This window comes from Neodiprion virginianus, chromosome 6 (genome assembly GCF_021901495.1).
Source record: "Neodiprion virginianus isolate iyNeoVirg1 chromosome 6, iyNeoVirg1.1, whole genome shotgun sequence".
Taxonomy (NCBI): Eukaryota; Metazoa; Arthropoda; class Insecta; order Hymenoptera; family Diprionidae; genus Neodiprion; species Neodiprion virginianus.
The window spans coordinates 10220088-10439880 of record NC_060882.1 but is presented as its reverse complement, the minus strand read 5'-3'; the positions used below and the strand labels follow the sequence as shown (position 1 = coordinate 10439880).

The 219793-nt window shown below is 42.5% G+C and overlaps 3 protein-coding genes and 3 long non-coding RNA genes across 8 annotated transcripts; 3 read left to right on the top strand and 3 right to left on the bottom strand.

Moving 5' to 3' along the window:
- Positions 1–9398: 9398 nt before the first annotated feature.
- Positions 9399–10752, bottom strand: LOC124307671 (uncharacterized). Its single transcript, XR_006908851.1, has 2 exons — positions 10712–10752; positions 9399–9836 (listed from the first exon to the last, which is right to left on the bottom strand). It is a non-coding gene; the product is annotated as an uncharacterized LOC124307671 (long non-coding RNA).
- Positions 10753–25102: 14350 nt separating this feature from the next.
- Positions 25103–29439, top strand: LOC124307669 (uncharacterized). Its single transcript, XR_006908849.1, has 3 exons — positions 25103–25141; positions 27360–27563; positions 29320–29439. It is a non-coding gene; the product is annotated as an uncharacterized LOC124307669 (long non-coding RNA).
- Positions 29440–85245: 55806 nt separating this feature from the next.
- LOC124307672 (uncharacterized) lies at positions 85246–153044 on the bottom strand. The gene is made up of 4 exons (XR_006908852.1): positions 152892–153044; positions 127292–127404; positions 126107–126175; positions 85246–85320 (listed from the first exon to the last, which is right to left on the bottom strand). It is a non-coding gene; the product is annotated as an uncharacterized LOC124307672 (long non-coding RNA).
- LOC124307663 (alkaline phosphatase-like) lies at positions 150369–156561 on the top strand. Of its 2 annotated transcripts, none has more exons than XM_046769597.1 (8): positions 150369–150533; positions 150947–151149; positions 153027–153219; positions 153455–153618; positions 154378–154725; positions 154865–155063; positions 155497–155718; positions 156097–156561. In XM_046769597.1, exons 1-8 carry the CDS (start codon positions 150437–150439, stop codon positions 156270–156272), a joined length of 1602 nt encoding a protein of 533 aa, XP_046625553.1. In that variant the 5' UTR covers positions 150369–150436; the 3' UTR covers positions 156273–156561. The 2 variants fall into 2 exon arrangements, with proteins under 2 accessions (XP_046625553.1, XP_046625554.1); XM_046769598.1 differs by lacking the exon at positions 150369–150533 and adding an exon at positions 150677–150729.
- LOC124307665 (mitotic spindle assembly checkpoint protein MAD2B) lies at positions 156413–159057 on the bottom strand. The gene is made up of 3 exons (XM_046769600.1): positions 158495–159057; positions 158017–158314; positions 156413–157939 (listed from the first exon to the last, which is right to left on the bottom strand). The coding sequence occupies exons 1-3, from the start codon at positions 158514–158516 to the stop codon at positions 157627–157629; spliced, it is 633 nt and encodes a 210-aa protein (XP_046625556.1). The 5' UTR covers positions 158517–159057; the 3' UTR covers positions 156413–157626.
- Positions 159058–159120: 63 nt separating this feature from the next.
- Positions 159121–218868, top strand: LOC124307660 (ubiquitin carboxyl-terminal hydrolase 48-like). Of its 2 annotated transcripts, none has more exons than XM_046769589.1 (18): positions 159121–159421; positions 159590–159731; positions 159877–160080; positions 160314–160640; positions 160740–160976; positions 161071–161321; positions 161449–161981; positions 162098–162199; positions 162363–162769; positions 162872–163199; positions 163385–163569; positions 182774–182881; positions 185226–185335; positions 194413–194543; positions 196053–196172; positions 197669–197794; positions 210116–210200; positions 217446–218868. In XM_046769589.1, exons 2-18 carry the CDS (start codon positions 159598–159600, stop codon positions 217466–217468), a joined length of 3411 nt encoding a protein of 1136 aa, XP_046625545.1. In that variant the 5' UTR covers positions 159121–159421; positions 159590–159597; the 3' UTR covers positions 217469–218868. The 2 variants fall into 2 exon arrangements, with proteins under 2 accessions (XP_046625545.1, XP_046625544.1); XM_046769588.1 differs by lacking the exon at positions 217446–218868 and adding an exon at positions 215617–215912.
- The last annotated feature ends 925 nt before the right edge of the window (positions 218869–219793 follow it).

Genomic DNA, 219793 nt, shown 5'->3' with positions numbered 1-219793 from the left:
ATGTCCAAATTATAAGATTGGAAAAATTCATGCCATTTCTTGAGGCGTAAAAAAATTCTTGGCAATTGATCTTCCTTCATATTTTGAAATTTTTAGTACAAGCTTCACTCCCGTGCGAATAAAGTTAAACGATACATTAAAGTTGCATAATATACGTCTGAAGCACTTTTTGATTCGAACAAAAACACGAACTTCACTGATCGTCAATTATTTATGCGGAGAATATTTTCCGTGGCAAGAAAACAACGAAACGAACAAACTGATATATATATATATATATATATATATATAAGATTTGACGAAGTAATTCTGTAGCTGAAAAACTTTCACTTATTTTTTTTTTTTTTCATCAGTGTAGAACAGTGAGATTTATACCATTAGTATTTAAAACGTTTATTATAAATGCGTCGAGGAAAAATATTGGTTAAACTTATGTTACTGAAATTCTTGAATCGAAGTAATCCATTCGAATTTTCACCTACGAAATTGTAAAAAACTGAAGAGAGAACAGAAACCACTAAGCTGGAGGGCGATCGAGCAACTGTCGGAATTGTCAAGAATTCGAATCAACGACGAAAAGTTAGAGTAAACGAAACGAAATGTTGATATCGAGACGATCCTTCGCCGTCGCGACGCTTGGCGCCGTCCGCGTTGGGCCGCAAAGTCAACGAATTAAGTATACATAAATGAAAAACTGAAGAGAATAAATAAATATAATCTTAAAAACTAGGAAAGGAATGAATTCATGAAAACACAAAATAGAAACAACAACAACAAAAAATACACTCACATGCTTTTAACGAATAGTTTATTTGTCGAAAATCATAAATCGGGTTGACAGGTGTGGGAAAACACGTACAAAAACATAAATTATATACAAGACACATTCTCGCGACGGCAAAATTTATCATAACAGTAATTTTTAAGTTTCAATTCGATTTTAATTCTGCTTAACGAAAAAAACAAATGATTAAAAATTCTTTTCACGAATGTTCATAGTCCTTGATAGAAATTTCGAATTATATTCCGTGATATGTATACATATATATATATAAATACTTATGTATCGCATATATCAAAAACACTATTACATTTATTAATTGACTTTTACACAAACGTTTTCTCTGTCTCACAATGCGTTATATTCACGGCGCACAGTTTATTTTTACACTCAATAAAAAGTGTTGTTCCGTTTTAATGTCTGTTAAAAAATTATGGTTGGTGAAAATATATCGGTGTTAGCGTGATAGTAATTGAATGAGTAGGATCTTCGAATCGATTTGAAAATAATATTTTGACATTTGTTTTACTGGATATCGTCACTTGCAGCGTTAATTTACTTGACAGCGTCAATGTTCGGCATATTCGTTGTAAAACATTGCAAACTATCTGAAATGGGAGTGGAAGAGTTCAAATTTCAATTGCTGTTGACACTGACAAAGCACTTCCGAATTGTGTTGTAAAGTAGTTTTGGCATATTTCTCAAACTGAAACGCTTCCTAAGAATTTTACTATTTCGATCTAAAACATCAATATCAAACTGAGTAAATAAAGGTGTAAGCCTTATACTTTCAATTGTATTATACGTAACGAAAAATCACACTCGTTTTTTGTTTGTTTTTTTTTTTTTGCACAAAGTTTTATCCGTATATCAATACTTTGATAGACATGGTATTTCCGCGGAGAAAAAATTTTAGTCAAGCACTAACAGCAATTTATTTGTATTATATGTATTGTCTTGGTTATTATTCTATTTGTAATTTTTTTTCTTTATTTTTCATTTTGTTTATTTTTAATTCACACAACATCACCAAGGCACTTTATTACGTTACTGCCCGTTGTTGTTGTCTTATCGAGGTTTTAGTGAACAATCGTCAACCGATAACGTAACAACAAAATTCTCTACACGTAACATGTATACAATTATTAAATGCGAAAATCATATTTTAAACAACACTGAACTGAGGATGACGACGAAGAAAATAAAGGTCCAGGCTTCGACGTGGGAGATGAGGAGGAAGTGAATGCAAAGAAAAAAAAAAAGAAATGAAAAAAAAAGAGGGTAAATCGAGTTTCTCTCAACGGGACAACGTGAACGTGACACGTCGACGCCGGGGGTCAGCGTAGAGTCCGGTTGCTTACTGTGGACTGAATCCAGGGAACGTGTTCAGATTTAGGGGTTGGCTCTATCAGACACGGTGGAGACCGTTATGCAACTGGGTAGGTTTCAGGGTAGGACGAGCTAAGATGCTTTCCGAAAAAGAGTCCTTCCGTGTTCAAGTCCTTGACGCGGAGGAACCGAACTGACTCAGGTCTGTGGCTCGCGACAAATGCTAAGTCGTTCTCCGTTGCCGGTGGTAGATCGCGTCTCAGACCGCGTGCGTCTGACTAAAGCCACCCCCCGAGCCTTAAAGAACCCGGCGAGTAGGGGCGTTGTCTTAGGTGGCGGGCGCCGGACGAACTTCTGCTACCTTTCCGAGCGTCCCTCGCGATTTACGGGCGATAAAAAATCCCGACTTAAATTCCGAGCACCTGGGTCGCTCGGTAATTCAACCCCGTTCATTTTCATCCCCGTATATCCTCCCTCGCTCAAAAAATACACCGTACAGATATCAAAAACTGAGCCGGTTTTGGACAGGAGTTTCTAGTCCACCCCTCTTTTCCTTTTCTCCCACCACGTCTCGGCGCGCGCCCCTCAAGGTGGGGGCGCTCGAGGGAACAGGGATGGCTTGAGCCTCGGTGGTAGGGGAACGTCTAAGGGGTGTCGTAGACGCGGCAAAGAGTGGGGTGAGCCGAGCGAAGGAGGGTTGTAAGAATCGACGCTGCTTTTATCCCTCCGTTCTGCGTGTTGCTATACTTACTACTTTCCTTCCACTTTGTCCATTCTTTATTTCACCCCGTAGAACCTAATCTCGTTTATCTCTTTGTGCTCGCTTCTTTGCCATATTTCTTTTTTTCTTCAATTTTTAATCCAGCACTGTTCACCAAATGTCTTTTCTTTTCAGTCAACCTGACGCGCTCGGTACCCAATTTTGTTTCGTACTGAAAAATTGTCCGACCTACGCACGAACTCCTTTCAAAGCTGTCGATTTCTCGTCTCTTTAGCTTCATCCGTTCCACTGGAATTCTTTCGCAAAAAAATTATTCGAAAAACTACGAGTAAATACAAAAATCGCGTAAGCTGTGAAGAAATGACATATGCATCATTTTCATCACCACCCCGTTTTGCAAAGTAACCGCGTGTCGTTGTTTTGGTTTCTTGAGAATCACCCGCGTACCTACTTGACAGAATTAGTTACACATCGCGCGCACCGAGCGAACGCCTTATTCATTAAGGTGAGCCACGTGTGTTCTCGCGACGAACTTAAAAAGTCGACTGAGAGAAAAATCGTAGAGGGGGCTAAGCGTGGGTACGCTCGTACAGAGCGAGTATAAGGGGGCGTTATAGTCGTGGGGTACAGAAAGTGAATTAAAAACAGGGAGAGCTGGACATAAAAATGGCCTCCGTCTATAACGCGCGTTACGTGCGGTGTATATATCGTACATGCAGCAGCGTCATGGTGGGCAACATATGCGTGACTGACACGAGGGGGGCTGATGACCCACCGCATGACCGTTGTCCTACCAAAAAGTTTGGGCCATCGTTACGCTGCCTCCCGATTACGCGTCGATGAACGAGTCGAGGCTGATCGATCGATCCTGCGAGGAGTGCGTGTACGCACTGATCCAAGGTGTACGAGGCACGGGGTTGACCCATCACCGGAGCCGATGGTCATCTTGGACGAGAAAACTAAATCCTCCCGAGACGAGGAAACGAACCCCCTACTATTCGTTTCCACATCTCCGACACCCCCTCCTCGTCCACCCCCACCTCGGCCGCACACCGGCAGCAAACCGTTTCCAACCCCTGCGAGAAATTCACCCCTCTGTTCCTTTTTCTAACGTGGCAACATCTCCCCTCCCCTCCCGCGCGGGAAGCAGAGCGAATATCCCCACCACGATAGCGTCTCTCCCCACCAGTAACCCGTTTCCCTCCCTGATACGGCAACCCCTGCACGCAAGGCTAGTTTGTTTTTTCGCTCTTCTTCTTTTTTTCCACGTGTCTGCCACGTGTGTAGAGACGAGCCTGCACGGCGACGTCGGCGAGGGAGAAGTGCGCGATGTTCTCGCACCTTTCGGCCACCGCGATCCGGGGAAAGTCGGTGGGTTTCGTTACTTTTGCCATTGGATAGACCGCGAAGGTCGAGATAGCATCAGGGACAGATCCGGCTGATTCTTTTCTCCTCCTTTCACCCGACGTGGGAGTAGCCCCGTTCGGGGAAGAAAAAAATTGGCCAATGAACGGACGGAAAAATGCGGCCAGGGGCTGGATTCTTTTTCTCCGGACAACGACTCAGGGGTGGGCGCCGCAAGGTGGGACCAATCGCTGCAGGGGGTAGAGCCCGCCTGACAAGAATCAACAGCTCCGTCAGTTCGAGGCTTTCGCCGTTTCTCTGACGTCGAGATTTCTCGTTTCTTTCATATTCGACGGTCAAAGTCATCCCTGCATTAGTAAAAATTGGCAAGAACCACGGGTGGGTGCAGAGTTCTGCTGTACCGACAAAATTTTCATCACGGGATGAAAGTGATGACTAAAAAAAGAGAAGAAAAAAAACTTGACCAACCCACAGATTTTTGGGATCACCTTTTTGAACAGGTGGGACAATCGTGAGAAAGCGTCGATCCGAATCGTTCGGTGTTAACGGATATAACGGAGAGAGGTAAAACTGCGGGGATGAGTACACTTTAAGGAACCGGGTCGTGTACCCACGTACTGCATATATCTGTGAATCGAAACCACTTTAAATAACAAATGAACGTGGGTAAGTGAAACAGGTGAGGATCGAGCCAGCCGAGCAATGTACGCCGGGAAGAACTTGTATTGTGGGTGGTTGGGTTCCGATCACGATCACGATCGGCAGCTGGACTTAACGGACGAAGTAAAAGACGGTGGAGGAGGCGGCGTTGCACGAGTCGTTTCACGACGTACCTTGTTATACGCGTCTGTACGCGCTCGGGGTTCAACACACCCACGCGATTCGAACGAAACCGTGGCACAAAGCGATATAGGTGCAGCGGTATACTCGTAAAAAGAAAGATCTCTTGTCGAGATTAACAGGCATAGGAAGACATTTGTCTTGGCGGTGGTGCGGCCGGCATGGGAGATATTGTCATTTTTATGGCGCCCTAATAGAGGGTGGTCGCAACCTTGATACTTAAACTGAAATAAAACAAGATACTCCCTGTTTTTACTCCGATCTCCTTCGATTCTCTTACGCGCCGAGAACCCTCGAATCACCGTCAACGACCATCGAGCTCCTAAAAATTATTCGATTCATCATTCGAACGAGAGGACTCTGTGGCGCTGACGGAACATCGCGTGGGCGCTTCGAACGATCGTTAACACCTGCACCAATGCAGCTGACAATGAGAGCGGGAATGCAAATATTGTATATTCAAATCTGGACAAGAGATTTCGCGGTAAAGTACAGATTTTTCAATCAAACATTTGCGACTGGAAAAATCGAAGTCAGTGGGAAACGCCGATCGGAGTAAATCGATTTGCTTTCGACGATGCTGTCTATTTGTGAAGTCAACGTAGAAAAAATTTCTGGCATATTTGAACATTTTTTTAATTGCGATAATTTTTTTTACCGTGAAAAAAGTAAATCCAATCCAGCTGTAACACCCGATTTGAAAATTTGATATCACACACCTCGCCGTCTGTAGATTCGCTTTCCGTGTGGTTGTCAAATTGGATGATAAAACCCTGCGAGATGTTTCGCCCCGGTTAATTGAACGGGGCTGATTCGAGGACGTCGACAACCCTGCCCTGTTCTAAGGTGACGTCTGGTGGCAAGACTGGGAACCGAGTAAGGGGTTGAAGCATCGCGGGTTCTTGTCCGGGCTAAATCTACCGAGTTATTCGAGAGTGAGAGAGAGGGTCGAGGGATAAATAGCGGGAAATATTCGAGGAGAATAAAACTAAACTGCACGGCGCGTTGGGATCGGTATATCGTCGAGCGTTGTTTAAACTGCGCTAGAAATTGTATGAATTAAGAATTATACAGCTGTGGTCTGTAGGATGAAATGAGTGCTGCGTCCGGCGGGCATTACGCAATGAAAGAAACAAATGAACCTTAATAGAAAAACCGCTCGCGCTAGAAAAACCGCCTTCGTACAGCTGCTTTAAAAAGTCAACTCATCGCGCGAGGGAAATAATAATCATCGGTGCAACGTGCTGCACAGTCGATTGCCCTGCAGAAGGTCGTTGATGAGTTTATACGAACCTCTGTCGCTGCGTTCTTCCTGCTCAGCGCAATAGGATCAGGGATTAGGTGCCATGAATGAGGAGCGTTTCAACGTCGGAGACAACCGAGGGAAAAGATTTACCGGAATGACTCGAAGCATCCGCGACTCCCAACGTTCCAGTATCGGACAGTTTCGGTAGGAGAATCGGCATCCGGGAGCAGTGGAGGATTACGAAGATGAGCCACGTGACGCGTGTCGCGAAAAATACTTTGATACCGTCATTTTTCCGGACTGTACGAACCGTATTATATCCGCGCCGCAGCAGCTCGGCTCGCGTGCTTGTGTCAATAGAAGCCAATCTAAGTACATATGCACACATGCTGCACTATTGCGCGTATGATGCAACCCGGCGAGTACAACCGTCCAGTACGTAAGTGTTACCATGCACGGTTGCATCATATACGCGTGCAATAATCCATATCTTGTCGCGTAGCGCAAACCGCAAGCTAGCCGCTTCAAAGCATTGATTCAGAGGATCGTTTTTTCAACCAGACACAAGTAAATTTTTACCCATATTTATCGTTTGATCGAAATATCGTGAGGACGTTTTTCACGGTTACAAACTTCCTCGGCTGGAGATAAGATAAGAGTCGACCGTCGGCGAGTTCAGGATCAAGGTACCATTTTCGATCGGACGGCTCTTCTCCGATTATAATCCCGATATAATCTCCGATTTTGAGAAAAAAATTGATTCTAGGCGACATTTTACAACGGGTCTATTTTCCATAAGCTGTCTGTAACGCCAGGAGGGCGAAGGTCACTGACCCTCTGCACATGCGGAGGAATTTCGCTCAATTCTACGGGGGGTTCGAAATCTGGGCGGTACCTACAGCAAATCACGTTATACTGTCAACTAAGCCAAGTTTCGTCCACTTCGGTGTTGAATGTTTCACCACCAAATCCGTAGCAGTTATTTGGTAGAGTTGTGATTGTCAGGTGTATCGTGGTCGATTTTCAATTCTCACGCCGAAAGGTTTACGGTAACTTTTGAAAAGTGCGTAGAGAAAAGATGGTAGACGAGCCAAATTGCAAACCAAAGTGAAAACAAAGCTGACGTACGTCGCGGAGAAGGACAATTTTGAAGAATAAAGAAAGATGTTCAAATTCAGAATCCTTCCCGTTTAAAAGTTGCAGTTCGTTATATCTGTATTACCGAGGTCCTGCAGGGATAAAACCTATTCGCTCGTTCTGTCGCATCCCTCCGTTCGCACGGCTCTAGAATATTTTCCAACCAATAAGCGAGGGATTTTGAAACGATAAAACTTTCATTGGACACCGTTTCGCGATGCGTGAAAGTTGATGAAATAATAGCAGCAGTTTCAGCGCGGACCTTTCGGAGTGAGCGGATATTGTTATGCGGAAATGTTAAATTAATTATCGAAGCATCCGGCGTTTCGGCGCAGGCGATGCTGCCGGACGGAGCGAGCGGGGGTCCGGCGAAACGGACATTTTTGTCCCCGTGAAATTTTACAAAATCATCGAACGGTCATCGGAGAGTCGAAAATGTCCGGGCCAGGGTGAGGCGGTAATCGGGGTGGCTGCAGCGGCGCTGGTCTCCCATTGGCCGGTCCAGGGGTTGCCTGCTGCAGTCATCGATTCACGCAGTCATTGGCTGACTCTGGCCAGCGGCCATTTTGAATGACTCCGGGATCAATACGCGCTGTGCCGAAAAAATCCACTGGCGCAAGGCTGACGGGGAAACGGGGGTTCGGATCGGCCGAGAGTCGTGGGGGGCGGAGAGACAGTCATCGAAAGGAAAAAAATACCCTTCGTGCGTTATTGGCTGCGCCAGGGCGACACACACGAAAACGCGCACACAAACCCGCGGGGCGTGGATGCGAGACACCCGCATGAAACCCTGCGTGTATGCCTTGCATAAATATATTTCACCGCTGCGGATTCCGCGCGTACGTGTGGCCAGCCAGACGCCGATACACCGACCGAAATTGGAAATGGCCTCCGGTTTCGTCATTTTCGGAAAGGGTTCAAATTTTATTCCCTCCTCCGGATGAAAATTGAAAATTGTATACATGATGCCGCTGAGTATAGAGTTTCATTTCAAATGACTCCGTGCTTACGATACGTAAAAAACCGTGAATGTATTAGGTACATGAATTCAGATCCCTGCAGTACAGATATTTCATACATCGTGTGATGTATATGTATACAACGTATGAGATGTATCCAATTTGCGAAAAATAACCGTTTCCGGTTCTTTCGAACAATTGTAACCGAAGCTTAAAAACTTTAACGCGAGGCGCCGAAATTTCGAATTATATACTTTGCGGAAAGTCTGGTGTGAAGATATCTGCAAAATGCAGCGGCTTGGAATTATATTCGATTACATTCGGTGACAGGTACTAAGTGAAATATGTCGAGTGATTGATTCGATTTCCGTGTCACGCAGCTCTCACTGCGCAAAGTGTAGTTCTGGGGAATTGTTCATGCACGTACTTCGATTTCGTCGATTGAAATTTCCCAGTGATTTATCTTTAATCTCGGAATTTTCAAGCGCGTTGCAAACATCGGATTTCAGTTTCGAAATCTGCGAAGGCGTATCCCCTCTAACTCGAGGACGAGAAGTATTCTATAACTAAAAGGCGCGTCTGTTTGTTGATTTGTTAGAAATTTATCGCTTATACAACGATGACAATGACTGTTATCGAGTGAAATTTTGCAGTGAATCAAATTGATTCGTACATGCTCGACGCAGATAGCTTACATACTTATAGTACATATACCTTAAACTACGAAAACTAGCATCAGTGAAGATGATTTGGTTTGATGGATTGTTGGTTTACTTACATTTTGAACAAAATTAACCGGAGCAAGGACATAAGGCTCTCTCGATAGCAACGACTTTTATCAGATCACATTTTTTTGGTTATTTTAAATTTTGTCTCTAGACATTTAGATTCTTCTTCTTATTCCGTTTCTTCTTGTTCTTCTTTTACTTTTTATAAATTTAGTTATTTATTTCTTTGTGTGTGTGCAATTTATTTATATAATCTAAAGTTTGTCAAAACTTGTTAAAAATATACTTTAGCCATATCTTTACAATTAATTTTTTAACACCTAAATTTTTCTCTTTGTGAACATCTATGTTTTTTTTGTAATTTTCTCTTTGCTTCAAATTTTGTTCTTGTAGTGTAGGTATAATGTTGTAAGGCAATGCTTGAATTTTGTTCCTTTTTTTTTTTAAAGATTTTTCTATTTTTTTTGTTTTGCTTTTTTCTTCTTCTTTTTTTAAGATAATTTTGAAATCAGAGCAACGAAATAAAACGAAATAAACACTTTTCAAACTAGATGAAAGAGTCTTCGATATTCGAAACGTAAATTGGAGTTGTTCAGACTTGTTTTTTTTTTTGTTTTTTTTTTGGTTTTTTTTATGTTCCTTTAAAGACGAAAAAATGGATTTTTCAACGATGAAATTAATTTTTCAATGAAATAACTATTACAACACATAACAACACAGTACGACGCGTCTGAAACAGTACAAAAATATTCTACGTTAGTATTAGAAGATTCAAACGAGTGCAAATCAGAGTGATCGAACTTGATTTAATCGCGGTAGCACTGTTACGATTCTTGCATTTCATTCAACATTACACGTCAGTCTTGGAATTACCCGCGGGCAAAGTTGTTCGAAAATATCAATGAAGCAAGTCATCGGCGTGAATTGGAAAATGGTGAAGAGTAATTCTGAAGTCAAGACGTTCGGGAGGAATTAACGATCGATCTTGAAATTGATAGAAGAAAAAAAAATCGAAAAAAAATTCCACACGAAAGACGAAGCGGATTCATTCGAAAATCGGGATTCCGGGTTGCGAGTATTCAAACGACGCGGTTGAAAAAAAGGGAGTAAGAGGCCAGGATCACGTGAATGCACGAACGAATGAGCGTCTTTCTATCCGCCCCACTCCTTCCCCCACCACGGCGCGAAGTTCCTTGCGTCGTAAGACGCGCCGCGGGGCGAGAACAGCAACGGCGCTGCTTTCGTACTTTTCTCCCCACGTGCCGTTGCTCCAGCTCGGCACTTCCGTTTCAGAATTCGCGGGAATCGTTTCACCCTCCCGAATTCCGCACAATCGTCTACCGGTTCCCGCTGTCCCCGAATCTCTTGCCGGGACGCGGCTTCTCTTCCGTGAAAAATACCGAAAGCGTCGACCGTTCGCCTCGTCGCGAACTCCAGACGACGGTCGGAGAAGGGGGGCGGAGGTAAGGAAGGCGCGCGGCGTCGCGACGCCCGAGTAGTTTAACGCGGTGGTAAAATAACGCTGCACTTTGCCCGCGGGTACGAGACCGGACGGAGGATGAAAAACGGCGATTAAAATTTTTATGATTTTCGTGAGTTTCGAACCTTTGATAGAGGCATTGCGAGCATCCCCGTGTCTGACTAGCAACTGCGCGTCGGCCCCGTGTCAGGCACCCCCACTACGGGCAAACCTACCCTCGCGTCGCGCCCGCTTCGGGACGGGATCGCCGCACGATTTCGCGGAGTATAGTTGATCCCCGCGCTATGCCGCACGGGACTCTATCGCACGTTTCGAATCTGCACGGCTGGCACGGGCTCGACCTTACTGACCAGAGACCACAGCCCGGCCAAGGTTCGCGCGAACGACGTCCACGTTGCCGCGGTCTCTTCGCCGGAGGCTTGCCCGGCTCCTACCTACGCTCGGAGAGCACCACTCGACGGACTCCTGCCGTCCGGTTCTATGCAAGTATGCACCCCGCGGCTCGACCTACCACTGTTACGACATCCTCTGCTGGAAAGCGTCCGGGGTGCGAGCGCGTCTTCCACCCTCCGGGCATTATTGCTTGCTGTTCAACTGACCGGAGTAAAGAGAATCCAATTTTATACGATGCGATTTTAGATCTTCACTTTCGCGATTGGAAAACACACCGATAGAAGTTTCTAGATTTCTGTTATCATTGCTGCGGAAACAACTCAACTATTCTCATGTATTGCTGAAACCGAAAAAGATTTTCTGGGTATGGAATGAAAATTAATCTTGTAGCTGTAAACGGAAATAATCTGTTACGTGTTATTATTTCTTTTTTTTCATCACGGTCACGCGTGTACCGGGTTCATTTTATATTGCAACTATCGCGATGATTTGATAATTGTGTTGCAATGAATTAGTTTTGAGGACTTATTTCACTAAAAAAAAATATCAGTATAATGACGACGGACTGTTGCTGTAACCTACTATTTCTACCTGTTTCAAATATTTTTCACAACGATTCATGTATTTCAATCGAACCCTTTTATTGATAGTTCGTCTGTTCGATAAAATGGAGCTCCTGGAAATATAAATCAGAGCAAGGGATCAACTATTACAGAATTTCGTGAAATCCGCATTATTTTGTTGAAAAATCGTTAATTGCTTGCCTGTATCCCAAAACTGTAATTAAATACTACTGACATAAAGACATGAATGATTGTCAAAAAGATGTTTCCAGATTTATATAATTAGTTACTCTACAACATTGAGTTGGAATAGAAGAATAAAATAACAATGTGATTGTATAAAACTTGTTCTTTTATCTACTTCTTAACTATGTATTACTGATTTTATCTGTTCGATTTGAGTTTCTCAGCGAATTAACAGATCGTGAGAAGTAAGGTAAGTCCGGTTTAAAAATCTTCCGCCTTGTAGATCGGTTATTAATTTTTATTCCAGTTTCTAATTTAAAATCTCGCATTGTTGTCTTCCTATACCCCAATGACAACAGCTTAAACGAACGTAAAATACCGTTGTACAAAATGGTTCGTTCAACAGATGCCTCGTAGTTGAGTAATTTTTTGTCCCGGGTAATACTTCAGGTCTGTTTAATTGTCGATTGTCCAGACTAAGATCCAAATACACATCGCTTTTTGTACTCACAGAGTCAAATAAAGCAATGTGCTTGCGACATGGATTACACGAATGGACCTGAGGTTAGCCCGTGTCAAATGGAATGCGCTCCAAAGTAGAGACGTTGCAGAAGCGTCTGCATGCCTGGGTAAACGTCAGGGATACGGTTACCTACTCGGTGTGTATAAAATCCACGCAAGGGAAGGTTAGTAGAATCCTCGAGAAGCCAGATTCGATCATGAAAATCATTGATATCAAGTATTTTTCAATTGACTTAACTAAACGGGTGAGTTCATTCGAGAAAGCGGATCATTTTTTGTTTTTTTATCCTATATTTATATATATATTTATATATATATATATATATACATCCATATTTTGTGAAAACCAGAAATAAAAATAAGCTCTTCGGTCAAGTAACTGAGATAAATATCAGTTGCCTACGAAACTGACGAGAACAGAGGATGAGAGCTAAAGGTATGAATTTTGTCGTAAAATTTGACAAGCGACAACTTCACACCAGACTTAATATCGCACGTATTTTGTTGACGAGACCATCGAATGACTCCATCGATACCTCCGTAGTTACACATTGCGAGAAACAATCAGACTTGCGTGGCACTGGGAACGAAATTTCGATGACGTGTATCGACGCGCTGATGCGCATCAGCGAAAATACCCTCCTAACACTTCTTCGATTAGGTAGCTGCAAAACCCTTCGCAGGATGCCAATCACTCTTCAGATTTTTAACCTAACAATTATTGGTAAATTTTGATGAAAAAAATTCTATTTAAATCTATTTTACCCAAACTTTATTTTAAAACGTGATGTTTCATTATGATCAATGATTTTATGGGGGAAAAATTTGTTTTAAGTCTTACAGAGGATAAATTTGGGCCAGCTTCTTAACTTAAAGGATCAGTCTTCAATTTTGTGTTTTTTAAATACATTGCTTGTAATAACTTAAATCGTCTCGAATACTGAACTGCATCCATGATATTTCATGGCCTCGTGACGCCAAGAAACCGTACAAAGTTCCAGGAAAATTTACTAAAAATTCTTACAATTGGTTAAAAAAATAACTTTCTCCCGACTTCCCCAAACTGAGATTGTACAGAAAAATGCACGTACAGCATACTTTGACGAGTGTATACCAAGTTTCTCCAAATTGTTGGGACATACGTATTGATCCTGACCCCGAATCGGTTGATACAGAGTAATGCGAATTACAGCTGCATGCGCGAACGACACAAAGTGCGGAGTACCAAGCCGAAGTGCTATAACAATCAGTCACTGTAAGCCTTGATAACGATACCGGATTCGTGTATGTATTACAGGGATAGAATTTTGTGCGAGAAATTCTGAGAATGCCAAAAAAAAAACACAAATATAAAATAGAAAAATATTTCACGAACTCGACACGTGAAAGCTCCACAGGTGCTCGTGTAACTAAATCCTTCTTTCCAATTTTAATTACGTACGCGACGAATAGCGCGAGGATGCGAGACGCGGGATGAACGAGTGTCTCCGTTTGCCCTGCGCGGTTGAATTGCCCCTTTGCTAACCGGCCTGAAGGTTCAACGACTCAATTAAATATGTACCTACGAACCGAACCGTGCCTATACCTATCACACATACGTGCGTGTGCGTACACCTCCGTTTACCATCTTCCCCGAGGTAGGTAGATAGATACCTGTAGTTGTACCTATACTTATACCCTCCGTTTTAATTTCGTTTCATTTTTATCTATTTTTTTTTTTTTTGATTGCGTTTTTAATCTTATTCACGCTAGAAGAATCAGAAGACAGTCTGAGTCTCCTCCCTTCGCAACTATAGATGTGCGCCTACTGGGTGTACAAATGCAACGTTTCACAAAATTTTTTTGTCGTGCAACCCTTCCTCTTCTCCTCCTCAGTCCTTCAATTGGTACCTGCAGACACTGCGTCTCGAAAGGGGATTATTCAAGGGCCGAGAAAGAGGCAGAAGCAAGCAAGCAAGAAAAAAAAATATGTATATATATATCTATATATATATATCAAACGAAATAAAATAACCCGGCGAAAGGTGTCTTAGCTTTTTACGAATCGTGTCTTAATTGTTCCGATTGTTTTACGACCTACTCGGGTGCGACTGTTGAATAGTGTTCCAAACCGTTGCGGAGCTCAACCCAAAGCTTTTCCCCGTTTCCGTTCCAGGGGTCACCCCTTTGTTATTTCAAATTGAAAAAGAAAAATTTTTAACTGGATAAAAATTTGACCCGAAGGTTGTTGTCTTTTTCCCCCTTTCTTCCCCCCAACCCTCTCTCTTTCTCTCATTCTCTTCGCGTCTTTTTGTTTTGTACATCGGGTTTGTCTGCGGAGACAATGCGGGGTAAAAAGGTTCCACGTATGGTCTCTTAATTTACATATACGGCCGGCCCGCCCGGGAGCGCTGGACCATTTCTGCCCGCTGACGAGACCCTGATTTCATTTTATTTCATCCATGCACTCTCGCTGGTTTCACGACATTCACGGCCTTCCACCTCTTATTTATATTTTTAACAACGAAGGACGAACCGAGGCGGATCTTCCGTATGATATTCAATTTTTTACTTTGTTTTATCTCGAACGTAACGCCAAATTCGTGGGTAAGTAGTTTCTCGCTAGTCGTTACCGCTGTTACGCTCGAAGGTGCAAAAGGGTCATTAACACACGACAGCGCGTATTTTTGCAGGCATGGCATTGACCAATCTGGCCGTAAGTTCGAAAACAATTGACGGGGATTTTTTGCCCCGGCAGCTGCAGACCGCGGTGATTATTCGAATCCCAAACAGCGGAGCGGTTGACGGACACTGGACCCTTTTCGAATTGACAATAACGATGGTAACCCATCGCTTCGTCCCGGGCCCACCCAAATTTACCCACCACCTATAACAGCGCCTGCTCTAACGCCGGATAGTAGATAAATTTTTATCTCGAGTCGGATCCAACGTCCGGTAAATAACTCACTTGCAGGTGGAAGGTGATTTTTTTTGTTCTCGGTATCGAACCGGCACCTTCGCGCACTTTCGGGCAATTCTTATCGCCGATTCGAGGTGAAAATCGCGGCGAAAGCTTCTCAAGCCTCAGCCAACCTAATGGAGCCTAACCAAAATTAACCTAATCTAGTTTAACACCGTGCCGCGAATGAGGGGGACGCGTGTTTGGTTGGAGCAGATGATATTTCGTGTCAAGCTAGAATCGAGTCGACGACTATCGCTTTAAGCGGGCACGGAAATTGACGCGTGGATCGAAATTGGTTTGCCGATTGTAAATAATGATAATTCGAATTATTCGGAGAAAAGATAAAACGCGCCGGATGCTGCACGGAACGTCCCTGTAAGTGCCATGCGGATGGTTCGAGGTTCTGGGGTAAAATTCTTAAAACACATTCTTGGCTGGTGGCCTAATGATCGGGGCTTGGGGGTAATTAGTAAAAACAAAAGACTGCGGTGATGTAAAGGAATCACAAAATGGCCGGGTGTATAGACGGTGTGGGAGAGAGGCGGGCGATAAAATCTAAATGAGAAAGTAATCCCCTATTCTTAACCGAAGACCTCCAGTTTGAGGTCAAACTGAAAATAGCAGCCGCGAATGGTTAAAATAATTAAGCCGCTCGGCGGGTAATTAATAACTTCAAATAAAAAATTAAAATTATTATAAACGAGAAATACGGCGAAATGAGCAAAGGAAAAAGACATATCTATAGTTACGTAGAAATTTATTTTCCATCAAACAAATTTCATTCCCGATAAAATTATATCATAATATTCTCTGCGAGGGAGAAAAAGTTTCAAGGAAAAAATAACAGTGGCAAACCTCTGCTTATTATAGAGGTATGAAGCCTTCTATTTCTCTCTCTCTCTCTCTCTCTTTCTTTTACTCAAGTTATTCCGAAAGTTTCTTCGATAATTTAATGAAAACAAAAATTTCTCCGAAGAGAGTTTTCAAACTTATTTTTCATCGCAATTTGCTGCCAATTCATCCGTGAATTGGCCGCGTTTCTTCATTCTCTCAGCATGTCTCATCATCATACCGACTCACGATATCGGAGTGAAAACTTTTTTAACGTGCTCTCGTAGATTCAATGTTCGCTCTCCGACTGCGTAAAAAGAAAAAAAAAAAAAAAATACATTTCAAAAAAGCTAAATTCTGAAACCAGTATTACATGTACGAGACTTGTTGTATAGCATAAAAAGATCGTTAAATAAAAAAAAAATCAAAAGTAATCGTCCGTCTGGTGATTCGCGGGAAAGTTGGAGAAAAAAATCATCGCTTCGTTCGATTTTCCCATGATCGATTCTCGAACGAGGCTCGTTACAAAATTTGACGAGCTCCGCACGACAGGATCAACGTAATCATCGTTTGTCCGAATGCGTAAGATTATCGTGTACTGTCCGATACACGTTATACTTAAGGAGTAAGTTTTACCGAGAGGTGTCATTACGTCCCGCCAGATGCCCATGCATGAATGCATCTCACGGAAATCTCTCTCTGGCCGACATATGCCATGCGCGTGCGTGCTGATCGCCGGATTTCTTACGTGCGGACGTATTATGGGAGGAGGTTTAAATGCATGTTGTTAGCTGCGCTCTCCTTTCTTCTCCTTTTTCTCCACCCTGTAACATCTCAGATTTTCACAAGTAATTCAATTTCCTCCGTTCTTTATCGTCGATTTGCCTTCTCCTACGATCTCGTTGAAACTAATCGGTGTTGCGGAATCGCTCACGGAACGGAAGAGGAATGGAACGTTGTACCGCGCGTAAGAAAGTATGACGTGTATTTTGGTGTTTGTCTGGCCGAGGTGACGAGCGTACAGCAAAATTACTTGACCCTGGTGAGACGCGAGAGTAAATATTTATCTGCAGGTAGAGGCATAAGACGGTGAAAAACAGTTTACACAAAAGTGACGTAATATTTCATTTCGGTCCTCGCGTGTATAACGCGAAGCGCGTTAGGTATATAAGTTCGCGCTTATCTTTCGGCGGGCGTTATATAATTATAATGAAATTTTGCTGCGGGATAGAAAGTTTTTAAAGTATTATATATAAAAGTGTGAAGGAAAGAAAGGGAAGATTTAAGAGAGTAATAAATCAAGCTCCTCCTCGCAAAGCGGCGCAAGGCTCTCGACGTGGACGCGGATGAGAAGTGGCAAAGAAGCACCGGGGAAGTGCCAAGGTCCCGGGTACCCCGAAGAAAAGAAAGTAATCTCATTCGAGCGAGATTTTATCAAACCCTTCCTGGACGAGTGCGCGCGAAAAGCTGAGGGTGAACGCGAGTTATGCTAAACAACGAGTCCAAGTCCTGTTACAGGAACGACGGAGATAAAGGGAGAAAAAAAGGAGGGCACAAAAAAGAAAAGAAAAGAAAATTACTAGTTTAAAAATTCCTCGAAAACTCGAGGTTTATTATATACAGCTGTTGAGCACGAACGTCGTGAAATTGCGCATTGCGTTAAGCTTCTTAGACGGTGAGTAAAATCGTCGATCGTTGTACGAAATAAAAGGGCGCCGGGCCATTTGATCGGGGTGAAAGTCCAACTCCTTTGTTAAAGGACGCTCTTGAAGTATCTGTAGAGTGCAGAGAAGAACGGGGCTTGGAGGCAGGGCAACGGTCGGCCATTTTTAATTGAAAGTAAAGTCTGTATTTTTAATTAAGGAAATATAAGATCCCCGTCCATCCATCCGTCTATCGAGAACTGCGGGTGTCTACCGCCTCCAAGGCTCCTCAAACAGTTTTATAATTGATTTCATTTTCATTTATTTTAGCTCGCCTCTTCGGCGCGAAAGACATGGAACCCGTCCTTACCCTTTTCACCGGTAATCAATTTAATATTTTAATTAAGAGCGTATCCGCGGTAAAAATATTATTTTAATCGGATTCCGCAGACATTTAAATCGGCGAGCCTCCCGCCTTTCTGCGGTATCGTTAAATCGAGACGATCAGCGCCGCGTCGTTGATTCCAGTTAAAGTGCAGTTTTCTTACAAGTTTTTGCGATTCGACCAGTAGAGTAACGTCGCGGTTCATGCCGAAAGCCGAATCGACTTGCAATAAATTTGAAGCGATTAATTTATTGCCAGTAAACATCGGCCATTTTAAAACTATTTTCAAGTCTTGTGCAACCTGCGGGTTGCATTTAGCTTCCAAAGTATACCGACTCTGGTGCCGGACCGGCGGATCGCCGATGCAGGCGTGCAAAAATGTTTGTTTTCACCTCGTTTTGCACCGCTTCTCGACGCGCGAGGCAAAAAGCCTTGAAATATTCCGAATGTGAAAATTTGCGAAATTAGCACTCACGTACTTCGGATCGAGGATCGAGGGCACCTCCGCTAATTTGATTGAATCAACAATCCGATTCTACATAAAATGCGCTGGAATTCGTGCCGCAATGAAACACAACAAATGCTGATACAGGTATCGTGAATAAATTTATAATATCAATAAGTCGTTGAGACATTTTATTGTTAATCATCTCTTCGGATAAGCCAGCAAAATCGATTCAACCCAGAGCAAAATTGCCGATGAATATTACTCACAGAAAATGATTGAGATTTAAAATTTGTGGGCTAATTTTCTTGCTCGTTGGAATAAATGTTTGTACGAAAAAAACTATGCCGTATGATTGCTATTTTTAAAAAAGTACCGCAAGTAGGAAAACAGATTTAAATCTTACTCGAACCAATTAACAACGCAATCGATCGATCAAGTTCTTTTGCTTTGAAGGGATACGGATAACTTTTCACAGCTTATATCTTACTATTGACGAATCAAAATAATTTCTATTCGAGGATGTTCGACTTTTATTAATTAGAATCTTCTCGTCGCAACGTCAAAGTGCCAACTGATGTTTAGAGGAGAAGGATGCCGAAGGGTGGAATCTGCAGAGGCAAAATACATGTGTGAAGGTGTCACGGCAGTCGGATCGTTGAATAATCCGTGCATTTTATTCTTCGAGCTCTAACGAGACACAGGATCCTTAATGGACGTCTTAAAAAGTTCGGTAGCCCTCGGGGGCGTATAAAATATCAAAATCTCACAAGCTCCGCCAAAAATGGTTCGGGTTTCGAGGCGCCCTCCTCCCCGAGGACAGGCGTCGAGTCCTGCCTCTCCGGTTTTTCGCCCCCAACTTTTTCACCCTCCATTTTTGCGCCATCTTTTTCCCCCAACCCCCGCCCGCCAACCACCCTGCACTTCGATTGTTTTGATCAATAACGGCGATTGCACGGAGACACGGACCTATCTTCAAATTAAATTTTACCTTCTGTAAATTTACATTTTCTTTTCATCCAATTTTCGATCGTTGTATTTTTTTTTTTTTTTTTTTTTTTTTTATTCCCCCTTCCGCATACCCCTCCGTCGTCAATGCTGCGACGAATAGTATTCCTCAAAATTGCCAATGATTGACGATAAATTTGAGTAATTTGGTAAACAAACGAAAATTCAATTACATCACGTTGCCGAGCCTGCAGCAGGCGATACGAGCCGATAATAGATCGCAACGAGGATCCTTACAGCTGAATTAGCGCGCGCGGATTGCAAATCGTTTGCGTATATTTTGTTATGATAATAAAGCGGCGCGTGTGCCTACACGTAGGTTTACACGACTTTGATTAAAAGTTTCGCCTTCAAGGATCCAGATTTATTGGATTTATCTGACTGCGCGACTGTAGATGTATCCACGTATATTACGCACACACGCGCATTAGCGGTACGCGTCAGACAAACGAATATATCGCGAGTCGAGTTCTGCACTGCAGCGAGACCGGGCAATCAGCCAATTACACGCGAACCAAAGAATCTTACCGATACTTGCTCCTCCTCCCTCATTTCCATTCCCCCCGAATCCGGTTATTCGTCAAAATTGAATTTTATCCGTATCCGCAACGAATTCGTAAACACACGTATGGGCGTGGGAAATATTATCACCGACATAAAATGACGAAGCCTCGTGGCTGCTTCACCAATTCGCCAGCGGTGGAAAATTTTTAACCTTTTTATTACGACGCTGGGACGGCAGAGCCAATTTCCGGTTGTCGGTATCCGGCATGACGATCGAATCTGGGCGAATTGAACGCGACGAAGGGGGGGGAAGGACTCGATATACTATAAAGGGTATAAGATCAGTATATATTTGTCGAGAAATGCGAATTCAATCCCCCGATCCTCTCCTCGCGACGTATATTATAGTGAGAAGAAAGAACCAGTACGTAGCTGATACGCTTATGATAGAATCTGATCCCTTGTTACCGGAAGTCGCGAAACCAGCTGATTTGTGTTCTTGACGCTCCAACGGTTTCACATTAATTTTAAATTGATAGATCGATAAAATTGTTACATGAAAGGAACTTGAAGAAATTTTCTTCTCTTATTTTTGAATCAACTCATTTTTAACAGATACAAACGTTTGAGAAAAAAATTTGACGCCAAGTTTTGTCCGTAGGTGGGAAGAGAGCTTCTTTTCTGTGAAGACAGACACGCCCCAAAAGTTGAAACGAACCAAGAAAATCGACTTGGCACCTCGAGACGACGAGTCACGTTGACTGAAAAATGGTTGCCTCTTAACGTGCACAAATGCGATAACTATAGTTGCGGTGAATCGAACGAATGGCCAAAAACCCGGAGTCTAAATTACCGTCTGTGATTGATTGTACTTTTATTGGCACGTAATAATAAAAAATCTGGACATCCTCGTAAAAATAATTGTAACACGAGTGAATCTTTATTTTTCTCATTAGTAAAATATCGCGAGTATTCACCACCTTCGAACCAAGAGTTGGTATAATTTTCCAAGCATAACAATGTAACCCAAGGGTAATTTTTTCCCCTTTTCAACCTTTTTACCTCCATCTTTCGCCCTTCCTTGATTCTTTTTCGCTCTGAAATCAACCCCTCAGTTTTTCTCGCTCGTTGCGGTCGGAGAAGTAATTATTTTTCCGGCCCCTTGACTGGCCCCTACAGCAAGCTCTTCGGCTCCTCAACTCCTCCACCCTGCACCCTCTTCTTTTCTCCGAGGGCGCGAGATTTTTAACGTTTGCTCGTTGTTCGGGTCGCGCGATCGAGAGGGAGAAAGAGAGAGAAAGAGAGAGAGAAAAAGAGTGAGACGAGCTCTTTTTTCTCGCGTAAAAGACGAGGGGCTCTTTGCCGGATGAATCCTGGGCGTTATACACAAGAGAGAGGGTAGTCGAGAAGATGGAAAATGCTCCTCTGTAATATGAGAGGGGTTCAAAAAAATCTTCCTCGCACCCTTCCCGCCACTTTCTTCCCATGCCAAAATCTCGGAGGACAGTCGATGTAGAGTACTTTTATATATATGTATATATAATATAATCAGGTAAAGATCCGCATGCGAAATACGTTTCGGTAATTCGTGGAGCAAAAGTCGAAAAAAAATCGAAGGAAGATAAGAAACCGAACGATCCCAGCGAATATTGCGCGCATACGACGCGCGTTGCAAAATAGCGAATAGAAAAAACCACGAAATCGACCATATTTAAAAATCGAATCAGTCCAATTCACTCTTTAACTAAACCATTCAAATTCCCCGAGATCAATTCGAGTTCCGCCTCAGTTCCTGACGGAACTCAATCCTAGTCCCCGCAGGATAGTTATCGCACGATTCACAGACATCCAGGCTGACCGACGTTCCGGAGGCGCGGGGGGAGGGTGGGGGTGAAGAAGGAAGGAAGTTGGGGGGGGGGGAGGATAACCGGGAGGGGATACCGCGGCCAATGGGAATGAAACAGAGCGACGCCGGTTGCGGAGCCACCGCGCGGTTAATATCGCGCTAGGTTAATATCGGTAGGGGAAAATTTTTGGATTTTGGAAAATTTCAAGAATTATCGTTGAAGTGTGTAAAATAAAAAAAAAAAAAAAAATGAAAGATGCAAAAAAGAATGTCTACGCACAGAAAAATATTTGGGATTTGTATAAGTAGGACAGATTTATATTCATACCGTTTCTCAGTTGCAGATCCATTTTTCGTCGACATTATATACATTGTATGCATACACGTACGTATACGCGGGTGCGTGCTTTCTCTGTTACGAGGATTGTGTTAATTTTTCACCGTAATATCATCGGTGCGATGACTCTCACCGCGGTTATCGTAGGTACAAAAAAACTTTGAGAATATGTTTGAACTTGCTCATGATGGTCAATTTTTATCATCTATGTTGTTATTCGAATTCTCGTAACTTTGAATCGTCACTCGCGGCACTTTGTTACACATCTCGAACGATGCACGGTTATATGAAAGACGCGATGTGGATTGGGATTGGTGCGGTTTCAAGGTATCCGAAACTTTGTCGTAAGGGAGCATCGATCGATCGTTATTCGCGTAATTTTGTTTGAAATAAGTTGACAAAAAATAAATAAATACATATGTAAGTTAATTGACGTAATAATAATGATAATGCAACGACATCGCGGGTAATTTTGCGCGCCACATCTTAATTCGTTGCAGGCCCGTCGAAAACTGACCCGCAGCTGCCCGGGTCAAAAAACCGGGTGTCGAATAGGGAGAAAGGACCAGCGTCCAAATTTTTTTTTCAGGACAGGGCCCAATGGATCGAAAATTCAGGTATGTAACCACCGTCGACTACCCATCGCACCGTACATTGCACGTGATATACCTGTACACCGTGTGTCCGTGTTCGTCTAACGTGTGTGCGTTTCGTGCAGTGTACATATTATACCAGTTACTGCGGTACGTGTCGACGGGGAGGGGGAGAATCATCTTATGCAAATTAGTATATAGGCCGTACTTATAGCTCGACGGACGCGCGTTAGTGTTGGTATGACCTTTTTATTTAATCGATATAACAACGTACAAACAGCTTTTATGCACATGTATACAGACGTGTGTGCGTGTGTATGCGTACAGTGGATAGCTACCGCGGTTCGTCGCCGGCAAAAGTACCGTACAAAGTAAGATGAAGGTAGAAAAAGGGGAGAAGAGAGCGAGAAAAAGTAAAAACGTATAATTGATAGCAGAATAAAATGACTATCATACTTTATGTACGTATGTATCGTAGTATCTTCCGTATGTTATTATATATTTCGCCCGGTTATTTATCAATTAACATAACTGCGATCGAACGTAGGCGAGAAAGTAAAATGCAATTCAATCTCTGAAAATTGAAAATATCAAATTCGTTTATTGATATCGAGAAAAGTAAATCAAATTAACAAAATGGGCAAGCACACTACAGCCGTAATTTTTTGATAAAACAAAACAAAACATAAAAACAAAAGCAAAAAAAAAAAAAAAACCTAATTTTGTCGTTACAATATTATATAGCGAGAGTTAAGAGCGGTGACCACAGCGTCCACAAGCGTTCCGTTTTAGCAGCAAAGCGATGCAGTCTGTAAAGCAAGGTTATGACTTTCATGTATTAATAATGTTAACAGCGTCAACCTATTTTTCAAACTTCAATAATTAATCATTGTTCCCGGTTTTTTCTTCATTTTGAATATTATTATTTTAGTTAAGAAGTGGTAACCGATAGAGAATAAAGGAGAAACATACTTCACCTTAAAACATTTTTGCTGATCCCGTCTTTGACTTCTAGTGTTTTTCCGCTGCAATTCCTTTTCCTCTCTTTCGTAGTGATTTTTTATTTATTTTTTGTACCTTCCTCAACGTTTCAAATATTATCAGCACCAATGACGCGTTTTCTTTTACCGTCCCAAAGTAGCGATCATTTTCTGTCCATCCGATACGTCTGTAGTTTATCTCCTCTTGTTGGTCGCTATTTTTACCACGTCTCGCCGGTAAATTGGCAAAATCATTGAGCCGTAATGGTAGGTATGTAGAAAACACTATCAGGTATTTAATTGTCTCGTCGATTTTGATAATGGTACGTTGTAGAAAAAGAATTGCAGTATAACAACGAGTAAAATCACTTTGATATGTAATTATTGTACATCTGTCTCTGCGACGAACGACGCGCGGCGATATATAAATCCCGGTTTTGTACAAGCCGGATATTATACAGAGTCGGTTAGATCAGCGAATAAATCGGCACGCGATCCAGCGAACTACCCGAAGACGGAGTAAAAATAATTTCAATTCTTCTCAGGCTGCAGTTCTTCGCCAGAAATCGAAAATAGTAAAAAACTTGTTTTGGCCGTCCGACGATGGTGGGGGTGGCAAGCGCCAGCGCGACGCGCTAATGCCGCCGTACTTCGACTTCATCGAAGTTCCTTGTATCGATGGAAGTGTAAGGGATAACCAAGATTTATCGACGAAAACAACAAATAATCGAGCGATTACGTACGGAATAAAACTAAAGACAAATACGAAACGTATATTCGTTTCGGTATATCACACGAGGCGTTGCTGGGTCAACAAACGATCGACGAGTTTCACATTGGTCGATGATAGGCGTACAGGAGCGATGCGAAAGAGGAGAGTAAAAACGAAAAAAAAAAACGGGTGAAAATGAAACGTGAGCGAGAAAAAAAACTAAAAAAAAAAAAAAAGAAACCAACGATTCCCGACGAAAACCGACGCTCGCGAAACACGAAAATCAGTATATAATATTTATGCGATTTATTACGAGCCGACTTAGAAATGCATCTAATGCGGTGCACGCAGCATAGAGTGCACCTTGGCGACGGGAGGGGAACAGAGCGAATCGCGAGTTTCGCGCATGCGCCTCACCGACGTCTAATGTTTGAACCAGTGACGTAGGTCATTGGCGTCGAGATCCTAGACAATTGGCGATACGGGGGTTACACGGTTCCGACGAGAAATCGCGGGAAACTCGGTCGATCTTGGTTGACGCTCCTCGCTCCCTACGCCTTTGGTCTAATTTTTTAACGAACGATGAAAGTTCGTTGTAAGATATTCTATTTTAAACTTTCGGCCGCAGTTGTAGGTGCCGCGTGGTTGCCGACTGCAACGCCTGCGGTAAGAAATGAACTTCCTATTTTATTTTTCCCTCCCCTCAAGCCGCCCCGCTATTCCCTTCTATTTTTCCTACATACGTACTTTTATTTTACGAGACCGTACAGCCAGCGCGCAACTCGCCGACTCTCTCACCAGCGTTCGCACTTAACGCAACGACATCTGCTCGGACGTTATACTTTGGGTATAATCGGTTGACTTTGATAAACCAAAAAAGCGAGATCCGAATCGGTTGACGTTCAAAGTTTCGGCTCGTTCGCCGGCAACGATCGATGACAGTGGGTATATATTTGTCGACGTGAAAAGAAGCGTTTCCATTTATCGGCAAAACGAATCTGTATACAACTCGATATTCATTTTTAGAGCCTTCAAGTTTCTGGAGGGAGGATCGAAATATCGATTTCATCACTTTTCACAAAACTTCGTCTAAAAACCTGCATTTTTTTCTTGCATTGTACCTGGACCGCTGAAATATGTTCGTACAAATGTCTTGCCATCGTACGACGGAGGCTCTTCTCACTCAAAACTAATACAGTCTTTAACTCCGTGATGTTGAGCCTGAACTAACAAAAAAATTTAAAACCTTACGCCAACGAAGTAATTTTTGCAACAAAGAAAGTCCCGTCTTGTCAATTCCCAGAAAGTTAGAGTCTAAAAAATGATGGTTGGAAAACTTGAACCTTCGTTTGCGCTTATTACCGATACCTTTTGTCGATCCAAATAAATAGGCTTTCATCCGGGAAGTATAACCGTTGCGCCAAGGCAACGTTATATGCAAAGACGGAGGTACAACAGCTGGGTAATGTATCCCGGGTGCAGGTGATTCGCGAACTGAATATTTTCTCGGTGAAAAATCAGCACGCGGAATTATCTGCACTCTTGACAAAGGATATGAAAGAAGAAAAAATCCCGTAATTCCTGCATTTCCTTGCGGCACGTTAGATTATTCAGCATTTTTCCCTGCCCGTACAATAATATTATATTTCTTTACCCCTCTTCCTTAAAGAATATTATGCACGGCTCCGGCATAATTATTTTATCATAATCGGCGTGGTTTGAAGCGTGCAACTTCCGTCAAAAGGCGTACGCTGTCGATTAATCACTCGCATACGTCCGTACGTTTCTCGGGCATGTGCACGTGGACTTCCGCTCTGTTTGTACATGTGAAACGCATTCTTTTATAGTTAGTAAACGCGATGTATAAACCGCTATGTACTTAACCATTTACTGCATGACCTCACTGTGTCAATTATATATAGATACACAGCGAGGAAAACCGTATCATAGCTTTACAAGAATGATAGATCATTTCAATTTATTTGATTTAATCAAACTTTCAACCGAGCCTATTTGACCTTAAGGAGTCTTTTTTTCTAACTATACTGAATAACGAATTACTTGGTCGAATTGCTAGCGAAAAAGTGTTTTGCTGAAAAAGAAAAAAAAAAAAATCGATTTAGCGGAACGAAAAGAAATTTTGTTTCACGGAAGGAGATATTTGCCAAGCAGTCAAAATATATTGGAGCAAAGTGTATATTGCAAGAACGTAAAATTGATTGAATATTTTATTGACAGCTCGTAATGAATTCGTTTGATTTAAATGCCCTGTATTTTTCTCATACCAACAAGATAACTGGTTATCTCGTAAATTGTGAGTAAACGCATCCTTCCTTGCAACAAAATGGAATCGAAACATATGTAATTTCAATAAATCAGACAACTGTAAGTCGACTAACGTTTGTTTTTGCAATACTTCACACGCGTGATAAAATTTTCAATCCGCAATGTTGAAACATTCATTTGAAAAACTAGCACAGCTCGTAACTCGTTAGTTCCGGTGATTGATTAAACCGAATTAGTTACCCCGAAACGCGGGTTCCAGTTAAATCGATTATTCCGTCACTCAGGCTAACTAAATATCAGTTGACACAATCGATCGGCATATCTCAGGCGTGAACGAATAGCCGATACGATTTATCGGCGCTCGGTCTAACAATTGTTAATAATTATAAAATATCCTCCGACAGACGGTTGATTCTGCGGTGATTTTTCCTGATGGATTTATACAAACGCGTGTAGGTGCGGAGCAGCTGCAGGCTGTAGAGAGGCGGATATACCGGGAAGGGGATGAAAGGTCCCGTGGTGTTTTTTTACTTGTTCATTTTACTCTTTAGCCGGCAGAGCTGGTGTTTTATTTTCCTCTATTTTCCGGTTTTTCCAGTACGCACGCACCGCGAAGGCTCTCGACACCGTCGGCGCAACAAGTAGCAGATTATAAAAATCACCCCGAGGGCTGCTGCTGTTGCTGCCGCCGGCGGTGGCACGAGAGAGGGAAAAAAATCCACGGGTGGAATGAGGGGGATGCTGCTGCGCGGGTGGAAACGAGACGAAGGGATCGCCGAGAGGAGGGTGGAAGAGGAACGGAGTTAGTCTCTTTTTCTATCCGAAACGCCCGCTGCAACGTCCAGAGGGAAACATTTTTTACAATTTATCCACATCCACCGGATCGTTTCGCATACATCAAAGAATGCTCGGTTTTTTTTTCCAATTTTTTTCCATTTTTTATTTTTTTTTTTTCATCGCCAGAAATGCAAACATAACAGGCAGGATTTAGAGCCAGAGTTATAGCTTCTATTTATTTTTAACAGTCGTACAATGTGAAAAAGATATCGTTTCGAAATTTTGTAGACTATATTTGATGTCGATTCAGTGTCGATGTATATATCGGCTAATTTTGGTCAATTTAAACACAATCGTTTTTTACTGTCATCAAATTACCGAATCAAATTTACCATATTTGTTGTCGTATTTTAATAACTTTTCAAAACTTATGACGTCCCTTAAATGAGCATTCTGAAAACAATTCTACTAGTTATTGTAGACAAGCTCCTTGTTTAGGTATTCATTTTTTCTGAACTTTTGTTTGAATTATCCGAAGATGTATTCAATAAAGAAATTGCTTTCTATGTACCGCGCAATGTTGGACGTATTCAGATAAGAAATCATATCAAAATAATCGTGTATTATTCTCATTTCATACATCAATTATGTAAAAGTTTGAGAGCTCGATGAAATCCTTTGTTACCCCAGTTCGACAGAGTGAATAAAAAACCGTCTACCGAGCGTCAATCAGCGATGTATAAAATATTGAAACGAGTTTCATATAATTAGTGAGCTTTGATTCTCATCAGCTGCTCTCTTTTCCGCAGGTATTAATCATCGATCGGTCACCGCTGATGTGATTATTGGTAAAAATAAATTGACCATTCGCGATTGGATATAGCGTGAACTTTGTACTCGTGGTTTGTGAATAATGTCAGCTGCATTGAAATTTGAACACGTAGACGAGTTTTCAACGTTGAAAAAAGAAAAATTAGAGAGGGATAGCAATTCTTTTCCCGCTCATTTGCCTCTCGCTGAACCGTGCACGATATCCACCCCCGCTATCGCACGGGGTGTGATTGAACGCGCTTGCGTTTGGTTATGCGAAGCGTTGATGTGTACGCTTTAATTATGGCGTGGATTTAGTAATGATCGACAAACTAACCACTGATACACGCAAGATTGCAACTCGGAGCAGGGATTTTTCGCGCGATGAAATTGTCCAGAATCATTAACGGCGAAAGTAATGAGAACGAAACCATTTCGAGAGCAAGTAAAGGAAATTTTTTTTCGATTATATCGCCTAAGCAACAAACGGAACGTTAGGAAAGGGCGAAGACTTTCAAGTGAACGTTTTAAATCCGCTCATCACGGCACAGCTTCGAGTGGTGAATCGCACACGGTTCGTTCCCTCGACTATCTTAACAGCAAGTTTACCAGCCACTCGTAACTCTCGTTCTTGTGAGTGGGAGTCGCGAATCAACTGCTAAGTAGGTATCTAGAGCTTTTGTTGCCCTAGGCTACAGGATCTCGCTGCAAGGTTCAGGTCAAGCGGAAAGATATCAGATGTGTTCTTTACTTCTCGCTCGTGCACTTTTAAATTCCACTTTATTTTACGTCATTTAGATTTCCGAGGTGCGCACATGTTTATATTATACCCGATCACGTAGGACATCCGAATTTTTGCCTGAAGTTTTTATCAATTGAGGAAATTGATGGAATAACGGAATGAAGCGAAAAAAAGTCTCGCAAAATATATCAACAGTATAATAAGAACTGTCGAATTTCTATAATTTCAGATTACTGATGTTGTCCCTTTCTTTCGCCATATTAGGAATCGCATGTGGAACAAATCAACTTCCGGTTGGTGGCCGTAAATTGAATCGATAATCATGGTAATGATTCGGATATTGCACAGTGTAGAGTTGAAATAAAAAATTAAAAGTCATTTAAAAAAAAAAACCCACACATTCCACTCCTTATGTGACATTAAGTTTTTGGACGTTTTTCAAAACACTATTTTTATCCAGACACAAAAGTAGTCGGTGCAATGTTTTCGGTACAGTTATATAAGTTTTCGTTTAACGAGATCTTAAATTTGGCTAGGTTCCTTTTTTCACTTGTTTCCTCCATACTCCGTTCTAAATCCTTTTCGTCACATTCCCGATAATATTTATGCAACACCTAAAAGCTCACGTGGGAGAAGAATTGACAACCAAACTTCAAAGTAATCGGTATCACGCGTGAATGATATAAATTCTCGTTAAAGAAATTTGTGTGACGAGATGACGCGTTCCTCAATTTGTAAAATCACAGCTTGCGGCATGTGATCGTACTTGGAGACGAAACTCGATTGCGGCAAACCGAATACAGCCGTGATTGAGTTCTCAATTTTTTCCGTGCGGCCTTAATTCGACAAAAGTGCATGGCGCGAAATCCTGGAGAACGTGCCAAGTGCATATAAACGTCTTGAACAGCGATGCCGGAAAAATAGAGGAACGATGCGGGTTAGCAGTCGTTTTCTAGAACATCTAAAAATAAAATATACGTACCTAGAGTGAAATAAAATGGCAAGGCTTAAAAAATCTAAAATTGGCAAGACCTAGGCTTTGGCAAAATACCACGGATTTATGCAATCGTCGAAGCGGATCGACCATCGACTAGTTTTTTTTTTCTTTCTTTTTTTTTTAAACTCATTTTTATCTTCCACTTCCGTTTTCTAAGGGATATTCGAATCCAGTCAGACCAATTCATCCTCACCTGCACCTCTTCGTCGACTTTGTCTCTCGCGTGACCCGATCGACGATATTTTTCAAGGCATTTCGTCGCATGCCCCGAGATAAAAAATACGTATCGTACGGAGGCTTTCAGCGAAGCATGGGACCTTGTGCAGCAAAAGATTGCCGTCACCCTGCAGCATCAGGGGGGCGAGGAACGAGCGAACTACGGTCAAGGGGGTAGAGAGTAAGCGGGGACACAGCCGGCCTTGATGAGAATAGCCGCACACAACGACGATGCCGGTTGTATACCAGTTCGGATGTTAAAGAACCGAGAGAGACAGAGGGAGAGAGAACCGCAGACAAAGAATTCCTTGATAGAATTTAGGCCTCCCCTGGCACATGCCGTTTTGAAACCGAATCGCGTCGGAGATCGCGGCCGTACCGCAAAGGGTGAAAATCGCGATCAGCCACCCCTTCGATTTATCCTCTCGACAAGTTTCCGTAACCCTGTTACCCTGTAAGAAAGAGTTTGTCTGAAAAAAAAAAAAAATATCCTAGCCGGCCGGTCCGCGAGATCGATTTTTGCATCATGCCACTCTGCATGTAACAGAGTGCAAATCTCCGATGATGGGGTGAGGAGGAGGGAGGCAAAACACTAACACTTGCAAAATTGATCAATGGTGCGCCGGTGTACCGGCAGATGGCATCAGCGATTGAAAGTAAAAAAGCAACTCCGTCCCGAGACGATAAATACTGAAGAAAATCGTCGTATCTTAGGATCGAGATGCAATTTTTTTTCACAATGACAAATCTGCAGCCGTATACGTGTTTCTAAATCGAGTCAGCGTACCGGTAGCTGAAGAGAAGTTACATATCATTGATGGGGAAGAAAAATTGAGAGCTGACGTTAGGTAGCGCAAACGCGGAAGAAATCGTACGAGATACGGCAAGGCATTAGCTTGAACGGATTGATTTATGGACGAAAAAACGGTAATTGGTGTATTGGAAAGCGATCGTGAGGAAATCAAGCCAACTTGTGTGCATGCACGGTTTGAATACGCGGCGAGAAGGACGCGCGAAAGTGCGGAGGCTTCGACCAGGCTCGGTCGGCCAGTAAGATACCGACGAATGTAGGGCGCCTGCAGATGCCAGCATCGAACTGCCGGCTCCAGGGTAAGTCGGGAACGGGGTTCGGTTCCGTGCTACGCGGGGAGGAAACGCGGCCAAAATATATCCGTTCAAAAATACCTGCGGTGTGTCGATGCGTTGTCATTTGAATTACTATTTTTTATCGAGACAATAATTCCTCGCCGATGGTGTTGAAATTATTTTGCATGATGTTGCAGAGATTATTACGGTGCATAAGTCAGCATCCGTGCAACGCTGCGAATACACTTGTCGGATAGTAAAAAAAGATGGGCTGGAGGTGGGGAAAAAGAAACTACGTAATTACGAGGTAGAAAAAATGGGGAAAGAAAGTGGATTAGAAAAAATGAAGGAGTAAAAAAACATCGATGAGGAAGGGGCGAATGAGGGTAGGGACTTGGATATCGGATAAAAAGAGGCGAGGTGTCAAAACAAGGGGTACGTGTCAGTCTGTGACCGCACGGTATGCAGCGGCACTTTGCGCCCCGAGGTGAGGTTTTTTTGGCCGACTTTTTTGCTCATAACTAGACGTGTATGTACGACGAAGAAAAAAGGTGACTGTTGGGGGAGAAAAAAATGACGGGTGTGGGGAAAATGCGAGGCCTTAAATTCTTTTTTTCCCCAGACGGCGAAGGGTGGCTGCCACCGATCGGACGCCCCTCGTGCCGCAGCCCCAACCCCGAAACTCGACCCGAGACTTTCGCGTCTAAGTGTCACCCCACCAAGCGGCCTATTTTACCCCACTTTTAGCCGAGCCACTCCGCCTCGCCCCTCTTTCGCTTAAAGCTGGCCACCCCCCGCCAACCCGGGGCTAGCCCCTTCTAACCCGTTCTGTTCTTACCCCTGGGCAAACGTACCGCGACCTTTTACCCCTCAAAAATAAGGGAGAATCTGGACCTTACCGAGAGCCGAGCGACGAGGGTGAGATCGTCGTTGGACGCTTCTCAATTTTTATTTATACAAATATATTGCACGAGCATCTTTGCACAAGCGAGCAGCCAGTAATTTCTCTATTCATTACCTGGCGATATACTTGACGGAATTGAAATGAAAATGAGAAACGAATTTAAGGAGGATTGAAATTGATGTCCGTGGATAGAAAGAATAACAAATTGAAACCGGTTTTTCCTGATCTATTTTACATATCTGCGAATAGCCATTATTACAAATATACAGCTCCGCTGATATTCAAACTGGGAGGGAAAAATCATTGAATCAACTAAATGCGTGATCACGGGTGGTGAAGTAAATATTAATTTGGTTTAACTCAAGTTTTGTTGTTCCAACAAAATGTTTAGTTGATTTCAACTAAACTTTTTCAGATCAACAGATCTTTAATTGAACCAAATAAATATTCACCTCGCCAACCGTAACCATACATTTAATTGAGTCAATGACTTTTTTCCCTCGGTGCAGACTCGAAAGGAAACAAATTTTTCTCTATATTGCATACTTGTCGACTCATTATATTTTCCATTTTACGTACTGGACGTTCTGCAAACTGAGGTGCAAAGGAGAACGTGGGCGTAGGGACGAAGATTCGATGGGTTACTCAACTGTAGGTACCAAGGGACAGAACAGACGACCTGCGGCAGGGCCGTCTTGATTGGAATTTCCAAAATCACGTATAAAATGCAAATTTTCTTCTCCCTCGGTCGAGCTCTCCAGCGAGACTCGAGAGGGCTCTTTAAATCTCTTACACGTTTACTGCTCGCCCAGTTGTTTATTTTTTAATTAAAGTCTTCCACCCGGATTAAAAAAGGTCCCGCAGAGTTATTAAGCTAATAATGTGCCCGCCGTCCCGTGCTTTGTACAAAAAGAGAGGACAGAAAAAAAAAGAGTCAAAAGAAAAGGGATGAAAAAAAAGTCGGGACTTTGGAAAAGATTCAAAAAAAAAAAAAGGAACAGAAATGTCGACGTGTAAATAAAATACACTGCACCGAAGGTACGCGACGCGATGAGGACAAAAAATAAGGGTCGGAGAGCTGTCTTCTTATTGTGCCTCGTGTAGGGAAAAGTTCACCCTTGCCGACGAACCCTGCTATATTTAACCTGACATTTTTATCTTCTAGTCTGTAATTTTTTCAGTGAGAGACAAGGTGAAGAACCGCATGTGACACGTGTCAGGATTAACAGAATGTCGGGGAATATTTGACCGATGGTGAAAAAAGTTGGCAGTATAATTTCAATTGAAACTATTTCAAGTATTGCAGATTAGTGTGATCGGTATGAAAAGAGAAAGAGACGGGGACTTTGGAATTGAATTACTTGGTAAAACTTTTTTTTCGTCATGAGCGTCAGATCTGCAACTTGTCAATAGAAGAAAAAGAAAGAAATAAAGAAGGAAAAAAAAACCCGGAGAAAAAAAAACAATATTTTTTTTCCTAAAAAAATTAAGAACAAGGGGGGAAATATCGGGGTGGGATGAAAAAAAAAAGCGGAGGAAAAGCCGAGCAGTTGCCGAGAAAAGGAAGGTCGGACCAGCGGCGAGCCCACCCCCTCCCGTCATCTCCGGGGCGATTTTCCACGGCACCTAAGAGAAGGGGCCAATGAGACGCTGGGCGTCGGTATTGATCCGAGGCGTCGTCCAGGAGACGCCCGCTCCAAGACGCCCAGCATGCCCGCCGCGCGTGGGGCACTACCGACGCAAAACGACAAAGCTCCTCTCTCTGTCGGAGGGAGGACGCCGTGAGCAAGGCCCTCCGCAGGGAACTAGAGCCCTAGGAATTCTCGCGGGGTTCCGAGACGCGGTCAGCTGGCTCTTCTTCGTTCTACGACTACGACGGTCGACGCTTTAAATATCCTATTCCGCTGCGACTTGACCTCATATATCAATTTTCAGTGAGAGGGATCGGCTGGGGGAAAATATCGTGCAAGCTTCGATGACCGCGAACGGCTCGAAAACTCATGAATCACGTTTACGTTGGTTCCTTTTTCATTCGTTCGTTTCAACGTTCCGCAAGATTTGGTCTTTACTTTACTTAACTTTGTAAAGTAACGTTGTCGCTATTTTTCTTGCAGCAATAAGAAAGCAAGGAATGTTCTAAATTTTCGAGGCAAAGTGGATTTTTCAAAAACCCCCTTGCGTCACAATTTCTTTTCAAATAATAAGACTCGTATATATTTCACTGCAGTGTAACCGCAGCTGCAACTGCCACGTCAAAAAATGTTCTACAAGTTGTTATATGATTGGCTCCATTCTCGAAACATCTTTATGCCTTGTTATGATATTGGAATCAATTTTAATCAATGTATTGAAAAAGTCCAAGTTATGCACGAAAATTACCAAAAGTATGTCGAGTCGTCTCAAAGTCGTCTTTCGTCCCCGAGAGTCCGCCTTCAACTGAAGACGACCCTCGCATTTGTTCAGTGCGCCTTCTGTCGTTGCCAGAGCTTCTCACCTTCTCGCCACACGAGTGACTACATACTTCAAACGTTCCCGTGTATGAACGGAGTTCTCCACAAGCCACCTTGTCTGCGGTCCGATAGCTTAAGCAGTTTTTCTTTCAATCCGCTTATGGTTTTTCAATCACTGTACCAAGCTTGAAACTGTCCATAACTGATCGTACCAAACTTACATGCAGTTGACTATTTTGAAGGGGCGTGTTTTTTTTTTTTTTCATCTAATAATTTCGTGTGATCAGAGACCACAATTTGTGCTACAAGTTTGATCTTTGTGTTACCATGACTCCGAAACTTAAACGAGTTTGTTCGAAAAATATTGTGACGCAAGGTTCTCTTTATGAAGTCTCTATATATTCAATTTTATTCAGACTAATGCGTGCGAGGAATGTATTATATAAAATCAATATAAACAGGATCGGAATCGTTTTGGTCACGATTATTAATAATGATGTACATTTCGTATTTTCAGAGACGGTATCATTCGATTATTGATCAATGAGATGTATCGCAGAACATCGACTCATGTGAATAGTGGATATTTTTTTTCTTCAATCATTTAGAGAATATCTTTCCGGACGGTTTAAAATTTCGACACTGTATCATCATATCGATTCGCAGAAAACACTTGGAAAATTACGTTTAAAATATTCGGGGTAATTTGTCGTAAAGTATGTCAAATAAACGTATATAATTACGATGTCGATTGCTACTTAATGAAAGTATATAATAATTCTTAGCCACAGAAAAATTCAATATGTACAAAAATTATTTTCAACCACACCTCCGGTTGAGTCGAGAAAATTACGGGCACGAAGAAAAATGCAAAGATACGCATTTGCTTCACAAAGAGAAAAAGAAAAAGGTCTTATTTTTCTGTAAAAGTCGCTGCATGTTTGTTTACGATCCTCGTTCTATGATTTCATGAAATCAGTAAATAATATCATTCGACGCCTCGTTTTTATACTCAATTCCTTATTCGTTCTCAAAAGTTTGTACGGCTACTGATAAAATATTAACTGATACAATTAGACTAGACGTTACAATTGTTACGTTGTAATTATCATCCGAGCTCGTCATGATATTGGTTATAATAAGTTCAAAGTGAAAATTTTTAGATACTGCGTTCACTCATTGTTTATAATCAAATACAATCCCACCCTAAAGTGTCTCAAGTCTCACATCGCACCAAATATTTGGTTATTTTCAATTTCTTAATGATTTCTTTAATCTTATATTTCATCTATAGAAAAAAAAGTTTCATCAATTAGACGATAATTAGACGAGAAAACTTCTCAAAATCCTACGGATTCTGCATTCAAACATTTTCAATCGAAAAATACATTCTTCTAGTTAAATAATTATTACTTGAACCGATTCTGAGAACCATGGAATAACTTGATAGAGCGAAGCGGAAGGTATGGCTACATCCGATAAGAAAAGGAAAGTTTCTTAGATCCTCAAGCTAGTTAAATTCATAAACGAAATCAATTAGCGAAAATTATCGATTGACTCCGCCAGGTTTTGTCCATCGATCAAATAATTGGCTGTCAAGCTTGCATTTGTCCGTATTCGTGCTAAAGTTACTCAACCATGACGAAGCCTTCGGCGATTATTTAACTGTATCATGATTGTAATTTATCATAAGTGGCAACAACACGCGGAAAAAATTACACATTAACGTTAGAATAACTCGTGTAATACCACTCGGGAACTCTGACATAACGGACGTAGACACGAACGTCGATCATGTCGCGAGTCCAATATTGTTAGAATTTTCACTGTCGATGTGACACATTTTGTTGAAGCAGCAGAGTAACAATCAGTGAAAGAAACATTCCTTAATCTTCGAAAGCTCTTCGATTTAATCATCTACACTAATTACGTAAGAAACTATCAATCCAAATACCTTTATCAGTAGCTCCGTTTATTCCTTCTTCGTTTCCGATGACATTCTCGTCCACACGACGTTGCCGATCCCTGAACACGCTCCATATTGACCTAAAACAATGGAAAAGATAAAAAAAAGACAATATTGGAAAAGAAAAAAAAATTGTCACCAGAGTTTACACGTTTTGTTTCGAGTTGATTGAGCAGACTGAGTATAATATACCTACGCATAGTATAACAACATACGAACGCTCGTTCCGAAGTCAGAGCAGTTGAACAAGGTACAATAAAATATATATGTATACACGTTCATTTCTGCTAGGTATTTATTTAAAGAAATTCATCTCAGGCTTTCCTTAGCGCGCGCAGGGTTGGTCGTTAAAACGTAACTCATTACGTTTCCACGTTTAAAATTAATTATATACCGTGTTATCAATCACATCCGGTTTCCATAGGAACCGAGCCACCTCTCTCTTCTCCCGTCTTGGTCTCTGTCTCCTGAACGCCACCATCTCCCTCCTCCTCCCCCCCTGCTTCCTCTTCACAGCCGCCGACAGCATCGCTCCGCCAAACAGATGAGTATTCGGTGAACAAATACTGTTGAAATTTACAACGCACACTTCTGGTAAGAAAACAGCTCCGCTTCACCTAAATTGAACGAAAACACTTCGGATTGCTGCCTTTTGGAATCGCATCGGACTGACGGATATTTTCAGCTGTGATATACTGGCGCCATTTTCGACGTGCACTATCCAACTCTCGAGTATTGTTTATCTCGACACAAGGAATGCAGTTTTATGTCCGATTGGCCTGTTTCATCATTCACAAAACGAATAAGAGAGACTGAAAGTTGGTATGTAATGTCACGTGTACTGCAATAGTGAAAAGGTGACAGGAATGCGATGTGACACGATTCGTGCAAGGTGAAATGTTAGGAAAAATGTTAATATCGCGTTGTACAATTATGTCGCCGAGCACCCTGTCAAAGGTGGAATTTTACGAAGGAATTTCCAGGCGGAGAGTATCCTTTTATTTTCCTTCAATTTCCTTCCTTTCAGCTTTCCCATCAGCCTTTCCATTAATATTAAAACAGGAGCGTATAGCCTCACGTTGGGGGTTGGTTGGACGGGTGGAAGAAGGTGGAAGGTGGAAGGTGGAAGGTGAGTCGGGGAGAAAGGGGTGAGAGGAGGGTTTGCCGAGGAGGAGGGTAGAGGGGAGTCAGGCGTTTGGGTCGTTTTTCATCTTAATCTTCTAGAGTTACCAATTTGAACGCAGTCTTCTCACGGGCGCCAAGCTGGATGTATTTTGGGATAAATGAAAATGGCGGTGAGATTAAATCTTTGTAGAAAGTAAGCCGGAGATATAGGTAAGGTATACGTTGTAACAATATCAGTCTGCTAAGAAAGTCACCCAACGTACGGCAACGTCGTGTTGGCATTTGATCTGAGAAACCACCTTGCCGTCAAAGAAAAATTGTCATTGATAAAACGGGCGTCGTTCAAACTCGACCTTCACCTACTGCTCCTCACTTATCTGCCAGACACGATGCGTACCCTCTTTCGAACCGGTGACAACAGGTCTTCCAGGACTTCGTTCTTCGCTCGGTAAGGTGCAGAATTGTGAAACACCGGGTAACGTGGAAGAATTAGGGTCGAGAGGGAGGAGAAGGTCATTGGGGTTAGTGTGCTGACTTCGTTCCTTTCTCAGAGCGGTTCGTCAAATTTATGATCAATATCCGCACGAGCCATAAACAATATTTCCATCGAGATATAATTAATGACTGACTAACGATGTCTATTAGTTCCGTTTCGACAAATCAAAGTATTGCGGGTGTTACCTGATTTATTATAAAAAATGCCATCAGAAGAGAGGTCATCGAAGGTCCGAAAGGCTGGTCATTCGTGAACGTTTATGCCGCGGCTTGTGGGTCGTCACGCACTTAACCGAAAACACCTCACTGACGATGATAAGACTGTAGAGAACAGTTCGAACACGTCAACACTATTGTGTACACCGAAGCGAGAACCTCGCTGTGCCGTGTCCGAAGCCTGACTGATTGCGAACGTGAGCAACAGAGCTCGAAAGTATAGATTGAAAAATGAAAATATACTAATCGCGGTCACACGCATCCGCGTAAGAACGACAACACAAGCCGGGTAAAGGACACTTCTTGCTGTGCGCGATTTGTTATGTTAGTATGTTGGACTCAAGCTTCGAACTACCGGTAAGATTCTCACAGGATCTTCTGCCATGTGGTATAAGACTTATAGGCTGTAGTGTAAGGTAAGTGTATCAGTTATCGACCCGGACTCAATGATTGACCTTTTTTGGTTGTATCTGTCTCATTGTTAGTTTTGAAATTACCAAAACATAAATTTGTAGTGCCTAACCCTTCAGCACATGGTTTAGTCATCGAGAAACTCATAATTTGTGCCGTCGTTTTATAATTTTTGAAAATAAAAGGGTCAATAATTGGGTCTAAGCGTGTGAATAACTGGTACACTTACCTTACGTGGCTGACGCGTAATAACCACCATTTCTTCATTATATCATGTACTGAAAATACAAATCACTACGCATTATTTTGACGGCGTCTGGTAATTTTCCGATTCCTCCTCATACTCAAGTAGTACGCAAATCGCGAGATAAGCTGTTTGTTTATATCCAGGTGAAAGCTAAGGCAATAATTTACAAGTGTTATGTGTTATACGTATTCACTGTAAAAAATCTACAGGTATAATTCCCGCAAAAATTTGCTCGAACGTTATCTTTTTTTAATAATTGATATCGTTGCAGGTTTTGCACTTAGATAGTACGTGGTAAATGTTCCCACGGTATCGAAATTATATCCTCTTCGTTTTATAAATTTATACGAAAAAAAAAAAAAACCCCGATGATTATACCTACGAAGCCGTTGGCATCTGCATACGTAGAGTAATCGTTCCCGGCGCTAGTGTATTGTTTCTGATCCAGCTTTTCTCGCACCTATTTTTAGATCCCTCGATATGCTTCCGGAAAAATAGCACGGTTGGTGATCGACCAGCAGCGGCGAGTTCGTGTTATTCCTATCGATAACGCATCCATCGTTAACTACAGTTGAAGTTTCCGACGCCTCGGTGGATTACGCGCGACGCTTGTTCGGCGTGTAAGTTCTCACCCCCCTCCCCCCGATAACTCGGGAAAGATGCTCATCGTCGGTGGCCGTGAGTGAAATGACCGGTGCGAGCGGTGAGAATTTACCGACGTCCCCGACTTCCCCGACTTCCCCGACCTGACCCTTTCTTACCCTCGCGTAGCCCTCCTTTGGGCAACCCTCAGGGTCAGCAAACGGTCAGTAAACCCTTTCCGTGACAAAACCGGTTTTTGGCGTACCGCTATACGGGATTTTTGGTTGGAATTTTTATTCGCCGACTAGTTTGACCGGTCATCACGTACGTGTCCAGGTGGTCACTTTGTGCTTACCAGGCAGGCGGCATTTCGGCACGTCTGCGCTACGCACGCACACCAACGAAAGCACAAACGGTGGCCGTGCGAGGGTCAGTTGTCAGAAGGGATGCGTTACCCCGATTTTTATTTTCGTTCTTCAAAACAGGCTCGTGGTCGTCTACACCTCGACAATTTCGATACGAGAGTCCCACACTCGTGCAGCAAAATTCGTTCGTCCGACCGACGTACGCGAGTCTTGGTACATGTTGCGCAGACGGCATTACGTCTCTTTCCCGACATGCGAGTAATCGGCGTATCTCGACCTCCTCGCCCTCGCCGGTTTCCTTGTTTAACATTTGTTCGAGATTTTCTGACGTCTGGGTCTCGAAAGAGAGAGAGAGAGAGAGAGAGAGATAGATAGAAGGAGACCATTCGTCTTAGTATCTGCCTCGGAGGGCGGTGAAATATAAGCCAGATCTACGGGAAAGATAAATGAATCCACCCCCTTGCGAAGACCTCCCCGCCTCCCGATGCCAACGAGACAACTACAATCGCAAGACTGTTTCTGCAGCAGTGTAAAACGGATGGGTAAAAAAAGAAGGAAACCTCTCGCTGACAAGACCGAAAAACAAACCGTATGCGGGAGAGCGTTGCCCACGCACACACTCAGCCCGATTGTGAGCCCGTCTTACACCGCGGCACGGCGAGAGTCTGTCTTATCTGAGATTTCAGATACCCTTCAGGTATTCCCCAAGGCGGGCATCGCGTATATCTCGTCATCTGTTGTTTTCTCGCAGAGGCAACGGCACGCGTATACCGATGAGGTGTACGAGGTGTATGTGTTACAAATCGCACCGACCGATACGTACTCCGAAGCATCGATCGCCCTTTCGGAGGGATGGCAAAAAAAATTATAGGGCATTCGATTATCGGGCGAGATGAAGGGTGGGCGGATTGTGTTTGCCTAGTTATGCCCCGCACACGTGTGTACGTGTATTACATGTATATGTACGACGCGCGTATACAGGACGAAAACGCGATACCTTTCTGCGAGGATAAGTGCTGCTTTGCATACGGGCGCCATTTTGAAGGCCATAATTTAAATTTCGTTCCATTGTTTTGCCGCTTTTCTTACCCCTTTCGCCCGACTCCGCAGGGGGAGTGCCCCACCACCCAGCCTTGGCCGCCCCCACCAAGCGGCCATTTGCATGAAATTAGAATCAGAATTTTCTTGCTGGAAAATTGGCCCGGGTTTCCATGCCGCTATGCCGAGGCGCCCTAGACTTTCCCACCACCGTCGATCCGAGCCGTAGTGCAATTACGAAATTTTAATTAGTTTGTTAATTAAAGCGAGATGAAATAGAACGTAAAGAGGGAAGAAAAAACACACGAATTGTACAGATCTCGTTCCGCGGCGGAGATTCGGCGACTCGAGGCGAGTGGACTCGGAGGTAATTATTGAAAATCGATCGTCACCTTATACCGGTTCTACGGACGATCGGTCGTCTTTGGGTATTGGAAAATTTTCGAAAGAATCGTCACGCTTCCGTATCATACGATGACCGTGTTTCGTAAAACCATATCGCGTTCTGCACTTACAAATTTTCGTTTCAATTTTCCGCCACTTTTCGGAATGCAGTATTCTCGGTGAGATAATGCCGGCGAGGAGGATTCCCAACGGGCTTTGAAACAATGGACGGAAATAAATAGCCCGTCTTTTGTCTTTTGTTTCTTGGCTCCATTGTTGGGCGGAGATAAGAAAACAAGAGACTGCCGCTGTTTACGAGCTACGCTCCGCTACAACGCTGTACCGGGGACAACTGAGATGCTTTTTGCATCATCAAACACACTCCCGCCTCTGTTTAACACGACACATTTCCATTTTTTTTTCTCCTGCCATTCCGTTTTTGTTCGTTTAATATTTGTTCGTCTGCCATAACCGCGTTGAACGGTCAAATAAAGGCCGAAGCTTTCGCCTCGTTTCAACCGCAAAAAGCGATCGAGACCCTGTTGAAAGTGACGGATTCTTCGAGACGACGCGTGTTTCGAAACCCCGTTCCCGCCAGGCTTCTCAAATTCAAATCCACGCGGATACCAACGGCCGAATTAATTCCAGACGTACATGATCGTTATGCATAAGTGTAGCTGAGCTCCGCTGCGTACCGCGCAATGGACTTCTATACAATTCAATTTCAAGTTAAGCCCTTTGACTGGACATCGGGCAGGCGGCTCGAGGGGGACCCTAATATCGAAAACGGCAAACTGGTTTGTCCAGTTCTTGGCTCCTTCCGGGCAGTGGTCATTTTTCGGGGCCCGATCGAGCCAGTCCCCGTTGGGCCCGGACAACGACCAGTTGAATTTTTCGCTCGCGGTAATTCGGTTCGCTCGCACGCTCTTGGTTCGGGAGGATAAAGAAATCCGGTGAAGGAGGTATCTGGAATTACGAGAGTAAGAACAGAGTGACGACGAATGAAAATCCCGTGGTGGTTATCTGACGTGTTCCAAGGAAGAAGAAGAAGAAAACGAAAACGAGGAGAGATTAGGAAGAATTTAACGGTGTAATTTTGCATCTACGGTTATGGAGGGGTAAAATTCGCGAAACGTTTTGTCTTTTGACTGGCTCTGAGTATAATTTAAATTTGGTTAATTTCGGTGATTTTTCAAAGTTTCATTAGACTTCGGGGAGAGAGCCGGAGTGAGGAATGGTCCCATACTTTACTCTGCGGTCTGAAGGCTCCTCACTGCTGTCTTAGGCAACGCCAATGCCAACGCGGAGCGGGTGTCGGATGGGTATATAGAGGCGGGGGTGTAGAACTCTAGGGGAAGCCCCGGTGCCACGGTCGGATCTTAAATTGAAGCTACCTCGATTTAGATTAGATAAATTTATATTCCCCGGGGGAAAACAGTACGGCGGTTAGATTAGGAAAGTCAGAGATGGAGAATGAAGAAAAAATAAAAAATATAAATTCTTCTCCTTCGAACGAAATAAGAATGCGTCACGATAATATTACGAGAATGATAACGGCGAGACTGAAGTCACCCGACGTAATGAAAATTTCACAGTCAAGAAAAATTTCCAATAACACCGAAAGAGTTGGAGTTTGAAAAATACGAGTATATATTAATGCTAACGAGTTCTCTGAAAGAAAAATTCATCGTTACAAGAACGTTACAAATTTTACCCAAGCGAATAGGCGTGAATCTTGGACGCTAGTAACAGCAGATCGGACTTTGTTGTCGACTCGGTTTAGTGATTTCCTTGTGAAGTTTCTGTGACTGTTAAGTTTCTACGTCTGTAATTACCGAGGAAAACGGAAACTACAAACGATGACAGAACTCGTTTTTCCTCCTTTTTTTTTTTGATCTAGTAGTCATCATATTACAGAAAAGATACGCGAGAGCTTTCACATGTTACCAAGTGAATAAGTTTGCCGCGTCAGTTCGTATTATCGTAAAAGCAGTCTCGTTTCAGACTCTAAACCATAAACGCGCATTGCTTATTCAAGCATTTCTCCTCGCCTTTTAATTTTGCTGTCCGTTTATTCGCTTATAGTTACAACACACATCTATTCTGTATCGGCAAAGTCTTTCGTAGGAGGCGTACAAACGGGGCTTGCCACGGCATCTGCGAAGCTTAAATCGCACAGCCATAGACTCTCATTTGAAAATAATGGGTTTCACTTTTTTGTTTGAATATCTGGCGAGGCCAGGCTCGAACGCTGACCCAAGCGTGCATGCATGGGCGTCTCTATACGCAACAAAGTTTGTCCACATGTCGCGTCATCTGGTGGCTCGAGATTTTTTCACTTTCCCGATTTTTCTCGGACTCTTCCGGCCGCCACCGGTCCCCGACGCTTATCGCCCCCCCCCCCCCCACCCCCACCCCCTCCACCATTAGCCCCTTTCGACGCATCCCACACACGTGGTGCTTCTCTCACGTTAAATAACTTATGAGAAAATAGTAGGGAAGGCTGTAGTTTTCTACCGTAGACTTACTTATTTACGCTACGTTTACACGCGTACCCAGGCATTCAGCTATTCTACTCTGTTCTCTGTTTCACTCCTTTCATGTGTTTCCGATAAATTTATTATCTCCGATTACCCCTCCCCCTCCCCCCCCCCCCCTTCTCTCTCTCTTTCTTTGTATGAAAATCATCTAGATTTACCTATCTGTCTGTAAATTTCCTTCCCCCCCAGTGGTCGGTAGGGTGCTTTGAGCTCGACTGGTTATTCTCGGAATCAACGATTATTTTATGCGGTTGTAATTACTCGGTCGACGGTATATAACATATTTTGTGTACCGCAAACGAAGATAGAATTTAATAACGATGCGATGGAAAATTAGGGTGGGTTTTCATCGAAGTTTGTTACGACTTGTCGCTGATTTGCTTCGATGCAATTATTGTCAAAGAATTTTGCAACAACCGTATCTATATCAAATTTTGGTTTCTGACATCTCGGAAACGTATTCATATTACTAGTTGATTTGAGAGTGCGTTCATTGTATATTCTGGGTTACGAAATCGTCGTCTTACCATCACGGGCGTCATGTACACTTTTTCCTTACCGAGGCATCCACGAAATAAAAATAGTCGAACGGGAAACTGTCGAGTGGAAATTTTGCCGCCTCGATACCTCGTTTCGATATGTACTTCTTAAAAAAAAAAAAAAAACAAAAACAAAAGTGCGCCAAGTTTGAGTACCCGAAAGGTTGTTTCTACCCGGGAACAATTCTCGTCGACCGCGACGTAACGGTGAAAGGTTCAACGGTGAGTGAGCAACATGAACTGGTTGCGCACTAATTTACGTTGCCGATAAATATCTTACCTCTCGGATTTCCGGGGGAAAATCGGTGAACAAACAATTCGGCAAAGTGCAAGCAAATAAGACAGAAAGTGGAATTTCGAAACGTTGAGTCGATCATGGCCTTCGGAAAATAACGTCTTCAAGATATCAGCACCGAGGTTCTCCTCGCTCTCGATCGATCGTCGAAACCTAATCCAATAGCGAATGAAACGACTCGCCTGCATCGGTATCGGTTCACAGTTGAATCAGACGCGAAGACGGGGGGCGGGGGCGAGGCGGGACGGCTCACCCTTTTGCCCTTTTCCCGCGATATTTGGTCGCCCCCGTCTGAGATCCTGAGAGTTTCGGTGTTCGGCTGGTTTTAATGATTTTTGGGGCTCCATGGACGAGCGAGCACCGACGTAACCGACCCTTTCTCGTCTCCCGGAGCAGCGAGGGGTTGGTACTGGATTTTTAAGCCCTTACTTTCGCAACCCTTACCGTTCTCTCCTTCGCCCTCGCTTTTAACTATCGAGGAAGAGGGGACCCGAAGCGCGGGGGTGGCACCCTGGAAAGATGGCTGAGCAAAATGGAGGGATCTTTTCAATTGTCTTTACCTTATTCTTTGCGCGATATTTCATTAAATGCAACACCAACGGGCTTGAATCACAACTGCGATACAATTCGTCGAACAGCGTCGCAAGTATACGAAAATCCGATAAATAATCCCCCGCCGATGAATTTCAAATTTACAGATATTTGTTCGAGTACTTTTATTTCTTCTTCGTAATCTGATGTACACACATAAAAGGGAAAGATCGAAGCGGTCCAGCAGGCTTAATGTTCGAGGGTCTCGTTCGTTAGGGAAGTTTACGGGAAAGAATAAAAATAGAATTAAAAATAAAAACGAAAAAAAAAAAAGGAACCAACCACGATGCGAAAGGTTTGAACGGTTATACGGGAAGGAAAAACAAACGCCAGGGCAACTCAATTTCAACTTTTAAAATATAATTAATTTTTCGAGGAGAGATTTTCACCCTCCCACTGGACCAACTCTCCAGCCTCTCCGCTCTCTTCCCCTTTCCATCTCGGCAGGTTCGCGATCTAGTTTGCTTAATTTGTTCCCTAACGAGGCCTCGGTCTCCCATCGTCGTTTTTAAAAATTTCGTTTCATTTCGCCCCAGGTTTCGCCTCGTTTTTACCTTTTTTCCGCTCCGTTCAAGTTCTTACGATGTCAGCACGAGGCTTCTTGCTACGTGCCACAACCTTTTCGCTAGTCTACGTAGTAAATTCCTGTCTCTGGCTCGCGTGAAATAAATAGTAACAGAATCCTAGCTCAATGTATCTCAACGCTCCTGAGATCCATAAACAAGAAATAACAAGACAGGCTCTAAGCGGGTTGTGACCCTGCTACAGCTATACCATGGAGCGCATATCTTAGCGGCATATTTCCACGTCAGAGGTTCTCCTAGCGGAGCGGTTGGAAAGTCGGAATATCGCCGCATTGAAAAAGCAGGGAACGAGGAATGAAGAGACCAAAGAAGGATGAATGAAAGAGGAAAAAGCCCTGGATAATGCGATTGAATCGTAATTTTGGAGGTGAAAAAGGAAGAATTATTTAATACCTCTCTGACCGGGCGAGAAGCCGACCGCTTTTTATGTACAGGGTTTTTCACCGAGCGTACGAGACTTTTGATTTGGACCGAGGACATCGGGGGCGTATAATATTTCTTTGCGAGATATTTAACCCCCGGGATTTCATTTCGGTTGAAGTTGGTAAATGTTTGATTTAACCGGGGTAAAAATTTTGTTTGTACTTTGCAAAAATTCGAGCGGTATGCGTTAGCGAATGAAAATAACGAATCGGATTCGGTTCACTTACAGAGAATTTTACGTCAAGCTGTAGGCTAACCTAAACTTGCACGATTTCATCGCTGAATTAAAAGATTAGCAATGTTTTGCACCAATTGTCACGCATTTTCACTCCAAGTCAGTGCAGAAAATGCAGAATACACGTGTATACGAGCTTTAGAGAAAACGGCTGGGACGTATAACTATCCAAATGAGTAGAAAATGCACCTTGCATGGATTTTGCGTTTTCTGCATCGAGTTGACGAACAATCTTTAATTCCAAAGATAACGGAATTCCGAAATTTCTTATTCAGCGAAAATGACATGCCAAATTGGGATGGCTGGTTCGATGTGAAACTTCCCTAACACGATGCGAGTATTATGCTTACCGAAACAAAAATTGAAACCCCAAATGCAACCTATGATCGAAAAATATAGTAATTTTCACGCGTATCTCACGACAATTGTTATCTGTTTTCTGAACTCGAAACACCGTTTCTTACCTCTGCCCGCATTCGCAATTTCTGGAACGTTAAGCGGTGATCAAATATTAGCCGACACGGTAGAATTGCGATAGCCACCCGCTGTATTCTTGCAGCTGAAATGAAATCGAATCACTGGAAATTCTGACGATTACTACGCTAACGTAATATTTCTACAAGATTACAACAGGATGTGCAAATCTTCGTCGATATTCCGTGCTCCGGCAATCATCGAAAAGAGCTCGTTAAATATTTGTCCGAAATGAAATTAATACCAAATCTCAAGATTAATATAAACCGCCGGCGCGCAGAGAAATGGAGAAGCTGTCGGCGAGTCCTTCGGTGCTTGGTCAATTTGTTTCAACAATTATTCGACCGATTTCATTCCACTTATTTAACGCGATACAGACTGGAAAATAATCTTCGTTACGATTCTTGAGAACTTTTGCACGACTCTATTAACGTATCTCGTCTCCGCCTGGGGATCACGTACGAGTTTGAATATTTCACTACGTACAGAATTTATATGCTCTCTCTGAATCTGATTCAATTACGCGGCGGTATAAGGAGTCAGCTATTTTATTCAACAAATGCAGAACGAATTTCGAGCTTAAAATTTTTGGAAATAATAAATTTATTCTCAACTTTTTCTTAAGGCTTCTTAAAATTTTCCATCATGCGACAATCTTTTCGATATTTCCTGCACCTGACGCACGATTGTAAAAAGTAATCGTATCACCAATTCGATGAAAATTCTACCTACTTGTCAACAGACTGAGAAATTGCGATCGATGGATGTGGACGTACTTTGACACTCGTGTCACGGGTAGAAGTGTGAGCTATTATTCTGTTATTTGTTATAACGCGACGGTATAATATGCCCGAATTATCGCGCCGGTTACTATACATGAGTGTGTACGTGTAGGAATAATTTTGTAGAACTAAATTTTCAGGGTATTAAAACGAGAAGCGCGCGGGCAAAATCGCTGGGCTCGTGGAAAGTTTTAAATGATTTTGAGGAAAGTTTACTCTTCACGAGTTGGTTTATGAGGAAAAGTCAATTTACTCAGGCTGCAGAGCTGCGACCGGCTGCGACTCTCGGCAGCTCTAAGAAAATTCTAGCTCTTAAACAAAATGACGGCACTGAAAACCCGGGAAATTTTCAGGTCGTACGGTCTGCCGGGTGCAGCGGCTTCGCCGCGATTCTGTAACAATTATTCCCGAAAGCTCGCGGCACGAAATCTACCGTAACAAGAAAAAAAGAGGGAAACGAAACCAGGCACAAGTGTTAAAAAGGTAATTTCAACATCATAAAACTCTCGACGAGCATTTCTTTTCTTTTTCACTAAGCTGCGAAGCGGTGGAAAAACTCGCGGCGGTTCTGTGGGCTGTTTGAACACGGGTCCAGATTTAGAGGGGTTTAATCTCGAAAAAGAAAACAAAACAGCTGGCTCAATGACTGTGGAGTAAGAAAATAATACCTTTTTTTTCAAAGAACCACTTGCAGATATGAGAGAAAGGAAATTGTCATCGTTAGACGCGGGTTCGGACGATCCACCGTTAGAATATCACGCAAAGCGATTGATCTAGAAATTTTAAGAAGTCGAATGACTGTCGACACGCGTCGGAGTTGATGGTGAGTCGAATAGTGAAAAATGACAAGTACAGATCACTGACTAACCCAAGGAAGCAAATTTCTCCCAAATATTGCGGTGGTGTAACAAATTGGCGTGACAAGATTCTCCCGTAACGATTGGGAGTGATTAAAGGTGTCAGAGGTGAGCATCAGCTGCGGTATGAAATTATTGACACCTTGTGACATGGAAGCGTTGAAAGCGAAAGTTGAAGGCATCGTAAATTTTCGCACGCAACTGCACGTACCTGTAATTGCAGCCGATTCAGGATACGCGTCGCAGTTGTTTACCGGTTTCGGTAACGGAAGCGGAAGATGAAGGGGCGGAGAGAGAGAGAGAGAGAGAGAGAGAGAGAGAGAGAGAGAGAGAGAGAGAGAGAGAGAGAGAGAGAGAGAGAGAGAGAGAGAGAGAGAGAGAGAGAGAGAGAGAGAGAGAGAGAGAGAGAGAGAAAAGGCGAGTGGTACGAAAGGCTAGAAGACGGAGGGTAAAAAATGGTGAATAATGTATATTCTTTCGCGCGCAAGGTCCATAAGCGAGAGTCCAGGATGGCTTCTCGCGGAGAGGGTAGCTCCTCTGAATCAATAAGAACTCTTCCCCCGCGCCCCCCTTCCCGCCCCCTGCAACCCCCGGTCCGCCTCCGCCCACCCCGCGCCGGTACCTTCGAGTCGCTTCTCAGTTTTCTCCCCTTTTTCCTTTTATTACCCCTGGGCCACCCCCGGGAGGCGGTAGCGGCCATCTTTATTTCACTCCGCGCGGCCCTCCATCCGTCTTGCCTCACCGCCCGGCAACTGCACGCCGTTGAGTTCGACTTTTAGAAATCCCGTCTTTTTGTCTGTCTTCGCGCACAAAGCCTTCGCGAAATTTCGCATGCCGCAGCGTTTTTCTCTTGAAGAAGAAAAAATCATGGCCCACCCGTTTCGTACTGGAACAATATTCGCTTTTACAAATTTCATAACAATCAGAATTTTCATTACAGCGAGATATTTCGCCGAATTCGTTTCACATTACGTGCATCCTTCTCCGATATCTCGAGATCCTCACTTTTCTCTTCCGAGATTCCGAATTTCTTGACAGGGATTAACCACCCGCATATATATACATACATATATATATATATATATGTACATACATATATATATACGTGTAAAGCTTGTGGATCTAGTTGACTGAATAAGCTGTTCACAGATCCGACGTACTTTCGCAGCACACCCGGATCCTACTCGGATTTTGGCAGGGTTCCAAGTACACCAACTTTCGACGGTTCTTTTTTATTTTGTTAGTTTTTCCCCCCCCCTTCTCATTTTTACACATCGAGAGATTATTATCGCGTCGATTTGCGGCAGTAACAATGGGGGAACGGAAAAAGAGGAGAATTTGTCGTGGTAAGAAAAAGCTCGAGAAAGAGAGAGAAAGAGAGAGAGGGAGAGTGACAGCAAAGCGTGGCGGGGAGCCCGAGTCCGGCGACTGTTGCGAATAGTTTCCTCGCGGTGTTGGCGGATCAATTTCGGTGGACCGCAGACACAACCGTTTCTCAGTGGACTCAATCGAGCGGTTCCACCGCGGTTTCTCTCTCGTATCAATTTTCTGTCCTCCTTCCTCCCCCCTCCCGTTCCTCCTCCTCCTCCTCCTCCTCTTCTTCCTCCGCCTGTACCTTCTTCTCCCTCTTGGCCACAATCTCTCGCTCCTGCAGAGTCCGTGTGTATACCCTATCCAACACAATCATAACTCTAATTTCAACTCGACTTAAATTTCGCATTAAAATTACCGTCGAGTTAGAACTGGAGGAGGCCAGGCTCCTCGAGGAGAAAGGATTCGCGATGAGGCGAGGGTGAAAGCAAAGCGGAGGTGGAACTCCTTCTCCGCAGGACAAACTCGGTGCCTATATTTATAATTTTATACCCACACGTTTGGACTAGCAGAATTCACATTAGCCAAAATGAAGCCTAAATCGAGCCCGAGGACAAACCAGTGAAAAATCTTGAAAGGGTTTAGAAAAATATTTGCGATCGCATCGAGAAAAATTCCTTTACTCGCGAAATTGAGTAGGTACGTAATACGTAACGTACACGTTGGGAGGAATTATACAAGAACGCGCAAGGACAGCTAATTTGAGCCGCTTACAGCACGGTCTACCTCTTGATTTTGGATACTGATTCAACGGACATATACATATACATATGTATACAGGACTATACACGATGCTTTGAAGCGAGAATCTAGGGTATGTTTCGCAGATGCGAAGGGTGAGATGCCGTCTTTAATTAGCCATTTTCCACTCTCTAATTTTACGTTGATTTTTCAGTAGCAAGATCTAGAAACGCCTGTACACACCATCGCATACAATGCTCCCTGACTTCAAATGCCACTTTGCGAGAATAAGGTACATAATTGCCTATGACGCTATTGATTTTATAATTAAGAATAAAATAGCGGTTCATATTAATTCCTTCTAACCCAGAGTTCCAGCCTCTCCCCTTGCCGGCTACTCAAAACCACTGCTGGGTACAAAGGTTCTCCTTTACAATATCCGCAGAAATAGCAATGGTCAAAATGTAACCTATACGTTATGTGTATCATATATCTGGATACGATCGAGTCAGTACAATCATTTTTTTTTTCATCGAGGACTGAAAAACTGACACTAAAAATTTCCGAGACTTATCATCGATTAGAAAATGTTTGAGTATTTATATTATAAAAGCATATTTATTTGTTAGAAAAATTCTCTTTAACTGTTACGGGATAAAAGTCCTGTATCGACGAACCGTTATCGAATTAATTCGGATACTTTTCGTTTCGATTTCGTCGCTACTCTGAACGCAGTGAATGGAGAAAGGAGAAATGATACGAGCAAGATTTATATTGAATGTACATATGATTTATTGGAACAATAAAAAGTTTCAAGCTATTTAGTTGAACGAAGTGGATTTTGGAATATGATTATAGGTGGAATTGGTATTTGGAACGAGGAATTGGTCTCGTTCAGTTGTGAAGTAGAAGTTAACTAGTAGAATATCGATATAGAAGTTGACTGGTTGAAATATGAAACGAGGTGTTGACTCGTTGGAAGATGGATGAAAAGTATGTTTGATAAAAATCGACACACAAGTGAGCTAGAGACAAGTAGTATGGATGCAAGAAAGGTGCACGGATCAAGAATATTGGGTGATAAAAGTAGCCGAATGAGACTGATAGCTAGTGGCGTGACAGAAAAGAGATTACAAGGTTACTATGAAAAGTGTGGGAGAGTTACTGACAATGAGTATAAGTAATAGGTAAGGAGTTACGTAAGATAAAACCATAAGGCAAAAATTTTCCAACAATTTCAGGTTTTCTTTTCGATACGTAGGTATATAATAAATTTATATGACAATCTAGACGTATGCGCAACTTCTCGGGTGATTCGGGACGAAATTGCGACACTCTGTTTTCCGCATTTTTCGAAATTGCATAAACTACGTTGGCAAGAGTCCGTTGACGAAGCAAGGAATCCATTGGTTTACAGAAGAAGCTGCAGGTTGTAGATGAACGCGTATATATATATGTATACGCGTGCGTGTGCGTTTGTAGGTAGATACTTATAGGTCTCCGTATATAAATGTATACGTATACTCGTATCCGTATACCAAGGCTCTGAATTTCAATTAAAATTTTCTTCTCTAAAAACAGGTGGCGGCGTCGGGAGGAGTTGGGGAGGCGGGAGAGGCGGAGGACGACCGAGCGAAACGAAGAGGCTGAAGAGAGCGGGGACGCGAGGCTCTGGAGGGAGGGAGCTGAACGTAATTAAAGAAGGGGGTTGGAACACAGCCCTGCACACTTATTCCAGATACGGAAAATATAGGAAGGAGAGTAACGAGAGAGAAAGATAGGGAGAGAGAGGAGGAGAGTGAGAGGGCGCCGCCGGTGGTCCGGGCTATGCCCCAGGTCTGAGAACCCTCCCCGAGCCGAGAGCGAACGGCAATGAGAAGGCGGAGGGGTGGAGGCGGGGGCGAAAAAGGGGTAAGACTTTGTTGTTTCCCAGGGACTTTCCTCCGCCTGTCTTCTGTCGCGCCCGCTGCGCCTTCAAAGAACGCGCAGATATTCAAATTCTGTCGAATTGTGGAATAGGGTGTACGTGTATACGTGCACTCACACACGCGCGAGCAGACGCATGCATGTGTATATATTTATATTATACGTACATCCATCCGCGGATAGGTACGTACAGCTTTTTCTTCCTTCGAATACGCGCGGGGTGTGATTCTCTTCGAAGTAGTCCAGCTGAATCCTCCAAGCCCCCCAGACCTCTCTTATTCGTACGTGGACCCAACGATCAACAATAACATGCACTTCGTTTAACACGCGTGCAAAACTCGATGTGCGCCACGAGTTCCAAACGACGACGTCTCGTGCATACGTAGCGTGAGTTTCCAGGCAATCGTCAAATTCTCCCGTAGAACAGTCGGAATTTGTTCGATTTTTGTTTTTTTTCAAGACATACGATGCTTCAGCGAGGTATTTATTTTTTTTTTCTCCCACTTAATTCTTCATCCGTCGGGTCTGGGAAAATGTCTAAGACGCCTTTTCTCGTGCCGGGATCAATATATAAGCGAGATAGGTGGGTGGAGGATGGCGAGCTCGGGGCTCGGAGCTCGCCGCCCCACGGGGGTTGATATTTAAATCTCCCCTTTTCTAATTTCTCTCCCTACCAGGACCCCCGTTCCCCTTTCCTTCTCCTGGTCCCTGCACCCCTGGCAGAGTCCTCCCCGCCGCCTCCCCGTCCACCCTCCGCCGGCTCCGCCAACGCGCCGGCCGCCATCATGAAAATATTAAGAACTCGGGAAAATGGCCGCCCCACCCGCGAACTAAGGAAAAGCTTTCCGTCTCTCTCGCCACCCTCTGCCAACCGCCCTGCGCCCCACCCGGCGCTCCGCGCTCCCAGCTAGGGGCAGAAACTCGTTTTCTCGTGACTTTAACTTTGTTCTATACCTCCGCTTGTACACCCGGCTCTTTGCCCCGCGTTTTCTTCCACGCTCCGTTGAAACGGAACACCTCAACGCGTCCGATGTCTCTTGCCTGACGAGTTTTTGCGACACGAGATTAGACACGGAACGGAAAATATGTTGGATGAATAAACAAATATGACGGAAGATATTTCTGTGCATGGACTTTCCTTCGCGTTACCTAAAAAACCGGTTACCGCGCTTGAATGCGGTGACCCTTCTTTCCTTCGTCCGTTTGAGTCTGCTTCGTCGTATCTGCGGTACGATAATGCAAGGCGTGGGTAAACTGCTGCACCGCGGTGAAAGTGTTCTATATTCGTCTAGGTACCTATCTCAAGTCTCAACTACCCTCCCTTCCACACACGAGGAGATCGTGAACGTACGAAGGAACGCACGTACGCAACCACTCGCGGCCTCACCCCTTCACCCCCACGTGTATACTTACCCAACGGAGGATTATGCGGTGTGCACTTCTCCGAGTCTCTCTTCCGTTGATTCGAACATACGTGTACGTGCTCGCGTATGTGTGGAGCTGGGGTGGAACAGCCAAGGTGAAGTTAAACGTTTTGTTACCCACCTCCAGCGGGAATCGAAGGCTCTGTGGTTTGTTGAGTTAGGTCAGCCGAATTGCAGGAGAGAATATTGGCCTGCGAAATTTCTTAAAAATGGCCTCATGTGCTTACGTGCGCTTCTTTTAGTTTTAATTTTCTTCAATCTGTGACGAGTGAATGCAAAGAACCCCTCTCAAAATTTCACAGAATAAAGAAAAAGATGAAAAACAAAAAATTTTCCACGCTGTGAGGTGTAATTTTGATGCAAATCATATGTTACATGATCGATGAAATAAAAAACCCAACACTGACAACCTCGACATTTACAAGTCCGAATATCACGGTGTGATTTTTTTTCATCCCTCTCTCTGAATCCTCAAGTATCCAATCTCTTAGAAACCAGTTAGGTACGTTCACCATCTCCATCGACTCACCGTTGGGGTAATATGTCTTCGTCAGCGGACGCCATCTTGGTTTGAGGGGGCGGCCAGGGGTAGAGCGATTAAGAAAATGAAGATAGATACTACAGGATAAAGGAGGTGAAGGCGGAAAGGGGGTGAGAGTCGGTAGAGACGGTGCGAAGGATGGTGATCAGCAAGAAATAGCTTCGAAGAACGGTAGATCGTGCGGAAGATTTCAGACGCCTTGGGTTAATCATTCGGAATCGTTCGGGGGGCTATCCTAATCAATATCCAGGATCCACTCTCAAGGAATTCGCTCGATCAACGGACTCTGCTCGAAAATCTCCCGCGCGTTATCCGATACCGTGAAATTTTTCAAACTGCGGGAAGAATTCGATAACTCGAAGCCCTTTCTCCTCCTTCGGGATCGCCCGTCCAGCCCTCTTGCGGGCGGCGAGGAGGGGCGGTTGCGAAGGAGGAAAACCGCAATACTCGGCCTCGAATAAGGATGCGAGAAAGAGGAGAAAGAGGAGCAGGTATCCTCGGCTCGCGGTTCTTGAGGTAAAACGAGCGAGTCGTTCGCGAGCGGTGGAGTGCACGGAAATATGGTGGTGCTATTCATCTTTTTATGGGCACTTAAGAGGCGTAGCCATGGCAACGCCCGGGGTATCAGAGGCAATCGTAAAATTAAGTAATGAGAAGATAAGAAAATATCATCTTGCTACCGCCCCTCGACTACCGCCCCAGTCTTGCCTCGGGGCTTTGCCCCCGCCTCCGCCCCCATGGCCTCCGCTCGAGAGGGGTTCGGGGGCAAAAATGGGCAAACTTTGGACCCCAGCCAGAGGCGCGAATTTTCAGATAAACTGATCCGCAGCGGTGGCATTCTGCTCCGAGTTATTCACCGCCATGACGACGTCTTTCCCACCAACTTTAACTCCGCGTGCTTGATACCAAAGAGGAGCGAACCGCCAGCTTTTGGCGGACGATAACCGGGCCTAATGTACGAACAGGCAGACATCCTCGATTTTCCGGAAACCCTGGGAATCGAAGCGTCAAATTTTCGCCGAGGGAAGACACACGCGATACGATTTTACTTGCGTGGCGATCGTGCCTCTTTACTGCGCAAAGCTGCCTGCAGACGGTACAATAACCTTCGACATTTATGTTTTTGTCGGTGGTTTGCGGCTGGGGTAGTAAACAAGTGATATACCTGCGCTGCACCCGGTCGTTTTCCCTCCTCTCCGCCACCGGCGGGTAAATTCGCGAACAGTAGCGGATGCAGTTCTCCAGGAAAACCGCCAACAGTCAACCGCCCTCGACGCGTAAGATCTCGGCAAGCCCATGACCGTGCACTCCGAGCCCTAGGATTATGACGCGGCGATACTGCATGATTTCCCCGTTTCCCCCAGCTCGACGTCGAAGCGTAAAATTTCGCCTTTGCTCGCTCGTCGCAACCGAGGACGGATAAATTTCGCGGGAAAGATTCGTTGAGCGTGCCGCGATGTGAATATATATTTTGTGCAAAAAGTTTTATAGTTAAATTTTCCAAAGTTCACACGAGGGGTAGTTTTGCAGAGTTTAAGGGTAGTTCGAAGTGGCCGTAAATTTTCCCGCTCTGAGTGAGAGAGAAGAGAGAGAGAGAGAGAGAGAGAAGGTAGCTGTGGGTGAAGCCGCGGGCGGGCAACGCTTTACCCGCCACATAGGTATCTTTCTGCAATCTTCTATCAATAATTCGTGCATGCTCGAGTTTCCTGAAGTTTAGTTCTTACGCGAAGAATAATGGCCCCGTATCTGGGATGAAAATCAGTGTAATATCTGCTCCCGCTTCGTAATTTTGACCTGCTTGAAAAAAAGTGTCAAGAAATTATATCGCATATCCACATTTTTGCCCATGGGGAGATATATTCGCAAACTTTTGTCAAGTTTGAGCAAAATTCCAACACGAGTGTTAACGAGCGACTCGTCTCAAAATATTAACGCCGCGAAGCGTTACTTTGCTCAGATATACGTATAAGGCCGCTTGAAAGCGGACGTAGTATGCAGATTCACTAAATAAATGCCCGAAAGTTTCACCATAACTCTGAGGACAAAATCTCTGGCTTGCCCTACCGCCGAAAGTCAGGCTTTATTTACTGTTTCCGTGTTGGTCGTACAGGGTGTACTGGAAAATGGAGCGGCGAATGGGATAAAATCCCGCCAATATACGCGTCCTTATTCTCATGGACGTGAAATAGCGGGTTCCAGACGAGCGATTGAAATATGCATCCACCTAGGACCGATCCATAAGAATAACGAAACCCGAAACGGCGTTAACGAGTAGATCACGTGCAGGTGGGCCTGCGTACAGACCAGGAATCAGTCGGTACTCGGTTACTCTATCGACGGTGACAAAGTGGCACCAGCTATATTGATTTTGTTCGTCAATTGATGAGTTTGCTTACCCCAGGCCGGACGCCGCAGCTCAAATCGCGTCCACACATCGGTCTGCGCGAATTGACCGCCTGACACTCGACGATTAACTTCACCTAAATAAATACGCATACATAGTCAACGGTCAGTCGCGTTCGCGAACGCGACCATTGCATGTACTATGGCAATGATGAATCGGTGGGTTTCAAGACGTGCGGATCATGAACTCGCAACTGTCTGCCGGTCAAATTGCTAATTAAGAAGAAGAAGCAGACCGTTTAAGGATAAATTCTTGAATGGCTGGGCACGTTTAAACGATTCCATAAGCGTTTGTCTGCGTGGAATGCAGGACACTTTTACAGCGGTCAGTATTGCAATCCGATCCAAATTTACACCGTTCCCACAAATTTCCACTATCTGCACAATTGTCGAATTGAAACTAAACAGCAATTGAACGAACGCACTCTCAGCTGGTGAACCGCATTCGTTACAGTTGAATTTGAACTACGATCAGTCAATGTAACGTTGTGAATCGAATTGCCTGTTACATTGTCCGCGGCTGTGGGTTTACATTTCGGCCGGAAATGAGCTGCCGCATTAACGTTTGTTTAGCACGGTAAAATAGTGATTCGTGAGTCCGTAACGACGGTAAAAAATTGCAACTCGAGAAACGAGTCTAGGGAGACATCGGAACGGGGTGAAAAAACGGACCGAAATTGAGCACGACGAAAGGAAAAGTCCAACGATCGCGATTTGTCCGAATGATCGACGACGTGTAATCAAGGTTTCAGCTGTACCTCAATCAGCGGGTCTATTGCGTAGGTATCGCGACGCCAGCCTCAAGACTCTAATTCCCATGCATGGCGGAGTAATGGGATGGAAAATGAAAAGCATGGAAAATACTAGGGTCCTTGCCAAATGAACGAAACGCTCCGTGTATTATTTACTCGGCTTGCATGCGTGCCTGAGTGTGCGTGGGTGTGACGAGGGCGCGTGTCCCTCACGGTGATTTCATAACACGACGCCTCCCTCCCTCTCTCTCTCTCTCTCTCTCTCTCTCTCTCTCTCTCTCTCTCTCTACACCTTTCTTCCCTTCCGCCGTCTCTCGCCCCACAATAACCGTGTGGGCACAGGACGACGATCTTGCAGCGTGTATAAGTATGCCCGACACGTGCTGGATTGCGGTAAGGAGGTAGCGAGCCGCAAGATGCGAATTTACCCTCGACTTTTGTGACGTCCTTGGGTAACAGATATCTTCGCGAAGCGGAAATCTGTCTACACCCGAGTACCTTGATTAGTAAACCGTGAAAATGTAGCCTCGATTTAATGAGGGATCAGGGCGCCAGCCCTGCAGCAGATACCGCTCGATGCTTCTGCCATGTATCGTCATATGATGTTTCGCAACCTTTTTTGCACTCCGCATATCTATGCGCGATTTGATATTTCGCATCTTCTATTTAGTACCACACGTGACATGAGGGGAAAAAAGATTCAACGGAAACGAGAGGAAAATAAAAACTGATCGAAATAAATTAAATGAAAGTAAGGAAATTGAAATAAGAAGAAGAAATAATCAAAAATCCTTGAAACCAGAGTAAATAAATCAGTCGTGGGAAATCTCTGCTGAAATTGAAATTGGCCCACTTTACCATACGAAGAGGGAGAGCGTGGTGTGGAACTCGCGTTTTACGCTGAACACACGTCCTCCAATTCCCCTTCCTTCACCTCGTCGCCCGTTCATCCCCTAGTCGTACCTCCGGCGTGCGCCGAGCTTTTTCCACCTTCCTTCTTCCGCATTCGTTGTCTTTTATTTTCCTACCGATAAACGCGGCCAATAAAAATAACGAGTGGTTCTCGCAGACTCGTTGGTCCGCTGGACGGCGCCACGGCGTTCGACCGTGCGGGGGATGCGGGGTGGTGAGGGGTCGGGGGTTGAGGGGGCTGGCCGCAAACCACCAACAAGTGTACAGGGGTGCAAGCCACCGCTGCCACCACCGTCTCCTATATCTGCGAAATTAATTCTCTTTTCCTCCTTTTGAAACAGCTGTCTAGGTTTATCAGCGAATCGTTGAACAATGCTTCCGGTTTAATGGTTCACAATTCGTTGTCCTATAGACGTTGCATCACGTCGATGGGGGGGGGGGGGGGGGGGGGGGCAAGTTACGTCGATAGGTAATTGGTAGTCTAATGTGTTTGTTATTGTTACGTATGGTTCTGTTACGTGTATCGGCGTTCGTTAACTTCCATAACAAAATCGTTTTCGAGAGATAGCCGCATAACCGTTTAATTTATCGCTTCTGTCCCTCAGTAAAATAGATAAAACTTGAGAGGTGGTATGAAGAGAGTGTCTCTGATGAAATCAAGGTTTACTTATGTGGAGGATTGGGTGGTCGAGTACACATATATGAACACACACTCGTACCCACATCTAAGTATGTTCACGTATATAGGTGCACCGTTGCTGAGAAGAGGGTTCCGCTAATCCAGAAGGATTAAGCTAACCCCTAAAAATGTTCAGCTAAGTCGCCAACTTCCCTTGCAAGACGTGCTTAAAACGCGGAGAGATCCTTAATTCTGGGGGAAAGTGGTAAACAGGCATTCTCTGCAGCAGAAGCAGCTCTGCCGTATATCCGCTGAGTATATTTCATTTAATTTAAAATTTTCCGAGTAGCGATTTTATTGCTTTCAACAGCTTCGAAAGAGGCCAGTCACTCATTCAGAGTCAATTCACGCATCCAATTTATTGCATAAAGAACGAACTGTCCGAGCCGAAATGTAACGAATGAATTATACCGGTGTATCGTGCTCTCATCCCTTTTCTTCGACATCCTCAGAATCGTAACGGTTCTTTGAAGGAAACTCAGGTAAAGGTCAATTGTTTATCTAAACAATGTTTATTGATAAGAATCGAAAGAGGATTCACGCACGGTGGTAATTACGACGGTGATTCGATTGCCCAGGCTCTCCGGACATAAACGTTTTTCTTCAACGAACCACGTGTCTGTGTATCGGGCACACGTGATACATTGAAAGGATATATCTCTCTCTCTCACTCTCGGCATGTCTTTAGAGAGATGGCAAAAAGATATGGATCATTGACGTAGGATCCGCGAACTAGCGATTGAGGACGAGTTCAAATGAAACGAAATGATGTTGAGATGGAGAGGGATAATGATTAACAATAACCGAGGTTTTTATTGATCTTGATGCGGTGATACAGACCGTATCGCAAGAGAACGTTACACAGACCGATGGTTTACAGAGCGAGAGAACACACAGATTACACGCATACATGATTTTGAGACAGTAGACGATACACGAGATGCAGCTGATAGGTTTTGAGTCGCGACACGGGCAAACGGCGAGATTTGACGCAGAGACGGCAAGCAAACATTGCACGCGAGTGTGCGTCCATGCGTGAGGACGATTTTGAGTGTCGCGAGACACACATTTAACTAATTCGATATTTTAACGAAACAGCATGTGATAGAATCCGAGATCCGAGATAGCCGAGGGTGAAACTTAAAATACGAACCCTTCGGACACTCATCCCTTTTCTTCGACATCCTCAGAATCGTAACGGTTCATTGAAGGAAACTCTGGTAAAGGTCAATTGTTTATCCAAACAATGTTTATTGATAAGAATCGAAAGAGGATTCATGCACGGTGGTAATTACGACGCTGAATCGATTGCCCAAGCTCTCCGGACATAAACGTTTTTCTTCAACAATCCACGTGTCTGTGCATCGGGCACACGTGATACACTGAAAGGATGTCTCTCTCTGTCTGTTATTTTATTTTATTTTATTTTACTTTTTATTTCATTCTATTTTATTTTTATTTTTTCTTCCACCGAGAGCTGTACATTGTCAGCGCATTTGTGTTGTCCTTAGGGGGCACATTGCTCCAGGACATTTTTTAATAAACGCTTGTCTCTCACTCTCGGCATGTGATAGAAAGTATCCATATTTTAAGAAAAAAATAGAACTACAAATAGACAGAATTCAGTGTACTGATATATAGCAATCAGGAAAGATGAACACAGACAGAATCAGAGCAATCTGTTTAAATCCACAGCGATTTTTGATACATAAAAACGAAATGGAAAATGTTTTGATAAAGAAATACAAACCGAGTATAATAGGATTTACAGAAACTCATATAACGCAACGTATGGAGGATCACAAATTATACATCAGCGGGTAGATGGTGTAAGTACATGGCAAAAAGAAAATTTCTACATCAACAGATGTAGAACAGAAAATATTATCGTACGAAGAACTGAAAATGTACAATGTGATACCCAACGGAATAAAAAGAGATGACAGGTTGACAAATTTTAGAAGAATTTTAGTGAAACATATTAAGATAAGAGCGAGGGGAGCAAATATATACCAAATATATAATATATAACAGAGTCGTTTTCAGCAAGCTACTTTCAGAATTATTAATGTCAGATATGTATTGTTATAATCTATATATAAGCAAACTTACGTAGCTATTCAAGCTAACAAACGACTATTATCATAATCTATCTGTTGTTTACGATCAAGTCTTGGCAAGATCCTTTCATTCGCGGCAATTTATCAGAATAATAGGCGTTTATTCAGTCAAGACTATTTCTTTCACGAAAATTCTGATTTCTTGAAAACGAAAATTAGTCGATAGAGACAATTAGCTGTATCTCATATCGTTAACGTGCTTACGTATGTGAAAGCCGCTTTTTCAGGACTTCCTTTTATTCTTTGAAAACTTAATATCGAATAGGCAATGATGAAAAATTTTTACACTTGATTGATTAAAGTGTCTCATTTCGATTGGATGGTAGACGGAAATTTCGTTCCCACCAGGCGTACCAGAACAAAATAACTTCTTGTGTTAACCTCAAGCAGCCAAATTATGTTCGTGCACCATTGAAGGAAAAAAAAATGTATCTTAATACTTTGAAAGAAAATGTCTTACACCCGCTATTCGAACATTCAAGGGTTCGTGCCAGAAATCGATTCGGTTAGAGCGAAATTATGGAGCACTGTCATATGCAGATGAAAGGTATAAAACGCCCAACTCGATAACTGCTCTTAGAAGGGTTAGCGGATGAAACGTATCTAGGTTCTAGTTAATCCATATACTCCTGGGTATGTCAACGTATAAACGATCTTGTACAAAAATCAAACTGTAGTAACTTGAATGAGTGGAAATTCGTGATCAATGAATGATTTTTCTTATCGCGCGTTGCGATATCGCTGTAGCAAAACCAAGTTAGCGTTGGTTTTCATTGTTCGATTTTTGAAAATCACTCACCAGTTGAGTAGATTTCGGTGTGAAAGTGAATACGGCGGGTGTAGATGTTTCCGCGTTACAATGCGTGAACGACAAAACACACGAGGGAGACAAGATTGCTTAGCGGAGCGTTGCTGAATTAGCGTGAGCATACAAATGAATATAACATCAGTAAAATCCATATATTTTGTCGGCCATGTTTGCCGAGGCTTTCTTAGTGAAATATGAGCAGTATTCAGACGTTTCTATTATACCGTAATGGAAGGATACCAAATGAATGGTACAAAATTGATTATTATACTTAGCGAATCCCCTCCAACTTTATCCCACACCAAAACCCGCTCGCAGGCCCGTCAAAACTTTCGATTGAAATACTGCTCGTGCGTAGAAAGGTTTTGCCTGTTTTCGATATTCATAACGTGAATCTAATTATATAACATATTGGTATTTCATGATATTCGAAAAAGAGAAAAGATGGGAAAAGGAGAGAGTAGGATAAATCCCTTTAGACCAAAATCATATCGTCATAAAATCAGTGTGTGTGTGTGTTTGTGTGCGAGAGAGAGAGAGAAGGGAACGGAACGAAGGAAGTCGTCTTCTTACTCTCTCGAAAAAAATCGGCAGGTCGAAAAACGTAAATTTTTTAATGAAAACTCAAGTGAAGGAGGAAAGCGTCATACTGATAAGCAGAAATGATGGCCCGAGGAACGATGCTCATTAATTGTCAAGCCGTTCGTGACGAGGCAGTTTGTTGATAATTTTGTCAACAATAAATCCATTATTACCGGCTACACACTGATTGAGAAACTGATGCGATCGTGCGGTTCGTATGAACATTCATTTTCAATTTGAAGAACAAAACGCGTTAATCGAGGGGTGGACTTACACACTGATGTATTACGAGACGAATAGCGAAAAAAGCAACGAATTCTCGAGGTTGTCAGCTCGCCAATTGTCAGAGAATTTAGAGAAATCGGCTTGGTAACAACTCACCTCTGTCACAACTCTCCTCGGTCTCCCTCAGAAGTTGCCGGAATTGCAACATTCGAGGGGTAATAAACGGTTCGAATCTTCTTTGAGCTTTCAAGCCTCCGCGCTGACGTCAATTTTCGAACAATGACCATCGACCACCGCTGCAAGTAGAACGTTCGAAACGAACATGGTAATCGCAATAACAATCACCCAGGGTCAAGCTTTCGGAAGCTTTTTGCTTCGTTTGTTTCTTTATTCTAAATAAGAAAATAAGTGATGAAATCACGGTTTGTAATTTGTCGAGCTTTGGGTTGAATCTCGAGCGGAAACCCTTAAATGTGGATAGCGGGAGGCTGGGGAGAACGATTTTTCAAAGGGTGTCCCTTGGCAGGCGGACATATGTTGAGGTAGGGTAAAAAATTGTCCTGAAAAAACCACCCCCGGACGTGTAATAAAGTAATTTTATGAAGTGGTCGCCAGTGTCCGTTGTCCAGTGGGGTTCCGTGAAAAATTACAGGCTGGACCCCGAGCCGTCGACTACCGGTTAAGTGAAAACATACTGTCCGTTGTTCTCCCGTCCTTTCTCTCTTTTTAACCGCACCGCTCCTCCTCACTTTTCACGGGTAATAGCCACTGTATACGTCTAAATACCTCACTCATCTTCCAGCCCGCGTGCTGCAATTACGAAACGCTATTCTTTCCATGATTGAGAAGAAGCTCTGCTTAATTAATTACAGCGAGGGGCGTGTTTTTCACTAACCGCACTAATTAACCAAACAGCCACGTTTTATACTCCGGTTTTTTCGACGATCCTCTCGACGATTTCTTTTCTTTTCTTCTTACTCTCTCTCTCTCTTTCTCTCTCTCTCTGCCTTTGCGTGCAAGTTTCCGCAGGAGTCGCGGAGATGTATAATTTAGCTCTAGAAGCAACGGACTTTATCGAAACATAAGTGCTAGACCGCGGTCTGCGGGACAGGAAAAGTTTTACTTGCGAGTGGGTCGCGTGGGTGCGAAGGCCGCTTCGTCGTTGCGTAGAGGGTATAAATATAATCAGAAAACGGCATACCCTTATAAATAATGAAAATAACTTTGTTGGGTGGTAACCGTATGTGGGCGGAAAGAGGGAAGCCGAGCCTTGAAGCCCCCGAAGCAGGCGGTAAAATAATAAATTTCAAAAAGCCAACATCCGTAACTTTCCCAGCTCCTCTATTAGATTACGCCGAGCATCTGCAGAATCTCGGGTGGGCTCGTTAATTTTCGTTAAAAACCAAATGTTCCACGGATGCGGGGAGGTGAAGACGGGGTGGCGTTGGGCCAGCCACCCGCGATAGTGGGGATGCTGTTTTAGTTTCGCGCGGTGGAAAGCACGGGATAAGTAAGTACGGTTTCACATGGTTACCCGAACATTAACGCGGTCTTCCAGACTCCTATTAAGATTTAACGCCCAGCATTCGTTTTCCTTAAGTCTCAGCTGCGAATTGCGACCACAATAACTCAAAACTCCGATGTAAAATGTAATAACTCCCCTATTCGCAAATTACAAAGTTAAGAAAGTTCCCACCGGCGAATTTTCAAAAAATTACAAGCAACGAAACTTCGCGTTCGTTACTTTTGTCACATAAGTTTTCCGACACAAAATTTCTCTAATTTTTTTCTTTTCTTTTTTTTTTTTGCAACTATTCAAAAAACGTTTCAAAGACGTAACAACAATCCGACAATATATTTCATTGATTAGGAAAACAATGTAGATGCCTTTTCGTCGTATTCTTTGATAACGACCGCACAGCTCGCATAGGTTATACGTATACTTCAAATTGCTGTAAGGTGAACCTGAAATAAAACCGGCTCTTATAGCCGCAGAGCTAACGCGATAACGGCAGATCCTATTTCTACTTGGTTCGCGGGTCGTTTTATAGGTAGCGCCACCGTCCGCGAGACGAAAGGGTTGCGGTTCGAATCCGTGCTAACGAAAGGCGGGTATAACTTTCATCTCGCGCTCCTGTCAACGCCCGCGGTTTCGAACGCCCAAAGCTTTGAACAAGAGAAAATACGCCTGATATTGTATTTATTTCGAGAAAATAACGAAACAAGTCAAGTAGATTTTTGAAAACGGTTATGTAATTTTTTTTTCCACAATTCAGACGACTTGTGGACGAAATTTACGCTTGTCTGCGGCATCGAAAGTTTCGCAAAAGAGTTTCAAATTTATCGTTCAATCCTCCCGCGATTCACGTCCGTCATGTATCACACCAAAACCGCCCGTGTATTAATTCGACGTTTTGGTGGAAGCGTAGCTGAAAGTTAATCAGCGTTGCTGGATTTTATGGTTTCCTCGAACAGGTCAGATACGATTCTCCTTTAAAAAGAGATAGGAAAGCGTCCAGTTATTAGGCTCAATCTTTATCGGAATTAGCAACTGGCTTGGTAAATGTATTGTGTTAATTTACGAATATTCGATTTCAATTAATTAAAATACCTGGGGGTGAAAAGTCTGGAGGAAGTGAATCGCTGCAGCAAATCGAGGAAGCAATAAATGAGCAACACTGATTATCCCAAAGCCCCAGAATCCACTCAACGTGTCAGGTGATGAAAACAAACCGCGGGGGTAACCGTAAACATTTTTTTCCCTTGTCGACCCCTACCCTCAGGGGTTCCCCGTAATGCACCGGGGGAGGCCGGGACCTGAAAAGCCGCTTTGAAAAAAAACGTGTCCCACTTTGCCCACAAGCCCCTCAACACTTGTCGGTAAACAGCCACCCCTGGCACGCGGTAGGGGTGCCAATGTTTTGCGCACGCTTGTTTTTTCTCCGCGTCACCCTTTTTTCACTTGGTAGGTGCAGCCAGGCAGCGTTCTTTTTACACCCTGGCTGCGAGTTCCCGAGTGAGACGCGCAAAAAATGAAAGATAAAAAGCCAAGTGGGACGAACTTGGAAAAAAACTTGGGGAAAAGTCAGCACATCAAAGCGAGAAATGATTGCGATAATTCCGAGACCGTCGCCTGGGTTAAATACAAATAATTCAAAGACCCATCTTGAAAATTAACGACTCAAGAGCGCGTACAATGATTGAACAAATTTCGGTAAAACAAAAAAAAATTGACGAGCGAGTGACCACAAGGATGCAATTCAAGTGGCCGGTTGTTCGTGCGTTCACCCTGAAAGCAGGACGAAGATGAGACGAAAGGAATGGAATTGCGGTTGACGACGGTGGAGAAAAAAAGTGAGATATTTTGTTTACCCTCGATATCTACACACCATAGTCGAGATAATCGTGAATACTTGGCGAAGTCAATGTTGCCCGCATTGCGCGTCGCTGGGAGGGGAGTTGGGTACTTGGTACGAGGGCTTTTAGGCGATTTCAAGAGCAGTCGCCTCTTTCTTTTCGTTTATATGTATACTTTCTTGAGAGCGCGTGATGCCGGGAGGGGATCCGGGCAACGTGGAGGGGATGGAGGGGAGTTCGGCGGTGGTGGGGGCAGCGAGGAGCCCCTGGAGGGGTAAGACTGGCGCCCCCTTAAAATCCCCTCCAGGAGCAAATCAATAAAAATACGAAAGAGTTGTTCCGCAGGGGCTAAACGTAAGAACGCTCCGTATTTCGGCCCGAAGCCGAAGCCCTCGCGTTTTACGTATTCTCGTCAGTTTCACCTTCGGAAACTCGTCCCGACCGCGGATTTCGATAACAGCACGGCCTCTGCACGATAAAAAAAATTTTCTGAAAGCTTAATCGAGAGCGGTGTATCACGATAAAACAAAAAAAATATTTTCGAGCTCGTTGTGCAAAGGACACGCGATGCTCGTTCGATGTCATTTCCTCGGTAGCTGGTATCGATTTCAAGCACGGCTATGACAATTGGTAATAAACAGTATCGCTCGGCCGTACGTATTCACTGGAGAAAAATTAAATCAGGCAGATTTAGAACGTAAACGGCTCCCGTTCGTTGGCTGCACAAGTACGAATCTATCATTGATCAAACTTTTGAGTATTCCGTAGCTTTGCAATTTTATCGAAACTCGAGACCAATGGGCTGTTTCTACGGTTGGTTAACGCGTACGGATACAACGTATAATTGGACCGGTCGTTTGAAACTGGAAGAGGAACGAAACGATGCGGAGAGAGAGAGAGAGAGAGAGAGAGAGAGAGAGAGGGAAAGAAAGGAGGAGTCCACCTATCGTATCGAGTGAATTTTTGTCCCGTAATTATTCTCTGACTTAGAAAGCGGTTCGGAAAAAGCGATACATGGAGGGTCTGATTTACTCGGATCAGTCGTTGTTGCGATCGTAACGGAGTGCCGCTGCCGGGGAATGCGGGGAAAATCCACGCGCGTTTACAGAACGGGCGAAATAATATTTGAATATTTTAATTGAAGACGCGAGTGGATTGCTATGTGCGTCAAATCTAAAACTGTTGGGGTTGCAGTATGAGGGCTGCGAGGAGAGCGGGCAGTAGGAGCCTGATTATGTAAAAATCCGCCCCTTTCGGAAGGCTGGGCTGGATCCGAGATAGCCGAGGGTGAATCTTAAAATATGTCCCCTTCGAAGACTCATCCCTTTTCTTCGACATCCTCAGAATCGTAACGGTTCATTGAAGGAAACTCTGGTAAAGGTCAATTGCTTATCCAAACAATGTTTATTGATAAGAATCGAAAGAGGATTCATGCACGGTGGTAATTACGACGGTGATTCGATTGCCCAGGCTCTTCGGACATAAACGTTTTTCTTCAACAAACCACGTGTCTGCGTATTGGGCACACGTGATACACTGAAAGGATATCTCTCTCTCTCTTTCTCTCTCTCTCTCGCTCTCGGCATGTGATAGAAAGTATCCATATTTTAAGAAAAAAATAGAACTACAAATAAACAGAATTCAGTGTACTGATACATAGCAATGAAGAAAGTTGAACATAGACAAAATCAGAGCAATCTGTTTAAATCCGCAGCGATTTTTGATACATAAAAACGAAATGGAAAATGTTTTGATAAAGAAATACAAACCGAGTATAATAGAATTTACAGAAACTCATATCACGGCCTCTGCACGATGAAAATTTTTTTCTGAAAGATTAAACGAGAGCGGTGTATCACGATAAAAAAAAAATATATATATTATCGAGCTCGTTGTGCGAAGGACACGCGATGCTCGTTCGATGTCATTTCCGCGGTAGCTGGTATCGATTTCAAGCACGGCTATGACAATTGGTAATAAACAATATCGCTCGGCCGTACGTATTCAATGGAGAAAAATTAAATCAGGCAGATTTAGAACGTAAACGGCTCCCGTTCGTTGGCTGCACAAGTACGAATCTATCATTGATCAAACTTTTGAGTATTCCGTAGCGTTGCAATTTTATCGAAATTCGAGACTGATGGACTGTTTCTACGGTTGGTTAACGCCTACGGATACAACGTATAATTGGACCGGTCGTTTGAAACTGGAAGAGGAACGAAACGATGCGGAGAGAGAGAGAGAGGGATAGAAAGGAGGAGTCCACCTATCGTATCGAGTGAATTTTTGTCCCGTAATAATTCTCTGACGTAGAAAGCGGTTCGGAAAAAGCGATACATGGAGGGTTTGATTTACTCGGATCAGTCGTTGTTGCGATCGTAACGGAGTGCCGCTGCCGGGGAATGCGGGGAAAATCCACGCGCGTTTACAGAACGGGCGAAATAATATTTGAATATTTTAATTGAAGACGCGAGTGGATTGCTATGTGCGTCAAATCTAAAACTGTTGTGGTTGCAGTATGAGGGCTGCGAGGAGAGCGGGCAGTAGGAGCCTGATTATGTAAAAATCCGCCCCTTTCGGAAGGCTGGGCTGGATCCGAGATAGCCGAGGGTGAATCTTAAAATACGACCCCTTCGGAGACTCCCACCCTCGGCATCGCCCTCGCCTTCGCCCTCGGCCACCCGCCCCGAGATTCCCCCTTATAGGAGGAGGCCGCTTTCACACTGCAGGAGAGATCCGGCAAATCATCCCAGAATTTTTCTTTTGTTTAACGCTACCAGGAACAATGCCCAATGGTTTCGCTGGCGTGCAATTAAAAAGGACTTAGTTGGGAGCGTTTTGGGAATCGTCGTTCCTGCCTGGCGCCCCTTTTGTTAACGTTTCAACGAGCAAGATCCAGAAACTCACGCCACCGGGTTCTTCTTGTACCTGCAATTCTTGTTCATACTCTTTTTTTTTTTATCTCCGTCCTTAATTCCTTTCCCTTTTTCCCTCGGGGAAAAGTCACTTCGTTGCGTCCAACATCTGCGGATGAGAGAGAGAGAGAGAGAGAGAGAGAGAGTCGCGCGATTGTCGGGCAAAAAAACGACAGATCACGCGGAAAGGGTGGAACAGAAAATTGGTATCTGGTACCTGGACATCGCGTAAAAAGTGGATACAAACGAGGTACCGAAAGGATGAAGGTAGGAGTGACCGAAGATCGTATTTAAGCGAGTGCAGCTCGAGTACAGGCCGGAACACATGTTGCTAGAGCCTTAACCGTGACGGGATGAGAGAGAGAGAGAGAGAGAGCGAGAGAAAGAGGAGGAGGGGTGGGAGAGAAGGAGGGAGCAAGTAAAAAAATCCCAACCATATTGCGATGCTTACTGGAACTCGACGGCACATGCCTAACTATAGGTATACATAGAGGTTTAAGAGATTTTTGACCGGAAGTCGATGGGTTTTTTGACCGGATGCAATTGATAAACCATATGGTTGCATGCGGGCGAAGAGCAAGCCTCACAGATAAATCTGTTCGGTTCATTGGACATGCAACTTTTTACACTGTTTCTTCAGCCTAATGATCTAGACTTTTTACATGTTTTTTTATTCGCTATTATAACGCATCATTATTCAGCTTTTTATTCTTTGACTTGTTATAAGACACACGTTCTCGTAGACGATTGTGGCGGACAGACGAGGCACATGCCGTGTAGTTCTTTGAAAAGGAGATCGAAGGGAGGGAAAATAATAATTCTAACTAATTTTGATCAAGCATACTAGGGATAGAATAATTATAGGTCCGAGAATATCAAATTTCAAAATATCCCTTGCCTAGGAATAAGTGGGTATAGAATTATCCACTCGAAACTTTTCCATACCTGATTTGGATGGATTTAAAGAGGATTGGAATTTTGTAAAGTTGCGCAGTGTTAAATGATAATATTGAAACGATCGAATGATAGAAGCAAAATTGGAAGGCTTCGGCTGATTATCCGAGTAAACCGACAACCACGGATAAATAAACGAATCGCGAATAAATTTCCGTCCCGATTTTTACGAAAATTTTGGACAGGCGTATTCGATACGCCATCCCCCGCAAAGTGTTTCACGACGACGTGAGCGAGCAGAATTTCTGATTTCGTTCAGCGAGACAAGCTTTCATCAGAAGAGGAAACAAAAGAGAATCGGGTGGTCGGAGGGGAAATGGGTGGGTGTAAAAATCGCCCCTTTGTCTGTGGCGCCATTTTATCATTCCTCGCTTGCAGCCCCTTGGCATATTTCAAATGACAAAAACCACCTCGCCAACCACCCCACCCCCCACCCATCAGTTCATCCCTCCGATGGGGGCGGGGGTGGCAAGGAGGTGGAGGAAACGGGGTGAGCGCCGGAGAGAAGAAAGGAGGGTGGCCGTCTTAAACTTTAATTGCCTTTATTTTCTACGGAGAAAAAGTCTTGACTGGAAATTTATGACCGTTCGGAATAAGAATAAGCTGATGTCGCCATTAGCCATTACGGAATAAAATTGGACAACGGTTGTCGCTGATAATATAGTACTTATTTTTTTTAATATCAACGGTAATGACGATAGCAATCGCAACAACGGGGAAGTAAGTAACTCATTTTGAAAAGTTTTAGATGAGTTTTAGACGAAACAGACTCAGGCGCGTGGAAAACAATTTCCTGACGTTATCAAATTTCTTTTCTCCTTTTTACTATTTTTCAATCGGAACCTCATCAGATATTATTATTTCAATACCTACACATTCTAATGAATTTCATTTCCTCCTTATATTCAACTAATTTCATCGATCGTGACACCATACCGTGTCATTTGTATCTTCGCATGTTCAACAATTTCGCAGTTCGGACGTTTTTTTTTTAATGTAGAGATGCAAAATCAAATTTACGCGTGAAATATATGTTTAACGTTCCGAAAAACACATGCCTAAAATAAAAATGAATAACTAGTAATAATTTGGATATACGACCGTTATGATTATTTTTAAAATTAATTAATATCGCGAATAGTTGGCAATAATGAGAAAAAAATTAATACAAAATCTATAACCGCACAAATTCTCTCACGGTGTGAGATTTGAAATAACGTTAATCCCGTTATTGAAGAAGGCGGTTTGTATTTTTCTCTACTTTCATTAGCCAAGCACGGAGTGAACGAAGCCAAATTGCGAAAACGTGTAGAAAAACAATTCTTACGTAAGGAGGGAGCGAAATCATTTATACAATTCAATTCTCGCTCTGGTGCGAGGCGGCCCAATTTCTGGCGTGTATATTTTAGGCATTAGGCGAGCCATCGGCCATTTTATTCGTCTTTCAACCCCTGAACTGGCGGGGAGCGGGGGTGGGTAACGTCAGAAAAGGCCACCCCTACCACCGCCGAGCACTCAGTCGGCTGAGGGGTGACTGGGAAAAGAATCTTCACGCAAAATGGTCGTTATAGAAGATTCTTCCCCTAAGCCTCGCATCGGCTTTTTTCGGCTACAGCTCGATACTCGGATCTCTAGTATGTTAACAATTGACCAGTTAGTCGTTGGCAAGAATTAATTTCTTGCAATATGTATACGAAGGGAGAGAGAGAAAAAGAAAAGGTTCACCTGAAGACATTTTGCGTCCGAGGCTTTCGCAAACAGCATAAATTCTCTAACAGGAATAACAATCCAATATTTATGTGAAAATCATACGCCTAATTGTGATGTAGAATGGAATGAATTTATTCAACAATAAATCTGCTAGAAATTGATTATTCTGATTATTTGAAAAAGAGAGAGCGAAAAAGAAATTGTATTTATTGTATTAATTGTATGCCGATTGTATGAAACAGGTGGTTCGTAGAGAAAAATGCAGTTTAAGAATTTTCCGGGTATTTGAACAGTTATCTAATCAACCGATTATCGCTGAAAGTTTGAAAACGTGGTTAAAACGTGAACGAATTATCGCCAGCGACTGATTGTGAGATTTACGAGTACAGGAAGGGAGAAATACGTTGAAATTCACTCGTTGGCCAATAAAAATTTGTAACGAAACGTTTCCGCGATAAATTATGTGTTAAGGAGTTGTACCTACGTGTGAAAAATGGTTATCCATATTAATTCGTACGAGGAGTTATTGCTCGAGATTACATCGAAGACCACTCTATGCACCATTCAATTCCGAACCGTTCTAAGCAAAGTTAAAGTGGCGCTGTTGCGCCTCTGTCTTACGTATAGACGAAAGTTTAAAGTCGAGAGCTCTGTCGTAAGTTTCGGCAAAGATACACGCGCGCGTCGAACTGACTCCGAGAACTGAATCCTTGTACCGGCCAGTTTTCTCTGCTTCCAAAATTTGTCGGTACAACCAGACTAAAGAACAGCACGCATTTGGCCCGTGGAACCCGTCCATCATCCCTGAAACTCTGTTGAAAAAAAGAAGTTGCTAATAAAATGAGAACATAGACAGGCAAAACAACTCGACCCTGCAAGGCACGTCTAACCCACAGCACACGCGGCAGAATTCGCATTTTTATCGGAATGAAATCGCGGTCTAAGGTTTTTTTCCCTCGTTCAGGCTGGAAGAATTTTGAACGTCAATGTACGAGCCTGCGTTTAAGTTGACCAGCGTTAAAATAACCGAACAGTCTGTGCGAAAATGCGTTTTATTCGTACCCGTTAGCTACAGTGTTTGAACGCAAGATCGTCAAACGCAAGTTTTTTCTGATCCATCGGATTTGCGTCGATTCGTCGATCATTGGCTTTTCCCATTTTCAGGAATAAACAAAAAAATATTATTCCGACGTGCAAGGATAAAGGCTCGGCAAGAAGTTGTTCGAAGTTTGTCGACGGACTGTACGACTTAAAGCTAAACGCATAATTTAGGTCTGGAGAGTGTGTGAAAAATGAAGAAAAAGAAGAGCGGACCGCAGCTCTCGGGAGATGGTAGGTTCGATTGTCGAGAATTGGAATATATTGTATCAGCCAGGTCGTAACTCTTTGGAAAAAAAGCGAGCGTATAGAGATGGCTACGTACGCCACAGCTGGTCAGGGGCTGCCGGGTTATGATCGGGATATCATGCTCGGAGTAATATTACATACACGAAATGTGAAGGAAATTATACTTTATACCACCGAGGTAGCTGATAATTTCCCTTATAAATTTCTGCCTATCGATCTGTTTATCCCCCAAGAAATTACGGTCCGACTGTTACAGGAATAATTACGGAGCGAAACAACAGCCCGTCGTATCTCACAAAATCGGAAAGCAAGAGGCAGAAGTAGTTCCTAGACTCGGATCTTCGATACTTCGCTTTCTGATATATTAGCGGAATTACCGGCCCTAAAAACGCTCCACCTCCGAAGTCTGATCCAACCGTTTGACAGTGGGTACGAATTTTCGTCCCGGTAAGAGGTACCAGTCACTTTTCAGACAGGGAGCATTGCCTGCTAAGGAAGCACAACGAATCCAGGCTTTCTATTATTAACAACCGTCACGTTGACCTCGGGCCCGACAAGCACGCAATAACTGGGCACCGAAAACTTGAGGAGCTTTTACTCCCTGAGCACCGCGTTCGAATCCGCGAAGTGGGCACACCCGGTAGTTGATGGAAAAATCCCCACAAGCGATAATCGGAGCATCGGGGGATAATCCGTTCGATGTTCGAGGCTTGCGATTAGCACGACGCGAGGAAGACGACGGCGAAGTTGCTTTACGACACATCTCAGCCGCGTCACGACGTCGTGTAACGACATTTCGGTACAACGGATATAAGAAAGCAATCTCGGTGCGCTTGGCAAGACTCGGCGAGAAGTTCTGCAGGAGATTATCGGCTTGCGCGGGATGCGGTGACCACTAACTTAACCGACCAGACGCGTGCCCGACGCGGCTCTGACCGATCGTTTCGTCACCCCACCTAAACCCTTGCGGAAATAAAAATTGAAAACCCGTTTCTCAAAAGTGACCCTCCCAGCGTACGAGGGGTTTTGTTATAGGCGACTAGGCGAGGACCGCTGGGGCTACTAAGGGCAGCCTAGGGCGACGCGCCTCTCTCTCTCTCTCTCTCTCTTACTTTCTCTCCCTCTTCCCCACTAGACCCGATTACCATATCCTTTCTAGAATCCGACGCGGGGACTCCGGTGCAGGAGAACTGGTCAGGTAGGTTTTTTCGCATTTTTTAATTCCCGATGACCAGATGCCCGGATGGGGTCCCGGAGATTCCGACCTGCCCTGACCTCCCCTTTGCGATGACCCCATAAAAATCCTAGGAACCGGTTTGACCCTTTGCGCTTTCGGACGTTACGGTAGAGAGAGAGAGAGAGAGAGAGAGCCGGCCCTTCGGATCGTTCGTTCATCCGCTCGTCCGTTTACCTTCGTACAGGCAGCGACGACGCCGCGACGCACGTAGACGTTACGCTTCATGGTACTATGTATACATGCGTGCCATGCCTATGATACACAAATGCATCCACGAGCGGCACCCGGTTGCCCATTGTTGGGCACGCATAATGACCGTTATGTAATCCTAGCTTGCTTTGTAACGCGCCGTACGAGCGTGCGCGTCTCTTCCTTGACGGCGTAAGAGCCGATGATTTGTCAACCAGCGAGGTAAGGAAATGGAAAAAAATTTACCCTTCCGTCTTGCGAAGCGATCTGTGCTTCTTTCTCTTCGATCGTGCGCGTCGCGATATTCGCAAATTTACCAACTTCGATGGTCAGTATTGTAATTTCAAATCCGCGAACACATCCAGACGAGGAACGTACGTGTCTCCGATATTCCAAACTGTAAAACCGACGTTTCAACCCCCGTCCCTTCGGCAAAATGAATCAGTTTATAAAGTGGAGATCAAAAATTTTGTGCTCTTATAACCGGTGTCAGTGGAGTAAAACAGTACGTTTCGTTCGGGATAACCCGACGGAAGGTTTCGGAAGAATTCGGGATTCGAGTTTCGGAGGTGGAAAATGACTGTACGAACTCGATTTCAAGTCTTGAGAAACAAATGCGCCAGTTAAGGGTATAGCTTCGTGAAGGAAATCAGTGTTATTGTAATGTAAAGCAAAATCGATTGGCCAGAGACTCGCAGGCGCTTGGCAATTTAGCTAATGACTACAGCAGATATTCTACAACGACCGAGTCAGTTCTTACTTAGCCTGCAACTTCCTCGCGATAATTTTAAGCCCGAAACGGAATAAAGAGTATTCCGTCTGAAATCGGCCTCGCAGATTTTCATTGAAAATCAATATTCGGCACGGCAATTTTCGCTGTCCAATATCACGTTCCGATATACTTCACTCGTTCGAGTTGAAAATTTGCCAGCCGTGTGATACGGCAGCCTCGTTTCAATTCCTCCACACGGAGAATCCGCGAGGAGAGAAGTATCTCAAACTCAAAGCTGCCCGGTCTAATAAAGTTAGGAAACCCCATCTTGCCTCTTTGATGGTTGTATTTGCAAATTTGCATCGATTTGGCACAAGTGCTGTTCAGCTCGATGCACGGAGAGAGTTGCAGAAAGTACCGGAATATTTGCATTCAATCCGATCGTTCGATTGCGCCTAGACTTCTGTATCATCTACGGTTTTCCGTAAAGCTCGGATACAATCTGGGGTCGTTAACGGCGTTGTAGAAATTTAAAAATAACTCGACAAAGGTGGATCGTTCTCTTCGGAGTGATCGGAACGCCGTTACAAGTTCGGTTAAGAATAGGAAAAAATTGCCAGCGGGAAGAAGCAGCAAAGGTGGATCGAAACGGGATAAAATGCTCGCATCAAGGTCGGACTCGTTTCTCCGAGCTTACTTTCTCGATCCTGCGTATAAGTATTACGTACATTCACAGTTTGACTTCCATTCGGCGAGAATCAAGACAAGGGGAGCGACGGGCGTTCGGGTAAAAGTAAAACGTAAAAGTAGAAATAATGAGTTTCCCCAGCGAGTTCCCGGTGCTGCTTCGGAAAAAAGTTAAGTCGAGGGTCTTTCCCACCCCTCAGCCATTCCCTCCTCCGGGCGCCCCTCCACCACGTGGATGAGAGCGGGAGAGGCGGAGGCGTAGAGGGTGGACGGGGGTGGCATTAATTACGGTCCTTTATTATAAAAACTGAACGCCCTCCGGCCAGGAGGAAAGAGGCGGTGGAAAAGAGACGGAGAAAGAGCCGCGGAGGAGTGGGAAGGGGGGGGGGGAAAAGCGAGAGAAATAAGGAGGGAAAAACCCTCGGCTGTCTCCCTCTGTTCAATTTAAAATACTTAATCTGTCTTAGTCTCTGGCACGCGGGTTGTCAAATGCAACTGTCGCCCTGTAGCTCGAGATTGTACATTATAACTGCGGCCCTTATACCGCGTGAAGCAGCAGCGGGATTCGCTAAATTTCAAAGAGCGGCTCATCACTTACGATAAACTGATCAAAACATATTAATTAAGATCGATAAACGACGCGGCGAGAAATATATTCTTCTTCGATTTTCAGGAAAACGTGCAGCGTTCGTATTCTCCGCCAATCTTCGTCAATGTCACTCGGGATACTGCGTGACTGGGTAAACGGAAATTGTATATTTTCCACGCTCTCTTTCGCCTCATAAATTTCACGGACTTGGACGATTTTTATCCATCTCGACTTCGACTGTTACGAAGCCCTGTCCGCGGTTCTGCAACCGAATTGTTGCATTATAGAAATATTTCAACACAGCGGCTAAACTTGGAATCAGTTTGTCTGCATTCGAGTTTCTGGTCAATATCAAGACCGGGATATGGCTGAAGTACGAACGGCAGACGGTTGAGAACCTCTGAGAAAAATAAGAAACAGGAAAATGGCGGGGATTTTAATTTGCATCCCCGCCTCTGTCTATTCCAGAATCCGGTCCAAGACTTTTCCTTCCCGTTAAAAGGGAGATGCCGGAGTGAAGCTGCTATACAGGTTCTCGATGATGCCTCGACTCTCGGCTATTTTCCATGTACTTTTCTCTTTTCTCTTTTCATCTTTTCTTCACCTTCAAACTACCGCCAGCGTCTTGCCTCGATATTGGATATCCCAATTACGATAATGCTTTTTCTGTTCCAAGACGTTACTGATCGGGTTCAATCGATCTTGTAAACGAAAGTAATAACCGCTACTTATAACTACTCGATAACAACTGCCAGTGTCGGGAAAACCATCGATGGTTCAAGCAAGGAAACTATCCGCAGTTATAAATAAGTGGCAAGTAACTACGGGTTGACGCAACTTCGTGTCAACGGCTTTTCTCTGACGTATCAACTGCACTTCCGACATGTTTATGCAGTACAACAAAGTACAAGAGAAAGTTTCACGATCCGTGAATAACGAGAAAGCGTTTTGCCGAAGGGAGCATGTGGATTGCAGGATCGGTTGCTCGTCGTTACACTGCACTTGCAAAACAGTGCGACGCGAATGTTCATCAGCGAATTTTCACCGACTTAAAAATATGAGTAATCCAATAGTCATTAAGACACTTCACGAATCTTTCGTACCAATGTCCTAATTTCGATTCCGTACGGTTTTTCAATTTTGAAACTGTTACTGATATAGTGGATTGCTCACTGTTATTGCCTGAAATTCACTCGTGAATTTAAATTTGATCTAAAAAATTACGCTTACCATTTTCACGAGACCGTAAAGCTCTATCAAATACCGCAGTATTGATATCACGCGGCAAAGAAACTTCAGAGGGAACCGGCGTCAAAGGAATAAAACGTTTTTCCGGATTTCTCAATGAAACTCTTTCATCCTTTACTTCTTTATCTATTAGAAGAACAAAGATTTATTCCTATTGATAGAATGGTTGATTAGTCTTGATTTTCATCTGATTGAAGATGCATTTTAAATACGATATCAGTCGCAAAAATTGACGTACGTCGAATTAGAATATTATCGGCGATCGCAATCTAGTTGATAAAACTAAGAGTTTTAACTCAAAACTTATCATCAGAACTGGATCTTAACTATGGATTTTTAATAAAAATAAATTCCGAGTCCGCTTATTGATCTAAAACTATCAGAACTGCTACGTGATAAATGTTCCTGTAAGTTCCGTAAACATAACCGGTAACTTGGTGTGCTTTATGAAAAGAAAAGATGAACAAGTTCAATGTGTCCAATTGGCCTTTTTAGCAAAAAAAAAAAAAAAAATGGAAACAAGTGAAGCCTACTTGATAAAATAACAGGATGAGCGCAGAGAAGACGAGCACTTTTTCGGCAAAGCCATCACTGTTTTCACCCATAATGCACAAAATTTATAAACTAGCGAATGCGAAGACGGTAAAAAAAGAAAACGTGGGCAACTCGAGAGAAGAAAATCCTCTTCGCATCATCTCGAGGCGTATCTTTTTCCCAGTGACTGTACCACACGTAACGCTTCGAACCGGCGAATCGGGGGTCAGCGCTTGGGTCAACTAGCCCGCGTAAGTAAGCCGCCCCTTTGCCGCGATCCTCATACCGGTGCCCACTGCCATTCAACATATGGCTGAAAGCCCGAGCACATGGTCATACACGTACGTGTACAGCGTGGGTATAGGTATACCTACGCGTTATTCGTGAAGCGTGCGTGGGCAACGCCATGTAGGTCATTCACACGAGGCTGCACGGTGAAACGTGGTCGGCCGTTCGGTTTCTTGGGGTGTTTAAGGAGGCTTGCACATCCCCGCAATACCATTCCCAAAAATCGATCCTTCCTTTTATTCGAGGAATAAAGGATCACCGGTAATACTTTCAGTAGTATGTAAACTTCTCGATGCCTTGTGCCAATTTCTTTAACATTTTTTAGAACGTTGGTCGAAACATTTTACGATTTCTTGTTTTCTTCTTTTGCTTTATTCAGTGGATAATCGCGGTAGCAAAATTCTTCGACGAAACGGAAACAACTGCGTAAGTTATGAAAGAAAGACGACGGTAATCTGGATACTTTTTCGTCGTTCTGTACAGGAGAACGTCCAGGGATGCGTACATATCCGTCTCTCTGATACTTTGCAATTTTCTTTTTGCGAACGAGCGGCGCATACGATGAACGTCGGAGCGAAGGGCGCGGAGGGCGCGGCGAGAAAAACTCCCTACTTCGAGTTGGCCGGGGGTGGCGAGGGTTTTCGAAGGGGTGGGTCGGCGGTAGACACCCTTTAGATTGGGTACCGAGATGAAAGAAGCCAATCTTACGGCGGCTTCGAGTTTTTGCTCCGGAACGATTTTTGGTAATTAGAAATACACCGCGGGGCCTTCAGCTATACTCTCGACCCACCCTCGGAGGCGATATCTCTTTCAGAACTGGCGAGATAAGGCGCCCGGTCCGAGTTTAAAAGAACATCGGAGATGAATGATTCCCGCTCGCTATATACGCGCAGAGACGGTTCTTCGCTACACTTTCCTTTCAGCGAGGCAAACACGGGGGTTAACGATGGACGGATCTGCGGCGATCCCGCGAAATTCCATTCGCTCGATTCTAATTGCCGAAAAATTCCCCAAAATCTCGTGAAAATTACGCTTGTTTTTTAGTGAATCTTTGTAAACCGTACACCTGTATCTTTCTCTTAATAATTTTGACTTCTTTGTGTTTTTCTTTTCACTTTTTCTTCTCCGTTGGAGGATGAAAAATCATTAAGATAGCCTTGGTTTTTCTTTATTTTTTTTTTTTTTATTTCAAGCGACGAAGAGAGTACGAATCTTCGCCTTCGAGCGCAGGGTTTCATAATATTCCAGTTCATTAATTTCTCGCAAAGACAGTGTCGGGGCCGCGGGACCCGCCATTCGTATTTAAATTCAAAAACAACCGACTGTCGCTTGCCCCCCCCCCCCCCCTCACTCACCCCCCGACCCTTGCCGTCCACCCCGCTCTTCCTTATTCTCTTTCCGTCTCCCTTCCTCCTTATTCTTCACCCCCGCCCCCATCTTTCTCAGTCTGGCTCTCGTCCGCGCACCAATTTATAACCTTTTCCATCCTCGTTCGCTGCGAGGGCTCAGTCAATAAAGTATTCTAAAAAGCCCACGCGAATAAGAGCCGTCTTACACCCCCACCCTCACCCAGCACCCAGCCGCCCTCGGCTCGGCCCTCGGGGGTGAGCGGAAAAATAGGGGCGGCAAAAAACGTCAATAATATCGGCAAGATGGAGCCTGCGAGTGTTTCGAGGTGCCTAACATTCGTTGGGAACTTTCAGATATAATGTACGGACTATGATTTTGAACCGTACTCATGCGAGTTCAGCCGTGCGGGGATTTCGAAATTTCGATCTGAATTAACGGGATGACACTCAATTCCTTAGTACAGGACCCTTATTCGGCAACCTATCGCGAAACATTACCACCGGTATTCAGTCGGATGATGAAACAACCAAAGGTTAGTAGGACTTTTGAGTTTTCCCCAACATTTGATAAGAACAAAATTTTTTCCTAGCGCACTCTCGAGATGAGAAAATGAATTTTAAATTTTTGTTATTATTGTAATCAACGCCGTGACTCTTACTAGTCTTACCAGTCCTTTTCAACATTTATTTTTCTTGCTGTGGTAATAGAATGTCACAGGTTTTCAAATAAGAAAGTGAAAGGGGAAAATTGCGCCACCCCGGTGATCCGAATTGACAACCTACTTGCCCTTCGATTCGTCCGTTTCCCCGGACTTTTTTTACAGCTCGTCTTTGCGAGCTAAGCGCCGTGCTTTCGCGTTATTCTTTTCGTTGTCCTATTAATTATTATATACGCCAAACTTACAAGCGCGGTGCAGACAGGATATACCCGGGTACACGTCCATCGGAAACACCGGCGTTAAGGAAATGGCTCGTATTTCCACCCGCCCTCAACCCATTGTGCGGCTCTTCATACGTATGGAGGAGAAAACAAAAAATAACGAGCGTTAACTTCCGCGAGCGTTATAAACGGCGACGTTGAAAATTTCACGGCGCAATATTCCAGCGGGAATATCCTGCAGTTTTCCGTTTATGATTCTGCGATAAATTTCAGATACATATACATACATGTATACCTGCAGCTACTTTCAAGTTTCGTACATTGATGGTTTCATGAAAATGTTTTTTTTTTTTTTTTATTTACCGAAGGATCTTTATTCTAAGATATCGCTTGTATCGAACTATCAATTTGATTTTTATACCCAAGTATAAATTACGTAATACGTTATAATTGATATGTATTAATCAGCTGCAGTTTTTTGTATACATACAATTTACCATTCATAAGAAATTTTCATGGTCAGTAACTTTGACGGAAGTCTCTGGAGAATGCAAAGCTATATTAAAATCACGTGATTTGAGTCTTAGCGTAACGATGATGTCTGTAATTCATAGATCAATCTTGAATCTTCTTACTGTTATTACTATTATTACTTTGTATACCAATGTTTATACCATGTCCGTAATATTTCTAATAAATCGGAGCCAAATACTCGCAACGAAAAGTATCAATGTGATGAAAATTCGAGAAATACTTTGTTTACGTCAGACGTAATATTCTATTTGGATGTCAATACAAATATTCAAGGAAACTTAGATGATCAAATTTAGTCTATCGCTCCAGCGTAACAATAATGCGACGAAAATTTCACCACCGGTTTCTTGGAAGGGTTCCGGCGTATCGCCAGAGCTTTCCCGACATAATTCTTCCTCTCACATTATTATCTTATCTATCTCTCCCAACCGAGCTACCTGAAATTTCTTATGAAAAAAAAAGTAAAAATAAAAAAAAAAGAACAAGAAAATAGAATTATAGGGAGATAGATATTGTACTTGAATTAATTTCCTGTTATACAGCGTTAAGAGAATATTGCATTCCTGCAGATATTCGGATTGGTATATACGGTCACTGGTTAGGACAAGTGAGGCTTTAATTGTTTTATGCACTACTACGTCAATACGACTATCATCGATTCCTGACGTTGAATGAAATCCAATAATTTCGGAGACGGCTGATTTCCTAATGCTCACATCCCAGTTTTGTTTTTTTTACAGTTTAAAGAATGAGTTTTTTCATGAAAGAACGTTTTTTTTTCATAATTTGTTCCGTGGTTAGTTGACTCGAAACTTGACCGCTTAAAGATGTACTTCACATACGGTCAGGCCAAAATAGTGCCAAAATCAAAATATTCTAATAAAACGCTTCGAGGAATGTGACTGAAGCTGAAATTTGTTACAATGGTTTCTTACTTGATACAGGAGAAATGGTCTAGAAAATCATAAATTCCGACTAGTATAGCGTCTAGCTATCTAAACAATTTTAGGTCTGACTTGAAGGTCGAGGGTCGAACTCCGATGATAATTGTCAATCAAAAAGCACAATATACAACATTATGGAAAATTATAAGCTACAACCACAACTCTTAGTTCTTTTGAAAATCATACTTAAAAGTCCATTTTAAAAGATTTTCCAAGAACTTATTTACGAGAAAAATGTATCTTCATGCAGATAATACGAATTAGAAAAAATCTCCCTAGCCGTAGACGTAAATTGACCGGGTCTTGTTGGTAGAAACTTTGGATTTAAAAATTTTTTTTTACAGTGTCCCAAATTCACTTCGATCGACTTCATTCGTACCTCCCCGTCCGTTTTTCCACCTCTCCATCTCTTCCCCTCGCAACAATGCATCCTTAACAAGAACGCGGTCGTTGCAAAGCAAAACTAACACCACGTTCCCCAGGTATACGTCACAGATATTAAACCTGCCTACCATACATGCATAGATGCAGTGGCACCGTCTTACCGCATACGATGCACCGGGCCGTCGCGTCGCCGATGTCCCAAGCAGGTATAAGACTAGGTCGGGGTCGGTAGGTTGGTGAACGGGGTTTGTTGGGTGGTTGTGGCCTCTTGGCTTGTGCCTCGCGTAAAGGGTACGCCGCTCGGTGGAGGCGCCGAGGGGGTTACGGGGTTAGGAGGGGTCGTGGGGGGTCGTGGGGGGTCGTGGGGGGTCGGGGGGGGGGGGGGTCTACGCAAACGTATAGACATGCCTCCGTATATATAACGCAACGTAACCGAGTTCCGTCGATAATGGCACTTAACGGAAAACATGGTTGGGGTAATTATATTCCCACGCGTAGGGTATGTGTACTTACCCTGTACGCTCCGCTCATTTTCTCTGCTTCTCGGCTGCCGAGAGCTACGTATTCGCATCTCGCCTATTCCTTCGCCTAGACCAGCTAGATAGCTAGCCTGGGTACGTATACACACAACTGGCTCCGTGCCTCCCTCCATTCCCTGCAGCGCATCCTCGACTTATACCTGCCGATGCGGCGACGTGCTCCGGACAGGGTGAATCGCCGATGAACTTCACCGAACCTTTCTCGACCATCGCTTAGGTCACTTATGGTCCTGAGATTCTCTCGGTTACAACTGGCGACGGAGCCGCATCGACGAAATTACCGCGTCGATGTTTCTTTTTTGAAATATCTTTTCACCGGGATATAGGGGGGAGGGTTATTTTTTAATCGACGAACGAGCACGTGATTTTCTTGTTTTTGTTCTACTCTGCACTTTGGGTAAAAGTGTCAAAAAATTACTCGGAAGCGTTGAAATTGAATGAGGGTTTTTTTTTTTTAGAGGCGAGAGGTATGTAACTTCAGAAGAAATACTCACCTAGGCTTATCGCATATGGTTGTATTTGTCAAAAATTATTTCCTCTCAACCCGTGCTACGAAAGTTAGATTTTCCAAGACTGCGGAACGTGCGTCGAGTACCCCATTTTTTAACAGTGCGGTAAAACAACTCAGGCAGTTGCGTTCAACTGCAATTCTTAATTTTACACACTAGGGCTTGCGCACTTTCCTAAAACTTAATTACGCCGCTAACTTTGTACTTTTATTCGTGTGACCGCAGCACTCGCCTTTGCGGCTGCATGGCGCTGCAAACTTCACGCTTGTCGGAAATCGCCCATCTTCCTCGCTCGTAACGCAACGTACTATTTCTGATTCTAATTGGATTCAACTATAAATTCATCAATGTATGACTTGCAATTCTTGTTAAAAAAAAAAAAAAAAAACAAATGGTAGTTATAATTTGCCGCCGTTATCTTTAATTTCTTCAAAATCAAGGTCTTACCAGACTGACATACAAGCTAATTCAGTATTGATTTATACATTTTTATAATTCTTAGAGGAAACAGTAACTGCAAAAATAAAAAAGAATAAAAAAACAAGACGTCATCCTTTCGCCAATAAAATCGCACATAAATTATTTTTTGCCGATTCCACGATAAATAATTTATATATACATCGTAGAGCTCGAAACGTTGTTTTTAGTTTTATCGCGGATATAATATAACTTAAGGACTGAGTTTTGCCGGTGAATTCATCTCGGGCGATCCGGCGTCTTTTTCTCCGTTCCCTTGGCCTGCAAGAAGGGAGGAAGAAACACCATCGTCGTGAAATAATTCCATTTTCTTCCGCGAGTACAATTTTGCTTTCAATTTATTTTACCTCTTTCGTCCCCTTTTTCCTTCTTTGCCCCGTTACAGTGCGATCTTCAGTCCCTCCTCCTCCTCCTCCTCCTCCTCCTCCTCCTCCACCTCCACCTCTCCCCTCCTCACCCTCCTTCTCCCTCCAGCCTCCCCGCCTCATCGCGGCTGCTGCCGCCTTCCTTACTCGCTCCATAGGCCCCATGCCCCACCCTTTACCATCCCAGCACCGTTGCTTCGACCGTTGTAATTATTAAACATTGCGAGAGCCAGCGGCAGTAAGAAGCGTTTTATAACTGCATAAAACGTGAATGTAATTTGTAATATAGAAAATTTTTCCACCCAAAGTTTAGAATGAATATTCACAATTTGTATCGCGGCTTTGTACGTATGAAATATTCTTGTTTATTCCGTGATCGCTTTAATATTTGCTCAATTTCTCAACTCTCGACGAGATCAGGAACAGGTTTTATTACAACGCGCTGATTAATGGCTCGTACCGAAGGAATGGGGGGGGGGGATAAAAACCAAAAATAAACAACAGCGGGCACGCCTACAAGGAGGTAGAACGGAACGGGATTGAAACGAATTGTTCTCCCCTGGGTTTCCGTTTAATTTTTCGTAGCGGGCAACTTCTTTCGCGGATCGGCGACGCCGAGAACCCCTTCCGAATCCCGTTGACGTCAATTAATGACAAAGTTGGCCCGGTAAGGGCGCAAGTGCTGCATCGCGGGGCTAAAACTGCGTGATCTTCATTTGTTTCGTGCCCCGGAGCAAGAATTTCAGGATCATCTCAATCTGGATTTTAATAATTCTGGAAGCGACGCGCGGATGGAAGAATTCACCTAGGGGTTGGGGTGGATGAGAGGGTCCTAAATTATTTCGGGGTGAAAATTTTCAGCCCGCGGGCCTCCTCCGGAATTAAGGAATGCCCGTGTATACCTATACATCCTCGATCAAGTCCAAAACAGATAGAAAAAGTTTTCCAACTCCTCGCGCAAGGTCGAGATCGACTCCTTGATTCAACAATAAAGTGCGTGCGAAAAAATTATCCCTTCTTAACCAAGACCATAGTTTGATTTACAAATTCCGCCGTTACACCTGAGCCGCGCAATCAAGACAAAGATGAACCGAAGCACAAGGATCGAGTGCAGGACTCCGGGCGCTTTCCCGGTGTGACTAATCGAGCGAGGGTAGAAAAAAAGAAACGAGGGGATAGGGGTGCATAAAAAGAGAGCCACTGTTACCCGCTTCTTTTTTTTTTTTTTTTATCCGCGTCCAGCGCCGGCGCCGCCTGGCGAGAAAAGGGCGAGACTTTTGAACCCCGCGAGGGCAGCTGGAATTCTCATCGAGCGCCATCTGCGAGAGGGTGAATAAAGCCCGTAGTCGGGTAGAAAATCGATGCCGCGTTGCGCCTAACAAGGCCGACCCTGCAGCATCTGCAGTGAATTGTTACCGTCGAAAAGAAATCCGTCCGGCAAATTCGTATCAGCAATTCCTTAGACGCGATCAGAGGCACGGCGAATGATGTGCGTGATCGAATGACGCCGATCATACGTATAATACCGTAACGTCGTTACGCGGCTTATACATAATGCACGAAGCACGTCGATCACACCGTCAATTGCATACAATTATCGCGAAATATGCATTGTGTGAACGCGAAGAGGAAAGGGCGGGTCGAAATACCGGATTTGCAGGATAGCATTCCGGAGGAAAGAGAGGAATCGAGTCGGTGCCCGAGTCAATTCGGAACAAAAACACTCCGACACATTCTCATTTGAGACAGAAATAAAGAAAAGGTACGGGCTCTGCGAAATAAATTCGTCGATGTCTTGCCATTTTTTTTTACTTCTTCGTCGAATGAAAATCTATCGGAGTGTTTTTGTCCAGGATCGCGTATAGAACGTGGCCGTTAAGCCCCTTTTCGCGTTTGAGATACGCGGACTTTGATGTCGGAGTTGTATTCGTCAACATCGAAATCGACGAGGACGCCCCCTTAATATATCTCTCGGTAGCGTAAAATAGGCGGTCGAATGGCCAAAGACAAAGTCCCAAAGTCGAACGTGCGTATAAAAAACTCATTTTGCCCCCGAGCTGTAAATCACCATGACAAACATCGCGAGGCTTGCGGTCCGGGGACAATGAGCCTTCTCCTGCTCAATGAAACAATGTTCTCATTTTTTCAATGCGGTCGATATGCAGCGTGCTACTGTAATAAGTCAATCACTAATTGGACACCCGGCGTGACGCTGAAGGCATATTACGACCGCGTGATTGTGCTGCGGCGAACGGCACGTAGTGTTCGATTACAGAACACATTCGATTGAGATTCGTTGATCGGGGGGAGACGATGATACTGGAAAAACGAAACGAAACCACGGGTGCAGCTGCCGGAGTTGCAGGGAAGTGGAACGTTAACATACGATCAGCCACTGTGTTTGGTGTGCCCGTCAAAAGCTCGTTGGCGGAACGGAAAACGGGGAGAAAATAGGGAAAATAAAGAGAAGCTCGTTAAGGTGAAAAATAAAGATAACAGTTATCGCGAGTGCAGAAGAGGCAGCATGAGGGAAATGCAAATTACAGGATTAAGCTCGCGTCACACGTCGACGGCATTCCGTTTATCTTCGGCGATCTAAAAGACTGACTCTTGCTCGTTCTCTTTCCACTTAGGTCGCCGTTAAACTTTTCGCTTCTGCTTTACGAGCGGTTTGCCCGATAATTATTTTTATCTCGTAATACGCGTCCGACTTTAACGAGCACTAAAAACGAAATTCTTACATTGTATTTCGCGATGCCGAAGACCATAAAATACGGGAAACGGGTGGCATCTGATATTCACTTTACTAGCATACTTTGTATAGGCAAAGAAAATCGGAATTCTAACGCCGCGGGGATCGAAGTATAACACGGTAAAATACGTTGGTTTAACGAATATTGAATTGCCCGACAATATCTAGCAATAAAATGTGAAAATATGAGAACATTTCAGAGCTGATGAGATCAAAATTAACTTCTGTACTTTGTGTTTACCTGTCAAGTTGTCTCGGATGACAAAACAATTACAGCACAGGGTGGTTAGAAATAACACTTTTTTTTGTCGCAAATGTTGGTGTTTTAATGAAAAAACATCCTCTCGGAACAGATAGCTTTTTTATTGTTATTTTCGATTTGTTCAAACATTTGGAAAATTTCACTTTTTCGTTTAAAGTCAAAATAGTTGGCATCATTAGAACACACCGATTTTACCGCAAAAGAAGAAATCGGTCAATTTCAAATGACTGTAACGTGCGTTCTAATAATGATAACAATGCTTAACTATAGAGGTTTGAAAATCTTGAAGAATAAGCTTGAAGTATGTAATATGCATGATCTTAAGAAATATTGAATATTTTACGAGTCTTTTGACTTGTAACAAATAGAATAAATTCTCCATGTCACATAAATGAGAAATAAAAATGAAACGAGTGATCTATTAGATTTGAGCCAGAAGAGCTCATCGTTCGGGAGGATCTTTCTTCCGTCAAATAATCACATTTCAGGAGGTAAGAAAGAAAAAAAACTTTTTAACCACCCTGATGTACGGATGTATATAGGTATATATATGGGACATTCCACGTCAAATTTGTAATCCATGTACCTCACCCCCATTGATTATGATAATTTTTAGTATGATGTTACAACCAACCCGAGAGCTCTCGGAATTTTTTTCCAGAGTGAAATCTTTCAGATTTAAAAAAATAACGTTTGCGGAATTGGTTATACATTTTCTTTAAATTTCACTGGTAGCTAAAAAAATCTAAAAAAAAATTCCGAGACCCTTTTGGGTCGGTTGTGACAGCATAATAAAAAATTAGCAAAATCGATGGGGATGAGGTACATGGGTTGCAAATTTGACATCGAATGTCCCATATACGTACCCGTTTACTGGTTCGGGAGAATATAATTTTAAGCTAGAGTGATTGTATTAAGTACGAAATTGAAAATCGATACATTATTCAACATTCGAAACTACCTTGAATTTCAAAGCATCATTATGACTTATTTGCCATTATACATATCCCGCTACGCATTAAATTAATTACAATGGACGGGTATATACGTATATAAATATATGCATATAATGTCCAAGATGAATGTAATTATAGTATCGGTGTACAATAACACAAGTAAACAATGGACAAAGGAACGGTTAATTGTTTCAGAATAAATCCTCCGTAAATAGGTAAGCTCGGGAATCCTGAAACCTCGATTCAAATTAACCGTCAATCCTGTCAGCGATGGCGAGCGAGGAGCGCTGCTATCCGCGTGTATAAAACAATTAACTGCAGACGGCAATCGTAGCTTGGTTCTTTGAAGGAAAAACTGGCCGCGCTTCGTATATCTACAGATTAAATTACACAACTATCGCGTAACTCGCGGTTATAATTCCCATTCCAAAATTACATAATACGAGTGATGCGAATAGTCGATCACTTATTATCGCTAATTCGAGGATTAGAGAAAGGATGTAAATTTCTTCCACACCTCCTTCCCGGCCCCCGTTATCTCGATCATAATTAAGCTTATGGCTTCCTGACGCATTCACCGCGGGTAATTTTCCTTCGGTAATATTACAATTACTGCTTCCGGAAGCGGTAATGTTTCGGTTCCCCGTCTGTTCAACCTGGCCGCCCTCCAGCTTCGGAAGGATCCGCCTCGCCCCTCGTAGTTCGGCGGGCCCTTCCGACTGGGCTGGGCCCAGATTAATTAAGGGTTGGGCCTAGTTGCCGAGGGCCCATTTGAGGCGGCGCCTTCTTCAGATAATTTCGTGCAGATAAAACCTAAAGCCGGTATTACACTTCGGGGTTAAATACTTGGTGCAGTTTCACCTGAAATATTTACCTGCCGAAAAAGAGCTCAGCTGCTAATGAAAAACGATGGCGTGTGTATTAGTGTAATTATAAAACGCAGCGAAAAGTAGACTGTAAGAGAATTATTGAAAATTCCCTCGCGAGGTGATCCAGAAATTTATAGAAGTCACGAGTAGACACGTTTTTGCGTCTTATTTATTTATGTATGGATGATTTACTAACTTCTGTGAGATCTTATAACGGTGTTGACGGTTGAAAGTGCGAACAAACTTGGTTGAACTTTTGGAATGCTACCTTCAGGAAATCAATCTTCCCGCGTGACTGAAGAAAATCATTTTTGATGAAAATGTTAAATGACTTTTTTTTATTCTGGTGAAAAAGTTTACCGCGAAAGGTAGATAGAGCAAGGAGAGAAATTTACTAAAAGAAAAATTTAATCACGGTTATAAACTGTAAACAGTGTTCTACAGTCAAATGAAACTCTATTCGATTATCCACCTCAAGAAATAAACTATCTATTTGCGGAATAGAATAGACCTTGAGGAAAAGTTTTCATTTGTGATAAACGTAAGAAAGAAAACTACGTCAGCACGAAAAGTCAAACACCTTCAGCTTTGTGTAATCATACCTAATAATTAGCTTCTAAAAAATGACAGATCGTTTGGATTATTCTACGATAAAAGTTTGCTTCCACGGGACAATCATTTCCCTGGTGTTTGAAATCACGAATTTTGCAAAACTAGGATTAAGGAATTCGTTTCCGTTCAAATTCCTCTCGGTAGTTTACAAACCGTGAATCGACTTCTCCTCGGCTTTGACACGTAAAGACAACGGTTTATGTACGATAAGGTGGGAAACAAGTGTCCGTACAAGAATTGCGAGAGCGAGGCTTCGCGTACCTAGATTGCACCTGCCCGTTCTATTACGCTACAAGTTCGTCTGGTACGGGTAACCCGACCTCAATCCTTCTCGCGATGGAAGCGTCCCTATTATAAGTTGCGAACAAACTTTACTTATACACCGAGAGGCATCCGCATGCGCCGTCAGTGTGGGTGCTAGTTCGTCTCCTTCCACGCCCTATCGGCATTCCCCCCCTAAACCCCCCTTTTTCCATCCCCTCTCAACACCCTCAACCACCACAATCTCCGTCTGCACCTACGCCACCACATATACTCCTCATACAAGTCTATGCAGGATGCAGCCACTAAGTAACTCCGAAACGTGTTACAAGTTTAAATTGGAAATTCATACGAGATGCGGAAACTTTGGCAAAAGAATGGAGGGAAAATTTGTTTTTCACTTTTTCTTTTTCTTTCTTTTTTTCGAAAAAAAAAAAAAAACAAAAAACAAAACAAAAACTAAACCGGGCACCGCGTGTACGCACTTCTGTTCCACGAAGTTCACCGCACGTAGATTTTCGTAGAAGGAAAAATAAACCCAACCGTTAGATATAATGCTCGATTGTTCGAATGAAAAAACTGGATATTCGTTGGTTTTTTTTTTTTTTTCTCGCATTTTATTCGAGACCGATCCATCCGGCTTGACCAGTGTCCAGTCTCGGGGGAACAGGACTGGGGTTGAAGAGAATCAAGGGCAGCCGAGGGAGAACTTCACTTATACAGGGTGGTCCAAAGTGATTTATCAAAACAGCTCCTCGCGTCCGACCAAAAACGTGAAGAAAGAAGGTATGTTTTTTATTATTTTCAAATGACCGAGGAGCGTCTTCAAGTTTACGAAAATATTATTCCGCCGTTACACTTGGGAAATTGAAATTAAACACGTTTTGCGTGATCGGACAAAGAGGTGCAGAATTCTTTCCTTATCCTGTTGTCTGGACTGGGAATCATGCACGTTATAATTCGTCCCTTCGGCGAGTGAGTGACCAGTGGTCATTCAGAGTTCCAAGAGTGGACAGAGGGGTGCCGGCAACGCCTTGGGGCTCGAATACCTCGCACAATGCCGGGAACTCTTTTATTTTCATTGTGCGATGAAATCTTATACACGTCGCCTAATGAAACGTTAAGTAATTGCTTATTAAAGGCCAACTGACCACATCGAACATTGTGACTGCAGGCTGCAGGCGCGGACGCGTTTTGGGGCTTTCGGAGTTTCTGAGCTTTTTATTTCTCGTCCTCCCGGTTCCGAGAGCGAATGCATATGTAGGCAGTGAAAAATAAAGAAATTCAAAACATTCGGAAAAGACGAGCAAAAGTCGAGGCTACACGGGTATGCGGGTTATACGAATGGTCGCGGGGTATAATAAATTCTTTATGCGAGGGACGTTTGAATCAAAAAGTAAATTTCACCTTTTGAACGAACGAATTTGTATGGAGACAGTCGGTCCCCGCATCTGCTGCCGCAAAGAGAACCAGCAACATTGTCCTGTCCGAAATATTTGAAAACTGGTCTAACTGGACGCCGCGGTACAATGCACGTTCTGCGGCAAGCGTTCGCAGGATCGCCGAACCTATCGTTACAAAATTTGAATTCGCTCGCAGGCTTAAGTTCAGATGAATAAAACGGCGATTCTCAAAGAACGTCGAAATTGCGGTACAACTGCCTCGGCCATAATATACAATATGATTTTTGATCTATTTGTTAGATTTGCTTACACATTACGATTGTATTTTTTATAACATCGGTACAAAAAAAATTTTTGATCTGGGATTCCAGATGTCAAATTTTCATTTCTTCCACATAACTGATAAAAAAAAAAATAATTTTAATAGCTAAAGTTTGCTGTTGTAGAAATCAGAACGATATTTTGGATTTTAAGAAAAATGACCTATTTTTTCAAACATTTATTGTAGATAACAATCGTACAAACTTTAGTTCCGCATTTAAATCACTTTCATTCTAAAAATAATAATTAATCACAGCTAAACAGAAATAAATTCTATGTTTTTTTTTCGGGTGTATGTTTGAATAAATAAATTTTGTTTCTGTACATCGAATGATAACCAAAATCTTCATATATTACTTATAAAGTTCGCTTTTGTATTTTTTACGCTGATAAATAAGTCTCGAAGTTTTTCGTCATCGCCACCAACCAAGAACTTCTCGTCTTATCTATCAACGTAAGAAAGACGAAAGCAAACTTTATAATTAAAAAATGAATGATTTGGTTATTATTCGATGCATAGAATCAAAATTTATTTATTTAAATATAAGCTCAACGGGAAATTATTTTTTTTTGTCAAACCGTGTAATCGGGCAATGACAATGCGTAAGGTTTCAGCGTCTTAGCTCCTACAGAAATATTTCCCACAGTGATCGTCAGCGCGTCGAAGAAAAAGGGTCAGCGCGTCGTCGACTGACCTAGAACAGGTTTGATTTCAAATTCAGGAGTCGAAGTGACCCTTCGGTGCGATTGTCCATCTTTCCTCAGGACTCTGTCTTGTCCATAAACTGGTTTTCTTTCCCACATCGGAGTTCCGGTCATTCTTGTTACTCGCAGGGGTTGATTTGCCGTGGGGGGATACGAGGGGTGGGATGGACACCCAGCTACGGACTTTGGACTCGAAGTGGTCAGTCGGAGAATTTAGTTTGCGCTTGTTGGGTCAATCTAGTCTGTTTCCAATCACATGTAAGTGTCACTGCAGTGGAATCTTACAAACTGCGTCAAGCAGGTAAGAATGCGATAACGATTGAATAATGATAATTCGTCGATTCATAAGATAAGTTTTTTCTCAAATTCGCATGTCTGATAAATATTCGCGTCCTTTTATAAATATTTGTGTGACCGAACTAAACGATCGCAATAAGTTTAATTAAAAAAGATAAGAATAATTTCGTTTCTAGCAGTACAAATAAAATGTGTTAAAAAAAAAGTTATAGAAACTTTATACTGTGAACAATTTTTGTGTACATCATTATCGAGCGTAGAGGTGAGGATGGAAGTGGCGACAAGTTCTTAAAAAATGAAAAATACTTGCGAATTGCGATGCGAAAGTCTGGTGAGTAACGATTGATTCGCGAGGTGAAACGCGGATGCACCCACGCCCGTGTAGTCAAGTATAGTTTGTTAGGTTTTATAGAATTTCTCTCCCCTGTGAAGAGCTACTTGAGGGCGGAGTCCCGGCAACGCGGCCATGTTGCCACCCCCGTCTTACCGCCCCCACCACGATCTCCCCCCGAGCCTTAGTAAAATAAGGGATGTAAAACGCGCAGGGAGAAATGGTGTTTGAAACTTCAATGGTGCGTCGCAAAGTCGGATGATGCGAAATGCAGGGCCATTCTTACCCGAAACGCGTTCGAACGACGTAGACACACACAAACACGCACACGCATGTACGTGACACGCGCATGCAATGTGTATTGCACATGTATCGGGCATGTAACGTTTTGAATATTAAGATGCGCGCGGTTGTTGGGATTAACAAATTACGATTGAACGTATAAGGTGTATTATATGCACACAGGTACACACGCTTTACGACAACTGCAAGCCTCCGCCAAGGGATGAATTCTGATTAGTATCGCGAAAAGGATATCCCCATAAAAAAACTCCGTAAATGTTCTATACGCGCACTTCGTGGCCGGGGTATCGGTTGGGTTCGAAAGCTCGTAAAAATATCCAAGATAAAGAGAGACAGAGCGGTGAAAAAAATTATTAAAATTTATCCAATTCCTCTTCGCTCTTCAGATTTTCCCCTATTTTTACTAGTATGGAATTTCCGAACGTGCAATATATCGCGAATTTGCGGTGTGCGCTCTCAGTGACAACGAGTTACGAGATCATTGTTGCAGACGAGCTTCGGTCCGCCTAATTCTCACAATACACACAGAGACAGGATATACACGCGACGTATGTATATACACATATATACACACACACCCATGACACATAGGTACGCTCATTGACACGACGAAATAATTCCAAAGTTCCAGCAAGGTTCCACGAATCGTCTTTCGACGTGCGAAACGCGCCTACCTTGGTACATCATGCCGAGCTAGGTGATAATATTTCTCTCTCTCCTCTCCCCTTCCTCTCTCTTCTCTTCTTCTTCTTCATACTCGGCAGGAGTTGCTCGTGGCGTTCGCAAGTCTGCAGGAGTGAATGCGCCTTAATTTCCTTTGAGCCGTTTGCTTCGGAGCAGCCTCCCCCCCCCCCACCCACCCACCCACTACCCCAGCTTCTTCCTCGCGCAAAACCCCCGCGACCCCCTCATTTTCCTAACCCACCCCCCCCCCCCCCCCACTCTTCCTCCCTCCCTCCCTCCTCACCCACCGCCGGCCCTGCTTCGTCCTCTGAGCTCGCTCTCTCAACCTTATTCTGTAATTTCGTTTACAAATGAAAGGTCCTGGAGCGTCGACTTTGTGCTCATCGCGTCTGCTCAGGCTGTACGTACGTAGGCACGTGTGTGTGTCTGACTGTGTAGACACGAAGCCGTATCTGTATGCGCAGGGTATGAGTTGTACGTACGTCTTACCTTCGAATTGATTTCACGATAGGACTTCTTACCACGCCTCTGATGTCTGTTCCATAGTCTGTATGCTGAGGGTCGTACGTAGTCCGGTACCTAATTGTTCATTCGTATTATAAGGAATTACTCCGTACAGGATACTTTATGATCGAATTGATCGAAGCTCGCATTATTTTTTTAACGTTGAATCGATAGAGTGTTTATTTTTTCGCAAAAGACCATTCTTCGGCAAAGTTATACGTAAATTGATACAACAAGGGTTGACGACTTCTCGGTTTCACATTTACCACGCTTAACGTGTTGGCAGCGGATCAAAACGTCACACGTGACATAATTTTATCGCGCTGTTGAAAAGCAGAACGTTACGAGGAAAGAAAAAATCGCAGAAATTGTTTCGTCTTCGGGAGTTGCGTATAAGCATATGAAAAATTATTTCTGCATGGCAGCAATATTCGTCAGGGGTTTAATACAAAGTTTATTTTGGGTGGATTTTACCTCCCGACAGTGGACACGGAGAGGTTTGTCAAACATAACAGAACGTCGACGTTGACTGTACCGATCCCTTGAGACGTTGCGATGGGGTTGTTACAGCTTATATTTGCATCGCCTTGCGCTACCAATAATAATCCGCAATAATTTTGGCGCTAAAATCTTTCGACAAAATTTCAGACAGCTATGCATTCGTCACGATATTCATCGGGCGATTAATCATCGAGATGATCGCGCGTTCACGCGCGGTGTTACGTCGTGGAAATCCGGCAACAGGCCTCTAACTTACTATCCTCTGAACCTTATACAGCCGCCCGTTTCGGGCGGTATTTTAATTTGCACGGAATTTTGGCCGCCGTCCAAACGGCCACCGAGATTTCTTAATACGCCAGCCACGAATACTTAGCGTCACATTCATCCCTGCAGTGTGCACGGGTTATAAACATGTGTGTACGAGTAAATGTGTATACATAACGGATTCTGCGGCTCAGACTGAGCAAACAAACGAGAAGAACCGAACAGCTTGGCTCATCTCGCCGTTCAATAACTGCGTAGCTTTCAACATTTTTCAACTTTAAACTATCGTATTACGCAACGATCGCGATCGAATGATTTCAACGAATTGTGCGAATGAGATTGGAGAAAAAATTACGAGTTCCGATCAAATCCGGGAGAACTTCTCCCCGTAAATGTTAGGGAAAATTGCCGGGCGATTGAAAGTTCGGTGCATGGTAAAAGTTTGACGGAAGCTCGACGCGTCGAGAGCGATGATCGTGCAAAGTTGAATTTCAGTTTTGGCCAATCGTCGTCGCCGTGGAAATAAATCGAGCCATCAAGCAGTCACGTCCCAAAGTTGGGGCCCCGAACCCCCGCACATCGCAGCCGCGATCCTTTGTCTTCAACTTTAGGCTGGTGTTTCGCGATTATAATTTAACGACGACGCCGGTAACGAAGCGAAGTTGGCCCCAGAAATCAATGCAGAGACAAAAGCTAGCGACTCCGGTTGAGAGTCGGGTGTTCGGCGGGCGACAGGATGGGGCGGAAAACTGAGGCCGCCGGGAGGGGGGAGGAAAAGGATGCGGGGGAGGGAAAGTCGGAGGAGAGTGTTTTGAGCGGTGGGAATATAAGAGAGGGTATCTAGCGGGGCTCTCGGTGTGAGAGAAAATACGAGGGCGTAAGAGGATGTCGTAAGTATTTTGAGTGCGCGCGCGGGGTGAAACTGTACACCTACCCTAGGCCTACGGCCTATGTATTACACGATATTGTTTCACCGTGTGACGGGGCGTCGTTCGAAGAAAGGTATCTGCGGAAAATCACCTTCGTGGAATTTACAACGTGTCATTCGAATTCCGTCGCTTTAATTAAAATGAAAGTTGTTACAGCCGACGAAGATAGAAACGGAAGAGAAAAAACACGGGCAAGAAATACAAGTAAACACCGATATTTGCCAGCGTCAAATGATCTTGAAATAATTCCAACTTTTTTACACCGCAGCGGAAAATAATTGATTTAGTTTTGTTTTGTTCGTTTAGTACGAAGACACGTGCCTTTTCGGCAAAGCAATGCGCAAACTCTTTGCTTTTCCGGCAAGGAAACGAGGAGCATATTTTGTCCTGGAAGCTCGGTTGATTGCCTCCAGCCTTGCTTTACTCAGACTTAAGAGTTAAGACCGTATACTTAAACCCCGGTATTTCCAGTTTCTCCCCGCGGTGTTCCAGCAAGTACGTTCTATCTTTCCACACGTAGATTTCGCCGGCAGGTTCTTCTTGAGCCCGGAGCTAGCTCGCGAGGAGGAGTCGCTCCCCTTCGGAGAAACAGAACTGGTAGGATGAGGACCGAGGAGGAGAGATGCCTTAAATAAATGAAACTTCAGGAACGGTGCGCAAGAACAGGCGGCACCAGCATATAAATTCTCTCGCTTCGTAATTTCAAACTCAAACAGCACCGAGGCTCTCGCACTCCGTTTCCACCCCCTCGGGCGGTAAGGTGCACGTGGGAGTTGCCGGGGGGGGAAGGGGGGGGGGCAGCGCTAGGGAAGAGGCGAGGAAAGGAAAGCCGGAGGGGGGGAGGGGGAGGGGAGGAGGAGGAGGAGGGTTGCTGAGATTTTAGTAGGGACAGGGATGGCAATAATTATAATAGCGGCGCCCCTGCGACTCAGACCAGGCCTACAAATTTTCTTAACCAAATATGAACCCCACGTGTCATGAATTTTCACCCCTGCTTCATCCTTTGAGACGCCGTGGCGTTTCTTCTCGAAAAAATTTCGTGCAAGCCGTGATCGAGGGTGGTGAATAAAGAAAAATATGTTTTCCCATAGCAAGAGCGTGCAAGAATTTTATACGTGGGACAGGATCTGTTTTTTAAGAAATAAACGGTTTGTAAATGCATAAACGACCGAAGCACGGGATCGTTGGGCGGGGGCAGTTTTTGAGCAATCGAGAAGGAAAAACGCTGGCCATAGGTATACGATAAGACAGGAGAGCGCGAGAACTGGGTTCAGCATGGTTCCCGGGGGAGGCTGAATGTGTGCGGGTATTCCTGGTACTGTTTTGCTATTTGCGAAGCACGTATCTTTCTCCGTCGCTCGGTAAGCTCAGCCAATGAAAGCTCCGGCGAGCTTTTACCGCGTTCTTACACGACGCGGCACGAGAGTCAGGGTGGGGCTGCCACGGCGGCGTTCTTATTGTTTCAACCCCTAGCCCACCCCGGCAGCGACTCCAGCCACCCCTCGAGCGAGACTCTGTGCTTAGAATTTTAATGGACCAGCTTAGAAATTGTTGGTGGAATTAGATTTTAGAACGAGATTAGGGATGTAGAGTGTCGCGGGATGCTGCTCGAAATTACTCGCGGGGCTCAAATTCATCTTACCTTATAGAAATAATTGTCTCATGTGGGCTTAAGGCGAGAAGACTAAGGCCGTACCCACCAGTGAATTTCTTTCCATGTTTCAGAGAAAGATGGACGCGAACGGGGCGTCGAAAGAGAGCCTAGAAAGAGACGACGGAGTGACCGATGAATACGAGCAACTGTCGAAATCCTGCAGGTTTACATGTCTACTGCCTTTGACAAGCAATCATCGTGCACGACACTTCGTTGGATGGGTCTTATGCATCGAATGAAGGCCGAACAGCTGTGACCAGGTTTCGATTACGAGGTGGCGTGGGTCCTGGGCCCGTTTATTTGGGCCCCGATGGATTAAGGGCCCCTGTGTGAGGCTGAAATTTCGTCTTCTGCAACGCGGCAGCACAAGCAAAATGTGGAGGCAAGCCTGGAGGGTGCCAACCTGGCCTCTCTTCTCTTCTCTGCAGTGTATGGCGCCTCGTTGTTCCCTCGGCCTAGCTGCATGAGAATCGAGTTTCGCCGGTAGACACAGAGAGAGGGAGAGAGAGAGAGAGAGAGAGAGAGAGAGAGATGAGGGATGGAACGAGAGAGAGTAACGCTGTTATTGCCAATAATAGCATGGGTGCCGTGGTGTGTACGCTCGTCGCGGTGCTCGGTAAATAGAAAATTTAGAGGACGAAGGTGCAACAACGACGAGAAAAGGTAATCAGGCGCTCATCAACCCGTATACTATCCTCCTCGAACTTCCATCAAGACGCGTTGACTCGATGTTATAGGAGTTTGAAATTGACCGTGTCCTACAGGTTCAAGGAACTGCCTAGGATCGCATCGGGCTCTTCAGTATCCGATATAGTAGCTGGAAGGGATCCTGGCAATATGACAAAGTACATCTTTCCCAGCATATTCACGAGTAGTTGGAGGTGAACTTTTTAAAGACCAAACTAGGCTGTTGACGATTACGAAGCTCCAAAATTAATGCATTAACTGAGACGTTCCAATAATGCAATTGCTTGGTCATTAGATAACGTGTCGAGAAAACGAAGTTGGAGAGAATCGGCAGAAAAAAAAATTCCAGAATGGCTAAACCACACCCGACTTCAAGGATTAATAAGACTTATCGTTAGCAAAATATGTGGCAGGCGAATTCGTCAAGTTTCTATCAACGTTCCCGTGTCGCGGGTAATTTTTGTATGAAATGGTCGGATGTGAAAAGTTTACGGTGGCTAATTAACGAACTTATATTCTTGCGAAGCGCGAGAGAGCTTTTTCTGAAATTCTGCTAAATTGGATGTGAAGATTGTAAAGAATTCTAGGAAAAAGGTAGAGAGATAAGGGCGGGATTTTTGGTTAGTCTTATTCGTTCCGTATCGTTTTTTCTCATTCGGAATTTGGCGCGTTATCGCGGGAGCGTACAAAGCTAGCCGAGACTTCAATTTAGGAAACAAAAGCTTGAGCTACCCCCGAATCACCAGTTATTCAGCGAGCGAGGCATTCTCCGTAGTTTGAAAGCACCTAATCCAAGTTGAAGTAAATCGAATGAACTCTAGAATTAAATACAACCCTCTCTGTATTCTAGGCGCGAGGCAACGCGACTCGAGGTTCCTTGTATTTAATTACCAACTCTAAGTCTCCAACCGGGAACGAGAAGGCCTCCTCGCCTCCTCCAATGCGCGAGGGACCAAGATGATGTTATAGGTGAGGTGCAGGGCGTCTCAAATTAACCGACCCCGTTACCAGGAAAAGGAGACCTCGACAACGAGCCCTTAAACAACTGTTTTATATTCCGCCACCGTATTCCACCACCACCTCCTCCTCCTCCTCCTACTTCTCGTCACCCTTCGCCTACCGATCGATCAAAATTTCCGCCTTTACTCCAACAATCTCCTCCTCTCTTTGATCCCACGAGTTCAATCATACATCCCATCGTTCTACCAACGCATTAACATCACTCAACACGGTTCCTCCTACGCACGCATACATTATATACTTTACGAAACATCAAATTACATTTCCATATCAGTGAATTCATACCCACATCATTTGTCTGCGGTGAAGGGTATTTTTTCTCGTCGTCTCATTGAAAAATGCAGAAAGCATCGCGGTCTCTTCTGTTTTGGTTTTTGCTCAAGTTGAGCTATTAACACGCCAAGTTCGGGCATTTCAAGCAAAAAACAATCGGTCTTTTTCATTTTCATACAAAGTGACGAGGATTGGAGAGAGTGGATTTTTGTCGAGTACGTGGCAACCGGCTTCGAGAAAATTAGATATTCAGCAGATGACATCAAAGACCGTTCTCCCAGCCTCAGAGGCCTAGGCGCCAAAGAAGGTTTTCCCCTTCATCCGGTAAATCCCACCCGAGCCGTATTTACGCCCCGACCCCCCTTTATCCCGCCACCGCCCCGCAGAACCGTCGCACACGTTCGCGCAAATATCACCTTTCATATTCCTTCGAAGGAGCAGAAAATCGTTACCGGGCCTTTTGCGCGCGCGCTAGTGAAATACCTAGCCTTGTCCTTGTCCCACTTATCGCACTCGTATCTGCTCCTCGCCGGGGTGGGTTGAGGTTGGGGGTGTGTAAGTAAGTAAAGTCTCTCAACCGGCTCCCCCACCTCAGGCTACCCTTCCTCCCTTCCTCCTTTTCTGCCTAGCGCCCGCCTGCCCTTCCTCATCTAGACCCAACCGCCGCCACCCCCAGACCCCCACAGCGCCAAAGATGGCGGAAAACTAAACACCAGCCAAGAGGGGATTTTGACCCGTACCGAAGCGTGCATCTCGCGCCTTATCCCTCTGCAGAGACTTTCATAATCGTTAACGAATCGCGATTGTCACTCCGTTTTCAACTTTCTTTCTTTTTTTTTTTTTTTTTTTTTTTACTCTCCATGCTTATTCTGATTCTCACGCATACGTTGCGTGTCGACACATTATGCCCGCGATTCGACGTTGTGTCTCAAACTTTTCTGCCACATTCAAATTTAATTTACCAACATTTTTTCAACCCTGTAAAATTTCTTCCGGAACATAACTTGTAGACATCGGAATAAGCGGATTCGTTGAAAAAAATTCGTTCCACCAGATATTTCTTTAACGAAATAACGAATTAAAATAATTACAGTTCTGGTTCACACACTCGTTCATCGCAATTTTGCTATTCAATGGTAATGGCATCAGACCAAGCATGTACGACAAAAACAAAAAGAAAAGAAAAATCAAAGGCATAAAATCGCAATTTTGCTATTCAATAGTAATGGCATCAGACCAAGCATGTACGACAAAAACAAAAAGAAAAGAAAAATCAAAGGCATAAAATGCCGATACGATGAAAACTGAACATAACGAAACGAACAACGAACAAAGAATGGATTCAGAAATGAACAAACCTAGGAAGAAGCCTGCGAGAGATTTTCATGGGCAACTCGTTAAGAACCGTCCCCTGAGTTTCCTGAATAAATTATGTTTAATCTTCATATCAGAAATCCGAGAGGCTGCAGGCAACGGCGCGGCGAGGCGTGCCGAGGGGCTGCATGAAGATGAGGGGCAAGACGGGGGGCCGGGGGTGGGATCGCGGAGGTGGATGTTGGGAAGCAGGAAATTTCTAGAAACTTCAGGTTTAGTAATTAACGTCAGAAATTAACGATGCTCGGTGGCGTCGTGCAAAGCGCCAGAGAAATTAGTCTCGGAAATTCTCGTAAAATTTTGCTTTCCTGGCCTCTTCTCCCGCGCCGTGCCGCGCACCTCGCGAACGGTAACTTTCAGGAAATTTTCATTAAGTCTGACAGTAATGACGTCATCAGTCAGCCAACGTCGCCATCGTTTCGCGCTTGCAAGGCGAGGGAACAAGTGGTGCACGTTTAACCCTTTTATAAGTATGCACCTGCGTGTTATTTCAAACGTCTAAGCGCTGTATTCTTCGTAACGTGCGGGTAAAAGTCGAAGAGGATGCAAATTTTAGCGTCAAAAGTACGGTCGTATGCGAGCGTAGATGTGAACAATTACCTGCTGGTTTAGAGAAACGGTATAGGAAGTTGCAGCATCAAATTTAGAGAAAGGGAAACTCCTGGTTAGAAAATTTATTGAATGTTCCATACAAACTCAAATATCTTGGCGCGAAATGTCTGGTAAGTTCTGATAATAAATTCAACGTTGAAGAAACACTCAGGGCTGAATTTGGCAAGAATATTGGCGTTTGATAGTTTTACACGTTTCTTTGGAAATAACAACTCATCAAAGTTACGTGCGCGTCTCCACGAGATATGCGTAATAATTAGCTTCGTTACAGAGAAAATTGAGGTTCAAAGCAGCTTCGTCTAGATACCTACATTGTTTGTGTAAACTTGAACAAGATAATCTAAGACCGGTAAAGGTGTCACCTTCTCTATTCTGTACATCGGTTTCACCGTTCGACTAGACAAAGTAGCAATTCTGGACTCCGTTTGCGATAATGAGAAGAATACAAGAAGCAAACGAGCCAAGGCAGAAAATTTTCATCACGTTGTGTCATTGAACGATGAAAATGGATACGATGGAAAGATGAGAAAATATCGCTCATGCACGGATTTGATCTAAAAATTAGCAAATTGAATTACGAGTACTGAATTCATCCCCTCACTCAATTGGCTGAATACGTATAATTATAGCTTTTGGGGAACAATTTTTGAAATATTCGTATAAATAATAGCACTCCTCGAATAACTCCGTTGAACAGAAACTGCAACCAATATTCGAAGGACACATAAGATGATCGGGATATGCTTTTATATAGAGCAGAGACTCTGCGGACGGTTGTAATTGAGCGAAAAGTAAACCGGGAATTTGTACTTTCCTCGTCTGTCCGATTTATCACACAACATGCGTCCCTATTCTTCTTGTCCCTATTTTCCCTACCCCATCCAACAGTTATTGATCACCCCGAAATCGATCGACAAAAAATAATAACGGATGTATTCACGGTCTCGACCCCGGGATACATGCGCCTAATTTCTATCGTACATAGATATAAATTATACCTACACATCGGCAGTTTTCGCAAGTAATCCTGGCGTGCATACCTTCGAGCAATTCTCAAACAATTCTATACATCCGAGGAAGAGGGTGATCAAGCGGGAAGGAAGGTGAAATAGACAATACACCTTCTCGCGCTGGGTGGCTTATCTAAGAGTCCGCGGCGTAGCCCCAGGGGGACAGTAATAACCAGGCAGGCGATAGAGGCTAAGAAATGATAACGGGAGTCGCGGAGGCGGCTGCTTGGAGGCGGAGAGCCGGAGCGGGAGCTTGTGAAGCTACCATTTTCAAGTTATATTGTCGCCCGAGCAAACGCGCTATCGCATCGCGGGGTCTTCGGGCGTTACTATCCCTTGGGACTGTCTTCCATTCTCCTATTATGTTGTACAATTGTTATGTCTTCGTTACCGCACTACACACGGTGGTGTATACCTGTATATGTAATATTACACGCTACAGGTACCTACGCGGATACACACTTAACGCTTCCCCGAAAGCCTTTCCTACCCTGATGCCGCCAATCATCGGCAGAAATTACCGACTCCTCCGTTTATCGTAAGCGTCTAAAAACCCAAGGTGTTCGGATTGACCTTCGACCTTTTGTACAGGGTTCGTTCTGTAACCCGAGCGTGGGATATTTATTGAGGAAGATGAGGACGATACGACAACCTTAGTTTTGGTCACCGATTTCGGGCACAGGTATACATTTCTCACTTACTTCGACTCGGAATTGCAAGAGCCCAGGTTTTTGAGGTTGAGTTACTACGAACTGACCTCAACATTCGGGAATTGAAGTTTTGGCTCCAATATTGAAGACGAAAATTCAAGAAGTTACTTGATTAGATCAAACTTAGTGCCCGGAGGCTTCTGAAGGTTGCTGATTACGACCGAAGGCCGAAATCAACGTTCATAAATTCAGAATGTCTGAATCTTTGTTCGTATAACCTCGTTTGATCCATTATTTTTAGCTCAAATATTTCAAGTTAGGCTGCGTAATCAGCGTTCTAAGAACGAATTTTCAAATCTCCAGCAATTAAAAATAAGAAGAATGGAAAAATGACCAGCCTTATTGCGTCACAGCTTCTACAATATGCTCGTTGTTTTCACGCTCGTTACCGTGAGTGAGTCGCGGGAAATCTTGACATATATAAGTATCCGTTTGCGACCCAGAGATCGTTGCAATCGTCCTGCGACGGCGTGGAAAGGTGAGGGGAAAAAGATCGACGCCTGAAGGGTAAAAAGATTCGAAAAACATCGCGAATAAGGTTCGGATGCTCGGTTGGGGACCGCGGTGAAACGTACGGTTCACTCAATTTGGCAGAGGGGAGCGAGAGAAGAGGGAAAAAAAGTTGGAAAAAGGCAGGAAACAGCTTAACGGGGTTAAAACCGCCCGCGCGGGTAAAAAAAAGCTAAGCGGTGTTTTATAGACTCGGCGACCACCCCGCCCACTTTTTACACCCTCGTTGGAAATTAGAGGCTTTTTGTGCTAAATATACCCTCTCGACCTCCGCTGCCAGTGAATCTCATTTTCATTTTCACATGATGGGAACACTTTTTTCAACCTTTCTCATTGCCTCGTCCTTGTTTCACCGCGTCGCCGTTCTCTTTCGGCATTTTTTTCGTCAACGATCGATTCTCTCGCAACTGAAACTGTGACGGTCACTACTATTTATGGAATCAACAGTGTTCCCGAGTTTCTTGTTGGACCGTTGTGTCACATCATGAGACAAATTCTTCATTCTTCACTTGACGAAAATGATACAGCTTTGTTTGCAATTGTTTTCCCCCCTTCTTTACCGATCAGGCAGTTGTAAATTCGAATATTTAAAATTCTGCTTTCGTGTCAAGTGAATCGTTTCGGATACCAGAAATGGGCGGCACGTGACGGAGCGTCTGAACAACTGCCTGAAAAGGACGGTTTTAATCTCGGCACATTTTACCATACAAAATGATACGCGGGGTTTTACTTGGCTTTGAGAATCTTTTCCATGTTAAGTGAAAATAAAACGCTTGAGTGGCCAGGCAAGAGGGTGTGAAACAAGGGAAGCACACTTTCTACATAAATTACCTCGACGCCGGCTGAATGCGAAACATTTGCACGAAATGTCCCAGAGTGTTAAAGAAATTATCTTGTTTAGGATTACCACTGAATTTCCGTCCGACTCAAATGAAAACGTACGGGCGTATCGCGCGTATTTCAAGAAAAGTGTAGGGTAATGACCGTACAGTTTCGCGTATAAAGTTTTGAAATTTTCTCCCCCTTGATTCGTACGGTTTGCAGTTTAATAGTTTACCGAATTAAACTAAAGTTCATCCCATTCCGTGGCGCTAATCCCATGCATTAAAAGTTGACGTAGTATACGAGAGACCGAGGATGTCCTCTAGGCATTAGATTTCTGAGTTTCCAGGGCGAGTTAGAGGAACACCAGACCTGCATTTCAACTTCAAACAGCGTTAAGACCACACCTGAATATCCGCTGCATGTTGGGTTCTTATGTGAACCGGTGAAAAGTACAAAGAAAAACAAAATTCTAGGCGCGATGGGCTTTTCGTTTCACGTGACAAGATGTCGTGCAAGTACGATAGGAAGTTGTCTCAAGCAGTGGGTTGACAAACCTTGGGGATTGAAGTTTTTATCAAAAGAGGAAGAATCGGTAGCGTCAACAAGGACTGACGTGCGACTATCAGTCTTTGTCTCGAGAGGCTCGAAAAGGAGTCACGATCTCCTTAAGGCTGCGGCAGGATAAAGGTGTCTTGTTTTGCGGAGGATATTAATTTCTCGCGTTATCTGAGGTGGAGCTTGCCATTGTAACCGAATATTCGACTGCAGGGGTAAGAACGAGCCCCTAACATTAATCAACCGAGATCTTTGGGCTCGAAGGCGCCCCTCGCTATGTACCGTTCACGTTTTTCATCTTTAATGATTTCAGCCACTCCTGCCAGAACAGCTTTGCCAAAAGTAACTTTAATTGCACCGAACGTGGGCAGCGGTTATAGTTTGGTTCAAAACAACGCCGAGGCTCTCGATCATCAATCTACCCCCGTTATCGGCAATAAATCCGAAACATCGACAGTCGACGATCCAGCTACTCTCCGTTTATGAAAATTGTGAATTTCTTCGTACCCTGAATCGCGAGGATTACAAGCCGCGCGTGATAGAAAACAAATGGCAATACTTGTTCGGCCTGGGGGACGTTTCGAATAATGACTTGACGCTGGCGAGAATGGGGATGAGCGCCATCTTGCCTTACCTCTACTTATAATTATTGATGTGGCCTGAACTTTATATAAACTCGAAACTCGACTCTCGCGCTATCGCCCACCCCTCCGGGCCCCTGCCTCCTAGAGCTCAACCTACCGGAGGGAGGAAATTGTTGGAGTTTTCAAAGTCTGACGTACAGGATATTATACTAGAAGTCTCGTTGTACGACGGGAGGGCGGCGTGAAGGCTTAGCTGACGAACCTGGAGGCTAGCATGAACGGGGCGTGCAAAAGCGTCAGGGAAACGGATGGAAAGATGATCAGGCCCAGGGGGAGAGGGGAACGCGAATTCGCGTCGCGTGTCGGCTTACATGCTTCGCAATATTTCCACCCCACACCGTTCGAGAGTATTCATCATTACCGTGGAAACTTCTGTTTCCTAAGTTCTACAATTTTCCCAATTTTTATGAGAACAAAATCTATGCTTCACCGTAATTTTATGGTAAAGTTCGTCCAAGTGTTTTTCGAATCGTGAAGAAACGAAAACAATCCGACATATAACACTGGCCAAAAAGTGAAACCAATTTCTTGCAGGTTTGTCGATCAGAAAAAAAGACATGACAATTGTACTATATCCTAAGTTTGAGATTTCCCTCGAATTCCTCCCTTAACGTCCCGAAATAAAAAATTTCGGGCACTCTCAGAGGATCGAAGACATGCATACATCCAGCTCTGCGAAAAGTCCAGATGCGACAGAGAAACAAAAAAGTGACGTGGTAAACCGGTGCGTGGTATCCATGACGCAGATACCAAGTGTGCGTTTCATTTTCTCGAGAAAATAGCAAGTTCACAAAGCAAGTTTGATATTCGGATCAAAGCGGTTATTTCGAAGCAAATTTTCCCGGGAACGGTTGAAAGCGAGCTCCCGAGGACGGGCGGAGAATATGAGCAGACTTTGTCTTAACTATCGCATACTTTTACGACCTTGAAATGAGATTTCCACCACCCGCCAAGATAATACAGAGAATATTAGAGGCCAAGAACGTGGCATAGCCTCCTCGCGCTGGATGCTATAGCTATACCGCATATACTATACGGGTAGTATAAGCTTTCCTCGCAAATGAGGTAATATATATACAAAAGCTAATATGAGCAAAAGTTCGCAACTTGGATGAGTCTCCAAGCTCTCTACAGACTAAATATCTGAAGGGATCTCTCTCTCTCTCTCTCTCTCTCTCTCTCTCTCTCTCTCTCTCTCTCTCTCTCTGTCTCTCTCTCTCTCTCTCTCTTGCCGGTAGTAATTGATAATTCCTAATCTCGTAAAGGGTGGACGAGAAGAAGAAGGTGTACTAATTAAACAGCAATCTGACGCAAGAGGTAAATACACGAATTAGATAAGCTCTACCTCGAGATATTGAATTCAACTCGGTTCATAATGAAAAAATTTTACCGCATTGACGCAGTTGTGACAAACGAGTCAAATGCACAATAAATATGAGACGCGTACGAAAAGTTTTGCAGTTCAGCGTCACCGGAAGTGTTGGATATTTCCAAACGACGTAATTGAAATGGAAGATTGTAGGTAAAGGCGAGGCCTCTGTTATAGTGTTTTCAGTAATAAAACGACGTTGTATTTTATCGAACACGTTAACAGCTCCGTAAATCAAGGAGAAACTATTTCAGTTTAGCGCCCTGAGACTGGGGCGTAGCAATTTAAGACGCTACTAGGACTTCGGGGCAAATCGTAATCAATTAGACGCAGAGCAATTACCCCAGAGTTTATGCTATTACTGTGACAAACCAACACTTCGAAGCCAATGAAGCGGAGAAGAGTCTTCTTACCGAACAAGTAAAATGTTGTAGAATAGATGATTCAATGGAAGAATTTTAGAAAATGATCACGGGTTCATTGAACGGCGTCTAAGTTAACCCGGGCGTCGAGAACGAAGTCGAAACTTTGAGACGGTGGATCTCGATCTTCTCGAGACTTTTCACAATCAGCCGAATGGCGCTAATCTAAAGTTAGATTAAACAAACATCAGTTCCTCGGCCCGGCAAGTCTGGCTTCAGAGAAGATGTAGAGAGAATATAATCTCCACTGTTTGAGCAGTGAGCCAACAGTAAGTTTGAACAAACGTAGCTCTCCGCGGATAGAAGGTACCGTAGTAGCAACGACAGAATTCAATCCGCCCGTGAAGTATAATTATTACCGGTCGGTCTAAACATCTTATCATTTGCCCATCCGTAATAGTTAAGGCATGATTTAACTATAGTCGCCATAAATTCCCGCGAGGTGAGTTGCGTAGACACTAGAGCCAAATATTCCCGCAGAACTTGATTCACAGTTTCGGTGTCGGTGACTTTAAAAAATGGTTCCACATCCAAGACCGAAGCTATTCCAGTATGTGGGATATAGAATAATGAGAAGCTAGATCTAGCATAAAATTTTGAAGCTTTTTTACCGTTGGGTGAAATATGGAATCTTCTTTTTCCTGGAATTGTTCCCGAGGGGTAGGTTGGCTCATGAATATTCATTTCTTGCCGGTTTCTTACAGGAGGGTGGCAAAGGGACGGGATGTGGCGTCGGGTCGGGGTCGGGACCTGGAGTTTCAGGGGCGGAAGGTGGAAGGAAGGGTGTACTTTTGAGCTGGTGCTAGAGACGGGAGTGGGGGATGCTGGATCAATGCTGAAACCACGCCTCCTTCGTCTTACGTGCCTCCCCTTCTTCGGTCTGCGGAAAATTGAAATTTTCGCCTTCGCCTAGGAGTGCCGGAAAGGCGGGCGAAAAATTTGGCGAGAAAAACAAATGGACTCGTTTTTTTCTTTATATATGTGAAAAAATTTGGAAAAAATTTTTTGCCCCTCAAAAACTTGACATTTTTCATTCTATATTATTTCGCCGAAAAATTCCTTACATGTATTATGAAATATATAGATTTTTCTCTCGATTGCAAAATGATAAAAATTCCCCAAAATATTTCAAATTTACCATGAAACAGGAGTGACTTTTTCAATCACCTCCACTTCGTCCACTAAAATAAATAAAATGTATAATTGTTGAATAAAAGAACGAACATTATTAATCCCTTTCCTGCTCAAGCCGAATTTTCTTGTTTCTGTTTATCAAATTTGCCTGCGTACATGCATAGGTATATAATTCCACGCTCTGCTCGTCGCGAGGAAGATGTTGAGAACAATATGGAAGACTCTCAGCCAACGGTGGGTATCGTCTCGAATACATCATGCGAAAATGTCTGCTGTTATTTCAGCGTTCCCCATTTGGTACACCTAATTTTCCAGAAGCCTCGCAAGCCCAGCTAGCTGTTTCTCATCTCCACCTCAAAAGCCTCGGGCGGTTCTTTCCTTCGACAACGCGGAGTGCTTCTAAGCCCGGCTCTTCTCTCGTACCACTAATTATACATCGAGATGTACTCTGAGTGATAATTACTCAAATTACGTACTGCAAAGTCTTGCAAGCGAAAAAATCCACTCCGATGAGTCCCGTATCCTTGCTTTGATCGTATTGTCTATCAATTTAATCATTCAATGAGCATATACAATACCCACAAAATTGAATTACCTTTAACTGCAACAGTTTCAAGTAAAGACGACTTCATGTTAAATTTACAGAGAATTTCAACCAAAATCAGAGAAATTTTGACAAAACTTTACACTGAATAATGAAAATATATAGTAAATTAAATGCATGTACTGAACAGAACGTTAACAAATAATTTGTGAAATTTTCACGTGGTCCTATAATAACATGATATGTGATATACAGTTGGATGAAACTTTTAACACAGCTTACAATTATTGTCAACGATGATAACATTAACGTTGAAGAATTATATCCTAGCAGAGTTATATTTTCTTTATAATGATTGAATAAAGACTTTCACCGTCAGAAATTTAGAAAATTGATGCAAAACTTGACAATTGTAATATATATGTAATTTTAGAAAAGTATAAAAAATGAATTTTGTTCCTCTTATCGATGTAGTCAATTAACTGTTATTCGTAGACTGGTTATAAAAACTGTTGATCACGAAGGTGGATAAATTCGGTGTTAAATTCAAGAGTAGAATGAACGACCGGCCCGAAGCTGATTAAGAACTTGGTTACAAGGCTTGATTAGGCTATAAAGTGAAATCAATAATTAGCGAAGAATGCCTATCGAGGCAGTATCCACTCGTGCATGGAACCCAAGTTGCCGTTCCACAGGCGCTTATGACCGTGACCAATTTACCCTTCGGCAAAAGCCTTGACGCCTTTTCCAAAGGAATTTTGGAGTGAGCAGGAAATCGCCCGGCACGCGATCTAAGTGCACCATTTGCGGCTGATAGCTGTACTTTGCTCTAAGCGCCAGGATTTACCATTTCCCATCTCAAATCGCCTATATAGCAATTCTAATGACCCGTGAACCGATTCTGCTACCTCATAAATTTTCAAGATTTTACCATCCATGAGCCGCAGTAACGCATCCATTGTACTTCAAAGTACCGTATTAAAGCTTGGCCAAGAAATTTAAACAAAATGAGAAGCTTCATTTTTAACGGTATTTCATAACTTTTTTTTTTTTTTACTTTCAGTGCTCGATTATCGATTTATACATTCTGGGTGAAATTGTGTAATAGTATACGTTGGTGGTAAATTCATTCGATTGTATGAAAAATGTTTGCTTTGTTTATTTATTGACAGGTAGGTTAGTGAATGTTATTTTTCAAATAAAAATGATAAATTGACTACAGTTTAGTTGGAGAATAAAAAGCTGAATAAGTAGCTCATTATTTTGCTTTCAGAAAGTTTATTCTATCTGACGTACGAAATTTTTTTTACTGACTATTATTATTACTGCACTGTGATACATGAATTTTTTTTTTTTTTATCTAGATTACAGATTTTTCAGTTAATATTAAATATTGTCGAAAAATTTTGTCGTGTTCGTCTAGGACTGTTTGCTTCGTTTTAGATTGAATGCGAGTAGTGTAAATAATCGTAATGCAATAAAGTAGAATATGATGATTACACTTTGGGAATACTGAACGGTTCGATGCGATACCTTAGTACGGAATTTCGCCAGAGCGCAGCAGCACCGGCTGCACTATTTTAGCACGGAAATCAACCCTCGGTTCGGTGAATAGTACGGGGTTGTAATCTGGTCTAGAGGAGTTCCGAACCGCGATACCTGCGGAGCGTGTTCCCTACGCGAAGGGTAAGTGCACGGGTATCGTCAATAAGATATCCTGAAATCCCTACAGCGATATGCCCGCGAAACCTGGGGTAATTAATTTTTCTTCATTTTCTCTTGTCCATTTATTTTCCCCAAACTCTGTTCTCAAATGGTATTTAATTAAAAAGATAAGCTGCAGGAAATTGAAAAAGTTCCCGCCATTAGCCGAGTCCTCATGAGAGGATTAATTAAATGATAACACGATACATATTCGTTCGTGGATTAACGTTCGTGAAGTACAATTCTACGGCGTAATATAAAATTGTAAACTCCGTTCGTACTCGGGCGTAAACTCGATACGTAATCCGACTGTCTTGAAAACCCAGCTCTCAGCTTCAACGAGTCACAATTCGTTTTGATGCTGTACCTATTTTATACACCTACCTCGGAATATTCCACGGTTGACAAGACATTTCTTGATTTCAAATTTTTGTAAAATTCTGGCATAAAATTTGATGAATTAAATACGCGTTCAAAAATTCATGCATTATACATTTAACGTATTGCGAGTTGTTCCTGAATTTTTATATTATGTATTACATAGTTCAGAACGATGAATCTTCAAGTGATATTGAACGAAGTTGAGTGTCGGGTTAACTAATTGTTCATCGAAGAGTATCTCCACATAAAAATAGTTTTCAATTTATAATTGATTAGATCATAATTTGAATTTGAAATAAAATCCATGTTTTTAAGGAAAAATTTATTGTATTTCGAATTTCTTGTATCTGGATGTGAGAATATAACTAATTGTTCAATGCCATCACTTACCAAATAAGATGCAAGATAATTTAAAAAATTTAACCTCCCGAGATCAATCAAGTTCCTTATTTCTTTGGCTCCAGAGAAAAATCGAGAATTCATTAACAGTGACAACTGGCGACCATCGGTTATATCAGTGCTTTGTCTCACGATCAGTGAAAGAACGGAAACTAGAAATTTTGCAATACAAAAAATTCTGCTTACACGGGAATTATGTTCAAAATTACGAATTTTTCTTATATTCACCCGCAGATTAGATACTTCATCCTATATACCGAAAAGAAAAATAATATCGTGTTTTGAATACGAATCGATTCTAATGTTATAAAAAAATTTTCTCTACAAATTTCTTTCACATAAAGCGTATTAAAATAAAAACAAATATTTGATGTCAGATCGTTGGATCGTTCGCGTTAAAGCTATTCAACAGGTTTGATTGAAGTATTTAAATTTTGTCAAAACCAATGGACACGGAACTGTCCAGCCGTATTACACGCGATTCGTATAATCATGTCTAGTTAGGATACGAATTGCATGAAACAGGACTCCTATCGGGTGAATCAAAGGATATCGCTACAGCTTTCGATCTGGGATTGCGGTTCGATACCGCGGACGTAGGCGGGTTTAAGGCGGGCGTTAAGGTAGAAGGTACGCACGCAGAGGTCGAGGGCTTATCTTTCGGTGTTGCCTCGGTAAAGTATTTCTGGAGGCGAGCCGCAGGCAGGCCTTAGGAACGTAATTAATATTTATTCCATCCCCCGTTCGTGCAGGGGAATCCCGTCCCCACCCTCCCTACCTGCCGCGGCACCGCGTCCCGGTTTTCCCATTCCCTCTTTCTCCTCGATCCAGAATTCCGCCTCTCTAAAATCCCAGCTCGCTCCTTGTAAAATCTAATATCTGAGGAGGCAGCGGGCGGCGAGGTGAGTCTCGGGACTCCGGCGCTTCGAAGGCAGCGTGAGTATTCAACCCCTGTTTTCCCGGGCGTTCAAGGGGCGGAGTCAAGACGCTGAGCTTCGTCGAATAGCGGCGCAAGCTCGCGAGCATCGCGTACCGGGATTGGCGGAGAGCTTTCTTAGAACCTACCCACCTGGAAAAAAAAATTGAATAAAAAATTGTTATCCACCGACGCTATTGGCCCCCGAGTTTTCTTCGCTTTTCCGAACCTTTAAGGGGCCAATGGCGCGCTTAAAGCTTCCTCGAGAAATCGATAAGTTGGAGCAAGCAAAGCAACGCGCCTCAGGCTGCATCCGTATTACCGCACATATAAGTACCCTACGCCCGAGCGTCCGTCGATCCCTTGCACCCACGTGACGTCGCGTAGGTTTCACCCTTCACCGATCACGCGAACCTCTCGGCAGGGCTGTTTTTTATCCCCTCTACGGAATCGAGTCTCGCACTCCGAGGGGTATGAGGGGCTGGAAAATAGAAGGGGTACGTCGCGCGTAGCCTGGTTCCGGTTTCATTTCAAGTTTCCTCCCGTAAGACAAGATGAGACAAGGCGAGTGAACCCTTTGATAATGCTCAGGCATCCCACTTCGACGAGACTCGCTGCACGACCGTTCAATTTCTCGTCTTCATTATCGGGCCTCGAAGGCACGGGCCAATAATGGCGAAATATAATTCCACCGTCGGCGAAGGGGAACGACCTCTGCGAACCTGCACGCCTTCGTATTAGTCAGACGCAAACTTTACACTGAGTTTGCGATTAAAAAATGTCCACTAATTAAGATCGAGTGCGGCCATTTCACGTTTGAGATTTGGTCAAAAAATTCTTTACGCAAAAACATACTCGTCAAAAAATAAACCCTTCATTTCTTAACGACTTTTTCGACCAATCCGACCCGCAATGGACTTAAATTTGTTACTTCAACAGCGCCCATTCACCAAAATCTGATGATGATCGGAAAAATCTAGTGAAATATAACAAAATATTTGATCACTTATAGTAGTTATAGGCAATCTTAAATTTAACCTGTGTTTTTATGAAATCTTCATCTTTGGCTGCGGTTTAAAAATTTGGTTGTATCTGACTAGATGTTTCTAAATTGTAAGCATCAGAAAACGGGCATTGCTGAAATAGCCTAGTTTATCATATCTCAAACGATATTGAGCGAAAAAAAATGTTTAAAAATTATTGGCTCGTTTCTTAAGAAGTTGGTTTTCCATTAAAAAACAAATTTGATGCGTGAACTTCAGATCTTGATCAAGACCTCGTAAAAGTCCCCATAGCATATATTCTTTTTATCATATTCGAATGGACACTTTTAGCGGAGAAACGTGCGAGGGAATTTTCACGAGATTCGGTAATCCGAGGATAGCAACGACTTTGTTCCAATTAGTCTTCAGACGGCGGGGTTCGGGCGTCCGTTGAATCTCCGAAATCCATCAAGGGGCGCCGCATTTGACCAGACAATGGGAAGAGACGCAGAGTCCGCAGACACTCGAGTCGATTACATCCGGGCACTTCGTTCTCGCCTTTGAGACGTCGAGTTGATGGCGAAACCTGATATGAAAAATTGACATTCCGAGGAATAATTTAATCACAAGCAAAGGCGTGTGAGACGTCTGACTTCCTACTGCAAAAGTCGAGCGTTAATCGAGCGAGAAATGGCGACGCGTCATGTATTTTTGCACGCGTCAATGCTCACCCCTGCATGTCGTATACCTACATTACCAGCCACGTACGGTTTGGCGCGTTGACAATTTCGGCCAAAATTCTAATTTCAGTTATGCCTGCAGGTAATTGCAGGCAACCCGATTAAACGCGTGGACGTCCCTGCGCCGTACACCGAATATTTGGAGAGCGTCAAATATTACCGTAAGTGGCCGCAACCAATCGAAAATCAAGGTTAGGCTAGGTGTAATCACGATCAAGTGGATAATTCAACGCTCAAACACTGCAACAGCACGGAGATGTTGCAGGTACAATTTTACCCAACGTTTCTTCCTTTCTCGTACAGAAAGAATCGGCGCGGACTTTTGATTAGCTTTCCATGCCAGTTTTTACGTTGCGCGGAAAGTTTTCGACACCATCTTTTTAAGATTATTATCCGTAAAACACGTTCATAAACAAAATTCTTTGGAAAAAGATGCGCTATAATCGAACGAAATCAATAATCGACTCATGAACTGGTCAACGGATTTAAAAATATTTTGAACAACTCTTAGGCTATTGAAGAATCAACTTTGCGAAATTATTTGGCAGAAGAATTGAAAAGTCACGTTCTGTCGCGTATGATAGTTCTTAGGTACAATGTGGATATCGGAAATTTGCAAAAGCGAGAACGGCATTTTAACGTGAATATGATTTTTTAGAAGATTGAAAATCATAATTAAAGGCACACGTTTCAATGACGAAAGATTGTCAGAACGGAAGAAAAAAGTTGTATATTTGAACGGAATTTATAACCGACACAGTGATACTTAAATATTAATGAATATTCTACATAATACCTACTGAATTGCAGTAAATTCGACTTTGAGGATAGGTAGACTGGAGCCGACTTCGGATCGAATCAAGAATGCAATAACCAAACTGATGTAATTACGGGCAATAATCGAGAAACGCGACACTTTCAAAGTACATTAACGTCAATTTCCATCTAACCTCTCGTGCTCCTCAGTGTTTAGCGAGAACTTACTTCGAGTCTAAGTTGTGTTACTGGCTGCAAGAGGGGCTGGCTGGATGCTTTCGAGGCGAGAGAGGAAGAGGAAACTCGGATAGAACCAGAGGGACAGAAACAGCGAGGGTAAGAGAGGCGACCTGGCATTATTAATGTTACAAGACACGTGAACCGAGTGAGTGACTGAGCGAATAGCAAGGCATACGCTTCACCGTCCATGATTGTCTCATTGTTTAAGACGGAGTTAAGGCACTAGTCGAGAGAGTCTCTCTGCGAATGCACCTTCGTTGCGCAAAAATCGCGGTAAGTCCTTGGTTGCAAAAACACCCAAGAATCGTTGAAATTCGGAAGGAAATTCGACGGGCGGAAACGTATATCTATGTTTTTGTTCAGCTTGTGTGGTATGATTCCGCGGGGCTTTTGCTAAACACCGTTCGCAATCCGAACCGACAGATTGCCGAATCCCTTTTCGCCTGATATTCGCTGGAGGCGCGCCAACACCCCGTAAATTTATTTTTAATCCGCGGCCCGGGTCTGATTGGTACTGCTGCTATCCTATATCCTCGGTGAATCCATTCCAATCCCGCGGTATCAAACAACATTTTTTTTTTTTTTTTCCGAAGATGAAATAAAAACGCGCGCTCGATCCGAAGGGTGTGATTGAATCCGTTATAGTCAGTGGTCGGACAAAACCACGGAATTGTTCAATCGTGGCTCGACGATTCAAATTACCGCAGACCATGCTGGACCCACGTGTTGAACGTCCATCATTGAACCCTAATGACACCTAAAGCTCAGAGGCTTTGCTCGATGCCTGGTGCGATGTTGAAAAATTAACGATCGAATGTGTAGGTAGAACCTGATGTCGGAATACTTCGTGTTCGATCATATGCATGAGCCATTTGTAAGGATTTAGGAGCGAACAGATGCAATCGGGATACGTGCGAAGGAAAGAAATTTCCCACCAAGCAGAGGTGAAGAAGAAATTTATGAACACCATTACCGAATCCTGTTTTGGTATTCTTCGCGTTTCCTGAGATGGGTGCAGGTTTGAATTCTCCGTGAAAGAAGGGTAAAGAAAGAAAGAAACACTGATGCCAACCGCGAACCAGAATCAGAACCCAGAACCTAGTTGTGCCAGGGTGCCGTGAGAGCCATATCTCGATATACTTGTTTCCATCAGCGATTCCCCCCCCCCCCTCCCCCTCCCCCTCCCTGGGTAATTGAAAATCATGTACAAGTTCCTCGCGTAACTGGATCGCCGGCAGGTTTACTGTTCCCGTCTGTCACTGCGAAACGGACGGGGTTGAGTGGAATGGGGCTGGGGAAGACTGACCAGCGGTCAAGCGTTGGGAAAAGGGGAAACTTATATCTCTAAGAAACAAGTTTTGAGAAAATCGTACAGAGAGACGGTACGGAGAACGAAACTACTTTCAGTGCACGAAGTCAAACCGGATATTTATTTTCAAGTTGGTAAAACGAGGGGTGTTCTTTAGAACGTTGGTCGATTCTTCATACTCACAGTAGCTTTCTGCATCTGATGTCAGAATATGCTGTACAATCTGGCTAGACGCGAGGGTGCAAGTCTTATTGTTAGATTTTCGGTTTTGATTGGGACTTTGAGCTCGAATGTCAGTTGCATTGTGCAGAGTGAAACAGAGACTTGGTGCGATTTGCTCGAGTGAGAAAAACGAGAAGCAGCCAGTGAGAGTGCGGACGGAAGTGATCAAACCTTAAACTATCGGTACATTAGAATAAGTCGCAGCATTGCAAAGTGTCAGACTGCATTCTGAGGGATAAGCATAAATTTGGTCGGTTAATACGCTATCATCAATAATTTTCTAACTTGCGAGCGGAGCCAATTTATAGGGAGGCTGGCAGGTCGGACTCCTTAAACTAATATTATAATCCAAACTGACATCAAGCCATGCCTATGGTTAAAACCAGCGTCTGACAACTATTGTCCGTAGGTATAACCGAAGGTATATCGCAGGTGGAAGTGGGCAACGATATTCGCCGGTATTTTTTCTCCAATAAATATGACGGGATGAGGGGAACACGAAGGAAGTGAAAAATCCACCCCCGGTGGTTTCACGTCGATACAACTATGCGGGGGAATATTTTTCCCCAGGCATAAACAACACAGCCACCTTTCCTAGTATGCTAATAAAACGGATCTTATAGAGAGAAGACGCCATTTTGAATAATGTCGACCAATCAGAACGAGCGAAGCGTCTTGGGGGTGCGCGAGGGTGGAAAGCACCCCCGACTCGGAGCTCTGGCACAAACTACCCTTATATTACACTATGAACCCCCCCTCACCCTCCCCCGTCTACCCATCGCGCTGCCGCCGCCACCCCACCCCCTTGAAACTCCATAACCAGAGATAGAACTAAATTGCTAAAACATTTTCCATTACGAAATCCGCTCTACCGATTGTTATTCCCTGCGAGGGTTTCCCCGTGCCTCGTAAACATTTTTCGCTCGAAACTTCACAATCGCGGAACGATATTACCCTGTAAAGTGTAACGTTCGTAAAATCAAGGATTATACTTCGACTGTACTACTTCAGCCGTTGTTTTCGCCCGTGTGATCAGGGTTTATCTTTACATCGAGTCGTTTTATACAGTTATGGTATTGTTTCCGTGATAAAAATTACAGTATGTACGATTCGTGTGTAATTACGATCGATATTGTCACAACACGATGCGTGTTTTGAATTATATTTGAACTCTGAGTAGCAGTCAGCGAAGGAAACGCATCAAAGAAGCTGACCAGTTAGACATGTGACGCAAACTATCGTCTAGATTTTTGAAATACGTATTACAGGAAAAAAAACGGGAAGTTAAAAATATCAGGTATCAACGATACGATGGAATAGTTCAAATATTTGAGGCAGAGCAAACGATGTAGTTACTCTAAGACTACGGATTTTTCCTCGTTATATGTCACTCATATTTTTATGTTGAAAAATATGACTTTGTTCTTTAGGAAAGGCTAACAACAAACACGTGGCATCTATATTCTAATGGTATTTACTCAGAAACACATTTTAAGGTACCTATACTTGACTTTAATTACTACGCAAGCATATTCCGGGCGATTTTTTTTCCACGTTTGGAACTTTTTTAGAATAATCATAATCTGAAGATTTGTTTCTACTTTCGATTAGTACCGATGTGAAAATTTCATTTTTTTATTTCCTGAGAGAAATGACGCTAACTCACTCATACTTTTATTTACTCTGAATTTTCGTTGCAGGAATAATTTTCTGATAAAATAAAGTGGAACGAACTTCTTCTACAGTAGTTACAGGTACATCGCTTAGATAAATTTGACCCGCTCCGCTACAGTGCCTGGGTCAACCAAACACTCCATTACCACTGGAATCAACAACAGTCGACCCCACAAACGCCGATACTAATATAGGATCGAGTGGTCCCATCAAGGCAACAGACAAATATAAAATCAAATACTGGTACAACATGTAGGGTCGAAGTTATGAGTAACGTTAACGCGGAAGAACAATGAAAACGTCGAGTATATCTTGTATCTTTGGGATCACTTCAAAGACGTTTAGTAGGTATGCGTGTTTCGCGTTATTAAGGTTTGTCGAATTCTGGACTGATCTTAGGTAGAAAAATAACGATTTTTCATGCAAAATACTGCGTTGCACGAACGTCGGGAATATCATCACCTTGAGTCAACTTGAGGACACTAGACGCAACTACAATTCCACGTAGGCATAGTATTCGCGACTACTATGGTTGAACAAGACGTACGCGACGTATTTGCGATTCGAATAATGTATTTCTGCATGGGAGGAGGAAATAACTGAACCGAAGCAACGATGACGGTTAGAATTTACGGGCGAAGGTAGAACGTAAACTGTAAGAGCATCAGCTGAGGAGAATCTCTCTGCTGATTACGATGGCTGGGGCTGTCGTCTTAGACACGAAAAGCGGTCTCGAGCTCTCTCGCCCGGTCTCCGCGGTATAGGAAATGTAGGTATTCAGTCGGGGGTCTTAAGGGATGGTGTCTCATGTTTCTCATTTCATCATGCAGCGCCCCTTGGAAACCCAACCTAGCACATAGGTGGATGGGCTGTCTTCTGTTGGGTGGCTGTTGGATCTCATACATACATTAACGTCGCTTGTCAAGGGAACCAGGCCTCCTCTCTGAGACTTAAGATATTGCTGGAGACCCGTTCGCCCCCTCCTCCTCCTCCTCCTCCTCCTCCTCCTCCTCATCCTCTTCCACTTCCTCTTCCTCTTCCTCAGCCGCTCCCTCTCTTCGGTTCTCCGTTCTCTCTTTACCGTCTCTACTCTAGCCTGTCAGTCTCTCCGGTACCCTCTTCCATTAATTATGAAGCTTTCCAAGGCAAAACGGAAGTGCGTGAGCCCAAAGACTCCAAGATCCTACCCCTCTGAATCGTTCACCAACGTTACCAGGCGTCGGAACCGAGAACCGAGAGCCGAGAACGCTCGCGGCACACCTAAGATCGATTCACGTCACCAAGAATCACTGCGCACTAAATATTTCGGCAATCAATACATACTGAAAAATCAAAAGAACCTTTTCCCAACAAGAGACTCCTCAAGCTGTCCGTAACGCTCGCAAACATTACCTCTCATCCCGCATAACCCAGACCGGAGTTTTGCGGTCCACGAGTGTCGGAGAGAAAAATCCGAAACCGCAAGTCCGTGCATCGATGTCTCCGTTTTTCCAACGTCGTAACCCGTGGTGGCAGCCTAGCTTCAACTCGTCAGGGTTAAAACTTGAGGATGTACATCGCATGTGCATATATATGTATATATATATTTAAAGCGTGAGGTTGAAAGGCCGGGGTAGAAGTTGCCGAGTTTTTACATATGTATACTAACACACGTAGGTCTAGGGAGTGCGGAGGGTCCCGCAGGATGAGAGTAAGACGGAGGAAAATCGTTACTCACTAGTCGGTGAACCTGGCAAAGGGGCAAGGAGGGGGACGGGAACGGGGGCGGAGGAATAAAGGGACCCGGGCTCCGGATAGAGAGGCGTAGGAGGAGAATAGAGGAAAGTGGAAAAGTGGGGGTAAGATGCGATCCCGGGAAAATGGCTAAAACGCGTCGATATGAGCCTGAGATGCTGCGAGCTAGGCATACACCTAGGTTTAGGTATACGTTATACGTAATTGTACGCGTGTTGGTGGGCTACCGGCTCTGCCTGCATGTACGAATGTGCCGCGTATACTCGGAACCCTACCTTTCCTAGGGACAGAAGTATGCCTAAGCCTACGTCCCCCTTTACTGTCTAAAATGAATGCCCGGGGTAAATTGTTGGCAATTGTAAACTTGGTCATTATCCGTGCAGCTTTAAAATCTTTTTAATGAACTTTATGCGGCTCTTAATGACAAATAAACATTTTTATTTTTCCCCCTCATTCTCTAGAATATAAGAATTCATGAGTATCAATGTCACAGTTTTATGAATTAACAAAGAATTATATGATCACGGTCATTCAACCGCAATTTTTCTAATCTTGTTCATTTATAATTAACCGATTTATTTTAGTTTCTGAGAGCTACTGACAAGACAAAAATCCTTTACAGAGCAAAGTGCAAAGAGTACGATCAAGAGACGTAAAAAAGTGTTGACATTCCCTACTTTGACCCTACGTTCACCCTATCAAATAGTGATCTTGAGAAAATGAAATCGGCAATTTGTAAACAGCTAAAGCTACAATTTCCAAACTCACTGGTCAAGTAATGTCCGGTTAATCAGATAACATATGAGTGTAATATTATTTCTAACAATGTAGCAAAATAATCTTCTAGTCTGGTATTTTTCGAGTCAATCTCGCGTAGGGTAAAAAAATTTTGAGTGGCATAATATGATTTCACTTAAATAAAAAAAAGTCAGTATCGATCAAAAATTGGAAAAATTGTGCCAGCAAAATCGTTGTTATCAATTAGAATTACGTGTAGAAGTAAAGTGAAAAATTGATGGTATCATTTTTTTTTTTTCTTTAGTATAGTTTCTTGTTTCATTGTTTCTTCAAATGGCAACGCTTCTCGTTAAAATATTTATGAAGCAGTTCAAAAATAAATAACCTATCTTGAAGTCAGAGTTTAGAGATAATGAACACGTGTACCTCGGCTTACGAGTGACCTCAGTGAAAATATTGACCGTCATCGATCGAAGAAAATTGGCTTCCTTCAAGAGACGTAAACGTGGTCTGGTGGTGCGATCTGAACGTTTATACATACCTATATTTATCACAAGGCACCCTGATTGGTGCCGTTTGGCAAAGTTTATATTTCACTGTAAGAAACAAGTAAATAAACAGCATAACTTCATGCGACTGGAAGTAAACAACGATAGAAACGAAGATTAGTTTTTTAATCGTTTTCGGCCGACAGCACTATTGGATCAGGCAAATTATGCGAGCTGAAAAAGTGAGATAACTCGACCTTCGGCCAAAGTTAGGAAATCTTGTGAAATAGTTTAAAAAAATGAATCTTAACGACCGACGATCACGGCTGAAGCTGAAAGCCAACCAGAAATGTACTTACAAAACTTAAACTGTATACGAATGAGACAAAATTATTGGATGTCAAGGGGAAATATGGAGTCTAAGCAAACAGAACGGAGACGAGGGGAAGGCGAAAATGTATAGAATCCGAGATATGACGAAAGGTCTGATATAAGGGTAAAATCAGCGAAGCAAGCTGGAGAGGACTCGGCCATTTTCTATAAACGCGTCTAGAGGCAAGGCACGGCTGTTTGGAATGGCTCCTTTGATATTTTCGACGTAAGACGCGCAGCGCAGCGGCGTCGGTTGGTTGCTTCAATTTAGATAATTAATGATATGGGGGTCGAGGTAGGGAACGGGGAGGCCAAACGACGGGTTAGATGGTAGTTGCGGGCGACGGGGGTTGAAAGGCGCGGAAGGAGGCTAGTTGCTTTTGCAGTTACCAGGATGGCTGGCTCCGATCCTGAGAGAGCGAACGGGGAAACGAGAGGCGGCCAGGAGAGACGACGATACCGAGCAGGGAGCAGGGTTTTATCTCTAAGGGCTGTTTTGAATGCCAACGCAAGCTTTGCTAGTTCTGCAAGAGAACGCGATGGCTGATAGCGCGGAGAAATTGAATTTACTTCACCCCGAAACACGCCACGCGGGTGTATCTGACATCGGCGCGACGGGGACTGTTTTCCGAAAGGTTCTTCAAACAACCTGGAACCTAGGAATACCGCAAGGACCCGCTCCTATCAGCTACGCAACCTTGCCTTATACATGGCTAGGCATAAGGCATACACTCGGCAACGCCGAGCATCCTACCCCCGAACCTTCTCTAGACTCCTCCCTTTATCCAACAGTTCAATCGCCGATCCATTATTTGTCAAAGTAACGTGAGTGCCAAGAAATGTGGAAAATTGAGAAAAATCCCATTCGGACATTCAGCTAAGGCAATAATGAGGCAATCCAGCGTTAGACTGTCATCAAATTCAGCTATTCATTGCTATAATGAGGTGCGGGATACGGTGGCTCAAACTGGACATGAGGTGTGACTTCGGTTGCCTGTCTCAGGTGCAGGAATCGTTTTATTGTTAAAACAACTCAGGGTGTAAATACGGTCGAACAATTTAACACGCGGTAAAATTATCAGATCTTGAATGATTCCGACTACCGTTGAAAACTGGTTTTTCCAATTTAAATTACAACGACTATCGTCTTTCGAAAATTAGTAATTGTAGCGTGCAATCTGATTTCCGTACGTTTGTTGAAAATAAATCAACAATTGTGCATTCGTTCCGTTAATACGTCAAGGCATGGGAAAGCTAACTTGGCTTGAGTTTTGACTTCCGTGCTAACGACTTGATTGTACGCTGGGCAGAACTCAAGTTCACGTTAGTCAGGCCGCTGCTGCTCAACAATACCCGTGGTATCGCATTGTCCTTTGTACAACACTTACCATAGTTCTACAACATCCCTAACACTAAACACTTCTCAACAATACGGCAGAAAATCTAATTGCATCGAGTATTTTCATACAGTGACAGAAATTCTGTCAAAGGAAGAGTTTTCCTTTTTTTTTTTTTCTTCCTCATCATTTCGTCAACATACTTTGAATGGGACGTAATCGTCGAGTTCATCGATCTTGTTCTGTTCGAAAATGTCCATCTTGACAGTTTACGACAACAAGAAGTAATTGTAGAAAATAAAACTTACCCCCGAGATATAAGATGTGTCAAATATCAGATGGTTCGGGTGAAAATTTCTACTACCACGAATTTTTACGGGAATTGAAACATTTCGTATTATTTCGTACAAAATAGTAAATGTGCGTAGTTTTTCGTAAAGAATTGTTAATTTATTTAAAAATTGTAGCAGCTTGTAGATATTTTACTGTAAAAATACAAATTTTCATGAAAATTCACAAGTTTTTTATGAAAAACTGTGCATATTTACAATTTCATACGAAAATAATTTTTTATACAAGATTGTACGAAATGTCCCATTTTCCCTAAAAATTCGTAGAAATTATTTTCACCAAGAATGCCACGGGATAGAAGAAGAATTAAATCCATAGTATGCTCGTCAAAAAACGTTTCTTGAGCTGCGACACCATATTCATAACTTTTTTTTTTCTCTTTAAAGTTCTTTCCCAACCATATGATACGAATGTAGGGGTTTTCTCGGTGTCAACGGTCCATAGTTAAAAACATATAGAATGGCCCTTTGGGAAAGAGCTCCTCAGACTGGAGTATTAATTAACAACAAAACATTACTAAGACGTAGGGAAGTTGGTTAAGAATTTAGAGCCTAACGTAAGCAGAACAGCGGAAAAATTAATTTTCATTTAAGAGAAGTCAAAACTGAGAGAAAGATGAAGTGTAAACTTGAGATCGTAAAGTCATTCTACTTGTTTTCAACTGTGGGTCGTTGACACCGAGGAACCCCATATTCATAACCACCTGGTAGATGGAAAATGGATATCCGTTTCTCAATGTTAGTAAACAAAGCGATCGGAACGACACTTCGCGTAGCTGCTTCAGGGTCAGACGCAGGACCGAATTCGCCCCTTACGGAAGCAAGGAAATGCCGAAGTGACTACTTACACTTTTACTTTCAAAGGGTGGACTGGACCCTGCCGATGCCACGTTAAACCGGACGCTTGACCGGTATCCCACGATCGATGTGAGCATTGTTCGCGCTCAGAGAAATTCCTTGAGCAGCTACGCACTCTTAGCGCCTGCATCCGGTTTTACCCCGAGCCGTACGAGAGGTGATTTTCCTAATTTTAAACAGTTTCGAAAAGTTTCGAGGGTGAAGGAAAGGTCGGTTCCGAACGCGATATTCGAAAGTCGTAAATTATTCTTCACACGAAACCCTCGTTACGTGCTTAGAAATCATTCATACCTGCGTTTATGCATATGAATGACACAATTGCTCGCTTGCCCGAACAATTCTTAAATCACATGGCAAAAATACCTGCGTCTGTAATTCGACTCAAGTGAGTGTATAAAACTCGGTTGAACGCGATGAAACGCAACAAAAAACTTAATTTTTTGAACAACGTTCAACATTTACTCCCGTCATCCGATCATATTCGTCAATGATTTATCAGAACTTTGAAGCCAGCGTGTAAAAATACAAAGTTGCTTCCACTCACGTTCATTGATCTCTCTCCAGTTACGTTCGCGATCATGTCGGTGATCATCGGACGAATTCAGCAAGGTACCTGAAACCGAAAGAAAATTTACTTTCATTTCGACTCTCCTCCCCGCGAAGGTGAAAATATTTTTTCTATTTACTTGACTTGTTTATTTTAATTTTAAGTCGTCGCAATATGTCGGAAAATTAGCACATTCACCAGTGCAAAAAGTGAGAATATTTTAGACTCGAAATTATTGGCAAGAAAATACAACACGATCTGACACGAAACCCATCGAGCGTAAACAACTCCGTAAACTACAAGTGACAAGGTCATCGGACGTTGCACGATCATCCCTGTGAAATACAAGTTTGGTAACCCCATCCTAACTCAAGACCAGTCGAAGGTGTCCTCGAGGCGATGACGCGACTCACCATCCGATCAGTGGTCAGTCCAACAGGTTCTCAGAATGTTGACCACTCGCTGTCATAGTTGCACGGTGGGAAACGCATCGAGAAAGCGTCTTGGATTCCGACCTGCCAGGAAAATGAATCAATTTTGTGTATACAGAAACCGGGTGGCACAGCTTCGCGGCTTTCGCCCTCCCCTCGTACCGCCGACTGGTCAGTCCAACAGGTTTTTCAAATTCTGACCACCACGTGATACAGAGTTGCACTGTGGGAATCGCTCGCATCTAAGATCCGGGGTACGTGATACGAAATTTAGCAGTTAGTCGCCGCCGAGACTTCTCGTCAATCGCAGACGACCTAAGCGCGGCATTTATCGGGATTGAAATTTGTCGAAGAAGCGTTTAGGATCTTGTCTGAAAGTGAGAAAAATTTATATTCCCAAGTGCACGCGATATTGCGATCAGCGAGAGTAACAAACGGGAATTGAAAAAAACGCCACCCTAAAATTCCGGGCTTTTATCTCGCGTTATTACGCAACGATATGCTTGTGAATAATTCATCACGTCGTGAATTCAACGGTGGTAATACACCAGCGTCGGGTTATTTTGATACACTTTTTTTGGCATGGGGTAAATTGGCGCGGGCGTGAAGTTGCTTAACCGCGGGGCTGCCCGACCCCCGCTTTGTTTTAACATTTTAATTGCTTCGTATTTATTCCGTATTACACGCGCTTTTCAAGGGGAAAAGGGAAGTCGGGGTGGAGGGTCGAGGGTAGAAAAAGATAAATACATACCTGGCGGTTAAAAAGTACTTAACGCCGGCCACCAGTGACTAAGTGGTTGAGTGAAAATTTAGCGGAAAAAGTACGTCTGCCGAGGTCGCTGGGGCTCGTTTGTCGGCGTGTACCTACAACAAGACGGGTGAAAGTGAATTAAAACGACACCCTTAATTAATCACCTCACTCGCTGCCTCGTGCTGCGATTAAAACGCAGCGGTGAAAGAAGCCCGAGTTACAGGCATGGAAAAATTAAACATCAAGCAGATGCGGTGGAAAAATATATTGCACGCAATTGATGTTTCTTTTTCTTTCTTACACTAACGTAAGAAAAGATATATGCTCGATTATGAATTACCCATAAAAAAAATTCCATTGGGTTGAAATAAATTTGAATAGAATCAAAAGTAATTGTTAAAGAGATTCATAGGTTTTTAAGTAAAGTCCTTTTATATCAAAAAAATGCAAAATTTAAGAATTTTCTTCCTTCCTGCCAAACTCACAGTTTTTGCAACTTTTCCGCTAATAACTTTGTCGGAATTTTGAATCCCGTTAATTTACCTTCCGCTAATGTATACTGATCCAAATTGAACTTCGTTGAATGATTTTTGGTACGAAATATCTATCCTTGCCAAATTCGTTGGCTTATTTTATTTGAAAACTTTATTGAAAGTTGTCGAGCGAAGAGATTGTTCGACCTCGGCCAATTCGTCGCCCGCAATAACAAAGATATTTCGACTCTTCCGTTTTATGGGACATCGAAATTCCGCAAGGAGAAATGAATACGGGAAAGGGATCGGAATTCGAACGGTTCTACAGATTTCTCAGATGTATGGAAATGTCTTTAGACCGTATTCGGAGGGGTAGCCAGGTAATATAAATTCAAATCAACTTCCCTCGTCCCCGTGACCCGGCGCCCTCCCTCCGCCGGCCTGTTTTCTCACACAACAAACTTGGCCTTCCGAAGAGGATGCCACCAACGGTATCCAGGAACTAAGTGCCTAATGAAGACATGTGATCCGCAGGGTCTCGGCTCAGAAACTTACCGCACATTTCTCCCTATAACTGCTAATAAACCAGCCCTCAAACACCGCCCCCCGAGGGTAGAAAGCTCTCGAAGAGATTTCCAAATAGACGTGTCAAGCATTTTCTTTAGCAGGAATAGAGAAAAACGGAAACGTGTATGATACGGTCACCCGCATTGGCAAATGTTCGCTTGCGAATACGTGCACAAGTCTGTTTGTTTGGGACTCCATCACGCTGTGTATACCTAGAATATATACCTAGTTGTGTCGTGTAGTGAGATTTTGACAAAATTTCAGGGTACATAATTCCGTTAGATTTCCATAATCTTCTAAGGTTGCCCCGTAGGGGGTGGCTGCCGGGGGGCGTACGGAAGTAAGGGCAGAGGGGCGGGATCGACTGGCGAGGGGGGAGTAAACGGGTGAGCCACCCTTATAATATAATAATATGTGCCAGCCAGCAGGTTCGCTTGTAGGACGAACGACGTGGGGAGGAGAAGAGAGGTTAAAAGAGGGTAGATGGAGCTTTGGGCTGATGCAAAATGGCCGCCCACGCTAATGCCCTCTTAATATTTAGGGATCTTATACGTCCTCCCACCTCCTCTCCCCCTCCCCCTTGAACTGACTACATCCTCCGAAAATCTAGTTTGCTGTAGCCTATGCCATTAAATACGGTTAGATGTTATCAGACCGGATAAACTTATCTAAATTTGTTTCGCGTCTGTGAACGAGATGATCCAGCTTCTTTTTATTACTGTCTGAAAACCTTGACCTGTAAAGGAAGTGGGCAATTTTTCATTGTCAGACGCACGATGGTTTGCGGTAAAATTGAATGAAATTTTACTGATCTTTCCATATTTTTGCTTGGCATTCAGAGAGGTATCAAGATTTGTGGGTGCATATCAAGCAATCGTTGCGTCCTTAATGAGGACCAGACGAAGTAGGAAAGAACGAGCGAAGGTTAATTTGTGTACCGTGTATTTAAGAACCGACAATTGAGGAACAGAGTGAACCGATCGCGAGTCGCTAAACCGTTCTCGCGATATTAAAAACTGTGCAGCATTAGATGAGAAAATGTGCCTTTTCTTATTTTTTATCCATCTCCGGAGTCTGTTCGCGGAAATATATCAGACGAAGAATGTTAAGAATCGGGGACATAAATTATCCAGCGAAAGAATGAAAAAAAAAAACTTCCAAGAGATTGTTTGAAAAATCATCATTTTCGATTTTTATGGAAAGGTACGACTGCATAAACACGATTTATGATTATTCTCATGATGTATTCTGCCATGATACGCTTAGAGACAAAAAAAAAAAGTGTAAAAAACTGATTCTTATTTTTTGAGAAAATCCTGTAGCAGAAAACAAAATCGATCAGGTCTACGAATTCAAAATTTTTCGCAACTCAAAACCTTCCTTTATAATCGTGATCGAAGATCGATTTCACCGATCAACGAATACCGACAAACGCGTGAACGCTTCCCCGACTTTCATCCTTCTCTAAAACGGCAATGTAGCCGGTTATACGTAGAATCTAGGAAAACACGTATCGAAGTCAGATTATCCCAAAGTCTATGGCCCAGCTGGTGTCGCTTTGACGTAAATCGAGGAGTGAGGAGCGCGTTTGTACATCCGAATTCGTTGCTAGTGAAATATCAGCCTAGCTCGACGAGGGGGTGGAGGGTGGGTGAGTTACACGGAGACGAATAAAGCAGACCTGCACCCCGCGCGGATACCAGGGACTGGATCGGCGGCCGCGATGCGTCAAAGTCGAAATTAACCGGGTTTAATACATCTTCGAACGAGGGGGCGGCCGGGGGATGGGTCGGAGGTTCGAGAGCGGGCCGCGGTACCGCCGACTTGAATAGACATGCATCATTTGCTATTCCAGGCGTCTCAAAACGCGAAATTTGAATACTCGGTGCGCGGGTATTAGCGGAGTTCTCCCCGAGTTCGTCGGCAAGGCGGCGGGGGTGGAGGTTGAGGAGGGGGCGGAGGTTCTGGAGATCCAGGAGTACGAGGATGAGGACTGGAACGAGGAGGAAGAGCCGGCGCGCGTGTGAGTCGGAGGACGAATAAAGCAGGGCCGAGAAGGGCGCAGAAGGCGCGGAAGGCGCGGAAGGCGACGAGGGTGGCTGCCTCTGCAGAGTCTAAGGTAGATTATATTATTTCTCCGCCCCCGCCGCCCGCCCCGGCTGAGCAGCCGCCATTTTGTGAATGTTAAATCATTTATTGATCCAAGATGGTGCCCCTCTCCCTCTGGCCTCCACCTCCTCTCTCCGCCGCCCCGCCACCCTCATCCTCCACCTCCTTTTCCTCCATCCAGTAACGCGCCCGGGCTGTGCAGGGAGCCGCGCCGCAGCCGCGAACGTCTGAAAGGGGTTCCAGCTACCCCGGCAATCCTTATTCCACCCCGTGAATTTATACTGGGAGGAAATTCTACGAGAACGAACTGGATTTATGGCCGAAGAGGGGAACCGCCGACCCGCTGCTCGGCTCTCGGGGCCGTCTTAAGGCTCCGCGTCCTCCCCCAATTGGCCACCGGCCCATTATTTCCGACAACCCTCGCCACCCCCGCGCCCCAACTACCTATGCATTAATCCGCGATTCTTAACCCCGGCATAATCGTACGAGCATTCTTAATCGACGATTTGTACCGACCGTTTTGAGTAGAAACTCGTGAAAAATTTTTTTTCTCGTACAATAGCGCACAACAATTTTCGAACGGCTATTAAGGGTTGAGATTGGGATCTAGATACAATCTCTGTACGTATAATGTACACTAAGGTATGAACGTCCAGCAATCTTAGGCCATTAGCCTTTGCGAGTGATGTAACGAATGTAAAGTTTTAAGCATTGGCCGATTCGAATGCGGATGCGAATATTTGTCATCAATATTTGCCAAAGCGAATAAACAATTTTAAATCTGCCGCGATTTCTCTATGACGAAGAGTTGACAATTGATTGACTGACAGGTACATCGTGCAAGTCGCACGCACGCATTAGCACCGTTTGCATCTTATACCAGAAATTGCCGAGCTGATTCCAACCAAGCTGATTGTTTGTTTGATTATTAAACGACAAATTGATAACAGAAACAAATTAATTTTGAGATTAAAGTGTGCTTCAAACGTGAAGACAAGCCTTTGTAATAAAAATTCAGTATCAGACTAATGTTTTTTGTTTTGTTTAATATTATTTTCACAATTTTTACAAGCAAAGTATGAATTATTTGTGACAGTCATATTCGGATAATATTCGCACGATTTTTGCGGATGCGAATGCGAATATTCGTTACATCACTAGCTTTTACCATTTACGAGAAACACTAATTTGACGAATCCGTTTTCGAATTTTTATGATTTTCTGACGGCTGAAAAAATATATCCTTACCTTCATTTCGTAGAAAGATTTCTTTTTTATTTTATTTCTTTTCCTCGTTCATGAAAACATCATTCAGAGACAATTGTTCAACTTGGAAACGTGATTAAATTGACCAGCGTACTTCTCGTAAACGGGAAGTTTGGAATGCTCAAAAATTGAACTATTTCCATGTCCTATGGTTAATGTAAGCGATAACATTAATTACATTTGAATTACTCAGCTCAACCAAAATACGCTATATACCGTTGCTTGGGTATTACTGACGAGAATTGTTGACCCATGTCGTAAATATTCCACCTGATTCTTACTGACGGAATAATTCTGCGAGAAAAATTGACTGCGACGCGCTAAGAAATTCAATTCCGAATTTGATAAAACTCGATAGCTCGATTCTACAGAATTGATCCGTTGATTTACCGAGCAAAGCCATAACGAGAAAAGCTGAAAATCTATTACGGCGAAAAGTTTAAAGTATCTACGTATATAATATTCCAGGACTGAGAAAAAGAAAGTGCAAAAAAAAAGAGTTACGTCGGGTATAGCGGGAAATTAAAAAACAGGCAAAACAATTTTCGTACCAAGCACCCTCGAAATCTATGTTCATATCAACGAAAGCAAAGTAGATATGTACATGTACGTACATACCTATATGGCAAGCGGAGGACGAGGTGGTGGCTGCAGATCCAGGGTTAAAACCGCGTGGAATGAGTGACTAAGATTGGGAGGTGAAAAAGAAAACCGCAAAAAAGTCGGCAAAGAGTAAAGTTGTGAGGGATGAGAGGGAGAGAGGGTGGGCAAAAATTACCCCGAACAATGGAGCCCTTTAATCGAGAACCTCGGCCGAAAATTGGCGCGCAAGCTCGCGCAGCTTTGTACGTATACGTGTAGCGTATACGCGTACGAAAAACGGAATTTTTCGCGCGCAGAATCGTAAAAATTAGGGCTCCGGCGGGGGTGGGTGGGGGGTGGTGACGGGGGAAGAGGGGGAGGCACAGGGGTGCCGGGTGAAAAATAGGGGCGAGGTCAGTACGCCGCGGGCCGTGGAAAAATTCGCAATATAATTCGGAGAAAAGATATTGGACGGGGTTCGAGATGTTTTTCTCTTTTTTTGTTTTCTTTTCTATGCTTTTTAATTTCGACTCATTGTCAATATTTGTTGCGTTTTGCGCAAGGTAGTTAATTGTGATCTGGCAATTTAGGCCCTCGGGTCAGGAACGGTTCGGTTGTAAATACGTTTTTTACGAGCAATTTTTACCTCAGTCGCAAAAATTGACATGGTCGAATCTAATTGAAGATAAACTCTTTGTGTCGACGCGATTGATTAACAATATTGCATACACCGTTTTCAATCAGTTGATTCAAACGATTAGAAAATTGTGCTGTACATTTGTAAGCCTCCTGTTCGATTGAATTTATTCCCGAAATTCATTTGATGCGATAAGTTCTACTAACTACATAAATTTATAGATTAATAAAAAGACTGAAACGAATATATAGATAAGAAATATTATTATTCAGTAACATTTTTTATTAAATCTCACGATTTGTGCTCCGTTAAAAAATCGTACTAAAACTAAAGAAACAGTTCCTATCTTGTGATTTCGCACGTCATGCTTTCCAAGAAATACGTATTTTACAATTCAGTGTAGTATATATATGCAAGGTGAGTTCGTTAATGGTGAGTTGAATCAATGAAGATGACGGTTCGGTAAGGGTACGAAAAAATCAAGCTATTTCGAAAATATTTGTAATCGTAGTTATAATAATAACAATAATAAATATGTTATTAGAACAAAATGAAATAAGTAGAGTGAAAAAAATTACGTATACATTAACTTTGATAGAAGTTAGGAAAAAAAAAAAAATTTATCGGAACGATATATGTCCTTAGAAATACGAATCGGTTTCGTGAGCTTTTTTTTTTTTTTTTGTAATTCACTTTTTGTCACCTCTGTTACTTGTTACTCGTTGAAAGTTACTAGTTTTATTATTTTTGTTATTACCTTTTTTCACTCAGTAAAATACGTATCCGTTCTAACCGCGTTGCCCCAAGAATTTAGACGCAGTGGCACGTGAGTTTAAATCTGGGTGGTTGCTGAAATTTCTGGCATAGATACAACCCTCAGCCCTCGCAGCATTCCAACTACCACTGTATGTAGTGCCCAACGGCCGGACAGCAAAATGTAATGTAATAACTATAACATTCTAAACTCGATGCAGCTCAGCTGAGAAAAGCGGCTAAAGTTTAAGCAAAAAAAAAAAAATTTAACTGCGCTCCACATCCGATCACGATTCTCGATACCAATTATGCAAAATAATGATCACGATACTCGATGATGAAAAACTTACAATAAACTAATCAGATTTTATTTTTTTTCTTTTTACAATATCACGCGGAGCTCGTAGAAAATGCTTTTTTCGTGAACCATTTCGTTGCAGATTTATTTGATAAATACGTATTTAATATAATACTTGAGCGGTGAAACGAAATTTCTACGTGATCGTATCCGAATACATCGCCAAGGTTTGAACGAAACACGCAGCGCATAGATCCAACGCGAATGTTATCCAAGCCGTATAAAATACACCATTCCAGTTTGAGACCATCTCAGACGAAGGGTGCGCCATACTTTCAAGGCCCCACCCTCCGGGAGTTTTCGGGGGGTTGGAGCGAGGGCGAGGGGTTGGTTGCCAACGAACTATGGCCAGAGATGAGAAGAGCAGAGAGCAGAGAGAATAGAATAGAATAGAATAGGGGCGACGCCATCTTGAATTAGCCACGCTTAGAAAGTAGGGGATGCAGGGGGAGGGGGTCGGGGTTGAAATTTTTATGAGGGCAGTTTTCGCGGCAATGGTTGCCGGTGGGGACCTCGTTAAGTTTTCCTAATTTGTTCAATTATTTCCAGACACCGGAGGCTCGTAATTTTCAACCAACCGGTATACACAACGCGCACGAATATTGTTCCCGGTTTACCGCGTGTGTACGTCAAAGATTAAAATATTCCGTAGAACGAGGCTAGCCATTCCCGTATATCTGCAGCCCCTAATTCCCCTTTAAACTGACAGGGTTGTTTCGCTGCACGACTGAAACTACGCGCCACCCCTCGTGAATTAAAAACCATATTTTAAAAATTCACGAGTATCCAGAAAACTGCAACCGTAAACCAAGAAATTATTTCGAAAGCTTCGGAATATTTCATTCGTTGAAAAAATTAACGGGAACGCAAAGAAAAAACGAGAAAATTTACAATTTTTCCAGAGAATACAGGCATTTCATTCGCTTAGCGAATGATATAATTATTCAGAACAGAGCTTTCATCGACGAATCAACCAACCCCGCTATTTTTCGAAGAGAACTATCTTGCCATTGTCCGCCTCGCTGTACCGACCAGCTCGGCTTTGGTTCAGCAACCCTTCGTCAGAGGCGTTTCACCAAAGTTCTAACTCCGGTCGGTAAGGTAGAGAACCGGGATACCGTGGCTGAATTTAAACGGCATCGATGCAGAGGTACTCAAGGCACTGGTAGACCCGAATGGAAAGTAAAATACAGCAGCTTCATTAGCGAAGATTTGACACGTGCTGCGGTAGCTTTTGTGATATGGCGTCGTTTCCCACAATTTTCGGCTGATTTGATTTCTAATTTGTTATGAAAGTAGAAAGGATCAACGGACACGTGGAACTCAGTGACGCGCGTGGTTCGCACACAGATGCGTTTTACAACTTTAACGGCAAATTTTTTCTCGTGTGCAGCAAAGCTATGATAGCACAACTCGCTGCGTTCAGGGTGCAGGGTGTATAATGTACTCGTAAATTTTTCTACACGAACATGCAGCAATTTCGCAGTGCATTGTAAATTTTGCAACGCTAAGCAGGGTAGATCTTAGGGAAAAATCTATTGCCCAGCTTAGGAGCGGACTTCTACTAATTGCCCATCCCCCTCCCAGCTCTCCGCCGCGATTCCTCTCCTCTCCTCTCCTCCCCTTGCCAGCCAGTCGTCTAGTTATCTTCGGTGCAACAAAAGCGGTCGGAATAATTCTTGCTCTTATATTCTTAGATGTATGATAACTGAACCGAGCACGTAAGAATCGTTCCGTTTCGCAAATAAGGAGAGGTTCGAACTGTGCGCGTTGCGTGGCAAGCGACAGGAGGGGTTGAAAAATGAATTAACGCTGTACAGCCGGGGATGGTGGGAAAGGGATTGATAATTTATCAAACTTACGGAGCGAAGTGATAATAGCCCATCGCTCGGGCATATAACTTTTTCCTTTTTAACTTTTAAATAGTTTCAGACAAGTTTTAATTAGGAAATTCATCCGATCCCCCCGGTCCCCCTGCACTCCTCTCATCCACACCGACACCGAACATCGTTTCTCGTCGCCGTTTTATACCCTGCCCAAAAACAATACACCCGTTATTTTCTATCTATATTCTACACATGCACGAAAATCAGAGGAAACCAACCAGCCGACGATTCGAAAGATTGTAACTAATATCGGTCAACGATCAAAGGTATTCCGATTGCGTTGTGCGGAAAGAGAGCATTGAAAAAAAAAAAAATAAACACACAATGACCAAGAAAAAGAGAAGGTGTAAATTTCGGTTTGCCGGGCAAGGGAAGGCATCGATCGCAGGCGTATACTTTTTGCCTTTCCCGGGCGTTTTGATATGCCACCCGACTTCGCTCCTCGCCCCTCGCCGCCCTCCTTCTTATTCTCCACCGCTCCTCGCAGCCTTCCCCGACTCTTTATTCTTATCTCAAATACTTCGAGCAGGGTGCTTTTACCCCCCCGACGCAGCCCTCTCCTGGCGGCTGCCGGCCTCGCGCGCCCCTCCGCCCCTCCGCCCCTTTGCCGCTTGGAAAAGGAGATGAATAAAAAGGGAGGAAAGAACTGGGCAAAGAGGGGAAGAATTTCCAAGAAAGCCAAGAAGAAGGAGTCGCGAGGCGGTGGTGATGGTGGCTGTTGGGGGGGGATCGGAATCGGGGATGGGGACGGGGAGGATTTTAGGGGCTGATCTCACCGCGACGTCCCGTGGGGACTCTCTTCTTACGACGAGCCCACCCCTTTTTTTTACGGGACTCGCTCCGCGGGCACACAACCTGTACACATCCCTACTTTTTATGATACGATATACAGGGTATAAAAACCCGACTCCCCGGCACCGTTTTCGCTCAGACCGCCCTATCTTGCCCACCCCACGTTTCGGGCCCCCACACCCGAGGATATATCCACGACCGTGAAACCGCGGAGTTTTTAGCGTTTCACACGCGAACCTCCATTACGCGATCCACGCGTAAAATATCCCTTCCAAACATTGAAAGAAGAAAAAAGAAGTACCGTGGACCAATTTCCGATTGTGAAGGACCGAGAATACAAGTGAACCTCGTTTTGTGCCATCGTTACGATCCGTGAAAAATTTCATACGTAGATTCGTATATTTTCTGTACCCATGATTAACGATGTAAAATTAATTTATACAACAAATTGTGTCGAAATTGTAACTCTGTTCGTATGTAGACAGTAATTAAGTATCATTTTCAGCTCTTCGTTCATCGTTATAGGATGAAATGAAAACGACGTCACTTTATCGGAGTAAAGTCGTACTACCAACCGTAGAGAAGCCGAAATTTTTATCGTTATAAAATGTAGAGTGCATGTATAATAAAGACGTAATTACTAAAACAAATTTTATTATACAGCCCTTATGCAATATACGCGACAAAAGGAAAGTTCAGGATAAAAGTTTTCTTCTTTAACGTTTTCATCTCATCTGGCATATTTTCTTCATATCTTCGTTAATACTGCAGTGAAACGTGTACAATCGATCGGTACAATCTCTTGAACCTATAAATATGTAACTAATTCTCAGACCCAAACGTTGTCGATGAAACGAATGCTGATGAATCGAGAAAGAGCGTGGCAAATGAAAATTTTAAACAGGTTAATACAAGGTTTCAGCGATGAAAACATGTTATTTTATATTGCAGAGAAATAACGGACTGTGTATTAGAATCACCGACCTGGGTGAACGTATAAAATTATACAATTTCATATCGACTCATTAATAATAAATAACAAAACGATTAGTAAAATATCATTAATAACCGTTTGTTTTCTCATTTCGTGCCAATTTTCCCCGACGTCAGTTTCTTTCGGCTCGCCCATATCGCGTAAGCCTTCACACTTTAAGCGCCCAAAACAAGCGATTAAACCTCTCAAGCTTCCTATTTCCTTCTCCCTCTCTCCCATTTTCGCGTCATTTCTCGCCGTCTCTTTCGCCCTCTCGCTTCTCTTATATCCATTCGAATTCCCTTCCGCGTCCAAAAATGTCCAATTAATTTTGACCGACACAGTGAGGCGGGCCGGGGGTGGAGGGAGCGGCGGGGCGTTATCGATCAGCCTTCAATATATATATCCATAAATATTCAAACTAAATTCAAATTGACGCAATTACAACCGATGAATAAAATTTCCGTCACCGCAAAGTGGGTTTGGCGGTACCACGGTTAGAGTCGGCTGCGGGGGGGGGGTGGGGGTGGGGGTGGGTGGAAAAGTGGGCAAAAGAGGCACGAGGCGGGGGTCACCGTCTGCGTTCTCTTTTGTCTTGGCTTTTGTGCGGCGCCATCTTGAAAAATAAAAGACACTCGGGGGTGGCTTTGGACTGCAGAAAGGAGGCCGAGGAAGCCCTGGACGGAGAGAACCGGGGGTGAAATGGCTGGCGCGGCTTTGCTGCCGTCTCGAATTCGTTTATTTTTATGTTAATGTTAATCTGCACTCTGGCGAGGCGACGCCGCTGCTGACTTTTTCTTCTTTTCGGTCTCAAAACAGCTCCGGAATTCTTCCGATGGAAGGCTGCGTCGACCGTTCGAAGACGCGGTTTGGACACCCCTGGCCAAATAGGGTCCGGAACGGGTCGAGATTCGAAAAAATGTTGACCAAGGGGTGGCCGAACCCTTGGAGGACAAACCTGTTTGCCTGCCGAAACGAAAATTCAACCCTTAGAGCCCCCTTCCTTCCGACGCTACGTCCCATCTGCATCCCCCTTCTCCCTAGAGCGTGTATGTATCTATATATGTCTATTCTACTCGAGGTGAGTATACGTGTAATATAAGATTTCGGATGTAGGTAGCTACAATTACTTATTATTAGCTACAATGTACCATTTGGTGAACCAAAAGGCATGCTTCATCAGCCACGTGTGGGCGAATATCCGAGGAAAGACGAACCTACGGTCAAAGCCAATTATCTGTGAAACAACGATGTTCGAAAAAAATACAAATGAAACTTATTTTTTAACGAGAAAAAGAGGAGGTAGAATTTCAAGAACTTTCGAGGTTATCAATGAGCTCGCCTGAAGAGATCTTAATGGCATATCGGGTAAAAAATATATTGCAGGAAAGCAAGGCGTGTGAGAGAGTAATAATTATACTAACCAAAATTCTTTAGAAAAAAAAGCTCGACCCACAATGACAATTCTGCAGAACTAACACGGCCGTTTCCAAACTCGGAACAAACATTTCTCGAGAATGTCGTGAAAAATTTTTCTGCTTTTTCAACATTATCAAACTTACGCGTATACCACGTGAAAGTCTAGAAATTGTGAAATTGAAACTCGTAAGTTAAATAATAAACATCGTACAACATTCTACATCACTCGATACCCCTGAAACTGCACCACCTCCATCTCGATCGCGCGTAGCGATGGTCCAGGCGAATACTCGCGGTGAGGAGACGCAAAAGGAGAGGCACAAAGAGGGGCGAGTTATTATTCCGCAAAGAGAAGAAACAATCATCCAATATGGCGGACGAGCAGAGCTCGGAGTTTGGTTCGGAGAAACGCGGGGCGCAGCGTTAAAAACAAAAGCGTTTAAATTTATGGTACAATTAAAAACTCGTCTTTATTATTTTCCTGCCACCCCCTCCCGCCCCCTTCACCCTTCCGCCTACAACCAACCCGGTGCCGTGGTGTAGCTAGATCTTCTTTTGTTTCGCCTTCGAGCCTTGCCTTATGACGTCATAACTTATCTCGACCGAGCATTGTCCCCTGGAAAACAATGTTGGTAAATCAGATTTTATTGTTACTTGGGCGCGGACTGCTGCTATATACGAAGTATTTAGATGCGAGCTGCTTTCTTTGTATCAGCTTCGTACCCGTTTCAGAGAGACTCTTGGGTACGTTTCGTGCCTCAACTGGCCAGCCAACCTGGACTCAAAGAGGTTGGATGGCCGAAAGTCGATATTCTTCTGTTAATCTTACACCGAGCATTTAAGTTAGTTAAATTAACTTAATAAAAAAATTGAACCTCAGAGATTCGTTCGATTTCACCATATCGAATTACTTGTTCTGCTTCTCTGGTAATAATAATCTCATGATAAAATTGCTAAAAAGTATCGATGTTCGGTCAACAAAGTTTCTTATTTTTATGACAAATTCCGTAGATTAAACGTGTTGTATTTCTTCGGTTATTTGTTTTTTTTTTTTTTTTTGTTTTGGTCTCAAGAAGTTACTAGTCGTACTTAACGCTGAAATGCAAATAAAGATAGTGAAGGAGAAAATTGTGGTGATATAAACGTACTGTAGGACTAGACGAAAGTGTGTATATATATATGTATATATATATATATATATATACGTTCACATCGTTATTTTTTTACATTGTACACAGTACATGGTACATAGTATACAACACACCGATGAAAATTCTTTTCAATAATTTTTGTAATATCAAAGCATCAGCTTATATATTATACCTTAATTAGCGACACGCCGAAGGAGAGGAAATTAGCATTTACATGAAAAAATTAACCAACTCAAATTAATTTCTAAGCCGGCACAAGCTTGGAGCTGCTGTGAATTTTAATAACTTTGCGCAGTCTATTTGACTTCTCTTTTTCTCCGTTCATTTCTTTATTTTTTTTTTTTTTTTTGATATCTTATTTCGTTTTGTTTTACTTTTTGACCCCTCCAGTTTATATCGTACAAGGTGGGGTGAAAAACACTTTTCCACCCTTAATTTCTTACTTTGCGTACAGGCAAAACACGCAAGTCGAGGGATGGAGAAAGAAAATTGCTGCGGTGTAGAAGGAAAAGTACGGAATGAAAAATTCGATAACAAGGTAAGTGAGGAATTAAAAATTTTATAACTAGTTAGATACGTAGGGCGATGTTGTTTACGTTCGCTCGCAACAAATTGGAGAGAAAAAAATACCGGGTGTTTGTTAAAATTTGAAAAAAATATCTTAGTTTTCCTTCCCATCGCCGTCGACCGAATGGTCAGTACATGTAACAAGAATGGCTGATGACGAATGAAAATCGATAATTTCAATACGAGAAGTCTGTTTAAATAAGATGCATTAATTATTGATCTTCGGTTAATTTTTCTCTGTATATACGAGCTGCTATATTAAATTCAATCGACTCGATTATACCTAATTCGTATACGATAGAAAAGTTTCGACGGTATCGATAACTGCGACTGTTAACGAATGGTCAGTGAATATTTATGTCCCCGTAAAACCAAACGATCGTTCGGTGCATCGCGCCGTATCAAAATCATGCCAACTGTCTAATAATTGGGTGAATAGACAATATGTGTGTTATGTAAAATATACACAATTGTCGGGCCGTTGAAGGAGTCTGGATGGGCGGTGCGTAATAGGGCAGAAATGCTCGTCGGTCGCGGACAGCTGCTTGAAACTGCCCGGATGGATAATAAAAGGGAAGGGAAAAAAAAATGAAATAAACCCTTTTCAGGGTGGTCAGATAATTTGCATACCAGTTTGACCGGCCGTGATCGCTGTCCGTATGACCATGGGACATTAAAGCTACGGTTACGCCTGTACCGCGTCCCCTGAACATTTATACACACCGCTTCTAGAGCGGCAGAAGCTTTCCTACACGCGGGGTGTCCGTAACGTGTTTGTAGTTCGTGACCGAAGTCAGTCGCAGAAGCATCTCGATCCAGGACATTTGGCTGCAGAGATTTTGGTCAAGACAAATCGCTGGTGTCATGCTTTGGAGAAGGCGTCGCGTGCCGGTTGAAAAGGTGAATTAAAAAGGATGTAAGTTGGCATCTTTTTCAAAATAAAATTCCGCAAACGAATTCAAGGGATAAATAACTATGCGGTGAAAGAAAAATAGGTTTTCGCCGGGTTTGTTATTTTTTGACACAGGCACTTGTACAGACGTTTTTTAATTCTTCTCTACAATTACTCAGGAAAAGAGACGAGCTTCCCAGCCACATCTTTGAAAACGATTTTTGGTGAGATTGGTACAAGTCTTACAATTGTCGTATGGGTTATTTAGAACGTAGACGATAATAGAAGTCAAATATCGTGCAGAGAGACTTTAAACAGATCATTGGTGTTGAGGGTGTACAGTAGAAATTTGCTAAACGTGAAATTGACTTTTGGTATTTTCATCGTGTAGAAAGATAGACGTAAATTTTGCGAGGTTACGGGTTTGTAGAATTCGGAAGAAAACGAAGGAGGGTCAACGTAATCGAAAGTGATCTGGTACCACGATTCGAGAAGCGTTTTTGATTTCACAGCTATAATAGTCAGAACCTGGCAACTCGACACAATTATATGTTCCGTCGAAGTAGAAGGCTTACCAATATCAATTTCCTAAGTTACCAGCATTCTTTTTCTTTTTATCATAAGATTAGGTGAGTGTAAAATATTAACGCTTCAGCACGCCTAATTATTTTTGTAACACAATCCAGAGAGAACGTGTAATTTGATGTTCACCTAAGAAAGAGAAAAGGGACTGGTCACAGTTCGCGAACGAAAATTGTCAGATTTGATGAATAAATATCTTTTCTTTTTATTTGCAGCACCGCTTTTGTGGCATTTTCGATTCGAATCCGTTGTGACAAAATAAGACAATGCGGCAACACGCTTTGAGGTGAACTTTGGGAGAGTAAACGAGTACCGCCTGCCTTATCTCCGTTTGAACTCTGGGTTTGTAACTTGAAAGTTGACATTTCCGTGAAAAGTTTTCAACACCGGGTAGGTGAGACGACGTCTACGTACATCTACTTATTTTAATACACAAAACCAAGCGAACGCGCCTGTCCAAACGCAATAAAAAACAGGGCCGCGCCGCATCTCGTCTTCGCGAAAACAAGAACAATTAAGTCGCGATATTTCCCTACATACATTTCGCATTATCCCCCTCCCCTTGTCACCCCCGCACCACCGCGCGCTTGTTTCTCGGCCTCACTTATTATACGCATTTCTACGTCTACTCCGACGTTCTACCCTCTTGACGCAACGAAAACATCTAGAGTACATCTTTTCGCTATATTTTGTGCCAAAAACTTGACTCTAACCACAGCCCGCTCGCTCGGAAAGATGGTTTTCAGAATCTCTTCCCATCTTCTCAAAAAGCGTGACGGACGAAAATATAAACTTGACCCAAGTTAAAAATGGTCAATCCTTGATTAATTGAACTGGGAGGAAGAAATGACATGATCTAGGAATGAATCATCATCTTTACTTACGATTTGATTATGATTCGTTCCGTTGATGATGGTAAAAAGTATTTCGAAGAAACTGAGTTTACGATTTTTGTAGAGCCATGACGTCAAGCTGATAAAATGAACTTACCATAGAAATACCAAATATGATGCAAAACACAATTTAATATTGTTGGAAATAAGAGAAATTCAATAATTTATAATTTCATTATTAATGTTTAATATTCAGGTGTAACATATAATACGCAATTCAGCGGTTCTAATAACGAGTACGAACATGCTGTGGAATCATGTAATCCGCGCGACGCGACATAAGGATAAAATGATCACTTAGTGAACTTGGAAAATAGTTTCGAGTTAATCGTTCTTAACTGTAGACTGAGGCGGTAGCAAACCGTTCCAAAAACTAACCTTGCTCAACGCAAGTTTCTCAAGTCACAAAGTTGCGATTCAAGATGCTTTCTGGTGGAAATGGTGAGTGTATAAAGTTTTTACCCGCCATACGAGTACCTAATTTTTAGGGTAATCTCATTTACTCCGCGACGTTTCATTTTGAAAAATTCTCACATTCAAAGCATTTGGGCATCTGTCCGCGAGGAAATAACACAACGGAATATTTGACGATATATAGGTGTAATTAAAACGTTGCGAGCTGATGGGAATATGATTATGACGTTGCGTTCGATTTAATTTCACTAATTCCTACAACGCGACTATTCAATTACCCAATCGTTCTATACAACTGTCGATATTAATTAACCGCGATGAAATTCTAACAGCTGAATATAATACCAATCTACACAGCTCCATCATTTCGCAAAATATCCAGAAATCAGATTATTCAACATTATACGCTGTACGATTGTAAAAAAAAAAAAAAAAATACAGACAACTCGTGTACTGATCGTATTTCCGCTGGCTAATTTCTTTCATTCAAATTCGTCAAGAAACGAGTTTATCTCAAACCGTTGCGCTCTTTCGACAGTATCTGTAAGAGGGATGCGAATGCGCGAGGGTGAGAAAAAGAGGGCATAATAACGAGAGAGAGAGAGAGATAAAAGCGAGGAGGGGGTGCAGGCCAGCCTCCGTCTAAATTTCCCTTTAAAATATCCCTGCCCATTTTTCATCCCTCCTTTTCTTGCCGTTCCTTTCCTTTCCGTTCCTTCACTTCATTTTACTTTCCTTTGCTTCGGCTCGCTTCGCAAAGTGGGGTGGGAGTCGGGGGGCGGAAGGGTGGCCGGCCGGAGAAGGGTGGAAGGGACGGGGGTGGGGGTGGCTGAGGGGCGGGGGGGAGTAGGGGAAAGACAATGGAAAAACTCCCGCCATCTTTAATTCCGTCCGTTCCGACCCCCCCAAGCAAGGACGACGGGGTAAGAAAAAATAGGCGATCAATAGATTCTTCTCATTTTACTTTCAATGCGCGAGGCCCACGCGCGTCTTGTTGTTATAAACTCATCCGGTTGCGTTATTATACCTGGTTTGTCTAATTTTTATTTACTCAATGTATATATACGCATGTACCTAGATCACCGGTCAAATATGCATGACATGAAAAACTTAAACCTACACCCGAAAATGGAAACTTTCTACGTGAAATTTTCAAACTACGTTAATGTACTAACGAAATAAAATTTTTTTTAAAGGTACCTTTCAGTCTATTATTGAATATCTTGAATTTTAATATAATAAACGTTATTAAATGGATGAAAATAGTCTGTGCAATAAATGTTTGTCTCGTTTATCATGTCACCTTTCTTCTATTATAATCCCCAATTACAACTTTCCTCTATATTTATTTCTTTGAATATCATATACAAGTCTCTCTTTAATACAAATAATACACTTTTACTATAAAATTCTCTTTCTCCGGTACTTTCGTTCCAGCTTCATCGGACTTCATCATTTATGGTGTATTCCCTGCGTCGGGAATGAAATATACGCAAACGAGGTACGTGGAGACATTGCACAGGGTGTTAATCGAGTCCGATTAACTCTTTTAGACCTTAGTGATTAGCGACGCGCTAATTTATACACCTGCGTGTGCATTACATATGTGCATATCTGTACATGGGGTGTTCTCAGCCATCTCACTCTGGCCCGTCACCCTCACCATACTTAATTTTATTACCTCTCCAGTATGTTGAAGGGTGCTACGATAAAAACGATTGGCAGAGTTTTAGATTGGAGAAAATATTAGTTTTGTGCTTGTCATTCGATTAACGAAATCAATGTTAGCCATAATCAAATCTTTCATGAAATTCTCACGGCAAATTCTTTGGAAAAAACTTTTTAAACCATAGGTAAGATGAGCGTGCATTCAGTTTTAGAGATAGGCGGATGTGAGTAAAAAAACTATTCAATTTGAAAAAATGTAGATAATTAGACAAAAATTTGAGGAAAATAAGTAAAATCTCCAGCTTTAGGATTTTGTTGTTCGTGTTTAAATCTCGGTCTTCTTACGGATCATTTTGTGCCATTTTTTCTGTTCTATTAAAGCTTCTTGTTTCGTATCGATTTCCTCGTATATCCTTAACTTTTGTATCCGGTCTAGGCTCAATATTTTTATATTCTTATCTCGGTAAAGTATTTATTGATTTACCGTGTAGATTAACTTCATAAAAATTAATTATTGCTATAATGTATGATTTCTCCGACTGCGTAATTATTTACAGGAAAATCAGTCTTCAAAAATTAAATAATTTAGATACCCTATGACGTTATAATACTAGCAGGAAAATGAAATTGAAAACCGTGGGGGTTATACTCTGGTTAGAATGATCCAGAGTATCGGATACGCAAATACAAGTATCGTTTACATTACAGACATCTCGTATACATTTGCATCAACGGTAAACATTATTTTTTGCTGTATACCAGGAATTTTGTAACCATGTCTCGAGGCTATATGAAGAGGTTCCATTAGCAGAAGTAGATTCAAGAAAATCAGCTATTTCTGGCGAGATAGCTTATTGCCAGTGTTGGCAATATTGAAAACGTCTCCATTACTTACTTTCGTTGTTTGCCTACGCCGTTCATTTGAAATGCGATGATAACTTTTGATACGTTACATTTTGTTGAAATTCACCGGAAAGTAATACGAAGATCATTGAAAGAAGATCTTGAAACTGGGACTGTTATTCATATCAGAGCTTTTATACAATGCATACGTGGCATACTCACAACACATGCTATTTGAGAATATTCGACAAGACAATTTACCACGGAACGGTTTAAAAGCGATAAAGAGAAACGAAATGGGCTCGCATTAACATTTGGATGAACTTAATTCGTTGCAATTTTAAATACATACAATGCTAAGGTACGAACATTAATCATTCCAAACGCGAAAAACCCGGTATTGCGTGTCTGTCTTTTTATCGTAAAAATGTAAATGTAACACCAGCTCCTTTACTCTGTCAACTAGCAACTCTACAGTATAATATACTTAATTATCCAAAAGCACACGTCACCACGAGTATACATAACACTATACCGAGAATAAAAACAACTACCGAAAACAAGTAACCCTACATCAATTTTACCACCTTGCTATCGTGCACCTCCTCATTTTGCTCCATTCAAATAAAGCTGACGATTGGTTGAATACACTAAATGTATTTAAACCATTGTACCTATAATCAGTTGGTTCGACTGGACAAATATTATTTAAATCAATTGAATTGTGTTTGTTTCGGGTGTCTAATTTTTATTCGTGGCGTGCAGAAGAAACGAAAACACGAACCCTATTAATAAAAACTCCAATCATAGTTTTTTTGTGTTATTTTAGACACGCAAAACAATTCTTTTCAACTGAGGAAATAGATAGAAATTGTTCAAAACGTAGTTCCTAACTCCGTCAAAATGTAACTCTCAAATATTTTAATGAGGACCCGAATCAGTGTATCACAGTATTTTTCGTACTGGATACTGACTCGTCATTTTTGTATCAAGTTTAATTTTCTTTTTTTGATACTTGATACTTTTGATACTTGATTAATTTTTTGATACTTGATACTTGGATTAAGTCGACGTGCCTCTAGTTCATCGGAGAAATTTTAAGGTATGTAGAGATTATATTTAAATACATTAATACTGTACTGACGTACATTCATACCGTAATTCACCTCACAATGATAAATGCAAGTGATAGGAGTCTCGGATTGGAATTGTTATATTCCTTAGATATATGCAAACTTTGCTGTAAATATATAGATTAATTGTAGTGACTTCTGCCATAATTCATTGATAGATTTTTAAACTTGCGCTCAAATTCGTGTCTATGTCTCCATCGTCTCCGTGTAGTATGTTTGCATTGCACAAACCACTCCGCGAAAGAGATGTCTCTGAATGCCTGGCGGTATGAGCTTTGCACTACAGTGTGAGAAAAAAATCAATAGCCGAACAGTTACCCTGAGAGTTTAATATACCGTCGTCAGGGGCTGCCTTAACAACCGTCCATATTTTTTCCGAACCTACCAATTAGTTCTCCAACTCCAAAACCAGGGACAGCACTGTCTGGGATTATTTGGCGATGATGGAACACACGAGCTTAAATGATAGTAAATATGAGTCGTCTCAAATCTGGTAATTGAAATCTGGTATAGGACTGCAATATATGTCGAACAAATACTCGAATCGAAATGAATATGCAAGAATGTAATTTAAAATCCTCGTTTTTTCTATTTTTTCGACTGAATTTTCAATCGGTTTTACACTTATCAATATATTTTTACGGTGATGTCTACTTGCAAAATTATTCTTCGAAAAGGAAGAAAGAAAAATACTAAATCTAGCTTGCGAAGTATGCAAAAAATTAGGTAATCGGTCAGGGCGTGATAACACATCCGAATTTATACCTGCAAGCATTAAGTATATTTCGACTGATAACTGAAACAGCGGTCTGATGGTATGCCACTACCAGCCACGCATCCCTTTAATCTGTTTATCATTGACGAAGATAAAGCTCGCCCCACACTCAGCTATTTCGACCCGCATACTAACGTGGTACAGACAATTGTAATGATATAGTTAAACATAAGCCGATGCAAAAGATAAAAAAAAAAAGATCAATCAAAGAGTTGATGCGTTTCAATTATTTCATTTCATCCAGAGAATTACAGACGCCGATTTTATAACAACCTGAGGGATTAATTTTATTGCTCCAGAATTTTTTGATCCTGACATTGAAATTGTTATTTACGTTATTCAAACTCATTTCGTCAAGATCATTTTACAAATGGAACATATTATTACGACACAAATCACTTTTCAGTAATTCGTCGCCTTTCAATCTGTGATATATACAAAGTTGCCGATAATCAGGCTGTTTCGTTTCAAATTCAAGACTTTATACAGATATTTTTCTGTGCTATGAAGATAGTTATATTTTAGCTTCAATACTTTTCTCAACCATTGCCGACAATCTTTCTAGCAGACTAAGAACTCTCACATCGACTCTTGCGATCTACACTCATACTCGGTTCCACTGTACATTATGTTTCACAAACGCTGATCGTTGAGGTCATGTAACCTAATACTACCCTTATCGACCGAGTGACCTTGTTCATATTTTTGTTACTTCAATGAAAAAACGAATGGGATAAGCTCGAAACAGGACAATGTATTACTTTTTCATCGCTGAATTCGAAAAATATTTATTTATGACCTGAAAACTACAAAAAAAATAGATTTTCCACGGATTGTGCAAAAATACATTTTTGAGCGTTATTCTCACGTGAAACAAGAAAGTTTTTTAAACTTTTCATTCATCTTTGCATCGTGTAGAATTACGCTATCTGCGGAATTTTCACGGTTAGTGGTGCCTAGGCTTTGATAATAGTCAAATTAAGTGCCACTTTACTCGGTCGGTAAGGACTGACTGTAACGTCCTCTTAAAACTCTTTCATAGAAACGCGGCCTTGCTACCTCTCGTGACTCTTTTATTCTATCCCCACTTTTTCCCGTTTCTCTCGCACATTAGCTGTAAAAACGCCGCTGTCGCCAATGCCAGCCCAAAGAAAATCAGGGCCTGGTGCAAAGTCGACCTGACGGGCCTTAAAACAAATTTCGTATAAGGAAGTAACGATTTATTACATTTTGCTATTTGTTACATTGCACAAATTGTTATAGTAAGGACTTGAGGTATGCTTGAAAATTATGAATGATTAAATTATTTTTATGAAGTTCATAATTCAATCACATCAAAAATCATTTAATGAATGAATAATAAGGTTAGAATATGTAATTTTTCGTTCATTTACTGACATGTATTATAGCAAACTCGTTGTTAATATCATCATAATTTAATTTTTTAGCCACTTTGGATTTCATGGCTTAGGAAATCAATCGTTCCTGACTAATGCTAGGGATGAAGTAATCTTTTATTAGTTTCAATCTTGAAAAAGGTCTTTCCGCAGATGCGACGATTATTGCAAAAAAGCTCGACACAATTTTCAGAACAGAGATAAAATTTGGATACAGTTGAAATAAATTGTTTTAAATTTTCAAAAGAGAGCTACATCCCGAAAATTCGATTGTTATATTTCAAATTGTGTGAATTAAGTGTGAAGACAAAGCCGTAACATCGACGAAATATGTTACCTAAATAGTTGGCTTCTTCCTGTACAATTTCATCGGCTTATTTTTGTAAATCCATGCAGTGGAAGCAAAGATATAAGCGTTTGAAAAAGCATTTTAACACGTTGACTGGCACGCAAGTAAACAACTTGCAAAAAATCAAGCAATCTTTTTTCACAGAATGAACAAAGATAGTCAAGTTTCAGCCAAATTAAAAATGTCAACTTTCAAAGTCTTGCCAACTGGCATGGAAAGCTCTATATATATTTACAATTCACTTTTTATTAACACGATTTAGTAGTATAATAATAAACGACAATGAAATATATTATCATGTAAAATTCAATAAAAAAAATTACATTCAACACTTGTCTTTTTTTCAAATACGAACATTTCGTTAATTCTCACACCCGGCGATAAAAACTTACGAAGTACGACCAGCCGTTATAACTCGACCCGAACAAAACATTTTAACTTTTCTCACTAGATAATCGGCCAGCGACTGTCGGCGCGCGGGGCCTTAGAAACGCGGGGCCCTGTGCGCTCGTATCGTTTGCACCCCTCTTGGGCCGGCACTGGCTGTCCCACCAACACTTGTCTAAGTTTGAATGCAAGTAAACCCAGCGGAGAGTCACTTGATGCTAGTAGTTTGAACGCTTCGCGAGCAACGAGTCTGCTTTCGGCTTTTCGCTTCGAGACATTATGGGTTCTTTTCCTCAAACAGTTGTATCAATCTTTCGTATATTCCTAGCCGTGACGATACCGCTGATCTTCGTAGACGAAACATATTGCGCCGAAGGTGAGTTCTCAATTCAGGTTCCGTACCTACATGTCGTCAATATTATGATGGATAGAGAAATTTGAACATCGCAGACCCGAAATTATTTGGAGAAGAAATAATCATTTGACAGAGTTCTACACCAGTGTACGAATAGATACCAGAAAATACGAACAAACTACAGGAATATAAAATTATCCACAGTAATTTTGAAACGGTTGTTAGTTAATTCACTGGTGTATTTGCCCTACGTCGATTATAAATGATGATTCGCTATTCCTAGTAATACTATATATAGTCAAATCAGAGATAAATTCTTCAAATGAGCTGATAATATAGTACAATGCATATTGCCTTTATAGTATAAATCGAGTAGGGACAGGTGTGAAATTGTCATTACTTATTATTCTCTTTTTTTTGACTTGACACCACAGATAAACATTATTGGTATCAGTCAGCAAACCTGGACTTGAAAGAATCATTGTCGTACGCGTGGAATACAAATACAGCCAAGAACGTGATCATATTTCTCGGAGATGGTATGAGCCTCGAAACCATCGCAGCGAGTAGGATCTACAATGCCGGAGAGGAGAGTTATCTCGCGTGGGAGAAATTCCCTCACATCGCCGTGACGAAGGTATAACAGAAAAAGATATTTCAGTCATACATTTAGCTACTCATGCTTCACGAGAAGGAGATTGAAAAAAAAATAAACGAGAGAAAATCAGAGTCCTGGCAGACCCGGCAGGCTAAATAACGAAGTCACCAGTATTTCTTTGAAAATTGTAAAACGTTGTATAATTCGTAGAATTTTATTACGCAAATGCAATAAATAGACGCGATTTGTTTTATGACTCGAACGAAAAATTCCAGCTGCGAATGTAGAAACAGAAGTTCGGCTAGTCTGTCAGATCTGCTGATGCGACGTATACGTCTACATAAGTATAATGTGTGCTGTGGGCACAGTGCCATACTTGCAATTAAAGGCAAAACGCGATGTCATAGACCTTACGTAGAGACCTTGGAAATTGTACAGAGCGAGGAGATACACGACTGTCGAATAGAAGAAATTTTCGTGTCAGTAGCTTTATCTATGCTGTATCCGAAAATAACCACGGATATACATATACATTAACGTAAGTGGTTTTCAAGTGAAAGAAGGAAAGAAGCAATGACAAGTGTTTCGGAGAAACAAAACTTGCCCATCAGATATCTGCGTAACAGGTGAAGATAAAGTTGAAGTTGAAGTAAATTCTGATAAGTCCAAGAAAATCCCGTCAATCACATCTTTCACATTATGCGCATTTACTTTATCGTTAGATCTGAGCAAACCTTGATTGATACAAACTCAATGTTTGTAAGAATTTCAGTTAGTCGACGAATATGTATTCAGAATTGGTGTCATTTTCACAATGTGCGAAATTACGAGGCTGAAGTTAGTAAGGTTGTAGTATCGAACCGTTGAAACAAAATTTACCATATTGCACCTTTAGATTAACTCTAGAAGTTGAATTTACAAAATTTGAATTTTTTCATGCTTTATTAAAGGTTTCTCAAATTTCAGGTAATCATCTAAAGTTGCAAAATAACGAGCTTTTCCAAAGATGCATCATTATGATAACGTTACAAACTTCAGCCTGATGCGGAATTTTATTCGTATACCTGCAATGTTTACTCAGCACTCAATTCGGAACGTAACTTTTACAAATATATACTAATGTAGTACATAAAAATAGATATATGCATGGCGATAAGCCGTAATGGACTATAAGGCCGCACGTCGGTTCGGGGCATCCAAGGTCGAATGCAAAATAATCTACCTGTGTCATTCCTGCATTGTGACTTCGGTGCTCTGCAAACCGTATTTCACTTTTATAAGTATTGCACAAATTCGAATGAAGACTGTGTAAGCCCCGAACGTTAGTATTAACTGTGGAACTTAGGAAACGTTAGGGGTTGAAGTTAGTAACGTTATCGTAAAGAATCATTAGGGAAAAAATCTCTGTTTTCTCAATTTTACAATGAGTTTGAAGGAACTAAAATTAGGGAATATGAGTTTGTTTGTTTTATTGCGTGTGTTTTGTTTTTCCTCAGCATCAATCGTTACGATAACGTTACTAACTTCAAGGGTGATGGAAACGTGAATATAATTTCGAATGAACTGTCGAAATCCACCGAGCTACTTTCTTCGGGCATAACGAGCGGTTAGATTTTCAAATGATGCCTAAACTTGAACTTAGAATACGGTATCGGTCATTAATTTTCACATCGGCCAGACGTTGATGCGTAAGAGTTCAGACCGTTCAGACACGGCGACGACATTATGTTTCATAATACACTTATCATTCATCAACTAAACAGTGAAATTAGTTAACTTACGTCTGACTAATCTGCACGATTGTTAGCGTCTCCTTCTGCTCGATTCGCCGCATCTTTCCACACATTTGGCATAATTTACCTATCATTCGAATGAGATGATCGCTTTTTTAACGTTGAATGAAATGAATTTCGCAGACTTACGACTCAGACAAGCAAGTCCCGGATTCCGCCTCTACCGCCACTGCAGTCTTTTGCGGTGTTAAAACGAACTACAAAGTCACCGGCGTCGATAGTAACGTACCGCTGAACGATTGCGAAGCGAGTCTCAACGAGGATTATCACGTCGATTCAATCCTGGCCTGGGCTCAAGCTGCTGGTAAAGACACAGGTGAGGTACGCGGAAGTTTATCGAGTATAATTAGACCCTGATGATTAACATTGCTCCATAATTGGTGTGAAAATTGAAGTTAACAATCAGCCAGGAGACCGTCCTGCATTATCGACCGTAATCTAACGCCTCGACCGGTGGGTTACGTCTGATTCCAGTTTTGACCCGTATCCGCAACACCTCGCACACCGCGGCCATATACAACGTTGTTCATTTTGATTTCCACTGAAAACAGGATTCGTCACGACAACGAGAGTTACTCACGCTACTCCGTCGGCACTCTATGCGCACTCGGCCAGCAGAAAATGGGAATGCGAAGCTAATATGCCGGCCAGCGCCGCTAAGTGTAAAGATATAGCGAGGCAACTCGTCGAGAATAAGCCGGGCAAGGATATAAAGGTAAATGACCATATTATTTAATGAGTAAACTAACCTAGGATCTCGACGTTATCAACAGACTATTCCGTCAGTAAGGTGTCATTTAGACCGTGTAATGTGAATTGTATATAACAAGGCGCTTCGCTAATTGCATGGACATCGTAAAGATTTGGAAATGATTATAATCACTTGGGTGGTTTTTTAACTTTTTTTTGTCTTCTCACGTACCCTTCGAAAAGTTAGTTTTAGTTTAAAACGAAGCCTCGTGAAATCGGAACTCTGTAGCAAAATTCTAAAAGGTGACTCATCTGGTTTGAATTTTTCAAACACTCCTACCGAAATATCTCAAAAACTATACAAGTTGGAAAGTTATTTTTGGTTTTATTTTGTAGATGATGAAATTTTCTATAAAAAAAGGTTGAGACTACTATATAGCTAAATGTGCTTATGCACGTTCGTATTATTTTAAACGTTCGTATCGAATACCTGATAAACATTTAGGTGCATATTAGTCTTGACCTTTTTTATAGAAAATTTGACTATCTGCAAAGTGAAATCAAAAACAGCTTGCCAACTTGTATAGTTTTTGAGATATTTCGGTTAGACTATTTGAAAAATTTAAACCAGATTAGTCACCTTTTAGAAATTTTGCTATCGAGTTGAGGTTTCACGAGGCTTCGCTTGAGGCTAAAAACTAACTTTTCGAAATGTACGTAACTAGAAAAAAAAAGTTGGATAAAAAACCACCACAATAAACACATTTAAGCGTATTTTGCACAGGTTATTATGGGAGGTGGCAGACAACAGTTACAAAGTAATTCCACCGGTTTGCAAAATGACGAGGTAAATACTTGGAGTTGCTACAGGCAGGATGGGAGAAAATTAATAGACGAATGGGCCGCGGACAAGACTGCAAGAAATTTCTCGAATGTTGTTGTTCAGAACAACGAAGAATTGTTCAGTGTTGATACGGAAAATACTGACTTTCTTATGGGCATATTCAACAATGCTCACTTGAGCATGGATTGGAACAGAGACACCGGTCCCAAAGGACAGCCAAGCTTGGAAAACATGACGGTTGCAGCTATAAAAATTCTTCAGAAAGCAGAGAAGGGATTCGTGCTTGCGGTACGGTTTGAACATTGACGTGTTTTTATTAAGATTCCACAGTCGACGACACTCACTTTGATGAATAGTAAACAATGATCATGTTGAATTATTCGCAAATCGATATGGTCCGAGCGTACGATGTTATTATTACTCTCAGGTCGAAGGGGGTTTAATTGATTATGCACACCATCGTGGACATGCTGCGCAAGCATTAAGAGAGACAATCAGATTTTCTGAGGCAGTAAGTGCTACCTTAAAACTTATTGACACCACTGAAACTTTGGTCATTGTCACGAGCGACCATGGTCACGCCATGACATTCAATTCAGGTGCCGACAGAGGACAAGACGTTCTTGGTATGCCAATTTTTTAAATCAATAACAAAACTCATTTATTTTGTCTCTTTAGACGAAATGGGAACATGTATTAGAAATAAACAATTACGTTAGAAATCAATGAAAACATATTGAAACATTTGAATAGCGAAGCATACAACTGAGAAACCCCATTTCAGAAGGTCTAAGTAGTCGCTTAACCAAATTATTCCAGCTGTTCCAAATCAAGATGTTTTTATCTGACAGTAAAATGAATTTAATCTGAACGATTCAACAGTCAAAAATTTAACAGTGTTCTTGAGTAAATAATATGCATCCCTGATTGTGAAATGTGAATTAATCGTGAAAATGTGTATTCACAATTGGTTCCTTTATAAATCACCGTAATTTAGAAGCTTTTTTGTCTAGTTTTCATGCGGAAATTATTAATATAGCAAACTCTTTGACGTTTAAGGAATCGCCGCAAATTCAGAATACGACAACATTCCCTTTACGGTATTGAGCTACAGTACAGGGGGTCCAAACAACATGGCTTATGAAGTTTATAACAGCACCACGGCTATCAGGAAGGATCCTTCTTTGGAGAATACCACTGATTTCACTTACAGTCAACAAGCTGCTATAGTAACTGATGAGGCCCAACACAGCGGAACTGATACGCTTGTATACGCCATAGGTAAACCCGTTAACTTATTTTAATCGACTCGAAAGCTTTCTGACAAAATATACCTCATTTAATACAAAGTTCAGTCTCGAACTAAATAGAATTTAAATTTGCACAGGAAAGAACACACATATTAGTTGTATTCATTTCGAAATTCCTGAAACAATCATCAAGAATAAACACCTTCGAATTTTTTTTTTTTTTTTTGAAAAAAATGCCGATTGCCCATTAAATGTTGTGCCAAGTGAAGAGACATTTTGGCTAGATTTTCAAAAATTTGCAGAGGAATATATTGCTGAATGACACACGCTTCATATGCCTGTGTTCGATTTTTTGCAGTTTATTTTTGCATTCATTTTGTATTACATTTCTCTATCTATTTATTTCCAGGGCCGTACGCCCATCTGCTGCACGCTACACACGAGCAAAATTACATAGCCCATGTCGCAGCTTATGCAGCAAAGATTGGTGAATACTACAATAATTCTAGTTCGAATTTTCAAGCCTACCCTTTCATCTTCCTGACAACGTTGATACCCATTTTGCTACCAAGATTACATAGATAAACAATTGATGGAATTAACGGAAGTTATGCATACACATTAGGGTGGTCCTCATTTAGAATGTTGACGAATTTATTCCGGATCACCCCACCAAATCAATTATAAATAATTCAAAAACAATTTACAATTTTTTCAAATTTTTATATCAACTGTAACCCGTGCCTGTAAGAGGAAGGATTTCCCAATTTAAAATACATGTGTTTCGGACACGTTCTTAGTATATATTTTACTCTAAGAGTAATAATGTTCGAAACAATCCATGAATGTGAGGTTCTAATGAGCATTAGTGCTACTATCTGAGAAAAAATTCACATCATCATACCAGGTAATATAGACAATTGCATTTCTTATAAATAAAAAGAAGAGGTCAAATTTTTAGGGTGTGCAATTCGTCGAGATTGGTTGGTATGATGATGTGAATTTTTTCTTAGATAGTAGTACTAATACTCACTAAATCTTCGCAATTACAGATTAATTCGAACATCGTCACTCTTACAATAAATTATATGCTGAGAATGTATCTGAAACAGGTGTATTTGAAATGGTGATATCCATCCATTTACAGGCACGGGTTAGAATTGATATAAAAATTTGAAAGAATTAGGAAATTGTTTTTGAATTATTTATAGTTGATTTGGGGGGTGGTCTGAAAAAAAACATCAATACCCTAAGTAAGGTTCACCCTAATACACATTCATGTCGGACTGTTGTACCAAAATGAAATTTATTCTATGTGTTTCGAAAAATGAAGAATGATCTAGGAAAAGTTTGATATATTTACTTATTACTGCCTTTTATTGAACGTACAGACAATTGAAAAATGATAATATATTTTTAATTGAACACCATTTGTGAGTACGTGGATAGTGATAAGATTACATTGAAAAAATATTGAGGAGTGAGCTGTAGGTTTTATATATCATGTAAAATGAATTACGGATTAAAAAAAAAAGATTGAACCGGAAAATATGAGCCGTGTGAACACAGTGAGCGTTTTGCGCTCACTACATCGTAAAGCCTTTTCTATAACGCTATCATGCAATAATATTGGTAAGCCGGAAATAGAATAAATTGTTTGAAAGACCTATCAACGGTCGACTGTGCATTATATGATGTACGTATCAGTTGAAGATACGAGAGTAGTCGTGTTGAAATTTTCTGTTGCAATGTACTTCAACGAATCCAGATATTCCGTCAAGCAATAATAGATCGTTCATGAGCGCAGGATCATTGTTTTCTCCAGAGCGTGCCATTGCGAATCACTCTTTACACTATCTTGTAAAATGTATAAGGATTATTTGTTTGCACGTAATTTGTCGCAATAGAATGAAAAAACGGAAAACAGCAAACAATCAAATCACTGCTTCTCTTCGTTCTTATTTTCTTTTTCCAACGCATACATTTGTAGATTCAAATATTCGGTATTGATTGACTTCAGAGGTAATAAAGTCTGCTCTTTTATTTCGGTCATATCTTCTTCAGCTTCGATCCAGGGAAAATTTTCACATCTTGGATTTTCATTTAGCGCAGCGTGCGCCGCTTCATGGGTATGGATTTGAATGGAAAACGTAGCATTTTCAGGTAGTCGTTTCAAATATGAACCGGATGTTGAAAGCTTCAAGCAAAAAGTTCTGAGAGCTTCTTCTGTTTTTAAAAAGAATGGATCCTGTCTGAAAATAAAATTAAAATAGGTACAAAATCATGAAACAAGAATTCACAATGATTTGAATCCGAATGCGTTACTTACACCGCCAGATCAGCCTTTAATTTTCCGAGATCAAAGACAAATTGCTCTACAGGTGTTTTATCCTGATTGTAAAAGCAGACATTGATTTTTCTAACGCTGTTTTCATCATGCCTGATCAATTCTCTGATCGAATTAAGTACTTCTTTCAGGTAAGTGTTCAATTCTGGATGCTCAGAAACTTGTGTGGCTATTCCATATATTTGCTTCCGTACAAAAATTTCTTTGGGATACAAATTCCTGACATACAGAATATTGTGGAATGCTACTTCTAGAAATTCTAATAAAATATCCGCACCAACTGAAACAATAAAAAATAAAATATTTGGCGAATGCACAATATCGGAACACCAAGTCCGCCTGCGCGCAGGCAATTGTGGATACGTTAGTGTAAATGCAAAAGTAGTTGCCCAAGTGTAGGCGAGTTTTTAATTTTCTTGTGTGCCATTCTAATTTTGGAAGAATGAATGAATAAACCTGCCTATTTGTTGCTGCGTTGACATATCATCACAGGCTCTATCCTTCCGGTGATATTCAATGCATTCATTTACGCCGAATTACATCACACCAGCAGTCCATATACAGCTGTCTTCATGCCGTCACGACTGCTTGTCTAGGTTATGAAACATACGTTTAGGTATTTCGACTTCAGTACGTGGGTCCTCGTATTTCCTCATATATTATTTCAACAACTTCTAATAAATTGGTGCACGATACGTCAATTCATCATCGCTCACTGAAGAGCTATAGTAAATTTACACCGCACAGTTTGTAAACACCATAGGCATATGAACACAGACTCTTGATACATTCAATTTTAGCCAATCTACTCGCAACCCAGGAACGAAACGATGCGTATCTCGTAAAATTCGTGAAATTAAAGGAGCAAGCATTGTACTCCGGGGTAGATACGCATTGTAATGCTACGAAGGCGGTCAAAGAAAGCGGTTCAATCCACCACGTCACTAACCAATTTGCATTTTTCATTTGATTTTCGTTGCGATAACTGACTCGTTTGAAAAGTCAGCCGCATGCGGATGCGCACGCCATTGAGACATTGGAGCTGCGTACTGCATATGGCAGCGTTTACTGCGGCTCCAGCCCAGCAGCGAGGTTTGCCATCGCGGCGGACTGATGTATTTAGATGTTCTTTTTCAAAAAAATTCTACTGTAAATAAAACGAGACTTTTGCGTGAACTTCGGGACAAGTAATCGTGGGATATTTGGAAAGTAAGCCCACGCCGCGGTGAATTATTTTCTCACGTTACTGAGTCACGAAGAGAGGTGTAATAACGTAAACAAATACTCGGCTCAAAAACCGTGTACTCTACATACGCGGATACGCATTTGAGTATTTGACATCGATAGTTAACCTCCAATACCGTCGGAATATTGGTCGCATTTACCGGTGAGTATATCTACCGTATTTTTCTCCACTTTAGCCGAGCTAAACTGGGTGAATTCATGCCTGGTAAACTACGCGTTTCTCGAATGATCGGGACTAACAACGCTAAGGGAAAAATTATCAACACTCATTTGCCGCAAATTTGTTTCCCTCATCAACACTGCATTTCAGGCGTAAACATGCCTCCAGTTAAGAAAATTGAACTGGATAAAATGGCTTGGGCTTGGGTTGAAAATACACCCGTCGATGAGATGCAGTCGATACACATAAAAACAGCGTACAGAATCGGATTGAAGAACTGCAAGACATGCAAGTAAGACATGAGCATCCTCCTTTATCTACGGAAATTATACAGCTGCGTTACAATACTTGTGTCAGCGAATAGCATCGTTTCTTGTATGTATGTTATGTCCTACCTTTCAAGTTAATATTGATCAAGTGTTCTCTGTTTCTTCCAGACGAAACTGTACGAACAATCCACAGTGTTTGACTGGTATAGGAGAGGAAAAATACATGAAATCTCAACCAGCCGAGATTGCTCCCTTGGAAAGTTCGCTTTCTGAACTTCGTGATCCAACCCAGTATGTCGGATTGAAAAATTTAGGGGCTACGTGCTATGTCAATAGTTTAATACAAGTTTGGTTTCACAACGAGGACATGAGGTATGATTCAAGATTAACTGTAATGAGGAAATCATGTGTAAAACTTATGTACTAGCAAAATATTAAATGCAACCATTAATATTATTGACAAATCCAATGAAGAGAACTTTCCTAAAATGTTAGTATATCGTACGTTTGACGTAGATGTTTTCAAAACATTGATATATCTCGTCAAAGATTATTGCCCCTGTTTTATGCATGTCGATGTAATGGAATTTAAAACCTTATTGCAGGAGGGTGATATATAAGTGGAAAATCACCGAAGATCCTGAAGAGAGCGAGAATTTACTAACAGCTAAAAAAAACGGACAGCCGTATCACCCTATTACAGCAGTTGGCCAACTTCAGTATATATTCGCAATGCTACAGTTTGGGAATAAAAAGTCATTGGATCCAACGAACCTAGCAATCGCCTTGTCTCTCGATACAAGAACGCAGCAGGATGCCCAAGAATTTTCCAAGCTTCTTCTCTGTCACATTGAGAGGAAACTACAGCAAAATACTGTACTCACTGATACGTTACAGAGACTGAGCCAAGGCAAATACAGTTACGTAAATTGGTGCGTGTTGCGGAGTGAATAGTTATTTTTCAAGATGTATCTATTTGTAGGATATTTTGAAGGAAACACTTTAATTAGAGGTAATCAATTGTTTCATAGCTGTACAACATGCAGGACAGAATATTCCACGCCCACTACGTTTTACGAACTTGATTTACAATTGGCCGCGACTTTGAAAGAAGCATTGGAGACCTATCTAATGGAGGAAGAATTGACTGGTGCTAATAAGTACCTCTGCGCTACATGCAACGATAAAAAGGATGCTAGAAGATTTATCAGACTTGACGTACTTCCAGAGACCCTAAACATTCAATTGTTACGTTTCGTGTTTCATCGGTAAGTAACGAGTTACTGTGCCAAGTAGTACTGCTAGGCATAACGTATCGAGAACTGATTAGATGAGTGTTATATATTTTTCTATTCATTACAGAGATTCCGGCCAGAAGCGGAAATTAAGCTCGTACATTCAGTTTCCTGAGGACTTGGACATGTCCGAGTACTTGAAAAGTTCACCCCAAACACACTTCTACAATTTAGTTGCTGTCTTGAGCCACAAGGGCGCTTCGGCACATTCTGGTCATTACATAGCAAATATATGCAATTCAAACGGGGAATGGTATCAGTTCAGTGATGACAAGGTCGAAAAGATGCACAACAAACGCATCGAGGATGGTCTCAACGGTAGGATTATTGTTAAGGTTGAGTTGTAAATGATTCGCAGTAAAATTTCGATTACCTATTACGTGTATACAAGTTGTTTCACCTTCTAATCATATTTTGAAACTTTGTCATTCTTTCAATGTTATAGATGCTCCTAAAAATGTGAAACGATCGCGTGTGCCGAAAGGATTCTTATCGTCAAATACGGCCTACATGTTGGTGTATAAAAGAGTGAATGATACGACTAAATTAAATGTGTCAAAGAAAGGTAGACCGAAAAAGGTTGGTTCTGAAACGAGCAGCTTGCAGGAAACGGAGAATTTCAACCATACTAATCAACTGGAAACTCCAAATGATGAGAGGAAGGCAGATAGTGATTCAGACATGCCGAATTCCGAAGTTATCAAATCAGAAAGTATATCAGCGGAATTTTCAACAGAGAGTTTAACAGAGAAGCCTCAAGAACCTAATGCGAATAAGGAAGATGAACATTCAAACGAAACTGCTGACTGCGTCAAGGATCGTGAAACAGATATTTTGAAAAAGAGTGATGTCAACCAGTTGACAACAAATAATACGAATTCCACACAGATTTTGAAGAATTCAAAAATTGATTACAAAACACTAAACGGTGCTGCTCATAGAGCTATGAGCTGTGGTCAAAGAGATTTTTATGAAGAGGTAATGCAATCTTTAACGACAAAACAAGAAAATCGTTTCGCAATTACCGATCAAGACTTTATCAGATTGAGATTCAATTTTTCATTCAAATACGACAATTGTATTTTTATTTTCAGATGGAATTTGAGAGGTGGGAAGTAAGCGATACTGTACGAGAGTTAGTCAAGCAAGAAAACGTTAAACATGAATTAAGCTTACTGGCGATTCAACAGGAAAAGGTATCTAGCCAGCTGTGTGATATAATTTATGCGTGACTTTATCTTGATAAAAACTAGGAAGCCAAAGAAAAGAAACGTTTCGTTAAAATAACTGACTACTGGAAAGTTTAACGTTTGGCATAAAAATCATTCAAGAATTATTTACAAATTTTTTACCTTTCAGCAAAAGGACATAGAGGATCAAAACGACAAGAGACAACTAGTTATCGATTTTTTCAATATAATTTTAAAGAACGATGGATCTGGCGATTTCCAATGGATCCCTTCTGATTGGTTGTCGAAATGGCTTAACAGCTCGGCATCAACGTCAAATGGAATCATGCCAATAGATAATTCTGTCTTGCTTTGTCCGCATCATCGCTTGGATCCACTTCGCGTCAATCGTGCTAAATATGTACCGGCAATTGCGGCTGATATGTTGTACGCCAAATATCGTGGCGGTCCGCGTCTCGATGATAATTCGTTATGCGAAGTTTGTGTCAAACACCGATGTAAAATGTTGCGATTCAAAATGGCCCTAGAAAAGGATCAAAAAGAGGTGACAGAGCTAATGCGAAACTTCAAAGAACAGTAAGTCAGTACTTGAGTGTCCTCTCACATATTTTCTATCCGGAACAAACCATTACGTTCTTCAGATGTATCGAGCCTCGAATATTTTTTCGTTTCATGCAGGACAGAATCCAGCTACATCGTTGGTGCAGATTCATTGAGATCGTGGCGTCGGTTAGCAATGGAAAAATTTACCGAGGTAATGGAAAACGAAAAGGAGACCTCGGATAACAACGAAAATCAAGGAGATCGGGCAGGCAGCCCCAAAGAAAATGAAGAAAGTGAAGTAATATTAAGTTTCAATGAAGATTTGCTATGTGAGCACAATTCCTTGAAGACGCCAGATGCCAGCAGAAAACTGGTACCCATTGAAGTTTGGACAATACTTCAGAAGTATTTTCCTAACGCTCAACAATATCCCATCACTACATCTCCTTGCACGACTTGCGTGGTACGTAATTTACTATCTTATGTTCTGTACTATTTACCAAAAGGTTTTCATTTGTATGCGCACACACACATACATTTTGTTTGTTTTTTCTGGTCCAGCTTAATTACCACAGTCTTTTCAAATAGATCAGTAACCAATGAAGCGTTGTTTTAGTTATTTATTATAGTCAAACATGTTTAATATAGGAACGAATGGAAAATGCGCAAAAAGCAAAGGAGGACGACAAAATAAAAGCGAAAAATCAAAAAGATGAATTACCAGATTTCTACTATGCAAAAAACAGAAACGAGATTCTCAAGTGCGAAGATCCCGAAAAGATATATTATGCCGTTGAAAAAGGATTTGTTGACAGTTGGAGATCCTTCATTCGGTGAGTGATTTAAAATTATATCTATATAGCAAATAGGCTGTTTACACAATTTGCAAAAACCGGACTCTTGAAAATGTTAGGGAATTTGAATTATCTGAAAATTCAAATTGTCCCAAAACAAACTCAGAAAAATTAGGAAATTCGTCAGTGAAAAACTGTAACAATTTGGAGTAAAAGACATTCCTTGCTAACTGTCCGAGTTTTGTTTGTTCGTTCTTTCAGTTGAAATACCGAATGACAATAATAATTTAGAGATTTTTCTGTACCGTAAACAAAGAAGGGTTTGATATTCATTTCACTGCCGAACCACGTTTCACGTTTTCTAGTCCATAAATTTGAATCCAGCCTATAATTCTGTTAAAATATTTTGCAAAGTCCATGAGAATATCTGATTTAAGAAAGTTTCTAAAGATTAGAATTTTTAAGCATCCAAATATTGAGTGAACCCAAGAGAAAAGAAATTATACTCAACGAAATTGTTTTTGTATTTTGGTAATTTGCAAACTTCATGGTGATTCGATAGATAAACATGAAATATTTATCGATCAATTTTACATAAAGTGCATGAATATGTGGTAAAAAATAGCGATCCAGATATAAAACTTGTAAATTGTGGATGATTGACCAATAAAAGTAATAGTAATTTTTGTCGTTCGATTCGAACCAATATTTCTGTTAGAAGCCAGGCTTCTATATGAATTCTCAAATTCATAGTAGAAAATTCATTCCAAAATTTTCACGTTCGATTCGTTTGAAAAGTCGTTGCCTTAGTTACCGAGGACTCAGCAAAATCCGTTGGTAGTGGGGTAGGATTGCGCTTTTGATTACCATCAGTCGATAAAAACGCAGTTTTCCTTGTTTGTCGATGGTAAAGTATGTTGCCGATCATTGGCAAATTCACGTTGGATGACGATAGGTAACCCCCCTACGGATATCGTACAGTTGTCGGTGATTCTTTCACGCGTCCATAATTTTGTATGAATACATATTACATCATGTGGCCAAGTGGAGCCTACGTGCTTGAATAATTCACCAATCCCGACGTATATACATACATTCATCCATTATGCTCATTGCGCAATCAATGAATTGTCGAGCAACTGCGAGATCAGATATACCTACGTATAAATTTTACCGGCAAATGAAACATGGGGCTTCGTACACGTCTGCATGGATTTTCAAATACCCTAATGATTTTCTAATGCACAATGGCATCGATCAATTTTGACAGGCGTACTTTGCGGCTTAATTTGTATTATTACACTTTTTGCACTCTCGCTAATACGTGCAGCTAAGAGTGTATATCTAGACACAATATTCATTACTCCGTCGCTGATCGACATCAGTTTTGAAAATTTTCGCCATGGGATTTGAAAAGTATTGGTTTAAACTTAAACTTGCACTTTCATTTAGTGCACGGCCCAAACTATTCCTTGTACGTGTTGTACAGATTGTCGAATGTTCTCGAACCCGCGGGACGGTCACGCTGCATAATAAAACGAACGAACTGCTCGATGAAAATTGTCAAGGCGTAAAGGATGGAGAACTTGGTCCATTTCACTCGGCGTTATATACCTCGAGTGACCTAGGATCCTCGGGATCGAGGGGAGAGAGCCGGTGCTCCTCGTCGCACATTAACGAGCTTTTCCTAATTATAAGAAAAAACTGGCCCACACGATTAAGGGTAGCTCCGCGTGGGACGGTGTGGGGCGGTCAGAGCTAGGGAAAACTAATTGAAACCGGCTAACGACCTCCGAGCAAATGATACATCGCCCCAAGGAAAGATCTTTCTCCTCTTAATACCTTTCCATCTTACTCAGAGTCTTCGTCGCGGCTTATCTGTATTCTATCTCGTCCACGATCCACGCCAACTGATACCCGAGTGCATTCTCTTCTACGCATGTGATCGTAGTTTCACTTTCAAACGGATTGGATATTACAATTCTGTTTAATTGACTGAGAGAAAGTTTCATAATATCGAGAAATTAATCTAGCGGGTGACGTTCGATTGGTCAGAAAATGCATGATTGATATTATTAAAAACCGATCGTCTGCTTTGGCTATCGCTAATCGTACGATCCAGTTTCGTTTTCTCCAAACACATTTCCGCAGCATTGTTCTTGCAGATTTCAGGGAATCAATCAATCAGTCCTTGACTTTTCTTTCATTTGTTTTCACTATTACTATCGCTGTTTTTATTCATCTAGTTTTCTTATTATTGTTTTACGGGAATTAAGTAAGATAAATCCTACTGTTTTTCCCCGAACGATGATGAGGAATTTATATAGCCTCGGCGGATTTGAAGCGTGAAATCGCCGCGCTAAACGTCGTTAAATAAAGTAACACTGCAAAGTAACAACTGTCATAAATTTTTCATCACAGCCGTGTATGAAGCCTAATCGTTGAATAATAGGGTGCCATAAAAAATAAAATGACGAAAAAATTTTCAGTTCACGTATAAATATAGGCAAAATTATTAACGTTTTTCAACCGTATAAAATGGGTGTATTTTTTAACTCTGGTTTTACACACCTATTATACATAATCTCCATCTCTGTTCCCTTCCGCAAATTAATCAAAGACCTTTAGAAAGAGGAGCTTCAAGCCCGAAGACAATGGGGTTAGCAGAAAAATATTTTCGCCTTCCACGTGGCCGCGCGCGCAATTTCGCGATAACAAATATTATGTAGTACATAGGCGCCTACTCGAGACCCTCGTAAATTTTTTTAAGGGTTACGTATACCGACGTGTGGCAAGAGAGAGAAAGAGAGAGAGAGAGAGAGAGCGAGAGCTGCTGCAGTCTTCCCGGCTCTGGCAAGCCTGCAATTTTTCCCTTCGTGATTTTACAACGTTACATATCCATAATTTGTCCGCCGAACTGCTGCGAGTGGTGGGGGGGGGGGGGATATGTGGTACACGGAGGGATAACTTAATCGGGGAATCCGACGAAGGCATATGTGACACCGGACATGACGTTGGTATACGTATAACCGTATATAAGCCGCGTAAAGAGTTGATCCCCGGTTTGTCCAACTGTCACTGAGACGCGGAGCATAGCTCGCGGATTACCTAACACCGCCAATTTAAATATGTCAATCTCAGTTGTCACGCTAAATTTAGCTTGATGCCTGCTTGCGGACTCTAAGGATTCGGACACGCGTGGTGTGGCTTTGCATGGGAACTCGTGATATTCACCGCAGTCGTGGAAACCCACGGAATATACATCGAGAAGTCAGGAGGAATCGTAAATAGTCGTAAAAACTTATCTTTAGGAAGAACACCTTCGAAGTTCTTTTGCAAAATTATACCTTATGAGATTGTTTTTTCACTCTTTGTTCAAATTATGTACCTGAATCTGTTGCGTTTGGAATTTCTAAAATCTTTATTTCCACGCAGCTTTCAATCTAGCTGAAAACGAAATTACGACGGAAAGAAAACTTCTTATTTCTAAAATTTCGTATCATGAAATGACAGATCAGTCGATCGATCGATTGACTAGGAGTTTAAAACTGTCGTGGAAATCGTGTTGCTCAACCGCGAGTGGATCAGCCTGTCTTATAATTAATTATTAAATATTATAATCGAGAGTGAATGAACCGAGTACGGTCTCTTAGTAATCGCAGTAAATTTCCGTCGAATTTCCCACTTTAGCATAATAAATAATTAATGAAGTGTTTGCAATTCGCACGAATCCTTATGTTCCGAGTCCTGCTGCAAGGTGGCGAAAACAAATGGATTTTAGGATCGCAATTTGTCTGAGCGAGTTTTAAAGTCTTTGCCAATTCGTCAACGTCACTCTGACGGATTTTAGAAAGGATTAGACATTTGCATAGACGATCGCTCAGAACATCCCGCTGTAGACGTTCGGGTGTCCCGACCTTCTCGGAGAGATCCAGAGAATGCGCCTGATTGTGAGATGGAGAGAGGAAGATGTACAGGCGGACGCCAATCGTGTCTCTTTAAAGAAATTTGAAATGTTTTTAACAATAACTTGCCGGCATTCGAATGTCGCATAATTACGCCGGGAAACATTCGACGACTTTCATGACGCGCAGGCGAAAGACGGTCGAACGCAAAGCGCACTGCAAGTGATTAGCAATTTATTAGGGCGTAAGTGCCGCGGGCGTCACCCTACCGAAATCGGCCTCTTGCCTCGGTGAAAAGGGACGCTATCTCAAAATTATTAATCATATTGTAACGCGTCGGGGACCGGGCGACCGCTCTATAGACTTATCTGACACCTTAATCAATCCCAAGTTATTAATTACGACGCCCTTCGCTCTTCGCTCTTCGCTCTTCGCTCTTCGCCCTTCGCCTTTTGGCACGCGCACCTCTGCCGCGAACTTGCCATTGTCCGCCTGATACAATGCTGTGTCAACAAGGATGGGACTCGTATTTTCAACCGCGGGAAACCTGCCCCGCCAATTATTCATTCACTACGCTCTATACTCGAAATTAAGTCTTCTTCAATATTTCTGCCAAGAAAAGCTTTCTCAACAGCCCCGAAACGGGATCCATTAAGGGGTAAAACCACTGTAAAACTATAAAAATTTGATAATTTATTTTTTGACGGACGAAAAGGTAATAAGATAAAATAATATTTAACCCTTACGGTGCCCGCCAATTCACATTTTTATTAATAATTTTCTGAAATTTTTTTTCAACGATCTGAGACTCCCGATCCTCGGAATTCAAATTGTTCAGAAGCTATTTCCGTATTTAAACATGAAAAAAAAAAGACTCAGTCACCTGGAAATAAGTTTTAATATTGATAAAATGTCTTAATGAGATAGCACAGGTTAATAAAAAAATAAGTAAACCCATGCTACGCAACTACCATTGCGACTGGCATTCAAAGATCAAAACTGACCGCGTGCTCCTTTTGCGGCAACTGAACTGTTCTATAAGACTTGAAAATAGCTCGAATATTTTTTATTTATGTTTATTTGATAAAGTAAATCGATTTTGGATGGTTACGTTCACATCCGCACTCAAAAAATAATAGATACGAGAGATGGGTATCCGAGTACCCTGGGTGCGCACGTAAGGGTTAAGGAAGTTATTGGGCATATATTTAAGTGTAACATAAAAAATTGCTATCGACAAACATTCAAAATTGGCGACTGGAGCCATTCTCGTGAAACATGTTGAATATTATGCGGCACGCAGTGTAACCGGTGCAAATTTGAATCTGGACAAAAAAAACTACTAGGAGTTTCTTTAAAAGTGAAAGGTTACTCGGAGTAACCTTGTAACCTCCAGCGTTTATCCCCCAAGCGTTTCTTGTACCACGAATCTGTATAAAGATCAGCACTGTACTGCAGGATTGATTTCATTGACCCTTATTTGACAGTGCAATATTTTTCTAAATAAGAATTTTCACCATGAACAGAAACTTTCTTTTTCCATTTCGTCAATCTTCTGTGGGGTCGTTTCATCGCAACTATTCGAAGAAAGATATACAAAAAAGTGTCGCATCGATCGCACAAAATATTTGAATTCTGTAAGCAGCCTGCACCGAGAAAAATTTCTAGTTGTGGTTACTGTACAGTCCTTAACTATTATAATTTTTTACCATGCTCGAAAAATATAATTCTACGTACATATATGTGAAAATAAGATTGGTAGCTATGACCAGAAAATCTAGTACGTCTTGCTATATTTTCTTGTAGCTATTGCGATGATTGGACGTTGGTGTAACAATAAATTGATTTTGAGGCGTTACTGAATTCGGAAAAAGGGGTAAACTACAAAAAAAAAACAGACTTACTCTTGCAATAATTCAAAAATATACAGTAGTGAAAACTACGATTACACGAAATGATTGCTTGTAAGGCATTTCCTTGTTATTTGAACCCCGTATTTCACTAAGTATAATTTTCTATGACAACTATAACAAACGAAATTCTTCTCAGCGTATTCCTGCAGCAGCCCGCAATATAAGTTTGACTATATTGAAAATCCCACGTCAGACGCGCGTACCTAGCATTGTTCCTTAACTCGGTTGCGATTAATATTGTCCAACTGTAAAAAAATCGATGGAGTCGCGAATAATTTGCGCTCATTTGGCAAGATCGTGTCGTCGTCGTCTGCGTAGTCGTCGATGTTTTTCAGGGCTGAACGGGGGCGGCTAGACCAGAAGTACGATAAATCATTCCTCGAACCCGGTCGCGGGGAAAGTCCCCGTGCATCGACTCGCGAAATCCAACTACCCTTAAATAAGTTGATTCATTGCGCTGGGGGAGGGCAGAGCAGTTGTTGATATTTTGCTAATTCCTGGGAGATCGGGACTCCTTTGCCGTTCCCTCTTTCTTCTCTCTTTTTCATCTCTTGCGTCTCTTTCCTCTTCTCTTGGTCCCTGCCCAAAACCGTGAAGAAAAAACTACAGTCTGTATTCGTAAGAAATATAAGTAAATTAACTCATACGATTTGTAAGACCAACTTCAACCTGTATTTGAGGAAATTTCCTCTTCCCTATAAAAAGTATAAACATAAAAAAACTAGTCTCCGTTAAAATCTGTCGATGAAAAAATTTCCAAAAGTACGATTGAAGAAATCGAGAACGACAGGTGGATTGAAAAATTTATTCGTGGCGTGCAAAAAATTACAACTTTCTGCAAAAAAAGAACACAGTTAATCTGGTTTCGAAAATTAAAATCCTCGTAAATATTGGAGAACAAAAAGAAAACTACCTTCAACAAGTTTGCCGGAAATTTAGCGAAACATTCCAATTTCAAAGGATTCCGGGGCATCGACCGAGCGAATGGGTAAACGTCGAATACCGAAATTATTTTTAGTGATCGAAAGACTTTCATCAATTAAAAACGGAGAATCGTCGTTAACTACATAATCCTGTACAGTGTTGTACGCAAGTGTGACCAGTGGTAGAAATCAAAGCTGAGGATTGAACATGATTTATAGGTGTACGCGAAGGCGTATATATATATATACGTATATATGTGTGTGTGTGTGTGTATATATTATATATATATATATATATGTACAGATAGCGAAGTATAAAGGCGGCATAGAAAGGTATATCGTACGAATTCTTCTCCGAGATTCCGGCCATCCGCGTGTCTCGCTCTGCAGAGGGCGGCCAGTGTCTCGGGGGCGGCCATATATCATCCACCCCCGGTTCGCGGGAGGGGTGGAGGGTGGGTGTCGGGCGGCGGACTGGGTGGTGGCAAAAAATCTTGCGCGGCAAAAACTATCATCAGTGCTTCGCGGGGCGAGCTCGCCGCGCCGCGGCAGAATTTGCGAAAGGGAGGAAGCTGCTCGAAGAATTCTGAACTGAAATCCTGCTGGAATTTCGTGATTCGACCAGGATTCGCGGACGAGCGAATCTTCCGCCACGCTTTATAACGTTTACGTACAACCGTATAAGGCTAGACTTGCGGGTCAACTTTCAAATGAGATGATGAGAATGTTATTCGGGAGAGATTCTTCTCGAATTGCGTGGTAGCAGGTATTATGATCAGTTAAGGGGCGCTTAAAGTTGGGCAAAAACGCGTTTTGTTTTTTTGAATATGATAGGAAAAATTCAAAAATTCAAAAAATTCCGAACGGCACATTCTTCCGAAATACTTGTTTGGTTGTGTGTAGAAATATTGAGATCAGTACATAAATACTTGTGAGAAAAGCCATGATTTTGAAAAAATTCATCTTCTTTCACAAGTTTTAAGATCCGTATCTAAATATTTGTCACCATTGCGAAGGATTTTCAGCAATCGCTAGATTCGGATTTTCGATGCAATTTTTTTTCGCCAAGTATTTACAGGCGTGGAACTCCCCTGTTCGATGGAAAAGAAATTTCTTCCGATTACGTAGTTATGCAGGAGTTTTTAGCAACGAAGTCTACATTCGCAAATTGCCTGTAAAATGAAAACTCAATGCGAAAAAATGCACCGAAGCGAATTAGCGATAAATCGATTCACGGAAGTGTGTAATAACACGGGAAGAATCTGAAATGAGGTAAAAGAAAATTTTCAACCATTTTACACTCATAAATACTTCAGCAGTAAACTCTTTTGATAATATTTTACTCGGAGACTAAAAAGTGGCTCACCTACCACCGTAATTTAAAGGGTCTCGGTAATCTCATCGCTCTCATTGTTGAACAATTACGGTAACGATCGAAGATACTTATCTCGAGTAACCATATCGCCCTCAGCCACGAAAGGCGCTATAGTCAGTGTATATATATATACTATACCATTGAATCCATCTTGAACGAGATGCGAGAAATAGGGTTGCGTGGTTCATTGACGTTTTAAATATCGAGTCTCATTGCGACAGGACAAACCCCCCTTGGCTGAAAATAATTAAGCCCGCTTCAACTATGCGCGATATTTTATATATCACCTGTGCGATCGTTGCTGTGATATTTTCACGCCTGCATGGAATCGGAGGGACTTGAGACGAGTGATAAAATTGGTATAATTTTACGATTCATTTTAATTCACTGAAATTATAGGTCTACACACACACACACACACACACACACACGTCCAGCTGTATCAACCTGCTACTTCCGTCGACACTTTAGCATGCAGGATATGATTATTTAGCGGATAATTTATCTGCGAAGTTAATTCACTCCTGATTCTATATTCATTACCTTCGCATCGCATAAAAAAAGGAATAAAACTGTCGACATTCAGGCACATATTACGTAACATATACAGGTTCTTGTCGAAGGTGTTTGCGGAGCGTCCCAGAATCAAAAACCAACAGTCTTCAACTTGGAATGTTACGTTGGCAGCGTCGTTTTGCGTCAAAATAACAATTGACGTGAACATCGATATAAAATGGGTTTTAGAACGCCTTTTTTATCGTTGGTCTAAAAAGTTTAGCTTATCCGTAAAGCAATTATTGCTATCTAACTCTAAATCCGTATATTTTTCCTATTCGCCAAAGTTGATTCAGTTTCCCGGTTCCATCGTATAAATTCAATTTAAATATATACGCTCTCCGTCATAACCGGTTCGATAATCTTTCACTGTTACGCCGTATACGTACGTATATCGATGTACAAGAATATAGGTATACTACGTCTAACCACAACTCAAAACGGTTAGTCAAATTTCTTGGATAGTTTGTTGCAACGTCGTCTAACAACGGAGTCTCAACTGACAACGCGCGTGTGTGTTGCGTGACCAGCGTGACCTCAACAGCTGCAAATATCCATTTCACGTCTTCACATCTGTATCCCGATAATATCCATATTATAAGCAGATATGCATGTATATGTGTATGTACTAGTTTTCACTCACCCTCCCAATTACACTATCGACCGTAAAATAAGTAAAGTTATGACATGCGTAGGTAGCAAAGAAGACTGTAGCGGCGGGAAAGAAAAACGTGGAATAGAACTAGTACTGGAATAGATGTGTGTCTGTGTGTGTGTGTGTGTGTTATACGTAACGATGAAAATAAATGAAACACGTCGCGTGGTCTGCCATCATGCAGCGGCAAGCGGCATGTTTAAATGTAGGTACTTGTATTCATCATCTTCTCCGATCGGACCTCGTGGTCGGGAACTCCGTATCTCTATTACATTCATCCGGAGTAATATAGGTATACCAGCTACGAGGAGGATCAGCAGGAAGGCGGGTACAAGTGAAGACATTCCTATCCGCGGTATTATACACACAAAATCACGGCGCACACGAGATCCTGAGCTGAGTTAGCGCCGAAGGTGTGCCGCGTCCGTGTGCCTCCGCGGCAAAGCGGAGAGTCAGCCACCTCTGGCATGGCGTGGCCGTAATATCCATGCATCTGGATGATTGTCAAGTCGGAATAAGACGAGGCAAACTCCTCGAGACGAGATCGCCCGGAAGAGGGGGCTGATGCCGAGATGCTGGCCATCCGACTCTTGTATGTGCCTCCGATCTACACCCGAGGGTCCGGCTCTCTGACGGCGAAGCATTCGACCGTACAGCGACGGTCATTACGCGAGAGGGAAGCAGCTACGTGTATAGCCGTGAAATAAAACGATATGGAAAAAACAAAAAACAGAAAAAAAAAATCCGGGTGAGAGAGGTGCAAAGGTGGAGAAAAATAAAAAGTCCGGGCATTGCCAGAAAAGGAAGGAAAAATTGGAGAATAGTTGTTACTCGGCCGAAAGATGAAAAAAAAAAAAAAAACGAAAAAAAATATCAGGCGCGTTGTACAAACCACGGCATCGCACGGGACGCGGGAAATAAGAGAACTTTTCCATGGTTAACAATAAACGGTAAGAGCGAGATGCGCTGTCGGCTGTGCAAAGGCCTGGTATCGGAGATGAACGATCGTCGCGAGGATCGGGAGCGTATCGTACCTTATACCTACTCGGGGATCATGCGGCGGGTGTCAGGGAAATAGAGGGGAGACGTGAATGAACGACGGTTAATCGTATTCCCGGAATAGGCTTGCCGCGCGCCGTTTGTCGCTGCGGGTTGGTACTTTTATGACCGCGGTGCCATTCCTTGAGGAGGTTGGCAGGCGCAAGGTGCCTTCCTCCCCCTTCCCCATCCTCTTCCTCAGCTTCTTCTTCTTCTTCGTCCTCTTCTTGCGACACTTAACTGCTCGCCGCGTCCGCGGTAATTATTCTCCGTTGATGCTTCCTACTCGCGCATCTCGAATCGGCTGCCTATTGTCACCTGCGGCTCACTTCGTCGCGCATTCCGCAATCGTGGGCTGGGCTCACGGTGCAAGTATAAGGCGCAGCTTTTACAACGAAACCGCCGATCACGATGCCCACGGGATGATATGATTTGTCCACGCGGCAAAAAAGACGCCAGAAACGCGGCTTGACCGTCGAATTGACTCGCTTCTGGTGAAGCGGTAATTGCTGAACGCGACGAGGAGTCGACTAATTAAGGATACCTATTAACGGTGATATTAAGCTGCCTTCGAAGCCGGGTTCGGCGAGCTCATCGCTGTTTCCTCTGGAAAGGTATGTGTCTGTCTATTCGCACGAGAATCGGGATGAATGGATACGGAACATACGTTCGCTCGCTTGCGTCTAACGTGAAATCGACACATACCGCGTTCGTATCGGAGCGGTACAAGCGCTTAACGCGGAATGATGCCGCGGACGTGTGTACGAGCGAATGCAAAGAGTGCAGTTTGAGTTCGTCCGTCGTACATGCGTATAACGCAAGACGCTGACGAAAAAGACGAGAGCCAACTGCACTCGGAGAGTGGCCGGTGTTGCAGCGGCTTCTCCCGATCGGTGCACTTGTCCGCGAACGGAAGCTGGAGCCAGACCAGGGCGTGCTAGAACAACGAAAGCTAATTATGCCCTCGGATAAAAACGAAATCGGAGCAAAAACCATCGATAATCGACATCCTGTCGGTCGATACTTTTTCAACCGAGCTTTATAAACACCGTCGCTCAGCGGCGTTACATCTCGACACCGAACGGGCCTCGCGCCCCGCGAACCGATCGTTGGCTACCTGTTGTCCTCGACGATTCGAAAATTACCTCGTGTACTTTTGCGGCGACAGTTCTTTAAACAAATAGCCGTTGTAAAAACGACGTAACGTAATCGCGTATCGACTCGACTATTAGAGGCGATTCAACCGTGACGTTTGCGTATTAGGGTAAGGGCAGGAGGACGGGGGTCGAAGCAACGGTATCTTCACAAAATTTCACTTGTTAATATTTCATTAATATTACGCAAATGACAATCTCAATTATTTAGTTTTTCAATATTCAGCAGCTATTACGACCGTAACACTGTTATACGTATCACTTCCATTGTGAGATTCAAACAAGTGCCCAAGAATGCGGATTTTATAGTTCCAAATCTAATTTCAAACTTTGGAATCGACGAGGACACCCACGAGATGATATAAGATCGATTCGGTGTACCTGGTTTTTTTAAATTCTTTTTATCGAACGTTTTTTCTTCGTTTAAACATATATGGGTAGATCCATTACTTTTCGACCGCAGCCTGCGGGCTTGGGTCAGCGATTCGGCTGCTGATTTTTTTCAAGAAAGTAGGTTATAAAAAAAGACGATTCTTCAAATTTGAGCTTAATATAAGAAAATCTGGTGGCTATAGAAATTTTTGAAATTTTTAATAATTCAATTTTTTAGTTATTTTCATGATTTTTTCATGCGAGCTCTATGAGACTTAAAGACTCGAATGAAACGGCGTTTCCCTCTTCTGACCTTGTATTTTTAAGAAAAAAATAGTTTTCTACTCTAAAGCAAAATCCAGTTTAATTGGGACCCTTTTCATGAACTACTATTTTAGCAAAATTTCGCATAAATTTGAAACGCTGCCAAGTCAAGAATTTTCCAAGCAGACGGCCAATCGACGGCTCAAATTTTTCGTCTAGGTATACTTTATCACTACCTACACGAATTATTATTAATTACCACGTTCCTTTTTATATACGGCCTCGCAAAACCAACTGATTTCTGAAAAATCGCCGTTTTCAGACAGCTGTAACTTTTTTCTATCAACTCGAAATCGCTTGAAATTTTCAGGGAATATACTTCATTTTATCCCCAAACAACGCTGAAAATTTCCAGCTAGGACCGAAGTTGTTAACGAGCTGTGAATTTTCAAAATGTTCAAGTTTCCCACATAATATTTCATATTTCATGGCATATACTATAATATACATACTATTGAACGAGGCAATTTTGGTCGCACTCGTTTTTTCCATTCGGTAGAACGAGTAGCCTCGAATCCTGTGATCCTCTCAATTACACTCGTTTAACTGATAATTGGATGTAATATCGTTTTTCATCGGTACAGTTAACTTCGACGATCATCCAAATCATCGTAATTAAAACCTGCGTTATACTGTTGGCTCGCCCGATCGAATTTTCGGCAAATCGGCAAGTGAACCCGACTCGGTATAGCCTAGCGAATCGCATATCTATATCGTATGTGTCAGGCTAACGTTCCTCGTCTATAGACCTTGAGCTGGTCATCATCCGCCTCGGGTTCTTCACACTGCAGGCCTCGAGGCAAACTCGTCAGCGATGCGCCTCTCGGTTTTTCTCCATTTTTCGAAACCGATCTCGGCCGATCTATACGGATGAAACGCAGGAGCCACGCGGTGCGGCCGGCATGACCACTGACCACTGACTACAACCTCCTCGCCGCTACTGAGATACGCGTGAAAAACATGTCTCTCGCTATGCTTCGGCGCACGTCTGCCGGCCTGTGTATCCCTGTTGTTGGGTACCTGCTACATGATTCGAGTGACGCAATGTTGCCTCCGAGCGCCCAACTATCCGTTCCTCTCTAACTACACCCAGGTATTACGCCTTTCCTCGCTGCCCGTATTTTCATCATCCGTGGGTCCGTGGTAACTCTTTGCCGAACGAGCCCCGGTAGTTGAGGCTTGTTTACGGACGTTGAGGATAATTCAGCGCAAATTTGCATCGAGCATCAAGCGGACCCCGAAGAACGTTCGAACCATCTGTCTGCAATTGCGTGGTCAGAGAAACTCGTAATTAAAATTGATGAGTTACAACGACTGGCCGCGGTCAGCTTAGCGATCAGCGACGTTCGCTCGTCTGTAAAATAGTAATCTCGAGTATAAGTTGAAAAGTTGAAAAAGTATCGAAAGGAAAAAAAGCGAGTATTAGACAGCTCGGATATAGTTGTTCGCCCGGCTTTTACGAGTCTACTTACCTACCTATGCCCACTTATATCGGTATAACTGGTGATATTTTCTCTGCGGCGATATAATCCCGAGGAGTGGTGAACGATTGAAACCAATCGAAGGAGGAGTCGGACGTTTCCTGTCGTACACGCGACGAGCGGTAGCAGTGTTGGATATATAGCACGGTTGGTATCGTCGAGGCCGAGGCTGCTATGAGCTTACAGAGTATCTTGGGGGGGGGGGGGGCAAAAAATGGTAGTGATCCAGTCATTGCGGTTGAGATCTTATTATTTGAAGCTGGGCCATAATATCCTGTTCTATGCACGAACGGCGACGGTGACAGCCCTTAACTAACCGCGACGAGTCGCGCGCGTACATAGGCTTCGGTTATTGGATATGAAGAAATGAAAATAAAAACCAAAACTCCGGAGCGCAACAACGGTCTAATAAGCTCGATACTCGCTCCGAGACTCATCTGACCGGTTCAAACGCACTCGAAAATATCGAAAAACCATTACCCGACTCTTACACGCCGTACGAAGGTATGTATACAACGTTATGCCCGAAACTGTAAACTTCGCTCTTATGCACCGGCAAAATTAGTACAACTTTCATGTTTATTTGCACTTTTTCGTTTCCTGACTAAAATCCGATTCATCGTTTCGCAGAAGTTTTCTCACGATTCTGTTTCGGTCGTAGGCCTGTAATATCAGAGTGGATGAAAGAATTTGCTTGCTCGGTAAAACCAAAAATGTGTTTTGTTAACGACCGCAATATCTGTTCACTGTATATGAGTTTTTGCTCGAATTACGAGCCAGCTGTCGTTTGCATACGTTGGTGAAAAGTTCTTCGGAATTTTCAAAACTGACAGATGAATCTTCGTCTTTCTTAGACGGCAGTGGTTCATTTCACACTCTGAAATTTACTCTTTCGCAATGAATTACCAATCCCAATCAAATCTTTCATACATTCTGACAAGTAACTTTCGTGCATTGCGTCGAATGGTTCGTGGTTTTGATACCGAATCTTATATGCGTTTAACCAGGGTGGCAACAGACTGCGAATAGTTAGGTAATCTCGTTTCGTCTATCAGGAAAAGTGAGGGAATTATGATGGACCGTAGGAAAAAACGTAAGTTTTCTATAAATTGTTTTCAAACTGCAGCTATGCTTCGTAAATTCAGTTAAGCTAAATTTCGGAAATGTTATTGTTCAATTTCTAATTATTTATGCGAAATGAAACAATAATACGTGTATTTCGGATGCAAATTTATGCATATTCACGGTGCACAACTTCTGGAGCTTTTGGTCATAAAATCAGTCCGACATTCTAAGTTTCTTGGCAAAAAAATTAAGGAATTTTATTTGAAGAAAGATGTTACCACCCTGTTAACTTTTGGAAAACCCTTCGGACCATTGGCATTACCCGCCTTAAAATTTATATAAAAATATTCTCTCTCGGAGTCACATACTTCGCACTCTCCGGAGCTAATATATTTCTCCCTGATCTTTTTTTCGCGGCTCGATATTAGCAGGAACAAACCGCCCTACAAACGACACGATTATTTGACCGTAGGGGTTCGCCGATGTTTCTCCCTCCGCTCCAGCCGTCTCTCTTCGCCGCTCCCTTTCTCTCTCGCTCTCGGCCTCGGCCCTCTAGGCCGTGCAGAAATAAATCTTATGTTTTCGCGTATAAGCGACCTTTTAATATCACCACCGCTGATTTACGAGGCCGGGATATACACGAGCCATGCATCTATGCGCGCCGACTGCCCTCTTCAGCGCTTTCCTGACCGGGACCGGGATCCCTATACACACCAACGCCGTGCCGTCGCTGCCCTCTTGACTATATTCGTCTTATACCGAGGACAGAATTACTCCCCCGGTGTTATATCATTCTGCACCTCCTAAGCGCGTCTTCACCTCTGATTTACCGATCCTTATTCTCCCCCTTGAATCGCGCGTGTCTTTCATCCGATTTGCCTACAAAGTCATCGGCTTGCAATTAGTATTGCATACGACGTTCGAACGAGATCGGTACTTATTTATCCCCGAACAACGCAGTCTTTTATACGGTATAACGGACTTTCTTCTTGCGAAACTCAATTCCCTGTGACACTGATTTTCATTTTCATACGAGGACAAGGTTTCGCCTGACAAGCCTAAGAACTTTCAAGACTTTTTCTTGTTTATTGTAATTATAGTCTGAAAAAAGCATCTATCCTCCTCTTATTCTTCACTCACGGTTTAACCTTGAAAAAAAATATCTGTCGTGCAACGTATGATTTGAAATTTGATATTTTTCAGCACTCGCCTTAGGATAACTTTATTAATACTTGTACCGGCGGTTTGGATTGACTCACGGATGCTTAATTGTTCATCGTTACGAAAATGCGTAACCTTAGAGAGTTCCAGGAATTTACAGGCTGATTTTAAACACTTTTACGTTACGAAACTGACATATGAAACATCGTGTCCAATGCTCATTTCCCATGAAAAACGACACAGAAATGAGCATATTCTTACATATACACCTGCCTCCAACATAAACTTGTCAAAAGTCGTAATCGCCTGGGATAATGCAGTGTGCGGCGTCGACGCAGAGCCGTATCCTTGCGCGAAGGACTAGCTAAGGACCAGGATGAGGACGGGGTCGGAGGGAGGGTAAAACCTTCCTCGAGGCTTCAGCCTCCGGCTGGTCGACCGCCCTGATCCCTCCCTCCCCGGGGAAGGGGGAGGAGAAGGAGGAAAAGGAGGAGGAGGAGGAGGAGGGAGCCAGGGATTGGGGCTGTGCATCATTTTTCACGCACCGCGGGGGTGGACGTTTTTGCTACCCCTGCCGCTGAGTATCCAGATAATGTCCTTAAAGACAGATATCTCTTACAACTACGCATTTACCCGGCGACGCACGGCTAATAGGCCGAATCCGTTTCGACTCCTTTTCCTTGTCTCCCGGGGAACACGCCAACCGCAAGATATACCTGTAGGACCGTTATATGTCGCGACCTTGCCGGGGAAAATTGAGAGCGAGAGAGAGAGAGGAGAGAAGAAGGGGGACGAGGTCTCGTCCGTGCGGCTCCGCACCTCCGCAAAATCCTTCGTTATCCAACGTCGAATTATTGTATTATCCCTGTTTACGTATGTACCAACCTTTTACGCAAATTCATTGTGGGACACACGATTCGATCTCGCTTTGCACGAACGAGCCTTCGTACCTTGACGTGACGACGGCAACGGTCGGTAAACGTACGTGCATCGCCGCTATTCGTGAAATCGGTACAAACCCTGACGTGTTTTACGTTCAGCTTTGCGTCACACGTGCCTACTTTCTCTAAAAACAGTCGCGGTTACACTTTGTAACGAAATTCATATGCGTGCGGGAACTGCAAGATCTATTCACGCGTGTAGTTTCAACCCTAATACGCCCCATGAGCTTTTTAACGTTACCCGACGTACCGCGGGTTTCACGCGTTGACGAGATAATTTGTAGATATCTTCAAACTGAAGCGAACACTGTGAAAAATTTGACGTTCAAATTAACCGACGTGGAATACTGTAGAACAATTTTTGGGATCAATCTGGAAATTTAGTTCACGCAAACTGATTGCCTGTAGAAATCCGTACCGAAAGTTTTCTCGGCAATCCGCAAATCGTGAAGGAATCAATACCTGTACTTGAAGACGGGCATCTATGCAGTGACTTTATACCCAGCTTCACATATCATCGGAAGTGCGAATATTTGACTGTATGGGTAGTGAATTTGAAGGGTAGTAGCATCATTGGAGTATCCCTTTCGCTCAGATGTGAATATATATATATATATATATATATATACATTAGGGTGTTTCAGACAAAAATAATTTAAGACTTCACCGGCGCACCCCCTAAAAAGCTTGTTTAGGTCGAAAGAAGGATTCTGTGAAAAGATGAACGTTCGATGTTATGTTGAAGATGGCGCTCATTTGATTTTTCAATTTTTTTACAATTTTTTTTTTTTTTTGAATTTGAATTTGAATTTAAAAAAAACACATTGAAACACTTCAATTATTATTTCTTTCCTGACATTTATTTTCAACTCAAAGACCACGATCCATAACACAACGATATATCATTCGGGAATCATTGTCCTAAATTAAAAGTTCGTATTAAATTATAACTATTTTATGAGATTGAATTAATAATGGAAATGTCGTCAGATACAGTTCTGCATCATGTATTAGAGACTCGATACTACAGGTATGGATTTTCTTCGTGACGTAAGTTGATATTACGATTGACGTAAGCAGTAAAAAACAAAATTATTCGCGATACTGCATAAATTCAAACGTACAAAAGCGAGAAATCAACCGAGCGCGATCTTCCACATAACGTAGAACGTTTATCTTTCGACAGAACCTTTCTTTCGACCTGAACAAACTTTTTAGGGTGTGCTATGGTGGGAAGACGCAAATTATTGTTTTCTGTAACACCCTTCTGGAAATCACACCTCAATTAATCGTACCCACCTACCATAACTTCTTTATTGCGCGAAGTGGAAAACTCGGCGAGGGTGGATTAGGGCGCGATTGACACGCGTAGGTGCGTACCTACAACTGGCGAAGAGTCGACATGTTTGTCGTCGGAGGTTCTCCCGGCCGTCGGCGGAAACGATGCCCAGCGTTGTCGAGGCAGATAGGTATTAATTATACGAGGCTTGTTCAAACACGCGAACAGCCGGGGACGGAGCCCGTCCGCAACCCCTTATTACAGACAACCTCCCCTTCCGCCACCCTGCCGCCCTTTACGTTTTTTCGATGCTTTGTTCAACTTTTGTCGCGAAATTTTTCCGCTCGTAACGGAATTATACCCCAGAGATATCCCCGGCGGTAGGCTCCAGTATGCGTAAACATTGTTCTCCACCTGACAACGGCCCGATCCTACTCGTACTCCAGTAATTACTCGTACGAGGGACGGAAGATGTTTCATGGTATCTCATAAGGGAGCTGCGACTTGACAACCGGGAATGGATGAATATTTATCAGATATCCGCATTTCTCATCCTCTGCGGAACGACTGCTTTCACGGTTTATACAACTCAAGTGATGTTAAAATTAATTGTAAGCCTGATCAATTTTTAGTTCTTCAGAGCCCGTTGATTTGAAGGTCCGCAATCGTTGTTTTTTAAATTCTTGAGAATAGCTGCAGACGTTTGTTTGTGATGAACTTGGAATTGTTTCCAACGTTTACAAGTTTGCAAATTTAAAAAACAAATTTCATGCATAACTGCGGAAGTTTATCATTGAAAAGTTATGAGACACTTGTATTCAATGATGGTAAATTGTTGACAAAAAAAAAGAAAAATTTATTCAAGCTGTAAATCTGTGAAAAATAATTCTACCGATGCAACGCGCTATTTTGTGATTGGCAAATGAACGTATTGAGGAGCCGGGCTGCGGTTTGTGGAGTGTAAGAAGTCGCTCCGGGGAATGTTTTTTGCCTTCTTCTTTAACACTTCAATCTTCCATCGCAGCTAATTTGTTTTGTTTTTGAAATTCCATCCGTTGATTAAATGTTTCTTCAAATAATTTTTCTTGTAACACTGTTTCAGCTACGCGGAAATCTACGCTCGAACGCCACCGCCGGGAATTCAAAACTCGGTACTACTCTGCGAACCGCACAAGGGACTCCTCTACCATCCCAGCGGCGTTAACGAACAGTAAGTGTTTGTGGTTTATTTCAGTAAGGCTCGGTCTGATCGAGGTTGACGTGCGATGCGAGTCGGCACCATTTAAAACGAAAAAAAGTAGCGCCCACCATGTTTAACTGTACGTTTGTAAATTTTTAACCAACTTGCATTCGGAATCCCGTCATTAGCGTTTAAAAGCTTTCAATAATTCAGCACAAATTAACTACAGTCTTCTTTGCGAATTTTTCTTCGAACAAATAGACACGACGCTACGCACACTCTCTAAAGATCCGATTTAAGTACGGTAAAAAAAATTAGGCGAATCAATCAGCGTCAAATCCAGACGATTCGTTCAGACGTATCACGCACACACAGCGCGGTATTCTTATTTCTATAAAAGAGCGAAAGAAGGAAAGGAAGCAAGAAAAATTGAACCTAGTGAAATTTTCCCGAGAAGTTGACTCTTCCCTCCTTGCCATGCCGCCATGCCGTAACCCAACGACTAGAAACACTTTGCATGCCCGCGGATTTTCTTGAGAGAGACACACGCGCTGTATTATAAAGTGAAAGGACCAAGTTTCCACCCCAACGAAACGCTTCCCAGTGATGGATACGCACTGGTGTCACCCGCACGCCCTCGGGGGCAACCCCTGACCATTATGCCAAGCCATTGTCCACTATCGGACTAAGATAGCGACGAGGATGCCGAGGCCAAGTCGCGGTCTCGCCAACTTCGCTGAACACCGTTAAAAAATCATTTCTCCCCGCCCGCGCCCCTCATATGCCTATATATTACTATATATGATGTTGTACGTTTATGCATGTATGTATATATTTGAATGTATACACGCACGGATTTATTATGCATGTGCACGTATTGTACGTCTGCTGTATGTTATCCAAGGATCGTATAATACGGACGGTTCGTTTCTGCACCGCCGCCTTCCTCGATCCATGCACGCGGTGATGCTTAATTGAACAACTTTTTTCACCGCATCGCTCACGTTCAAATCCGGAATTTTCTACCCATAACTACCGGACGAAAAAGGTCCTCTCACTCTCTTCGTATTGTGTACATATAACGTGACACGTACCGCGACTAGCAAATAGACCGAGAATTTCGCCTGTACACATTTTAGCCAAATTTTTCGACTCAGTTGTTCGCTGTACGTTTGATCAAACTTTTTTTCAAACGATAGAAACAGGAAAAACTTTAAATTTCTCTAGTGGTATATAAATGTGTTCTAATTTTTAAAAGTACTACACTTTTGAGGATCTATATGGTTAGCAATTTTTTTTCATCTATCAAAGTTCTGTAACTCGTACAGATTTCTTTTTTCTTTTCTTTTTTTTAAACATATTAGCTGCGTTTTTCACGTATAAATAGAAACAATTCATTTTCTAAAAACACTTTCTGTATTTTCGTATGAAGAAATTATTTTATCATTCCGTTAAACTAATTTTCTCTCCTCCGTCGGTTGATTTTCTTTTTTTATGCAAACGCTATAAGAACAGGAAATTTCATAAAATACTTGCATGTATTATAAAAACGAGAATCTCTACAAGCGTACGATAGATAGGTTATAAGGTAGAGATAGGTAATATCCGTCGATCGGGGTATGCATAATGTAAATTTTATTTTCCTCGAGTGCATTTAAACGGAGATCGATAATGTTTAAATTAACAAGTTTTTGCCACTCATCATTCAACCGTTAGGCAAATATGCGGCAATATGCTCGTCAACTGTTTTTGTCAAGGGAAAATTCAAATGAGACCGCGCGCGCGACGGCATATTGCGCTGAATGAAAATTAATGCCGCATAGCTAATTACAAAATGAAAACATATATATGTACAAGAGATTCGGATACGTGTATACGTATTTATATATGCGCACAAGTATCGTTAACCCGTGTCTCGAACTGATCGCGCATCTGTTGAAAATTAAGAATAGGCCTTACGGGATTTCGCGTAGGGTATACCTTACAGATTGTTTCAAACGACGAATTCAACCAGCGTGCCAAAAACCTTTTTAACCTTCTCCGGTTCGTTTGGTGGAAATAATTCAGCGAATTCAAAGTTAAAATCCACGCTTCCACGGGCAGATGGTTTCGATCTGCGGAGCAAAAAGCCAGGACTCCGCGTCCGTCTCTGGGTCTGCAAGAAATTTCTAATTTGCGGTATAATTAAGGACGGGGTATGGCAAAAACCGTTCCTAGCCTCGATCTAAACTGTAAACTAGGAAAATTGAGAATTCCTTCGCAGGGTGTGAATTCCACCGGTTCATTTATCGCCGTTCGCGTTTTATCGTCAGCTGCACCTGCAGCCTGCCATTGATTGATCCAGCATCTGCAACGCAACTTTTCTTTGTTACAGATTCAGCATCGTGAATACCGAGGAGTGGGTCAAACTGACGCAGCATTATCAGGTCGATCACGCCATCACCCTCAGGAGGAACAGCGAGCGCCAGATAATCTCGGTCCCCGGTGAGTTGAATGGACTAATTTTCGCCATTCGTGTTGTACGCAAGCTTCGAATTCCACGCGATGAGTCACCAAAACTTCTTGCAGAAATTAATCTAATCGCTTTCCAATAATATCGAGAACGGTGCTTTGATATTCGCCACTTGATTTTGGTCCGTTTCGTCGATAAATCTGACACGATTTGCATTATACGTTATACATAGTCCAAGATTAATTATGCGTTTCTTGAATGTCAGACGTTGCAGTCGTTGGTACACGGCTATATACCAACGTATAGTTTTGTTTGACGGATATCGTCGTTTGTTGCGTAGAAGAATATCTTGGGCAAATTATGGTGGATTTCTTTCACTGCAAGGAATTAAGTTTGTGCTCGTAATGATTCAGGATTTCGATAAGGTTCGGCAAGTCGCAGTAGTTGCTTTGCTTCTTCTTGAAGAAGTAAAAACGAAATGTATGTATGTATGTTCTGAGGAGACGCAAAGAAAACGCGAAATGCTGAGAAATAAAATTAGAAAAAAATGGTTGAAATACATGTCCAAGCTAGGAATTAACATATCAACTCGAACGTTGGAGTATATCCCAGGGTGAAATTAACATATCAATTTGTCTAATCGCAAGGTTTCGGCCGGGATAACTAATGACTTTTGTATTCCGGGCATTTCGATCTTATCGGCAATTAATTTCAGGCTAATTCAAGTGTCATTATGTAAATACTCGTCTAGATTGTTACGTAGCCACCGTCTCCTCCTCCTCCTATTTCGAGCATTTACCAAAGTGCATGCTAAGTATGTACGTACGTATGTATCAAGTACACGGCGAGGTCCCCGCGTACCCTACACAAGATGACGTAGCTGTAGGGATAATGCCAGAAGACATTAAGCATCATTTCCATAAAGTCCTCGTCAGACACGGTGACAATTTAGGCGGTTCCTCCCTTCAAAGTGTCTCGTTATAATTAAGAAGTATCTCTTGAAAATTAACCGAGAGAAAAACTTCTCGAAGCATAAAGTCGGCGGTAGCGAACCCGGAAGTAAACCCCCGATTCTCCTGCACTTCCTTCTCCTGTATCACACCTCTCCCAAACCTCTCGAGATCCGTACTTACCGTCGGCCAACCGACGATTAAAGCAATCAGGAGACTCGAAGCTACCCGGAACTTCCGCATGACGATTATAGGTGTATTTATCTGTTGGGAAAAGCATCCCTCATATCCACCCACAGTGTGTCGGTCAGGTGCTCGTGAGTTGCGCTGCCCATTGTGCAAATAAGCATAATGCACCACGCGTCGTTAATACGATCCGCGTACACCAGAGAGCAGATAGCGAACGAAGGATCGAGCCGGTGGGACCCTTTCGTTGAAGCAAATGTACGCAATAACCCGATCATTTGTAATTTTCGAGGACAAAACACGAAGAGTTAATTCAACGAGACAGTCTCGACGGTACTGATAAATATGTCCTCTTGCCTTGCGTGGGTGTCTTCCTGTTATCATTTTTGCTACCCTTTCAGGCTAGTCGCGCGTTATTGTCAAACACCGGTTAGTAGCGAGCGTTATAGGCTGGTCAGTCTTTCTGCGGAAGGTATAACGCGTCGACGTGAACTCACGCGTCTTCGATCAAAATCGAATTCACGTTAGCAAAAATGAGCCCAGGGATATATTAAAAGGAGGCACAAGTTTCATTCATAACTCCGAAGTCACCCCATGAATGAAAGATTAATGTTCGATCCTGATATCAGCCTCGAGCAATAGTGGCCCCGACAGATTTCCTTCGACTTCTTTTTTTTTTTTTTATCACGTTTTCTTTCAGCCCCAGGCCGGCTCATATCCAAACTTCCGCTATGCAGTCACCGAATCAGCCTATGAGGTGTAGTACAGGCTGATACATCGGCCAAAGTTTGAACCTTGGATAATTGAATTTGAAGAAACGTATACCGAAGTCTGAACAGAAATAATTTTTGACATTTCTATTCTAGTGCTGATTAGGAATTTGAAAATATTACGGTGACTCTGCGTAGTTGTTGAGTTCAGGAAAGCCAATTACCTGTAACCGACGACGCGTTAATCAAAGTCAGCTTTAGTGTTCATCTTAACTAGAGTCGAACACGGAGGGACCCGGACTCGTCTAATGCTCACAATCAGTTTTAAAGCTAATTCACTAAGAAGTGGTTAACATCTAAGGGAATTCTAGAAATTCGTTGTCGTCGCAACTACGGCATAAGCGGGAATAAGATCATTTTAGAATAATTATTTCAGTAACGAAGATCTTGAAATACCACAACAAAGTCTATACGTAATCCTCTTACCTGCAAGAGATCCAGCTAACGCTGATGCAAACTTAGTTAGGAAGACCCCCTTACCTTTCGTTACCTTATCGTTACGAAGAAAATACTTATCTCGTTTACGAAACTCTGCAGAAGTTCCAATTAACGGCCCGATCTTACCTCTCAAACAATTTTCTATCTTTCCTCGGTTAAGTAGTTTGTTTTACTGAAAAATATGGGTGTTATGCGAACCTCGAAATTTCTTTGTATTAATTCCAAAAATGGCGCACATCGTTCCTAATCACCCCGCGTCACCATTCGGACTCTCTAATCTAAATTGAGCTGCGCGGCGATACCGCGAACACTTCGAAAGTCAAACGTACGGAAGAAAGCTGCAGCGTATTTAGGGGAGGAAAGCCCCGGGCCGGAAAGCGATAGATATAAACGTTGCAGGACAATTTCACAGGAGCAAATTAGTGCCTTTTCCGACGGCCCCTTATCCCGTCCGAGAGAAATCCCTCTCTCTCTTCCCTCTGCCCCTGCCTCGCGGGGTTGACGGCTTCCTAGCTCGGTCAGCGGGGGGTGGCTTTCGACTGGGATTAAATGGTGCGTTCGGATGACCGATGCTCGACTTGGGGTGCGCGCTTCGTGTGTTAGAAGGGCCTATGGGGCGGAGAGAATAAGATAAAACAAGGATAAAACGTGCTTAAGGGACTTTCAAAAGACAAGTTATTCCACGCGCCTTAACGGTTTTCGGAGTGGAAGACTTTCGTCGCGATCTACGTCATTCGATTTATGCCTGCTGCATGTATTTTGGTGTTTGTGTAAAAAAAAAAAAAAAAAGAAAAGAAACGAAAAAAAGTTCGACCTCAGCGCTGTTATCGGTATACTTATCGCAACGATATTTTCAGCACGCATTTCAACAACGGCAGGTGCGCTTCCATCGAAGACAGTATACACTCTACGGTTGACGCATTGTTGCCAGTCGTTTTTTCCCTCTGTTTCTTGCTCTCGACCATTCCTTTGGAAAAATTCAGCAGCAATCAAAGGTTATGGGGGTATAGGCACGCCGCGCTAGCTGCATTATTACTTAGAAAGCAGTTAAACCCTTTCTGGGTATCCGATCTTAACTCGTCGGAACAATTGGTTGCCCGAGTGGTTATAACTCGAGATAAAAAGGTGGCAGGAAGCCGTACGAAACAATTCAATGATCGTGCGCGTTACCTGGAACAACGTTCGAATTGGATTTATTTGATCCGAGTTTCGTGATCATTTCTATTTCGTAAATCCCTTTTCTCGGCTTGGAAATCCTCCGGAAATTTGTGCCCCGGATGCTCGAGGTAATTTTCAGACGAGATGACAGAGCGGTCGAGGAGTACGTCTCGAAGTGTCGTCGGAGCTGAAACACTGTGTAAAGATAATACTGCTCCGGTTTAAACATCCCATTGTCTTGTCCATCTTTGCGTTCCAATTTTTTGCAGTATTTGTCAAATGCGGCGTTGGCCTATCGTATTCCCATTTGAATTGCAAAGCGTCAGCTTCAGCTGGATCCGTTCCGTCCTCCTCCGCAGGTTCTCTTCTCGTCCGACGGTCCGGAGTTTCGGACGCTTTCTCCACTCCACAACCGACTATCATTGCCGGTTGTCAGAAAATGGAGACGTTTGCCAAGGGTCAAGTCTAAGATCTATGACCAGATATCGGAGATAATCGGAATGGTAAGACGCTTTCGTTACACGTTGCGAAGTTAGTTTTCGTTTGAAACCATTGGAAACGTTTTCCCGGTTTAAACATGCATTGGTATTGCCAACGTCGCGCGTATACATCGGACGAAATCACTAGGGACAACGGGAGATGTCGAGAGCAAACAGACAATTTGGCTTATTTTAAGGGCAACCTAACCTTACTTAACCAAAGCCGGGCTAACCTGGCGTCACAAAAAATTAGGGGCTGCGTTTTGGTGACTGATACGGACCTGCTAACGAGTCTGTGGGCTTAGAGGGTGGTCCTCGTCCGGTCACGGATACGTTACTCATCCCGTCGTACGTTGTACTTCGACGGTACGAAAGTTACGGAATTTAACTCAAGCCTTGCCGTCACTTTTGTGTGGAAACAACTATCGCTACTCGAAGAAAAAAGTTTCAGGAGGAAAGGAAAAGGAAGTGGGTACTAGAAACGGAGTTATAGACTACTTCCCGAGCTGATTATTGTCTTGTCAAATAAATCCTGAAAAGAATTTTCATATAATCATATATCGGAGGGAGTTGGCAAATCGGTAGTTTTGTAAAGAGTGTTCGCAGTGTTTCATTTTGAGCAGCAGTCACGGTTTCGAACGATGTACTACGACAATGAGTGTAAAATTGTTTTGTAATTAGGTATCAATTATCATCGAATTAAATTATTAATATCACTACAACGCTCTTTATACTACAAGCATTCGTCAATTGTCGTAAAGTTCGTGATACTTTTTGAAAAACTTACTTTCCCCAGCAATGCTTTGACCGAATTTTTGAATTTCATCCTCACCTTTCAAGAGGTTTGTTTCGTGTTTGGAAAAATCGTCCGAAGTCCGACACTAAACTAAACGGAGATCATTGCTAATTCGTCAGTCGCGAGGGCGCAAGATTACGCCGATCAATTTAGCAAGTCTGTTGAGAATCAAGAGGGAAGTTATGGAAGCGGTACACTTAGCTAATGCATAAATTGATACTTGTCCGTAACACTTGTGGCGGTAACAAATATCGCCGACTGACCACCCCATTCCGTACCGTCGCTTCGCTTCTCGTCGCGGCGATGGCACCACCTTCTCGTGGCAGAGCTGCAGGGAGGCTAAATCTCGCCTGACCGCACTTCCTAGAGGAAACTAATCTACAAATTTGTGTTCTAAATCTAAACGCCATCCGAATATTAATCCTTTGTCGAGATATGTTTTGTGATACAGGAAGGACACTACGCCCCGCCTTCTCCAGGCCCCGCTGGAATTGCCAGTTTGATTTGTGCCCCGGGCTTGCTGGATACGCTCGTAATACGCGATACGGTTTGACCACACTTAGTATAATCTCATTTGTTGTATATAGTTACCAGAAAATTCTAGTGAAATGTGCGCGACAATGGTGGCGTAAGCAAATACTTGGTGTGATTATGATAAGTGTTGATACTACGTTTTCGGGTTATTGCAACATTCAAACTATTTTTTTATTTTTAGTTTAATACTGGATTGTTTTGATTGAACAAGGCACGAGCAAACATCCATTCGTTATTGCATAAACATCACATCGTCACAACAGTTGCAAGAAAATATCATACGAATGATCATAATAAAAAAAAGAATAGTAAGACGAATTAGATTCTCTGGTTATGGTTACAAAAGTGGTTTTTATTTTATACCCAAGACTGTATTTTTTGGTTATAGTGAAAAAATGACACAGTCAATGACTGCATGGTTACTAAAAAAATAAAAATTTTTCTCGATGCGTATTTCGCAACTGTGTTTCGCCACTTTTATCGGGGTTACTCCGGAATTTTCACGTCTCATGCGAAATTTCGGTTAGGTCTCGAGAGTTCGACGACGGAGCTGCAGCGTCTTTTTATGATCCATACACAACTTGTATAGTTATACACACTTAAAATACCATCGTTCTAAGACTCAGCTGGACTCGTCATCCCAGCCTCGAGGCATTCGGAGACAATTCCGTGCGTCTACCCATGACGCGATCCTTTTTTGTTTTACCGTTTCGTCCCCCCCCCCCCCCTCGCGACTTCTTTTTCTCCCTCCCAGCCCTTACCCGTGTCTCTCTCTTTCTCTCTTCCCTCGAAACACCCCTCACTAATTCTCCCGAGGATTTTCTCAGTCGCGCGGTTCTCCCGTCCATTCGTCCGTCTGTCTGTCTCTCCGTCTGTCCGTCTCAGCTCCGTGTCTGTCCACATTTTGATTTATTATACCTAATTAGTCTTTAAGATTGTATGTGAAAATCTGGATGCATCGACTCGTCCCTCCGGGGGCCACGCACGACGATTGCATGGCTTTGGCCCTCGCGATCGATTCGAGCTCAATTTCGGACCCGTCATTTTATGTATAAAAATTGTCAACCGTTCGCCGTAAGATTGTCCGAATTTTCCCTCAACTTTTGCAGTTTCTACTTTGCTTATTGCCGGAAAATTTCCCTCCGGCTGTTCGGCGTGTACGTACACGCAACATTTACGTATACGTATCACACGGGATAACGGAGTTGCCGAACGACGCGGGACGGTTGAAATGAAAACCAAGACCGCCGAAACGCTTTGGGCAAACTTTGTCCCGTCAAAGTTTTTGCACTTCCCTTTTATGGTTTGACTGCCTTCCAATGGCACTTTAGGGAAATACGTCGAGCACCGGGCCTATTGTACGTGTGTATCCTTCGACGTTTTCCTAGCGAAACTCCTCGCGCGGCGATAACCGCTGTTTAGATTACCCACGTCGACTAGCCTAGACGCGTAACGGTATGCGAGAACGATTTTTGCCCGAGTGAGACATAGACGGCGATGGAAACGCAGGCGAGAACAGACGCGTGTAGACGCCGCGACGGAGGGAAGCTGTTTGTTTATTTTCAAGTGTCTATCCTTCGAGGCTACATTTCTTGGCATAACACTTCCAAGTGCCGTGGCTCCATTTATACAACCCTTACGTTGTGCGAATGGGGTGGAACGGTTCGTTTACCGCGTTTCGTGTACCTTAAACCCATACGCGGTCGCGTACATAGATATATTATCTTCCTGCCGAATGGATATTATATTTAAGTGCGTCAACTACTCGCCCTCTTCGCACGAGGAGGCGAACTCGACTTTATTACTATTATCACAGGAGACATCTCGTTACGACGCGATAACAGTAAATAGTGATAATTGAGTGGTCCTTGAATTCAACATTTCGGTACTCGGAATTGCTTCTTCCTTCGTTATTGCGAATATACCATTCTGAATCGCAATTCACCAAGTTGGAGAAAATCGGTACGACAATTGAATTGCACCCTAAATGAAGAATTTAAAGAATCCGTATTGTCACTAAACCAAGACTTATTTACAGAGAACTCTTCGTTGATCTCAACTTTTCGCGTCCCTTCAATTTTCACTACGATCCGACAAAGTTATACTTTAGCGTCAAATGGTTTTATATGTCCAATTTCTCGTCCGTTGCAAAGCCAAATAACTAGCGTTACAATTGTACGGGTACAGGTATGGTGCAATTAATATATGCAAGGATGGAAAAAGGAATACGGTAGAGGAAGGCAGGGACGGGTGGAGATCGGCAAAGGTAAAATCAGGGGATACCCCTTATTAGCTTAGATTCGCCGTATTTCTCAGGCGCGTGATTCCGGTGGCTCTATCTGGTTGTCCTATCCGATATCGCAGGGTGGCATAGTAATTAGGAGAGGGAGGAGGTGGGAGTCGGGAGAAGGCGGCGGACATTCGAATGCGTCAGGTTAGCCCGAACCCCTTCCAACCGCGATCCAATTTCACCCCATTTCCCATTTTCCCAACCCCCCGCCTGGAAAACTGTCTGAACATGACGTAACACTCGAGGCTCGCTAGCGTAGCCAAAGTTGAAGCGGTTTTTGTCGTGTCCAGCCGGTAACAATGGTCGCTTCTTACTCCCTGGTCACCCTATATTATTAATTACCGTATTAATCACCACCATAAGCAATCTATTATACATGGATAAGAGCTCCGGGCAACGGGGAGTAGTCGATGCGGTCGTCGCTGGCCTTAACGCTCCTCAGGGTGGAGGCTTCGCTGATGAAATCTCGGATATACGAAACTAGGTGTAGGGAAGGGTCCATCCTCTTGGCGAGGGTGCGAACGGGTCAGCCAGGCTCCCCGAGGGTGATTACTGTACTTTACGTCGTTTACCGCCTAGGAAATCGTGCTCTTTGTCACCCCGCTCTGGAGAGCTCGACTGCCATGCTGAAAAGAAATGAAATTTCACAGCAAAAACACGCATGCCTTATACGAAAGTTACCGATAGACAGTTTTTTGGAGAATTTCACCGAAAGTGACTGTTCCATCGAAAATATCACTAATTTTCAATTCTTTATTTACTTCTTTATCAATATATTTAACCTTGTAAACTGCTAAAGTGTATATTTGTTTATTATCTGAAAATGTTGATTAGTCGGATCGATGATAAAATCTTGAAGCTTGAAATTTTTAAAACTTGTCGATAACGTTTTGCGAAATTACAAAAATCCTAAGAGGAATATTTCAAAATTCAGCAATGGCTCAACTACACAAAACTTTTAATCTCCAACAAGGCGACGAGTGATTAATCGACAGTTAATGTTCATTGTTATACTAAAATACGACATGTTGAACGGTACAATTAATAACAAGTCTTAAAACCCTCATTTAAAAAAAATTATAATGTCGACATTTTTTTTAAATCCAGGCAAAAATAGCATTTTGATAGTAGCTCAACGTAGTATTTCATACAATCATTGTTTTTCACTATGAATATTATAGTTGGTGATTACTTTGTTCGAACGAAAAAGCATTGAAGCCCTAAAAACATCGCGACGCTTCGTTTAATGCCGGTCCGGGAATAGGTGGGAGTCAATTGAGGAATTTTTAACCGGATAAAACGATGAATATAAATGAATGTAGAGGAGTTTTGGAAAGTTGTCGAGAAGTAGGTAATATGCCTACCTGTTGCTCCCTCAGCGAGAAGTTAATAAAACGAAAACAGATTGATTCCCTGATTGCAATTATCGTTAACGGTTCTTGCTAACTGTCAGTACATTCATCATTCCCTGATAAATTTGAACGGGAAAAAATTTATGTATTTTTCAGAACCCTGTGCTGTCTGTATGCTGGCGAGGGTAGAACAGGAGCGGTTGGAGAGTTTGAAATACGAAAGGGCGACAATATACGTCAAGTGCGTCGACGATAGCGAGGACGGAAAAACGGAAGACGATACTGAGGTGAGTACCTCGTTGCCTGAATTATTGTGGTTTACTTTATTCACAGAATATTGTCTCGATACGTGTATATCTGCCATTCCTGCTCATGGCCAACTCTCTAATCGTTCGATACGACTTCGATACGCTAGGTTAGAACCATTGCTTTGTATGTGTGCGCGCAACGTAAGTCACTTGGTCTTTTCATAAAGTAGGTCTATTTAAAAGTACGAAACGTGTAAAGTTGATTGTCCACATTGAAAGAAATATTTTGTTGAACACACGATATTTCATCTAAAAAGGTTAATTGAAAACCACGAGGGCAAGCTCACATGTCTAGAACGGCTTTGTTATTCCGTAATCGGCATTGTACCATGAAAATTTGATCAGATTACAATGTCTGAGAATTTGATGAATCGTATTCAGTTGTAAAGTAACTGCATATCGCTATGCACTCATTTGACGACTGAAAATCGTCGTGTAGATCAAGAATTACCGTTAATCAGGGATGAATTGAACGAATTTTATCTTAAGAAAAACAGATCATTAATCCTTGAAGATAATGTCCTGATACGGTCGTTGAAATGTCAAGCCACATCGAGTCTCAGGGTTCTTGAGAACCGAAAGAAGTCTGATAATCGTTTCTGAAAACGAAAATGAAGAAGTCTAAATCGACGGTAAGAATTGATAATTGTATTGGCAAGACTGCTCCGTATGGGTATATATATATGATGAAATAACGAATCCTATATTCACAGCGATGTATATAATGAAATGCTCTGTGCGTGCCGTGGTGTTTAAACATATTTGATGCGTGCGATGAATTTTAATGGCAAAATGTCGAGTCATGGGAGTGCAGGACGAACGGAGGAACGGAGAGCACACCCATAGGAATGAAGGAACGGCAGAGAAGAGACAGAAACCAGAGCGAACCATCAGATTGATGGCGGGTGATAAGGAAATTGGTTCCATCTCTTTCACAATAATAATTGTTATTACATCTCTGAGTGCCCGTCGACTCCAAGTCGTCCTGGGACACCTGCTTCAGGATACAAGACCACTCTTAAGTACCAACGACTGTAGCCTTCCTCCGTTCTCTCTAACCTCGCCATGGACACCACTAAGAAACTGCAACAAATCTAACTGATCGTGTGTCGCACTAGAAGGAACTTATTGGGCTACAATGCCAAATATTTATCAAGGTGATTGTGGTCAGGGAGTAGAAATTAGCGAAGGAAGTATCTGAAGATTTCGGTACTGTCGTCGAAGAAATAGAAACGTATTTCGACGCTTTAAAAACTGTTTGACAGGATTAAATTTTGCAGCAATAAGGATAATGATACGCGGTGCCGATTTGTTGCTGGGTTTTCTTGGTCGATTTTCTGTAATTATGTCCGTAACCATTTTACCGTGTATCCGCATTCTGTATTTAATTGTAATTATAGTTAGGAGACAGCTGGTTGAACAATGTTTATTCACGTTTGTCGTTTCACTCTATTTATCCTAATTCTGAAAACTGTAATATCTCTCCAGATATCTGCCAAGAGGCCAAAGATTCAGTGCCAACGACCCTCGAGGACGCGGAGAAAAATCAAAGGTTCTCACGAATTGAAGGTTTCCTCGGAAGTAACGCTGAAGGAGTTGAAAATCATGGTAAGTGCTTTTCACGTTCACCTGCCATAAACGATATCGAATCGAAACGTTAAAATACGACTAATTTTTGCAAATATCAGCGACGGGGACTTTCTACACAGGCACGCAGTAATATTGCGTGAAATGTAGGCCCAAGTTATATTCCTCTTTCTTCTCCGTGGCACCAGGCATGTTTGATCCATCTGACGATAACAGCTTCCTTACGGCAAGTTCGCAGTCTTCGCACCATTATATTTTTATATCCCGACCGGTGGTTGGCTCACTGAGGCAAAAGTAGTTAAATATATTATAGTTCGGGCTGGTTAGCATATACGCGAGCCTCTCGAAGTGTGCTTAAACTATTAAGAGTATTATTTATATTACGAGGTCGGGACCATCTCGCGGGGCCTACAGCAAAAAACCAAAGAAGCATAAACCTTGCGCTAATAACAGGCCTCGCGGAGTCCACCAACCACTCCACTCCACCTCGCTTCACTTCACTTCACTTCGGATCTTCGGGGTTATGCTTCCCTTCCTCCTCCTTCGCCTGCTCAGTCCGCCAGTTCGCAATTCTACTATACCTTTTCTTTCCTTCATTCTTTACCCTTCTATCTCTCCATTTATTTGTTTGCGTCCCAGGTTTACTTTTATCTCCTTCGAAGCCGAACTAAAGACGCGCACACGTCTCTTCGTAGACGGAAGTTGAAACCAATGTTTGTGCATTTCTTTCCCGTTGTTGGAAGGAAGATATTTTTGTTTCGTTACACTTATCTCACGAACGAAGTAGGTACTCTAATTTTTCATTTCAACGCCGTACGAGCGAATCAAGGTTTTCTCACAGATTTGCATGATGCTGGTAGGTACACCGATGCGTTCCGTGTGAAAGAAGCTTAAAAGTTTCGCCCGTACTGTGTGCACATCTCATCACTAGGTACTTACTGCTCTTGGCGTGTTTCGCTCGTAAAACGAAACTGAATATGCTTACACCAACACAGCCCCAAGTCACACTTAAAAGTAGTTACACTGACGAGCGTTCACGAATTAAGCAATTACTCACGTGCGTGTTCACCAGCAACTAGAAGTCAAAATTGTTTTTTAACTGTTGCTCGTAAAAATTTCGAACTCCGAGACACAACTGCTCCTCTTATCCTTCAACACGCACGTGTGCTGTCAATCCGTACCTTCTTTTAACCCGAAGTAGACGGTACGACGGTACCCTATCCGACAAGTTTCAACCCACCTGAGTTGCATAACCTCTTCTTCGCAAGGTACGAGTACTCGCGAATTATTTCACGTGTATTCAAAATTAAGAAATTTTCCCTCAGAGCTTATTCGTTCCTGTCTTCACCTCTCCTCACTCACGATCAGTCACGGCAAGTTGAAAGAGCTTCGCAATCTCGCGTGAAAGTTGTACGCGGATTACGTCAAGGGGAACCGTGTCGCGTGCAATGCAGAGGATGATCGCGTGCTCTCAAAAATGGAATCTCGCATTCAAGATTCTTGGTGTCCCGTTACAGATGATGCAGATATGTGGAGCTGGTCCGTACGATCAACACCTGATGTTGGGTGAACACGAGCTAACGGAACATGACCAGAGTCTCGCATCCCTTGGAATTTATCCCGGCGCTCTTCTGACTTTGAAGGTAAGGAGGATCCGTCATTCTTTTAACCCACGATATCATCGTTGATACACTTTAAAGGGGTCTTTCAACGCTTTCGAATAGTAACGCGGTCCTTCCGTCTAATTAACGGAGCTCTAATCTCGAGGCGTTCCGAGTAATCCTTGGGAAATGGTTAGGTGTTCGTTCTCTTCTCGCCGCCGCGGCGTCTTATCTTAAAACGACGAGCGTAACTTATCCATTGTTGGCCTCGCAAAAGGGCTGCGAAACAGATCTTAAATCTAAATTGCAACTATCTGTCACCACCTACGAAACCACAGGCTAGCGTTTATAGTTACCAACCACTCGTCTCCCCGCGGTTTGATACCACAACCATACCAAGTAAGTGGACGTTGTAGGTGGTAGAACAATTATCCGTAGATGCCTATTACGATGATAATAATTCTGCACGCGGTCTGCCTCCGTACAGTTTGGCCTTTACAGTGTGAAGTCAGTCAGTTGGTAGGTGGGTAGGCACAATACCACTGTCTGAGCTCGAGGCGTTATTGTGCGAAGAGTTTTTTTTTTCTCACTCCTATTACCTTACTCGGTGGCGGTTTTTGCTCTAGACACTGCACCGAGTGTGACTAAGCTGTCAAGATATGTTGGAGTTTCTACAATTTATGTAACTACTCTAGCTGCAGTGTTTGTAGACAGATCTGATTTCGTACTATGGAATATCATTTCAATTTATTATTGTACTATACGCCTCTGCGCGTGAGGTGGTGTAAATGACTTCTGCGTCCAATACCCATGCGCAGTTATTCATCGAGGACTCGGAACTATGTCTATGTGTGCGCGTGTGACTTTCGTGTAAGAAAGGCGTCAATGGACGAAGTGCCGTGAATGATCTTTTGTAACGCGTATCATATACGAAACTGGATCAGCATCCGTCCGTTTTGCCGGCGAAGCGTCGGAGGAATCGGTATAACGGTCAATATATACCTCTCTTACAGAGCTCTCGACTAGTTTCATAAAATCAGTCAACTGTGAACCGGCGGAATGTGTCGGAATGCTGAATTGTCCGCGTCTACTCCGAGCACCGCGCGCGTCCCGTCGCAACGGCCAACTGATCTTTTTCTAACTTTCTTGCTTGAAAATTCTATATTCCGTTAAAACACACCGCGATACTCAAACGGTGAAACGGTGAAACGTTCACTAGTGGCTGCAGGCACGGATACTATTTTCACAAAGTCGCGGACCGCGAATAATTCCAGTTGACAGACACGAGCCATGCACCAAATCTCCAACGACTTCAACGGGATACCTCGAGCATGACTTGCAGCCCAACTCCGAAACGGCTAACCACGAACACCCGGAATTTCTTGGCCTCTGCCGACTTACTTTTAAAGTATTATCGCGCGGCGTTCCGGCGCTCATTTACCGAGTTACAAAAACAAATCAAACAGACCGAATTGGCATGTAACTAGATCGATGACGAGCATCTCGCGCGGCGTACCCTGACTCGTGATCGCCCGATAGATCCTCCGACTCCTGCAGCGTAGTGTTTCACATAATTTCGACCGAGTCTGTATCGCGTGGGTTGGGTAACGAGTCGAGGATGCATTTTCTGATCAAAAATGTATAAAATTGGCCGATGCTTTTTTGGTCTACGAGACTTCATGGCTGATCGAGCCGAGACTTTAGTATGGGCACAGCGGGCGGCTTCCCCCTTTTGATGTTGTGTGACGAATGTCCACCTTGGACGCGCATCTCCTCCAGTCCCCGACCCATCGCCGGTCCACATCTTGACCACCGTCCCAGCATCCATCTCATCCCGATCGCCCTCGCCTTCTGACAATCAAGAATCTCATACTGCTACCGAGTTCCTCTCAAATGTGCCGCACCGAACCGCTCCTCGGACATCAGAGTCTAGCCTTTTCGGGCTTGACAGAAAATTGGAAACATCCTGCATTCTGTATACACCAGTGTGTGTATTTGTGAGCGTACCTTATGGTATGGTGAAACGTAGCAAAGGATCGTGTCGAAAATAATTTAGTCACGGTCGCGAGATTTGAACGGCGCGACCACGTTAAGAAAACTCAATTTCTCCTTCCGATTCCATACACTCGTTATAAATTATATAATACACAGGTGTAACGGAATAAATAAATCTCTCGAGCCATTGGGAAATCCCCGTTCAAATCTTGTGCATATATATAGTCTTTAATATTTACCATTTTGTTTCTCTTTTGTTTGAGAAAAATCAACCAAACTCTATCCTGGACCGGATAGAGACCCCGGGAGCGTCTCGGACGTAACCACGCTCTCTCGTGCAGGTAATGGAGACAATTACGTGGGCTGTTGACCTCGACATTAAAATCAAATCACTCTAATGCGTAGGCGCGCCTGAAAACTCTATCTGTATCGGCCCATATAATTTTCTTCAGTCTCTGTTTATTATCGAAATAAACAAGTTCCTTCAATTGAAAGAAAAAAAGAAGAAAAAAGAAAGGGAAAGAGATTGAAATATAAATTTTTCTTATTAGACTTTAACTCTCGACTGGCCAAACTAATGAGATATTATCGCTATTCCTCTGGCTACTGAATTTTCCGGTCTGTCAAGCTTACTTCGCACCGTTATCCAGCAATTCCGTAGGTATGTAAGGTGGACGTGTAATTTGGCTAGCTCATCTCGTTCACGGGATACAGAAGAGTCCCCTGCCTCTCTCAGAAATAAATCAATTAAGACGCTGCACATCGCCCTGTTGTGCATCGTCATCCTTCTTTCCGTTTCCCTTCTCCTCCACGCTGCTGTCCCTTCCTCGTCCTATACCGAACGAACGAACAAACTCTTCTACTAACAAATAACCCAACAAAAATTACCCATCGACGATACGTGCCACGGATTCTAATAAAACTGAACAAAACGTGACGCACGACAGCCCGCGACCTTCGAAATTCGAGCACCGTTCACCGATCGGCCAAGAGATCATCCGGCATCTCGGCATCGGTCTCTGGTATTTTTCGATCGGTTAAAAAATAGTTCGAACTCAAGTTTTGAACGACCGATCGTCAGTGGTCCCGAAGTTTCCCGTCGGCGTTCGAACGGGATGAAAATTCATTTCTCGACGATCGCCACAGTTCCATGGCTCGTCTCAATTCCCAGATGTGCCGCGGTGCATGAGTTTCGTCGTGGGTATAAGAGAACCTTCACGACTTTTCTCTTCTTTTTTCCTACTATTCAAAAATTCTTGGTCCGCGGCAGCCACACGTATACACGTAGACACGCGCGCGCTCTGACGGGTGCGAAACCTCCTAAGTTAATATTAATAGCGATATTTATGACCAAGGGTCAGTACCGGTGCGGGCACCCTAGTAGGCGACTTCTGATAAAAGGAAATCTGAAAATGCTTTGATTTACGAGCGTTTTCCGCAAGTCCTAAACGGTGAATAAGTTATGGGCAGGAATTGGTATTTATGTTTTGCCACGGGGAAGTTTTTTTATCCTACTTTTTACCGATCCCTCTGTTTGTTTTTTTTTTTTATAACTTAGCTAGGTATGCGTGTATTGGAACAGTTGCCACTCGACTTACCCTCGGACGAGCGACAAGTGAAGAGGCCAATATCTGGACCCGGGGTCTTATCGGTAACCAGGCCTCTCCTCGGTCGAGGGTCTGTCACTTACGGATCAATTTACGTACAAGCAATCGCGGAGTTAAGACGAATAATATTCATTCATCCAAATTCAACCAAATGTTTAATCCTAGTAGGTCACACCTCAGTAGAATCGCATAACGGTCACACGGGATGGAGTTCGCTTCAAACTCGATATTTTGCTTAAAAAATGAGTTCTAAAAATCTATAAAAAATATCTCGGTATTATTCAAGGATCGCAGAAAAAGTTCTGTCAGTTTTCCCAACCAAAATTGATTGTTGAAGTATTGTAAAACATCGGCGCAAAGTTGAAGAAAGTGCCAAAAATGTCGAAAAGAGTATTTCGCACGAAGAATGGCGCCACGAGTCTCATTTCCACGACCAAGGGACTCTACAAGGAATTTGAAAAATGATTGGGGTGAAATTTACCCCCAGTGACCTGTCGGGGTTAACGAACTCGTCGAACGTGAAATCTTGGTGAGAATTATTGAGTCTAAATTGCGACGCCTGAGGGCGACGGACGCGATCGTCGGAGGTTGGGACGCAGCTCGAAGGGTTACAGAGGGAGTCGAGTATAGTCGAGCACTTAGCTATCTCGTCAACGACATCCGCCGTATTCTTCCGCGCGTTATACAACCGAGCTTCTGTTTGTTGATGCTAACCTCAGAAACCAAGGCGCGACCACCGTAAGATTACACGGACTGCCGCGCTGTCTTTATTGCTCTCAGGCTCTCCGTCTTCTCCCTCGCCGCTCCTTCTCGGTCCGTTCGATCGCACACATGACGCTGGTAAGTCAGGACGACATGTGGCGTCGCGCCTCGTCCGTCCCGGCGTCCGACCCCCGAAAATCTCTTAGGGACAAATGTCGCACTTATTTATATCCAAACGACACCGCGGAAGCATTAGCCGACTCGTGTACGCGCTCTGCGTGCTCATCGCGTCGCTACAGGTTGCCTCTTCGAACAAGTGGTCGTCGGTGCTAATTTTGGAATCACGTTGAAAAGTAACCACCGACGACGCCCGCCGCTTCGTCGTCTGCTCGAACCGCACGCCTACAGGGGAAGTTGGCACGCAGAGTCTCAGCATCTCCGGCACACTTCTAAATGTGTACAATATCGACGACGAGGTTAATACGGATCGTGAGAAGTGGAGATCGGCATTACCCGGCCAGCACGGATTATCCCTTCCGGTCGTTCCTAGCGAAGAAGCGTTGAGAGAGGATCGAGACAGACTCTCACGGTGGATCCGAGCACCTTGAAATTCCACCCTTTGGCGTGTGAAAGACCGTGGCAAATTGAAGAACATAAGCGGAGGGCTGCGGCGATTTCGAGAGTCGGGAACCCTCCGACGACTGTCTTAGCCTTAGTGTGTCGCTTAGCACCCTATCTGTGGGGATCTTCGCGAACGCCCCCGCTGGGGGCTGCGTTTGTCGTGAGCATTACTCACTTTCGGGACGTCCCCTGGAGGAGAAGAACCCACCCTCAACCCGACGCAGGAAGAGCCAACCCTCGGCTCGCCTCACACCCCGCGAGTCCACTGACTACATTAGAGAACGAATCTTCGCCTCTTGCTTCTCTCTCTCTCTCTCTCTCTCTCTCTCTCTTTCACTCACTCTCTTTCTCTTTTTCGTTCTCGGACCGATGCAGAATACGTGCTGCAAAATTCCTCTGGGAGCAGACCGCGATCTCCGTGACTTTCCCTTCTCGTGCCTGCGCGAGCCTCGGTCGGTGCTTTTGTTCCGTTGAATTAAGCTCGCTCAAAGTTCCGTGAAATTAATACCGATCTATCAATATCTTCCTCAATTCCTACGATCGACTACGCTATGCATCACGCTCTAGCCGAGAGGAATCATATTAACCCGTTGGCGAATGACGATGTTCTCAACCAAAACCAACCCTGCCCTAAGGAAATTTATAGGACCCACAGCCATGGGACACAATAAAGATGAATTATTGCTGTTATTATATACTTTTTGAAACCAACACTGTGGTGCTTGCATGTACAGTACAGGATATTGCAGTAACGGCAACACCATACAAATTATAAGAACACCTTCTAATTTGCGCTGCAGTAATTGATCTTTGTTGCGTTCGTAACTCAGATGCAACAAAACACTGCATTCTATTGAGGAAACTTTCATTTTTACTAATTCTGTTTTCACTTACACCGGCATTCTCCACAACTGTTTCAAATCCCACTTTGAACAAATCCGTACCTAACTATACTTGAGAACAGCACACGATAAAAATCTCCATACGACACAGCAGCGAATGGATTGTGAATCGCGGTGTGAGGGTCGGATCTGTGCTGTTCAAAACGTCGTATTACAAACTGTACTAGAAATTCTGCCCTGTAACAGAAACACTCGTCCATTACAACATCGTGCAATAATTTACATCGTACCCCTTTCTTGGTGACCCGATACGTAACATGTAATCAAGTTCACCGCCGTCTTTCCTCCGCCAATTTATCACCGCGTCATCGTTACTTATTTTTTTCTCTCACAATTAGCCCCCAAGCCTTATTATTATCTTCTCCCGGCATCGAATTCGAGCGTTGCCGAAAGGTTCTTCGTAGCTCCGAAGGTTTTCAGAATCCGGTAGATATTCCGTGGCTGAGTCGATGGTACGAGGCACTGACTCCTGGCTTCACGGGGAGGCAGGGAGGCAGGGAGAAAGGCGGGCAAGAATCCCGCGCGATGACGGTGTAAGATTTCCACGCCCTAGACCCTTGCATTTGGAACGCACGCCGCAGGATCGTTGGCCACGGCTTGTCGTTTCTTAGGGTATAGTCCGACGATGTCGGGGCGCTATGACGTCGCAAAGAAGTCGCGGGTCCCCTAGTTTCGATACTGTAGAAGAACGGCATCAGAGACGAACCATGCTTCCGCCGGGTACAAAGACCGCGTTCATGGGGCACCATGGATGTACAAAATTATCGAGTGACTCAAACGTATCTTTACGCTTCGATTTATCAACGCGTTTATATACGGAATCGTTTAGGAACGCTGCTACTCCGTCTATGTATCTACGTTATACATGTACCGATTTATATTACACGTGTACCGTATCCCCCAGAATTCTCCTTCTGCCAGTTGCACAAGTAGGATTCACGGATCACTGATTCACCGTTAAGACCATTCGCTATCGCACGGGTAACCTTCTCCCGCGCCAAATACGTATATTCGGCTATTTTCAAGTTGTTGTACAGGAGTAATTAATCCTTGAGATAAATCCTGTATGGATTGGTCGTTCTCGAATAGGGTTGTTACATTAAAAGTTGGAAAACCATGTAACATCAAGGAATTTAGTTACATCTTTGAAATTCTGTGAAGATAATCAATCCCGATACTATCATCGGAATATTTGTGTCGACTCCATAAATGCCTCTTGCAATCCGTACAATCCGTATACGCGTATAATCATACAGTTTATGTTGCAAACCGAAATTATCTTCGAAAAAATCTTCAACTTTTTCCGACTAATGAAATACGTTTTTTAAAAAGGCTTCTTTCAGACAGTAATATACCTCGGTCGACACCCAGCTGTACCTTTGTAATTGATGGTTCAAATTAGTCGCGGACCATTGCTTCGCCGAATAGTTAATTAGCAATTCGTTATCAACAAACAACGGGTTTTTGTCGAATCTCGTGAAGCCACCCCACGCCACGCAGTAGCTGATCTCTGGTCGGATTCATTGAGCATATCGCGTCAGGTTCTTGGTTCGGTATGAAAAAGCCACGAACCATTGTGTACAGCAAGATACAGCGCGCGTTGACGCGAGTTGCGATCGCGGGCCGCGTGTCTTACTCGATCAAGCGGAAAACTCATCAAGTCTGACCACCTTCGAGGGCCCATGATGCCTCTGACAAACTCGGTCATCGACCGTCAAAAGATCTACCTCATCTCTTTGCTTTTATAACCCATCTTTTTCCCGGCTGGTCTTCTTCTTTTTCTCCTACTCCTTCTTCTTCTTCTTCTTCTTCGTCGTCGTCGTCTTCCGCTATCCTCTATGCTATGCCTACGGATAAGAGTGTGTCTGGTGTTAAATTTATTTTTACAATTAATGATCGAGTAAACCATACTCGTTCACCCGATACTTTCACACCTTTGCCATTAAGGGATCGATCGATGCCTGCCGCATGAATCACAAGAAAAAGCGACGACTAAAAGATGGTGTTAACGAAAAGAATCTTGAGTTAAAATTCAACCGTTTCACGGAATTTCCGTCCATCTTGAAACTTCGTATACAACTTGATCCGTTGCAACATTTACACAAGATTTATTTCTCTTGGACAAGATTAAATTCGAATATTTCGTACGTGAATACACCGGAATATTCATCCGGTTCGCATTGATACTTGAATGAAACTCTTCGGCGAATCGTCATTTTTCTATCGCGTCGTTTTGGTCTTCCTCTCAGTCTCGCCCTCTTGAAAATAATTTGAATAATTACCTCCCGGTATTATATCAAGGATGCTAAACAGCTGCCGGCTGTCTTCTGGGTTTCTCGTACGTGTGGCGCGTCTTTGTCGTAACCCTGCGTCGCCGTTGGGTGGTGGACTCGTAATTCCGAGTCACATGGAACGGAATACTCTAATCTTATTAAACGCGGTATAGTTTGCCGAAAGCAAAACACAAGTATTTCATGACGGTGAAGTCTCAACCCCCGCGGAGTAATAATTTCTCCAGTGAATTGGCTCCATAAGTTTCACCCTGAGACAGTGCAGGGAGTATATTAATTTACTTTGAATTTACCACGGTTCACGTTCTTCTCAGCTGCCCCGCCGTTGTACATGCGCGACCACGTTTGGCACAGCTGAAAGCTTCCACATTTTTTTTTCACCCCCGTCAACCTCGTGCAGCTTTTTACCGCGGCTAGGTTGTGATCCATTTCTTTTTTTTTTTCTCGCTTTTCGTTATTGCTTCTTTCTATCTCCGTGTCATTTTACAGATAAACCCAGCGATTGTCGGCAGTCTCACGTTATCTTACATACATACACACATATACACATACATATAAATTACTGACGGAATTAGAAACCTGCCGGTTTATTAACTGCTGTGGTTTTGGGTATTAAGACGGTGCTCGAGGGGTGAGTTTCACCCCACCGCGAATAAATAACCCCAGACAGGTTGGGAATAACTTAGGATACGGACCTTCCATCCTACCTTCCTACCTACGTATCTACGTGCGTTTGCTGCTCCGAACGGGCGGGTATTCGAGTGTTTGGTATACGTGTGTACGAAATCGTTGTAATACGCAGAGCGCACTTAAAACGTGTAAGGAACTTGAAGAGTGGAAAAAGTGAGCGGTAAGGTAAGAGGATCGAGGCAGCAGCACCACCAGCAGCAGCGACTGCTCCGCGCCGAGGATTAAGACATTTGCGAACTAATAATTTTCAGCATCAACTTGAAATGTTTTGTCCATCTCGTGTGAAATTTCACCGAAGGTATATCGGGGTTCGGGCCTAGTTTTTCGCCTCGCTTTTGAACCGCGAATATTTCCGCATCTCTCCTCATTCGATGACCGGTAATTCGACGTTCGATGAATTACCCTTCGATACCGGGGCCGAAATCTTTGCAGACTTTTCACAGGACAATAGGTGTTAGCCTGAGAAGATGCACTGCCTCGAGGTACTCAGTTCGAGAGCTTACTCTACAATTATGAGCCATACCCACGTCCGAGCGAAGCTCATAACGAACCCAGTATATTACCCCGTTCACTCCGAGGCCTCAATTCGCTATTTTGTAGTCCTCTCCTCTCGGCAACTCGCCCAAGACTTGTATATATACATAAACATCTCTCTCGAGTCCTGGGGAAATATTCCATATACGGCGTCGTATCACCTTCGCTCAGGTTGGATACGAGGCTGACCGCGTGCTCCACGGGGTGGCGATATTCAAACCGTCGCGGAAATTCGAGGGAAAAGAAACCACTCGACTTTCGTCATTCTCGTTCTCATCGTCGAAGAACTGTCACGGGTTTTCAATACGATTTTACTATTTGTACGGGTATGAGATAAAATGCTGAGAATCTAACGATTACTGCGGGGCAAGTGTACGACGACTGTTAAGCTTTAGTGTAATTAGAAGACACAACGGCGATACTTAACTGCGGAGATGCTCGCTCGTTTCTGTGTCATGGAGCTCAAAACCCTTTTCCCATAGGTCTAATTATAGCAGTCTCGTATAGCCTGAACGGGTGGATATGTGTCCTCACTCCTCACACATGTCGCGTACTGTTCACATCTGGCTACTAGAAGCTAAACCACGCTGCCTATCTTTCGATTTGATTTATTTTCAAAGAGCGGGAAAAACTTGTAATTTAAGAAAAAAAAAAATAACCGTACCGATAAAAAAAATTAGGTATACTCGGGCTCATCCTCGTTCGTTGGACATTCTTTCCGCTCGATTCGCATACAGATTTGGCCACATAATATGCCGAGTCGACTGAACCTGCCGCGCATACGAGGAGCAAAAGATTCCGAAGATGAAAGGGTTGACGTAATTAAAATTTTATACTTGAGCTGAAACCGCCCGTGCACGGATTTAATATTTCGTATATTAAACCGCAACAGCCCGATACGGTAAACACCTGTTCTCTTTTTCAATTCATCTTTCGACGGAGAAGTTGAGGGAAAAAAGTACGCACACGATATTTCAATATCGCTATTTGTCTGGGCGTGCGGTGTCTACTCTCTACGTGTAACGCCGTTTCCCATCAGAATTTATACCATAATAAATCGCGACACGATATTATATTGAAGGTAACTTTAAACTCACAAGCTGAAGATCCACCCAAATGTTACGTGGCATTCGAAAGATTTGATTTGTTGCTTACCCTTGTCGACGATTTCTCAGCGTACCAAAATATTGAGGAACGATTTCTTACCTGATATTATCCCGTCGCTGTACTTTTCATTATGTCTTGAAACATTCGAACGTTATCGTTTATAGCGAGCGAAGCGTGCACCGGGACAAAATCGTACGAGAAAAATATCTGGATCTGTCAACCATGAACTCGAATATTCACACCCCGAGGGTTTCTTCGTTTGGGTTTTTAATTCACTTTTTCCATCAACGGTTTCGTTTTTTCCTCGTCTTTTTACGCGTTATATTTCTCTCTTTTTCTCTCTCACTCTCCCTTTCAAGTTATGGTTAGTGTTTTTGCGCTAGCTTGACTAAATTTTTTCTCAACACCAGGTCAGGGATCATTAAGAGGAGGGTGAAGAAGGTCTGCAGACGCATTCTTCAGGGTGCCTCAAAGTGTCATCAACCCCTTTTTACACTTTTTACCCCGATTCGAGTTCTATGAGCCTCATATGGTCGATGCACAAAATCCTTACGCGAGTGTGCGCCGTCGGTGTTCGGCTCGTCACACGTCGTTCCAGTTTCTTCGTGTGTGTTGCGTTTAGTTGCGTACAACGTATATGGCGTGCTAACGCTGCGCTGCGCCTTGCGTAGATAGGAAGATGCGTGGGAAGAGGCTGCCTCTCTATACCAGCCGTCGGCAGCTGTTCACACATGTCGTGTATAACCGCGTAACTAAAACTGACTTACACCTCCAACAAAAACAAATACAAAGAATCGCCTCCCCTTTTCCAATAGACAATTCCGCCTTCGCAGCTCTTCAGGCCACGTATTCTTTTACGTAATCCGCTTTACACGTTTTATTATTATATGTTTTAGACATGCACCGTCTCAACTGTATGGGAAATACGGTTCAAGCTTAATATCACGCAATCGGTTATCCCAAAATCAACATGAGATCGTTTCTCAATTTTAATTAAATATTAACGTTACTATTTGGTTATTATCAGTGAAATAAATCGAAGAAATTTGATTACATATATTACAGCCCTGCGGAATAAGATTCAACCAACAACTGAATCCAGTTGTGGAAACTCATAATGTAAAATCGTAAAATCAACTCATTCAAATTTTTTCGTTTTGTTTGAAAATATTTTTTCACCACATAAGTCAAGGCAGCGAATTTGGATCAGGCACAATATTATCCTGCCGACAAGTTTATCAGTTCAACGAGTTAAAAATATAAATTTTCAGTAAAGGGTAATGTGTGAATGGAAAAAAAATTTGATACGATTTGATAAACGCCAAATGTGTGGAGAAATGTGCTAAAATTATCAAATTCAAGGGTCATCATTGTTTCGAATAACGTAGGAATCGTGCAATTATTATATTTACACAGCGTAAAGAAAACAAATTTATGATACATGAACAATGCATTAGTTGTATAACCAATAATATAAAAAGTCAGAAGCGGTTGCTCAACAGATTATCAACTTTCTCGGATTTCCCAAAATATTTCCCAGCCACATTCCAAAGAATGGGAGAAACCGGTGGTATATGTGCGTTGCAGCAGCCTGAATTCCCATTTCACGGGTGATTAAAGTGAGAAAACAAGTCGATCTGGTCTCTCTCCAAACCCAACCCCACGTTTCAGGTTTCACCCTCAACGCTGTGTGATAAAATTTCCCCGCATATTTATGCAACACGTAGAGAGAGAGAGAGAGAAAGAGACATCGAGAATAGAGTATTTCCCCCAACGGGTTCTTTGAAAATAAAAATGTACACGTCTCTTTATTTCCCTTGATCTTTTTCATGTCCTCAAGTCATTCACGTTTCGTTTTTCCATCTCACTGTTCTACGTAAAATTTGAATTGTTTTTCTTGAATCTTCTGTGCAGACGGACACGCCGATCGACAGCGAGGTGGACGTGGAGGCCGCCGTGATCAACCACCAGCAACCATCCCCGGAAAAAGGCTTCAAGGGTAAGTCTGTGCAGTGCCCGATGTATCGGGAGTACGGGTCTAGCCGACGTCTTAAGCGAAGTTCAATGTTAAGTCGACATTAAGTCATCCTCCAGCCGCTTTCCCCCTTACCTCAGCCCCCCGCCGCTCCCTTGCACCGGCGACCAGGAAACCAATCCACTTAGTCTCATAGAAGGGGGCAGTTTTGTTCTCAAACAAGAATCTGACAAATATGCCACGATTTGCCGAAGAAAGGAACCAAAGTGATCCGACCTACAGTAGCAGACGAGCCCTTTCCCCCTTGTGCAGGGGCGATGTAGGGGCTGACTGTTGAATTACTTAGACCCCGAACAAAACGTAACAAATGACCATGAATCAAGCCACTTATGCGTTATTGGCCATCTCGGCCCGTTTCCACCGTTCGACCGTCTCTGCATGCGTGTATATTGATACGTCGCATTATCGCCACGAAGTGTCAGCAATGGAGGAGAAACCCCTCCAGGATATCGCCTCGGGACAAGCCCGGCCCTTCCTGGGTTTCGATTTTGAGACGCAAAACGATTTTTCGAAATATGTAATCTTGCACATTTCTTCTTCTTCTTCTACAATTTTTACAACAGATTTACATTCACTCAAGGAATCGCTGAAAATTATTTTAATTAACATTTGTTAAAAAGACACGAGACATATATGCTACTCGTCTGTGTTTTATTACGACTCTTTACTGCAAGGAATATTTTATTTGTGAAGAAAATTGAAGTAAAAGAATCGTGACCTGAAAATTCGCCACATGGTGGTTGATTTTGGAACTATTGAAAAAAGGAAACAAATTGTCGAGGTTTGGTCATAAGTCGATTCACGGCCGAAGATACTACTGATACATTTATTAAAAGTATTGTTAAACCACGATATTTCATCATGAAGTTAAGTATAGGGGAAATTTATGCATTTGTGGATTGTTCATCAACCAGTATAAACTTTGTGAGGGTAAAAAACTCTTCGATGCTGATCGCGTATTAAACTGCAGCAAACTTGCAGATGTTGAGAAAAATTTCCGAATTATTTCATTTTGCCAACAAACATCTAATTTACAGAAGACCTTCCTAAAATAGAGAGTGAAATACCCGCGAACAGGAAAATTTGTGGAATGAAGTGTAGCTACAAAGCTGGCCTGAACAGTAATTGTAGGCACACAGTTGGTGTGTTATTATTCTGCAATAGGTGAGTGATAGGTTTTATTTCATTTTTAAATGCATTTCGTAGCTATGATATTTGAACTAAGAATTTTGTTATATTTCAAAAATAAATTGAACGATTTCCAAATAGTCTCGAGTACCGCTTTGACAGCGCTTCAAGAACGATCACTTGAGGATATTAAAAAAAACTTACCCTTGCTAATATAATTTTTTTTAAGTTCGCAAATATATTAACAAAACTAAAAAAAAAAAATCAGGAGAAAATGCTCAGACATGCTCAACCATCGATGTGTGGTCATAATTTGTTTTAAGTGTTACTTTACGAATAGCACACTCTTGTTCTTCGAATAGCTTGATTTCATCGCGACGTCTAAATTTATTACTGTAACAAGAGTGATTTTTTAATGGCGTTGTCTGATATTCTTCAAGTGATCGCTTTCGAGGTTCACGTCAGATGCACTTGACGTCGGTCCTCGAGACCATTTGCAAACCGTTCAATTCATTTCTGTAATGTAACAAAGCTCTGAGTCAGTACAATATAGCTATGAAATGCATTTGAAATAGTGTATTGTGTAACAAAGAGGAAAACTCGGTCTTTTCGGGCCGAGCCTAAGTTTTTAATATGAGTCGTAGGTGAGCTGAAGACGAATATTGCAAGTACGCGAGGCGAAAATGCCGTTGATTTCTTATTGCACACGATTCTTTACATAACGAGAATATTTTACGCGTTTTTTCACGAAATTGAGATTAGGCTCGCCTAATGTCAGATTTTCTCACGACAGCGCAGGCGGGTAGTACGGAAAAGACCACTTTTCACTCCTTGTAGTTGAAAGTGGTATTTTCTGTATTACGCGCGTGCGCATCCGCAGACTCACTCGACTGTCATCGAAAAGTGTACCTTGTGTACGGAAAACACGCATGGAAAAAACGCGTAAAACATGCTCGCGTTATGTAAATGAAATTAAACCGATCACTTACCGATTGCAGATTAATAACACACCCAACCATGTGCTCACATGTACCGCTTAGGCCAGCTTTCCAGCTACGCTTCATTCCACAAAATTTTGTGTCCGCACTTATTTCGTTCTCTATTTTATGAAGCTCTCTGCTTAACCCTTTAACGGCCAAACCTCTTTCCCGATGTAAAAAATCATTTGTCTTGATCGAAATGTTTGAAAAATTACACCTTTTAAGCATAGAGTTCTTCAATTTTCATGCATATATTTTAAATAATAGCTGTTTCGTTGTTGTAGCAAATATGCATATAGCGAAAATTTCCCGGGTACTTCACTTCACGATGAAATATTGTGGTTCAACGATACTTTTAATAATTGCAACGGTAGTGTTTTCGGCTGAAAATCGATTTATGACCTAACCTCGACGACTTGTTTTCTTTTTTCGATAATGTCAAAATCAGCTACCAGGTTGCGAATCGTCGCGGTTGTTTTACCAATACCTTGGAGTGTGGACAATTGAAGTTTTACTCTGGAAAATCATATCATTCAAGTTTCCACGCGATAATTCTGATCTTGTAGAGTTTTTCGAGTCTCTGTAAATACATCGTCTCCGTTTAAAATTTAAAAACGGCTGAAACGTCAGCTATCCGAATTGAATAATTGTAAAAGAACGAAAAACCTGACAAAATAAGAATAAAAGCTTTACTCTTGATACGATTGAAAGATGACCGGTTTCTTATAAAATTCATTTCACCAGATTTCTTCTTTTTTTCCAAAGTCGATTTACTCGTTTCGCAAAATTCGAAAACGACGCGGTCGCGTGATTTTCGCTCTTGCCACATCAAGCCGTGAAATGAGATCCACGTTTTTATTTCTCATTTATTCATTTTTTCCGTCGTCTGGCGACGTAGGGTTTAGCAAGGATAATAAACTCGCTGCGTACACACACTTACACGTATATAATCTCACACGGTATAGCAGCCTAAACGCATCGGCGGTGTATCGGCGAGAATCCGTGAAGGTAAAAAATGAACCTTGAAGAATTTGTCTTGAGGACTTTAGCCGGTAGTATAAAAGCTAGTATCTGAATCCTTAGTCAAAGGGGCGCTCTTCTCTGTAAGACCGAAGGTGGGATCTCTCTTCGCCTCTTCCAAAAGTTTCAACGCCTCGGCCCTAAGTCTCTCGCTCTCGCTTTCTCTCCTCGCCGTTATTATTAATGGTTTTGCGAACTGAGTTCATTAGAACCGGCAGTTCAAACTTCCCGGCGTTTAGGAACACGTCTCTGACACTTTGCACTAGGCTCTCGTTAGGCTAGCGTTACGTCATGTGCAGTTCACGCTCTATAACTCTTTCAAAGTAGGCAGTTGTGCTCGGTTGTAATTAGCTTCCGAAAAATCGTCTTCTACCAGATATTTTTGCATAAGTACTGTTATCCTTTTTTTTTTTTCATCTATTACCAAATGAGAATAAACGCTTGTACCGCGAATTCTCATTAAACCATATAGGATTTTGTAATTACTTAACTTTGGCACAAAAACTCGTGTCGAAAAACCGTCCGCGCTTTTCCTCTGTGTACGTATAAGATTCGGGCAGAATGCCCAGGTGTTTTTGGCCAAAATTCGTTTCCCTCACAGTACGTCGTGTGCTCAATTTTAGAACAGCCGTCCGCATGTACCGCATGTTTCTTCTTTTTAACTTGGCCTTGGTATACAAGTCGCGTTCCGGTTTATGGCTGACGAGTATAAACTGGGTCAAAAACTAAAACAAGAGAAATAGATACTCTCAGTAACCTGAAAATCAGCCCTCAACTCGATCGAATCACCAACAAAAATCTCGAGCTCTTGTTAAAGGACAAATCGATTAGATCTCTCAACGGACAAATATTTTAATTTTTTTTTTCTATTTCACCCGCACCTCGAGCGTCGAATACACGGATCAAGCTTTTTAAAATCCTTGGACACGGGGCATTATCTGAGTAATGACTGTAATAATACAGTTGAAAAAAAAACAACGAAATACCGGCTATTCGCAAAACTCTAGCGATTTGATTTTCGGGCAGGGAGGAAGACGGGGTTCGGTGAAATCGTTGCGCCGTACGTATACGTATACGAAAATAAGGCTCGAAGGCCTCAAAACGACATAATAGTTGGCCAACGTTGAGATTGCTGCACGGGTTCACCTAACTTATATTTATTATTACATTACCAGACCGGCAGAGCTGTATAGTGTGTAATATAATTCACGGGGAGGTTATACGGCGTCGGGAATACCGACGGACTTACGAACACGCGTGTCTTCTACTCGGATTTTACGCTCGCGCAAACACGCAGAGACGCACAGACAGACGTACGCAAACGATGTTAAACTTGTGTGCAGGTATTAGAGTTCGGTCTCGAGTGCAGTGTGCACGCGTGCATTTATTCAGGTCTACGCAGCACTTGGAAACTTTGCTACGGTGGTGTTACATTCATGGTTCATTGTACAGTCGCTGAGGCGGCGGGCCGCTCGGTTGGTTTTTTGCGTCAAGGTAGCGCACCGGCTAAATTACGAAATTTTCTTGCGCGGTAAAAAATTAAGCGAAACAAACAAGAGCGGAATATTGTACAGGTAAAACGAAGAAGAAAATCAAAACCCCGTGTTCTCACATTTTCTACGTATACAGGCGGTCCGATCTTGGCGAAATTGCGCCAGCTGAGAATCGGGGTAGCTTAAGACGTTGATGCCCCGATCCGGGGACAGGAAACCACCTTCCGCTCACAACCCCGCAAATCTACTCTTTCGGACAGGTTATCCACGCATTAGCCTTCTCCATGCCGCCCCATCCGTGACGAGCTTGACGTTTTCATTATTTTCGAACCCATCTTTCCGCAACTGAAATTCAAGCCGATCCTGCAGGAACGAATTTAATTTTTTAACTGTACGATCGTCGACGTGTTCTTTCAAATTCCCAAAACGTTGCATAAGGCACTGAAATTTCCATCAGGTGTTCGTCGTCTTGTAAAAAGACCGAAATTCTCGATACTTAAAATATACCGTGTTTATGTGAAAGAGGGAAAACACATGCTTGTTATTTTAATCAAATTACCAGAAATTCAGAGATCAAAAATTGGTAGTACGGTATATAAAAAAAAAAAAAATGCCACATCTTAGCGGTCAAATAATCGATTCTAATAAACCATATGCCGATACGTTATAATTTTCCCGTTCGCCTATGAGGGCGCTTTTTTTATTCCATTGCAAGCTCTGATGCAAATGTGTCGAAAATAAGGCACCTCAAACCTTAAGGTCTCCGTTGGATCGCGGCCAGACTAGGGATGCTCCTATCTGTATAACGTCCCGCAGGGGGGAAGGAGGGGCGGCAGAGAAGAGTGAGAAGCTAAGGAAAGAGAAGGAAAGGAAAGGGAAGGGAGGAAGAAAGAAATTTTTTGCTATTAGCTAAGTATACGGCTCTGGCTTATGTTAAGCTTTAGCAATTATTTATCATAGTCAACTAACACAAAGCGAAACAAAAGAATAATGAAGCAATGAACAAGATACCCGGCATATATACCCTACCCTTATTCAACGCGACATCGTTAATTATATCCTTATACCTTTCTACTCGAACAAAATATCCTCGGATAAAATAGAAAAAAAACCAAAAAAAAAAAAAGCAAAACCATCTTTTCTATAATTCCCGCGTAATGAAATTTAATCGAGTGCGCATTGCCGCCTGCGGCGTGAAGGTTGAAGTTGGGTTAGGGTTTTGACTTTTGAAGCGTCAAACTATCCTTAATTGAAAACGGAAGTCGTCGCGGACAAACGAGTTAAAAATTACCAGGCATACCCTTGATTTCCGCCGGGTAGCTTCTTTCGAAATTACCTTTCACCGTCACGAAACGCTGCTAAACATTTTCTCACCTAGTTTAGAACGCCACTGTCATTTTCACGAGTCCTTTTTCCTCGGCTGATGTATTTTTAACCGGCGTGGAAACACACCCGCTCTACAATTTCAGCCAAGGATAACCTGTCTCGGGTCTGACTTTCTTAGAGGGTTGAACTTGAATCCTTTTTATACTTTCATTCATTTTCGTCCCAGAACCCGTTTCGCCGATCTCTCGGCTGCAATCTGTGACTTACATTTTTTGCGATCTGTAAATATCGGTAATTTTTCGTTCATGCATCGGGTCGCGTGAAAGTGTCAAGTTTTGCTTGTTCGATATCCTTTTATTTTTACTTCATCATCAATACGCTCGATTATCCACCTTTTACGCCCGACGTGCATATACAGCGTCGCTTGTCGCGAGAGAAAACTTTTCACTTATACGCGATACGCGTTATGTTATAGACCTATATACGCTGCATTGTTGTGTGTCGGAGCTGTTATACTTTGGCTTTTGGCGATTAGAAAGGCCGGCCGAATCGTTCTATCCACTTTTTGCCTGGAAAACATATTCGGTGAAAGAGTTATTCGAGCAGAAACCTCCGACGAAGCAACCTAATGAACTGACAGACCGATGGCTCTTTTATATCGATACGTGCACGCGTCTATAGACACCCCAAAACTATCTCAAACTTTCGTTTTCTTCGGCGGAGAAGCTGGCCGACGCCACTCGCCGCTCCTAAATACAAAAGCTCGTAGGGAAGTTTTCCTCCTTGTAAAAGCCTGACTCCATCCTATAATCTGGCCCAATGTTTACCCGAGGAAAACTCATTCTCGTTGTAGACGCGATAAGCCGCAGAAATATAGAGACGCAATTTTATAATTAATACGGATTGGTCACGAACCAAAATCTATACTTTTTAATAATTGTATTGCGAGACACTGATATATCGAGTTATTAAAAAATATTATATTCTTAAGCTAAGAATACCTCTTCGAATGTACAAAAATATAAATTACTGGAATAATAAACGCAATCTTACGGATATCGATAATTCGATTCGACTAACATGAATTTTTTGGCTAATCAACTTCTTTAACGGTCACGCAGATGCTACATATTGATAAATTTACGTTTATCGTGTTTCCAAGTTAACGATAACGCGGTTGCAGTATGTAGTTGTTTAGCTGTTATTATAATAATATGATTGGTTTACGCAAAATGGCAAGTGTGTGTAATTTCTTTTTTCAGGAACCGAGTTGATTCCGAGCTGATCTGGATGGACGGACTTAAATAGAATTTTAATACTAATAATTATGATAACATTCACTATTGTCAATCCACATTATATATTTTTATACACGATCTAGAATTTATCTATTACTATAGTAAGTAATGTCGTACTGTAAAAATCGACTCAATCTTTCAGCTTTCTTTTCTCTTCCGTTTTTCTACTCTTTACCCCCTTTCTCGTTATTTATACAACCTGCATTACTACTCAATATATGTAATATACATTTACATATGTATATATGTATATACGTACAGATCAACACTATACATATACGTATAAATACATGCACACATAGTCGCAAGATTATCTTATCTTATCTTATCCCTGTATATTTTTTTCTTGTTACGTCGCACCTCGAACTTTTTTATTTTTCTTATCATGAATGGATCGATTTTTTGCACCTCCTTCAGATGTGCAACACACTACATTTATACGCTATATTTTTCTCTTTTTTTTCATCCCTGTCTCTATCGCTCTCGCTTTTCCGTTTTACATCGATTACAGATAGTCGAAATTTGTAAATAAATAAGGTAAATTAAATATATATATATTACATGTGTATATGTCAGGGTGTTTCTAACATTTTTTTTTGTTTTTTTTTTTTTTTTGCAACGGGTTCCAAAGTTTCGTTTAACTATAAAAATACGCTTGTTAAAATTTGAGCTCTTGATATTACCATCAAGAGGTTGCGCATCGCACTTTTCTATTTTCTATAAGATAAACACGGGAAAAATGGTTTTTCCTCCTTCTGATTTTTATAACTAGCTAACGATGTGCCTTACAAGAAATTCACAGACATATTTGTGTAGGGAATTGAACGCTCTTTGAAAACTCATTTGAGATCAAAAATTATTTTTAGACGTTAGATAAGATTAGACGTTAAGTAACCTTTGAAAGAGTAGATTTATCATAAAATGATTTGTGATCGTTTTTGTAAAGCGTTCAATTCTCTACGAAAACATGTCTGCGAATTTTCTGTAGGACGCATCGTTAGCTTATAGTTATAAAAATCAGAAGGAGCAAAAAACCATTTTTCCTGCATTATTATTATGGAAAATAGGAAATTTGCAATGCGCAACGTCTTGATATTAATATTAAGAGTTCAAATTTTACCAAGTAAATTTTTATACCTAAATAAAACTCGTGAACCTGTTTCCAAAGAAATTTTTTTTTTTTTACACCCTAATATATGTGTATATATATATATATGTAACGTACGCATATATAAATAGTTATAGAGTAGAATGCAGGGTGAAAACGCAACTACATATATATACTGGAACTTCGGCAAATCATTTCACTGAAACATCACAGTTTTTAGATTGAACAAAACCTCGGAAATTCAATAAACGAATTGTTCGTGGTATAAATTACTTCGGAATATATATATATATATATATATATATATATATATATATATATATATATATATATATATATATATATATATACGTACATACATACATTTGTAACTATAGAGTTGTTCACAGATTAATAAATTTAGAAACATATATGCGTGTATGGGGCATTCTTCGTAAACCCATCGGGTCAACGACCTGACCCCCTAGGATTCTGATGTCCAATGGATTTCTTGGTTTGTTTCGGTCAAAAATGACATCTCTCATTTTTCAAAATTTTCTCGCAAATTTGTAAAAGTGTGACGACCTGAAATATCCTTGTCATGAAGTTGGACATCTTAGAATCGATAAAACTTTTTTATAAAGTCAGGCACTCGAAAGCATATCTTTTCGTTATGATTCGAAAATGCTCAATATTTTTTTTTTGGATTATCGTTTTTAAGAAAAAACATAAAGTTCTTGTAGTAAGAAATCAAATAAAAAGAAACTTTGCCTTAGTAAAATTCGATTTTTCTTTTAATTCAAAAGAAAAACGACGAAAACGAATTTTTTTCTCTCGCATTAGGCATTGTTTCCTTCGGATTACTTTAGGAAAAAAGAAAAGTAAAATTTTACCAGAACAGAGTTTCTATTTATTTTTTTTTATTTTTGAAAAACAAAGAAACAAAAATATTCAGCATTTTCGTCTCATTTTCGAATCATGACGAAAACATGTGCTTTCCAGTCTCTGATTTTGCAAAACAGTTTCATCCGTTTTAAAAATGTTCGTCTTCATGTGAAGGATATTTCGGGTCGCCACACTTTTACAAAATGGCGGAAAAATTTTGAAAACTTGGAGGTATCATTTTTGACCGAAACAAGCCAAAAAGTCCATTGGACATTACAATCCCAGGGGGTCAGGTTAACGACGTATTGGTTTGACGTGGAACGCCCTGTATATAATATAT

Bases quoted from the DNA above. Each gene is read 5' to 3' on its own strand.
- LOC124307663 (XM_046769597.1), top strand. From the start codon at position 150,437: ATGGGTTCTTTTCCTCAAACAGTTGTATCAATCTTTCGTATATTCCTA. The intron at 151,150-153,026 runs GTATAACAGAAA...TGAATTTCGCAG, and splicing joins CTCACATCGCCGTGACGAAG to ACTTACGACTCAGACAAGCA. The intron at 155,064-155,496 runs GTATGCCAATTT...TTGACGTTTAAG, and splicing joins CAGAGGACAAGACGTTCTTG to GAATCGCCGCAAATTCAGAA.
- LOC124307665 (XM_046769600.1), bottom strand. From the start codon at position 158,516: ATGTCAACGCAGCAACAAATAG. The intron at 158,315-158,494 runs GCAGGTTTATTC...TTATTGTTTCAG, and splicing joins GTCAACGCAGCAACAAATAG to TTGGTGCGGATATTTTATTA. The intron at 157,940-158,016 runs GTAAGTAACGCA...TTTTATTTTCAG, and splicing joins TTAAAGGCTGATCTGGCGGT to ACAGGATCCATTCTTTTTAA.
- LOC124307660 (XM_046769588.1), top strand. From the start codon at position 159,598: ATGCCTCCAGTTAAGAAAATTGAACTGGATAAAATGGCTTGGGCTTGG. The intron at 161,982-162,097 runs GTAATGCAATCT...TTTTATTTTCAG, and splicing joins AAAGAGATTTTTATGAAGAG to ATGGAATTTGAGAGGTGGGA. The intron at 162,770-162,871 runs GTAAGTCAGTAC...CGTTTCATGCAG, and splicing joins ATGCGAAACTTCAAAGAACA to GACAGAATCCAGCTACATCG.